This window comes from Nymphaea colorata, chromosome 1, assembly GCF_008831285.2.
Source record: "Nymphaea colorata isolate Beijing-Zhang1983 chromosome 1, ASM883128v2, whole genome shotgun sequence".
NCBI lineage: Eukaryota > Viridiplantae > Streptophyta > Magnoliopsida > Nymphaeales > Nymphaeaceae > Nymphaea > Nymphaea colorata.
In genome coordinates, this window is record NC_045138.2 from 25,269,783 (window position 1) to 25,550,867 (window position 281,085).

General features: G+C 39.3%; 33 protein-coding genes, 1 long non-coding RNA gene, 2 other non-coding genes and 2 pseudogenes across 67 annotated transcripts in view; 15 read left to right on the top strand and 23 right to left on the bottom strand.

Moving 5' to 3' along the window:
- The window catches only part of LOC116246043 (5'-adenylylsulfate reductase 3, chloroplastic-like), a 3,047-nt gene extending 2,807 nt beyond the window's left edge, over positions 1-240 (top strand). The window contains exon 6 of the mRNA XM_031617728.2: positions 1-240. This exon is cut by the window's left edge and continues 306 nt beyond it. The gene's annotated coding sequence lies outside the window, so the exon portion shown is untranslated.
- A 1,785-nt stretch (positions 241-2,025) lies between these two features.
- LOC116245972 (glucan endo-1,3-beta-glucosidase 1-like) lies at positions 2,026-7,307 on the bottom strand. Its single transcript, XM_031617623.2, is given in 5 exon segments — positions 2,026-2,229; positions 5,379-5,406; positions 5,613-6,437; positions 6,440-6,907; positions 7,030-7,307. Coding segments are annotated over 5 exon segments (1,521 nt in total). The 5' UTR covers positions 7,082-7,307; the 3' UTR covers positions 2,026-2,081.
- A 6,307-nt stretch (positions 7,308-13,614) lies between these two features.
- LOC116248446 (uncharacterized) lies at positions 13,615-17,591 on the top strand. The gene is made up of 4 exons (XM_031621242.2): positions 13,615-14,242; positions 15,400-15,545; positions 15,683-15,793; positions 16,631-17,591. Exons 1-4 carry the CDS (start codon positions 13,666-13,668, stop codon positions 17,234-17,236), a joined length of 1,440 nt encoding a protein of 479 aa, XP_031477102.1. The 5' UTR covers positions 13,615-13,665; the 3' UTR covers positions 17,237-17,591.
- A 2,887-nt stretch (positions 17,592-20,478) lies between these two features.
- Positions 20,479-24,038, top strand: LOC116250324 (rRNA 2'-O-methyltransferase fibrillarin 2-like). Its single transcript, XM_031623986.2, has 7 exons — positions 20,479-20,554; positions 20,768-21,072; positions 21,262-21,357; positions 21,448-21,525; positions 21,875-22,051; positions 23,169-23,237; positions 23,688-24,038. The coding sequence occupies exons 1-7, from the start codon at positions 20,539-20,541 to the stop codon at positions 23,868-23,870; spliced, it is 924 nt and encodes a 307-aa protein (XP_031479846.1). The 5' UTR covers positions 20,479-20,538; the 3' UTR covers positions 23,871-24,038.
- Positions 22,410-22,481, top strand: LOC116246534 (small nucleolar RNA snoR60). The gene has a single exon (XR_004170718.1). It is a non-coding gene; the product is annotated as a small nucleolar RNA snoR60 (small nucleolar RNA).
- Positions 22,553-22,625, top strand: LOC116246535 (small nucleolar RNA snoR60). Its single transcript, XR_004170719.1, has one exon. It is a non-coding gene; the product is annotated as a small nucleolar RNA snoR60 (small nucleolar RNA).
- Positions 24,039-26,261: 2,223 nt separating the features above from the next.
- Positions 26,262-29,219, top strand: LOC116266238 (GDSL esterase/lipase At5g55050). The gene is made up of 5 exons (XM_031647372.2): positions 26,262-26,593; positions 27,288-27,427; positions 27,550-27,786; positions 28,452-28,701; positions 28,810-29,219. The coding sequence occupies exons 1-5, from the start codon at positions 26,329-26,331 to the stop codon at positions 29,028-29,030; spliced, it is 1,113 nt and encodes a 370-aa protein (XP_031503232.1). The 5' UTR covers positions 26,262-26,328; the 3' UTR covers positions 29,031-29,219.
- Positions 29,220-33,103: 3,884 nt separating this feature from the next.
- LOC116266245 (DNA mismatch repair protein MSH5) lies at positions 33,104-50,976 on the bottom strand. The gene is made up of 34 exons (XM_031647385.2): positions 50,899-50,976; positions 49,463-49,494; positions 49,150-49,244; positions 48,245-48,325; positions 48,104-48,173; positions 46,496-46,559; positions 45,606-45,760; positions 45,380-45,481; positions 45,260-45,287; positions 45,129-45,160; positions 44,987-45,044; positions 44,835-44,921; positions 44,613-44,669; positions 44,391-44,492; positions 44,254-44,298; positions 41,984-42,061; positions 40,656-40,706; positions 40,501-40,582; positions 39,037-39,110; positions 38,817-38,916; positions 38,485-38,581; positions 38,199-38,288; positions 38,028-38,092; positions 37,845-37,903; positions 35,996-36,072; positions 35,819-35,905; positions 35,678-35,739; positions 35,506-35,567; positions 34,992-35,045; positions 34,804-34,886; positions 34,655-34,686; positions 34,549-34,572; positions 34,140-34,255; positions 33,104-34,059 (listed from the first exon to the last, which is right to left on the bottom strand). The coding sequence occupies exons 1-34, from the start codon at positions 50,944-50,946 to the stop codon at positions 33,982-33,984; spliced, it is 2,427 nt and encodes an 808-aa protein (XP_031503245.1). The 5' UTR covers positions 50,947-50,976; the 3' UTR covers positions 33,104-33,981.
- Positions 50,977-59,227: 8,251 nt separating this feature from the next.
- LOC116261088 (L-ascorbate oxidase homolog) lies at positions 59,228-66,345 on the top strand. 3 transcript variants are annotated; one of them, XM_031639715.2, is made up of 9 exons: positions 59,228-59,457; positions 59,520-59,682; positions 59,842-59,951; positions 61,667-61,937; positions 62,032-62,134; positions 62,730-63,075; positions 64,110-64,475; positions 65,638-65,716; positions 65,828-66,345. In XM_031639715.2, the coding sequence occupies exons 2-9, from the start codon at positions 59,542-59,544 to the stop codon at positions 66,038-66,040; spliced, it is 1,629 nt and encodes a 542-aa protein (XP_031495575.1). In that variant the 5' UTR covers positions 59,228-59,457; positions 59,520-59,541; the 3' UTR covers positions 66,041-66,345. The 3 variants fall into 3 exon arrangements, with proteins under 3 accessions (XP_031495575.1, XP_031495566.1, XP_031495560.1); XM_031639706.2 differs by having other exon boundaries at positions 59,228-59,445; XM_031639700.2 differs by having other exon boundaries at positions 59,228-59,682.
- A 1,316-nt stretch (positions 66,346-67,661) lies between these two features.
- Positions 67,662-68,992, top strand: LOC116252152 (uncharacterized). The gene is made up of 2 exons (XM_031626246.2): positions 67,662-67,971; positions 68,592-68,992. The coding sequence occupies exons 1-2, from the start codon at positions 67,724-67,726 to the stop codon at positions 68,782-68,784; spliced, it is 441 nt and encodes a 146-aa protein (XP_031482106.1). The 5' UTR covers positions 67,662-67,723; the 3' UTR covers positions 68,785-68,992.
- Positions 68,993-69,118: 126 nt separating this feature from the next.
- On the bottom strand, positions 69,119-106,095 carry LOC116252117 (uncharacterized). 5 transcript variants are annotated; one of them, XM_031626204.2, is made up of 15 exons: positions 82,566-82,957; positions 82,367-82,438; positions 82,184-82,291; positions 80,562-80,711; positions 78,682-78,785; positions 76,376-76,572; positions 76,064-76,239; positions 75,133-75,480; positions 74,992-75,056; positions 73,902-73,950; positions 73,531-73,684; positions 71,246-71,330; positions 71,098-71,167; positions 69,643-69,783; positions 69,119-69,547 (listed from the first exon to the last, which is right to left on the bottom strand). In XM_031626204.2, the coding sequence occupies exons 2-15, from the start codon at positions 82,373-82,375 to the stop codon at positions 69,218-69,220; spliced, it is 1,986 nt and encodes a 661-aa protein (XP_031482064.1). In that variant the 5' UTR covers positions 82,376-82,438; positions 82,566-82,957; the 3' UTR covers positions 69,119-69,217. The 5 variants fall into 5 exon arrangements, with proteins under 5 accessions (XP_031482064.1, XP_031482057.1, XP_049931529.1 ...); XM_031626197.2 differs by having other exon boundaries at positions 82,239-82,291; positions 82,566-82,955; XM_031626220.2 differs by lacking the exon at positions 69,119-69,547 and adding an exon at positions 70,951-70,992 and having other exon boundaries at positions 69,650-69,783; positions 82,239-82,291; positions 82,566-82,961.
- LOC116249143 (glycine-rich cell wall structural protein-like) lies at positions 88,163-116,325 on the bottom strand. Of its 8 annotated transcripts, XM_050075578.1 has the most exons (3): positions 89,218-89,678; positions 89,062-89,109; positions 88,163-89,013 (listed from the first exon to the last, which is right to left on the bottom strand). In XM_050075578.1, exons 1-3 carry the CDS (start codon positions 89,573-89,575, stop codon positions 88,400-88,402), a joined length of 1,020 nt encoding a protein of 339 aa, XP_049931535.1. In that variant the 5' UTR covers positions 89,576-89,678; the 3' UTR covers positions 88,163-88,399. The 8 variants fall into 8 exon arrangements, with proteins under 8 accessions (XP_049931535.1, XP_031478283.1, XP_049931531.1 ...); XM_031622423.1 differs by adding an exon at positions 116,120-116,325 and having other exon boundaries at positions 88,163-89,349; XM_050075574.1 differs by having other exon boundaries at positions 88,163-89,133; positions 89,230-89,682.
- LOC126409696 (glycine-rich protein 5-like) lies at positions 91,755-92,545 on the bottom strand. Of its 3 annotated transcripts, XM_050075581.1 has the most exons (3): positions 92,141-92,544; positions 92,032-92,110; positions 91,755-91,983 (listed from the first exon to the last, which is right to left on the bottom strand). In XM_050075581.1, the coding sequence occupies exons 1-3, from the start codon at positions 92,478-92,480 to the stop codon at positions 91,962-91,964; spliced, it is 441 nt and encodes a 146-aa protein (XP_049931538.1). In that variant the 5' UTR covers positions 92,481-92,544; the 3' UTR covers positions 91,755-91,961. The 3 variants fall into 3 exon arrangements, with proteins under 3 accessions (XP_049931538.1, XP_049931537.1, XP_049931536.1); XM_050075580.1 differs by having other exon boundaries at positions 92,032-92,545; XM_050075579.1 differs by having other exon boundaries at positions 91,755-92,110.
- Positions 116,326-118,761: 2,436 nt separating the features above from the next.
- On the bottom strand, positions 118,762-120,143 carry LOC116268012 (protein ATAF2-like; annotated as a pseudogene).
- A 3,754-nt stretch (positions 120,144-123,897) lies between these two features.
- On the top strand, positions 123,898-128,177 carry LOC116245903 (uncharacterized). Its single transcript, XR_004170612.2, has 3 exons — positions 123,898-124,263; positions 127,002-127,380; positions 127,588-128,177. It is a non-coding gene; the product is annotated as an uncharacterized LOC116245903 (long non-coding RNA).
- A 9,266-nt stretch (positions 128,178-137,443) lies between these two features.
- LOC116268103 (two-component response regulator ORR23-like) lies at positions 137,444-143,257 on the bottom strand. Its single transcript, XM_031649935.1, has 6 exons — positions 142,891-143,257; positions 142,631-142,783; positions 141,501-141,821; positions 141,172-141,248; positions 139,202-140,287; positions 137,444-137,791 (listed from the first exon to the last, which is right to left on the bottom strand). Exons 1-6 carry the CDS (start codon positions 143,255-143,257, stop codon positions 137,444-137,446), a joined length of 2,352 nt encoding a protein of 783 aa, XP_031505795.1.
- A 4,911-nt stretch (positions 143,258-148,168) lies between these two features.
- Positions 148,169-148,609, bottom strand: LOC116268192 (glycine-rich protein 23-like). Its single transcript, XM_031649969.1, has one exon. The coding sequence runs from the start codon at positions 148,607-148,609 to the stop codon at positions 148,169-148,171; it is 441 nt and encodes a 146-aa protein (XP_031505829.1).
- A 2,648-nt stretch (positions 148,610-151,257) lies between these two features.
- LOC116268288 (glycine-rich cell wall structural protein 1-like) lies at positions 151,258-151,689 on the bottom strand. The gene has a single exon (XM_031650028.1). It carries the CDS (start codon positions 151,687-151,689, stop codon positions 151,258-151,260), a length of 432 nt encoding a protein of 143 aa, XP_031505888.1.
- A 4,323-nt stretch (positions 151,690-156,012) lies between these two features.
- Positions 156,013-157,644, top strand: LOC126410570 (glycine-rich cell wall structural protein-like). 2 transcript variants are annotated; one of them, XM_050080661.1, is made up of 2 exons: positions 156,014-156,498; positions 156,553-157,644. In XM_050080661.1, the coding sequence occupies exons 1-2, from the start codon at positions 156,114-156,116 to the stop codon at positions 157,350-157,352; spliced, it is 1,185 nt and encodes a 394-aa protein (XP_049936618.1). In that variant the 5' UTR covers positions 156,014-156,113; the 3' UTR covers positions 157,353-157,644. The 2 variants fall into 2 exon arrangements, with proteins under 2 accessions (XP_049936617.1, XP_049936618.1); XM_050080660.1 differs by having other exon boundaries at positions 156,013-157,644.
- Positions 157,645-160,222: 2,578 nt separating this feature from the next.
- LOC116268391 (glycine-rich cell wall structural protein-like) lies at positions 160,223-161,594 on the top strand. The gene has a single exon (XM_031616615.2). It carries the CDS (start codon positions 160,344-160,346, stop codon positions 161,382-161,384), a length of 1,041 nt encoding a protein of 346 aa, XP_031472475.2. The 5' UTR covers positions 160,223-160,343; the 3' UTR covers positions 161,385-161,594.
- A 1,233-nt stretch (positions 161,595-162,827) lies between these two features.
- Positions 162,828-169,253, bottom strand: LOC116246304 (uncharacterized). 3 transcript variants are annotated; one of them, XM_031618125.2, is made up of 8 exons: positions 168,513-169,253; positions 167,344-167,619; positions 167,186-167,249; positions 166,955-167,092; positions 166,666-166,824; positions 165,840-166,012; positions 164,485-164,590; positions 162,828-163,086 (listed from the first exon to the last, which is right to left on the bottom strand). In XM_031618125.2, the coding sequence occupies exons 2-8, from the start codon at positions 167,433-167,435 to the stop codon at positions 163,057-163,059; spliced, it is 762 nt and encodes a 253-aa protein (XP_031473985.1). In that variant the 5' UTR covers positions 167,436-167,619; positions 168,513-169,253; the 3' UTR covers positions 162,828-163,056. The 3 variants fall into 3 exon arrangements, with proteins under 3 accessions (XP_031473985.1, XP_031473982.1, XP_031473984.1); XM_031618122.2 differs by having other exon boundaries at positions 167,344-167,572; positions 168,513-169,252; XM_031618124.2 differs by having other exon boundaries at positions 167,344-167,572; positions 168,453-168,521.
- A 1,666-nt stretch (positions 169,254-170,919) lies between these two features.
- Positions 170,920-176,321, top strand: LOC116246302 (protein SLOW WALKER 1). 11 transcript variants are annotated; one of them, XM_031618110.2, is made up of 5 exons: positions 170,920-171,460; positions 171,577-171,719; positions 171,796-171,843; positions 172,871-173,092; positions 174,326-176,321. In XM_031618110.2, the coding sequence occupies exon 5, from the start codon at positions 174,441-174,443 to the stop codon at positions 176,019-176,021; it is 1,581 nt and encodes a 526-aa protein (XP_031473970.1). In that variant the 5' UTR covers positions 170,920-171,460; positions 171,577-171,719; positions 171,796-171,843; positions 172,871-173,092; positions 174,326-174,440; the 3' UTR covers positions 176,022-176,321. The 11 variants fall into 11 exon arrangements, with proteins under 11 accessions (XP_031473970.1, XP_031473979.1, XP_031473973.1 ...); XM_031618119.2 differs by having other exon boundaries at positions 174,380-176,321; XM_031618113.2 differs by having other exon boundaries at positions 172,890-173,092.
- Positions 176,322-177,014: 693 nt separating this feature from the next.
- On the top strand, positions 177,015-188,628 carry LOC116246301 (DNA repair protein RAD16). Its single transcript, XM_031618109.2, has 16 exons — positions 177,015-177,628; positions 177,742-177,840; positions 178,284-179,206; positions 180,015-180,137; positions 180,227-180,300; positions 181,161-181,233; positions 181,315-181,461; positions 181,962-182,047; positions 183,728-183,797; positions 185,184-185,294; positions 185,476-185,691; positions 187,022-187,126; positions 187,206-187,358; positions 187,800-187,888; positions 188,000-188,080; positions 188,157-188,628. Exons 1-16 carry the CDS (start codon positions 177,598-177,600, stop codon positions 188,227-188,229), a joined length of 2,454 nt encoding a protein of 817 aa, XP_031473969.1. The 5' UTR covers positions 177,015-177,597; the 3' UTR covers positions 188,230-188,628.
- Positions 188,629-190,559: 1,931 nt separating this feature from the next.
- LOC116247879 (elongator complex protein 5) lies at positions 190,560-196,094 on the top strand. Of its 2 annotated transcripts, none has more exons than XM_031620309.1 (10): positions 190,560-190,636; positions 190,824-191,053; positions 191,157-191,249; positions 193,341-193,498; positions 193,606-193,652; positions 194,208-194,277; positions 194,676-194,902; positions 195,007-195,096; positions 195,260-195,335; positions 195,427-196,094. In XM_031620309.1, the coding sequence occupies exons 2-10, from the start codon at positions 190,887-190,889 to the stop codon at positions 195,645-195,647; spliced, it is 1,149 nt and encodes a 382-aa protein (XP_031476169.1). In that variant the 5' UTR covers positions 190,560-190,636; positions 190,824-190,886; the 3' UTR covers positions 195,648-196,094. The 2 variants fall into 2 exon arrangements, with proteins under 2 accessions (XP_031476169.1, XP_031476161.1); XM_031620301.2 differs by having other exon boundaries at positions 190,577-190,707.
- Positions 196,095-196,541: 447 nt separating this feature from the next.
- Positions 196,542-202,353, bottom strand: LOC116245711 (eukaryotic translation initiation factor 3 subunit B-like). The gene is made up of 11 exons (XM_031617223.2): positions 202,073-202,353; positions 201,745-201,982; positions 200,575-200,721; positions 200,047-200,175; positions 199,724-199,852; positions 199,532-199,615; positions 199,325-199,449; positions 199,012-199,210; positions 198,353-198,885; positions 198,024-198,132; positions 196,542-197,189 (listed from the first exon to the last, which is right to left on the bottom strand). Exons 1-11 carry the CDS (start codon positions 202,234-202,236, stop codon positions 196,845-196,847), a joined length of 2,202 nt encoding a protein of 733 aa, XP_031473083.1. The 5' UTR covers positions 202,237-202,353; the 3' UTR covers positions 196,542-196,844.
- Positions 202,354-205,969: 3,616 nt separating this feature from the next.
- Positions 205,970-210,595, top strand: LOC116250107 (peptidyl-prolyl cis-trans isomerase FKBP62-like). 2 transcript variants are annotated; one of them, XM_031623504.2, is made up of 13 exons: positions 205,970-206,452; positions 206,571-206,657; positions 206,744-206,959; positions 207,043-207,123; positions 207,214-207,294; positions 207,866-208,060; positions 208,308-208,397; positions 208,608-208,783; positions 208,898-209,020; positions 209,100-209,243; positions 209,347-209,474; positions 209,589-209,706; positions 210,323-210,595. In XM_031623504.2, exons 1-13 carry the CDS (start codon positions 206,233-206,235, stop codon positions 210,413-210,415), a joined length of 1,752 nt encoding a protein of 583 aa, XP_031479364.1. In that variant the 5' UTR covers positions 205,970-206,232; the 3' UTR covers positions 210,416-210,595. The 2 variants fall into 2 exon arrangements, with proteins under 2 accessions (XP_031479364.1, XP_031479373.1); XM_031623513.2 differs by having other exon boundaries at positions 209,100-209,165.
- A 520-nt stretch (positions 210,596-211,115) lies between these two features.
- On the bottom strand, positions 211,116-211,685 carry LOC116262337 (putative germin-like protein 2-1; the record flags this gene model as incomplete). The annotated part of the gene is made up of 1 exon (XM_031641615.1): positions 211,116-211,685. A coding segment is annotated over one exon (570 nt), but the record flags the coding sequence as incomplete, so codon positions are not given.
- A 3,556-nt stretch (positions 211,686-215,241) lies between these two features.
- On the bottom strand, positions 215,242-216,263 carry LOC116246222 (putative germin-like protein 2-1). The gene is made up of 2 exons (XM_031617981.2): positions 216,066-216,263; positions 215,242-215,907 (listed from the first exon to the last, which is right to left on the bottom strand). Exons 1-2 carry the CDS (start codon positions 216,169-216,171, stop codon positions 215,354-215,356), a joined length of 660 nt encoding a protein of 219 aa, XP_031473841.1. The 5' UTR covers positions 216,172-216,263; the 3' UTR covers positions 215,242-215,353.
- Positions 216,264-221,788: 5,525 nt separating this feature from the next.
- LOC116246300 (putative germin-like protein 2-1) lies at positions 221,789-222,848 on the bottom strand (annotated as a pseudogene).
- Positions 222,849-226,702: 3,854 nt separating this feature from the next.
- On the bottom strand, positions 226,703-227,851 carry LOC116246480 (putative germin-like protein 2-1). Its single transcript, XM_031618379.1, has 2 exons — positions 227,672-227,851; positions 226,703-227,367 (listed from the first exon to the last, which is right to left on the bottom strand). The coding sequence occupies exons 1-2, from the start codon at positions 227,775-227,777 to the stop codon at positions 226,814-226,816; spliced, it is 660 nt and encodes a 219-aa protein (XP_031474239.1). The 5' UTR covers positions 227,778-227,851; the 3' UTR covers positions 226,703-226,813.
- Positions 227,852-230,187: 2,336 nt separating this feature from the next.
- On the bottom strand, positions 230,188-231,262 carry LOC116246383 (putative germin-like protein 2-1). Its single transcript, XM_031618241.2, has 2 exons — positions 231,089-231,262; positions 230,188-230,888 (listed from the first exon to the last, which is right to left on the bottom strand). The coding sequence occupies exons 1-2, from the start codon at positions 231,192-231,194 to the stop codon at positions 230,335-230,337; spliced, it is 660 nt and encodes a 219-aa protein (XP_031474101.1). The 5' UTR covers positions 231,195-231,262; the 3' UTR covers positions 230,188-230,334.
- Positions 231,263-234,020: 2,758 nt separating this feature from the next.
- On the bottom strand, positions 234,021-235,082 carry LOC116246408 (putative germin-like protein 2-1). The gene is made up of 2 exons (XM_031618275.2): positions 234,884-235,082; positions 234,021-234,692 (listed from the first exon to the last, which is right to left on the bottom strand). The coding sequence occupies exons 1-2, from the start codon at positions 234,987-234,989 to the stop codon at positions 234,139-234,141; spliced, it is 660 nt and encodes a 219-aa protein (XP_031474135.1). The 5' UTR covers positions 234,990-235,082; the 3' UTR covers positions 234,021-234,138.
- Positions 235,083-239,918: 4,836 nt separating this feature from the next.
- Positions 239,919-240,956, bottom strand: LOC116246753 (putative germin-like protein 2-1). Its single transcript, XM_031618648.2, has 2 exons — positions 240,785-240,956; positions 239,919-240,590 (listed from the first exon to the last, which is right to left on the bottom strand). The coding sequence occupies exons 1-2, from the start codon at positions 240,888-240,890 to the stop codon at positions 240,037-240,039; spliced, it is 660 nt and encodes a 219-aa protein (XP_031474508.1). The 5' UTR covers positions 240,891-240,956; the 3' UTR covers positions 239,919-240,036.
- Positions 240,957-244,766: 3,810 nt separating this feature from the next.
- Positions 244,767-245,799, bottom strand: LOC116247377 (putative germin-like protein 2-1). Its single transcript, XM_031619553.1, has 2 exons — positions 245,627-245,799; positions 244,767-245,427 (listed from the first exon to the last, which is right to left on the bottom strand). The coding sequence occupies exons 1-2, from the start codon at positions 245,730-245,732 to the stop codon at positions 244,874-244,876; spliced, it is 660 nt and encodes a 219-aa protein (XP_031475413.1). The 5' UTR covers positions 245,733-245,799; the 3' UTR covers positions 244,767-244,873.
- A 3,656-nt stretch (positions 245,800-249,455) lies between these two features.
- On the bottom strand, positions 249,456-250,488 carry LOC116246421 (putative germin-like protein 2-1). Its single transcript, XM_031618289.2, has 2 exons — positions 250,299-250,488; positions 249,456-250,140 (listed from the first exon to the last, which is right to left on the bottom strand). Exons 1-2 carry the CDS (start codon positions 250,402-250,404, stop codon positions 249,587-249,589), a joined length of 660 nt encoding a protein of 219 aa, XP_031474149.1. The 5' UTR covers positions 250,405-250,488; the 3' UTR covers positions 249,456-249,586.
- Positions 250,489-252,956: 2,468 nt separating this feature from the next.
- Positions 252,957-258,257, bottom strand: LOC116246427 (uncharacterized). 2 transcript variants are annotated; one of them, XM_031618295.2, is made up of 8 exons: positions 258,099-258,257; positions 257,806-257,905; positions 256,517-256,851; positions 256,224-256,383; positions 255,034-255,371; positions 254,740-254,890; positions 253,895-254,229; positions 252,957-253,792 (listed from the first exon to the last, which is right to left on the bottom strand). In XM_031618295.2, the coding sequence occupies exons 3-8, from the start codon at positions 256,847-256,849 to the stop codon at positions 253,256-253,258; spliced, it is 1,854 nt and encodes a 617-aa protein (XP_031474155.1). In that variant the 5' UTR covers positions 256,850-256,851; positions 257,806-257,905; positions 258,099-258,257; the 3' UTR covers positions 252,957-253,255. The 2 variants fall into 2 exon arrangements, with proteins under 2 accessions (XP_031474155.1, XP_031474156.1); XM_031618296.2 differs by lacking the exon at positions 258,099-258,257 and adding an exon at positions 258,028-258,046 and having other exon boundaries at positions 257,806-257,874.
- Positions 258,258-259,849: 1,592 nt separating this feature from the next.
- Positions 259,850-260,956, bottom strand: LOC116246367 (germin-like protein subfamily 1 member 13). The gene is made up of 2 exons (XM_031618223.2): positions 260,774-260,956; positions 259,850-260,489 (listed from the first exon to the last, which is right to left on the bottom strand). The coding sequence occupies exons 1-2, from the start codon at positions 260,877-260,879 to the stop codon at positions 259,948-259,950; spliced, it is 648 nt and encodes a 215-aa protein (XP_031474083.1). The 5' UTR covers positions 260,880-260,956; the 3' UTR covers positions 259,850-259,947.
- Positions 260,957-263,135: 2,179 nt separating this feature from the next.
- On the bottom strand, positions 263,136-277,378 carry LOC116266047 (uncharacterized). The gene is made up of 7 exons (XM_031647120.2): positions 277,194-277,378; positions 276,782-276,839; positions 276,550-276,699; positions 275,750-275,823; positions 275,464-275,582; positions 271,118-271,201; positions 263,136-263,398 (listed from the first exon to the last, which is right to left on the bottom strand). Exons 2-7 carry the CDS (start codon positions 276,786-276,788, stop codon positions 263,305-263,307), a joined length of 528 nt encoding a protein of 175 aa, XP_031502980.1. The 5' UTR covers positions 276,789-276,839; positions 277,194-277,378; the 3' UTR covers positions 263,136-263,304.
- Positions 277,379-281,085: the final 3,707 nt, after the last annotated feature.

Sequence of the window (281,085 nt, forward strand, 5' to 3'; positions counted from 1 at the left end):
GAGCTCTTCGCGCTGTTGCCCTGCCTTACGAGGACAATGCGTGGTCGTTTCACTTTCGGTAGTGCAACGCGGGCAGTGATAGTCCTCTAAATTGAACAGATGCTGGTTAATGCACTTGAGACGGTGTATATAATTTTGTGTTGTTTCTCCGTTCCTCATTGCAGGGAGTTCCCCTTCTACTTCAGATTTATGTAGCTTTATTCATCTATGATATGAAATTGGAAGGCTTGTTTTCTGTTATCTTAAACATATATAGTGTGCGGGGTTCTGCTTGTCATGATCTCGAGCGCGGTTCTGCTTCGCATACCATAAGCCCGTTACTGTTGTTCTGCCAACCTAAGTACTCAGAGCGATGTGTTACCAATGAATACAATTATTGGCAGGAGAATAGACGTCTCATCAGACGGGCGCGCACATACAAGTTGAAATGAAAAAGAACCACCAAATATTGCGATAACAGTAATAGCGTCGATGTTGATGGTGGTAATGACATCGATGACGACAGAGAGATGAAAGCGAGTTCTTTTTCATGAGCCTTAAAATTGTGCGATTCAGGCACCCGCGCTCATTGTTCATTGGTCTTTTGTCGTGGAGAAGGTACGGCCAATGCTACAGGACATTGTTCATCGTTTCTATTGTTCTTTAAGTGGTTGCCATCCCATTAATAAGGCAAGCACTGAAGATCGCCTCTCTCATTTACACTTGCTACTTGTGCAACACATTTTCGCAGGTCTGTAATCTTGACACAAATGAAAGCACATTTTTGTATCAAATGCCAGATACTGAATCTGGTTTTGTAATAGCCATACCGACAACCTTCTGATAGAGCATGAAATTGTTGCAGGGTTGAACTTGATGTCTTCTGCTTTATTTTCTTCTTTTCTGGGTGAGATTGCAGCAAGGGCGCCTCTTCACTTTCAATTCATGAAACTGTCAAACTTTGAGACCAAAGACCCCCTCCTCCGGAGAAGAAAGTCAATCGTTCTATTCGACATCTTCTAGATACTGAAAACACTAGCGTGTTGGATTATCATGCTGACCATTGATTATCATCCAAAAAATGGTGAACTTGTTTCGCAAGAAAGGGGAAAGTTAGCTCTCAAAATAAGATTTTAAGGAATTGGTACAATCAAAGGAGAAGGAAATAACGAAACAGAAATAAAAGCTTGTTTTGCCGACAAGACTTCGTTTCACTTGGCTAGTGAGTCCAAACTTCTAGGGCACGTTTGATCCCCAAGCATTTTACAGTAGATGGTGCACTAAAATTCAAAATTTTGAAATAGGTTCTGGTTCCATCAAACGGTGGATGGAATTTGTACCCGTTCACACAACGGCAATGGAGAATCAGGGATAACAGTTCACATTCCAAATATTCTGGGACTGAAGTTCCTGGAAACTTCATTTCTATTCTATATTCCAAGGGATCAAACGTTATACTTGGTAAATCGTTGTCAAGGATTTAGTATCAAGGTGCTACTTTAAGCATAACGGGAATTGACAAAGTGAGTGCCCACTGAACCAAAACTTGCCATTCAAGAAAAAAGGTACATAAATAACTATGAGACATAGACTTGTCAGACATCAAGATAAAGATTGAATTGGATGACTAATTCAATTTTTATAATTATAAACACTTTTCTTAAGCCAACAATGGCTTCTCACCTGGCTAGAGAGTGGACGGAAGAGACTTTCAGTTGAAAAAGTTGCCCGGTTTAATATATGTTTTGCAATAAACCCCAAAAAAAAACTGTCCGTCTCTGTATGGTTTTTCTTTCTAATGCTAGCTTTTATTTTTCAAGTTTTTGCCATGCATTTAGCAAACCATATGTTTTAAAACCCCTAGATTAGGGAGGCCACTCATCAGAATCTATCAACAAAACCATGGGTGTAAACTACAAATCGATCAGAATGAAGAGAGGTCACACTTTTAGCCATGGAGACGGAACAAAGCTAACAGCGCAAAGAAGAGGAGAAAAAAAAAACGAGGAAGGGGAAGAAGAGGACTGCATTTTTTTGCACATCATACAACATCAAATGAATAAATAAATAAATAAATCAGGCAAAAAATGCTACATTGATTTCTAATAATTCACAAATACAAATGCCATACAAAATACCAACAAAACGTTGACAATGTTGAGACCATGGTTTTCCATCTCTCCCAGTCTGGAAGCCTTGCTTGGTCCGGTAACATTGTTGGACTTCACAGAGTTATTGACAGGCTTCATACTACAACAAGCAAACATACAACTTAGAGAAAAACAAACTTATACGGAAGCATAAACCTAAGTGTGTGTGGGCGTGCCTTCACAGAACAAGTCTTTGTGTGTCACTTTTTTAAAATTTTCTTGCAAGATTACTTGTGTGATGAAAAAGCTACATGAATGTACCGAAGACCAGAACAAATCAATCCAGGAGTTTGCACTATGAAGATCTCAGATTTAGGATCCAGATTTATTCAATAATATACATGTTCTCATGATGTATGAACAAAATCCTAGCAGACCAATGGTGTGTGTACCAATAAGTTATTGAAACTTCACAATTAACATATAGAAAGTGTTTTGCATGTCTTGCATCTCAAATCCAATTACCTTTTCTCCAACCTCCCCTTTTCACATTTAAATCCATGCTCTTCCCTTTTTTCAGACACAAAAATCAAGGCTCTTATAAGCATCTTGGATCAAAGATCCCTTCACCTTGTTTCTAACAAGAGGAAGGATCTTATAACCAGTGCCCGAGATCAAGCATCCAAAATTTGATCTTGCTCAGCATTGAAACCCTTAAGCACACAAGGTGATCTAATTTAAACTTGTCCTTAGACTGGGCTCTAGCCTAAATAAAAGAAATTAAAGGCAAAGCTTCATACCAAAGCCTAGGTACAAATCAAACAAGGGATCTGAAATTAAGAACTAACTTTTGTCAGATTCAAGAACGCTGACAAAGAATTTGATTCGAGCCACTAATCAATGTAAGCATGAAGAAGTGTAATTCATAAGTCTAACTAAAGTGTAATATGAGATAATTCAATAACCTTGAAACTTAGTGTGAAGCTCCTGGAATACGAAACCCAACTTCCCAATTTACACCTTCAAAGAGGCGTTCAATAACCCAAATCTGATAATGAACCCTTAAATTAGGATCAGAGCCTCTGTGACATCTGATCTTACAGTAGACGTCCACATTAAACTAAAACTTGAGGACCTTAGATTAGACTCTATGTTAAGCTAAAACGTAAGATTGCAGACTTCTGCCGGAAAATCTAGGGGCACCATAAGCAAGTAGTATCTCGGATTCAGTTTTTTCTTCTCTTTTTTTTTTTTGCTGTTTAGGCATAACCAAGAGAGGTAGACTGGTAGAAATCACTCAATCAGGCCCCTTCCGGGTTTAACCAGAGATCCTCGGGTCCAATAATGGAGCAGATCCAAGGGAACCAAACAAGCCTATTTAAGAGTTTGATCCAAAGATCCATTTTTAGGATTGACTAACTTTCAAGCCACTCAATCCCCGAAAACAATCACGTTCCTCTGGTTCGATGAGTGGAAAAAAGGGAAATGGGAGAAATAACATGTCAAATCAACAGTTACCCCTAACCTTTGCAAAGTAAATGGAAACAGGAAAAGCGATAGATGCCGTAAAGACCAGCACAGCACAATAATTCATTTTCGAAGGACACCTTTTCGTGCCACAGCAGACAGAAAACATGGGGGCTGGTTTCCCTTTAGGCCGTAAGAACACTTGGATGGAATGGCCTACTCTACCACACCAAAGACCAAAGGGTGAAAATTCACACAGTAGAAAGGGAGTTTAGACAGTGATCAGAAAAGTTGCCTAAGTGACAGTGGCAATATATATATATATATATATATATCAGCAATCTTATCAGAATCTTTAAAGCTACACATGAACACCTGATAAATGATATACTAAAGCTGAATAGACCACTACGCCATGATTATCATCTAGCAGTGTGGCAGCAAAGATTGGGAAATTTTATCATCCCAAAAGGCCAAGACTCCGTGTAACTCACCATGTTGAATATGCTGCACCCAGTCGTGCATGATCACATGTCATTAGCACCCTATCATGTATTAATCTCACTACTTTTAGCACTTCTCGGAGATGTACTGCGATTTACAAAGCTTGTCTGGCAGAAAAAGTGTAACCCAAACAAGCCCAGTTGAGAGCCATCTAACGTAGTTCTCAAGAGTTTCAAGGACCTAGAATACATGAAAAAACTTGAATCATGGGCAGAACCACATGTGGGCATGTGGAGGCAATTTGCCCACACAGTCCAATAAAATCCGTTATTTTTATATTGGTAACCCCAAAGTTTTGCATATTTACATATAAAAAGTCACTCAGATATACAGGGAGTGCCCCTCAGCCATATGGCTCTGCCATTGACCTGAATACAGCCCTCGTTCGTATCCCTGGTTAGGCAAGACTCAACATGCCCACAAGAACTAAACGGGTTGGGATTAGAGACACACTCAAGACATGACAAAGAAGCTTCTTCACCCCGAGTTTAATCCCACATGTTAGTGCCCATACAAGTTTGATCTTGAGGGGGCTGCCATCATCTAAAAATAGATAAGTCACAACCAGTGTCACCGAAATCAGATCTTGTACCCATACGCCAACTCCGCAGATCAGATAAATCTTAACTGAGTACTGTATATTTTTATCAAAAATGGATATTTATATATATATATAAATAAAAAGTCATAAATTATTTTTAAAATAGCAAAAAAAGACACGTGACACCACGCTATCAGCCACTGAATGGATCGGCTTGCCACCAAGTTGGGTCAAATCGGCCGACTCAACCCGATTTCTATAAAGCTGGACAAAACAGTTGGGACGAAAAAGAACCTCCTTTTTGTTAAAAGAAAGCTAACACACCAGATCTATAAACTGAGCAAATAAAGCAGATCCAAGCAAAACATGGCCACTGGCAAGCCAATGGTACTGTCGGCCGCAACTACACGGTGAAAGTTATTTAACCATTTAACCCGTCGAAAAGAATTAGATGTGGAAGTACTTCTGGTATAGTAATGTCACGCTCCTACTTTTTGTATATAGGCTTAACAGATAAACATGCTTTGTTTGCTTCCTATCACGTTGGCGCCCTTAATTAAGGTCCCCAAGTAAAACAAAGTCCAGTTAAAGTTGCATCTTATTTATTGTTTAAAGCATGATAGATCCCATTTAGTAGACCCCATGATACGCCATGTTCATATTCTAAACCAAATTAAAGAATGCATCGTTACGCTACCTAAATCTTTAAATCATTAGAAACGACCAAGAATCAAGCTCAATAAGCAATTAAAATAATTTAAAGAAATTATATTTGACAAAGATCGAAATCTTCTCACCTTCCCGGGAAAACACAAGCACCGCTACCTGCAATTGGAACAGACCAAACCAGAAATGAGCCCCGAAATCAATCGAAACAAACAACAACATTTTCAAGCAAAAGATGGAAACCCAACATAGCAAAGATCATCCACCATGAATCATGAACAAAAAAAATCAAAAAGCAACTTAGGTTATTGAGCAGCAAGAAAAGACACCAACAAAAGGAATTCAGGCTAAGAGAAGAGACTCACTTGGGTCAGTGGTAGAGATAATGGCGACACCATTGAAATCACAGGAACCAGAGACTCTCCCTTCCTTCTGGTAATAGCTATCAAACGCATAAGATGCGTGGTGCTTCACCGTGTTCGGATCATAGCACACTTCTCCCGGCTGAATCGCCGAGCAATTCGCGTGTCCCGGCCCGCAAGCCCAGTCAAGAGCTGCCTGCAGCAACTTAGTGTCTGCTCCATCCATGGACACGCAGAACGTCTTATTGGTGGTGTCATTGGCCATGAAAGCCCCACTTCCAGAGACGTGCAAAAGGTACACCGGCGTGCCGTTCCCGTAGAACAAACCCCAATTCGCCTCGGAAGCAGGGCTGGTTCTCAGATCTTCGTTCATCAGTTCATAGATGTAGACGCTCGGAGTCACCTCCGGCCGCTTTGGCGTCCCGCTCTTGTCGAGTATGTGCTTGATGAGGTTGGAGTTGTAGGCGTCGGCGTTGTCGATTGTAGCGTAGGGCTCCTGCTTGGGATCCCCTTTCGAAGGCCACCCTGTTTCTGTGATTAAGATAGGCACATCCGAGAAATTGAGGTTCTCCATCGAGACATACGCGGAATCGATCATGGCGTCGAGGACGTTGGTGTAGTGAAGCAAAGTATTGGGATCAACCTCCTCTTTCGTGGGACTGATTGGCCGGAACAGAGCATTGTCAAGGGGAACCACACCTTTGTTTTGCATAAAGACATAGTAGGGATAGAGATTGAGCATCAATGGCGAGCCGGTTCTGCGGAGGAAGGACAAAAGGGGGAGGAGATATTGCTCAAGGGTATGATTGAAGAAGGCCTGAGAAGGGGAAAGGGGTCGATGATGATGTCTGCCGGGTGGGGAGTAGATACCTTGACGACGGAATCGAGGTTGGAGGCGACGAGGGCATTGTGGAGGGACTCGATGGCAGGGAGGAGGAGAGGGGAGGCGGAGGAGAGAGTGGTGAGGACCTCGTCACCGACGGCGATGGCGACGATGGCGGTGTCGGGATAGAAGGAGGCGATGTTGGTCTTGACCCAAGCGGCGGCGGAGGCATTGGAGGAGCCGATGCCCAGCAGTTGGTTGTTGGGGATGCCAACGATGACCCTAATCTTCGTCCTGGAGAGGGCGCGGAGGAGGTCGGGATCGGCGTCGTAGAGGCGGACGTGGGTGATCTGCTGAACCTTCAGGAGGGACACCAGCTCCGTCGGCGAGAGCATGGAAGACACGTCCGTTCCTATGTTCACCCCCACATAGGGCTCTTCCTTCACTACCACTCCCACCGCCACTGCCGCTACTGCTGCTCATGCGCCAAAATACATCAACAGAGAAGAAAAAAATGATTGTTTACCAATCTCACAAAGACAGAGAGAGAAAGAGAGAGAGGTCGGCTATGGAGTCTTGGGGGGTTGGGAAATGTACCTGAGAGGCAGAGGAGAGTGAGGAGGAGCTTGTTGCTTGCACTAGCATCCATGGCAATGGTTTGGTGCTGCAGCTGCTGCTCCTCGCATAGCTGTGGGTGGAAGTGGGGCGGGGGAGTGTGTACTATTCTTAGGAGTTTGAAGTGTGTTGGGGGCTGCAGTGTAGCGTGGAGATTGTGAAATTTAATAGTGGAGAGGGTGAATTGTTGGGAAGGGAGGAAGATTTTGGTCTGATTTTGGCTTATAATTTAATCACAGATACAATCATACAAAGGCTTGTTGGCAAAGGAAATGGCGTCATTCTTGCTTCCCCCCCCCCCCCCCTCCTTTTCAAGTGGCTGACGCATAAGATTGACCGGTTACGGCCTGCAATTACATTTTTCAGGCTAATAATTCTTTTCTTTTTCAGAAAAATAAGTCTTTAGATCTCCCCATTGAAAAAATAAGTCTCACTTGAACATGAAGAAAGGCAGAATATGGTGGCATTATTTGACAAACTAAACTTCTTTCCATGGACAACGGATTTGGTAGAATGTGCAAGTATAGTTTTGTTTTTTCCTTTTCCTGATCAAACTTTAGAAGTGGGAAAAGAATCTTGAATAAAGTCAGAGTTCATTCAGCAGTCCACTGTATGGTAAATGCCGAGACAGATTACTGAATAAGGTTAGACTTGAAGCTGCAATGAAACGTGGTTTGAAGTTGTCAGAAGCAAACTCCAAACGTTATTGGAACTGTGTAGATTTAGGAAGAGGAACCAAAAAAAGAAAACTTTTTTGGTGAATGAAATTACCTTTAACGCTTGTTCAAGAAGGGAAACAAAAATCAATCTCCCAAACCCAGGTGATTTAAGTACCCTCTTGGCCTGTGAGACACTAGAAACAAACGAAGTCCTCAAGGCATATACTTGATGCCCCTTGATCATCTTCTGTTGTTATTATAAGAAACCATCAAAAATACAGGTATGGTTCTGCAATTTTTTTTTTCGTAATTTTTTGCCTTTAAGAGAAGGAAAAAAGGAAATGGTAGGCAACTTTACAGACCTGGCAGCCGAGTGAAACAACAAACATGTTGCTGTCATGAATTGACAAAGCTGCCCCTAAATGGAGAATAGATGGTGTGGTATCTGCAGAGGGAAGAAGACGAATCTTTCTGGAATTTGCTGTATCTCGAAAGGACACCGGTTTCCCTGAAAGACAGGGGTTGCCTCTCACGGGTGTGAAGCTGTCAATGGAGGCTCCACAGCTCAATCCCTCCAGTTGTCATTCTGGTACCTGCTGCACTCTGCATCTCGCAGCCTGCAGAAGTGATCTCGGATGAATGGTAGGCCTGCTTTGGTCATTTCCTGCAAATCCAAAGATTTCCACCTTGTAGCCCGAAGGACAAAATCTTCTGTTCTCTTCCATTCACGTGCATACAGTGTGATAGAAAGACGGCAAATTTAACTTTGTATTTCGTGAAAAGAGCCTCAACTTTTGCCGAGATGAATCTCTTCGCTTAAACATTTTGAATTTCGAAAGATGAAGCTGCCAACTTGAGCTATGATCTCAGGGTTGCAGAGAGTTCTGTCGCTGGAGTTTTGTACTAGAGATTAATTTGCTGCTCATTTCGCCATTTGATGTTACTTTACTCGGCTACAGTAGCTTCTCATTTTTGAATGAGCAGGAGATTTAACAGCCTATCATCTAAAGGAAAAAAAAAAAACATCTCTCATTCTTTTATCCTCAAAGGCTATGGTGCACACTTCAGGAGTGTCAGGCTACCACCATTTAGGATTTCAAAGGAATAGCACATATGAGAATGACAATGCGCTTTTAATAGACTGCCTGCTTGACTATGTTATGCCCAATGAAATCACAGGAGCTCTTCCTATTGCCGCTTATAAATTGAATGTACTGGTTCAAGTTGTTGAACACCTCTGTCAATCAATCATCAGCTACTTGCGTATCTGAAATTGTGTATTTATGCAGACTACATGAGCTGAGTGGAGGAGGTTAGTAGGCAGACTAAAATATATAGAATAGAGGAAACATCGTCTTTATTGGTGACGGCGGTAGAGGTTTCTTAGAAGATTATCAAATATATATAGTCTCCCATTTTTTGCAAATATGAAATGGCTTACGCTCCCTCCGCGACTCCACAGCCTTTAACTTTTTTTAGTATTTTATTTAAACGATCTTGCTGCAAATGTAGGCTGAGGTTTAAAAGCTAGACCATCGCATGTTGTTTGGTCAGATTCAGGCTCCCATTCTCGTTCAATTGAACTTACATCCAAAATAATGAAGTGAACTTTCAATTTTCACTGGCTGCCAGATTTGTGTTGACAAGTAGAATATGAACAAGGGGAGCGAGCTTGGGCGCACGATCTTACACTATAGCCTACACTAAGAACGAGGCAGTAAGATGTTCTACCATTAGAAGCCAAACCAGAAAAAAAAAATGTATAATGGGACCAGTTATCATTTCCAAGGATTTCAGGGAATGCAATTAATGTCGTGAAAATATATATATACGCTTTCTTCTCTACTTTTAAAAAATTCGGGGAGCTCCTGTCCCGTCCAGCTGAGCTGGGTATCGGCGTGCTTTCCAAAAAAATGTCATGGAGAGCTAGCAGTCTGGTGACTCTGGTTTAGCCTCTGAAAATTAAATACATAACTAAAAGAAAGCTAGAAAAAATCAACCATGTGAAACGTCATATAATGCAATTATGTAAAAGCCTCTCACTTATTGCTATTGGACTTCATTCCATACATCTTGGTTTGAAGATCGTAATGTAAATTCCCCACACCAGTCTTCATATCAAACCTGATAAATTCAACGTATTGTTTAAAGTAGAAAAAAAAAATAAATGGTGACACCGGCTGTTCAGAGTCATTTAACTTAATGAGTAAAGTTGTGATGAACATTTTCATTATCTAGTATTAGTTCTTGTATTTTTCTCTTTTTTTTTGTTTTTTTATCCAATTATCCATTACTATAAATCAAATAACCCTTTAAATAGGTATCAGCCAAAGACCAACATGATAGGTATCAGCCAACCAGCTTTTCACCTAAGATAAAGAATCAACTGATGGATATTTAAGCGCCACACAATTTGTAGACGTGATATTTTCACGAAGACCTGTAAAGTGATGCTGTGATACAATAAAGAAGCGACATGCCTGGGTCCACGGTCGCGGTTAAACTAACCACAACTCCTACCAAGTTATACTGATAGGTCACGTTTTTTAGGGGTTGGTACAACGGCTTAAGGACCAGGTAGCTAGTGAATGTTAAGAGAGTCAACTTCATATGCTACCAAAAGGGTCATTAAAGAGCATTAGAGGCGGCACTCCAAAACGTCAAAGACAAAAAACGAAAGGTTGAGTGGAAATTTCGGCTCTCTACCAACCAAGCAGTGGGTTCCCTTCTGAGACAAAAGTTATACTGACTTGACTTCACACATGTTGAAGTCTTTAGGGCTCCAAAATTTTGAATCCAACCCTGAACCACTCAGATGGTATATGAAACCCTATTCTTTTTGCATATTGTTTTTCATCTAATGTTTTTTTTTGTGTAATAACATATTTCTACGTTAACCTTCTCGTCTTTTTACCTATTGTAAATAAATCACCATAACTACAACGTTACATAATTCCGTGTGTTCAACGATAGGATGTTCTTATATCGCGATCCTCTTAGAAAAGGGAATGTTAGATACGCTTAGGCTATACTGATGTGGTATCATATCATCAGATCCACAGTTGGAATTATCTATTTAATATTCAACCTACATGTGGCTCTAATGATGTAGCAGATCAAATATTTGAGTGCAAGGTGGAAACAAAGAATATTATAGGAGAAAATATTCCTAAAATAGATCCATACAAGGAATATAAAGTACTTACTATTTTAGAAGAACATTTCGGCTTTTTTGGACATGCAGAGGCGTTTTAACTTTTAAATAGTGTGCCACATTAGGGATCGTATGGGCAGTTGCCCACACATGCCCATACAATTTATTAGGTCATGGTGTCTATCAATATTTTAGTGTGTACTAGAAGGACGCAATATTTTTTTGAGGGTTTTAAATTGTTTTACTATGTGCCAGTGCTCCTAAGCAAAAAAATTCTGATTGCACCATAAGCTCTCTCGATGGGGGCAAAACAATGTACATGAAACCTTGAATTTCTTGAAACTTGTCTTGCTCATCAACGCCCACTTCTACTAATGCTCATGGAAGTCATCGTGCAATAAGCTATGTCTTTACTATGTGAAATGAATCTACCTCAATTTTTAAGGCAGATTCATGAAACATTCACAAAGTGTCCATGTTGCCAAACAACTTCTTATTAACACCATTGACAAAATATATATAGCCGGTCCTCAGCTGCCTTTCTGATTGTAAGTTTCGGTACAGACAAACTCCATGTGAGTGCATGATCACCTCGTCAAGCCAATATCACTCTTCAATGACACTGAATACATATGCGATTGTAGGTCCTACAGCTCAGGACAGAATAATTGTCATGGCTGTTAATGTTTTACAAAAATAAAGTGCCTTTCTTGTTGTTGTCTTTTTGTATAAAGTATGTTTCCATTTTCCAACTTCTTTCTCATAGATTGCCTCGTTTTAGAATGACAAAGGTGTTCCTCTTTCAGTATAATTCGTTGAGCCTTTTGATGCTGTTCATTTTATGCAGTGGGCATAAGTGGTTTTTCCTGTAGATAAGTTCCTTGCAGTAAGATAAATAAGTTCAGTTCACACTGATCAATATCCCTTGAAAACTTAGGTGAATGAGTCCTGCATTCTCAGTGGTCATTATTTCACCTGGTTGGATGGACCACACTTGCAGAAATGGGTATTCGGCAAGAAAGGCAAACTATGGTTCTTTGTTCATCACTTATGAATGGAATTCAATGGATGAAATACTGTGAATAGGACATCTGACCTGACATCACTCATTGAAAATTATGAAATGTCATTCTCCACTGTTGGTAAATGTGCTCTCGTTAAATGCAGGTACTCCACTTCAAGGTATCCACATGAATATGAATGCACGTTGAACATTTTATCCATTCCTGTACTTGATGAAGATCCCTTCTCCAACAGCTTTCACCGGTTAAACTGTATATGCAGTGGTAAAACGCTCATGGTTTTTTTTCTTTAGCAACATTCAACATTCAAGTGCTTGAATGTTGGAAATCAAATTCCATTCATTGGGTGCTTCTTGCAGGATGTGGCACAAATACGCCTAAATATGGTTTTGTTTAAAAGCAAAAGAGCATTGTGGTAGATGGGCCAAGCAAAGTAGCCCTGAAGTGCAATTTTGATCAAGTGGTTGCTTGAATCTTTTGCATACTATTTAAATAGCTCGTATTTTTTTTTAATGTTTACTTAGGGAAAACTATCTTTCACGTAAAACCTCCAAGACTATATCATTCTGTCTTCAAGCTTCTATCGCTTCGAAGTTTGGATGAACCTACAATATATCCTTGTGCTCGGGTGTCATGCTTACTACCAATGGCAAAACAAAGTAGTGACATATTGATGTGACAATGTCCATGAAATTTGATCATTGGATCCATTGAATGTGAACTGCCTTGCTACCCGGTTGTGTTATATGTCCTTTGTGGTTTATTGTCTCTATAGTTGCCAAACGTTTCTCGAGGCAGCAAGGCACTCTGGGACCTTAGGGAGACGAGGGGGAGGGGCTTTGGCCATCACTCCAGCGGTGGGATTAGCCTCTCGCTCACCAAAACTATAATCGCCAGAAGTTCAATGGAAAGTTATCATTTGGAAGAAGAGAGGTTGTGGCAAGCATGAGCTTCTAAGTTCTAACCCCTTGACAACATAAACGAAGCATGAATTATGTACGTAGGCATCGGGAAAGCTCAAGTTGGTATGGATCCAAAGGTTAAAGTCACTAACTAATTAAATCTCATGGCCTTGCTTGAATATGATCCCGTCAGAGGTGAATTTTTTGTTCCGGGAAGATTAATTTAAGCCACTTATGCAAGACAAGAAGAGCAGGGTGAAAAACAGGGCTAAGGTAGCATTGGAAGGACAAACTGTTCTTTTAGAGGGAGAAAATATCAACCGCTTTGGGATTGCGGGTGGAATAAAAGTTTACCACTAACAAATGAGGTTGAAAACGCAACATGTAAGGTGAAAAATGTTTCATTACCCAAAAGAAAGGCCGGCAAAAAGTTCAGACCCTTTATGGTTGAAAAATTCTCAACACTTTTTGAGGGTGAAAGAATGTTCACCTGGTTAGAGTACATTTGAAAATGTTGCCTTATCTTAAGAATAAATGCACATTCGGAGTACACTTTACCCTGCACCCAAGCACTATTGAGGAAAATTCTAGAATAGTACTTAAATAAACTAAAATTAATCTTCTATTTAAATATTTGAAATTCGAAACCTGATATATTGCGTGTAATTGGATAACGTTATGTCCCTCAATATCGAGTGTTCACAAAATTCGATATAAGAGAAATTTATACTAAATACAAATCTGATAATTCCATTGAATGTTAATTTTCTTGTCGAATTTAACTGCTTGAATTCGGATTCCAACCGGTGTATGGGGCTTAGTATCAATGTTGACATACCATTTACCCTTTCTCGTTTTCGACCGAAGCCAGCCATTGAACAATGTGGCGCTCCCAAATTCCCAAATTTAAATCCTCGGTTCCAGCCTTCCTCATTTCCTCCTTCAGCCTGAAACCGCTGCCAGTTTGCGCCATGGAGTGGCCCTGTTGTAGGTGCACCTTCCTCAATCCTTCCTCCGAGAAATCATCTTGTCAAGTATGCCTGACTCCCAAATCTTCCCCTTCTCCCTCCAAGACCATACAGGAATCGTCGTTAGCTTCTTCTTTTTCTTCTGCACCAACACCACCATCCTCATCCCAATGGCCATGCATGGTCTGCACCTTTCTGAACCCTCTGGGCGCCACCAGGTGTGGAATCTGCAGCACCACTAAGACCGAAACTACCTCTCTTCTGGATGACGATGACGACGTACCGGATGATTCTGTTGGGTCTGTCTTTCGCCCCTTGAAGCGCTGCAATCTAGCTCGACAATCTGACAAGCCGTCCGGTGAACCAAGCGGAGCGCCGGCAAACTCCGATGTATTGAGTTCGGTCGAGTACGCCAATAACGAACTGTTGCGGGAGCTTCACGCCGAGAAACGGGCAAGGATGGAAGCCTTGAAGTCGGACCAATCCATTGGTGGGGATTGATGATCTTATAGCTTCTGCTTTTTCTGACCCTCCTATTCATGTTTCTTTTTGGCGCCTTGATCTTCATCTCCACTGATGGGATAGCGGGGTTTCCATTTTGTCCATGTCTTGATTGCTCTATGGTCTTCTAGCTTGAAGTTCGGGTGCTTAACATGATGAAGTGAATTGGGTTCGTGAGATTTATCCTGCTTTGTTAAGTGTGAATTGCAAATTGTGATAACAAGTGGATATATGAATCTTAGACTATTGATTAGACGATGACCTGCTACAATGAGGAAAAAGAATGTAGGGAGCGTACAAGGCTTTCATGATTTAGAGATTTTGATGGTGGAAAGAAGAATTCAGTCAGTACTCCTATTCAAGATGTGACATGTTTATATAATCCTGGTTTCTGAATGTTCATGGACCGCTTTCTTTAGCCGCATATTTCCTGAACGAAGAAAAGATAAACTTTTAATAAAAAGTTACGGGGAAATAGCCAGAGAAAGGAGGTGTCTGCGAGTCAGCCTCTGGTGCTGTACTAATTTACAACTAGTGCACGTAACGATTATGGCATTCTTTTATTGCTGTGGCTTAAAACAGATGGCCCTCAGGCCTCAACTACATTGCTAAGTAGGAAGTAGGCTGGATCATGTAGTGGTAACATATGAGCTATCCTACTGTGAAATTTATAGTTCTGCTGCCTTAATTTCATGGCTGATTTAGTTTCATCCTTCATTATGGGTTTAAAGATAATGCTGTGGCTAGGTATATGATAGTCCAAGATTGGTGCAAAAGTTGTATAGGTAAAGATAGGAGGGGAAAGGAGAAAAAAAATTTCATGGTTAGAAGATGCCGTATCCAATTGATGGAAGGGATAGTACTGCACGATTAGATCTGCTAACTATTATTATGCGAGTTAGTATGCACGTCTTTACCAGTTATATGTCATGCGAATTTTACTTATACTTATCCGACTTTTCCAGCATCAGTTACTATCCATTTCAATCAAGAGAAGTCATTATTATAATTGCAAGAAAGTTACAACATACATCTGTCTTTAAGCAATTCCTCATCTATTTTGACTGAATTTACACCTGAACAATGTACATCGTACTATTCGACTGAAAAGGTTACACCTGTACATTTTATGTTTCCTCTTGACAGGCCTTACTGAACCATGTCAAGAATTGGACACCATGACAATCTTGACATACAATGTTTGGTTCAGGGAAGATCTAGAGTTGAATGAGAGGATGCGGGCACTTGGTGAACTCATCAAACAGCATGATCCGCACGCCATTTGTTTGCAGGTCTCTCTCTCTCTCTCTCTCTCTCTCTCTCTCTCTCTCTCTCTCTCTCTCTTGCACGCCTGCATGCTGGCACACAAGCAAACACTTATCTTTCTAAACTTGAAACTTTCTGAACTTTCTTATGGCTTATATTGTAGGAAGTCACACCCGACATATATGAAATTTTTAAGAAATCAAGTTGGTGGAATGCATACCACTGCTCAGTGTCAGATAGATTGGCATCTGTAAGGCCTTACTTTTGCATGCAGGTGAGCAAAAGAAGGCATAAAGGAATTCTTTGTAGACTCTCTCTCTCTCTCTCTATCTATCTATCTATCTCTTTCCTTATACACAACAGAGAGAGACACTTGGATATGTGTGCACCACTATCCCTTCGATGTGCAGAAATGGATTGTTTTCCTTCAGAAATAAGAATCCCACTGTCAAACTTACATGTACTTCGCTGTAGCATTGCCTGTTAAGTGTTAAAATAATCTGGTTTATTACAATAAGATGACTGCAGATATGTGTACTTTCCAATGTAAAAGTGTCGGTAAGTTTTCTACATCTCAACTATTTGCTGTTTATTGGCATGACCCCTTTTAGCATGTAGTTGATCAGTTGGTGTTTGCTGAGTCTAACTGCAAAGTGGTGCAGATAGAACAAACTACCAAGAATTTATCTTCTGTTTGCATATGATCCAGTGTAAAAGAGTCATTAATTCTTTCAAGCCAAAGTTATTTACAATTTATTGGCATGACCCATTTAGCAGATAGTTAGTGCTTGTTGAGTCTTGACTGCTAAGTGGTCCAAACTCCAGACAGAACAAATGACCAAGTTCATGTCTTTTGTTTGCATTTGCATTAGTTAATGAGGGATTATTATGTGCTGTGAAAGCTTTTTATGCATTTGTTTGAAAATGTGCATACAAATCAAGGATTTGTTCTCACTTCTCAGGTCTCCGGAAAGTTTAAATTGTTCTCTGTATGTGTATGTATGGGAGAGCACTGATGCTTCTCTTGTCCTTATTAACAATATTGGTTATTGACATAATAATGTTATTGTGTTCATGATTATGCTAACCAACATGGCCTGATGCAATTCAGCTGAGCAAGCTATCAGTAAAAGGATTCTATCGCTACCCATTCAACAATTCCATAATGGGAAGGGAACTCTGCTTGGCTGACCTTGATGTTGGTGCGGGGAAGCAGTTGGTAGTTGCCACCAGTCACCTTGAAAGTCCTTGCCCTGCACCCCCAAGATGGGACCAAATGTACAGCAAAGAACGCATTGTCCAGGCAAATGAAGCTTTAGAACGACTTAAGGCTTTCCCAAATGCCATATTCTGTGGTGACATGAATTGGGATGACAAGTTAGATGGCACCTTTCCATTAGTTGAAGGGTGGATTGATGCTTGGCTTGAGCTTAGGCCTGGAGAAAATGGTTGGACGTATGATACAAAAGGAAATGAGATGTTGTCAGGTAATAGGACGTTGCAGAAGCGGTTGGACAGAGTCATGTGCAATTTGAGAGATTTTCAGATAGCCAGTATTGATATGATTGGGCAGGAAGCAATTCCAGGACTATCATATTGCAAGGAGAAGAAAGCGAAGAACACTGTGAAGAAACTGGTGCTCCCAGTCTTGCCAAGTGATCACTATGGACTGCTCTTGAAAATAGAGCAGAAGCATGGGAAACTAGCACAGAAATGACTTCTGCACGAACAGAAGTGCATGAAATCCCCTGGATGACCTGCAACTGGTTTGGTTTGGTATTTTGCTGTGAAATCGTTCTCTTTTTTGTGATCTAAACGTTGGATGCTTTAACGTCAAGAAAGGCCAGAGCACCGACAGAGGATGACTGAATGATACTCTGATCCTAGACCTTTGTGCTTCTAGTTCTAAACCGTTATCCAACCGTATGTCTTTGTAGATAATCTTGATGACATTTAATGTTACTTACAGTATAGGCTGATGGTCATTTTGCTAATGTGTATGTGGTTGCTAACTTGATGGCATGATACAAATGTAATCTCTTTCTTTTGCCGGGTTCGTTCTCTTTGTTTTACTATGTATGCATAATGTATTAGCATTTTAGATAGTTTGTTCACGAGCGCATATACTTTACAGGAGATTTACATTCAAGTGCTACACTTTTCAAATGGAAAAATAAACTTTTTAAAGAAAATTTCTTTTATAGTCAGCTTGACTTCCAAGTGGCCAATTTCACATTTGACTCGCTTTAATTGAATATCATTTTCTGGCTCCTTTTTGATGTATATCAGTGATAAATTTAAAACGTAAAGAACAAAAAGGTCACCAAGGTTTAACTGTGCAAGTTCTTATGAAAAAAAAAAAACAAACAATTGCCTTAAATATTTAAGGTCAGGCCAACTTAATGTAACCTTTTCTACTTTAAGCATCTAATTACTGGATGAATGCAACTTACCCTCTCATCAATAATAAGTCAACGATGAGTGATGGTATGCCGAAAAGTGTTAAACTTGTTTAATAGCTCTAACGTTAGAGTAAGGCTTCGAGATTCCCTTTGCAGGTTTCAGCAATTTGATTATAAGTAGGGTATCTTGTTGGTGTATGAAATTTGATTCATACTGGACACTTATTTGCAATACCGTAGATTCAATTTCGCGGTGTAAGGACATTTATGTCATTTTGTACAAATGCGGGTTTGCCCTAATCTTTATGTTGTGAGGGGGGGCGCAGTTTCTTTTTGGGTCTTTTCTCTGAGAGTGTCTGTGTTCATCTGAAAGTGAATAGTGAAAGATCTGTGCGACCGTGGACGTAGGAGATTATTGCTCTGAACCACGTAAATCTTTGTCTTCTTCCTTATTGTTTCTATCCTCTTCTTGAGAGTGCGAGAGGAGAGTTTTGTGTATTGTTTCTAACATACCTGTGAGGTTCAAATCGTTTTGGATGCAAGACCCTCTCCCTTTTTCCATACCTTTGGAATTTAAGACTACTTTGAAATTTGGGTGGAGAGTGGTACACAGTGTTACACATTCACTGTCTTAATATATAAGAGTAGTGTGAGAATTGAACTGATGATTGGAGTTTCACCCATCACTAACTAGGCTACACCACTTAAAACTAATGGATTGAGTCTGTCGGCAAGTACCTAAAAATCCTGTTGTCCAACTTAAAGGGAGGAAGTAAGCAGTTGTAATGAAAATTGGATATTGGATTGGATAGTTGGAACCTCAAATCCATACAAATATTGTTATACATTCAAACCTTTTATTATGCTAAAAAAAATAATAAAGTACGTCATGAATAGTAGGAAGTTGACAGAAAGTATGCATCCAAAACCAGTTAATTTTTCTTTCTTTATGATGAAAATAGTGTTGGGTATATTTTGAAAAGGCGATATATACCTTTTATTATGCTAAAAAGAAAATAATAAGGTACGTCATGAATAGTAGGAAGTTGACAGAAAGTATGCATCCAAAACCAGTTAATTTTTCTTTCTTTATGATGAAAATAGTGTTGGGTATATTTTGAAAAGGCGATATATATATATATATATATCTCTCCAAGTCAATATTCATGCAACGTTGATTGAGTCCTGCCTCACGTTCAGCGTCACTACTAAGTTGATTTCTATTTCTCGAATGTCTAATCCGATACATTTAACTAAGGGAAATATAATTATCCCATAAAAGATAGTTATTTATGTTGCTTATCTATTTTGACTTCACTAAAAAGAGCCACACTTGTTTGAGCTGTCCCACAAATTAGTGGGCAGTTTTTTCCTAATGGTAGCAAAAAAGAGTGTTACAAAGATCGGCTTTAATCCACTGAGCCAGTGGTAGGTATGCCAATTCGATCCAGTGGCCAATTAAGGAATACATTTGCTATTATTTTTAAAATATCTTTATGAGTTTTCTCATTTTAAGTAATTTGCAAGTTATTTTTCACTTACTTCATTAAAAAACTAAATACTTTAATATTTCTGCCGATTTAAATAGATGGCTCAATCGGTCTATTCAAGCAGCTTGGCAACTTTTGACTGGCACTTGCAGCAATTCAGTCCAGTACTCTTGGAAAACCCAATTTACTTCTTCTTTTTTTTTCTAAAACTCTCAAATCCAATTTATTTTATTTTTTTAGCTTGTATTTCAGGGCACCTTCAAAAAATGGCGTTTTGTGACCATTTGTGTTGTAATCAGTATTGAAAACTTTGTCTAGATAAAAATTACATTTTGTGTGAATAATGTAAGGGGAGGCTAAGTGATTCACTTTCTGTCGAAAGCCAACGAAAATAAATTTTGATTACCTCAAACTCTATAACATAGCTCGTTTAAGTAGGAAACGTGTAGATGGTGCGTCCTTGCTTCGATTTTCATGGGTGTTACTCCTTTAAATTGTAAAAAATGGTAGTGCTTTATTGAATTGAAGGCAACCTGCTGCTCTTATAAACCCCAATGCAGCATAAGACTTTAGAGGTAGGAGAAATGAGGTCGGATTTCTCTTCCAAATGAAGTATTGTTATATGAGCAAATACGCTTTAAATTTCCGTTCACATTCAAAGTAATAGTTATAGGCGTCACCCAAATCACTCTAAAATTGTTCTATCCACATGTCTCCTCTAAAGCATTCATGGATAACTAAGATAGTCTTTTGGCACCAATAACTTATTGTTATTGTTTTAAGAATTTATTTCTGAAAAATAAAACAGATTCATCGAACACTTATAATGGCGTTTTATTATTCTACCCTATTTTTTGAGAAGAGTTCTTCAAATAATAACATACCGTTGTAGATTAGAACCATTTTGAGTTTCGGACTTATAAATTTGAAATGGAATGTTATGCTGGAGCACAGACCCGGATCGGATTCCACAATGGTAATTTTGTTGACAGGTAGGGATGCAATAGTAAATGTCGACTTAAAACCCTAAAACCCTCGCCGCATCGCGCCTATATGAATCTCTAAAACCCTCTTCGCTCCTCACTCGCCCACGCTCAGACTCCAGAATCCCTTCGACTTCATTCAGGATGAGGCCCCCGAGAGGTAAGCTTGCATCTTCTTCTTTCTTAAGCCTTCTTCTTGGTCATTCTTATTTGCTCGAGGGGCATATGTTCTTCCTTTCCGTGGATTTTGGAGGTTTTTCTCCTCATGTTTTAGGACACAGAGGAGATAAGGAGTTCTTCTTTCCCCACCCCTTGGAGCTTTATCACGCTATTTCATTACCGGTACTATCTTTTTTTTTCTTTGTGCTTGAAGGTAGAGGAGGAAGAGGTGATGGAGGACGAGGGCGTGGTGATGGCGGTGGAAGAGGAAGAGGGAGGTTTGGCGCGAGCGATAGGGGAGGAAGAGGCGGGGTAAGAGGCGGGGGAAGAGGTGGCGGAAGGGGTGGTGGAAGGGGACGTGGGAGAGGTGGTGGTGGAATGAAGGGTGGGAGCAGGGTGGTCGTCGAGCCGCATAGACATCAAGGAGTGTTTGTGGCAAAGGGGAAGGAAGACGCTCTCGTCACTAAGAATCTGGTTCCCGGAGAATCTGTCTACGGCGAGAAAAGAATTTCTGTTCAGGTGAAAAAGCACACCCTTTTTGACGCTTGTAGGCACAATCAGAGCGTTGATACTCGTTCTAGTCGTAGTGGTATATGTGTTATTTGAAATTTGGACCATTGTCAATCTTAAGCGAGGAATGTGATTACCAGAGAACTCGTCAAGAAGCACATTAGATAATTTCTCATGGTTGTGGTTTTCAATGTCCAGAATGAAGATGGTACGAAGGTGGAGTACCGAGTCTGGAATCCATTCCGGTCGAAGCTTGCGGCAGCTATTCTTGGTGGTGTGGACAATATTTGGATGGTAATTTCATTCTTCAGAGTATTTTTCTGCTTTACTAATGTATTCTGTTTCGTATTGGCGTCTCAGTTTTTTCTATTGTTGCGTTGTTAGGGACCTGGATCTCGTGTTCTTTACCTAGGAGCTGCTTCAGGGACCACGGTGTCTCACGTCTCCGACCTTGTTGGCCCGGTAAGTTCCTGCTGAGGTGCCAGATTCCCTTCTTCACATAGTCTACATTGTTAGCAAATCGAATACGCATTGCTTACGAACCGTTTGGATGCGTTGTGAATTCCAATATCAAGTTTGAGGATTTCATAAACTTGAGCAAGTCATCTGACTTTAGTAGCCTAGTTGAATATAACTTAAGATGCTCATCATTCAGTTTATCGTTAACTTGGTCTTGAGGATCTGATTTTGAGCACGAATTTTTCTTTTGTTTCTTTGATGTCTATTATTTTTTTTAACATTGATATACGATGTCTATTGTTTCTGACTTTTTTTTTTTATTTTTCTTGGTTTTTGTGCTTGTATTTTGTAGACCGGCGTGGTTTATGCTGTCGAATTTTCACATAGAAGTGGAAGGGACCTGGTGACCATGGCTGCAAAGAGGCCCAATGTCGTGCCTATCATTGAGGATGCCAGGCATCCGGCGAAGTATCGCATGTTGGTTGGAATGGTTGATGTCATATTTTCTGATGTTGCACAGCCCGATCAGGTATAACCGTATCTGCTGTTTGAATTTTGTCTGCATCTAATCTTTTGGAGCAGGTGGATTGCATGTCTATTAGCACAAGCCTGTGATTTGAGTTCAATTCATGTATTTGGTCGAGCTATTTATCTCATTTCAAAAATTTTGTTTTTTGTATTGGACTTCTGGCAATTCACGCATAAAGAAACAGGATGTCTTCAGCAATTCACGTCTCTCTCCCTCTCTCACTCTCTCACGTATACACACTCATCCGCACAAGCACACACGTTAACATAGTCACACAGGCAAGCCAAGGAACACACTGACTTGCACTCACACACATGTTAAAGTAGATTACATTGCCAGTAGGTGACCCGATTTTCATTTGCATGTGATGAGGTTACTCGGATTCCCCTTCAGGACATCTTGGATGATGCAAATTCGAGTCTCTGATGCGAATGTGGACTTTTCCAACAAGTTTAAGTACATTTATTTTTTCATTTATGTTGTACCATTATGAAAGGCAAGGTGCATGTGATGAGTTTACTCGGATTCCCCTTCAGGACATATTGGATGATGCCAATTTCGAGTTTCTGATGCTAGTTATCTCTCTGTATTATTGAATATTTTTAATGACCTGAATCAAAATTCTGATGCTTGTGCACAGAGGCTTGTGAACAGGTACTATCTTTCCGTTACTTTTTTACCTGGAAACATCTTGTTTCCTTTTCTTTCTACTGTTAATGTTAACATAATCTAATCCTGAATAAGTAGCACCTCATTATTGATGAATAATCAAAGAACTTTTTACAGTTTGTTTCACAAAATATAATATAGTGGGTTAAACCACACATTTTTCTTTCTTTCCTTCTCATGTTGCTGGTGACTTGATGAGCAACTGCTGGAAAAGGTCTGTACTGGATATGTTTTTGATGTACCATTCTCTGCCTTAGACTAATATTTTTATGGTGGAGATGCAATTAATTCACCAGTATCATCAATTCCTACTCAATAATTTGTATTTCTACATCTACTGATGATATGAAGCATGTCTTTGAAATTCTTTGACTGTTTTAGTTTAATTTATTGGTGTAATGGTGTACTTCTTATGTATGATTCTTTACTTGTACTCTTTGTTATGCAGGCACGTATTTTAGGCTTGAATGCGTCATACTTTTTGAAAAATGGTGGTCATTTCGTGATATCTATCAAGGTATGTAAAAATGCATCTAGTTACATTAAGTAGAGACAGCCTAGATTTTGTATTTCCTTGCACTGTTTGTGAACATCTGCTTTCAATGTTGTGAGTCATTCGTTTTGAAGATCAGGCTTCATTCTTCGTCTGTGTTGAAACCATGAGATTTCATAAAAATGTTCTGTTTGTTAACCTGGCAATTTGTGTTAAACCGTTATTAAAGCTTGAAAGCTCGGCCGTTGTGACCCTTGCTGGTCTTGTTTCTTCTTTTGCTTGTCTTTGAACCCAAGCTCTTTTAGAACCACATGAGGTGGTAGTTGCTAGTTTCTGCCTTGGAGTAAGTAGATCAATGCACCCTTCCTGCTGACCATCTTGTTGAACCATTTGTTGTGCTTGTATTATCTTCCTTTTAGGATAGATGACACCCCTCTCTCTGTCTTCCTCTTTCTAATTAGTTTCTTGTACCAGGCAAATTGCATTGACTCTACTGTGCCAGCTGAGGCTGTTTTTGCACAAGAGGTGAAAAAGCTGCAGGCCGATCAGTTCAAGCCGGCTGAGCAGGTTACGCTGGAGCCTTTTGAGCGGGACCATGCCTGTGTTGTTGGTGCCTACAGGGTGCCCAAGAAACAGAAATCCGCAGCTGCCGCATAACCTTCCAAACTACACTCGGATGTTTCTTCTCTTTTATAGTTTTAGGAAAATTTTTTTTGTCAGCAATTTGAAATTCTGTACTCTGCTAAATGCGGGGCTGCAACACTTTGGTGTAACTGCTGTGATTATGAACGTCATATTTAAAGTTGCACGTTTTGGAGGATATAATCTTTTTCTCCTGTCTGGTGAAATGGGAACAATTGTTGCTGGAGTTCCATCCATCTCAATGGCCTAATGGGCAGATTTTCAAAAATGGGGTTTTCGTGCCAACCCATTTGGAGGTGACAAGTTCCTGAAACATGCTTCTTTCCATTGGCAACAAATCCATCCCTTCTGTACTTGATCCTGTATCAAATTCAAAATTTCGTTCACCGTCTACAGTAAATTCCAGGGCTAGCAAACGCTTCCTTTATGCACATAAAATAAACGTGGTCTAGTGCTTGGAACCTTTTAAATATAGAGGTTTTCAGCGTTGCGGTTCTAGACTAGGAGATGCGGATGCAAGAAAAATTTCTCGAGAATAACAAAAAAGACAAAGAAGAGCGCGATTGCTAAAAAGCATGAAACTGGCCCTCTGGTCAGCCATCTCTACGTCTTGACCTCCACTGTAGTAGTCATCAGCCGATGCCTTCGCTCCATAAAGTAAAGTGCTTTACGCGCTTTTCCGAATTCGATGGCATCCTTTTTCATTTTTTTGTTGGTTTACTATTTGATGGCATGGCATCTATCAGGAACCATGCTGAGCTTGCGTCCTGTCTCAAGGTGAGTCCGCCCGCCATCTTGCCTGGGAAACTCACAGTCCATCATGGTAAAGTTTCCAGGTCTCAGATTAACAGAGCTGCAACATCGGCCATGAAAGGCCAGTGAGTAGGTTAACCATTGATACGGCACAAGCTTCTGGCTCTGGTGATACTGCTAATCTGTACGCCCCATGAAAGACATTGGTTTGAACGGGGTTTGATTGATGTGAAGCACAGTGTTCCTGTAGCAGTGCTGTCAATGAGAACAGATCCATGACGTAATTGGCGGATCTTATCCTTTGTCCGCACATGGCGACCGCGTTAACAGATGCTGATCATGTCGCCAGACAGCTTTGATACACTGTGACATACATTATAGATAGCCCTTGATTTTTTCTTTTTTAATTCTGTCATTTTGTAGATTAAAATGCAATCTTATCATTGAAGAAGACGTTCAATGTTGTGATGCTGAAGCTTTATCGATGACCAAAGCCTGCTCAGACGCACACTAAGTTTGAGAACGGTAGAGACTTAAGAGGATACCGTTTTTAAGTTCATAGATCAACGAAGCTGGAGTACAAAGGAGTTCAAACTCAGAAAGGTTTGATAGAAAAGACGTAGAACAGGAACCAGTTTAAATGCCTAGTGCACCTTTCAAGATGGGGAACCGATCTTGAAGGGGAAACAAGTTCAAAATGGTTTCAGTGTAAACGTGTAAAAATTAAAGGCTGAGATTCCGCACATACTCTGACATGTGACATGTCGGAGAACAAATTCGTCGAGAGAGGTTCTTCTTTCTGGCTCCGTAGTTGTCATGGCCTCCATTTGCCTGTCTCCCTATGAAGAAAAAGCGACTTTTCTTATATCTTCTGTACCACTTTATGTACATAAGCAAGTTTGGAAAATGAGGCATGCAAGTCAAATGCAAGACAAGCCATGTACTCCTTTTCCTGCTAAATTGCCAGGCAACGGATACTGTCGCAAATGAACATGTCTGGACAGAGGTCTAAACAGAAGGACCGAAACTGATCAAGAATATGAGTTTGGAGAACTGGGACATGGTTCCTCTGATTTCAGCCTCTCACCCTCTTAGCAAACGCAAGAAGTTAAAGTAGTGAACAAACAAGCTAATCTGTTGTCCTAAGGGACACACCTTTCCGATTTCTCTGAGAAAACCGGTAGCCCTCACATGGTGGTGACCATTCATCACTAAAATGAAGGTCGAGATGGCCAAACTAGTTAAGAAATGTGATTGAGCAGATCATAATGTCTGTTTACTGTTGATCACGAGGTCTGGAGATACCACACAGTAATAGAGAATCATAAACTTGAGCGGGGAGGTCCCACCTGCACTTGTTCTGTCCCTTTCACCTGCTTGCCAGTGGACTCGTTTCACACCACCATTAGCCCATTGGTCAGGTTGTTCCAAGGCAACGTGATCTCAGAGTGTTCCGTCTGGACATTTCCATGTCTATCACTTTTGGCATCTCGTGGTGAACGCCAGTCAGGGAGGGAAAGATAGGACAGACGTGCAGATCCCCGCGCAATTCTACAGAACATCCTTTTGGTATCCTATAATATGAAATGGCCCTTACATTCTGCTGAGGGGAGCCCACACGGTTTACCATTTGCTCTATTTACACGCCCAGAATCTTGCTCACAACACACCTCTCAAGACACACACTCTCACACACACACAGAAAGAGAGACAGAGAGAGATGTCTGTGTGGGGCTTGAGGTTGCTGTGCTTTGTGACGGTTCTGGTTGGGGGATGTAAAGCAGCGAATGCAGTGGAAGAGGATCCCCGGAAGACATCGGTCCCTGCGCTCTTCATCTTTGGGGACTCACTGGTGGATGTGGGCAACAACAACTTCCTGAAGCTGGCGCTCGACAAGGCCAACTTCCCCCACAACGGGATCGATTATGCAGGACAGAAAGCAACTGGCAGGTTCAGCAATGGCATGAACTCTGCAGATTTCATGGGTACTCTCTCTTTCGCTCTCATTTTCATCTACTACATTTGTTTTGGTTCTGCCAGTATATTGCCTGGTTATCATTGAATTGGCATTGTAAATTTCCAAATTCCAACATCCTGTTGGAAACAGTCCTTTTGAGTAATGTTTAATCAATGTTCTGCTGTCGCTCTCTCTCATTCTCTAATCTCTCTCCGTCGAAACTTTTTTGCGCTTATAGTTTCATCACTATTCAAAAAGTGCGCCTTCATTTCTGAATTTTCGAAGTCTGTAACTTCACCGTCGTCCCATAGATGAAGTCAAACTCACTTGAGAAAATGACAGTATTACCTTGAACCGAATTATCAGTTTTCAGTTTCGGGTGAGTGGGAGGAAACCCACCGCCGGCCAAAGTCTTCTGGAATAAGTCAGGTGCTTTATTAATAAATATCGAAAACTTAGTCATCCTTTTTGGTTACTGCCAAGACTTCAGGTGTAGTTTAAAAAAGAAATTCATTAATTTTCAGTTGAATTTGTCACTTGTAACAGTGATAGTCTAAAATATTATCCATAATTTGGATTAAAGATAATACTCATACTTCATTACTTCCAGAAGTTCGACTCTGTTGGTTTACGATATACTCACATCGGACCAGCCGTGCCACATTGTGTAATTGAGAAATCAGAGAGCAAAGGAGAGCCATCTAACTCTGTTTATTCTGCAGCTCAGAAGCTGGGTTTGGCAACCTCTCCTCCGTATCTTTCTCTAAACAATGCTAAAGGTAGTAGCTCCATCATGGGCGGCGTCAGCTTCGCATCAGGAGGAGCAGGCATACTGGATGGATCTCCAAAACCAAAAATTTTTGTATGCGTCTCATGGCCTTTGTCGTCGTCACCGCATTAACACTGGTTGCAATTTCATCTGTTGTCGAGCTCTTACGCTTAAGTAGATCGTTCCTTAGACAGTCCTGTTCTTATTGACTGCAGGAACAGACGATACCACTCAATAAACAGATTGAGTTCTACTCAACCGTCTATGGGCAGTTTGTGGAACAACTAGGGAGCATTGAAGCCCAAAAGTATCTATCAAGATCACTGTTTGCAGTGGTTATAGGAAGTAATGACATACTGGGATACTTCAAACCTACTTCCTCAATGAAACAAAAGTATTCTCCCCAACAATATTTAGATCTGCTGATGACCACATTGAAAGGTCAGCTTCAGGTAAATTTTCAACCAGTTAGCGCTTTAGTCTTAGTTGATTTCTGCTCAAAATAGCTCTATACATCTCGTTGGAAAGCGATTCAGAAGGTTTCAAGTTGCAGAAGGAACTTGAAATCTGGAGCCGCCCGTCTCCTGCTAAGGGGTCAATAGTAGGCAATGGTGGAGCTTCATATGGTTCAGGGTGGACTTGTGATCACCTAGTGTTGAAAATCTTGGAAGGAATGTACAGGCGGTCATGGGTGGCATTTGAACCAAGAACAGTACCGCAGTACCTCTCTAAACTTTATAACCAGTACCCCCATGGTTTATTCTGTGCCTGCTACTGAACCTGGGTGTGATGGACCAGAGGAGTCTCCGGGCTTCAATTCCAGGGAATGAACCAACTGGTTGCACAAGGTTCCTGAGATAGAGGACCACTATCAGAGCAATCTGTTGAAGCTGTGTTATCACAAAGAATCCATGACAATATGAGTAGGAATAACAGCTTTCTGCTCTGGCATGGATCCTTTGTGATACTCATAGTTTCAACAGGTTTATTTAAGTTTCCAAGTTTGCAAATTTAATGAGCCTGGCCTGTTTAGCTCTGTGAAACTAACTGGAGCTAGAGTTGGATGTCTTAGTTAGCAAGGCTTCATTTATCTAATTGTTACTGCAAAATGTTTCAGAGGATATACAATCTGGGTGCACGCAAAATAGTATCCGTTGGGGTTGGACCAATCGGATGTAGCCCTAAAATAAGAGCTAGAAATGAAACAGAAGGTTGCGATGAAGAGACAAACGACTGGTGTGCGAGGTATAATGAAGCTGTCGTGAGACTCCTGCAGAACTTGAAATCTGAATTGAAGGACTTCAACTATTCCTTCTTTAACACTTACCTCCTTGTGCATGACTTCATCGAAAGGCCTTCTTCCCATGGTGATACACTCTATTCGTTAATTATTATTATTATTAATTCCTCTTTTGTGCTAGAATTTCGATCAACTTACTGGTTTTTCCTATTTTTATTGTGGTTTGGATTTGCAGGATTTGTGGAGGTTAAAGCTGCCTGTTGTGGGCTAGGAAAGCTGAACGCCATTTTTCCCTGCATACCGATTTCACACTATTGTGGGAATAGATCGGATCATGTATTTTGGGATTTTTATCACCCCACAGAGGCTGCTTCTCGTATGCTCGCTGATGCTGCTTTTGATGGCTCACCACCTTTTGTTTACCCCTTTAATGTAAGGAAACTTTCAGCAATGTAGTTCGGCATGAACTAAGAACTCAGAGAAAAGACGAAAGAAAACATTGTTATATTTAATAGAGAAGCATGCAGTTAGTACAATGTGCATCATGTACCACCCATTCGCAGTGGCACTGTCAAAGCTTGCATTGGCAGATGAAAAGGAGAACTAAGGCCTGAATAATCCAATTCAAGACTGCATATCATCATATTTGTTATGGCCCAAGATTTATAGATTATTCAGTCTTCTTCAAATTTATTTGCAAATAGAATAGATGATAGGAACTAAAGTACTCGTTTACTCAATTAGGTAACCAGGTTCAAAGAACTCATGAACTGAAAAACTAAAACATAGGTTCTATAAGCAATACATCAAAGTTTTGACATTAATAGGGGGCTAATGCAGGTAAACAAGGCCGAAAATATGAATCAGTCGCAAGATATAAATGAATATGAGAAAGCTCCCTCTTATGAGTGCAACTCTTGTTAAGACTTGGGAATATGTTGGATATATATACAAGTCAAACTGACAGAAACTTATATAGTTTATTGTTTAATACCTGTTAATTAATGGGCTGCTGCACTTGTCTCTGTCAGACCCTTGGCTTATTAGATTAATCACATGAAAAATCAAAGTTTTTCGCATCATCCTATAGCTTTAGACCCTCACCAGCAGTTAATTGATCATTTGATTTGTCTTGTTTTTGCAAGTTGGGAGGTTTCTAATTTGCTTCGCCTTTTAGTTTGTGGGTAAGAACTAAAAGCTACGTACATGCATGGTTTACAACAACTTATGGGGATCAGAATCCAAGACCAGTGATGATTTTCAAAGACAACTTGATGAGCAGATACAAAAAAATGTCAGCCTCATCCATAAAATCAAAATGCCACAGTAGACGACCTCGCAAATAATATTGAGGTACTTGTATAAATATGTATTTTAAGTATCAAACAAGGTGAACAGAGAAAAGAATAATGATCTTAACTTTCGGCGAATGTATAATTGCTGGCGCATGTATCCTCTTATAATTAGTGCCCAACATATTCCAGAAATTGGAATCCACCCTTTTAAATAATGACGCTTTTGTATTAGATCATGGCCTGATTCGGTGGCATACATGGCATGATCTTTTATTAAATTTATTTCTTTTTCCATTTTCTTTATTTTTTCTCTTTGATCTTTTATTTTTCAAAATATAAGTTTCAATTTGACCAATTCACAACCGGTTCCAGTTCATGCAACTAGCTAGGCTTATCGAGCTTGACCAGGCTCGTACATGTCCATTAGTCCGCTTTGATCCAGTTATAATATTACCTCCTCCACCCGAAGGAATTAAAGTCCCTGCAATTTCGAAGAAGGGAAAAGAAAGGTAATTAAAGAGGGTGAACGGTCATTGAACGTTCAATCTTACATCCAATTAGCCTTCGGAACGGAAGGATAGTTCATTGGACGTTCAATCTTCATTAGAAACATCGTATTAACGCCAGTAGCTTCTCCTCTGTCTTCTGGATTCATTGGAGAAACCATTTATTTGCTCAATGATGTGAAAATTAAGGAAGAGTAAGTGACTCTTAGAGGAGAAGACTATCCTGCACCTTTCATCCTCGATCGCGTTCAGGATGAAGAATGCTCTTTGAAGCCCTCTTTTAATTAGGTAGACATATGATGAAAAGATTAGCTGCATTTATTATGCACCTGCTCGTAGTCACTATCGATGTAAGTTGACCTCTTCAAAATCATTACCTTCGAAGACAATTTGATGAAATGTCAGCCTCATCAATAAAACCAAAACGTCATATTAGACCTCTCAAACAATATTGATGTCTTTTAACATGTATAAATATGTATTTCAGGATCGAACGCAAAGAAAAGAAAAGAGAATAATGACCTTAATTTTCCGTGAGCCCGCTCAATTTCCAGACGGAGGCCTTCGCTCGCATGTGGGATGGGCTCATGGGCATGCAGGCACAAGGTTAGACGGCTGGTTGGGAAGAGAGGAAGCCGATCGACTGAAATTAGATGGTAACCACCTTCATTGCAAAAAAATCCGTTGTTGAAATTGACGAGTACAGAACCATGCACCGTTTTAAAAATAAGTTTGGATAGAACTTTAGCCGTGCACGTGTGATCTCTTCATGTCTAGCGCAAAATTGGAAGTCTGGTATTGGGCCTATGGATATGATGCGTAAACAAATAGGGCTCCGCTATTGAAATTAATGAGTACAGATTAAAAATAAGTTCTGATCAGAACTTTATCTGTGCACATGTTAGCTCTTCATTTGTAGCTCGACATTGGAATTCTGGTGTTGGATCAATGGATTTAGAGGCGTAAACAAATAAGGGCTCCTCTGCCTAATTCCCAACTTCTGGAACGATGCTCCTCTTGGCGGCCTACTAGGTAGCCCCTCCACTCATCTCTACCTTTCTCCACTTAATTTGATGCTGGGCAAAAGGCTAATTTCTGTCACTACTCGTTCCGAACATGAGCTTAACAAGAGACCAAGAGCAAAAAGAAGACCAAACTCCAACCCATGGAGAATGCAGCTGGACTTGTTCTTAATTCAAATGCATATCTGATTGTACAATTATGTGACTAACCTGATGCATAGAGGGTATATCCAATCTAAAGCCGATTTGTTAGCATCTAAGATGAATTTCCATAGAGAGAAATAGCAGTCACCTTTTTCCATTAGTATACACGGATGTGTATCAAGAAAAAACGTCTACTGAAAAGAGGAACCTTTTCATTTTTTACAAGCGAGATCTTTTCATCGTACTTAGAAAAATCTGACAAATCCATTGCTTAACGATTTAAAATTAGCTTTGGAGATTAAATTTGTCAACTAACTTTTTTGAATCTCATCAGAGATAGATCAACAAAACGGCGTAAAAATATTTTTCAAATGTTATAGATTTGCTTTCACTTACAAAATAGTTTCACCTACCTTCAAAAAAACACGTGCACTTGAAGGCAAGGAGGGATGACATAGACCTTTGTTCCAGTCGTATCCCGTATTCTGCTACATGCCCTGATTTCATCATTGGCGTAAAAGAAATTAGAGAAAGGTAGTGTTCAGTTGCGCCGGGCAGATGCATCAGTGCATGATTGGCTACTAGCTTTCTAAAATATAAAGAACAAGAGAGAAAATTTTAGAACGCTCAAGTTCTAACTGCTTAGATTGCATAGGAAATAAGCGAATAAATGAAAGAGAGCCAAATTCAAACGTGCTTTTTATTGTTAATAGTTTATCCCACATGCTTCGAACGATAGTGAATGCTTGAAGATCTTGGGAAACTGCAGGAGCGCCATCTCCGCGGAGGGAGGGAAAACAATCATATTAGACATTGTACTTGATGAGCGAAACGAATTGTTGACAAGGGTAAAGCTTGCGACAGACCTGTCGGCAATGATGCTGACGTCTGGGAGAGGGATAACGGAGGAAGAGTCGCGAAGCCTCCTGCAAAATGCCGGGTTCAGAACTTCAGTCGATGCAAGATCACACATTATAACCCTTCAATCCGTCATTGAAGCGTATCCATAGCGTTTCAGCAGAAGATATGTTGATTCTCTTTTGTGTCTTCGTATAAGCAATCCTATCATCAACTAGATAAACATACGCCGCATTAATTTTCATTTCTTTATTACTTTTTTCATTTTTTAATTCCTTGGTTTCATATTTTTCAAAATATACGTTTCGATTTGACCTATTTCATAAATGGCAAAGCTGGCAAGTTAACCCAAAAGATTGGGCCAATAGTCATGTTCCAAACATAACCGAGTTTCAGAAGGCTGGGGTATGGCTTGGTTGAATCAGCTCGAAATCACCTGATTTTAGGCTATTTCACGTAGCACCAGTTCTAACTATTACCCCAATATCAATAAAAAATAAATTGTGATTTTTTATTATGAATAAACTAATCGAATGCATTTTATTTATTAATTGTTATTATTTTGTAGTTGTGGTTATAAACTACAGTTATTTGACTGTGTCTACTTGGTTATACTTTTTCATCATTTTGTAATAAAAACAGATGAAAAAGTTTACAACTTCAACCGAAGAAGTTGCGGCGTCACCTTGTTGTTCCATGACCTAACTACCATACACGGTTCCAGTTCGTCCGGATCCTTCTGCCGAGTGCCGACCGGTTAGGTTGAGAAGCCAATTTTAACTTCACTCCACCACTTCATGCAACTACCATGCCCTGTTTGGTTGGAGGGAAAGGGAAGGAAAGGGATGGAGGGAAAGGGAGGGAAAGGAATGGAAAGGGAAGGAAAGGGATGAAGGGAAAGGGAGGGAAAGGAATGGAAAGGGAAGGGAAGGGAAGAGAAAGGGAAGGGAATGGAATGAAATGGAAAGAGGTGATTATAAAAGCTTGTTTGGATAAAAGTGAATGGAATGGAAAGGAAACGATACAATTTATAATAATACCCTCAATAGTCAAAAGGTTGGAAGGAAAAACGTGGAGGGGTATTGTGGGCAGTCAACACTTTTGTACTTACTCCCTTTCCTTTCCCTCCCAATCCGTCCGATTTGGGAGGGATTGAATTTACACTATACAATCCTTTCCTTTCCTTTCCCTCCCCTCCCATCCAAACAGACTTTCTCTCTTTCCCTTCCTTTCCCTCCTTTCTAATTAGCCAACCAAACACAAGAGGGATTGCTCAATCTCTCCCTTTCCCTCCCTTTCCTTCCAACCAAACAAGCCCTTAGGGGTGCCTGTCTAGGAGCGCGAAAGTACGCCTAGGCTTGTGGAGCTTGAGCAGGCTCGTCTGTCCATTAGTCCACTTTCCAGTTATATTTCCTCCTCCACCCGAACGAATTAAAGTGCCTGCGATTTCGAAGGGGAAAAAAGAACCAAAAAAAAAAAAAGACTCGTACACCCAATTAACGAAAGGGTGGACGTTCATTAGTTCAATCTTACACCCAATTAACCAACCGAACGGAAGGATATGTTAACCTCTCTCTACTGCCTAGATGGCAAGATCCCTCAAGAAAAGCTTCACGTCACCCTTAGAAACATCAAATGCCAGTAGCTTCTCCGCTATCTCCTGGATTCAGTGAAGAAGCGAGTTGTTCACTCTTATGATGTGGAAAGAAAGAAGAATAGATTCATAGAGGAGAAGATTACCCTGTACTTTTGATCCTTAGATGCTAATTTTTCGCTGCGAAGGCGGCCAATTCGTTTGTCACTCTCAAGCGCGTTCAGGATGAAGGATGCTCTTTGAAGTACTTCCTTAGGTAACCCTGTGGGGAAAAAATTAGCCGGATTAATTATGCACCTGCCATCAGTATGAACACAAGTTGGCCTGTCCAAATGGACTGCATGAATGGCTGCAGTTGGAAATGCAGCTGGAACGCAAGTTATCCACATTTTTCTCACGATCCATGTGTGCGTGTGCATGTCTCATGTGAAGAATAACACATTCACTGATCAGATCAACCATGGGCAATAATATCATCAATTTTCTCTTGATTTGTGGTTGTGCACCTATATAGATTAGCAACAAGCATATATAATAGTTTGTGTTGGAATCTACCAGCAAGTTCAGCACAATGCAGACCTGCAGAACCAGAAGCACGCCAAAATAAATAGGCTAGTCAAGAAAAGCTTCTTCAAAATTTTAACAATATGCAAGTGGATACCAAAGCTCAAAAGAGAACGTCCTGGGACAAGCCTGTCAAGCAGCCAAGCAGATGATTAACAGATCACAGTGATATATTGCAGGAAGAAAACAAAATGGCCCATGCTTTCAAATAATGAAAAAAGAAAAAAGAAGCGAACTGCTAGATACCGGTACAGGAAGACAATATCTCCTTGCTTTGCATCAATATTGGACTGTAGAACACTCGTGGTGTAGAACTTGATTTTTGCAGACTGAGAGAAGCATGCAAATCAACACAATTCAAGAAGCTAGTGGTATTGACCTTTGGTAGAATATTATCATTGAATATCTCCTAAATTCAAGAAAGTGGTACTGACCTTTGGTAGAATATCATCATTGAATATCTCAGACAAATGTGTGCACAATAGTACCTGCAACCAATTTAATTATGTCACCTGAAAAGCTTTCAGAGTTGAAGCAAGCTGGACTGGACACAAAGATCTAACTGATTGCTCAAACTTGTAAAGTAAAATATTCCACCCAAACATCCAAACGTTCGCACTTTACAAGAATTATACCCTGAGACAACCACAAATCCAAGGTTTAAAGAGTAAAGCAGCTTTAAAACCCAGACAATGGGTTTGAAATGACGATAGTTATGTTAAGTGTTAACCACTGATAAACATTGTTTTTTTTATAAAGCTTCAATTCTCATAAACAAAAGATCTACAACAATGGGAAAGGCAGCATTGGGCAGCCATATATAGAGAATTCCTTTCCGATGAACATCCAATATGGAACAAAAATTTATAATGATCACAAATAGAAGGCAACCATATATTGTAAAATAGATGGCCGGTTTGAAGCTAAGAAGGACAAGATATACCCAACCTTGGGAGGATGATGCTGAGCATCAAAATGATGTATTGTTCCACCTAGGAGACCAATACCATCTAACAATTCATGAAACAAAAAATGTTAGGGAACGTGAATGCTTTCACATTGATAGTGAATCAGCAAAAACGAGGTCCAGAAGAGTAAAATTTGTTGGGACCATGTTTACCTTCAGTGAGGGTTCCTTTACCAAATTCATCTATCAAACATAGAGATTTTTTCGTGGCATGCCTGGAAGCCCATTTTAACAAAATAAGCATGCACAAACAAGGTAAGGCAAAAACAGATATGGAAAGATTATTCTCTGTACCTTAGCATTGTTCCAATTTGATGCAGATCAATCATAAAAGTTGACTGTTTACAGGATAGAACTTTGCTCCCCATTGCACAAAATATCCTGCAAAAAGCTAAAAGGTCGTATTTGTATTGCCTGTTGAAGAAGCATTGAGGAGTAAAAGCCAATTGCTTTTGATTTCAACAAAGGAACCTATCAGTGAGTCCAATTTTTGCAGCCTCTGCTGGCACAAAACTTCCAATGTGAGAAAGAAATACAATAAGTGCAACCTGAAAGGCAAAATTAATACAAAAGTTTACCACTTCTAATGCTACCATGAAAACTAAGCATGAATGTAACAAATTAGATTTCACTATCATTTAATCTAGAAAATTGTGAAAGGAAAGTCAATCAAGACAGTTAGTACCATTTACCAGAACTAAATAAGTTTAAAATATACTGACATACAGATAGATACATACATGATACATATATACATACACACACACACACACACATATATGTGTATGTGTGTGTGTATATATATATATATATATATATATGTATATGTATTTATATGTATAGACACACACACACACAAAGCTGGAGTGCTAAGTTTTAGTTGTACTGACAAGAATGAAAGGCATAGGAATGCAAAAATTGGAGGGCACGATAATAAGGAAAATAACGTGTAAGTGCAAAAGGATCTGTGTAATAAGTGCTGGTGAAGTGTTTGGAAGAATCACTATCAAGAACTATATTTTATCACTATACTATATTAAAGCCTTCATCAATATTCTTAATCAAAAACACAAAATCACATGCAACTAACAAAAATAATGTGCATATTAAACCAAGACAAAAGTGACATCAAGGAGTAGTAAAAAGTCTACTTTGAAAATCAAGGTACCAGCCTACCACGGACTAAAGAAGTTTATGCAACAATTGGTACCATCCATCATATCTATTAGTATGTCCAGCTAATAATCATTGTAAGATATGATTCGATTTTTATTCTGAAAATTTAACATATTACAGTTTACTTGTTTGGATTCAATATTGCAAACATGGAATATCATGATTTTAAAGGTCATAAAACTTCCCCCCAAGTGAATTTGGTTACTATATGCATAGATGTTTCTCAGAATAATACACGACCTTTCAGGGAACAGCTAGTTTGAAGGACATGCATGATATTTCAGGCTTCAGCAATTCAAACAATGCCAGGTCAAAGTTGTTTTCTAGTTGCTATTCAGTCATACTCATAACATGCATAATTTTTTCATTTACAGAATATCAAGCATTGGACATGGTGAAAATATTTAAAAATAAACAAATTGAAAGGTAGTACATTGATGACTAAAGTTGTCAATGATAGAGGTCAGATGTCCTTATCAAGACATTGACAGTCAAGACAATGACAGTAAATGAAATAGAAGCTGTTGAAATGACAGAGTTTTGAAGTTCTTTTGGTCATACTTTATAGTTGAAGACAAATGAATCTTCAAAACTAGGATTCATAATTTTCAGACGTTTGCTATCAATATCAAAGCAGTTTCACATTATGCATAAGTGAACTCTGGAACTACTAGTATACCAACTACTAACCTCAAAAAAGCTCGTGCTTGATATGAGTTTCCAATTTTTTCAGTGTTAAATACCTTATTTGAACCTTTAGAATTTATTTTCATTTGGTGGACCTCTAATGAAATTTCATGGAAAGACGACCCAATAAGGCTATAACTTCTATATACAATGAAATGACAATAAGGATAGTGGTGCAATTTGCAGTAGCCATTGCCAGGAATTCATTTTCCACAAATACCATGTTAGCACATTAACCTTCTTCTTGATCTGGATGAGCAAACAACTGCAGTAATGCTAACCACTTTTCCCCTCTAGCAAACGTTCAACAAACTCGCATCACAGACTAAACTATATTCAGTAATACTAAACAACTTTGTATATCTGTTTTCCTTTTTCTGGACAAGCCAAAGACTCGCCTCATAAATAAAAGAACAAAGCCAGCATATAAATGCAGGAAGTCATACTTCTTTATTACCTGCTTAATATAAATGCTTTTGCCCGAGTAGTTAGGACCAGTAATGATGTTTATTAGACCTGAAAAATAGAAAGTCCAGTATATGAGTAAATATGGACCTGCACATGTGTCTGCATGCATAGCATGTACGTGTGTGCATAAAAGCATCAACACAAGTGGAACATGATATAACAACTTGCATACCACTGTCATCGATTCTTGTGCCATTGGGAACAAAAGTATCCACTGTCATCTCCTGTAACATGTGCCTGTATAATCATTTTCTAGCTTAGCAACGAAATATCCCATTTTCCCTGTCCAAAGAACAGTAACTTTGATTGCATACTGATTTTTCTGAGATTGAGAAAAAATTACCTGCCATTTTGTATATCAATGACTGGATCCTCTGTCAGAATGGGTCTGACATAATTATTTTGCTGTGCTACCAATGCCAAAGACAAGTAGCTGAAAATAAAAACTTATTTTACCCAAGAAAAACATATATAAGGAAACAGAAAATATAGAAAACTAATATTATGGGATATAAAACTGCCATAACAAGAACAAATACCCATGTTATAAGCAGAAAATATACATGAACTTAGAGAGACATTTCTATTTCAAAAGCAAGTTCAAGATATCAACTGTTAGTGGCATTCACCAATCAAGCTCTGCCGCAAAATTAACAGCAACCAGTATATGAACAAAGAAATCTTGTGTCTGAGATGTTAACTCCCTTATAATTGCTCTTTCCATATCTAGAAAAAAGAAGAGAAAGAATAAATAATTAATCAAAGATAATTTGACATCACATCAAAGCATGGAACTGTTCTCACTTCTCCTATTAAAAGAAACTTTGCTACTCTATTAACAATGCAATTACTACCGATATCTAATCGAAAACATCATAGCTTTATATGCAGCTAAGCAACTTGTGCACTGAAACAGATACATAAAAAGGAAATGTGCAGTTCTGCTTTGTCGTGCACACACCAAGAATTTTATGATAAATGTCACCAAAAGCAAGATCCAACTCCCTCGTCTTTGATGTCCGGTAAAAGAACTGTTTCTCATCAGCATCTTCATCAGAAAACTACATTTACATCCAGAAAAATATTATAAAGCCATTAATTGACACAAACGCAAAAATATAACAGAATTTAATTAAAAGTCTAAAAGAAACACAGTTTACACTTTACAGTAAAATACTTACAGCAAACTCAAAATCTTGGAGAAAATCTAATGTGGCTTCCCCGAGTTTCTCCTCAAAAATGCAAAACAAGTAACCTACATATGGCCAGAAAATGGACTTGAGAGTCTCTTTCATGGCTTTTGAAGCTATTATTAAACAAGTGCAACTGCTTGACAAGTAGCAAATTTCTGTTTTGGTCAAAGCCCTTATGTGTCCCTTAAGTTGGTCAAAGCCCTTATGTGTCCAACTTATGTTTTAAGGTCTAATTGCTATAAACTGTATAAGTGAAGGACAGGATAGTCTTTTACTGTACTTCTAAGTGAGCCTTAAACTAGGACATCAGGCCCTTTAGTGAGTTATGATAGTTTTTCTGAAGTAGCAGCCAATGGGAGGCTGCAGCTGCGTTTCTGGAGCTGCTTGAAGTTGATGAAACTGCAAATCAGGTTAGTACAGCTACGTTATCATGCTTTGGGTTGGTTGTTTGGATACTATTTCAACGTCTAAAGATCATTCTCTATTGAAATTTTACCAAATATGCAGAAACAAGAGAGAGCTTCCAGTACTGAATTTGACAATTTTGGAAGATCCAGTGCTTTTCTAGATTTTGCTGTTGATAGCAAAAAGATGAAACAGCTGTGGCTGGAATGTTGCCGTAAGCTATTCTATGGAACAAAAATTGTGCAAAATGTTGATCACATAGGATGGCCTCCTGTGTTGGAGAGTTGCTCATCTTCCTTTTGCAGTTATTATTGGAGGAAAACTTCACTTTGAAGAAGGCAACTTTCTAAGGGTACACAAACAACCCACTATAACTAAAACCGAGTAAAGTATTAATGTGACCGAGTAAAATATTAATGAATATAATGCAGGACTAACAAAAATAAATTATTTAAGGTGACAAAACAATGTTACAAAGTGATACTGGTGCACAGATTATAAAAACATGTCATTTTACAGAATAATCATAGTAACCGATATCTGCAAATTTATCCTTGAATTTTTTCAAGTTGTGGTCTGTTTAGAAAACTTGTCAGTAGTTCAAAAAATTGAAGAACAATAGAAACAACAGAAAAATTATGAGGTAGTTGGCTTCTCATGGTACTTTCTTGCAAAACTGTAAAAGAGCAATTACAACACTTTTTTTTTTTAAATATGAAAGAAACAGAAAGCATAAACTGAAAACAAGAAAAACAAATTTTCTAAAAAAGTTGCATTTTTTTTTATACCTAAAACAATTCTACTGTGATATTACCAGTAAACGACTTCCATATCAACCAGTATAATGCAAGTAATAAGAATAATTTAAATTAAAGCAACAGTAATATGTTAAAACTGAATGCTTTCAACAAAGAGAACCAAAAGAAACTAGAAATCATAAAAGCATGGAGAAAATGAGTAACACGTACTGTAGAAGGTCTGCATCCCACAATTGCATTACAGATCCAAATTTGATGACATGAATAAGGCAATGGTCAACTAGCATACCTATTTGATGGATATAAACAATACATGAGGTATATTTGTTTCCATCCTTGGGAGGTAGACGTGATGCCTCAACAGCAGAAACCTGTGAAGTACTTCTCAGATGGTTGCCTTGAACTAGTGGAAAATGTGTCAAGTATAATGGAACAAAGAAATACCTTTTCCAGAAAGTCTGGCAATTCATCATATATAGTTCTCAACTCATCCAACTATTAATGTCAAAATGGAAACAAAATGAATAAGAATGCATTAAACAAAGTTACCAGCAGAAGGGGCAAGCATGAAGAGAAGGATTGAAACTTGGAAGAATTTACAAGTGAATGCTTAGAGATACACAACTAAACATGTGCATGCAGGTGGCCACCTGAATGTGGATAGACTAGGACCAGGATTAATGCATCCTGACAAGTGTCACGTCAACAGATCACCCAAACTTGTGGTCCTAGCTTGCAGCCAGTGTGATCTCTCCAGCATAAAATGCATTTCTGTTTGCGTAAACAGCAGGGGCCATTCATGATGCCATCACCAGCTATTGCTGATGAAGTCAGAGCGGCCATGAAAAAAAAGAAGACAGTACCCGAAATCCTCTTTTTAAAAAAAGAATCACAACACCACAGCAAATGCTGCCAAATTTCCCTTCCTCCTAAATAGAGGCTGGAGACAACTTTTGACGTTCTTTTTCTTTTTTCTCAAAAAAGAATATAACATACTGGAAGCAGGGACCTCATCCACTTACAACGTTGCGAGAAAAGATCAAACTCAGAATACTTGCATCAAAATCATTTAATTATGTTTTATGTTAAAGAATTAGGTTTGTTGAAATTTTAATAGCTTACACGATTTAAAAGAAAACCATAGATTTTTGAACCAGTTGATTTTGATGCTCAAATAGGGTTTCATAAAAATCAAATGCTCAAACAATTGGAAAAAAATTGTATATGTTATAATATCTCACTAAATTCAAGCCTGATCTTTTAAGTTTTCATTAGATTTTCTCTTGCGGGTGCATGTTACATTCTGATGGTTTTTCTCACATCTGTACAATATAATCAATTTGTACCACTAAACCTTCTAATCATTGCTATCAGCATGATTACCAGCAACACATCAGTTCGCTCACAGATATGACATGGCTGATACACATCAGTACATATTACTTTATTTTTCATTTATATTTATAAACAACTAAAAACTGAACTAAAATAATTTAAAAGAAAAAATATCATTCTTTAAGCCATTTATCATTTTGGCGATAGGCCACTGTGATGCATGCCAACTATTGATGATTCTGCCTTCCATACAAACTGAATACAATCTTTACAACAATGGGATAGGCCACTTCATTGAGTTCATCCTGTTCAGTGAGGTATGAAGTGTCCATGCCCTCTTCAATGACATTGACAGGAGAAATCATCAGGATGGGCATTGCAACTTTTCATTGCAAGAAAAGGAGAGCAGTTTGGGAAACTTGACCAGAGTTTCCTACCTCTTCACAAAATCCTTGTCTAATCATTGTTCCATAACCTCTTTCCTTGCTAAGAGATACATCAATTACACCCATTACCTGAAACAGCTCAAATTTTTAATTTTTAATAATTCCTCAACCAACAATGGCTCAATAATGTAAGCAGAAAATTGTAAGTGGAAGAATGACAACAAAATATTAACCACCATAGATGTTGGAAATCACTAGGAATTTGTCCTCATTTGCACAATCAACATGAAATGAAAAATATGTAAAGGACAAGATTTACATCAAACAAGTGTAACTGAGTTTCTATGTGGTTAATTGAAAATGTTCATAAAATTATTTCGGTCGAGTTGAATATTAAAACAGAAAAGGATAATGATTATGCCTTCAAAAAAGACATGGAAAACATACCTAACTTCGTGAATGCAATCCTGAATATATTTGCAACCTTTTTTAATGTAAGTGATTCTTATGTTTACCCAAAACTTTGCCCCAATTTTAGCTTCAAGCATGTAGACCTTACTAATTTCTGAATTGATATGACTGCATAACTATGACAGTAGATTGTTGTTTACCGGATGCATGCTGATAGAATGAGCATAAAAACCTTGAGATAAGGCCCGAAATGTGAGCAAGTGCTGAAAATATGGAGAAAAAGAGAAGGTAACAGGAAGGGAAGAGACTAGGAGACACGTTTTCAAGATGAAATCATAGAGCAGGTGGCTGCTTACCTCTTTATCTAACATTAGATATCATCGATTAGATTACAATCATTAGATTTTCTTTCTTAAGTACAACAAACACGACAAACGGATTAAGCCATCATTGCAAGGCATAAACCAAAAAGCTGCCACTTCTATTATTTCAATCACAAGCCACCAACAATTCTCTACAGTAGGAACCAGCCAGTGATATATCTTCTAACATAGCTTAGTGAATTTGCATGCTTAGAGTAAGATCTTAATTGTGAAAACGTAAAGGGTAATTCCATTCTTTTTGCTAGAAGACACAAGACTAATTGCCAATAGATTCAACAACAAACAGAACATGAAACGACTAGTTTAAAATTTTAAATTGAGAAAAGCAGATACATTCAGTTTCAGAGAGAACCAAAATGTTTTACCAAAACTTTGTCATCCCGTTCATTTGTTATCTATCTATATAAAATCATTATACCCTAAGTTGCCAAAAATTGAAAGTTGGCCACAAGGTGTTCAAGACCCTAAAAGACTAATCAGGAAAAGTTGATCCAAGTCACTTGACTACAAATAAATAAATACATATTTTTATATAGAAACAAGTACAAAAACATATATATCTATACAAAGAATGAATGTACATATTTATAGGTCAGGAATTAGTTGGCTATCCAGTAACCAGTGACTAAGTTGACTAATTGTCTAGTCTGACCAACCAATCACAGGTTTCGAAACACAGATTGGTCGATAGCCAACTGACATGACTAGCTGGATTAGTAGACTGCCTAGTCGAGATGTTGGCGACTAAGTTATATCCCTCAAGGTATACTTCTCCAGCAGCCAAGGGCAGATCTACATTTTTTTCTAGCAAGAGCCCCTGTTCACCCTGAGAAAATTGCTCATCAGGGGTTTCGCCCACAATGGCTTGGGTCCTGAACGCCTGTACATGTTGGTGGGCATATGCTGGTTATCAGTGGCCAGTGATTTTTAGGGCCTCTCTCTCTCTCTCTCTCTCTCTCTCTCTAGCTGTGGTTGCTGATGTATCCTTGTGTTCTCTGCAGTTTAGACATCATGCTCCCCCTGCTAACAACTTGGATGAAAAAGCGCCAACTTCAACAAATACTTTCCCAGACATTTTGCTTATCCATCATAGTAAGGTGGTAGTAAAATTAATCAAAGGAATTGTCACATGGATGTATCAAACAGTTGCATGTAAACTTACAACCACCAAAAAGTCAAAAACCAAAGAGATGTATAGAAATTGTAAGATTCATACAGTCACAGCCTAGAACTTACACAAGCACCTAGTTGGGTGAATCTTAACATCCCCCTAGAGACTGCTCCTATTTGCCAGAATAAAGGAGATAGAAGACAAGATGTATATAACTCATATTCTTTCAAATTTTTAGATTCAGACTATTCAAGTCATTTCCATATGTAGGATATGAGAAAATTGTTTAATACTAGTTCACATTGAAGAATTACTACAAAGGGAGTATAAATATGTATATTAACATAACAAAGTAATGTCTATTACCAGAAAAAGATTCTCATATATGGAAAACTGAATATAGCTACAGAACCAACCAATTCATAGAGGCGTATCAACTCCGATGTAATAGAGGAATAAGCCTGCAGTTTTTTTTTTTCAGTGAAACAAACATAATTAATTGTTGAATAGAAAATTGTGCTGAACTTTTATTATGACTAGCAGGACCAACTACCTTGTCAACAATCTGCAAAGTCAAGCACTCTGAACGCCCTTGCAGCCTATCTCCTATTCCAACTTCGAAAATGTTTCTTATGTGCAAGAGTGAACTTATGCTCTGAAAAACAGGTGGTCATTTGAAAAGAGTTTCAAAGCAAATGATAATGGAAAAATACTATTGCAATATCTGAAAAATAACTAAATGAAAGACCATTGTAATAGTTGGAATCATCATTGCCTTTATAACAGTGTTCCAGCCATCTGATGAAGCTATATAGCTTGGGGAGTTGAATTTCTGAACATTCAAAGGAAAAAAAGTGGATCAACTTAGTGTACAACAAGCGGCAACTCTCCTAAACAACATAAACTACATAAAAGAAAAGTTTCACGCAGCACTACCTTGAGAGCTTAACCTAATGAAACAGCAAACTATTACACAGCCAAAACCAAGCAGCACTACCTTCAGCACTCGAGGAATGTCCTTTACATGCTTAAGACTTCCACGCAATGCCATGGTTGATTCTTCACAGAAGTGGAAAAATGAAATCTAATATCATGTCAAGCACAACAACATAAAAAATCCCATACTTGTTCTGAGATAGTGGTGGATACAATGTCAAGGCGCTCATTCAAAACTTCAAGATCAAGCATAGGCCTTAAGAACCAACTTCTGTTAAAAAAGAGTGCTCACACAATAAATATCCCTTATAATGCAGAAGATTCAAGTTCTTTCAGTTATAGGTCCATGTTTTACCTCATGAGGCGCCTGCCCATTGTTGTGACACACTGGTGACAGAAGAATTGATGTGAAAAAAAAAATTGCTACAACTGTAACAATAGTGATAACAACATAAAAGGTAAACTTTGGAAACTAAAACTTTTTACCTTGTTAAGTACCCCAAAAACAGAAAACCTGCAGTTTCAACTTTCAATTCAAAAATCATAATCTTGAGACCCTTTTTAACATGCAGGATACAATAATTTTCACATAGGGAGAGATCTTGCCCTTCCTTAGCCTTCCCAATGCCCATGCAACTTGGGTGCTTGTCTACTTGGAAAATCTGCAGTGCTTCATAGGCAGCTGCATCAAGTTTCAAGAACTTGTCTCTAATTTCCCATGTAAGCATCAACAGCATAGTCCAGAATATAAATGATATTACAAAGGTGTCAGAACACCATACATGTCAAAGCTGTAAACTGGTAGGAACAGTGTCAATGTGATGGAGGATACAGTGAAATCTCTAGGATATGGTCAATGGTTATTGATGCATTTTCACATTCATTCTGTTCAGTAATATCCACAAGCCTCTCATTTTCCAGTATGGCAAGAAGCCCTCCAGTTGCACGAACTTGGACATCACTTCTCATATTCATAAACGAACTGAGCTGCATATGTAGAACCATAAAATAACCAAAAGAAGCCAGAGGTGAAAAAAATTGTGAAATATTTGTTTATGTTGGTAACACTGAAGGTGCTATTTCTGTAACTGAAAACTACCACTAAAATAGAGTACCAAACCTAAGGAAAGTACTTTTTTGGTATATCAATGAAAGTTCATATTTATCTGGCCAGTCCAGGAGAGGAACATAGCCGGATAATCTCTGGGATTGAAGAGCAGAAAATAGTTGCTGTTAGACAACATCGGCTTGCAGCATCACACTCATGAATCAATCAGAAGACAAAGCTGTCGAAAGATATAACAGGTATATCAAAATATTTAACAACCTTTTTTTCCCAATCACCTTGTGTAATTTTTAAGCAAATAATTTTTCAATGAATTCCTTTCATTGAGTCCAGTTGGGACGTTGTTATGAGGTTTTGTAAAAGCAAGTCATGAGAATTAGAGACAGGCATTACATAAAGTTTACCTTGGATTCTTCTATATTCTCCTAATCCATATAATTTATAATTCACTTGCGTCTTCTGTCATTCTAATTCTTTGATCAATAATGTCCTATGTTCTGCATGAAACGACTATGTCAATTGGGAATGCAGCAAACAGTAAACCTTTAGTTGGCATCCCATGGAAAATTATTTAAATTCAGTAATAATGCTGAGGTTTCTGTGAATCCTTAAAATGGAACTGACATTTAAATGGAAGCAAAGCGTGTTAAACTTACAAAGCAAACCCTTTCCTTGGTGCTCAGTGCCTCATCCATTCCGGTGAGCCTAAGATATAGCATTCTGGAACAGTAAAATGAAAATGTCAAGTATCCATAGCTGACAAAAAGCAAATCAGGAGGTTAAGGACCTCTATTTCATTTATATGTATTATAACTAGAAAGACAATGGTGGTGGCCAAGCAAACACGGAGACAAGGAATTCAGGTTTCATTTTTGCAAGACAAATTATTGACCATTTTAGTTTTAGCATCAAATGCAAACTTCATACTGCAGGGAGGATGTTGACAAACTACAAAAGAAAGAAGGCATAACTTGAATATTTACATAAATGACTGTAAATGGTTGATCTGAGAAAAATACATGATAAAAATATTATCCTCGATAAGGTTAACCTAAACTGGTTAGCAAGACTTGGATAAGTTTTCCCTTTTCACTGAAAGTAAAAAAATATTGATAATGGCTGACCACAGATTAGCTACCAAATTTACATCTCTTCCTGGTAGAATATTGCTTCCTGAAGAAGGATGAAATGAGATGTGCATATCAAGTGCATCGGCATAGAGAAGAACAACATTCTATGATCTCCTTTGCTGCACTTTCTGTCATGCGAGACACTACAGCTACAGGATCTACTACTTAGGAGATCAAATGCCAAGATGAATTTAGAACACTTTAGCATGTCAAATATGGTATACACAGTTCTGCACCATAGACGGACTCAACTCATTATTTCTTCAGCTTATATTTTCATGCATAATAGTCCCTTAAAAGGTTATTGCATATTCAGCATCTAGCTTTTGAGTGTCCATATTCTGTCCCATGCACACTCTTATTCTGCCAATTTGCTTGGAATTTTGTAACTAATATTTTTTTCAAGGGTTTATAAAGGGGGGTCATTAATGAGATGATTGTCTTGGTTCCTAGCCTTTTTGAAGTTGGAGCCGAAACTGGTAGGGGGCGGGTTGGGATCCCTCGAACTAGGGGCCCGAGCCCGAGAGTGGGTCGGGTTGTTATAGAGCCCCTTTTACAGTCCTGTATTAAGGCCTAACCCTTCTGCATTGGTCCTCCAAGGTGTCAACTATTGTCACATAAAACACGTATTCTTCGAAAAAAACGTGTATAATACCCAAGAAATAAGTCAGCCTATAAAAACAGCAATTAGACGCGTCCTTTTTAAAAAAACACCAGAAAATAAAAAACGTGAAAAAAAAACGTGTATTATACATGCATTTTTCGTATTTTTTATTAATTTTTATTTTTTATAATTTTCAGGATGTATTAAATATTTTAAAAATTTGCTGAGATTTTCCTGAGATATTCCCAAGATATACAACTTTGCCGTATTATACCCGAGAAATTCCTCACCATATAATACCCATACACAATACATGTGACAATGGTGTCAACTAGGTTTAAGCAGTCTTCAACCAATTTTGTTCATCTAATGCCCAATCACATGCAGTCTATGCTAACTACATGAAAGTTTCTATATTTAATTGATGCATTTGTTAGTCACTATATAGCTTTGATAAATTTTAGACTCAGTTTCTGATTGAAAGTTTAGAAGAGATTAATAGCATAAAGATCACATTCATGCTGTTGTACCTGTGCCAAGCTTGTTCGTAGCTGAATATTGAGCTTTTTACAAGCTTTACTTCAAAATCATGGCTCCCATCTGTGCAGCAGTGGCACAATCATAAACAAGGCTAACATACTTTCTACAGTTCACAAAGGATTTGCACTAACCTTTCTTTCTCAAAGCAGAGAGAAACGATTCTTCTGCTTTAGTGCTTGTGTAAATCACTGATGGGTTTGCTTGGTATTTCACTACAGTAACATCATTCACAGAAATAAGTTAATTAAACAAATCAAAGAGAATGGGGCAGAAGACAGTGTCAGTAAAGTATGTCTTAATGCATAAGTGTACACATTTACAAGATTAGAGGAATGTGGCGCATGACTTTTGCCACATGAAAAATAGCAGTACATTGGGTATCTAAGGATGAAACCAATTACATAACCCAAGGACTGCAAATCAACAACTAACCCTTGATAGTTAACACAATCAGTTAAAAGTCACGAAATACTAAGTATTGGTGGGCTTTCTACATGTTTTTTCAGTGTTATCAAGTATAGTTATGAAACCAATGCAATGCCTGTATTCACCATTTCCACGAATTGTCATAGCTTAACAACTGCCTGCAAGCAAATTCTGCAGTGAACACTTGGATTTAACACTGAAAAGAAAAAGAACATCGAGTTGCAGCTGCTGCTCATTGTAATTCCCAGCTTCAGTATGGCTGAAAAGGCAGATAAGTCCACTAACCAAATTTACCTTTGGAATAATGTGAACTGCTTAGTGTTTTAACGGAGACTTTTCAAAACAAGCCATCTTTATACCTTTCTTACGAAAATGACATGCATGAATAAATTTTTGCAACCCACGTTGTGGAATCACAAAGTATATGCCTCATTTCAAAGTGGCATATAATATTACTCAAATTCTGAAGGACAAAAGCACATTTACAAGCAGCTTAATCTCGTGAAAAACAATATAAATTGATTAATTATATTCTTGACTCAACGAGAAGCAAGCATATTGGACATATCCAAGTATGGAACTCAGTGAAGATAATGATGTTAAAGTTTACCAAGATTAATTAGCGGAAAGTCATCTGTTCCATCCTCCCATACCTCCAGCACTTGAAGTTGGTGGATGCCTACATCATAATATGCAATCCCCACTCTGTTCACATAAAAATCCAGTATCTCCACATAAAAGAAAACAATAAATTTTATGTGCATTGACTGGCCATGTTCACTAAAATTACAGTATTTGCTCCAAACCAGTGCGACAGTCTTAATAAAAGATCAAGACTTAATTCCGTGATATTTTATAGTAAACCTACTGCTGCAAAAATTCAAAGCCATAAAACATGACAGGGAGCCTAGCTGGATGATTACCGGTGCCCTTGCATGATACATGCCATGTAGACCTGGTCCAATGACAATTAGACAGTAAGTCAATAAAAGAGCAGATACATCATAGCAGGGCCATGTAAACAATCGGTTTATAACATAGCAAGATAACTTCAAGAGGCTGAGTCGAAACAGTGTCCAGATTGTGATATCAATAATGAAGCTGAACAGACACTTATTTTATGAGAACATATTTTAGATCAGACGCTCTCCGACACTTAACTTGATATTCTAACAATATAATTAGCTCGATGAGCGTAACAAGACGAGTACATGCAGAAAATGCTTTTACATAGAGCAAATGTTGTTAGAGAAACGGACACTCGGTTGGACTTGTTTCCATTTTTCTTAATTCGCCATAAAATGATTCTGTTGAAATCAGAGTATGCTATAAAGCAGAGCATTTCACCCGTACTAACAAAGCAGCAAAGCAAAAGAAACAGAAAAAAGGGCAACAGAGGTAAACTTCTAAATTTCTCTTGTCGTTGCCACTCGAAATGAACATACTCTGCATACACTGTAAGAAAAATGACAGAGTTTCACAGACATATATCAGATTGTGCGTAGCGAAAGGAAAAAATTCCATAACACAACTAGCTCATACCGACGACACTCGCACAAGAGAGGAACTGGCGTAAACGTTTTCCCCAATTTTAGCTTATCAAAAGGAGGACAACTAACAGCCACTCAAACGGAGAAAAAACTACATCTTGGAAAATATCCAACACAGCTTTACACACGATTCTGAAATACCTTCCATTAGCAGCACATTCCCCGAAACCAATTTTAACTGCAACGACTACAGATTCAATGATCAATAACTTAAAACATTTTCCCAGCCCATTTTCTCTCTTTATCCAAGAAAACCGAACTCGTGTCTCATAGCAAATACGCGAAGGAAAACATCTGGCCAATCTATGAGAAAATGACCTTGTTTTTCGCCCGTTTTATCATCTTTTGTAAAGTCAATTGTAATCAAGAACCGATAACAGGTTCTCGGACGATCTTCTCTCTTTATCCAAGAATTGGAGTCTCGTAAAGCAGCAAGGACTAAAGAAAGGAAGATCGCAGTCAACCTACGCGAAGATATTATGATTCTTTGTTTTCTTGAAGGTAAACTCGGATCAGCGGACGAGAAAACGATCTGGTTCTTCGTTTTCTTGATCTTTAGCTAAATGATTCGCGGATCGCCGACGAAAAGAAATTTCGGAAGGTTACTTTTCTAGAAAGAGGAAGCGATTTCCATGTCTTCAAAAGAATAAACTCAGTAAAAGCAAAATTCAGCTCAAGCAAGGAGAAGATGTTCTGGTTCTTCGTCGTCCTTCATAACCTTGCATGGAAAGTTTCGCTTGGAAAAGATTTTTCCGATCGACGATCTTCCCACATAACTTCTTCAAATGGGGCGAGGATCAAGAAATCACCTGAGATTCGAGCTCCGTCTCATCCACCCCTTCTGAAGGAGCGTCCATTCCCTTCTCCAGTTCTCCCTCTCTGCTCAATATTACCGCGAGTTCTATGAGATTTTTGAGTCGCGCTTTTGCCGCCACCCGGTATTTAAAGGGAAAGATCTTTCGTCGACGGTCAGCATTTTAACCCTAACAAAGGAAACAGTCCTTATGTTTTTTAATTTCATGAAACTTCCACTTCCTAAAATTGATTTCGAAATGGCACCCGCTTTTTTGCGGTCCTTCCCAAGTCCGCCGTATCACAATATATATACCACTTCTCTTGATCAAATGGATCGAGTCAGGTCCAGTTCATAATTCATATTCATCCAAAACCAGATTTTCTTAATAAACAGCATGTCCTTTCTAGTCCGAAGTAGATCATACAATACACATTAATGTTAAAATGGGCCAACCATCTGGACTCCAAAATAAACGTTATCATTTCTCATGTACAATACACATTAATTGAGACTAAGCTTTTGAAATATGAGTTTGTTTAGTTTGCAGCCTTGTATATTACATCGTTTTAGTATTTTCTTGACATTGAACTTGTGTGAAAGATGAGAATTCTTTTGGCGTTAGTTTTAATTTTATCTCTAGAATAATTTTTGCTGCTTTACTAAACTTTTTCATTTCCAGAATGAGCAGACAACCAATTTTCTCATGAACTTTATTAACTTCACGTTATTACCATCTAATAACAACATCATCCACATATAAAATGAGTAATGGAGCTCGTGTCGGGCGAACAGAAGTCACATTGATGCATTCTTTTGCAACATCTTTTAATGGTTCGTTTAAGCAAACTCTGTGTTCAATAATTTTGCTGCCTTTTGAAAGATCATGGAGATCCTAAACTTCATTAGCTTTTCCAAATACCAACTCATCATCCATTTCTCTCTTCTATTCATATTTTGAGGGCAAGAAGTTCTCTCTCAAATGTCTTGCTTCAATGAGAACACCATAATGCAGGATCCTTGTCTCCATAATTCGATGAACTATGAAATTTAACACTCGTTATTTTGAAGTGCTTTATTGTTGGCCAACTCGGTGAGAAGAATCGGGAGTTGTCTGAGTTGGCTTGGGATCGTCCTCTCACTGGGCCACAAGTCAGGACCCAAGCGAGTCAGCAAGTTGGGTAGATGTATTTTTTACTGTATTTTCACTTAAAATGAATGGAATACAAGATGTGTCGCAATATGTTGCCTTTTTTTTTCTGCTTCATTACGTCATCTAGAAAGTGATAATAATAATCAAGCATGATGAAGTCATGAGAATAAACCTAAATAGAACAAATAAGATGAATTTTTCTTTGTCCATTGGTTCTATATGAACAGTGAAATTGGCTCAAGGAAACCAAGTGGGGATAAAAATATATACAGATATATTTAAAAATGAATAAAAGAAGATATAGAATGTATTTGGGGCTTCAGAAGGTGCAGTGCTGCCGGTGGCATCGTCGGTTTGCGGAGATGGCCGGTGATGGCCACTGCATGTTCTAGCAAAACCCAAAACCTTAAAAATAGTTACAGAAAACACTTTTTTTTCAAAAAAAAAAAAGTGAAAAAAACGTGATAAATTAAATGGCTGTTTAAAGCTTTAAAAATGCGTTTTTTGAACAAAATTGAAAAAAAAGTTAAAAATGAAAAAAATGTGTTTTTAACATGTTTTTAACGCGTATTTTCACTTTTTTAGTTTTTTTAATGTCAAATAGTTTTTTTTTTATTTGTTGTAAATCTACTTATCTTTAAATTTTTGTGTCATAAGTTTCTCACTTATTTTATTTTCTTTCATTTTTAATTTTTTAAAATTTAACATATTTTTTTCATTTTTTTCAAATTAGTCATATTATACCCGAGAAAAACTTCACCGTTTAAAACTCTAATATGTTATTTATGACTATTCTTAAAACCTCTTCAAGACCTAGCTGAATGCAGCTGGATTTTTTCTTCATTCAAATTCAAATCTGTATATGTGACCGATTAACCAGATTTATTAGACGGTACATCTAATCTAAATCTGACCGTTTATCACAAGCAGACTTGTTTGAGATAATTTCCTGAAAGGCAAAAAGTAGTCACCATTTTATTAATATATGGTAATGCCTATCAGGAGAAAATATTTGTGGAAAAGGTGGGCCTTCTTCATGGAGTTACGATGGTATTCCTTTTTCAGGCGTAAATTTTTCTTGCGTTTGATGGAGAATGGGAAACCCGTACTATTTCCCAACCTCTACAGTATTTCACTTTAGTAATAAACCATAGCTTATTATTTATTCACATTATTTGTGCCCCATAGTTACTTGCCTGGCGCCCTTTAATCAATTTATTACGTCAAAGATTTTTGGAATCAAATGCCCCTTGGCCAATAATCTCATGTACCGCCCATGAATGACAACTAGTTAGTCGGGCAATATAAAAGCAGATACATGACTCTTGGTGGAAGGCCTGAAAGTAATGCATAGAATAGAAATAAGGTTGCAGAGCCATGTAAACGAATAAACGATCAGTTTGTAGCGTGGCAAGATAACGTCAAAATCAGGCTGAGGGAAACAGTCTCCAGATTGTGATATCAAAGCATGAAGCGGAATGAATGTGTACACTAACTATTTATTTAAACTTAGCACAACGGGCAAGTTAGGACACCTGCAATATATAATAACAATTTGTTATCATTTCATGAACTTCTCTTAAAGATTGGACACATTCATGAAATACTATAACATGTCTCAATTTCCGAGGCATATTTTTGGAGCAGTAGCAAGCTATTCTCATTGCTAAACAGCTCCTCATGGTACTATTTCTGGCCATTAAGTCATTGATTAGGCCAAATATTTAGAAAACTAAATAGTATTCGATTACATTCAATGTGCATTGTATCTATGCAGGAATGAAACAATTTTTGGATCCTGTTGAATTTGCAACTTAATTTGAACATTTTTGAAGAACGAAGACAATTTTTGTTATTTTTCACAAATAAAAGATTTAATGTGCGTTCACTTGTGCTATTAAGTCCAAAATGAGGTTCATGTGAAAAAAGCGTATTAAGTCCAGTAAATTGAGCTGATTTTGCTAGGAAAATGATATCTTTACCTGCTCGTGTATGAGAAACAGTAATAAGTAAGCCAAGAAAACCATGTGGGAACTAACATCACAGGAAACTCATTTTCTTGGACATATATTGGCAAAATTGAGCCACAACTGAAGCAAGTTTCCTCGTGCTACTTGTTCTCGCTTCAAAATGCTTTATCAGATCTGTCCTCTGCCGTGGCCTACTCCGTTTCGTACAAGAAACAATTTTCTTTCTGCGTTGTTTTCTTCGTATACGCTACTCTTAAAATGTGTCATTTTTTTCCAGGAAAATAATAGATTTTCTTGGTTGAATATACAGAAAACAAATGCAAGAAACTGATCTGGCCAGCAGCAATGGCTGAAAAAACGCGTGTATCATGCCATTTTTGTGTAAAAAACTAAGGGTGGGCGTAGGGCCGGGCTGGGCCCGGGTCAGCCCAGCCCGGCCCGGCCCGTTAAGAATTAAAAAAATAATTTTTTTATGTTTTAATAATATATATTTATTATGTTTTTTAAAAAATTATTTTATAATTATAAAATAATTTTTTAATTTTAAATGGCTCGGGCCAAAACCCGGGCTATCGGGCTGGCCCGGCCTGGCCCGATGCCCACCCTTAGCAAAAACTAATATCATCTCGTTGAATATATTGCTGAGAATAAAAATTCATGGAATTGACAGGCCAGTTTAATCAGTCAGGTTATATTATGTATTATGGATTCAAAAATTACCGAAATTCCTTTATATATTTAATGGAAAATCCCTCCATTACATGGGCAAAAGTGGAACCTGATAATTTTTCTCTCACAAGCTTACAAAAATGCTTCTTTGCTAAAATGTGAGAATATCCCTTCCCATGTTAATGGCATACCATGGAAATTCCAGCACTTTTTTTTTTGAAAAAAAAGAAACCATTCCCCGATTTCATGCTTGCAAATTTCTCGTTTTTCTCTTTTTGACGTTCGATGCACCCAATAGTGGGAAAATACATCTTTCCTTGTCTCATAAATTTGCCTTACAAACTAGACAACAGATTCTGTTACATGAATATGCTCATAGATCTATAGGACATTCTTAAAATATCCCTATTGCCAAACAACTGTTTAGGTTGTGGTTGTGCACTGACCCAAGTATTCAATGAATATTTGGTACCCAATGCAAGACCTGGGTCCTAAATTTGAGTGTCAGCCAACCCAACAGGTTAGGTCGGGCCAATCCCAATAGTCCCGACAATTTATTTATAACATTATTTTATTAAAAAATATATATTTGTACATTTATTTTAGTACAATTAATCATATTTTTGGTTTCATATTATATGTTTATATATTATGTTTATTTTTTATATTTTATTATAATTGAACACGGGTTGCAGGTTGTCGGCAGGGCCAGCTCGATGCCAGCCTCAGGAAAAGTTTTGCCCATGATTTAGTGGACTTGCAGTCATAAGTATATGGAAATTTGGAACCATGAGATTTTCCATGTTTCCGTTCGATGCAGCAAATGTCATGTGCTTACAGACGGCTGACTATTGACACAATACTTTTAGCTCCCGTCAATTATTGGTCCCGCTCATCCTCTTAGATGCAAACAGTAATTGATATGGATGTGCAAACTGGCACATTCCTATCAGAAGAATGATTATCGATTTAATATGTGGAAAAGGTGGATTCACACGGACAGATCCGCGCTTTATGATTGATCCGTCTCTCCATGCTCCATGCACATGGTGCAAAACGCGGAACTAAATGCTCCAGATCACTCCAATGCCTTCCCCTTCTTACATGATAGCTTTATTCATTGGAAAGCTGGTTTCCTTTTTTAATAATTTTCATCCTAAAAAAGCCGCGCCAAACCGCTCTTACAATAGCTTATATCTTCCAATATCTTGTGCTTGTTAGCCATCTGAAAGTCATTCATTTCTTCATGTGCTACTTCGGTTGCGCTTCAACTTGTGTATCGATTGTTGACATTATTTTTACAGCACAAAATATTGAGCACTACAGATATTATAAATAAAGGCTGGCCATCTACCAGCCTCCACCTCAACCCGTTACACTAACCCCCTTAAGAAACAACTCATGAACAATGTTCTTGAGTTTACTAAAATGATGTAACATGTTTTCCTCTTGTATTTTTATAGGTAGAGAACACCGCTTGTGACAAAAAAGAGAAGGGTTGATTGTCCATAACCTGTGTCCTTATAGAATATAGCATTAGGGCATCAACCCATAAGCCGAAACCGAAACCACGTGTTTTCTTTTATCTTGGATACCAAACAGGTGCAACCTTTGTAGTCGTCAATGCAAGTTCCTATATGAACAAAAGCAAAGCCAAGATTTTTTTTCAGCGATAAGCCAAAAAAATTGATTTTTTCAATATAATTTTCCCTACACTCACAATTTGGCAAGCTTGAATATCATGTGTATTTGGATCCGGCATCCACTTAATCTGCTGCAGGTTATCCAAATGTAGAAGCAGGGCTGCTTCGTGTTAAATTAATAAAAAAAAATGTTTGAAACCACGAACTCCTAAATTTGATATAGAAAAGGCGGAGCCAGAATTTTTTTATGAAGCAAGGGCCAAAATATCAAATTTTTTTATATAAAACAAATATTTTTTTTTGAAATTTACATATAATTTTTTTTTAAAAAAAAATTGAGATGACACCAAGAACCAAGGGGCCCTACCTTGTCTGAGTTGCGTCGGGGAGACCTTGGATGCTATTATGAAGACTAAGGACGCCTCAAATGATGTCGAGTGCTCCAGCTGTAGAGATTTAGAGTGATCTTCGTTAATGCTGATGCTGTCTGTTTGACAGAGGATTTCTCGTGGAGGGTGGATCGATCATTTTATGGATCTTGAGCTGCTCTACGGACCTGCCCTGTGTGTTTGGGTTTTAGACCTTGACCCGAACGCTCGGATTATTGACCCGAGGACTATTTCAGTCGAGCTGATACAAGGTGGCCTAGTTAAACTATAAAGTTTAACCATCAATATTGATATCCTACAAGGACAACGGATTTGGTGAGAGTTTCGACTACAAAAAGATCCAGACCACAAAAAGTTGATGAGCTGGGCCGGGGCGGTTGGCAGATCCAGAACACAAAAAGATCCAGATCCTTTGGGAGGAGATGCCTTTTGACTGCTCTTTCGGTTAATGAAGGCCAACATGGATCCAGCTGGAAGCAGAAGATGGGGACTGTGTCGGCAGGGAGGAGCCAACTGGTTTCTCACATGCTGAGTGTTCACACCTCGAGAAGAGGTTTGGATCTGTTGGCGCAGCTTATATCTGGACCGGACCCGAAAATTCTGATGCTGGGGACCAAGCTTCGTCGGAGGACATTAGGCCGAAGTCCTTCCCCCATTTGAAGGTCCTTCATCGAAGTTGAATGCTCTAAATGCTCATGTGTATTGAAGACAATCATTTTGCAACTTAAAGAACAAAAGGAGAAAGCAGTACAAAGTTTCACATTTCTAAAAAATGATAAGTGTACCTAACTACCATAGGCATCTATTTGAGTGGTACCATATGTAGGGCCGTTTCATTTCCCTTTTTCTTCCAAAACTAAATTTTGTGTTCCTTTTTTTTACTCCGTTTCAGCAAATGACCATAGGCTGTGCACTATTAAAAGAAGAAATATGTTACTATATTTCGTATATATACATGATTCCATGAATTTCATATGGATTTGTGCATTTTACCAAATTGAATCAGAATTTAAATGGTTGGGTAACTCTAAAAAACCATAATCACCATTCAATTTATATATATATATATATATATATATATATATATATAAATTGAATGGTGTAGCCTTAATTCAATATGGCGTAGACCCAGATAGAATCTGGCAGGACCATGTCCTAGTCATGTGCCAAAATATGCTTAGCGTATAACCCCAACTCGCCTATTCTTCTGCTAGCTCAAATTCTAGTTGTAGTCATTAAGCAATCACATAGTCAATGAAAAAGAAGGCTAGAAAAAAGAACACTGCTGAAAAAAGGGAAAACGTTTCACGAGATGCAACTTCTTTTTTTGTCAAGAAAAGCTGCATCATTTCTGTTTTTTAAATCCTTTACATAAGTCTTTACACGGCGGTGTTGCACTTAGGGGTGAATTGCTGGTGACGCCTCCATTAAATTGGCTAAGTATGAATGTGGTTTCCTCTGTGATCAATCCATGAGGACGAAATTCTTAAACTTCCATCTTCTGACTACAATGTTTCTTCTCACCTTAAGGTGGTGGAAGCCATTGGAGTTGGCTAACGTTCACATGGTAGCAAACTTTGGGTAATGATCCTTTCCCCCTAAATTCATGCCACTGATTTTTGGGCATTTTATAAACAAATCTCAGCCTGGTGAGCAGAGAAAAGAAAAAAACAGTAGAGACCAGAGAAAGATGACTGGAAACAGAGCAAATGAGGAAAGCACACTCTCTTCTGTTATTCCTTTTCATTATTTCTAGGTAAACAGATGAATGCAATGCATAATGGGCAAGAAAAGGGTCAAATTGGTTGTTGTCCTGATTCTTCTTGCTACTTCTGTGATAACTGACTTGATTCCCACTCCTCTGTTGTCCCATTAAACTTCCATTTTGGTAATCTGATGAAAGGATGTTTTGATGAATAACAAATAGAATTCAGCTTCAATTTTCTACAGTTACTGCTGAGAGATAATTACTACTATTCCCTGAATTATTCTTTGAGGTTAGGTTTATAATAAGAGAACTGTTTTTCTGAGTTCATTAAAGACGAAACCAATGATTTAGCAAAACAATTTGTAAGTGCTTCAGATTATATATATAATTACGAATATCTACTACCTTCGACGTCAAAGGAACAGAAATGTGATCTCATGTCTCCCAAGTGGAAAAGTCAGAAAGGGAAGAATGAGAGAACTCGGTCTGGTAGTATTAAGAAATCCTTGTGCCACATATTGAAGACACTGTGAAATAAATTTTAGCAGACTCACCTGCCGTTCATTAATTCGACCACCAAAACATGGTCCTGCAGAGCACAGAATAAAATCAAACAACAGAAAGGGGAACTTTCGTCCTTCTGCTTCTTCCTTCTTGCCCTTGACTGACTCTCGGCTCCGAGGAACCATAAATTCTTTGCTTCCCTGTTTTGGCATATTTTGTAAAATAGGACCAGTTTCATAAAATTTTCAAATAAACACGGGACATAACTGCAATTTCTATCTTCCCGGCCTAAATAATCGACATATTTCCCTGCCTCACTCCCTCCTCAGTTCTTACTTCCCAGCCTCTCCCTCCTGCTATAGAAAAGACCACAAGGAACCAGGACGCCCCATCAAAGCCTTCGCAAAACTTGCAGCGAATAGCGGAAGGGGATCTTTCTCTCTCTCCATCTCTCTCATGTTTCCATAGTACACGCTGTTTCGGAGTCCCCACGCGTTGCTCCACTCGATCGATTTACGCAACATCGGGTTCGAACGAAGGTCACACTCTTTTCCTCTAGAGTTCTACAGGCATTACTTTCATTTTCGGTTCTAATGAGCAGGTCTGTGAGCATCTGGGGCGCCATGAGAAGCACCATCGTTTTCAGATTTCTTGCTCTCTTTTTGCTTCTCGTCGTTCCCTTCGTCAATGGTGAGGACCCCTACAGATTTTACACATGGAACGTCACTTATGGTGATATCTACCCACTTGGGGTGAGGCAGCAGGTGAGTGAAAGCAGTTAGCAATACTGAAACTACCGCAACTACCTTTCCTATCACGAACATATCCACCACCACCATCACCACCGGCCTTACCACCACTACCGCTGCCATTTTTAATCATCGAAATGTCTTACTAATGCACCGCCGGAATTGCAATTTCAGGGGATTTTGATCAATGGGCAGTTTCCGGGACCGGAGATCGACTGTGCTACCAATGACAACATCATTGTTAATGTCTACAACAGCCTTCCGGAACCGTTTCTTATTTCCTGGTGAGAAAATTTTCTTTTAAAGATTGATGGCGGGTAAAAAGCTTGAGTACATCTGTCTCGTTCTGTTGTATGGCCAAAGTGGTAGGCCGGCAATCTGTCCTCTCTATCTCTGTAGATCTGGTTCCATCTCCAAATTGGGCGTGCTATTTAAGAAATTTGTATCCTTCTGAACTGGTTTTCATCGTTTTCTCTATTATATTCCCTTGTTTTCTCATGCTAGTCTCCTGTGCTATTTTAACGCTTCTCTTGGCGGATTGGAACGATTCTGGTTTCCACTTGCACTGAGAAATTAAATTCTAGGCGTGTAAGATTATGTAACTCGGCAACACGCGCAGCCAAATGTATTGACTTTTTCCCAAAATTTGAGTCATTATTTATGGCGGTAGATTTGTTACTGAGTTTCTCAGTGATAGAGGACCATTTATTCGAGTTCGATAGCAGGTAAAAAAACATTTAATTACTGAACAAATATAATCGGTGCGGGCTTGATCGCCATGATTGAGAAAATATTTTTTATACAGAAAAGTCTTCGTCTTAACTGTTCACCCTTTTTTTCTGTTCATTGCCAGCCTTACAGTTCTCCCATGGGAAGGTCATGCACTGATTCTTGACGTAGTGATGAGTTCATTTGCTCACGTCCCATCTTCTTAGTACACCATTGTCCCTCTTTTTTAGATATAGAAATCGTATGTATTTGATTTATATACTTTTGCATTCTTTTTTCCTCGAATAATTTTCAAAGGCACACTTTGCCTTTGGTAAAAACACACTTGATATAAATATCCTGTGAAGTGTTAAATAAAAATTTTTGTATCATTAACTTGGAGATAACATTTTTATCATTGAAAAGCTTAAGTAGATTTCCAACAATTTTAAAACTTTTTGCTCTATTGTCAGAAATTTCCTTCCTTTTCTTTTTATATTGTATTCCTTCTACGTGGACAGTGGGCTAGCCGGCTAGCGATCGATGTACACGGTTTTCGAAATATACACATCGACGAATAATTGACAGAACCGAGTCTGTGTTTATATTAGTTGCCGAACTACCCTACTAAGCTTTTTCCGTTGTTGCTTTTAGTAATTTGGTTCCGAGTTTTTTTTTTGGCCGGAAAAAAGAAACGTATTAAACCGTCTGCCGGAAAACGGGAAGATTTTCGTTTAGAGGATTGACTTTTTTTTGAAATCCTAATTATAGGACCTGATTTTCTGATTGTCTTGCCACAACCAGAAAAGACATTCACGTAGTTCTTCACTCCGGTTGTTCTAGCACAACTGAACTTTGTGTTGTTCATCAATGACTCTTCTGTCGCTTATCGCAATCGCAGGAAGCAGATAAAGCTCCACATGTGAACCCCGATAGGAACCCCACAGTAACCGCGGGAGCCAGGGCGTGAGCCGTGGCACTACATTTATCCGTCGTTCTCTTGTCCTTCCTATTCCCCCACCTTCATTGGTCCTTTTCACGAACTCCGGACCCTTATTCAGTAAAACAAACATACCAAAAACCCTCCACGTGATTCGACCCACGGAACCTTGTTTGATTCCAACCGTGGCGGTTATATCTATTTGGACTTGGATCCCCTTTCTGCAATCCAAGTTTGGATCTTAGACTTTTTGGTCTTGTATATTTTGAGAATTGGGTCAGATCTACATCCGATCCATTATCAACTGAACTGAATTGCTGTAACTGTGATGTTTGTACCCTGTGGAATCAGGAACGGCTTGCAACACAGGAAGAATTCATGGGAAGATGGAGTCTATGGCACAAACTGCCCCATACCACCTGGGAGAAACTTCACATACATAATGCAGGCCAAGGACCAGATTGGCAGCTTCTTCTACTTCCCTTCCTTAGCTTTCCATAAAGCTGCCGGCGGCTTCGGCGCATTCAGGGTCAGTAGCCGGCCGCTCATTCCCGTCCCCTTCCCCCCGCCGGCCGGAGATTACACCGTTCTCATTGGTGACTGGTTCAAAGCCAATCACACTGTAAGTGTAAATTAAAAAGGAAAATTATCAAGGGGAGCCATGCCTTTTTCTCTACGCGAATTCGACTGAATTGTGTTTCTTCTGATACATGCAGGATTTGAAAGCAATTCTGGACAACGGAGAAAACCTGCCATTTCCTGATGCCGTTCTCATCAATGGTCGCGCCGCCAATGGCATGTATTTCACTGTTGATCAAGGTAAGTTACCAATGTGACAAAGTTGGATCCTTGTTAGATTGCACCAGTTTAGAACTCGATCATGGTATTAGAAGTCTCAGACCACAAGGCACCGACAGTGTGCAGCAAATGCAGGTCTCGTGACTCCATTAAGTTGGTGGAACGTGTACATCACCTTTTTTGAAGGAAAATGACGTTGATTGCAGGAAATCATCCAGTCATAGAAGGGTTTCTTCATGTGAGCCCCTTGTTAATTGTCAAACCAGTGGATCAGCCCATGTGATCTTTACCAATTATTGGATTTGACGGAAAGGGATGTGATATTTTTTTCATAAAACCGGTCAGGTGAATCTAATACATGAAACTCCATGCAGCAGAGCTGTGTGGTAACAGATTTATATGAATGGATTGTTTGTCACAAGAGTGGTACATTTTGAAACTATGTCTAAATGGATACCCCCCATTGTACAAGTTTGAAACTGCCTATAACTCCAAGTTTTTAACCACCCATGTGTGGTGTAAGTTTGAACTTATGATCAGTTGGTTTAAGATGTCTGTATAATTGTATGCACTGCATATTAATATTTACTTGCACTATAAATGTCTGCTCTTTCAGGCAAGACTTACCGGTTCCGGATCTCGAACGTCGGCCTGACGACATCGCTCAATTTCAGGATCCAGGGCCACACCATGACCTTGGTCGAAGTCGAGGGCTCGCATACCATACAAAATACGTATTCTTCATTGGACGTACACCTCGGACAATCGTACTCGGTGCTGGTGACCATGGACCAGCCCGGCAAGGACTACTACATGGTGGTCTCCACAAGGTTCACCACCCCGGTCCTGACCACCACAGCCATTCTACATTATAGCAACTCTGCCGGTGCAGTGTCCGGCCCACCACCGGGCGGCCCCACCATTGAGATTGACTGGTCACTCAATCAGGCCAGATCTATACGGTATTATTCCTTCCGGCAAGATTCCATTTGTTTAGTGGGTCCTCACGATTTCTAATTGTCTTGCAACTAGAATAACAAAATATATCATAATGACATTTTCTCTTTCTTAAAGTTCATTCCTCAAGTCTTATAAGACTCTTGAATCCATGTGATCCATCGGAATTTGTAGTTTGAGATATGGTGAATTCCTAAGTTAACAATTTTTTCTTTTTTTTTTTCTGGAGAAGTGGTACGAAATGAGGGGGTGTTTCTTTCATTAGCACCTCAGCCACGCATTTGATTGAGATGTGACATTGATAGCAACAATATGAGGCAAGAGAAACATGTTTTACTATCAGATTTCTCTTCAGTTCTTCCCTAATTGCTCAGCAAATTTGTTTCTAAAATATGAAAGAAATCTCAAACAACAAAATATGAGCTATTTTGAAGAGCCCTTGTTTAAAATTATTCTGGATGATGAAAACAGAGAAGAAATATATGATGGATAAGGTTCCAATTTTCGAATTGGCTTTATGATTGGAGTTAGGAAATCTCCTCTAATCTGTATAATCTCTTCGATTTACGGTGGAAATGCTTTCGGCAAGATAATTGCAGTTGCATATATTGCGCCACAAGTCCCCCAATATGCTGAAAGACTCGGATGAAACGTAAAAAAAGCTGATGAGCTCCAGATGTGAATTGTTGAAACCGAGTTCTTGAACTCTTCTTTCCATCGTTAAAAACGATAGAATTTGATAACTCGGTCATTCTTGCCGAATGAATTCTTAACATTGGAAGAAAGTGGTTTAGAAGTTCTCTTTCAACTGTTGACCTATTTGTTTTACCTTCTCCTGGTTGGTCACATGAATTGTTGCTCGCCAATCATGTTTGGTACTCATTTTTCAATAATTATTTTCTAGCAGGGATCTGATTAACTCGTTCTTAGTAGCTGCTCGTGAGATTTGTACTGGCTACGAGTGTATTTCTAAACTTTGGCTGCATGTATGGTTATCCCTATATCTAACTTCTTTTCCTCCTCTGTTTTCCACCATTAGATGGAATCTGACTGCAAGTGCAGCAAGGCCAAACCCACAAGGATCTTATCATTATGGATTGATCAATACAACAAGAACTATCCAACTGGCAAACTCAGCACCGGTCATCAATGGCAAGCAGAGATACGCTGTTAATGGCGTATCATTCGTTCCTGCAGATACACCACTGAAGATTGCTGATTTCTACCAGATTGCTGGAGTTTTTACTCTTGGTAGTATTGCTGATTATCCAAGTGGAGGTGGTGCCTATCTTCAGACAGCTGTAATGGCTGCCGACTACCGAGCATACGTTGAGATTGTGTTCCAAAACTATGAGAATACGGTCCAGTCATGGCACATTGATGGTTACTCGTTCTTCATTGTCGGGTAAGTAATCCACTTCTGATTATCTTTCATAATGAAACTTACACTCTAATTATGAGCCAAAAATTGTGCTTGAAGGCTTGAACCTGAATGTTATCAAATAAGATCCATTATGGCCAATAAGGACAGGTAGTCGGTGGCCAACTTGGCTGCTTCTATTACAGTTAGGCAGACTAATTTTCATCGACTACAACCAGGAGAATACTACCATGTCTTTTCCTTGTGATATCCTCTGCTCTGACTCGCATATATATAGGTCCTACAAATAGTCGTGGGATTAGACCTTGCCGTTAACTATACCAGAAGTTTGTCAGATTCATACCTTCTCTTTTGGAAGCTTCATTTTATCAATTGTACCAGTTTTCGTCAAGTGAAAAAAGGATGGGCTGGTGTTAGCCTTGTGTTTACGATATGCTGTGATGCTAGGGACACCCAGGAATTTTTCAAAACTATTTAGTATTGGAAGCCGGAAAAAAAATTCTAGAAAAATAATGTTTTTCTTTGTAAAGAGCCAAGATCTGTTTGAACCCACAGGCCAATCTTGTTTCCAAAATGTCTCGAAAAGGCAAATTGTCATGATATGATGAACTTCTGGACTTGCCTTAATGTGTGGAAATTGTCGACATATGAAGAACATGTAAAGATATGAATGGGAACATGAGCATAAGGCATAAGGAGAAAAATGTTATGCATGTCGATAGGCATTGTGAAAAGTTCTGTGATCTTTTGAAATTCGGAATCCGAACATACCCTATTGTATCAGCACTGCAATTGTATTTAGAGGTCCCATAACAAAATTACAGATACTTTGAAGAACACTGCCGTTGTTGCAGAAACACTAGCATTTCTCAATCTACTAATTTGCTGTATTATTTGTTGTTTCATATGCACATTTGAGAATTACACTGGCAGTGTACCTTGATTTCCATTTGGACACAAATTTCCAATATTTTTCTCATTATATGTTGCTCCCAAATCCATCTTCATCGTCTGTCTATTGTAACAGTCATTTCCAGATGAATGTCATGCAAATGTATCACCTCACCAATGGCCAATTGCGTTTCTCTTTCTATTATCGCAATGATAATCAAGATGATTGCACGAATTTGTGAATATCTGAACTAAAACTAAAGTAATCGATGGGTTGCATTTTATTGATGAACAGAATGGACGGAGGTCAATGGACTCCTGCAAGCAGGGAAGGTTATAATCTCCAAGATGGCATCTACAGATGCACAACGCAGGTGAAGTAGCTCATAGCATAAAAAAAACCAATCAGAAATACTTGATGAACATAAAGAAGTTAGCGTTTGTTCTTGTCTTCATTTTTTGAAAAGCGTCCCCTACCTTGACAGGTATACCCACAGTCATGGACTGCAGTATACATGCCTCTGGACAACGTGGGGATGTGGAACATAAGATCAGAGAACTGGGCCAGGCAGTACTTGGGACAGCAGTTCTATCTCCGGGTCTACACTCCTGCACCTTCATACAGAGATGAGTATCCCATCCCAAGAAATGCGCTCTTATGTGGCCGGGCAGCCGGTCGCCGGACCAGACCTCTGTGATCACAATCATCGGTGGTGCTCAACTCAAAGCTGTCGTCATGAAAGGATGACGATTTACTGAAATTATGCTTCTTCCTTGGTGCTCAACTCAGAGTTGTTGTCTAAGCAGAGTAATTTTGATATTCTTCAATTATTCCTTTCTCCATTAATATAAATCCTAAGAAGTAAAATCCTTGGATATGTATCTGTATGAGGACTTAGCACGATGACCACATCTAGAAAGCTGTGGCCTCGATTCTTGTAGCATTGTTGGGGTATATTGGCTGTTGTGATTTTATAGAAAAAATAGAATAAAGATTCAAATCTCTCTCTCGCTCTCTTCAAAACACACATACATGTGTATAGGAAAGAGAGGGCGATCATCTCGTGGATGTTATTGAATTTCTTTAAATCTTTCCTGTATGAGCTCCAACAAAACCATGTTAACTGGTTGGACTTGAGATTACTGTTCGAACATAAACTGGGTACGAGTTTAGAGTCGTCCTCTTTTCTTGGTTCCCAAATGATAGGCGTTTGGAAGTAGCTATAAAGTCCTGCAATATAAGAAACCCGTGTCTCAGACTTCCAAAAGTTGTCATTTGTTGATGTACAAAAGCATTTAAAGCCACTGACTGAACTTTTTACTGAGATTGTGCCCTATGTACCGTCCACGAGTGCTTGGTGAGAATGAGAACTCGAAAAGAAACCACGCTTTCTGGGTACATCGGCAGGCCAAATCAATATGTTTGTATTTACGGTGTTTTTTTATTGGTTTCCTTTCAACATAAGTCTGCGGGAAACTTCTCCGTTCCGTCGATTAAAACTTCGCTTTTGATACCTTGAGAAGTGTTAGTATCCGACTTGAAGGGTCTGTTTGGTGGTGAGGGAAAGTTATCCGTGGTGCACTCTACCTTAAGATGCTGACTTTGCTGCATGCGGTAAGAAAAGTCCATTTCTTTTTCCATGTAAAAACAGAAAAGAGTGAAGTATCTGGTCGATTGAAGTTGGTACAGTGGGAGACTGTGTTTGACAGGAAATGCGTGTTATTCTTTCAACCAAAGTAAGAATGCTCCATCCATCAAATACTCTAAAGGGCCTCTTTGAATACCAGGTGAAAGTGTCCCACAACCTTCAGTCTAAATGGATTAAACATGTCTGATTATCAGTTCAAACTAAAATTTGCTTTAACATAGTAACGAAATTCACCTTCGGTTACTAACCATAAGAAATCCTATATGCAGTTTCACAATCAAATCCAAATTAGAGTATGATATCTCACTCATACACACAGCGGCCTCCATTATCGTGGATGACCACTGCCAGCCTTTGCATTCCCTTCTTGTGTATGCAAACAAGAGGAGATGCACCAAGTAGCCCAAAATTCTGCCAAGGATTTGGCCTAATCAGGAATTGCATCCATAGCTCAATCTCTTCTCTGTGTTTTACTGCCCATGTGGAATTACCTTATGTTGAAAGATAGAATAATCACATTTTTTCACCTGTTAATAAATGAAGTAATATTTATTATATTTTATTATATGAAAATGTGTCCCCAGATACGCCACTAAGTAGCGTGTCGGTGTGATCAGAGCTTTCAATCTCCGGTAGCTCTGTTTGGATCCTCCGTTATCTGTTTCGGGTGGTTAACATCTCTCTCTCTCTCTCTCACGCTCTCTTTCTCTGTCTCTCGCTCGCGCATTTGCCATGGGTTGTCTTCAGTTAAACCTGCAGTTCTTCTGTTCTTGCTCCGGAGGCCTTCCTCCTCGCGCTGTTCTTGGCAATGGGAGAGCTCATGTTCTGACATTCTTGCCTGGGGATTCCCCACATTTGACTCTACGCTGCCGCCGGTATCAGCACCGCGTACGAAGCGTCCCCGGCAACCATCTTTTCATCCTGTCGCGGGTGATCCCAGGAGCATCAGGCGTCGACTACTCCACCTTCATTCCTTTGAGGTACTTCAACTGACCCTTCCATCGTCTGAATTACGTGGATCATTCTTGCACAGAGAGAAAGAGGGAGCCATAAGCAAAACTACCCACTTAGGAATTCTCCTATCCTGGACCTCACATTGATGAGGACCCTCTTGATGGAAGTGTTTGAGATACCTTGCCAATGCTATCTTGGTAATATCAAATGCCACGATGAACTTCCTGGTTGGGATGTCATCATGCTACAAAGTTTTTGAGGTCTCTTGACTCTGCTACTTTGTTAACGTAAAACGCTACCGGAACCACAAGCTTCCGGTCTGTCTGTCACCGTCATGATCACCATCAAGCTTTCTTTTGATGAAAATCTTTTAAGGTCACTTGCCTGTGATAACATTATAAAAATTTTCTGAAATGGGTAATTTATCTGGGCCGGACGGAGGTGTGAAAGTTAACAGGCTGATAGTCTCGGGCTCACGTTCGGAAAGCACCGGTGGCTGGTGAAATCACCCACCGGATAACTCAATCTCCCAGCCAGGAAGTTCACCCGCTTTTGCGTTTTTGGCAGCTATCAGTCACGCATTTATCGATGCTTTTTTTTGTATGCATTCTCGCTGATGGGTATAGTGTTTGATGTGCGTGGCCAGTGCTGGACTTCTGTTTCTTTACTGGATTGCCAACTTTGTGGTGCCGGAATTGGCAATAACGAGACGCTCCGAAACTGAGAAGGAAGACTCTTCTTCATCACCCACATCAAATGTAGTTGAGGCAACCGACCCATCGGAAAGCAGCAACAAGCGCCAGGGAAGACAGAGAAGAAAGAGTTCGAAGGCGAGATAAAATCCTCTTGGCGGGTCGCTTTGAAGGTAGCAAGAATGAGTAAAGGAAATCTATTGAAGGAGGAAGCTGATCAGTGCGATAAGGCATACCTTGTGCATCAATGTTGAATCGGATAGAATTTGAACAATTGTACGTGTGTAACGAGTCGATCGAACAACCATTAATCAGGTTTGGTTCGACCATTGGCGAATCATTTCCCGAGTCCCAATTCCTGTGCATATCTGGCCGCAACTTAATGCCACGCGATAAAGTTGATTAGTAAAGGAAGGCAGAATTCAGGTGAACCAGTGACAACCCTCAGCCGTGAAAAGATTTCCATATTTTTGAACAGGTATACAATTGAACATAAATTTTCATATTATGAAATAATTAACAATGAATTGTCAGGTTATATTACAATGGTCTATGCGGCCTTTGCATAGACCGGAATGATTTATACAATTGTCCACTCGTTCTCATCGGAGGACAAAGGTTCGGCAGCGGATGCTGCTGCCGCTGGGGCACTTGCATGTGCTGATTTCTTCATGAACAGAGATGATCTTGGATCAAAGAAGTGAGCAAGCCGGCGGGGTTGGCTGTCATCAGAAGTCAGACCCTTGTCTTTCCCAGATGGTTTCCCAAAGAAGGGCTTGTTTTTACCCGGAAAATTCAGGTTAAACTTTTCAAACCGACGCTTAAGCTCGCTATTGATTCTGTTATCTGGCTTCTTGGTAGTTATAGCCGCTTCTGGGTGTGCTAGTAGTGTCTCCACCGTTGCATACACCTGAGAAAAAAAAAAGTTAAATATCTCGTCAAATAAATGAAAATTTTAAACAATTGTCTAAGGTTGCTTGCCTATGGGAAGCATATAGAGCTTACCTGGCAAAGATTATCAATGTTCTCGCTGTTTAACTCATACTGGCATGTCGAGATCACGTATTGTTTGCTCTCATTGAAAAGGTTTGCAGATTCACTATCTATGGGGATTGCAGTTTCAGCAATTGCAAATCCTGCACTCAGCTGAAAGCAACAGAAACATGTTTTTACCAAAAGAGAACATCACGTATCAAGTAACAGAAGAAAGGGCATTGGATTTCATTCCATAAAAGAAAATTGTCATTGCGTTGGATCTAAAACACAAGAGAAGATTATATGTTGAAAAGAAAGCACCACAAACGTATCACCCAAATGACTCAATATTAGCGATTTAGTAGTCAAACTGTCCAAATATATCATCCAAATTATGGAAGTCAAATCACTCAAAGCTGCTCTGGCAATATGATGAAGAGAACTACCAACGGTGTTGCCGTACAGTAATATGGAAGGACTCACATGCACCGCAGAGAACAGTCCCCTACATGACATTTATGTGTTTAATCAAATACGGAGTGAAAGGGCAAGTGACCTTTTTTATCAACGCATTAAGACATCTAGAGACTTGCACAAGCTTCTCATGCAAGATGACCAGCCTTTCAGAATAACAAAACAGAAATTTGATAGGCATATAGACTACCACTTCAAAGTTTCAAACTTTTGCAAACATGTTGCATCACCCCATTCCCCTGAGATGTAAAAGTCGTTTTATCTAAATCAGACACCCCTATAATGCCCCAAGTAATGAAGATAGTTATGATGACCTTATATGCTGTGCACGATGGCTGTTCAAATGCCTACAGTACAGTATATACAGTTTCCAAACGGCTGCAGTGCTACTGCAATGGAATCAAAGAATGAAAAGCAGACAAACAAAAAAAGGACTTGTAGCAGAAATAACAGCTATGTTCTCCACACTCTATCACTAGAAGAAGCAAACAATGAACTCATGTCAACGATGATGCAACTTCTCCCAGCGACCAAATGGAACATCCAGTGTGTCATGACTCCAAACAAGATGCCAAAACTGATCGTGGGTGTAGTCAGTAATCAGCAACTTTCCTCCATCTTAGGCATTCATGTAAACAGAACTATTTGCGTACTCGCACACAAAGGGTTTTGGACACATTTCTAGATGAGCTTTTGTAGAAAATCCCGAGCTGAAGGCCTAAAGTTCAATTGCCTGGGCACTGGGGTGTATACACGTTGCTCACAGAGACAAAAGCAATGCCGATGCTTTCCTGGTAAGGAAGGGGCATCCAGGGTTTCACGGTATGGGACAACCACAACAAGGAGGGCATGGTAAATATGGACCTGTTGGATCAGCTAAAAAACGGACCAAGCCTTCTGCAAGATCTGTTATGAGCAAATTTCACAATAAGATGGAGATGATTAGAAAAATTACAATGGCATCATTGAATTTCATCTGGTAAAATAACTGGCTCAGACTCCTAAACTTACAGCGGCAACAAGGAGCTGTTGGAAGATGTCCGCCGGTGCAATTTCTTCTAAAAGGTTAAAAATGCCATCCCTACAACACAAAAACATGATTTAGCTGCTAACGCAACTAACCTTTATTGAGTAATAATATAGTAAAGTAGCATCTTACACTGCCAAATCCTCATCATATAATGGTGCTTGATTAACAGCAGGAACAGGTTTGGCATTTTCCCACAGTTCACGCCAGAGGTTGCCTACCCATTTAGAATGAAATGTTCATCACTATGTGCATGTTAAAAATTTTCATACTAAATACTTTACATGGTTAAAGATCTTTAATATGGGATTCTAAACATCATGCAATATCTGTGTAGCATAGCACAAGTAGAGTTGTTGATCCATGATTGAAAGAAGAGGATCATATACTTTTCCTGCTTTTGTTAATTGACGTCCAACTGATGATAATTTTGCTCAACATTTTTTTCATTACGTGTGGGAGAGAGCACATTATGCAGACCAACAAGAAAGAAAAAAAGTTCAGATGGGCCTATCTATTAGAACCCTTCAGTAAATAGGATTGTATGATGGCCTACATCTACAGCCTTTATGTAATATACATATTACCTTGGCATACATGATTGCAGTCCAAGTAAAGTAGATATTATAATCAATAAAAATGACAGAACAAAATGATTTTGATGAAGACATTTTCATAGAAACGTGCCCCTGCAAATGATTTTCTGCATCCATCCGAGCCAAAAAGGTAGTGTGTTGTTTACCGTAACCCAGGAGAGCACAAGGAAATACATAAATGACAATATGGACACAATCCTTGCTTACGACTAGGAATAACAGAGAAGGCTGGGAGTGCCTTGGCAAAAACTTCAAGGAAATATGAATTACAAGGGTACCCATGTTTATGCAACATCTATGTTAACACTTTTTTCTCTTACAAGGCCAGTATCATGGACACGAGAAAGAAACTATAGGTAAAGATCTCCTTAAAAAAATTAAACAGATATAGGACAAATGTAAGTTAATCCACAAGTTCAGTAATCAACAGAAGGTTATAACGGATGGCATGGTCCAAGACTCCAAGGACATATTGACTAAAAGAATTTACATTATAGAAGGAAAGGAAATTGGCAATGAGGAGTAAGAACAAGTAAGCTGCCCATGGAAAGATCCCTTCTAGTAACTAGCTTTTCAACTGTGACCAGGCATGACATCAAAAAAATTACATGTGAAGCCCAAAGTCCAAGAGCCACCTGTGGGGAAAGAAAGGTTTGTTGTATTATCCAAATGTTTTAACTTTGAAAGTAACTTGATGGTATTAGCATGTCTAATTAGATGAAATCTTCAAGAACAAGACAAAAATTGATTGCATGATTATGCAAACTTTGATATTCCACGGTATGATTTGCAGCTGGACAAATACACTAAAACAGTAAAAATAATTAGTTGTTGCACAGCACGTTCACACACAATTCCAACTTCCAACCTGGAGACACCACCCTAGGCATGGGGGAGTAGAAGGTGGCCACACGACTAACTATTGTACATTAGATAAATATATTAAACAGCTAATGACAATTAGCTGCTAGCCCACATTTTCCACCGTTCCAACATGGGGACACAGCCTGAGGCATGTGGGTGTTGAAGGTGGTGATGCCACCAAGCCTTGTCTACAATTGCACCTTTGAAAGGTACATCCACCTCAACTTCTAGAACCCTTTTCTCATGCACCAGTTCGAGAACAGCAAGAAACACTTCACGATTTCTAAAACCACTTCTTTGAGCATGAAGCTAACAAAGCTTCTCCCAGGAAAAAAAAGTCACAGTCAATGAAATCTCAGGGATATGTGCATAACTGCAACTGAAAATAGCATATGTTTATTACCTCATCCACCCAAAAGACGTGTCATCCTCAATGAGAATAGAAGCATAAAACTGCAACTTGATATCACCCTAACAGGATTTAAGCTCTATTGTCAAAGCACCTAGACTGTCTTCCCAAAATCCCAATCCAGTACCAGTACACTTTTACAGTCAAAGGTTGCCCAGACCTGAAGATGATTCCAAAGGTCAAAGGCTAACAACTCAGTAGGCATTTGATCTGTAAATTCCTATAAGTTGAAAGGCTGATTTTAGGCATGATAACAGGACCTGCTATAATTTTATTTGGTCGCAAAAACATATTCTTGAGGTCCGAAGTTTGTGACAATCAAGGAATGACGTAGTTCACTTCCTCCAAGTGATAAGACTCACATATAATCAAGAGTTACATATGAGAATCAACATATAAACAGGCAAACAATAAAGACATACATATGTAGAAAGGATGTGTGTGTGTGTGTGTGTATACATATGTATCTTGGAATCTTGGAACACTTTCTCTTCTCTTTCCCTGGAATTTAGAATCTAAAAAAGCACAGAAAGGGGAAAAAAATATACCTTCTTTTTTCATTCTTATGCTTAACTGTCCTTGTTTACATTTTGCTTCCCCATCGGATGTGTTTCCAGTAGAAGTATTTGACTCACATTCAATCCAATCTGGTGGTGAATGCCATCTGACAAAGTCTTCCAAAATACAGCCCGGATTTGCAGCCTAAAGATGCAAAAGACATGGACTAATAGCATCAATCATGAGCAAAAAGTCAAAATGTAAATAAACAAAATCACTTTCCCAACAAACATTTAAAAATGTCATTTTCATAGCATAAAAATCATGAAACATGAAAAAAAAATTAAAAAGAGGCCACATGCATAAGGCAAATTTGCAAAATATTATTTCATTTAATACCAAATAATAAAAGCATTATTACCTTAAATGACTGCATGTCAGACAAAAGTTGAGAACATGCAGCACCAACACTGAGCATAAAAAGGCCATCAATCAGAATAAACTCTAACTTATCTATAAGACTATAAATCATGATGCAAACCAGTAGAAATATTCGACTTTTAGCTAGAAATCCCAACACTACAGAAAAAACAATAAATAGTAATTTACTTAAAACATGAAACAGGCCACAATTATCACAGCAAACAGAATCAAATTATACAATTATCGCAGAAGAATGAAATCAACTTGCACCACTCACATCAACTTATACAAGTCAGTAACTTGCAAAAACCACAGACACTTTTTCTAATGAACTTGTGGAAGCATGAAACCATCAACTGAAAAGCAAGTTATTCATGAGCCTGACATCATCACAGTTAACAGGCAGAGTCAAGATGATTATCAGCATCTTTGTAATAGAATTACCACACAACCAAGTTAGAAAAGAGTGTTCGAACTACTGCCTAGACAGGGGATAATCTGCCCATAGCAAATCCCAATTTTCAAGTGGTTATTAAGATGCCATCTATTGTACTTCCAATTGCTTTAGGGTCGGAACTGACATAATTTGATTAACAAGTATAATAATGACCATATAGAGTTTTGAAAGGCATTGAAGAGTAAAGTGACATGTTTTGATGAAATAAATATAACAAAATTTGGCAACGCATAAAACAAAAATCAAACCACTTACCATCACTAGCCAAACTGAAGCACTCTTAGAACTGACAAGAAGCTGATAGACCATTAAAACAGATTTATGTAATTATTTTCCTGATCACATGCCTTTAAATACAAGAAAACTTTTGAGTTTAGACTTTAGTTATGCAAATTTAGCCTCTTGACGTGATCTGGATTTCTCTCTCTGTCCAATGTATGTTTAACTCACAAGCACTTGGTAAATTAGTGACGTTTGGAGATAGGATTTTCCATGTAACCTTGAATGATGTACCGCAATGGGGGCAGAAAGTGCTTTAGGGAAGCTCATGAAATGTTGAGCTTACTGAAGAATGGAAAATTTTGAGGTAGCATGTTAAGGATGAAATAACAATTAGAATCATGGAAACTACCTTCCTGTTCGTATCACAAATTCCTCATTTTCTCTAATAAGATCTTCAGTAAAAATTGGTCCCTCCTGAAAGAGTAAGTGAACAAGATATATCATTACGTGACAATCCCTGAAAAGCTTTACTCCAAGGTCTTAGTTATACCTGAGTTACAGGAGAATACATAGGTTCACCAGTTTCTAACAATGTCAAATCTTGGGATGGATGAGCAGCACCAAGACGGAGGATAAGATTCCCATTGCTAAGCCTAGCAAAAAGGGCAGACGAATTTGAACATATTGTTGAAGAAGATACAACCAGGTTGTCGGAGTCTGCATTAAGGTTCTCCATTGTACATTGCAAAGAGGTGATGGCCTCAAATCGGCGCCTTTTCCTTGCAATACAACAATTAACAGCTTGAAGGTGTTGATGCAGAAGGCAGAAATTCAAGTCAGGGGTCTCATCCAGTGGTAATAAAGGTACAGGTTGGCCCTCCGACCAGAATCTCCTAAGCTGCAGGTGGGAAGAAGAAATCACTTCTTCTTTCTGCAAACATTAGATGGACTAAAAAAGGCAAATATAAAATTATAGCAACAAACTAGACAGGACATGTTATTTCTTTTAGATAATATCAGTCTTTCGTTTTGGTTGGAATGCATTTAATCTCTTCCATTTGATTTCAAATGCAGCCCAATGTTTAGTTGATCCAAGGGAAATCATTTTGCCCTTGTACATATAACCTATCTAATCAACATCAGAGTTTTTATGCTTAATAAGAACCCATTCATATCCATTACTTAGGAGGAAACCCCCATCCCTCTTGCCAAGGCTGAACACACGCACACACACTAAAAGAAACACACATACACATACATAAACAAACCTGCAGGTGAAATATATGTGGGGCCAAGGAGAAGGTAAATCCTATTAAGTTCTATAGAAACGGAAAGGAAATACTACATGCAGGAAGACATACCTCAGCAACAACACCCATATAAACACATGGTCTTGCAGATGAAGCACAAACGAGACAAACAAGAAGAAAATGTTACCACTGTAGAAGCATATAGCAAATAACATTTGTGTAAGAACATACCTCAGCAATGATGGCCATCCAAAATAATCCCATTTTCTGTAGACATCTGATGCTCCCCATAATTTCAGAGAGTCGAACAACAAAGCTTCCAGGGGGAGCACCATGGATTTCCCTTGGCAAGTAGGTCATAGATTGGTTCAAAGGGCCATAAGCAACTTTGCTTTCATGAAGGGGTTCTGCACATATCTTGGAGGCATTATATAGGAAAAAAGGAGAAAAAACCGGTAAAAACATTAATAGACAACAAAGTAGTATGCAATAAGGATTCCATGCAACTCAGAGGTTAAGTATGTTTGAAGTTTGAACCCAAACCTGTCCCAAATAATTGCTGAATGTAAGAAGCAACCTCGTCAAAGCTAATTTCAGGAAATGACTTGCCATCCTTATCACGAAGTACAAGTGACTTCACAACAGAAAAACTAGGAACAAAGACTAACTTGTCATTGATCTGTGAAGGTTCAGCAGTAGATGTCATGATATCCATCATGGACTTGAAGTTATTGCCTTTCCTGCACTAAGTCCATTATTATTTAGATTTCTACACTGTAAATGGCAGACATTAAGATAAAAATCATAATACCACAGATCAGGAAATTTAGGCGGCTAAGATCAAAGTATCAGACAAAAAAGTCAATATTTAGCAGCTTTTACCATCAAACTTCAAAAACTAAATCACCAAGCAAGTCCTGGTAAGTTAGTAACCAACATTGGCTACATAAGGTTTTCCAAGAAAACCACAAAAAAGGAAAATGAAACAACTACTTTTCAGATCACTAGACTGAACATCATACAGAGACACTCCATAAACACAATGAAATGGATGTAAGGCATGGTTAAACACTGTCCACAACATTGTATATTTTTTTCTTTGCCTTCTTCAACAAGTGCCGGTTTTTGTTGCACAATCTGTTTTGGGTTACTTACTTGTACGTCTTGATTGTGTTTTCTGTTAAATGATTTGATGAAAAGCAGTAAAAATTGCCAACTATTTAGCATTTTACAGACATAAAGGACCAGCAAGCCACAGATCCATTACCCTACTTGAATTCTAGATTGAGACCTCATATTCTGGTAACAATTGAATACTGATCATGTCACAAATATCAATGGCGTAGTATACTTGGAAATTGGAACTAAGCTGGTAATATCCAGTTAGTGCCCCAGAACCAGATCCATTTAGTTGGATCCAGTAAGACAAAAAGGACACAAGTTATAATCAGATTTGGATTCAGTATTATGGTTAAAGCATCTGAATCAGAATCCAAGTCCAAAATCCAATAAGGATTCACCTCAAATATGCATAAAGATTGAATTTTACCCATCAGATCAAAATTTGGTTGCAAAACTCAACTCTGAATCTAAATCCGAGTTTGACTCTGATTAATGAAGATCAGATTAAATTGGATAGGATAAACAGTTTATTCAACCTGAGTCAGAACTGCTCTAATTCCTACGTGGAATGTGTACAAAAGCATTTCATATGAGAGAAATTTGTCAAAATTAGAAAGTGACTAGACTTTTCCATTAGTGGATACCAATGCCAGTTTGGCATCAAAAAATGAACTAAAGGCATGAAAGTTGATTGCTGTTCAGCTAGTTTATAAAAATATATGCTGAAACAAGAAAACAATGAAAGCTCTTGAGGACATAACAACATCCAAAGACCAACTTAAGATCTAATATTGACAGCCCAATGGCCAATGATGTGGACAATCCAAGGTGTCTAAAGATGTGTTCCAGTTCTTTATATTATGCGCAAATGTAAAGTCTTTTTTTTTTAACACCTCGATATTTGTAAAACATGAATTCCACACAACGTGAGCATGAAAAGATTTTAAACACATGCTTGCACACACACACACACACACACACACACACACATATATATATATATATATATATATATATATATATATATATATATATATATATATATATATATATATATATATATATATATATATATATATATATATATATATATATATATATATATATATATATAAGAGCCTTCAACTAGAGCGGGTCCAGATACAATAAGATGGTTAACATTTTCATTATGACAAACCATATCTCACCTGCTTCTTGATACTGAAAGCTTTATGGAACAATGTACAGCTGTCATCAACATATATCATCCATATTTCAGACCATCATTATGTGGCATAAACAGGTGGTTCAGTAACTTAGGAAAACTAAGATGATTCACCAAATATTGAAAAATAAAAACAGTAAATTTTTACTGTTGAAATGAATTGATCGACAACAGCTTTCCTACTAAACAAACCACGCCAAGTGCATCCATGGGGTCAGGTTGAACAAGATGAAAATGAACACATAGCTTCCTACTACATAATACAATGTTAATGGCCTGATTGAATATCATGCTAATAATATGCATGGAACATGAGAAATACAGCATTTAAAATATAATAGAGGAAAGCTAGAGAGAAACAAATGTAGGGGATGGTTCGTGGGATGCCTGAAAGCAAACAACTGATGTTTTCCACAATCAGCTAATGCAGCCAAAAATGGATGGGATTCTAAGGAAAAGTTATGAAGCTTGGTAAAGATACATCAACTTTTACACTTGTTGTAAATAGAAGCAAACAACTTACTCTAAAGCTGTTGCCAACTGCTTAAGGACTGTTGATGGGATCATCATATTGGAGGTCGATGCTTTTGAGGGACGAATTTCTTTAGCATGACCTTTCTCTGTATTCTAAACAAGTAATAGATGATATCAGTTCCAAATTTGGCAAGAAATAACTCTCCCAAATTCAAAATTTTCAACGAACTATTTACACAATATTCATACTGGTCTAATGAAGGAACAAAAGGAAATAAAAAAAAGTCCCAGAAATTCCCAGTTGCCCGTAATGTGCACAGATCCTTTGTTATTTCCTATCACAAAGTGAGTGCTCTCCTCAAAATGATAATGGACAAAGGTGACATTGTGAACCATGAACATCAGGCATGGGAAGCAGTATGGAGACTCAATATTCCAGGAAAAACCTTTTCCCAAAATATAATAAGAACAGTGTCTTTGCCAATATATTGTAACAATGCCTTCCTCTAGAGAAGTACAGTGGACATGCAGCAAAAAACACATCAGTCGAAACTGCAGTCTTCCAACCACAACAAAGTGAATTATGTGCATTTTATCTCATGGATTCCTCAAGGAGTCGCAAAGAATATCCATCAACAATCTCCTTCCACTGTCTTCCATTTTTTTATTTGAAAAAACAAACAAAAATTCACCTCATATACACAAAGTACTTGTTCGAAAACAAAAGAAAACATGATTAGAGGGTAGAGATAAAAATATATGGAGTAGCAGATGTTAGACAGGACATGGGGATTGGGATGATAACACAAGCTAGGAGGCACAAAAGTGACATCAAAACAAATGGAACTTGGGGTACCCAGTGCTATATTGGAGACAAACACATATGAAATCTCCCAGAAATGTGGCTGTCCCTCGCATTCTAAACAATCCACATAGCAACTAGAAGTTGCAAGGTATGATACTTGGCACTTTTATACATGGTCTAATAACTTTAATTACTAACCTAAACAACCAACCTCTAGTGACAATTCCTCCTCCTATGGTTATGCGAAATTTTTTACCAAAAAGTCCAAGCCAAAGCAATTAACAAGCAGAGGCATATGGAAAGACATGATTGACATGAAGTCGATTGGCCTTAAAAAATTGGTTAGGCTCCCTCCAAAAAAGACAGCCACCCAAGAAAGGTTGTATACCTTGTCGGCTTGTCCTATGGGACTGACGCAATTACGCTGATGCCACTATACAAGCAGCTCACCCCACTCAAGCACCAACAGGAGACGAAAAAGAATCAAACAAGAGAAATAGGTTACACATATCTTCAAATATACACAGGTAAGTTGTACTTAATCCCAATTATCCTTGTATAGATTAAATAAAATCCAAACTGCCATAAGCCTAAAAGGTGATCCCAAGATGAAACATCTAAAAGTCTCAACCACCATGTGTCACTTCCAAATCAGCCTGAACACATCAAGATCAACAAGCCTTTTTTTGCATGAAAATATAGAAGGCTTCTAGTAATTGTTATGTTACAGAAACTCAGTTCCAAGTCAGCAGTTAGTTCCAAGTCAGCAATATCATGTGAAAAAAAATCTATTGCTTGTATTACTGCAAGGTGTTCTTGTTGTTTCTTAAGGCAGGTCTATTCTGCTCACTGCATATTTAGTTATGGACAGAAATGTCAGAAAAGTTTGTTAAAAAAGTTGCATCTGTTAATAAAGCTAAGGGCATTGGTAGAATTCTAAATGGCCTAGCTACAGAAACACTTAAAGGAATATGAAATGGCCAGTAGAGCAAGTTTCAGTTCCCTTTTTCCAAAAATCACAGCATTCTCATCTTCATTCCCCTCTCGTATGTGTTTATGCAACATAAACTATTAGCCAATGAAAAAAAGGAAAAGAAAGAAGACAAATTAAAGCCAATTCTTACTTCATCGTATACATTGCAGTCGCTTCCGCTCTTATTAACGAACTCATCATTGGCAAGAGGATTTGAGGTAGCAGGATTTCCCCGTGGACCTGTCTTTTTTCCTTTCCTTATGCTTTTTAAATAATGTTGCCAATCTTGCTTCACTTGAGTCTGCTTAAAGTTTTGGAGATATTCATTAGAACACTTATGCTAAAAAAAGACCTTTAATGCCATTAATGATTAAAAGGCTATGCCTATGATTCTGATAAATCAATTGCACAAATTTGTTCCCCATTGACATGAACATGTAATGCAAGCAAACAATAAATGTGAACTGAAAAGATCCACATTTACTCAAATAACTCTAATCACTACATGTTTTATGCAGAACAAGTAATATGAACAAGAACTTGGTAGAAATTCCTATTTTAAGGCAATTATGTTATTTCTTCATACAACATGCCCAACCCATAAGAACTTCATGTCATTCTAGGTGTATCCTTGTGAAACAGCCTTTTGTAAAAGTATATTCAGCTCAGCAATGCCCAACCCACCCATAGCATTGGGTCTGACTATATGTCGGCAGACCAAACTTCATCATGATTGGTTCCCTAAAAGGAAAATGATCTCATAAACTTGTCAAAACTTTGTAATTTAAAATAATATAATAGCATAGAAAGTAAAGCCAGACTGTGCCTACAAAAAGGCTTTGCATTTCATATATATGCAAATACAAATTTACATGCTTAACAGGGCATTACATTATTTTAGGGTCAATAATAGAAACCCCAAATTAAAAATTTCAGGAAGTTTGATCATCAACAATTTTACCATGACTTGCATGTATCTGAAAAAGAAAAAAAGGAACAAGCATCAGAAAATAAGTAACATCAACCATAAGGTCTACACAACTTTCCTTGAGATTTGGTTGGAAGAATAGGATTGCTCTGTCCCTTTTTCTTACTCACGTTATGCCAGTTCACAGTGCTACATATCCCTCCATCGTAGGAATAAAGACATTAACAAAAATCGATTGCAAGTTATCATCTAGGGGAGAACTCCTGTATCAGCTTAGTTTCTGAAAAGCATAGTGTGCTGGGAAGTTTATTGCTATCCATTAACCAGTTTGGTTGCCGTATGCCAAAATGATTCATTTAACTCCACAGTTGGATACCAAAAAAAAATGCATGTGACTTGTACGAACCATATAGAGTGCCTGGAAGTGTTATCTTGGTAGACCAGACTCTTCAAGGGCTTGCTAGTGATTATTTTTTTCTTCTTACTACCCCATCCAGGCAGGTCTTCCATATTCACTTGGTTAATTTATCATCAGAAAGCGGCCATACTTCCTCCCCGCATATAGGTTCATCAACTACTATTACGCTTAACAAATTGCAAAATGCAACAAGGATGAACACTTGCTACATTTTAAACACCAAGTAGCAATATGACAGAGGAAATTTGTAGCAATTTGGTACGGGCAAAATGCGTCCGCGTCAATCTTTTCAATTGATATAGAAATTGAAGCAATTAAACATATAAGCAAATAGAAAAAAATAATAGTCTCATATTGTTTTTACGAGGTAAGCAACTTAAGTACTAAACCATATCGGCTGAAAACATTATTGGCACTCAAGACTTACGACTAGAAAAAGACAGGCACGATGGTAGAGAATAACGGAAATTTTTTTTACGCACTCTTTCTTCATTCTCTGCGTTTTTCCACGAAAGAGATACTGATTTCTCCTCTCCTGTCACCAAGGACCGAAGATCATGATAAAGAGACAGATAGATAAACAGATAGAGAGAGGGGGCGGGTCGAACACCTCGATCATTTCTGAGGTCCGCCTTGATATCGGTAAGAACCTTCTCCGCCTTGGCAGCAGCCGAATGAAGGGCTGGACCATCCATCGGTTCCACAAGGAGCAAACCATTCCCACAATTCAACAAATAAAGCCCTCGATCAAAACCAAACTAAATCAAGTCGCGAGATAGAGGGAGAGAGAGAGAGAGAGAGAGCTAAACCTGTCTTGGCTTTGGAAACCAAGGATGAATCCATGGGATGGGACGTGACGAACAGAGACTTTACAGAGCATATGGATTCAATTTGACCATCACTCCTTTATAGTGAATCAGTCCACCCAAGATATGGAAAACAGAGAGAGAGAGAGAGAGAGATTTCCTTTCGCCGGTTTGTCGATGAAATGGCGTCGTGGAGAAGGGGAAATGAACGTCATACGCAGTTGCGCGTTCGTGCCCAACTCCCTCAAGTGTTTTAGTCTCTCCTGCGTATCTTCAAACAGGAGGCCAGGGAGGACGGAGGAGGAGGCTGCCCACCATCGCTGACCCTCTGCTCTTCGCTTTCTACAACCCGGTGGATCGCACCAACCCGCCCTTTTTTCGACGACTTCGGCAAGCCCCTTCAGGAGCCCACAATCTTCTATTTCTCCTATTTTTATGCGTTTATTCTTGTCAGAATGGTTTATTCTTCCCAGATGGACGGCTCATGGCAACCCTCCTCTTCCATGGCTATGTGGCACCCTAGGATCGTCAGGTCGTCGATGCATCTTCTACAAAACGAAAATAGTTAGGTTCCTGTATCAAACATTTCTGTGACAAGGTCGAGAAGTCGAACATGAGCAATAACAGTGTATTAGTTTCCATCGAATTGCTTATGAAGTTGTAACAAGCAAACTTTACATAATTTTAGGTTGGGTAGCGAAGTGGCTAAAGTGTTTGACTTGTGAATGATATGTTTAATAATTCAAAACCGTATTGCTTACAAGTTACATGTAAAGATGACTTTAGTGTGTTTGATTGGTGTACATATATCATTTTAGTTGTTAGTCTTTCTAAAATTAATGATCAAGAGAAAAACAAGGGAAAAGAAGAAGATAAAGTATTTTAGACATAGTTAACAACTTTTTCTCTTTATTTTTTTGAATCATCAGTCCATCTTACATAGATCAACGACTAAGATGATTTATTATAGGTCTATCACTTAAGGGGACATCTGAAGGCCGCTTTTTAGTTGGTATATCTCCGTTGCAATATTACCAATTTCCGGTGACATTAGATAACATCAGATTAGATCGCGCAACGCTGAAAAGGAAAAACGAACCGTCGTATTGAAGGCTCGATGGAAATCCATGAGTCGAGCTATATATCACTTAAATGCACATATAATTCAATTTCTAATTCTTAGTTACTTTCTTTTAACGCATTGCCCGTTTGCAATAAAATATTAAACCTACAATGATGCTTATAAATATAAATGTAAACGCTTATTGGCCGGACCTGTCCCACGGTACACATTTCATCTCAGAAAATATCAAATCCTCAAAAATAAAATACATATCAGTGACTTCTAGTGCATGGAAACGAACTATGTTCCACCAGGACCGCCACCTCCTCCGCCGCCACCACCACCAACTTGAGGTCCATTCCTACCACCCGATCCACCTCCAAATTTGAAGCCTACTCCAACCCCGAAACCAAACCCAGCTCTTATTCCACTTTTACCACCTACCCCTCCACGACCTCCACCTCCTCCTGCGCCACCACCTTGCCCAAAGCCTCTACCTGCACCGCCGCCAAGCCCAAAACCTCCACCTATGCCACCACCAGCACCGAAACCTCCTCCTAACCTGCCTCCGGCACCAGCATGAAAACCGCCTCCAACACCACCTCCTATTCCACCTCCAACCCCACTGCCACCTCCAACGCCACCACCATAACCAGAACCGCCACCCACCCCGCCACGGCCACCACCATATCCGGAGCCTCCACCGACTCCTCCGCCAACTCCACCTCCAAACCCTGCACCACCTCCGACGCCACCACCCGCTCCAAACCCACCACCACCTCCCAATCCCACGCCACACAATTTTTTCCACCTCACAATTCGGCAACCAAGTCCACCTAAACTGAACAGTAGCCGACCGGAGTTATCGACCGCATAACCATCGACTGGTTTCTGGCCGGTGGTCAGCACCCTTGCACCAACGTCGGCAATCGAGAAGACCATGAACACCACCATTGCTAATATCAGAACGAAGAAGTGGTTGGGTGGTCGAGGCATTATTTCGTATGCAGAAGATAGATGATAATGGAAGAGAGGCAAAACTAAGAAGAGAGTCACTCGATGTGCTGCGACTAAGTACACCATCTGATCCTTTTTATATATGATAGGAGTTAGGAGGGGAAAGGTTGATCCTTCAACCAAGTGAACGCAATCTGGCCTTTTTGTTGCACACTTTATTCCCCGCGTCTTCATCTCATTTTCAAATTATTAGTATTATTGTTATTATTTTTATATTTATTATGTCAAAACTCCAAGCCTGCTTCTTCATAGCTCAAGGCTCAAGGAAAGCAGCTTAGCGGGCTGGTTAAAAGTAGTCATTAATTTGATTCTGGTAGGTACTACTTTTTTAGTCCCTAAATGATGGATATTGACCCTAAATGATGGATATTGATGGTTGTATCACTTCTCACCTAAGTCCCCAACAGTCTTGCCAGGATAAACACACCCCAAGATTGCTTTTCATGCTTCTCTCAACCCCATTTACTGCCATGTTTGGATATTTTAATTTTCCCAACTTGAATTAAGGTATATAACACACACAAAACATGCGGTTAATCACAATTTGCTGAAATTTGAGTGTCCTTTCTTACATAATTAAAAGTTATGCACCTATTAAAACTTTGTAAATTTTCAATAGAACTAGTTACCAAGAATCTAAGTGAACCAAAAAAGAAAAAAGCAGGACCAACATGCATATATGCTTCCCATTCATGTGCATATGCTTGGCTGGCACCTAGAAGTGGGGTTCATCTTTGACAAGGACCCATCTCCAATCCATCGCAGGATGAACCAGAAAAAGGTGGCTAGTTGGGTTCGACCCTCACCCCGGCCTATTATTGAGATCAAAGTGTCTTTGTGGACTCTTAATTATTGAGATTAAAGTGATCTCCCCACAAGTTCTATCATCAGAAACTTTTGGACTTTGTTTAAAAAAAGATGTTTCGTATTCATGGGTGTTACACTGTTACTCGTTTTCACACAGACTTTTTGCCTTGCTTTCTGTTCAATTGACGTGACGTCCTGCAGTGTGCTTTTCCTAAAGTCGTTTCTTGATGTTGGCTACAAAGATCAAACAGGAATCCAGAAAACAGAGGAACCTGCCCATAGTCATCATCTCCTCAACATATATTCCATAAGCAGGTTTGAAAGGCAAGAGGTTGTAATAAACTAAGAAGCTATGCTGCCAATAAGGGCAACAAAGAAGCAGCTTTCATGGTTGACGAGGAGAAGCACCTCAAGGAGCTTTATATGCAGACATCAAAATTTTGCCACCATCAATTTCTTAGCCCCTTATAGCTTCGATGCTAGATATAAAACCGGAGTTTAGGTTAATGAAAGAATGTTTTAGTCTCTGAGAAATAGAATCTCGGCACGAATTAGTAAAGGCAGAAGGAATAAAGTGGACATCCTTGTCTGCAAGAGCCAAAGTTACTTTCTCAAAAAGGAAATTTTGGGATATCATTTTTCTTAGGCTTGCTGTTGGCTTCCAGCTGGGCTTTAGGATTTCCAAAATATTGCACCAGAATGCAGATTTCTCGATGTTCCATTGATAGTATAGACTGTGACATAAAATATTTGAAAATTGATTAGGTACATTTTTAAATGGAAAAACCATGATCGTCATGCTTTTGCTACAGATTTTTCATGGAAAGGTAAATTCCCAAGAAAAATTCTTATGTGGAAATTGATTCTTATCTTCCATTTCCATCTTGCCATTGCGAAGAGCAAGGTTGCATCTAATCAACAGGCCTTGCTCCCTTTCTTATTGCCTATTACAGGAAAGAAACTGTCAAAGCAGGAAGCAGAGTTTCTCTGCTGCTGCCGAAAATAAATTAGCTGCAGAGAGAGCAGCCAAGAAGCTCTCATAGCACTGGTTGACAGTTCCCTGTGCTTCATCTCGCAAGCGAAACAGGACAAATAATTGCAGGATGGGTTCCAGAATCTTTCAGGTTTCCTGTAAATTGAAGCAGTGCAGTGCTTAAGAAACCTCCGAAGGAGTGTACGTAATACAATATAGTTGTTTCCCAAGTTTTCTTTGCACCTATTGCATTGATCTATATTTTACTGCAGGTCTAATCCCGAAGAGGATTTAGTAATCGAACCAAGTTTCAAGGATCTAATTCCTCTCCTTTCATTAAAACATCTTCCGGCCGACCTACAGTATTTGATGATACTGTAATTGTCAACTACCACTGTGCTGCTGCCAACTTCATTATTGACCGAGCCAAAATAATTGTTTCAGAGAGGTCCATGGCCTTACATATCTTGCCAAAGGAGAAATTATCTAATCTGCTGAAGTCTGAAACGTTGGAAGTTGGAACTCGAAGCACCAACTTAGTTGCTCATGTTTATCAGAAAAGAGAGATTATTAAGAGCTCAAACTAAAAAAATTCTGTATATATTAGAAAGTAATAGCAATCGATCACAAGGCTTATGATCATAAGACTACACCATATTTAATTTAAGGCCAGTATGATGGATGAAATCAGTTATATCCATGGTACGTACTGAAATCCGAACTGATGAAGCTTACTGTTGGCAATCCAGATCCAAATATACATGGGTAGATCATGCATCTACCGATGGATTGCGTAAATAATATTACCTATGATCTTTGTTTTCTTAATGTTTGGTTTGCAAGGACCTATTTTTTCCAAAAAATAAAGCTATGAACTAGCTACTTCCTGGTTTCATGCTTAACTTGTGCCCATTGCAGTGCCACCACAAGAGTGGTTCTAAGAGCCAAACGATTGACCTGTTTGTTTAATCCAAAATTGTCAGAAAAGGGAAATGGTGGGTTCACTTTAAACTAAAAAAATGAGAAATTTCTATTTTCAGCTTATCTTTTGTCTATGTATAAAAAAAATCAGCTAATTTCCGTATTGATTTTCATAATTAGAAATTTACAAACTGCCAAAAAACAACTCGAAAGTACGTATTTTAGCATGTGAATAGAAGAATCTCTATGCGTTTTTTTCCCAATACTTATATATTAATTTAAAATTAAAATAATAAATTGTTTAATTATGGTCCCTACCCATACGATTCCAATATATTTGAAATTTGATGCTCACAACATTGCCCTCAACCCGCTTTCCTTCTTTTTCTGCCGCGTCATGGTGGAAGAAACGTACAAGGTTGAAAACTTGGTTTAGTTATGCACTAGTTAAAGAATTTTGGTAGTTATATATATTTGCCAAATCATTTTAATTGAACCAACATCAGAAATAAGATTGAGATTGCCGCAAAAGCCAAGAATGAAATCTGGTGAACTAATTGCGTACTTAAGACAAGTTCAGGATTTCGACACTGAATTTTGCATTATGTGTGTTGCAGCATGCGCGCATCCAGAGAGAAAGGAATCCTCACATGGTTGATGCAAGAACACCAGAATCTGCCATTCGCAGTTTTTCTTATAACTAAAAAGTTGGAAACTGTTCACCCACCAAAAGGTTGCAAGCTCTTTTCTGATAGGCGTAATTATATTACGCAAAGTATGATTCAGATATGAACCATGAAAAGTCAAATAATCCAGAGAGAAAATAAAAGAGATGCACTGATAAAGGCTTTCAATAGCTGCAGAAATCAGAAACAAAAGTAGTTACAGAACAGTTTGAACTTTCCCATTCTCCAAACTAGTTATTTCGATAGCATGCATAAATAGAGTACACAGCGGAAATGCTCGACCGATGGACGAGTCATTCTTCTCGTAATTTTACGTTTCAATCACAAGTATGATACTTAGACTCTATAGTCCGGAAGACCACAACATAATTTAATAGTGCCCACCTCCATAGCCTCCGCCAGCTCCACCACCGTACCCACCCCCGTGGCCTCCCCCAAAACCACCACCATAACCACCGCCTGCCCCACCACCATAGCCTCCTCCAGCACCACCACCGACTCCTCCACCATACCCTCCTCCAGCACCACCACCATAACCACCACCTGCTCCGCCGCCATAGCCTCCTCCAACACCACCACCAGCTCCTCCGCCATATCCTCCTCCAGCGCCACCACCATAACCACCACCTGCTCCGCCACCATAACCTCCTCCAGCGCCACCACCGGCTCCGCCACCGTAGCCTCCTCCAGCTCCACCACCTGCTCCACCGCCATAGCCGCCTCCTGCCCCACCTCCATATCCACCGCCATGCCCGCCTCCGGCACCACCTCCATACCCACCACCAAGGCCACCACCACCACCGTGCCCACCTCCAGCACCACCACCATAGCCTCCTCCAGCACCACCGCCTACACCACCTCCATACCCACCGCCATGCCCTCCTCCGGCACCACCACCATAGCCACCGCCAAGGCCTCCTCCTCCACCATGCCCTCCTCCTGCGCCACCACCATAGCCACCTCCAGCACCACCTCCATACCCACCTCCATGCCCACCTCCGGCACCACCTCCTACGCCACCTCCATAGCCACCGCCATGCCCACCTCCGGCACCACCACCATAGCCACCTCCTACGCCACCTCCATAGCCACCGCCATGTCCACCTCCGGCACCACCACCATAGCCACCTCCAGCACCACCTCCATACCCACCACCATGCCCACCTCCGGCACCACCTCCTGCGCCACCTCCATACCCACCTCCGGCACCACCACCATAGCCACCGCCTAGGCCGGTTCCACCACCTTGCCCGCCCCCAATGCCACCTCCGTATCCACCTCCAAGGCCAGAACCACCACCATACCCACCCCCAGCTCCACCTCCATAGCCACCACCGTATCCACCTCCACCACCGACGCCAAAGCCCTTACCAAAGCCACCTCCAAAGAACTTATGGAACCACTTACGGTCATCAAGAGGAGGAGCCGGGGTCTGATGACTCTGGTCGTTCATCAACTTCCTGCTATTGGCACTGACATGGAGAAACAGGAAATTGAGCAAAATGAAGAAGAGGAGGAAGAGCCTTCCTCCCGGGGAGTTAGCCATCTTCTTTCTGTTCTGGTAGCTAGCTCTATAATTTCCTATTCTATGGACAGGAATGATTGTGTGTTGAGGAAGTGTGGAAAGCGAGTGGTACTTATAGAAGCAGACGGTTGGGCTAGCCATTAATGAAGATCGATCCATAAGCCGCGTTCATATGAAGAAAGCACATGGATTGTGTTCTCTAAGCGCGTCTTGTTTAGGTGGAGGGACAAGATTGTTGGGGAGCAAGTAGAGCGGTGCATTGCATTATCCAGAATTTAATGCATGATCATCAGCCATTCTTGGCCATCCCTTCCTTAATCTTTTCCTATACAGTAAGACATGTCTCAGTCAAAGCCTGGAAAATATTATTCACTTTACAGTTAACAGTTCTCACGTTCATTTCATTCTCACCTCAATTTTTTCTTCCTTTTCTATTATCAATTATCATTTTTCATTTCCATCCCTTCCTGCATCCAAAATTCAGTGAGTATTCTGGGAGGATGAATTCCTTATCACTGTATTGGGATAATATATGTTGAACCCCGCTGTCAATTTCTGTAAGTTGAAAAAGACAAGATCGGCGATGGGATCAATCAAGCTTCTATCCGGTGGCCATGGAATTGGTGAAAAATAACACCACCTCTGGTGCCCATGACGGCGCGTGCGGGATGGATTAAATCCCCATTTTTTTCTGCGTCGTAAAAAATTACATCATCAAGATGTACACAACGCTGAGGTGTTCCAATCTCTTTCTTGATACTATATTTCTCTTTGTAAATATATATTGATCGTCAAGAGCTTACTAATTCGATTAGTATACTAACCTCCTTTGCGTATCAAAGAATGCCTTTGGAAGCGTCAAAATAACAATATAGAAAAGAGAAATATTTGAGGACCTGCAACGCAACCAGCAAATTTCCCTGATCAATGTGTTCTGTTGGTGATCAGGTGCTTTGCCATGTCTTCAAAATTAATCAACTTGCTCGCTTTCAGGCTGTTTGTTACTATTTTATAAATCTGCCCCAAAGATTAGACCAGTTCATGGAACACTATGTAATAGTGCTCCATAAATTTGTTGCAATTCGTTAAAAGGGATTCACGGAACAATAAGAAACACTGTTGTAGGTCCATTTTTTACCATTATATACAATGGATTTGCAGAACACTAGAACAAATTTCATTAAGATGGAAGGAAGGAATTCTCTGATTAGAAGACAGGGTAGTTAGACAATTAGGAAACAAATTGAAGGATAAGATATCAAGTCAATAAAGGAGGAGAAGAAGGTGGAACGGTTTGCAAATTCATGGCATCATTTTTATATCGTTTAACAAAGGATTTTAGATTCTTCTTAGACATTCAAAAAATTTGAAATCCTAGAATTTAAGTTCCTAATATTTTAAATCACATTAATTCTATGACATAAAGTAATCAGACTCCCCTTAAAGATATCAAGACACATATAAATTAAAGATTTTGACTTTTTGTCTTTCTCTAGCAACCTCATTGCCACCACCAACTAATCGATATGCTTTTGAATTGGGATTGCGTATGATGTAGCTATAGAGATTTCCTTTAAACTTATAAATTCAGAAAAAATTATTTTTCTGAAAGAATTCGTGAAAGTCGAACCGTTTATACATGTTTTTCAAAACCCTGTTACGGATGAATATGTAAAACGGTCCCTTGAGTAATTTGAATCCAAACTGCAATTAAAAATCTGAACCACAAGATATCTAATTATCCAGGCATTCAAATAAAAGATTCCAAACTCGGTTTCTAGCCCTTGAACCATGATTCATCTGCATGCATGGTTACTTTTGCTGATTATAAAAAAAACTTTGTTTATAAGTTAATTTTCGGGATATAGTTGCGCAAGGTTTGTGAAATCGATCGGCTTCCTTTCACAAAAATTAATGTAAATGACGTTTCCTAGAATTTATGACAATCTAAAGCCAACGTTTCACAACTTCAATAGATACTTAAGAACGTGGTCTTATCAATATCAATATAAAAAACTTGACGTGAAAAGGCAGCTCATCTCGATCGTTTCCACAAGAGGCGGAACCTATGCGCAGATCAAGAATCCGGTATAATTCATTAACAAATTCCAATGAAAATACTTTGAAATCTTATTACGAAGAAGGTCAACTGACGATTGTGAGTTCTTGGTATGAGTTCATATAGAAATAGAAGGTCAAATAAGAAGAAAATCATAAAGCACACACTCAATTATCGTTCTTCAAAGTAATTGATACAGCAACATAGAAGTACAGACGCATAATACATAAAAGTTACACACAAGAAACAGACAGAAACCAGCACAGCTGTCATTTTATTCGGTTCATCTTAATCGAAAGCTTCAGTTCACGCACTACGTCATAGCTCAGAAGTAGCCATTTTGATTCTCTAAGGGTAGCCACCACCGTAGCCACCGCCACCACCGTAGCCACCGCCACCACCGTAGCCTCCACCAGCACCACCGCCGTACCCTCCACCAACTCCACCACCGTAGCCACCGCCATAACCGCCACCTGCACCACCACCATACCCACCGCCTAAACCACCACCGCCACCGTAGCCACCACCACCACCGTAGCCACCACCACCACCGTAGCCACCGCCATAACCGCCACCTGCACCACCGCCATATCCACCACCTAAGCCGCCACCGTAGCCGCCGCCCAGGCCACCGCCATAACCGCCACCGTAGCCACCGCCGTAACCACCACCGTAGCCGCCGCCCAGACCACCTCCGAAACCCTTGTGGAACCACTTTTGGTCATCGACTGGAGCCTTATCAACTCCTTTTTCGGGAGTGTGAAGAGTCTGATCACTCAGCAACTTGCGAGAGTCAGCACTGGCATGAAGCACGAGAAGGGTGAGCACAAGGAGGAGGAAGAGGCTTCCTCCACGATAAGACGCCATCTTTTCTTAGGTTTAGCTCCGGTTCCTTCTCTTTGGAGCAATGGAGATTGTGTGGAGATAAACTCGGTTTCCAGTTGGTACTTATAGTGCAGAACGGTTGGGGTGGCCATTAATGAAGGTCGATCAGCCACGTAGACGACGAATAAGATCACATGCTTCGTGGCCACTAACAGTGTGTTTTTGGGTCAAGGAAAGAGACAGAATCGTTGCAGGAATTAGAGATTGCATTATCCTTCTTTAATGCAAGGCCTACCAATCTCGAGTACTCGGTCATCCTTGTGATTTCTCCTTTTTAAATGATTTGGCGGTAAGAAACCTCTCAATCTTGTTAAAATCTTGCTTTTTAGTTTGTTTCATAAGCTTTCCCTTTTCTTCCTTTCTTTACATGATGTTCATTTTCATCACCATTAGACTACGGCCGCCCACATGTGTTTTGCTACGTAACGAGAAAGATCGATTATTTCTCAAAAAATTTTCAGGTCTCCGTTGTTTCTAGTTGCAATCTGGTTAAAGTTTGCATTTCAAATATAATTACAACATTAATTCGTAAGTTACTTTTCAGCATGGAAACTCTCTCTCTCTCTCTCTCTCTCTCTCTCTATATATATATATATATATATATATATATATATATATATATATATATATATATATATATATATATATATATATATATATATATATATGATTGAAAACTTGCAATTAAAAAGAAAAGCATTTTTGTCATTAACCATACTGGCAAAAAAAATTTCATGCACCAATACAACCTACATAATCAGGAACAGTTGAGGCTGAGGTTGGTCGAATCCAGCCTTAATCAACCCAATATAATAGGACTCGGATTAGGCTTTGATTCGGACCCCATATTTACAACTGGATTCACATTGGTCTGGCGTATATAAAATTTAACAATATTCACATGTAACTTTGTCGGATCTCTATTGAATTTCAGTTGGACATATTACTCCAATTTTAATGATTAAGAAACTGCATACTGAATCAAAATTGACCAATTAGTAATTCAATCTTTACGAGATCCAATTAAATGGATTCAGAACAGAATTGGTCATTGGACGTATGGAATATTCCATTTTCATCCCCAATGAAAACATATGGATTCACGCTTGAATCAATACTTTCTTGAATGTGTAAATGCGATTTTATAACTAAGACACTGTAGAAAAATGGTGAGCGTTCAACCATTGATTACTGCAGTACATAATCAAAATAAAGAGATTCACGATCCGAGCTTTCGCTTTTGAACCTTTTAGACGACCAAGAACGATGGAGTTGCACCTGGTCATGAATTTCCCGATACGCTGCGTAATATGTGGTTAATTAGATGTGAACTTACGGTGTGACTGGTTCATTTTCATCAGTGCGTCATGCAATGAGCGCCCATTAAATCTTCACCCGTGGCGAGGATGAGAGTTTCAGAAACGGCCATGTTTTCAATTATGGTTTGTTGAGTGCATCAGAGTTGAATCAAATTAATTAACTGATCGTTAGTTCATTACAGTTTGATTTCACTAACATGGACCCATCATCGCTGAATTTGGTTATTGCTGATGGGGTATGTTTTGTCACGGAATGAATAAATTAGCGATGCGGTTAATAATCTACAGCTGCCTGAAAAAAGAGGCCGCGATGGCCTTAGTTCTCTCTGCCTTCCGGATTTTTGGGCTGCAACGCGACCTGGGTGGGCAGCGAGTTTATCTTAATCAGCGCGATAGAAGCACCCCCAACTTTTTGCGGTCGAAAAGAGTAGCACTTATACAAATCGAAATAAAAATGTGCCCATCTGATGTGCTACGCCCCTCGAGACTAACAACACAACTTCCATTGATGTTCCTAATGACAATGATGTAGCATTGGTGATTTTCATTGCTAACTACTTTATGACGATACTGAACCAACCCATTTATTGCAGTAATCAGGCACTGTATTGAATTGCTTCATGGTTTTTTATTTTAGGCTCCATTCATTTGTATGTAATTTCAATGCCTTTGTTTTGATTAATGAAAAAGGTTGAGAACAAAAGAGTAGGGACCGCCAAACTTGATCCAAAATTAATATTTGGTGCAAGTGGGTCGGACCTAGGGGTGGACCCAAGAATTTTTCATTATAAGAGCTGAATTAGAGTTTCAAAATTTTAACATCAAATGAGTTGACTCTTATTCAATTAAGAGAAGGATCTAACTCTTATACCTATGCGTGAAGGTTGAAAGGCTGACACCATTGTATAAATGTATATACACATTTGAAAGGAGTGGAACCATAACTCTAGTTAGCCTTAAAGAAAGGGCAAGGACCAGTTTGACTTTAGGCCCAGGGCGAGCACCGACGACAACCTTGACTTGAACTATCATTTCTGAAAGAAGTTTCAAGATCGAACACTTGTCTTTCCTGATCTGAGTATGGCTTACGCAACTCCTTGATATAAAGTTTTAACTTATTGCAAATAAAGAGTGATAGTGTGCTACTCGTTTGGTTGCATTGTTTTTCACATATAAAAGCTCTAAGTTCGATTCAACTGTATAACTTGACACAAGTGTGCATGTTGGGCAGATAGAAATCAGAGAGAAATTCTTCTTGTTATTTATACCATGCATGTATGGATCTCATCTCTCATGGGGATTTATTTTTTACTTTATGTACGTACGATGTGTTTTGTTAATAAATATAGAGGCCTATCCTCTAACAGCATTTTCATCATGAGGTGTGCCTAGTATAAAGATGGTCTAACTGGTAGGCTGGTGAGAGTTCGATCGTCAATTTGATTCTTGTGGACGCTACTCTCACCACCACAATAATATTTGGATTTTGCCAACAGAGCCGTTGCCAATTCATATGCCAACGCTCCAAAGCGGTCAAGAAAAGTCTAGTCGGCATAAAAATTCCCAATTGGCAAATGGCATTAAGAATTTACTTAGACATTATCGACGGTTTAATTTAAGGTCATTGGGAGACCACTAGATCTATCGCGGTGAAGAATGGCATTGCTGTAAAGTGTTCTCCTCCAATGGTATTTGTTGTCGACGGTTCCTTGGCCTTCCCCCTGGTTACTTCTTATCGAAATATTACCTTTTTGTTGTAATGTTTTTTGGACTGCAATCGATAGATGCACAACACCACAGTTAGTGTTGGGTGTTCTGCTTCCCACCCAGTTTTTGAAGCAGCACCTGTGGGTGGGAGAAACAGGGGAGAGACTTTGACCTCTCCAGGTATCTTCCTTCCCGTTCTAGGAGAGTTTTTCAAAAGTAAAGGCACCAACCACCAAGTTTGACAGGGACAACAATATGAGAAGTGGCATGAACCACGAACTTTAATTTACAATGACACCAATTTGAAATTTCAGACATGCAAAAGCTTGGAAGTTCATCTATAATCTCCAACTTGACAACTTTTACACTTCTTTGTTCCACATCTCTTTACATGTTTATCTGTTATAAGGTCCTTTAGATGTTCAAATCGTACGCTCTTATGTGGAAGGTTTAGATCACGATCCATTAAAACTGCGTAACTAATTGAGTATAGCAGAGACTACCAACCACCAAGTTTTACAATTGCAACAATATGAGAAAATTCAGACTACAGAAGTGATAAGATTGAGATTTTATCCAGTGTTCGACTTGACGCTCTTTGAATTAATTTCTTATGCCACCTGTTCGCACCTCTTTGCACTCCTTTGCGGGTCATTTGGCGATTTAAATGATCAGATTGCATTTTTTATCTTATGTCAAAGTTCAACTAAAATCCATATAAAGATTTTGAGCACATATTAACGATAGGGCCGAGACTTTGTATACGTTTTCAACTTGTGCACTACTTTATCAACTTGTGCACTACTTGCCGTGAAGAAGTTGTTTTAAGCTATAAAAGTCAAAAAAAACTTTTCCAATGCAAACACATTATAGTGGCTTTTCTTTTTCCCATAAAAAGGATAACTGATCTTATAAGGTAGCTATCATCAGAAAAAGCAGGTAGGTGCACTTAATATTGCTCATTTATTAATTGTTGACCCCTTTACTTCCCAACTTTCTCAAATGAACGGCCTATATTGGTACGAGCAATTTTTAATGCATAAATGATTGCTGAAGGGACCTTCGTATTTATTTCTGATCTTACTTTTTATTACTATGGCTCAAGGAGTGAAGCTTAGAAACTTAATGAGCGATCAACTAATATATATGTGCTGCAGCAGGTCAAGTCTACGAGTCAGATTGTGTCTAAGCACATTTTGTTCGCAAAAATGTATTCATTCATATTGATTAAATCAAGAAATCTTATGTTGGCGCTATCACAACTCTTTTGCGTTTATTTCTTGTAGATTTGAATTTGATATGTTGATAAAGGTACATGAAATTTATTTGGGATCTTATTAGAGCTAGTTGTTTTAACTTATGGCATGCACGTATTCAAATAACTGAAAACGTATGATAAATCAACCTGTTGTTAATTGAGAATTTTGATAAAAGTTAATGCATTTTCAGTGGCTACCAAAAAAAATCTTAATAAATATGGGAACCAATATAGCATTCAAGAGTTGAAATCCAACTAGACATTAATCCCGTAACGTACATGCATGGCTGGTCAAGAAACTATAAAATGAGACACATAAAGTTCATATATTGACAAACCTACACGAAAAATAACGTTTGCGGTCTAATTTTTCAAAACAAATGAAAAATAACTTTTCTTTGTTATAGAAATAGCAAGAGCTTACCATTTGATGCAAGGAACGCTGATCGAGTGCATACTGACAGCAAGTAATTACCAAACCTTCATATAATTGACTGATGGGTACTATCTGAGTGATTGATTTTAGAGATTAAATTACAAATATAAAAGCAAAATTATTTTCTAAATAGTTCAAAATATCTTTTAAAAAAAGAGAGAAAGAAAATAGATAATGGAAGAAGGAGGGACAAGTCTACTTGTACAACTAGCTTCAATTAAATTTATAACTAAGAGGTTATTGCCTTCCCTTAAAATATAACCCTGGAAAAATGTCCCTGTCCATTTGAAAAATCAGAAATTCCATTGAATATATTTTTAAGTAGGAAAAATCTTTGCATATATGTTTGTTTCTACATTCAACCGTATTTTTGAAGACTTGAAGCATGTTATTCTTGATTATTTTATATTTTTTTGCGTCATGGGAAAGGCAATATGTCCGGCTGGATTGCAAACGAGAGGACGAGTGGTCCCTCGGCAATGACCGTCACGACACGGACAAGATCTCGGCAATACGTCAACCTCCAATCGACATGACAACCGACCAAACAGCGGCCGAGTTACAAGTTTTCTTACAAGGAGTTATAATTTACAAATTTTTTGCCAGGACCTAAGCATATATTTTAAAATATCTGAATCGGCTAAATAATTTTTTTTTTTTAATCACATTAGGAGCCACCTTCAACACTCTCTTTCCTTTTTTTTCTTCTTCTCTCTCTCCCTACTCTTTTTCATTTTTTTTCTCCTTTTTCTTAATATATAAGAGAAAGAGAGCCAACAAAATGAAACATGTGATGACAATGCCTCACCAATCAACACAAATAAAAAAGATAAAAGTGACATAAGAAGAAAAATTAGCAAATAAAACAAAAAACAAATGACATGAAAAACAAAACATTTGTCTTCACGACGCATCAAAACTGAGACAACACTCACTGCGTCTTTCTACTAACTAGCCTTCTCTCTCGCATTTTATGTTTCTTTTCTTTTGTGTGGCTTTCCCTGTTTTTCATTTTTTATACTTGGTGAGAAGTTGTCACACCAAGTTTTGTTATAGAGGTGATTCTAATTCGGGTTGAAAGAAATATTTTTTTCAAGAGGTCGAATCCTCTTTTTTAAGACTTAGGCCGAAAGCGATACACTTATCAACTACAATGTTGTGCGTCCACCAATTGTAGTCTAGATTTCAAGTTAGATATGCAAATCGATAAAATTTGATATCAAAGTTCTGCCATCTTAATTACTCGTACCGGATTTGATTATGAGCGGATGTCCAAGTATCCAAATTCGATCTAATTATATCCCGGCAGTCTATACACTATCCTTTATGGACTTAGTCATAACTGTAGTTCAATACGCAAGTGCATTGAACTTGTTGGGTTCAAGCCCTTTTGTAAACCCTAGCTAGTTGACAACTTGCTTCTTCACAACTTGACAGAACCTTGACCTTAGCTGAAGGTATTGGATTCTAGCTGTTTCCAACATGGCGAAGGCCAACCCCTTCCATGAGGAAATGGTCGCCATGAAAGGGAAAGAATGCATAATAAATATGGAAGACAATTAATACAATGAGATATCCATCACAAGGGATGTGAAGTAGCCGCTAAAAAGGAGCCTCATGCTGTCTAGCTTTGTCTCTAACTCCCATGTGCATTGTCTACTTTTTCCATTTTCTTGAAGGGTGGACTTCAATTAATAAGAACCAAATCTTATGACAACAAACAAATTGACCCATTCAATATCGAGTGACAGTTTTATAAGTCATGACTTGGGGAAGACTAATTGAAGTTAGTCGGCCTTTGGTTGAATCACCCAACAAAGCAGACTTTATATTGCAAGTCAGATGAATATATATATATATATATATAAAATAAAATGGAAGGCTCTTATAATTAAGTTGCCGACTATGTGAGGTGGAATGGGCAGCCAATCATCCTCTCTCGGGGAGGCTACAACTCGTCAAATTCAACTTAGGTAGGGACATTTTGTCACAGGATTATTGGGACAACTATATACATCATGTACATTTTTTTCCAAATGCCATAAATGCACCTACTTAATCTGCAATCATGTATTGGATAGGAACGATCGACAACCATTTCTGCGTTATGTTGTAACACCACCGAAAACTGTGTTTCCACAGTGGCATTTGGGTCATTTATGGAGATTTTTTTTTTACTCTTACTTTTTTTTGCTCGTTGAAAAAGGCTATCCATTTAGTCATAAGGGACATTTTGGTAATTTTCAAGAAACTTTTTTTTAAGGCGACTAATTCATCTCTTAAGAGAGGTATGGTTTACAAAGTTTGCAAGCGTATTGAGACGTGACAGTGATCATTTTAGGATTTAAATACAAGTCCCAAACTAAACAGGCTTTTATAAATGTAAATGAGAGAAATTGTACTAAGAAGTTAATAAGAAAATAAATATTTTTATGGCTATGTATGGCCAATTACATACCCACACCTGCCTTCAATCCAGATTCCGCATCGTGCCTGGTTCAAGTGTATTCTACCACTCAATGAATTAGACTCCTTCACTGTCAAAGGATTTGTGTGTGTGTGTGTGTGTCAAAAATTCATAGCCACATATGCAACATTTGAATATATAACTTATACATAATATACACATTATATAACTCCCCTGGATCCAACCAATTTCATGAACAAGATCTTCAAGTTACGTCCCAACTGAGAAGGATTGTATCTGGCCCCATGTGTATTTTTAGTGTCATTATATTATTAGATAGCAGATCCAGATACAGTCAATCCGAGTCATTATCACCCAAACTTTGGATCACAATTATGTTGCCCACATGCCATCTCCTCCTTCTTCTCTTCCCTCTTTTATTGTGTTAGGTGCAACTTTGACTTGCACTTAATAACAGTAGTGGATCCTACCACTTAATAATCAATGCTAGCTGGTTCTACAAGCGACTAAGTTCGATCTTTCTCTGTTTCATGGGTCTGTAGAAACTTTATCCGTGATACTTGGCAAGAACCTGTAGAGAGAAATTTATTTTATTTAAAATAATTTTGTGAAAGGAAATATAACTTGTTAAAGCTGACATGTTTTGTGATATCAGATCAACGATACATATATGTATACATATATAATAATTGACACCACTGAAGGTCAAGCTAGAATTTAACGTCGGCATTTTAGAAGGTGTCTGCCTAACTAGTCTTTGCCTAAAACCAAAGGATCCGCATTCTTCTCCCTATATGCAGCTGACTGTCTGTACAAGCTTCAACAACTCCGTGATCAAAAGCAGCAAATGTATTTCATTCCTTTTGGCAAGATCAATGTGTTTATGAGAAAATGAAGGCAAATTTAGCAGTACCAACAACCAGATCATGCGAATTTTCTCTGTGAGAGGAAGAGTTGGTTGGAAAGATTATTGATAATTAATGTGCAGAAGACAATCTACTTCGTGGGTGTCTGTTGGTTACTTTTCTTCCATTAAAAAGGCCTTGTTAAGAAGGGTATATTTATCTTGAGGTCCCATTTATTCGCTGGGTACAAAAACAGAAATTTGTCTGCAACTTGAACTCAATATAAAATCTCATAATGTCTTTTGATCGAATTTGATTGGTGCAGCTGCAATTTTTATGGGCTGTTTCGCACGAGAAACAATGTGCAAGTGTTTAATGAATCTGACCTAATTATTGAGGTATGAATCTGGCCTAATTGAGGTAGATTCATGATTATCAATTTGATAAGCATTGGGGAGCTCAAAACTCTAGAGCCTGATGCATCATTTTATGGGACTTGAAAGATCATTGGCTACCCCCTCACATGGACTTGCCCTTGCAGGCCCGGGCTGAGATACGCGGCCATATCAACATTGATGAAAATGGAACGCCATTGATATTAAGTAGGAAAAATTTTGCCTTTGCATCTGAATCCAAATTCGATATGAATATACAAGTTAGCTCCAACTTTGATCTTCAAATCAAATCAGGTCTTTTAAAAACCCATTTAAAATTTGAATCTGACTATGTCAAACCCAACCACGAGGGACTTGCTAACCAGGACTGAAGTTTGGAATGTTCAAATTCGGTGTGATGATCTTTCTTATTTAATGGAAGAAAAAAGAAAGAAGTTATAAGCGTTTTTTTTTTGTGGGGTGAGAGAGAGAAAGATATCACATATTTTTGAAGCCATATGCTACCTCTCCACAGTTATCTTGATATACAAGTAACTAGAGGCGAAAAAAAACAGAAAATTTTTGATGCCATATGCTACAGATTAAGCAAAACATAGGCTTTCTTGGATGCCTTTGGCCTCTCACAGATGCAACATGCATCCCCATGCATTTGGCTGAGTGTGAGTGCATTCGGCTGCGTGTGTAAGAGGCTGGATGGACAGATGGCTGGAGGATTTTAGCTCCTCCAAAGTAAAGATACCTGGAAATTGGAATCGCCATAGGAAGGAAAAGCTTTCCATCACTGAAGCCTTCAAACAAGTTAATCATCATCATAAGCATTTAATTTCTAATTGTTTGTATATTAGAAATAAATGGAAAGAATCATACCAACTAGGGCTTTGCTCATCTGGTGGGGAAAATTCATGAACTGTGTCAAGTTTACGAGAGGTGAGTACAGAGCCCATGGAATGGAAGTCATCCCACCGTCACAATGGAGTGGGTTGGTATGATTATAATGTATCAGTTAGAGACCTGCTAATTGTTCTCCTCTATTAGGAATAAATCTGCTATTTGGTCTTTCTTTGGGGGACGAGCAGTGCATGCCTCTTTTGTTCTGGTCAGGCACTATCATCCGAGGACTCTTTGATCATTTGCAAACTCACAAATGGAATAATTTTTGCTTTGTTTGCATTGTTAAAAGAGTAATAGTCATCGTCTACCCTTTAACAAGGCTTCTACACTAGTATATGGATTCTTAGACATTGTTTATTCTTATGTTTGGGACCCTGCGCCCATAACTAGTATTGATGGATATAGATATTATGTTTTATTTGTTGATGCCTATTCAAGATATTCTTGAATATATCTTATCAAGAACAAATAAGACTTATATGCAGTTTTTCAAAAGTTTAAATCACATGCTAAGTTTGTTACATGTGCAAAAATTAAATTTCTACATTCCGATTGGGACGGAAAATATCAAGGTCTTACTTGTTTTCTTGAATCAAATGGAATTGGACATAGAATTTCTTGTCCTCACACTCCAGAACAAAATGGTGCAATTAAAATACGTCATCGCCATGTCGTTGAAACCGGGCTCACTATGTTAGCTGATGCTTGCATGCCAAGCAAGTATTGGTCTTATTTCTTTCATACAACCATATATCTTATAAACAGAGTGTCCACCAAAAATCTTGGAGGACTAAGTCCATTTCAAGTCATGTTCAAAAACAAACCAGATTACAATTTCTTACAAATTTTTGGATGTGCATGTTTCCTATGCTTTGTGGCCAAATAAGAAAAATAAATTTGAGCATAAATATGAAAAATATGTTTTTTTGGGCTATGCTCCAAGACATCATGGATATTTTTGAAATGACATAATTTTGGGTTGACAAACACTTTCTTTGCCTGGGAAGAACAAGAGCGAAGACAATGAGTGAGGTGGCAGCTTTGTCCTTCTTAGTTTTATATAGGAATAGTTGGAACCCAATCTTATGCAACAAACACTTCCTACCCAATCATCTCTCTTTTATAGACAAGGTTTTTGGTTTTTCACATTGATGCTGCATTAGTTGTTGATTGAAACAAATAAAAAGTTCTATCTAAATCTTTTGATTATAATCATTGATGATGGTCCCTAAATTTTTTGGATTTTAGCTTGATGATTGGGTCTCTGTCGGATATATAAGAAGAACAATCAGCCTAAAAGGCTCATCGTTTGTGATAGAGACGACTCGCTGGACGATGTGTTGACGTCCTTGCCTAACATGGACGGCCACAACTCCGTTAAGCTCCAATCTCAGAAGGCTACTGCTGATTTTGCAGCATTGCTCGAAGGTGAAGACAATTTCTTTGACGGATTCTTGTTCGACGACGGCACGAATGCAAACAGCTCCATATGGCAACTGGCTTTGTCGTTCGGCATGCCGCAGAACAGCGCCAACGAGGCAGAGATTTCGATGGTATCGGCTGCAGCCGCTGGAGTTACCATCGGGTCGATGTCTAGCCTACCATCGAAGAGGACGCTCCCCTCCCCATATTGGAACGAAGGGCTCCCCCCCACAAAAAAGATCTACGACGCCAATTCAAGCAGCAACGGAGGGGGAAGCTCGAATGCTGCGCTGCTTAGCCAACTACCCAACGTCGGAGCTGCTCCTTTGCAGCACCACCACGGCCTTGTGGGGTCTCTTGGCGATGGTGTTTTCAGGCAGCAGTACCATCTCCCATAAAGAGGTAGTTCAGTAACTTAGGAAATCTAAGATGATTCACCAAATATTGACAAATCAGTAACTTTTTAGCTTTTTACTGCCGAAATGAATTGATCAAACAACAGGTTTCCTACTAAACAAACCATGCTAAGTGCATCCATGGGGTCAGGTTGAACAAATGAAGCTGAACACATGGCTCCCTGCCACATAATACAATATTAATGGCCTGATAGAATGTCATGCTAATAATATGCATTGAACATGAGAAATACAACATTTAAAATCTAATAGAGGAAAGCTTGAGAAAGACAAATGTAGAGGATGGTTGGTGGGGATGCCTGAAAACAAACAAGTGACGTTTTCTACAATAAGCTAATCCAGCCAAAAATGGACGGGCTTCTAAGGAAAAGTTATGAAGTTTGGTAAAGATACATCAACTTTTACACTTGTTGTAAAGAGAACCAAACAACTTACTCTAAAGTTTTTGCCAACTGCTTAAGAACTGTTGATGGGATCATCATATTGAAGTTCAAATGCTTTTGAGGGATGAATTTCTTTAGCGTGACCTTTCTCTGTATTCTAAACAAGTAATAGATGATATCAGTTCCAAATTTGGCAAGAAATAACTCTCCCAAATTCAAAATTTTCAACAAACTATTTACACAAGATTCATACTGGTCTAATGAGAGAAAAAAAAATAAATAAAAGATTCCCAGAAATTCCCAGTTGCCCGTAATGTGTACAGATCCTTTGTTATTCATTCCTATCACAAAGTGAGTGCTCTCCTCAAAATGATAATGACAAGACAAAGGTGACATTGTGAACCATGAACATCAGGCATGAGAAAAAGTATGGGGACTCAATATTTCAGGAACAAGGTTTCTCCAAAATATAATAAGAACAGTGTCTTTGCCAACATATCGTACCTTCCTCTAGGGAAGTACAGTGGACATGCTGAAAAAAACACATCAGTCGAAACTGCAGTCTTCGAACCACAACAAAGTGAATTACGTGCATTTGATCCCATGGATTCCTCAAGGAGTTGTAATGAATATCCATCAACAATCTCCTTCCACTGTTTTCCATTTTTTAAGACAATTATGTTATTTCTTCATATAAGATGCACAGAAAACTGCACAAAAGGTGCATTTTAAGTCATTCTAGGTGTATCCTTGTGACGCAGCCTTTTGTAAAAGTATATTCAGCTCCGCAATGCCCAAGCCACCCATAGCATTGGGTCTGACTATATGTCGGCTGACCAAACTTCATCATGATTGGTTCCCTAAAAAGAAAATGATCTCATAAGCTTGTCAAAACTTTGTAATTTTAAATAATATAATAGCATAGAAAGTAAAGCAAGGCCGTGCCTACAAAAAGGCTTTGCATGTCATATCTATGCAAATGCAAATTTACATGCTTAGCAAAGCACTACATTATTTTTATGGTCAATTATAGAAACCCTAAATTAAAATATTCAGGAAGTTTGATTATCAACAATTTTTGCCCATGATGACTTTCATGTATCTGAAAAAGGAAAAAAAGGAAGAAGCATCAGAAAATAAGAAACAACAACCATAAGGACTACACAACTTTCCTTGAGATTTGGTTGGAAGAATTGGATTTCTCTGTCCCTTTTTCTTACTCACGTTATGCCAGTTCAAAATGCTATGTATCTCTCCACCGATCCGTAGGCAAATAATAAAGACATCAACATAAATCGATTGCAAGTTATCGTCTAGGAAAACTCCTGCATCGGCTTAGTTTCTGAAAAGCTTAATGTGCTGGGAAGTTGATTGTTATCCATTAAACAGTTTGGTTGCCGTATGCCAAAATGATTCATTTAACTCCACAGTTGGATACCCAAAAAAATGCACGTGATTTGTGTGAACCATATAGAATGCCTGGAAGTGTTCTCTCTTGGACGATCAGACTCTTCCTGGGCTTGCTAGTGATTATTTTTTTCTTCTTACTAACCCATCCAGGCAGGTCTTCCATATTCACTTGGTTAATTTATCATCAGAAAGCGGCCATACTTCCTCCACGCATATAGCTTCATCAACTACTATTACGCTTAGCATATTGCAAAATGCAACAAGGATGGACACTTGCCACATTTTAAACTCCAACTAGGAATATGATGGAGGAAATTTGTAGCAATTTGGTGCGGGCAAAATGCGTCCGCGTCAATCTTTTCAATTGATATAGAAATTCAAGCAATTTAAAATATAAGCAAATAGAAAAAAACAAGTAATCTCATAGTGTTTTTTACGAGGTAAGCAACTTAAGTACTAAACCATATTGGCTGAAAACATTATTGGCACTCAAGACTTACGTCTAGAAAAAGACAGGCACGATGGTAGAGAATAACGGAAATTTTTACGCACTCTTCGTTTTTCCACGAAAGAGATGCTGATTTCTCCCCTTCTGTCACCAAGGACCGAAGATCATGAGAAAGGGACAGATAGATAGACAGATAGAGAGAGCGGGGTGGGGGGAGCACCTCGATCATTTCTGAGGTCCGCCTGTAAGAACCTTTTCCGCCTTGGCAGCAGCCTAATGAAGGGCTGGACCATCCATCGGTTCCACAAGGAGCAAACCATTCACACGACTTAACAAAGAATGCCCTCGATCAATAATACCAAACGAAATCAAGTCGCGAGATAGAGAGAGAAAGAGAGAGTTAAACCTGCCTTGGCTTTGGAAACCAAGGAGGAATCCATGGGATGGGACGTGACGAACAGAGACTTTACAGAACATATGGATTCAATTTGACCATCACTCATGATAGTGAATCAGTCCACCCAAGAAATGGAAAACAGAGAGAGAAATTTCCTTTCACCGGTTTGTCGATGAAATGGCGTCGTGGAGAAGGGGAAATGAAAGTCATACGCACTTGCGCGTTCGTGCCCAACTCCCTCAAGTGTTTTAGTCTCTCCTGCGTATCTTCAAACAAGAGGCCAGGGAGGAGGTTGCCCACCATCGCCGACCCTTCGCTCTTCGCTTTCTTAAAAGCGGTGGATCGCACCAACCCGCCCTTTTTTCGACGACTTCGGCAAGCCCCTTCAGGAGCCCACAATCTTCTATTTCTCCTATTTTTATGCGTTTAATCTTGCCAGGATGGTTTATTCTTCCCAGATGGATGGCTCATGGCATTGGCAACCCTCCTCTTCCATGGCTATATGGCACCGTAGGATCTTTTAGGTCGTCGATGCATCTTCGACAAAACGAAAATGGTTAGGTTCCTGAATCAAACATTTTTGTGGCAAGGTCAAGAAGTCGAACATGAGCAATAACAGTGTACTAGTTTCCATCGAATTGCTCATGAATTTGTAACAAGCAAACTTTACATAATTTTGGGTTGGGTAGCAAAGTGGCCAAAGTGTTTGACTTGTGAATGATATGTTTAATAATTCAAAACCGTATTGCTTACAAGTTACATGTTTGGTAAAGGCGTTTTTGGGTGGTAAAAATGACAACTTTAGTGTGTTTGATTGGTGTATATATATATCATTTTTGTTGTTAGTCTCTCTGAGATTAATGGTCAAGGGAACAAGCAGGTCCAACATGCATATATGCTTTCCATTCATGTGCATATGCTTGGCTGGCACCTAGAAGTGGGGTTCATCTTCGGCAGAGACCCCATCCCCAATCTATCGCAGGATGAACCAGAAAAAGGAGGCTAGTTGGGTTCGACCCTCACCCTGGCCTATTATTGAGATCAAAGTGTCTTTGTGGACTCTAAATTATTGAGATTAAAGTGATCTCCCCACAAGCTCTGTCATCAGAAACTTTTGGACTTCGTTTAAAAAAAGATGTTCCGTATTCATGGGTGTTACACTCACTCGTTTTCACACAGGCATTTTGCCTTGCTTTCTGTTCAATTGAAGTGACGTCCTGCAGTGTGCTCTTCTTAAAGTCGTTCTTTGATGTTGGCTACAAAGATCAAGCAGGACTTCAGAAAACAGAGGAACCTGCCCATAGTCATCATCTCCTCAACATGTATTCCATAAGCAGGTTTGAAAGGCAGGAGGTTGTAATCAACTAAGAAGCTATGCTACCAATACGAGCAAGAAAGAAGCAGCTTTCATGGTTGACAGAGGAGAAGCACCTCAAGGAGCTTTATATGCAGACATCAAAATATTTCTACCATCAATTTCTTAGCCCCTTATAGCTTCGATGCTAGATATAAAAACGGAGTTTAGGTTAATGAAAGAATGTTTTAGTCTCTGAGAAATAGAAGCGGGGCATGAGTTAGTAAAGGCAGAAGGAATAAAGTGGACATCCTTGTCTGCAAGAGCCAAAGTTACTTTGTCAAAAAGGAAATTTCGGGATATCATTTTCTTAGGCTTGCTGTTGGCTTCCAGCTGGGCTTTGGGATTTCCAAAATATTGCACCAGAATGCAGATATCTCGATGTTCCATTGATAGTATAGAGTCTATAGACTGTGACATAAAATATTTGAAAATTGATTAGGTACATTTTTAAATCGAAAAAACCATGATCGTCATGCTTTTGCTACAGATTTCTCATGGGAAGGTAAATTCCCAAGAAAAAAATCTTATGTGGAAATTGATTCTTATCTTCCATTTCCATCTTGCCAATGCGAAGAGCAAGGTTGTATTTAACCAACAGGCCTTGCTTCCTTTTTTTATTGCCTATCACAGGAAAGAAGCTGTCAAAGAAGGAAGCAGAGTTTCTCTGCTGCTGCCGCAAATAAATTAGCTGCAGATAGAGTAGCCAAGAAGCTCTCATAGCACTGGTTGACAATTCCCTGTTCTTCATCTCACAAGCGAAACAGGACAAATAATTGCAGGATGGGTTCCAGAATCTTTCAGGTTTTCTGTCAATTGAAGCAGTGCAGTGCTTAAGAAACCTCCGAAGGAGTGTTCGTAATACAATATAGTAGTTTGCGAAGTTTTCTTTGCACCTATTACATTGATCTATATTTCACTGCAGGTCTAATCCCGAAGAGGATTTAGTAATCGAAGCAAGTTTCGAGGATCTAAAACATCTTCCGGCCGACCTACAGTACTTCATGAAACTGTTATTATCTACTAGTACTGTGCTGCTGCCAACTGCATTATTGACGGACAAAATAATTGTTTCAGAGAGGTCCAATTCCATGGCCTTACACATCTTGCCAAAGGAGAAATTATCTAATCTGCTGAAGTCTGAAACGTTGGAAGTTGGAACTCGAAGCACCAACTTAGTTGCTCATATTTATCAGAAAGCGAGATTATTAAGAGCTCAAACTAAAAAAAAAAGCTCTATATATTAGAAAGTAATAGTATCCAGTCATAAGGCTTATGATTATAAGACTACACCATGTTTAATTTAAGACTAGTATGATGGCTGAAATCAGTTATATCCATGGTACGTACTGCTTTTCATAATTAGAAATTTAAAATCTGCCAAAAAACAACTCTTGTTTAGCATGAGAATAGAAGAATCTCTACTGCGTTTTTATCCCAATACTTATATTAATTTTAAATTAAAATAATAAATATTTTAGTTTTTTAATTATGGTCCCTACACATCCTTTGAAGAATTTAGGTAGATACTGTTTGAAATTTGATGCTCACAACGTTGCCCTCAAGTTCAACCCGCTTTCCTTCTTTTTCTGCCGCGTTATGGTGGAACGTACAAAGGTGAAAACTTGTTCTCCTTTGCAATCATGAAATCATCTACCAACGTTCATTCACAAATAAGATGACACTACTTGCGTACTTAAGACTTCAGGATTTCGACACTAAATTTTGCATTACGTATGTTGTAGCATGCGCGCATACAGAAGGAAAGAAATCCTCTCCTGGTTGATGCAAGAACATCAGAGTCTGTCATTCGCACTTTTCCTTACAAGTGAAAAGTTGGAAACTGTTCACACCCACCAAAAGGTTGCTAGCTCTTTTCTGATAGGCGTAATTATATTAAGCAAAATATGATTCGCATATGAACCATGAAAAATCACATAATCTAGAGAGAAAATAAAAGAGATGCGTTGATGAAGACTTTGAATAGCTGCAGAATTCAAAAACCTAAGTAGTTGCAGAACAGTTTGAATTTTCCATTCTCCAAACTAGTTATTTCGATAACATGCATAAATGGAGTACACAGTGGAAATGCTCGACCGACGGACGAGTCATTCTTCTCGTAATTTTACGTTTCAATCACAAGTATGGTACTTAGCCTCTATACTCTATAGTCCGGAAGCAACGGCAGCATAATTTAATAGTGCCCGCCTCCGTAGCCTCCGCCAGCTTCCCCACCGTACCCACCACCGTGGCCTCCCCCAACTCCACGGTGGGGGACCGTACCCTCCACCAGCGGCACCACCATAACCACCACCTACTCCGCCACCATAGCCTCCTCCATCACCTCCACCGACTCCTCCGCCATATCCTCCTCCAGTGCCGCCACCATAACCACCACCTGCTCCGCCACCATAACCTCCTCCAGCGCCACCACCGACTCCGCCACCGTAGCCTCCTGCCCCACCTCCATACCCACCACCAACGCCACCTCCCCCACCATGCCCACCTCCGACACCACCACCATAGCCTCCTCCAGCACCACCGCTTACACCACCTCCATACCCACCGCCATGCCCTCCTCCGGCACCACCACCATACCCACCGCCAAGGCCTCCTCCTCCACCATGTTCCTGCGCCACCACCATAGCCACCTCCATACCCACCGCCATGCCCACCTCCGGCATCACCACCATAGCCACCTCCAGCGCCACCTCCATACCCACCACCGGCACCACCACCATAGCCACCGCCTAGGCCGGTTCCACCACCTTGCCCGGCCCCAGTGCCACCTCCGTATCCACCTCCAAGGCCATAACTGTTGCGAGATTTGTGGAAGAAGATTGGTGTTGCCCAATACACCAAATCAACTATATTCTGCTGTTATCAAGAGAGAAGGAAAGAAATCTTCTCTATACTTTGAAAAAGATTCGATAACAGCTTTCTTGGTTATCGTCTCACTCAACATGTATAAAAACCCTCTTTCTCTCTTGGATTGTAACAATGGAAAGAAAAATAAAATAGCAGTCTTCTTCCTCCGTGGACGTAGGCCAGAGTGCCAAACCACGTAAATCTGTTGTTCCTGTTTCTATTGTTGCTTCTACCTTATGTTTTCTATCATGGTATCAGAGCGGGTTATATAAAGCCGCTGCATATTTCTTCGACAATCTTGGAGACAGGTTGTGAGCTGTTTTTTGACAAGGAGATACTTGCTGTTTGAAGGAGTAGCAGAACAGAGTGCCGACCGTCAGGAAACCTGCCAGAAAATTGGCCGGCGTTGTCTACTCCGGCGACGTCAAAGGTCGAGCAAGGACTCCTTCGAATCATCTACTTCTGAGGAACGTCCCTACCAATTTTCAGATTTTTTGACACAGCCATTAAGGAGTTATGATTTTTTTAAGAAACACCTGTTGCTCCTATGTTTTTCCCAAACCGTCAGGAAGCCTGCTGCAAAACTGACCGGCGTTGTCAGCTCCAGCGACGTCAGGGGTCGAACAAGGGCTCCTTAGAATCGTCTACCTCTGAGGAACGTCCCTACCAATTTTCAGATTTTTAGAAGCAGCCATTGAGGAATTATGATTTTTTGAAGAGATGCTATCGCTGGAAAAACTGTCTGCAACTACTCTTCCCTTTCCCCAATTTCTATTCACGAATTGGGATGCAAGGGCACTCTCCAATTTTTTGCCGTCTCTCTACTTTTGAGTTAATTTGGTTGTTGGGAGCTGTGGCTGAGGACCAGGAAAAAGAATCAAAAGGTCTTCACTGGCGATCAAGGTTTTCTGAATCCATTATTGAGGTTCTTCGTTATCGGGTGACATCCTCCTCTCTCCTGTTCCTTGAGAGCATGATTGATTATGCACATTTATTCTGAAACGAGTTTTTGAATGATCGAGTAGCAGCTTTGAGTAGCATCTTTCACTAGCTTCCTTGCTATATTCTGTTATTTTGTGAATTGTCTGGTATTCTCTTATTCAATGGCAAATAACCAGCAAGAAACTACAGAAAGTTTTAGACATCTCAATAGCAACGAGCAAAGCAGCCAACCTCTGAAAATCACCAATATGCTATTGAATGGCACCAACTACTTAAGTTGGGCTAAGGCAACTCGACTATTTTTAAGCGGTCGATCCAAGGTTGGATACATAAATGGGAAGATCAGTCCTCCTAATAGGTCAGATCCTAAATTTGATGATTGGCAATCTGAAAATGATATGGTGATGTCGTGGCTTATTAACTCCATGGAACCCTCTATTTCAAATCTATTTATGTATCAAGAAACTGCAAAGGAAATTTAGGATGAGTTAAAACAACTTTTTTTCAGAACAGAATAACCTCGCACGAGTCTATCAAATTCAGGTCGAGATTTCCAATCTTATGAAGGGTGACAAATCACTGAATCTCTACATAGGAGAACTCAAAAGCCGATTTGATGAACTTCTGCAATATAGGCCTGCTACGACTGATCCTGACACATACAAAACCCGGTTTGAGGAAGACAAAATCTTCAAATTTTTGGCAGGTTTAGGAGCCGATTATGAAGGTATTAGGAGTCAAATCCTCAATAACACTCCGCTGCCCAACTTCAACAATGTTTGTCAAATGATACAGAGGGAGGCTGCACGAAGGCAAGTTATGAATTCTAAAATTGAAATTTCTGAAGAAAGCCGTGAACAAATGGCATGCGTCGCTCAAGCCGATTTTGTCAAAGGGGATCAAAAACTTCCGAATGCCAACAAACCTTCCAATGCTAACTTCAGCTATCAGAAAGGGAGAAATAAATTTAGATGCACCCACTGCAAGCGGACTGGTCATACTCGTGAAAGATGTTGGGAGCTGGTCGGAAGACCAACAAGAGACAAAGCTACCTCCTCCACAAAACCGGTGTATTCCACCAATTCTGATTTAGCGAACTTTGTCACCAAGGACGACCTTGAGAAATTTTTTCAGAAGTTTGCAAAGACCAATCTAGTATCATCTCAGCCTATCAGCAATTCAGAAGGTAACAACTTTGCTTTGACTGCTACTTTAAATCGTTCTGCATGGGTTATTGACACAGGGGCTACCGATCATATGTCTAGCGACTTAAGAAAAATTATTAATATTGACAAAACAAAACAAAGATCAGTTTTTACAGCCGATGGATCACCCATTATTGCTGAAGGATACGGTGAAACTACATTCTTTAAAAAAGGGCAGAAATCTCAAGTTTTATATATTCCCAAACTGTCAGCTAATCTCATCTCGGTAAGCAAATTAACCAAGTCTCATAACTGTTTGGTTGTTTTTTCCTCAAAGGATGTGATATTTCAGGATTGTGTGACGAACCAAGAGATTGGTAGAGGGCATGAGCAGAATGGGCTATACGTGATGGACGAAAATTGTTGCAACCTCATTATGAATGATCAGCAAGATCGACGTTCTCACTACTGGACCTGGCACGCCAGACTTGGTCACATCTCTCATCAAAGTTTAACTCGTCTTATTCCAAATCTTACAGTTGAAAATAAATCATGTGATGCTTGTGAATTTTCTAAATCCACAAGATTACCTTTTCAGTCCTCTACTGAAAAATTAAATGACATCTTTGATTTAGTTCATTCTGATGTTTGGGGACCAGCCCCAGAAGTGTCATATTCTGGATTTAGATATTATGTTTCCTTTATTGATGACAAGACACGCATGACATGGTTGTTCTTTCTTAAGTATAAGAGTGAAGTTTTTAGTGCTTTCAAAGAATTTTTCAAGATGGTACATACTCAATATGGAGTAAAGATAAAAAAACTTCGCTCTGACAATGGTGGAGAATATGTGAATGATGCTCTTGAAACCTTTCTAAAAGGGGAAGGAATACAACCTCAATATTCTTGTGCAGGTACTCCACAACAAAATGGAGTGGCAGAACGAAAGAATAGACAATTACTGAATGTTGCTCGATCTCTTATGACTCACATGCATGTTCCTTTTCGTTTTTGGAATGATGAAATTGCTACGGCCTGTTATATTATCAACAGAACACCAAGTTCCAGTATTGAAAATCAAGTTCCTATAGAACTTCTTCTCAACAGAAAAGTTTCTATAAAGCATCTTAAAGTTTTTGGATGTAAATGCTATTTTCATAGACAGGAAAACTTTAGGAACAAATTTGAAAAACGTGCTGTCAAAAGTATTTTCCTCGGTTTTTCCAGTAGAAAGAAAGGATATAAATGTTATGATCCAGTCACTAGAAGATTATTTATATCTCGTGATGTGAAATTTTTTGAACAGGAATCTTTCTTTGATTATCAAAGACAGGGGGAGATGAATTTTGCTAATCCGACCAAGCAGCCCACATTGCCAATAGTGAAAATCAGCTATGAAGCTCCTAGTGCTAGCAAGCAGCCCGTATTGCCTATGGTTGAACCCCATTTTGAAGTAGACAAAATCATTTCAAATGATGTGTCTCCACTTTCACCTCAAGAACCCGACACCAGCTTCAATCCTCCCACTCTTTCCACCGAACCAAATCCCAATTCAAACCAACCAGAAAATTCCATTAGACAATCCACTCGTCCTACCAGACCACCAACAAAATTTAGTGACTATTATACCTATCTTACAACAAACAAAAACCATTCCATAGACCAATACTTGTCATTCGAAAATCTGTCCATTCACTATAAATCCTATATCCTAAATACCTACTCCCAAAACGAACCAAAAACTTATGAGGAGGCAAAATCTGATCCAAAGTGGCATAATGCAATGGAAGAAGAACTTGCGGCATTGAAAAAAAATCAAACATGGGATTTAGTTCCTCTACCTGATGGCAAGAAGCTGGTTGGATGCAAGTGGGTTTATCGAATAAAATACAACAGCGATGGAAGTGTAGAACGCTACAAAGATCGCTTGGTCGCCAAAGGATTCACTCAAACTGAAGGTATTGACTATACTGAAACCTTTGCTCCTGTTGCAAAGATGAGTTCTGTCCGAATGTTAATCTCAGTAGCAGCAAACAAGAGATGGCCTCTAAATCAACTTGATGTGAAAAATGCTTTTCTTCATGAAAAACTCAATGAAGAAGTTTATATGGAGGCTCCAAAAGGTATAAAAAATGAGCACAGGTACGTATGTAAATTGAAAAAAGCTCTATATGGTTTGAAACAGTCACCGCGAGCTTGGTTCTCTCGTCTTAGTGATGCGCTTGCAAAAATGGGTTTCAAAAGAAGCAGTGCTGATCATACTATGTTTACGTCTTTGAGAAACTTTAAAATATGTATTCTCCTGGTCTATGTGGACGATATAATAATGACAGGTGATGATATTGATTTTATGCCACGCGTCAAATACTATCTTAATCAGCTCTTTGAAATCAAAGATTTGGGGATACTAAGATTCTTTTTAGGAATTGAAGTTGCACACTCAAACAAAGGAGTCTTCCTTTGCCAAAGGAAGTATACGTTAGATCTATTGAAAGAAACAGGATGCTTGGGTGTGAAACCAACAGAGACACCCCTTGAAGTCAATTGTAAATTAAAGAAAGATGAAGGAGAAGTCGTCGAGAATATTCAAAGCTTTCAGAAACTCGTCGGTAAACTCATATATTTAACTGTTACAAGACCAGACATATCCTATGTTGTAAGTCTCATCAGTCAGTTTATGCATTCTCCTAGATCATCTCATATTGAAGCTGCTCATAGAATATTGAGATATTTGAAAAGATGCCCTGGGAAAGGAATTTTAATGAAACGTGATCTGCCACTTGATGTTGTGGGTTATACTGATGCAGACTGGGCAGGGGATCCAAACGACCGAAGATCTACTTCTGGTTTTTGCACCTTCGTTGGAGGAAATCTTGTAACTTGGAGAAGCAAAAAACAATATGTAGTTGCTCGATCAAGTGCTGAAGCATAATACAGAGCTATGGCTGGATGTACATGTGAACTGGTGTGGATAAAAGCGCTTCTGAAGGATATGAATATTGACGTGCGAGACTCTATAAAGCTTATATGTGACAATATGGCTGTCATCTATATTGGGGCAAATCCGGTCTTTCACGAAAGAACCAAACACATTGAAATTGACTGTCACTTCATTAGAGAGAAGATTCAAGATGGAACTATCAAAACTTGTCATGTTAAAAGTGAAAATCAGTTGGCTGATATTTTCACCAAGAGCCTAGCACGAGAAAAGCATCAAAGCATTGTAAACAAGTTGGGACAGATTGATATCTGTTCTCCAACTTGAGGGGGAGATTGTTGCGAGATTTGTGGAAGAAGATTGGTGTTGCCCAATACACCAAATCAACTATATTCTGTTGTTATCAAGAGAGAAGGAAAGAAATCTTCTCTATACTTTGAAAAAGATTCGATAACAGCTTTCTTGGTTATCGTCTCACTCAACATGTATAAAAACCCTCTTTCTCTCTTGGATTGTAACAATAGAAAGAAAAATAAAATAGCAGTCTTCTTCTTCCTCCGTGGACGTAGGCCAGAGTGCCGAACCACGTAAATCTGTTGTTCAACCACCTCAGCTCCACCTCCATAGCCACCACCGTATCCACCTCCACCACCGACGCCAAAGCCCTTACCAAAGCCGCCTCCAAAGAACTTATGGAACCACTTACGGTCATCAAGAGGAGGAGCCGGGGTCTGGTGACTTTGGTCGTTCATCAACTTCCGACTGTTTGCACTGACATGGATCAACAGGAAGTTGAGCAAAATGAAGAAAAGGAGGAAGAGCCTTCCCCCCAGGGAGTTAGCCATCTTCTTTCTCTTCTGGGTAGCTAGTTCTGTGATTTCCTATTCTATGGACAGGAATGATGGTGCGTTGAGGAAGTGTGGAATACGAATGGTACTTATAGAGGTGGACGGTTGGGCTAGCCATTAAAGAAGAACAATCCATAAGCCGCGTTAAGAAGAAGGAAAGCACATGGATTGTGTTCTCTAAGCGCGTCTTGTTTAGGTGGATGGACAAGATTGTTGGGGAGCAAGTAGAGCGGTGTATTGCATTATCCAGAATTTAATGCTTGATCATCAGCCATTCTCGGCCTTCCCTTGTTTAATCTTTTCCTTCACAATAAGACATGTCTCAGTCATAGCATGGAAAATATTGTTCACTTCACAGTTAACACAGCTCACGTTCATTTCATTCTCACCTCGATTTTTCCTTTTCTATTATCAATTATCATTTTTCATTTCCATCCGTTCCTGCATCCAAAATTCAGTGAGTGAATGGGAGGATGATTATTTCCTTATCACTGTATTGGGATAATATATATTGAACCTGGCTTTAAATGTCTGTAAGTTGAAAAAAATAAGATCGGCATTGGGATCAATCAAGCTTCTATGCGGTGGCCATGGAATTGGTGAAAAATAACACCATCTCTGGTGCCCATGACGGCGCGTGCGGGATGGATTAAATCCCCATTCTTTTCTGCGTCGTAAAAAATTACTACATCAAGATGTACACGACGCTGAGGTGTTCCAATCTCTTTCTTGATACTATACTTCTCTTTGTAAATATATCTTGATCGTCAAGAGCTTACTAATTCGATTAGTATACTAACCTCCTTTGCCTATCAAAGAAAGCCTTCGGAAGGGACAAGCTGACAACGTAGAAAAGAGAAAGATTTAAGGAGGACTTACAACGCAAGCAGCAAATTTCCCTGATCAATGTGTTCCCTAGGTGCTCGGGTGCTTTGCCATGTCTTCAAAATTAATCAACTCGCTCTCTAAGAGGCTGTTTGTTATTATTTTATGAATCTATTGCAAATATTAGAACCAGCTCATGGAACACTACAATGTTCATAAATTTGTTGCAATTCTTTGAAAGGGATTCACGGAACAATAACAAGTACTGTTGTCAAACAGTCTCTTATAGATCCATTTTTTACCATTATATATAATGGATTTGCAGAAGACTAGAACAAATTTCATTAAGACGGAAGGAAGGAATTCTCTGATTAGAAGACAGGGTAATGAGATTATTAGGAAACAAATTGAAGGATAAGATATCAAGTCAAGAAAGGATGAGAAGAAGGTGGAACGGTTTTTAAATTCATGGCATCATTTTTGTATCGTCTAACAAAGAATTTTATGTTCTTCTTAGACATCCAAAAAAATTGAAATCCTAGAATTTAAGCTCCTAATATTTTAAATCGCATTAATTCTATAACATAAAGTAATCTGGCTCCCCTTAAAGATATCAAGACATATATAAATTAAAGATTTTGACTTTTTGCCTTTCTGTAGCAACCTCATTGCAACCACCAACTAATCAAAATGATTTTGAATTGGGATTGCGTATGATGTAGCTATAAAGCTTTCCTTTAAACTTATAAATTGAGAAAAAATTATTTTTCTGAAAGAATTCGTGAAAGTCGAACCGTTTATGCATGCTTTTCGAAACCCTGTACGCACGGATGAATATATAAAACGGTCCCTTGAGTAATTTGAATCCAAATTTCAAGTAAAAATCTGAACAACAAGATATCTAATTATCGAGGCATTCAAATGAAATGATTCCAAGCTCGGTTTCTAGCCCTCGAACCATGATTCATCTGCATGCATGGTTACTTTTGCTGATTACAAAAAAACTTTGTTTATAAGTTAATTTTGGGGATATAGTTGCGCAAGATTTGTGAAATCGATCGGCTTGCTTTGCACAAACATTCATGTAAACGACGTTTCCTCGAATTTATGACAATCTAAACTTAATGTTTCACAACTTCAGTAGATACATAAGAACGTGTTCTTATCAATATCAATATAAAAAGCTTGACGTGAAAACGCAGCTCATCAAGAGTCCGAACCTATTCGATTCGATCGGCCTGTGCGGGCTTCATGATCAAGAATCCGGTATAATTAATTAACAAGTTCCGATGAAAATACTTTGAAATCTTATTACGAAGAAGGTCAACTGACGATTGTGAGTTCTTGATATCAGTTCATATAGAAGGTTAAATAAGAAGAAAATCATAAAGCACACACTCAATTATCGTTCTCCAAATTAATTGATACAACAACATAGAAGTACAGACGCTTAACAAATAAGAGTTACACACAAGAAACAGACAGAAAGCAGCACAGTTTATTCCCTCATTTTATTCGGTTCTTCATCTTAATCGAAAGCTTCAGTTCACGTACTACCTCATAGCTCACAAGTGGCCATTTTGATTCTCTAAGGGTAGCCGCCACCGTAGCCACCTCCATAGCCTCCACCAGCACTGCCGCCGCACCCTCCATCAGCTGCACCACCATAACCACCACCGTACCCTCCACTAGCTGCGACGTTGGATAGCTGGCTAAGCAAAGCAGCATTCGAGCTTCCCCCTCCGTTGCTGCTTGAATTGGCGTCGTGGGGCAGCCCTTCGTTCCAATAAGGGGAGGGGAGCGTCCTCTGCGATGGTGGGCTAAACATCGCCCCGGTGGCATTGTTCTGCGGCGTGCCGGACGACGGAGCCAATTGCCAGAGGGAGCTGCCGTCGTCGGACAAGAATGCGTCAAAAAAAATTTCTTCACCTTCGAGAGCAGCAGTAGTCTTCTGGAGTTGTGGCCGTCCATGTTGGGAGGCAAGGAAGTCACATCGTCCAAGAGTCGTCGCTTTGACGCTGATTCTTTTTTTTTGTATATCCGGCACAGAACCCACTCGTCAAACTAAAATCTAAAGGACCATCGTTAAGTATTATAATGTAAAGAAACAAAGATCAAGATAAAGAGTGATGAGAATTTGTACCCTCAAAGAAGGCGTCGCTACATCCAAATTGGGGTTCGAGTGTCCGCCGTCAGCAAGCCTGTACTCATCCATAATCCAATTGGTCTTCACTCCCTTCGGCCGCCAGCCGCCGTAGAACACTAGCGCCTTCTTCACGACGACCTTACGCCGACCTTTTGCATCCCGCTAGACGTCAGTGCCGGCTTGTCAGAGCCGGTGGCCTTCCAGTACCCGGACGCTGCCCTCCAGTTCGGCCGCGCCCCGTTGGGGTACCTCCGATACCTGTGAGTGAAAAAGTACCACTCTTTTTCTCCAGAGATGGCCTTCCCTGCACCATCGATCATCAGCACCCCAATTCAACGGAGAGAAGAAAAGCACCCCAATTCAAGGGAGAAGAAAAACATAGAGGGAAGCTCAACGTACCAGGTCCATGGAGCTCACAAGGGTCAAACTTGTAGAGGTCGACCTCGGCGACGATGGCAGCGGGAAGAGGAGCAGAGGAGGCCTTCCTCTGGAGGTAGTGGACGACCAGCTCCTCATCTTCCGGGAGGAAGCAGCGGCGGCTCCTGCATGGGGAAGGCGACTAGCGGAACACCCGTGTTTGACGTCATGCTTTCCTTCTAAAACTCATGCACTCCTCTGCATTCACTTATGAATTGATAGATAACGAGAATGTTAAATATAGAGGCCCGCAATATATGTAACATGAAGAGGAGCAGAGGAGGCCTTAAACTCCATGAGGAGTTAAAGTCCATATTGATAGACAACTTCTTGTATATCCGGCTAATGTGTAATCCATATATGTAAAGTTTCCTTATGGAGTTTAAGAGTGTGTTAAAGAAACCCATCCTTCACCAATTCTAGGCTTTTTCTTGTTTGGGAGGCAAAGAAGTTGTCTATCAATATTTAACACTCTGCTCCTCTTCATGTTACATATATTGCGGGCCTCTATATTTAACACTCTCGTTATCTATCAATTCATAAGTGAATGCAGAGGAGTGCATGAGTTTTAGAAAGAAAGCATGACGTCAAACACGGCTGTTCCGCTAGTCGCCCTCCCCATGCAGGTGCCGCCGCAGCTTCCTCCGGGCTTCCGGTTCCACCCGACGGATGAGGCGCTGGTCGTCCACTACCTCCAGAGGAAGGCCTCCTCTGCTCCTCTTCCCGCTGCCATCGTCGCCGAGGTCGACCTCTACAAGTTTGACCCTTGGGAGCTCCGTGGACCTGGTACGTTGAGCTTCCCTCTTTTTTTTTCTTCTCTCCGTTGAATTGGGGTGCTGATGATCGATGGTGCAGGGAAGGCCATCTCTGGAGAAAAAGAGTGGTACTTTTTCAGGTATCGGAGGTACCCCAACGGGGTGCGGCCGAACTGGAGGGCAGCGTCCGGGTACTGGAAGGCCACCGGCACTGACGTCTAGCGGGATGCAAAAAGGTCGGCGTGAAGAAGGCGCTCGTGTTCTACGGCGGCTGGCCGCCGAAGGGAGTGAAGACCAATTGGATTATGGATGAATACAGGCTTGCTGACGGCGGACACTCGAACCCCAATTCGGATGTAGCGACGCCTTCTTTGAGGGTACAAATGCTCATCACTCTTTATCTTGATCTTTGATTCTTTACATTATAATACTTAACGATGGTCCTTTGGATTTTAGTGTGACGAGTGGGTTCTGTGCCGGATATACAAGAAGAAGAATCAGCATCAAAGCGACGACTCTAATTATTCCGAATTTAATTTTAGAACCCTTTTTATGAAACTTTACAACAAACTCAAGGCACCACATAACAATAATGCATAAACTCGGAGGATGCTACAATGCAATTTCGAATGAAATACCTGTTTTTGCTGAAAATAACTTTCGTAAACGTTGAAGCTTTAATTCTGAAAAATGTAACAGTCTTTCCGAAAATTTCGCTAATAAGGTGGACCAATTCTGAAAATTTTCAACTTTGTTTTAAAATCGGTCGAACGGTCGCGTTTTCATTTCTTCGCCCCTTTTCCTCTCTCCTTGCGGGGGCGCTTCCCTCTTCTTCTCGTTCGATCGTCGGTGGCTTCCACTGATTCTTCAGCAACCCAAAACCAGTCCGAGTGGGAGAGAGAGCTCCATCTTCCTCTCCAGCCTTCCATGGGGTGCAGCAGAGAATGGGAAAGGGATCTCGACAGATCCATGCTCTTCCAGTCGACAGGGAGAAGGGAGGGCCATCGGCCTCTCCTCCGTCCAGCGGCAGCAACAGCAGCCGCTGACCCAACCAGGGAGCAAAAGGGGCGGCAGAACCCTCGACTCGTCGTTGGATTCTGTCAGCGCAGGGAAGTTGCAGGGAGGTTCCGCCGGAAACCCTGGTGGAAAGGTAAAAAACGACTGACCTACCACTTCATCCCTCTCTCCCGAAAGTACTCCGCCAACAGGAAGACAAAAACTGCTATTGGCGTCCGTGGCAGACATATATATATTATATCATGCAAACATATATATGCAAATATATATATACAAGGGCTTCATGCTATTCATCAGAGCTCGCAGGTGAATCGCAGCGCACCTTTCTCCCTCTCTTTCAAACGAAAAGGGGAAACAGGTTCATTGGTTTCGACAAGAAGCCGCCAAACCATTAAAAAATATAAAATTTAAAACGAAAAGTTACTCCTTCATAAACCGGGTCGACATGGGGCCCGGCGCGATACCCACCTTTAATTGTCGATCTACTTTTTAAGTAAAGATACTCGATCGACACATTTCATCGATGTTTTAAATTTTTAATTTTAATGGTTTTTGATGGACCCTTTTGATATGTTTTTAATGGTTTTAAATTTTGATATGCTTTACTTCCACCGAGAATTTCACGTCATCTCACCACCACCATCACCAACCAACCAAAAAAGAATAGATGGAACTCCAAGAAACCCCAGCAGAGCCAAAAATGGCACCTCAGAACCAAAAGTTTACCTCAAAATGGAACGAAAACCGGAAGCCGAACCTCCCCAAAAACTTTCCCCCCACAAAGGGAGAGCGGAGAAAGAAAAAGGTTGTGTTTTCATTGAAAGAACAACACTTCAATGTCCAATTTTGGCACCAAGCGAAAGGCAGGAGTGGATTTATCAAGAGTGACAGGAAGGGATGTATCTGTCTATTTCCTCTAACTCAGAATGAACTTCAAAAAAAATATAAAGGTTCATAACTAATATATACATACATGGCAACGTAAATGCTAGGATTCAGATACCAGAATTTTTAAGCCAAAATATCAATGGCAAGGGGTGTTAGATGACATAACATCCTGAAAAACTCAGTTTTGTGAAATAAAAACCAAAAGGGCTGATTACCAAACTCTCATCAGCTTGCTAACCCATAACTCTGACAGACAAAAGGTTATATATATTCTTTTTGTATTTGAGCTCGTTTTCTGGGGTTTATGAATCACTCTTTTCTTCTCTTCTCCTTTTTCTTTCTCCGCTCTCCTTTTGTGGGGGTAGAGTTTTTGGGGATGTCCGGCTTTCGGTTTCCGTTCAATTTTGAGGTAAACTTGTGGTTCTGAGGTGCCATTTTTTGCTCTGCTCGGGTTTCTTGGAGTTCCATCTATTCTTTTTTGGTTGGTTGGTGATGGTGGTGGTGAGAAGACGTGAAATTCTTGGTGGGAGTAAAGCATATCAAAATTTAAAAAAAGAGAGGCTAGAGGTGGGAAGGACGGAGGAGTAGAGAGGCACAATCGTCTATATAAGAGAATGTAGAGGAGTTGTAACCGTGGTTGGCTGTGGCAGATGGAAAGCATGACCTCTGCCGTTCCGCTAGTCGCCCTCCCCATGCAGGTGCCGCCACAGCAGCCGCAGCTTCCTCCGGGCTTCCGGTTCCACCCGATGGATGAGGAGCTCGTCGTCCACTACCTCAAGAGGAAGGCCTCCTCTGCTCCTCTTCCTGCTGCCATCGTCGCCGAACCCTTCGGAGCTCCCTGGTAGTTGAGCTTTCTTCTATGTTTTTCTCTCCGTTGAATTGGGGTGCTGATGATCGATGGTGCAAGGAAGACCACGTTTGGAGAAAACGAGTGGTACTTCTTCACCCATACGTACCGGAAGTACCCCAACGGGGCGCGGCCGAACAGGGCGGCAACGTCCGGGTACAACATTGATAAGCCAGTACTGACGTCCAGCGGGATGCAAAAGGTCGGCTTGAAGAAGGTGCTCGTGTTCTACGGCGGCTGGCCGCCGAAGGGAGTGAAGACCAATGGATTATTAATAGAAAGGAAAATAGCTTTTTCAGATTCATTTGACTAAAGTGAGACGACGTGCAAAAAAGAGAACCCATATCTTCCAAGGTTCGTCATGGAAAGATAACTTAGGCAACCATAATCAGCCAAAACAAGCCAAAGAGAAAACTTCCTACCATAAGCTTCAATGCTTCAAGGGCGGAGAAGGAGCGGCGGAGAAGGAGCGGAGAAGCAAAGGAAAAGGCAAAAAAATATCTCTCAGTTTGAATCTTCCACGTAAATTAAGAAGAAACGTATCTCGACCTCCCTTCTTATCTACTTTGATTAGATAAGAAGAAAACCTTCTTTTTTATTACTATATATTTCTCCCAATCCTCTATGAGACTACCACCGCTGGTTTTTCTCATTTCCATCCTTTCTTTTCCTCTTCTCTTCACTGTGAAGTCGATGTGAATTCCTCCTTCCAACCAATCAGACACTAGTGTGGCGGTGGCGGACACTCACAATCTTGAATAGGAGATTAAATTTTGGAGGTGTTACACACTCTTATCTTCCTATCTACAACCGCTATCTCTCTCTCACGACCACTATAAGCACATACATGCACGCACATAACCATGAAAGGGGTAGCAGAGCAGATGCATCTGCTGCCGGGGTTCAGGTTCCACCCCTATGATGAGGAGCTGCTTCTCATGTATCTCCTCCCCAAGACTCTGGGCGTGGCTTTAGTCGCAGACATCAACCTCTACAGATATGATCCATGGGTCCTACCTGGTACATATTCCCCCACGACCATTACGTTCACTCTTCTTGCTTATTCTTCTTGAAGGTGAATCATGGTGATTGTCATAGCCTTCACCAGAAGCACCTATTTATAATTTAAAATGAAGGTGAAACAATCTTTTTTTTTTTGGTTGCTTTCATGAGGCCTGCATATCCTTCTATTACTGATGCAAATATATTTTGATTTCATTTATGACATTTTAACACCCCATGATGCATCTTCCTTTCATTCATATTTTCCTTTTGGATTTCCCTCAACCAAATTAATCTTTTTTGTCCATATATATCCAAATAAAAATAATATAAATCTTTTCTGTCCATACATAACTTTTAAAAGTCTTATAACATATTTAAGATCTTATATAAAAGATGTGGGTATGAGAGGTCTATAAAGGTTATTGTTAACACAACTTGGTCATTGAAAAAACAAAAAGAAAGAAAGATTAGAGTTGAAATTTAAGCACGGTTTAGCTGTGTAGCCCATATGGTTATGTTAACAATAACATCCAGAATTATCACTTTCTCCAAGAAACATCCAAATCTGGAAATTTATCGAAATAAAAAATATGTGCTTCAGGCGTTGTTTCGATATGTATGCTATTGGGACAAACTACATACAATATCTTTAAGGAACTTGTTGTGCTGCCTTTATATATTAGTCTTTCCACTCAGGCAATTTGGTGCATTATGTTTCAATGGCGTGATGCAGAAGGGATAATGTCTGCCTAATTAGACATACGGCCAATGAAACCAACAAGTTTTTTGGTGCACTATGCAAATAGTGCGCCGTGATCGGAAATCGATGACAGATGAAGCTTCAAAATTCAATAATTTTGCTTTCTATAAGTTTCATAAAAGTTATTGCTCTCTGAATATGCTCCTGTCATTGCCAGAAAATCTTTATTCAAAGAGAAGAAATGCATTCAAAAAAGGAATATCAAACCCAAGTATCCTTGTGGCATAAGCTCTTGTAATGAGCAATTGTCTTTCAAGGAGCTTGATCGAACCGAACAATGTACTATCGGTTCTTTTTTGTCAAACCAATTGTGAAATATCCAAAATTTGGCTTCTACATATCTCTGTTTTCTTAAGGATCTAATTGCAGACAGATCCAAAATTATATATTACACACATATTACATGTACTAGATATGAACCCTTCAAAAAACTGAGAGAAGAGGTGATTTAGCTTGAAATCCTCCTATAAGCGTGATGATTTTAGTGCCAATGGGAATATGCAAGTTGATCTTAACCTAGGTGCGCCCACAGTTAACCACGTTGCATCATTAATGACCCTGTGGACTTCACTGCAAATGAAGTTTCAATTGGAAATACTTTGCATTTTTAATTCTGCTTAAAGCCTGCACATCATTTTAACACTTATTAGTACCATGTCTCAACTTTTTTTTTTTAAAAAAAAAGGAAAAAATCAAACCGCCCTCAACTCAAGATACAGTTTATTGGGAGTTTGATAAGAAAAAGACTATGTTTTTACTACGCATGTTTCCAAAAATTATGTTCTGAGAATATTATTTTACTGTTCCAGACATTAATATCCATTGTCACACTATGTTTTCTTAAATAAGAATGAAGGCAGTTCTTAGAATATGTATTTTACGAACATGTATTCCAAAGTTGACTCTGCCATCTTTTTCCCCGTTTAGGTCTAGCAGCAGTCTGGAACAAAGGGGGACAATCTTTGCTCTTTCTAGATTACGAAATTAGGTTACATCCCATATGTTGAAATCTATTAAGAGTAGAGCATGATAGTTCATATTTAAAGAAGAACATGGTAGTCCATATCGTGAATTTCGCTAATAGTTGTGCCCTGTCACGGTTCCTTCGGAAATCTAATTGCGTAAATGAAGATAAAATGTCTAAAAACGCAAGGATAATAAAGATATATTTTTCCAATGTCTAAATCAATTTTTATAAGCTGCAAAAGTAAGATTAATCATTTTAAAATATTTATAGCTAGGACACGACCCAGATTCTTTTTTTTTTTTTTGAGAAAGTTTAATGTGGTATTTTAAAATTTTGGAAATTTTTGATAATCTACAATGGGGTTAGGCTAAATTGTTAGTTGTCTTGGTTTTTATCTTTTTCATGAGTAAAACTCACTCACTCACTCTAGTGCCAGCACAAAAATACATTGCTATGCAACAACCCAAGGAAAGAAAAACACTTCTGGAGCTAAATTTTTCGAGTCTAATGGAGAATAAATGTTTGCCATAGGCATTTAATTGAACATAAATTTAGTGCACCAAATGGAAATAATTTAAAAAACATTTCACAATTTTCGTCTAAATTTTTTTCAATTGCATGGAGGAGAAAGAAATAGCTCATGAATCCATTATCAAATGCCACCTTATAAAGGAAACCACTGACTCTTTTGAGTTAAGCCTGGGCACTGGGGGAGGTCGCAGGTGAGTACTTGGTATGTAATAAGGCTGGGTGTCGGGTCGGGCCCGGGCCCAACAGCCAGGCCCAGGTCGGCCCATTTAGGCCCGATAAGATAAAAAAAATATTTTGTTTAAATTTTTTTATTTTAATAATATTTTTTATTCTTAATAAATATTATTTTATAATTAAAAATATTATTTTATAATTAAAAAATATTTTTTTAATTTAAATTGGCCGGGCTGGTCCGGCCCGGCACGATACCCACCCTTGTTTTGAAGGGCACTTTTCTGATTCTATTAAAACTTTATTGATTTTAAGTTTTTTTAGAGCTTTTTGTAATTTAGCCTGGAAAGCCAATATGAGTTGCCCAAAGAAAAAAAAGGACGAAGAGGATCGAGGATTTAGCACGAATGAATTTGAGGAGGACTGGATTTCGACGTCAATGTTCCAAGAATGATCGATGGTGGATCGCCTGCTCTGGGGAGAAAATTCGCGTTACGGCCTCCGAGCTCTTGTTCTTCTTGTCCTCTTCTCTTCCCAAGAATGATCGATCGTGGGTCGGCTGCTCTGGGAAGAAAAATTCGCGTCACGGGCAACTAGCTCTGGTTCTTCTTGTCTTCTTTTCTCTCTCTCGCGGCCGTTCTTTTGCATATTTCCCTGCTTCTAGGTTTCTGGAAGCAGGCGAACAGGCACAGCTGAAGAAAGGGTAAGTGAACAGCAATATGACCTCCCCCATTCTCTCTCTTTCTCTCTTATTGTCTTACACGCTCGCGCACACAAAAACACACGCATATGGATATTATATATCGTGATTCTGAAACTATTAAAGAGCTGTCTTTCCATCTATGAAAGGTCATGTCCCCGAAGCATCTTTTCCATAGCTACCCACACATATATTTTTGATTAATTACAGATTCATAATGGGCAGATCCGGGGACTGCCTCTTGTAGAGATTAGAGAAAGCACCTAAAGCTATTGAACCACAAACAGGTGGTGATGATGCAAAGGTATGACAATGGTGTAGCGGAATCAGTGAATCTTGCATAAACACATGCATCTTTGGCACCGGGGCAATGTTTAGCCCACCAGCGCAGAGGACGCTGCCCTCCCCATATTGGAACGAAGGGCTGCCCCACGACGCCAATTCAAGCAGCAACGGAGGGGGAAGCTCGAATGCTGCGTTGCTTAGCCAGCTACCCAACGTCGCAGCTGGTGGAGGGTACGGTGGTGGTTATGGTGGCGCAGCTGGTGGAGGGTACGGCGGTGGTGCTGGTGGAGGCTATGGAGGTGGCTACGGTGGCGGCTACCCTTAGAGAATCAAAATGGCGACTTGTGAGCTATGAGGTAGTACGTGAACTGAAGCTTTCGATTAAGATGAAGAACCGAATAAAATGAGGGATAAACTGTGCTGCTTTCTGTCTGTTTCTTGTGTGTAACTCTTATTTGTTAAGCGTCTGTACTTCTATGTTGTTGTATCAATTAATTTGGAGAACGATAATTGAGTGTGTGCTTTATGATTTTCTTCTTATTTAACCTTCTATATGAACTGATATCAAGAACTCACAATCGTCAGTTGACCTTCTTTGTAATAAGATTTCAAAGTATTTTCATCGGAACGTCATTTACATGAATGTTTGTGCAAAGGAAGCCGATCGATTTCACAAACCTTGCACAACTATATCCCAAAAATTAACTTATAAACAATTTTTTTTTTTTTGTAATCAGCAAAAGTAACCATGCATGCAGATGAATCATGGTTCGAGGGCTAGAAACCGAGCCTGGATAATTAGATATCTTGTGGTTCAGATTTTTACTTGCAATTTGGATTCAAATTACTCAAGGGACCGCTTTATATATTCATCCGTGCGTACAGGGTTTCGAAAAGCATGTATAAACATTTTTGTCAACAATACCTTTCTTTTTCTTTAAGCATATGCATGTTATGATGTTTGGATTGAGTTGTGTGCTCTTAGGAGCACCCAACCTCCATTGTATGTGGTAGGAGTAGAGACACATTTTATATATGTCTCTCCTTTTTTTTTTTGTGTGTGTAAACGTAGCTTTCCTTGTTGAGCTTTGGCCAACTCGAGGCCTCAGAACACAAGCCCAAGCTCGGCCTAACACTTCAAATTTAAGCTGGGGCTAAACTAATTAAAATATTTTTTTTAATATTAATAACTTTTTAAATAAAAAAATATTTTTAATAAGAAAATATATATTTTTATTTAAAATAAATTATGAAACTGAGCCGGATAATTTTTTTTTTATCCTATCAAGCCACATATCAGTTATCGGTTGGGTACTCAGGCTCGAACGCCGAGACCTATTCCCGCGGTCGTGGAAACAATTTTGCTTTTATAAGCAAAACTGGAGCTTAACTAGTTGGTAAGTTGTAGAAGCTGATGTGAGTTGTATAAGTTGATTCAATTCTTCTGCTATAATTGTACCAAAGCTCAACAAGGAAAGCTACGTTTACACATAAAAAAAAAAAGATGTATATAAAATGTCTCTCTACTCCTACCACATACAATGGAGGTTGGTTGCTCCTAAGAGCACACAACTCAATCCAAACATCATAACATAACATGCATATGCTTAAAGAAAGAGAAAGGTATTGTTGAAAAAAAAAAATTATTTTTTTGGTTTTTTTATCTTTAAAAAGATTTGTTTTTTTTTAATATTTTTATCATTAATCGTATTGACAGTACAAAATTTTGTTCAAGTTCGAGAAATATATCGGTACCAAGCAAGCATAATGTGAAGAACATAACTTATTATAAAAGATTGTAAATGATATATAACATTAGTAATCTGACCCATAAAGGCCAAGTCATATATGCAGTCCCTATTTTTTTTTAGGTACCGCCGTATTTATTTTGAGCTGGGTAGTATGGTCTTGAACTCACATCAGTCTCGACATTGTATGAACTGGTTTTGCGATAAAAGTGTATTTACTAAGAGGCGATAAGCAGTCAGACAAAACAGATTATGGTAACACAACTGTATAATTTATTTTGAGTACACTCAGTACTCAACTAGTTATGTATTGTTGATTAAGAATGGATCCAAGACATCAGTACACTCAAAAGAAATTTCAGTATGATATTGTGAGTGGGTATGTAGGACAAACAAGAAGCAAGAGAGAGAGAGACTCTGCAAACGCCAAAATTTTGCAGACCAAGGGCAGAGTAAAATCTCTTGAGAAAGAAGCCAGCAATCCATGGACGCTTTTAGAGAGAGAGAGGCAGAGGAGTAAGTAACTGCAAGCCAACGAGGAGGCAGAGGAGTAAGTAACTGCGAGCCAACGAGCTCGTTGGCTCGCAGTTACTTACTCCTCTGCATCTCTCTCTCTCTAAAAGCGTCCATGGATTGCTGGCTTCTTTCTCAAGAGATTTTACTCTGCCCTTTTCTTGGTCTGACGGAAAAAAATAACAAATCTGAGAACAACCATGGGCATGGCTTTAGTCGCAGACATCAACCTCTACAGATATGATCCATAGATCCTACCTGGTACACATTCGCCCACCACCATTACATTCACTTATTCTTCTTGGCCAATATTCTATGTTAGCTTCTTGACAATATTGGATCGGTTTGAATGTTGCAGGGAAGACTTATAGTCTCATTTGAAGGTAAATCATGGTGATTGTCATAACCTTCACCAGGAGCACCTATTTATACTTAGAGATGAAGGTGAAACAATCTTCTTTTTTGGTTGCTTTCATGGGGCCTACATATCCTTCCATAACTGATGCAAATATATTTTGATTTCATGTATGACATTTTAACACCCCATGATGCATCTTCCTTTCATTCATATTTTCTTTTTGGATTTCCCCCAACCAAATTAATCTTTTTTGTCCATATATATCCAAACAAAAATCTTGTAGATAATATAAATCTTTTCTGTCCGTATATAACTTTTAAAAGTCTTATAATATACTTAAGATCTTATATAAAAGATGTGGGTATGAGAGGTCTCCAAAGGTTATTGTTAACACTACTTGGTCATTGAAGAAAAGAAAAAGGAAAGAAAGATTAGAGTTGAAATTGAAGCACGGTTTAGCTGTGTAGCCCATAAGGTTATGTTAACAATAACATCGCGAATTATCACTTTCGCCAAGAAACATCCAGATCTAGAAATTTATCGAAAATAAAAAAATGTGTTTCGGGCCTCGTTTTGATATGTATGCTATTGAGTGTTCCACAATAGAGTTAAACATGAACGAGACAAACTACTTACAATATGTTTAAGAATTCGTTGGGCTGCCTTTATATATTAGTCTTTCCATGAAGGCAATTTGGTGCATCATGTTTTATTAGTACCATGTCTCAACTTTTTTAAAAAAAAAAGGAAAAAATCAAACCGCCCTCAACTCAAGATACAGTTTAGAGGGAGTTTGATAAGAAAAGGACTATGTTTTTACTACGCATGTTTCCAAAAAGTATGCTCTGATAATACTATTTTACTGTTCCAGACATTAATATCCATTGTCACACTATGTTTTCTTAAATAAGAATGAAGGCAGTTCTTAGAATATGTATTTTACAAACATGTATTCCAAAGTTGACGCTGCCATCTTTTTTTCCCGTTTAGGTCTAAACCAACAGCAGTCTGGATCAACCTTTGTGTATCAGTTTTATCTCAAAGGGTGTCATATGCTACATAATAAGCCTGGGCATCGGGCTGGCCCAGCCTTAAATGGTTAAAATATTTTTTTTAAATATAAAATAAAAAATTTGAACATAAAATATATTTTTAATAATAATATATATTATTATTAAATAACAATAATATTAAAAAATAAATTGGGCAGACCGAGCCAGTTTTTTCTAGCCCAAACTCGGGCCTGATTAGACTGGGTACTGGGTACCCATCAGGTACCGAGGCCCTATGCCCAGACTTACTACATAATAAAAAAAAATCTAGTACCCAGGCCTAATGAGGCCTGCCAAGACTTACTACAGAATCAAGAAAATATAGTTATGCAAGGGGAACCTGATTTATATGCTGGAAAAAAGGGACAATCTTTGCTCTTTCTAGATTAAGAAATTAGGTTACATCCTATCAGTCGAAATCTATTAAGAGTAGTGCATGATAGTTCATATTGACAGAAGAACATGATAGTCCATATCGAGAATTTGGCTAATAGTTATGCCTTACCGCGGTTCCTTCGGAAATCTAATTGCGTAAATGAAGATAAAATGTCCAAAAACGCAAGGATAATAAAGATATAGTTTTTAGTGTCTAAATCAATTTTTATAATCTGAAAAAGTAAGATTAATCATTTTAAAATATTTCTAGCTAGGACACGACCCAGATTTTTTTTTTATTTTGAGAAAGTTTAGTCTCGTATTTTAAAATTTTGGAAATTTTTGATAATCTCCAATGGGGTTAGGCTAAATTGTCAGTTGTCTTGGTTTTTATCACTTTCATGAGTAAAACTCACTCACTCACTCACTTTCGTGCCAGCACAAAAATACATTGCTATGCAACAACCCAAGGAAAGAGAAACACTTGTGCAGCTAAATTTTTCGAGTCTAATGGAGAATAAATGTTTGCCATAGGCATTTAATTGAACATAAATTTAGTGCACCAAATGGAAATAATTTAAAAAGCATTTCACAATTTTCGTCTAATTTTTTTTCAATTGCATCGAAGAGAAAGAAATAGCTCATGAATCCATTATCAAATGCCACTTTACAAAGGAAACCACCGACTTTTTTGAGGTAAGTTTGGGCACTACGCAAGGCCGCCTGTAAGTACTTGGTATGTAGTAAGTACTTGGTATGTAGTATCCGGCCCAATTAAGGCCTAAAAAAAAGACACTACGCTGGCTCAAGTGGATCCGATAATATTTTTAAGATATATTTTAATTAATTATATATATAATTATAATATTTTATGATGATTAATTATATCTATATATTATTTTATATTAAAAATAGATAATTTTTATTTAATCGAGCTAGACCCAAACGACGCTCGAGCTAGGGTTTTAACTGTTGCAAATGGAAGTGGCTTGATGAGAAAATTCATCTTTTTAATTGGGATTGGCAAAATTATTCTTCACACTTGAACTTCTTTGAAACAGTATTGTTTCTTTATCTTTAGGATCAACTTATGGTGCCAAAGGAACTGGTTTGAATACTTTGAAGGACACTTCACACTTGTTTTCTGATTCTATTTAACTTTATTGATTGTAAGTTTTTTTGGAGCTTTTGTAATTTTATTAAAGAAAAAAGTTGTTCACAAATTGCCCAAAGAAAAGGTCAAAGAGGATCGAGGATTTAGCACGAATGAATTTGAGGAGGACTGGATTTCGACGTCAATGTCCCAAGAATGATCGATGGTGGATCGCCCGCTCTGGGGAGAAAAATTCGCGTTACGGCCTCCGAGCTCCGGTTCTTCTTGTCCTCTTCTCTTCCCAAGAATGATCGATCGTGGGTCGCCTGCTCTGGCAAGAAAAATTCGCGTTAGGGCATCCGAGCTCTGGTCCTTCTTGTTAGGGCATCCAAGCTCTGGTCCTTCTTGTCCTCTTCCCCAGAATAATCAATCGTGGGACGCCTGCTCTGGTAAGAAAAAATCGCGTCACGGGCAACTAGCTCTGGTTCTTCTTGTCTTCTTTTCTCTCTCTCGCGGCCGTTCTTTTGCATATTTCCCTGCTTCTAGGTTTCTGGAAGCAGGCGAACAGGCACAGCTGAAGAAAAGGTAAGAGAACAGCAATATGACCTCCCCCATTCTCTCTCTTTCTCTCTTATTGTCTTACACGCTTGCGCACACAAAAACACACGCATATGGATATTATATATCGTGATTCTGAAACTATTGAAGAGCTGTCTTTCCATCTATGAATGGTCATGTCCCCGAAGCATCTTTTCTATAGCTACCCACACATATATTTTTGATTAATTACAGATTCATAATGGGCAGATCCGGGGACTGCCTCTTGTAGAGAATAGAGAAAGCACCTAAAGCTATTGAACCACAAACAGGTGGTGATGATGGAAAGGTATGACAATGGTGTAGCGGAATCAGTGAATCTTGCATAAACATATGTATCTTTGGCACAGCCAACGCACATTTACATCTGCACGCCCACCCACATAAACGAGCATGCATTTACTCACGCACAAGCCACTCGAGCACACGGGTTCATTTCTCACGCTTTCACACACATTATGTTGTCGATCTGCAGAACGATAATGTCTAGGTTCATTTGCCATATTCATTGCAAATTGATTGAAATCCAGTAAAGAAACGATGATAAAATCACAATCTTCCTGAAGCCAAGATCTGTTTGACATGGAAAGCTATGCTAGCATCTAGGCTGGATCCTCAAATTGTGTTTTATTACTTCTTTTGGATGTATGCACTAACTTTAAAAGGCAAAAAGAAGAGAGGGAATTGGAATTCTAGATTTTTGGTGCATGAGTGGGAACTTTCAGGTCATTTTTCTCATGCAGTAACAGACATATGGGGTAAAATTCTAAAAATACGTGCTGTAGTGGCTATCTTGTACACAACTAGCATCAGTTTGAAACTTGAAGTGTGACTGGTTAGGGTCTCTAGGCAATCTTAGGAACATAAAAGGTGCCAAAATTAACTAATTGCCTGACAAAATACATTCTAGATTGAAGTAGCAGTGGAAGCTTTTATGACTCTAGTTTTTATGGAAAAGAACTAACCCACCTTCCACAGGAAAGGGAGAATAGAATCTCACCTTAGAACAGGCAGAAACAAATTTGTGCCAAAGCAAAAAATTGGGTGCGTCACAGTCAAGAGCAAATATATACATGAACATGTTAACTATGCTAAGTAGACATGGAGATGGTGGGATCTAACTTGAGGACATTTCTATTCAGCTACATGGATGTTGTACTTACTATGCATTAACTATCAAATTTGCTTCAAAAGTCTCAAGTATCATACTAGGGTTGAAGTTTGTTACACAACTATCAGCAGTTTATATCTTGTTGGTAAATGGTGTGGAGACATATTTTTCTCAGCCACCTTGCATGTCCTTTGGTTCGTAATAACGTAAAATAACTTTTAGTTCCATAGTGATGATTCAAATGGTGAATTAACTATAAATGAATAGTAAACAAAGTACATAATAAATCATATGGGCATCACTTAAAGTGATCATGGTGTGTTATTTTTGCCAATTAAAGATTAACATACCTAGAAATGCACTCAGAAAGATTAACATATGCTGTCATGCACTCTTGAGAATGAGCCTGGCATGGCAGCAGCCTTTCTCTAATAATGACTACCATCTAGCTGCTTTGTTGTCCTCTCAAGTACCTTTCAACCAAGCAACTGTTGGTTATTTGAATTGATCTTTGATTCTTTTGTCAATTAGAAGATGTAAGAGAAACAAATAGGTAAACGAAATTTCTCTAGCAATATTTTCATCATTGAGATGGAAATGTTTGCTGATGACTTATTTTTAGCTCTGCAGAAAGTGCGAACCATCCAAAACTTTTTGAACATGTAAGAAAAATTCAATCAACGCATTATATAGAGAGAGATTGATCAAATACATAGTGAAGAACCAAACCATGCTAACAACGTAATTTTATTGCATATAACTTTCTGCTCAGTCATGGTAGATATCCAACTGGTAGTTTTATTAAACATACATCCACACACTCATATTACATGTTATTCAATTTTAATTGGAGGAAAAACATCACAAATGAAATCTCGATAGGCTTACCTTCTTCATTTATCTATAGTAAAAATGCGCTATAAAAATTTATGACCTAACGTGGCCAAGTCATTGAGTCAACTTGCTAGCCTCATGACCCTGCCTTAGATGATCCAAGTCCGAGTCATGGGTTTGCCAACTATGCTTTTCCTTTTTGGTGAGGCCAAGGGGGGTGGGGCAGGAGATTGTAGTGCTTCAAAGATTATTCAGAAGAGCAAAATTAAATCTCAGTATTCCATTTTTGTGGACCTACAAGCCTATCCTTCATTTAAAGAAATCTAAGGTATTTAAATGCCCCTTCAGTGGTTTAGCTTCAATATCAAGAGTATAGCCTTAGACCATTGCGATTAAGACTTTGCAGGTACTTGAATGCAAGAAGAAAGCAATAAAAGTCTTCTTCAAATAGAGTTTCTCTTACCCTTCGGCTTCAGTTGAACATGGATGAGATTTTCCTGGCCCTCCCCCTTGTCTCTTCTCATCAAAATGAAGAGAAAATTAGCCCTTTGACGAATAGGAAACTCTGTCAAAAGTCCGAAACTATTATTAAAAGGTAAATAACAATTACTTTCAACCTTCTTTGGAAAGTGTATTCAATAGTTGTAATTCACAAAATTGTCCTCACACATTTGGCTAATAAATTTCCATTAAGCTTTTGAGTTGAAGGAGGTCAAGAGTTGAATAATGTGTATAGCCCATGGAGCTCGTCCATTTTGAAGACCACTGCATCTTTAGGTTCAATCATATCAAGAGCCAGACAACGATGGAATGCTTTGACTTCCGACCATGTCAAGAACCTGCATCATAGGAACGACGTGGTGTCTGATTCTGTAATTTTAAAAGCATGAGAGGACTTTCATGGGGTGAAAAGGAGAAAGGCATTTGGGAGTATTATAAACAACAAAAATAAGGTATGTTCAATGCACAATTCAAGCTGTAGAATCTTGGGATAGTTAAGAAGCTCAAACATTTTCATGCATATATCTTCTTAAGCAACATACATCATGGCTATGGGTGGGTGTCAAGTTGAATACCCAACTACATGGTTGGATACCTGTCAAATAAGCGCGTAACCACCAGTCTAGTTTGGGGCTAGGATATCAAATTTGAACCCAGGGCCCAGGCTTAATAAAAGTTAGGCCTAGCTAAGCTTGTCCAAAATGAGCCAAACTCGGATCAATCCTGATACCTGATTGAGTTTTCCTTAATGGGGTAGAGTGGTGAACATTTCTAATCCATAATTTTCTTCTTTTTCTCTTTAACAAAACTCTCTCTCTTTCTTCCCTTATTTTTCTCTATTATCTTATTTAAGGTTTTCTCTTATAAAATCATCTATTCTCCTTTGCTCCGCTCTTTTCTCCTCTTGCCATTCCTGTGTCATCTTCAATCTAGTGTTTCATCCTCTTCCTCTCAGTCAGTTATTTGTGTGTCATCCCAGTTTCTGCTGTCATCTTATGTTTTCAGTCATCTGTCCTCATATCCACATGGATAGGCACCCCGAATAGAGGCCAAACTTTGCGTAAGGAAGTCCACTTCTCTATCTTTCTCTGGCTGATTAATGTAGCTTTCGCCAGTGAAGTTATCATCAACCATCGAACAATGATGACCCTGCTTCTCTCTCTTAAAATAGAAACATCTAGTTTCTATTTAATACATACATACATACATTAAGACCTTCTCTCTAACATAGAAACATCTATTTTCTATTTATATATATATATATATATATCCTTAACGTAATCAAAAGAAAAAAGCAATAAACAGAGTGAAACTGCAATATATCATGTAAATCAGGAAAATAAAATAGTATCTACCACACTCACCACTTACTCATTTTCCTTCATAAAGGGTCATCAGTCATGGATAGGGCCTACATTCTATAAAGAAAAAGTACGTGGTGAGTGTGGTGACTACCATTCAGTTTCTCTGTGTGACACTATCTAAAATACATTCATGTTTTTATGCGAAATTTTATACCTACAACCTATCCATCTATCTCATTAGAGAGACCCTTCAAGGTCATCCCATATTTCAGGAATTTGGTTGGCCTGCAAGTCTTCAAATGGAAGAAGCTCTGGCAAACATTGTAGTGAAGTGGGTAGCACATGATATTCTGGTCCACGTCCATCCACCCAATGTCCTGCAAATTTCATCCTTTTCGGCCAGCTCATATGCCCTAGCAGCTAACTGGTCAAAAGTAGATATAATCCAATTCAAATGCTCCATGATAGGCAACAATACTTTTGAGAGCCTATGAAATTCTCGTTGAAGACAAGAGATGCTAGCTTCCAAGATCTGTGAATAAGTTTTGACAAGCTTGTCCCATAATTCCTTCGCTGAACACTCATCAGGAACATGCACCAGCACTTCTTGGGAAAGGGTAGAAGTAATGAAAGCAATGGCTTCCTGATCGTGTTTCAACTATATTTCAAATTTAGGATTTGGAACTGATTCTTTAGTCGCAACATCATGCCTATCCTTGGTCTCATATGTGGTTCTGAAGGGACTGGGTAGAACTATCCAAGTGTTCTGATAGACCTTGATGAATGGGAAGATTTGATGCTCCCAATTAGGAGAATTGGTGTTGGTAAGTTTTCAGAAATAAGCTGGCCCATAAAGTTAAAAGAGATGATAGACTCAGAGTAAGAATCCATGGAACAGCTCAGAAGAGACCTGTTTGAAAGAATTACTCAGCAAAAAAAGGAATACTAGCAGCCAAGGAAATAAAAAAATCAATGAACAATATCTACGTTCAATGCTTATTTTGTTTTTTCTGGAACAGACCAGATTAGAGTAACATGGTTGCAACAATTAACTTATCGTACAGCAGATTAACTTTTGATCTAAATCCTTTTTTAGCTTTATGGAGGAAGAATGAAAAATAATAAGGTGTACGATGAGCAAAGAATAAAACAAAACGATTTTGATGGCTGCTGGGGACCGGTTTTGCTAGAAAAAAAAAAGCAAACAATTTCAATGTCAGGAAAAGAGAAATAGAGAGAATCACGGCTGACCAAGATCAATAATGAGGGACAAAAAAGATAACAAAAATAACCTCAAGCATGATGGGTAATCACAAAAGATGTAGAAAACAACACACCCTATACAAATAATGGCAATCGGGTTTGTAATGGACCCAGACCCAATAATATTAATACATACACTTCTTAACAAGCGGGGACCAGCTTGATGCTCCCCTTTTCATGGTCATGTAGCACATTAGGATTGAGCTGGTTCTCGTAGCCTAGTTTTATAACTAAAAGGCTAATGACCTATTCCTGTATGTTCTTTTCTATGAGTATTTGATTTCAAGTAATCTAATTTAATTAAAGATTGATAATCCTGATTATATACTAGAACCAGATAAAGTTATAAACAAGATAAAAGACTTCCTTGTATGTAACATATAGTGACAAATAACAGAGGAAAGAAATTTCATATTTTCATCTAATATGAAACTGGAGAGCTTCAATCATGAAGCTGATTTAATATATGCAAAATGCATGGATTGAAGCTGATCTTTCTGATTGGGACAAGACAATCTTCTTTTATAAAGAAGCATGCAGGAGAGAAGTTTTTGGAACTTGGAATAATTTCTCCCAATATTTAATATTGGCTCCACAACAGCAACAATAATCTACAAAGGCAGCCCCATTCCGAGTGTAGACACATCAAACATATTTCTACATATCATGGTCCTCTAGCACATCTAGAACACTCAAAGTAAATTTAACAAGTTCGATGCTTGATTATTTTTGAAAGAGATGAGCTCAATTGACAGTCATAAAAATAACCTTTTGCAAAGTGAAAATTTACCTGATTAAGTTGATCAGGTGGTGCTGTACCATTATCAGGCCCGTAATCTTGGTCGTCCACAGGAAAAAAGCTGTCTAAATCAGATGGCTGAAGTTGAGATTCAGGTGGTACTATCAGGTCATTTAACATTCTCTCAAGGTCAGAGAAAGTGTTTATGGATGACCTAGCATTCATGTTATCCAAATATGAATTTGCATTTCCATACAGATCACCAAGATTCTGCATTTGTCCTGGCAAGGGTGTGATTGGCATATCATGCATTCCAAGGCTTATATGGGTGGAGTTCATGGGGTCCGTACCAAAAGGGCTAGTGAATGGTTGAGTTGCATTGCTTAAACCTGGAAGCTCATTCTGAGCACATTGAAATATTTGATTAATGCCTTCGCTTCCTGTTTCGAATGCTGCCAGTGGATACCCAGTACTCTGTTCATGCATATTATGAGATATGACTGCACTTGTTCCTGCATGCTGACCATCAAACTGAAAACCATCCACCATCAATCCAGTATTAGAACCAGGAGCTACTCCAAAATGAGATGTGCTAGCCAAATTTAACTGATCATTATTTGCAGCTTGCTGACCAAAAGCATATCCATGGAATGGCAGAAGTTCATGGTCACCATGGTTCAAATTTGAACTCGAACTCCACATGGTTGAAGTAGGATCGTATCCTGATTGGGCTATATATGGATTTTGAAAGATGCTTTCATCTCCCTGGTTTCTCTGCTCCTGCATGAAGGATGGCATTGGTGGATTTTGAAGGACGCTTTCATTTCCCTGGTGTCTCTGCTCCTGCATGAAGGATGGTGCCCTTCCTATAACGCTTGCTGGATCAGTAGACTTCATCAGTCCATAAGTCCCCAACCCTCTTCTATCATCTGCCCTGAAACTGCTATAGTAACTAGGCATGTTGGTGAAAGGACCAAGAGAGCCACTTTGCGGTTCCGCTACAGCTGTGGGAGGTAAAGGCTGTGTCGCTTGGTTTGCTAGACGAGGACCTGTGGAAGAACCAAGGCCACCAGAAACGGGACGATCTTTATGTTCTTTACCTTCTGCCTCTCGTTTTCTTCGGTAAATTCTGTGTTTCTGCATTCACAAACACATAAACGGTTCTTTTCAGGAGTTTTGAGATCGATGACTGTTGGTTAAGAAAACATTTGATATCTTCTTAGGTGTTGCTTGGACTTTTTCCCTAAAAGGAACTTCCTGTTTGGGCCTTGCTTCAACTGGAGCCACTTGGGGCAAAAAGTACAGTACTTGGATCCGCAGTTCAGATCAGAAGGGTTATACTGTGTTCTACAAGTGAATGGTTAGATTAGGTGAAACCAGTGGAGAGACTTAGCGTTCCCACGGGTCTTGTTGGGGTGTCAACATGTTGGATTTGGGTCAAGTTTCAAACTCTCTGGATCTGTCTCAATATGTTTTTTCCCGATCAAATTTGGGTTCACTACCAAATCTGGGGTAACTAGTTTAAGTTCTAATTTTACATGCAAATGGGTCATATCTTTGTTGGGATTAGGAATTGGATGCACATTATGCCTAATCCAGATCCGATTATCCTCCACTTATCTAATCCCACTAAACTCATCTGGATGTCAAGCATAGCATTCTAACCGGGAGAAACAACAAAAATTGGACATGAAAAACTTAAAATTCCTGGTTCAGCAGGTCCTACTCATATGAAAGACCACTGATTTTCCCTCATCATCATCAAACGAAAAGGTGGTAGATAAAAAATCAAAGGTTTAATATATAAAAACCATAAGATAATAAATTTAGCTGAACATCTAGGGGCGGTCCTTATATCATTGTCGGTCCAAATCTGAGCCTTTGTTTTCCTTATAAAAACTTGCCCATTAAATGAAAAAAAAAAAAAGAAAGAAAACCTCAAGGATATGATGAAACCTGTTCGTTAAATGAATAATTTATCAAATAACTGTAACATTTTGTTCCCAAGAAATGGATTTCACCTGCAATCTGCTGCCTATCTGTTTCCTTGTCAGCTCTGTAACACCCATAATGTCGAGTATCTTCGAAGGAGTGGCATCTAATCCAGTCAATTGTCATAAAGTAGCCCAGTGAAATACTATCCTTGAAACAAAGATATACAAAATATTGCACATAAAAATGCTTAGCTTTTGATAAAATGGTTCCAATTTTTTTAGCAAATTCTTTTATAACCGTCTTAACTCAAGCAGCTAACTGAAAGAGTTTGAAACTTGATCAGGACTGTTCGTTATTTCACTAAAAATAGACCAGAGTTCAGCAAAATATTCTATCCAAAGGAATAATTGCGTACTTTCAAAACCCAACTGGTCTACAGCAAAAGCGAACTTCTTCTTCAGATCCGTCGTCCAGATGAACCTCTTCTTCCATTTCTGAGATGGTGGCGGAGATTCAGGCGCAGGCGCCGTCTGCTTACTGGCAGTGCCTGCTTCAGCCTCTGTGACGGCAGCTTTGCCATGGGGATCTCTCTTCCTGAGTTTAAACTTCCTGTGCCGCAGAACGTGCTGCCACAGGTTTCTCAGCACATGAGGGTAAAGCGGCTTCAACATTACGGCCTTCACACCACTAAGTGTTGCCTTGAGAAGGCTCTCCTGATCAGCATTATCTGATACAACTGTTCTCAGCACAACACAGACGGAAGTTTAAGTTTGGGTTACAATTCATACATCAGATAAAAAAAAATCTGTCTCACAAACAGGATCTGCAGTGAATGATAAGGGAAAGGTGATTTGAGGTCTTGAGATCTTCGATTTCAAGGTTCCAAATTCACGAATTTTAAGATAAAAAAAAAAAGAATATCTTTTGAAGGATGTGGATGTTAATATGAATCTGTAACCCTTACACTTTTAATTCACAGTTCTCAAATCAGAAGTCTCCTTATTTGGAAATAAACGAGATCTCAAATCCAAGTTATCTGCAATACTTAGAATCATGGATTTGGCTAGATCAGACTCTTGGATCCCCTTGTGAATCCACCTCAGAATCTAAATACCCATGTCAATTTGCCAAAAGCTGCAGTTCAAATATCGCTCCAACTGCCTTTCACTCGAGGGCCCATATATAGATGTAAATTGGATCGGGTATAGTAGCTTTTGGAGAGCTCAACTAACAGGATATAGGCCAGTGAAACTTGTGGCAGGAATCTTAAATTCAGATTGACAAGTTACAAATCCAAATCCCAGTTTTGGATCTGGATTTGGAAGATGCCCATGAAATTCAATAAAAAAAATCCTAGCCCATACTAATTTGGATTTGACTTTCATAAAGTTGATTAAGAACTCTCTCTCTCTCTCCTCTCTCTCTCTCTCTCTCTCTCTCTATATATATATATATATAATCACTTGCACACATACATGTACAAAATGTGGACATGGGGCTGTGTGTCATACATTATATATATGAACAAGAAAAAGAAAAACTTACAAACAACAGGCAAGTCCAAGTGGTTGGTGACGATTTCCAAGAACTCCAAACTATCCATTTCAGGCATGAAAATGTTCGACAACACAAGATCGACGCAGCTTTTCCGTTCCTTCAACATCTGAACAGCCGTTATCGGATTATCCACTGATGTAACTGCATAGACAACAATAGGAGAGTGGGTGGTAGAGAGAGAGAGATCAACATCATCTTTCTCGTCATGAAGAAAAAATTGCTAAAGAAGAAGGAAAGAAAAGTCTCACCATCGTAGTCCCACTGAACCATCAAGCTCTCCATCTCCTTCAACGACGCCCTGTCACTCTCGACCACCATAACTCTGGTTGCCTTTCGGACGTCTTTTCTCGAGTCCTCTAAAGCTGCCACCAGTTCTTCATCCATACAGAGAAGCTGCGAAGGATCTCCAGACTCTGCAGCCGAAGCTGCCACCAGCCCTTCTCCCTCCATACAGACAAGCCGCGAAGGATCTCCAGACTCTTCAGCCGAAGCTGCCACCAGTCCTTCCTCCATACAGAGAAGCTGCGAAGGATCTCCAGACTCTTCAGCCGAAGCTTCCACCAGTCCTTCCTCCATACAGAGAAGCTGCGAAGGATCTCCAGACTCTTCATCCATGGAGGTTCAATGAGAAACTCGAGCTCCAATGAGTAGAGATAGTAAAAGAAATGGAACCTTGCCCTCTACCATTCGAGCAATATAGATATGAGCTGGAAAAAACTAAAAGTAGAAAATATGGATCTCATACTTCATAATATGGGATTGATGAAAAATGCGAAACACTGCAGAAGGGAAAAAAAATCTACGGAGACCGGAGGTCATTGTTCAAGCATTCAATTTCATGGCTGAAGGTGGAACCAATCTAAAAGGAAGAAAATCTTGAGAGAAAATGTCTCTCCTCTTTTATTTGAAGGGGATTTTTTCATATTAATGACTACCATATAGGCCAATTTACATGTTCGTGTCTATTTCAAAGCTATTATCATAGTTATCCCTACCCTTTCATTGAGCATTCTAAATTAGTTCTTATGGTAAACTCTATTGTAAATATTGCATCAGTAGATCTGCTGATACGCTTCGTATTTGCCGGGCTTTGTAGCCGTATTCGGCCGATATGAGTTATGGAGAACGTCAAAATGCTGGTTGTGAATTTGTAATTAATTAAAGTTACAAAAGGAGGGATTTTATTTTGGGAAAAAAATATTAGGGATGCAGGATGTGGCCATCAAATAACAAGTAGATGAAAATGAAAATTGTTAATTGACAATAAATTCACGATAAATTTTTGGATTTGGGCATCGCATTGGGGTAAGAACTAAGAGGTGCAGCGTTGACCAGTTGCTTTCCATTTAATTATTATCATAACAGGATTTCAATATTGGGAGATGAAATCTGATATTGAAAATATTACTTTTGATAACGGTTATTGTTTTTAGTTCTAGTACTGTCTAGGTGTTGGGACTATAACATTTCTCTGAGCGATACGGTGCCGAATCGACCCATATCAACAGAATTTAAAATAAGTATCTATATTCTGTATTAAAAATTCATTTAAAATTTGGTTTATTCAAGTTGGGTTTGTAACACTACAAAATTTTAATATCGTATTAAAGATTGAGAGAGATCTTTCAAAGCTTATAAGAAATGTTGTTCAATGGTTAGTTGTCTTGGTTTCTAATATTTTCTGAATTAAAATCAAAACTGCCATGAAGAGGGTCGGAATCCCATCGTAAGAGTGAGTCGAGTCATTGTAAAATTAATTGATTATACAACATCTTATGACTGATATGCATACATCCGATATTAATGCCAAGGACATAAAGGTTCCAATTAATTTAATCTGAATTTTACATTGAAAATCAAGTTCAACCGGTTGGAAAAGGAGAAAAGGTAGCGCCTTCACCACAAATCAAATCAACATTATACAAGACATTATACAAGAGAAACCTAGAAAATAATATGAACACAAATATTTCATATTATTGAATTTCTCACATAAAATGCAAGACAAATTCACATTTGATCAATACTAACAGAGCTCAAATGGGAAGGGCTTCATCACTCAAAACTAATACATACGAGATTATATTTATATTTCCAACTTCATAACCGACACACATGGAACACATAAGATAAAAAAGGAGAGGAAGTTACGTGCCGGGCGCACCATGTGCAATAAAAGAGGAAAAGACATTTTAAAAGTTTATTAAAAAATAAATGTCTTCCACTTTCTTTTTACCTTTTTTATTTTCAATTTTGTTTTTATTAAAAAAATCTTTTTAAATGTAAACTAAATGCTTAGTCATTAACCATACTGGCACGAAAAATAAATGATACATATAACTACATTTGATGTATATAACCAGGTTTGATGTAAAAGCCATGATCTTGGTGGCTCAAAGAAACTCATTGCTAAGCAAAGTTGGTTATATACACACTTCTTATAAGAGTGTGTAATGACTAAAATAAATCTATTAAATGAAATGGAAAAACTTTAATAAGGATAAAAAAAATCTATTAAATGAAATGGAAAAACTTTAATAAGGATAAAAAATGAATTATGAAAATATTAAAACTAAAATGTACATCGTTTACCCAAAAAAAATTCCAAAGTGCCACCGCCTCCTTTCTCTTTCATTGGAGCATATTTGTAGGATGCGCACTGCAACTACTAGATTTAGCAGCCAAGCCATGTCCTCCATTGTGCTTAGACACAAGAATTCACAAAAGTAAAAAAAAAAAAAAGGAGGGGTTTACATATTTTGAAATTTGTATAAAGTAATGTTTATGTTAGACTTTTTAACTCTTTCATAACCTATTTTACCTTTAAAAAAACAAGTTAACAAAAGCAATTGAGTTTCCTGAAAATGCAAAACAAATTCCCTTTTCCACCACCACCACCACCACCAATCCCACCGCCGCCAACGTTGTGACCGCCGCTCACGCTGCCGAGCCCACCTCCTGCGCCATCTCCACCACCAACATCACTTAATCCTATGCCACCACCGATTCCTCCACCACCTCCCCGCCTAGATCACCACGCAGCGCCACCACCGATTCCTCCACCAAAGCCACCCCTCCCAGGCTAGGGTGGGACCATTTCTGGTCTTCGAAGGGGGAGGCATCTTCATTCGGTAGCTTCCCAGCACCGGCGTGTACTGCAAGAAGGACAAGCAGTAGGAGGACTAACCTTCCTCCATGAACAGGAGGAGCCATTGTTTTCCCTGATCGCTTCTCTTGCTTCCTTCAACTCTTGGTATGAAAGAAGCGTTTGTTTTGGATGCGTGTGGAACTCGGAGGGACGTGGGTGGTGGATTTATGGGAACGTAAGGTTGGGAATGGCCTTTCATGTTGCAGAGAAAATCCTTGAGGTGGAGACGATCGTCGGTACCACCACCACCACCATGACTCGAAAAGGCCATCAACTTGACTTTCCTGTGGATTCATTCTTAATTTTCTTTACATACTTTGGTATGGTTGACGTGGTCTAGGGCTATCTTCCCAACCACGTAATAAATCCAACAGCAATGGCAACTCTCTCTCTCTCTCATCATTTTACTCATCACTTTCTTGTTCTTTGTTGTTGTTTGTATGCTTTACATCCACTGCTCTTGATGTGTTTCGTTGGAATGAATTCATTTTCAGCTCTCTCTCTCTCTCGCGCGCGTTAAGTTTCATCATAGGTCGTGGTAGTAAACCCTTTTTATTTGTTTCGATTTAAGCTTCCTAATACTAGTTCCAATCTTGTGAATGTCATTAGCAATATTTATAAATATGTGCAGATTCACTTCCATAGCCACAGATAACTTTTTCGGCTTCCAAAAAGCAAGGTTTTTCTCATGTTCAAAATAACAGACTTTTTTTGGAAAAATTGGAGAAGATTTCAGCAAATTTTAAAAGCAATTAATTTTTTGTTGAGAAAGAGAAAGGTAGCCAAAATCTTAAAGAATAAAAATAAAAATCCTTTACTCTTAGTCAATTGATTGTAATTAGTCAAACGGGTTACTAATAATTAATGAGATCTGGAATTCAATGGTAATTAGATTCAGATATAGTTTAAGACATTAATTGCGTCTGATGTGAAGATATTTAATTTGAATTGCTTTTGAGGTAACTAGTAAGCTCACATAATTTTTCTTCTCGATCCTCCTAATTAGGCCAAATATAAACATGATAACGAACTGAGTAATTAGCACGTGGCAGACTCGCAGTAACTGTATATATATCTATGTTAACCGTCTGAAATTAGTACGGGCAATAATTATATATATATATATATATATTAAGAGGTCCAGCCAATTAAGTGGTCTAATCCTTCAAGGGTGCCCGGCCATGGAGAGGAAAATAATGTTTAAATCATTGTCACAAATGTGATCATTTTGAGAGAGAAAAAAAAGAGCAAAAAATAGAAACAGTCATGGAGTTTGACAAGCATCAAAATGAAATTTTATTTCATTTGTTCCTTTTTTCCAAAAAGAAGTTTTTAATATTTTAATCAGCATTACGTATTCTGGTTTTCTATTGACAAATCTCAATTTTTAATCTTTTCTGTTATTTTGAAACTTTTTTAATTCCTAGGGTTTTCAGAGACAAGTAAACTTCACATTAGTATTGTATTAAAGATGATAAGAAATCTTTAAAAGATCATAAAGGAGCTATTAAGTGATTGGTGGTCATGATTGAGAGCTCCACATCTCTCCAAGCGATTCGGTACTGAATCAATCGATATGAGCCGAAATTAACACAACTATATTCATGAGTATTATAATTTTTTTGAAAACTTGAGTCAGTTAGCTGATTCTACAGGCCTAAGTAGTCACAATGGGCAGCCGGCCCGTATGATAGCTGATACACATATATACATATATAAGCGATGTTGGTGATAATGCCAAGGACATAAATGTTCCGATTAATTTAATCTGAATTTACTTTGAAATAAATCTAACCAATTTCAACCGGCCGCAAAACAATGCAACCAATTAAATCTGACCATGTTCCAATCGTTGACATCCTTACTGAGAATTGAGAGTATATTTCTTGAGAGTCAACGAGGAGCTTGAAATTTGAGTGAAGAAAGTTGATCGGAGACTTCTTTCCGCAGACTTTTTTCACTGATTTTCAATGCTAAAACCTGTACAACTGTTAAGTTGTAATTCTTACCATTTATGTTTGATCGCTTGTTTCATATGCAAGTAGCTTTTACAAGGAGATAGGTAGCGCCTCCACGACAAATCAAAACTATACAAGAGAAACCGAAAAAATAATAAACACACAAACATTCATATTATTCAATTTTTCTCATATGAAATTACGAAGACAAATTCTCATATGAAATTACAAAGACAAATTCCCATTTGATCAATACTAACAGAAGCTCAAATGGGAAGGACTTCATCACTCGAAATTAATACATATGATACTATATTTCTAACTTCATAGCCAACCCACGTTCAGCAATCAGACTCGAAACACATACAATCAGACTCTAAACACATACAATAAAAGTGTAAAAGTCCTCATATTGAAGGCTCAAGGAAGCCCACCGCCAAGTCCGCCACCAGCACCACCACCAAACCCACCCCCAAGGCCACCGAGCCCACCGCCTCCACCAAAGCCACCACCGCCGCCTCCACCTAGCCCACCAAGCCCACCTCCTGCACCAGCTCCGCCACCAAAGCCACCGCCAAGGCCACCAAGTCCGCCACCACCACCGAACCCTCCACCACCTCCGCCACCTAGACCACCACCTAGTCCAGCACCGCCACCAAAGCCTCCACCAAGGCCGGCGCCACCGCCTAGCCCACCGCCAGCACCACCACCAAACCCACCTCCAAGGCCAGGGTGGAACCATTTCTGGTCTTCGAAGGGGGAGGCATCTTCATTCAGTAGCTTCCTGGCACCGGCGTGAAGTGCAAAGAGGCCAAGCAGCAGGAGGACCAATCTTCCTCCATGAACAACAGGAGGAGCCATTGTTTCTCGATCGCTTGTCTTGCTTCCTTCAACACTTGGTATGAACGAAGCGTCTGTTTTGGATGTGTGTGGAACTCGGAGGGACGTGGGTGGTGGATTTATAGGGATGGAGGTTTGGAAATGGCCTTTAATGCTGCAGAGAAATCTGCGTGAGGTAGACTAGACTAGATAAGTACCACCGTCGTCTGCACCACCACCACCATAACTCGAAAAAGCAATGGAGTTAACTCGCCCATCTACTTGACCCTCTTGCACACTTTTTCTTAGTTTTCTTTATCTTCTTTGTCTTCTCAGATTTTGGTATGGTTGACGTGATCTGCAGCTATCTTCCCAACCGCCAGCCTCATAATAAATCCGACTGCAATGGCAACGCTCCTCTCTCTCTCTCTCTCTCTCGTTACGTATCATGGTAGTAAACCTTCCATAATTGCTTTGATTTAAGCTTCCTTATTCTAGTTCCAATCTCAGGAATGTCATTAGAAATATTTATAAATAAACTAAAAAAGCATGCCCGACTCACTTTTAACCATAGCCACACAGGTTTTAAATAGGCGAGATTTGTCACAGGCTTAAAACAGCAGAACTGTTCTTCCGGAAAAAAACAGGAAGATTTTGGTCAAATCCTAAACAATTAATCTCTCTACAAGCCAAAATCTTAAAAACAAAATGTGAATAGAAATTTGATAATTAAAGGTGGTAAAAAAGAGAAAAATGATGGGAAAATATGAAAACAAAAACTAGTTTTCACGTTCTTTTACATTTTCTTTCGTCTTTGGCGTGTGTTTTTTAGCTATACAACCTCAGTTCCAAACTGAAAATCAAGTGTCTATACGTTTTCAGCTGCTTTATACAAAGCAATGCTTCAATAGAAATTAACGGAGAACTGAGGAGTTTTTCAGAACCACCAACCGCTTGCACTTGTATATGGAAATAAATATGCAATTTTAATATGATATCTTATTTATTCGAATCGCCCCAGCTGTTGGTCACTTCTCCTTTAGAAATGCGGTCATAAATGCCTTTTCACATGCAGCAGCGAAGACTCTGAAGTCGAGGAAAGTTCTCGCCATCAACAAGCTGCTTTGACAGCTCGTAGAAACGATGACATCAATACTGTTGGCGCATAAAAGCTTGACTCGGAAGTCCCTAGAAGCTTTCTCCAACAAGAGTCTCAATCAACTGCCATTGACTTAAAATTCCACCGCAATAGCATTAATCTTTTTTTTTTCTTTCTTTTTCCATTAATCATTCCGCAGCAAGCTCATTGCAAAGAAAATAAATTATGTTTAAAACATTGTCACAGGTGTGCTTTTGAGAAAAAAAAATGCACAAAAAAACATTAAAGTTAACAAGAAAATGGAAACCGTCACGACGTTTCACAACCATCAAAATGAAATTATTCCATTTTCCCTTTTTTCAGAAAATAAGTTTTAATATTTTTTACATCTTTCTTTTAATATTTTAGTTAAGGAAACTCATTTGTAATAAGTTTTCTGTTATTCTGGAACTTTTTGAATTCTCTTGATTTTCACAGAAAAGTAAACTTCTTCCGGCGAAATAGAAGATCTATGTGATGGTAATGCTGGAACAAGCTCAGGTGCCAGCTTCATGCCCATTTTCTTAATGATGGGTGAAAGTGTTTTGAACAAAGACAAGCGGCTTGCCGCATGACATGACATATCAAGCTTTGTTAATTCACGTGTTAAAGTTTCATTTTATGGAAAAAAAAAATAGTTTTAATGGAACAGCTTAGCAATCTTCTCGTCTAGTTAATTAATTGGATGGGCGATCGCAATCTTTATGTAAATTCATTGTTCTCAACTGAATTACGAAGTTAAATAAATGTTATGGCAACAGAACAACTCATTAATTACTGACTGGTTACAATCTTCATGATCTTCGACTGTTCTCCTAATTACTCCGCTGAAAGTTAAATAAACATTTCAGCTATATATGAGGACAACTGAGTATGGCATGGAAAATGTTCCTCCAACTATAGCTAAACTATAATTTACGTCTTGAATCGACTTGTTAAACAGTTGACCATGAACAGATCATAACAGAATTCAGATTTTCTAATTCTCATATTATGTGAGCTATAATTAAAGATTCAAGTTTCAAATCTACTTTAGAGGGAAGGAAAGGCATGCATGTTTGAAATTCAACATATTTTAAGCAGGCAAGAATATAATTTCATTTAAATATAAATTCCGACAAACAAGATGTTCAAAGTTTCTTATTGAAGGTTGCCATGTTCTTTTGTCGCTAATGCAAAATTAATCTGATAAGCCTCAAACGGTATGGTATATAGCTGGTCAGGCGAGCATGCCAGTGGAAGCTCAATCGCCAGTTTAATTCTCATGAGTGGTATTCTTTTGGACGGTAAACAGAAACTTGCTTAGTGCAAAAGTCCTTCGTTGCTTGTGATGGAGAAAAGATGGTTGATAATGGAGTACATATAAGTCTGGTTACTCTGTTCTAACAAAGAGAAGAGTACAGTGCATGCATTTGCATTTGCTCTCTCAACTAGTCAGTCACACATACTTAATATTCTCAATGTTTGGAAGATAACACCACATTTCCAACTTTATTAGCAGACAAAACACACACTTATACACTGAGCATATATGGTAGGGTTATGTGGAGACTCAAGGAAGTCCACCACCAATTCCTCCACCAGCTCCACCACCCAAACCACCGAGCCCACCACCACCACCGAAGCCACCCCCACCGCCAGCTCCTAGACCACCGAGCCCACCTCCTGCACCAGCACCTCCACCGAAACCGCCACCAAGCCCTCCAAGTCCACCGCCACCACCAAATCCTCCACCACCACCGCCGCCCAGGCCACCACCCAGACCAGCACCACCACCAAAACCTCCACCAATGCCAGCACCACCACCTAAGCCGCCACCACCACCACCACCAAAGCCCCCTCCTAGTCCTTGAGGATGGAACCATTTTTGATCCTCAAAAGAGGAGGCATGATCTTCACCCAGTAGCTTCCTGGCACTGACATGTAGTGCAAGAAGTGCAATCACTAGGAAGATAAGCTTTCCTCCATGAATAGGCTGAGCCATCGTGTCTCTCCTCTCCTTTCCTTCACTGCCAGCAGTGTGAGAAAGGGTCTGTATGGGTGAGTGAGGAGCTTGGAGAAACGTAGGGTTGGATTTATAGAGATGGACGGTTGGGGTGGCCTTTAATGCTCAGCAAGAATCCGTGTGGCGGTAGCTTGAATAACTGCGATATCGTCTTCCCTGCCACCAAAACTCGATAGGTGAAAGGAGGTTCACTGTTTCATCCACTTGGACGTTCTCATGTTCAACTTCTTTTCCCCTCCTCTTCTTTCTTCCAGCTTTAATGTTGTGATGCTTACAGCTATCTAGTGAACCCCCAACGCTCATAATTAATCCAAGAGTTCTCTCTTTCTCTCAAGTTGCATTCTTATCATTGTTCGATCCACTGCGTGCATGCAATAATGCAACACGCCATGGTTTAGTAAAGGATTAAGTGAAGAAATGAACTGATAAGGATCAGCTTTGACGTGGTCTAAATCCCTAAACAATCATGCAGTTTTAGTTCCCTATACAAATCCAAGACCCAATCTGTAGTTCATTTGTGGAATTCAGCATTGGAAAATACTTTGAGAATGTTGCAGACGTTCAATCAATTGGTGCTTCTATCAGTTGCAGACGCTCGCGTGTCTGTGAAGAAGACTACTTGGTAAGCTGCCCTTTAACTAAGAAAGCTATGGTTAAGCCTCAGGCACACCAAATAACGAAGGCAACACCATGAAAAGTTGAGGGTGCAACGGTGGCAGTAACCAAACTTGATGTTCATCCTCGCCTTGGACATCTGGGTCGTGATTTTAATGACGCATCACAATTGAGAGAATTGATTTTCGATGCATTTATGGTCATTTGTTCTTAAAATAAATGAGAAAGTTTAATTTTACCGGCTCATAGACAACAATGCACAAGGAAACACTGTTCAAATCAATGATCATCATAATTGAATATCTTTTTTTTTTTTTTACAGTCTTAGCAATCTTTTTCTTGTGCAGTAAAATTTGCAACTCTCGATCATTTCTAATACGATCAATTAATTTCCTGTTTATTCAGTATGCATGTCTCAGTTATTGGCTAGTTCCCCCTTTCAAAATGCCAGAATAAATGTATGTTCACATGTGACAGAGGGAAAACAGCAAGCGGAGCCAAAACTACAGTCCGTAAACAAGCAGCATGCAGTTGTTTTGTATAAATTAATTAACGCATTTATTCTTTTTTTATCAGCAAAAAAAATGGTGGCTCGTTATAAAACTTGCTGAAGAAGGATCACCAGATCAGATCATTCACTGCAAGGACGAGTACTGTTTTGCCAAAATTTTATAAATGGAATAACAAAAAAAAGTCAAGTTTTGAATTTTTTTATTTAACTGCCCATATTACATATAAAATGCACAAAACCATGTGTCATGATATGAAAAATGACAAAAAACACCCTTATTGGTTAAATGGACGAACCATCTGTCCACACAACTAGGGGCGAAGCAAGGGAGGGCAGTTTTTGAAAATTTACATCTAATTTTTAAAAAAATGTTTATCTTATATAAAAATCTTGAAAATTGACATTTCGGTCCTTGTCAAAAATTTTAAACTATAATCTAAACCCTCTTAAAAAAAATTACTGGATCCACATAAAAGAGAGTGGAGACCCTCCTTAAAAAATCATAGTAAACTTACCAAAAAAAAAAAAAAAAACTCCGCTAACGTTTTTGTTCTTCTCTCGTTAGCAACATACAATAAAATGTGCTGTATGCAAACAGGTAGTTAAATGAAATAAATATAAATTTATTTTCTTGATGAGTTATACAACTAACTCGAGTTTGTTTTGTAAAAAGTTTTTCTGCAAATGCCTTTCTCTATTTGATTGGTACTCCATCAAAAGTCGGCTAATTGATACTTTAAAGAATGTCAGTGCGCTTATGATCTAAACCACAGATTTTTGTCCTGCATTTATTATCATAGATATTGACGTTATTTTGAGATTGTTTTAAAGCAAAAAATAGCCAGAAATGGGCCAAATGGCCGGTCATGTCTGGAGTCCCCATCGCACGATGCCTCATCTCAAGACTCACCATCGTGAGACGCTCGCGATGCATTTTCTGGGGAAAAACACACAAAGACAAGTTTTTCTATCTTCATAATTTGGATTTTGAATCACAGCCTTCGTCTTAATATGTTCCAAATTTGTGTTTATGGACGACATTAAAAGAGTTAAGCTCAAATCCTGCCTTATCAGCTATGCTGAGAGCTTGGGCCGGTTAGTTAACTTTCATACAGACAAGTTGGGCTGAGTTGACAATTGAGAGCCCGACTTAGCCCAATATATCCATTTGAATTTCATTTTTCTACAATTTTTATTTTACTATTATGAGCGAGTCCAATACATCCATTTGAATTTTATTTTTTTATAATTTTTATTTTACTATTATGAGCGTAAAGTTGATGGTCGTAACTAAGCAAGCCTACTAGCAATAACAAGGGCTTGGGCCTACCCAAGCCCGCTGATGCCCAGCCAGCCCTACCCTTAGGTATTGATGTTGATGGTTTGCAAGCAAAATCTACAAAAACTATTTACCGTAACCTCTTATCTTCCACGATAGATTGAAAAACTCATAATATTCTTAAAGTAAGCTCACGACCTTCAGTTTTCAAAATACTGATTTAAAAATTTGAGATTGTAAACTTATTTGCACATGAAACCAAGCTTTGTACAAAGTAGTCCAACTTGTGCTTGTAGAATAAATACAAAACTCATTTGCCATAAATGACCAGTAATGAATCATGCTGTAATGATTGCGACTAGTATTATTAGATGCTGCAGCTGATTGTGAAGAGTCCTCTCTTTTTTTTCTCTCTCTCTCTCTCCCTTTATTTATAAGTACACCGACTTAAAATCTTTAACCCTTCATTGATGACTCTTAAATACTCTTCTGCCCTCTACATCACTAAAGTTTTTTGAGATATTAAAATATAAAATGTAAAGTGAAGAAAGTCTATGTAAGAATATCATGGATTTCAATTAATTTGTTAGAACACAGGCGTTGAACTTTGAACTCATGGATTAATGATAGGTGAGTCAATTAGTTGCTACGTAGTAAAAGAAAGCAGACTTTTGCCTTTGCCGACACAGGTCATCCATGGAGCGTTGACCCAAAGTCTGGCGTTGTAAGTAAGCATTAATGGCTTCTCATCCTTCTTCCCTTCTGTCAGTCTTACTATCTTTTTTCTTTTTTATTTATCTTCTTCCTCTGTTGCGTGCTCGTGCAACCAAATTTTGGCAAAAATGAATCCAGTTAAAATATACTATATGCTAAAATCACATAATCACTATTGCATTGTTTCATGATAAGCGCAGCAACACTTTTGTTAATGATGTGCTACCTTAATATAAAGGTAAAAATGATTTTATGCTTAATACTTTTTCACTAAGTAAATATTAAAACATATCATATTAAAATGCACAAATGCTATTGTTTCAAAAAATGTTAATGGTGCCATATTAGTTTGCTTGCCGATACGGCGTATGGACGATGTACCTGCCGTATCACCCTCTTTTTATTTCATGAATCTAAAAATAAATTAAAAGATCTTGAATTGGTTTAAAAAAAATTTTTAAAAAAAATGAAAAGCTACTTAAGGGACAATAGAAAATCATAATCCAACGGGAAAATTTTGCCGTCCGTAAAAGTTAAATCACTCTGCAGTCGGGCTCCACGATACTTAATATGATCGACTCATCTCCAGCTAGTGGCTTACAAGAGATTAATCTCTTTCTCTCTCCATTTGTGTTATATATATATATATATATTTTCTCTCTCCATTTGCGTTATATATATATATATATATATATATATATATATATATATATATATATATATATATATATATATATATATATATATATATATATATATATATATATATATATATAATATATATATATATATATATATATATATATATATATATATATATATATATATATATATATATATATATATATATATATATATAGGATAGGACTATGATATAAAAATATGGCAACAAAGAAAAAAGCAAGTCAAAACAATCTTTGGTACAATTCTCTTGAGTCCGTCCAGTTGACTACAGTTGAAATTACTAATGGTGTCGATTATCGATCTCGCTTGGTGAAAAGAGGGAAGAAAGATGAGAGAAAAGTTGATCAGGTCATGAGGAGCGGCTCCCTTTTCTTGCTGGATGCGAATTTAATGTATGGGGTCACTTTCCCAACTGTGGGTTTACGCGGAAATGGATCTTCGCATTCAATGTCGACCATCCGGAAGCGTGTGTCAGTATGCATGCCACAAAGAAAAAAGGAGAAAGAAAGAATCGCTATAAAAGAAGAAGGCTTTCCGTAGCAGACAACACGCTAGACAAGCAAGCAGTCCTGTGCTTCTGCTCTTGTGACAGAAGCTGCAATGGCTTCTCCTGCGGGAAGACGCCTGGTGCTGGTGGCTCTCGCTGTGCTCGTTGCTCTCTGTGTTGGTCAAGTCGGTGCAAGAACTGTTCCTGATGACGAGAAGTTTTTTCACGATCCGGACGGCTTCGGGGGCCATTTCCGGGGTCCTGGATACGGATATGGCGGCGGCCCTGGCTTTGGCTATGGCCCGCATTGCCGGTTCTGGAAGCGCTGCGGTCCATACGGGGGTCGCCCTGGCCATGGATTTGGAGGTCGTCCTTGGGGTGGATACGGCCACCGTGGTGGGTTTGGCGGAGGGGTCGGAGGTGGAGCAGGTGGCGGTTTTGGGGGAGGTATCGGAGGTGGTGTAGGTGGTGGTTTTGGTGGTGGCGGTGGTGCTGGTGGTGGGCTTGGCGGAGGTGCCGGAGGTGGCTTTGGTGGTGGCGGTGGTGCTGGAGGTGGGCTTGGCGGAGGTGCTGGAGGTGGCTTTGGTGGTGGCGGTGGTGCTGGAGGTGGGCTTGGCGGAGGCGCAGGAGGTGGTGCAGGTGGTGGCTTTGGTGGTGGCGGTGGAGCTGGTGGTGGGCTTGGCGGAGGTGCTGGTGGTGGCTTTGGTGGTGGCGGTGGTGCAGGAGGTGGGCTTGGTGGAGGTGCCGGAGGTGGTGCTGGTGGTGGGCTCGGAGGTGGAGGAGGTGGTGGTCTTGGTGGAGGTGCTGGAGGCGGTGCAGGTGGTGGCTTTGGTGGTGGCGGTGGTGCTGGTGGTGGGCTTGGAGGTGGAGCAGGTGGTGGATTTGGTGGAGGTGCTGGAGGTGGTGGAGGTGGTGGGCTTGGTGGAGGTGCTGGAGGCGGTGCAGGTGGTGGCTTTGGTGGTGGGTTGGGAGGCGGAGCAGGTGGCGGGTTTGGTGGAGGTGCTGGAGGTGGTGCAGGTGGTGGGTTGGGAGGTGGAGCAGGTGGTGGATATGGAAAAGGGGGTGGTTTGGGCGGAGGTGTTGGAGGTGGCGTAGGTGGTGGTGGTGGATTTGGAGGAGGTGGTGGTGGTGGAGTAGGCGGAGGATCTGGCGGTGGTTTTGGAGCTGGCGGCGGTGCCGGTGGTGGTGCTGGTGGAGGCGTTGGTGGGGGTGGTGGCCTTGGAGGAGGGCATGGTGTTGGTGGAGGTTTCGGAATTGGCATAGGAGTTGGATTCGGTGGTGGAGTTGGTGGTGGTGCTGGAGGGGGTGCTGGTGGTGGTGCAGGAGGCGGATTTGGTGGTGGAGGTCGATAGTTTAATTACCAAATATTTGAAGTATGTTTCCAAAAAATATATGCCATTGTTTGTTGTAATGTTCTGAACGTCATGTTCTCATTGCATATTAAGTGTTTTTTGCAGTCATTAATATTGTAAAGTCTTGGTTGGGAGTTTCTGTGCTTGGTAATTCAAGAACGAGTATCGGACACTTGTAAGCAAAAGGGAGTAACATTATGGCAGTCCATGTGATCTTGGCAGTGCATGTTCAGAATTCCCAACTGATTTATTATCCAGCAAGGTGAAAAAACAAGCTTTTTAACTTCTTAAAGCTGCTTTTGTTTTCACTTTGGAATTCAAATTTGATGAAGTTACTTCACAAAAAAATTAATGGCAGCTTGATGCAATGGGATTATATATCACAAAAATTAACTCCTCATTTAAAGACGATGGCCCATGCATGTTTTCCATTAGATCTCCGCCCCCCAAAACTCGGCCACCAAATATTCTAGAGATGAGATAGAGGAAAAAAATATGGCAAAAACCAGACACTAATTAGGTTAGGGATAAAACCAGACCATTTATTTTCTTGACAAAAAATTATGATAAATAAAATATAAACATCTTAATATATTTAAAAACAATTATTATGATGTAAAACATATTTTGACTCAAAGTTATTTTTTCTTTATTATAAAAACGCTATTATAGCTTAAAAAATGATCAACTTAATATGTATTTTACATCAACCTATCCTTAAGATCATAGTGTCAGGATGGATAAAAAAAACACTTTAAATAACATATTTAAATAATTGGGTTTTTGTCCCTGACCAATGTTTCTATTTGAGTGATTGGTAGAAACCAAACACAGAGGTCAAAGATAAAAACCAGACCCTTTGATTTTGATTTCCAAATTTTTTTTTTGCAATATAACCTTGTTCATATAATCTTAAGAATTGGTTGATGCAAAAAATATATTTTTTAAAATAACAAAATGAATGGCCCTCAGGACATGATAATAAAAAAAAATAACATTTTTCATTAAAACGACTTGAATCAAAGCATGTTTTATGTATGTTTTATGTCAAAATAGTCTTTATAAACATATCAAGATGTTTATATGCTATAATAAAAAATCAAAAGGTCTGTTTTTTAGCTCGGACCTAAGTATCTGATTTTCATCAAATTCTTTCTCTCTCTTTTGATATATATATTTTCATTTATACGCATCCATAGTAGTTAAGAAAAAGATATAAACTAATATCAAGTAATGAAAATGACCATCTTCCTTTTTTCTCTGCCGCTTCATTCTCATCAGAAATCGCCATTTAAGTCCCATAATGAAGCAATCAATTTTTAAACCATCATTATGTTAGATAATAACGACCTAATGATGGTTTTAGTTAGATGGCTGGTCATAGCCGATCCTCTCGACATAGAAAACATAAATTTTTCTATCCCTTTTAGACGATCTTGAGATTTGCAGAGAAATATTTTTCCTTCATAATGGGATTGAAGATGAGGGAGGTAGTCAACAACGAGACATCCCTGGCTTGACGTGACATTTACTGGATAAGCGTCTACGCAATGTCAGAACCCAAACGCCTTTTAAGTGAAACTGATTATTAATGCAAGAGAAACGTTCATTAATACGAGTAATATAAAACTATTTACGAGATGAACACAGGACATCTAATTCAAGTGTGAAGTAGGCCAGCCAGTGTTGGCCATTTGGCTGTAGTTGAAACATTTACCATAGTTTCCTTTTAACCTCAAAGCAAGGCACGACATGTTAATTATACTCCTTATCTACATGTATTGGGTTTTTCACTCACCTTTGCATTACATAAATATAACTGTGCATATAATCAGGTTAGAGTTCAAAAAAACGTCATTGAATAACCTTTGTCTTTTATTCTAAAGGCAGGTCGCTTATTCCTGAATTCCTTGACATTGGCGATGTTTTTAAAAACTTTGAGAAAAGGATTAGCTTAATACCCACCACCCTGGAAAACGTGATATTCTAAAATTTCTTATTTTTTCTTTAAACAAAAGGAAAAAAAAGAAGCTGTCTATTTTAAAATTTCTTATTTTTTCTTTAAACAAAAGGAAAAAAGAAGCTGTCGCGTGTCTGTACTGATACCAAGAGCTAGAGAATTTATTGGTAAGAAACTAGGAATCAATAGTGTATTTTTCTAAATTAGATAAAGGTAAAATTAATTTATCCAAGGCGACTGCCCACGCTAATACTATGGCCGGTGACTGAAAACTCGAAGCAAGTATGAACGGGTATGACCTTGCTGGTTTCATGCCCAAGGTCGTTAAAATAACCACATAAGTAAACGTTAACATGCATCATATTCAAATGGAAACATTCAATGTTATTGTCCAAAACGTATTTTTAAATATCTTGAATTGGTTTAAAGATAAAAATTGAAAACTGTAAATAAGTACATATTTTGTAGTAGTGTAGATACAATAAAAGAGGAACCCTTTGGAAAAATTATGTCCGAAAAAGGTAAACCACTCTGCAGTTGGGCTCCAGGATACTTAATATGGTTGACTCATCTCCAGCAACTGGCGTATAAGAGATCAAGCACTCTCTCTCTCTCTCTCTCTCCATGTGATAGGGAACCATGATATAAAAATATGGCAACAAAGAAGAAAGCACGTCCAAACAATCTTGGGCACAATTCTCTTGGGTCCAGTTGACAATGGTGAAGATTTTCCATCTCTCGTGGTGAAAAGAGGGAATAAAGATGAGAGAGAAGAGGTGATCAGCTCATGAGGATCGTCTTTCGTTTTCTTGCTGGACGTGAATTTAATGCATGGGGGGGACACTCTCCCAACTGTGGATTTATGCGGAGATGGATCTTTGGATTCAATTCCGCAAGCGTCTGTCTGTATGCATGCCACAAAGAAAAAGGAGAAAGAAAGAATCGCAATAAAAGAAGAAGGCTTTCCGTAGCAGACAACACGCTAGACAAGCAAGCAGTCCTGTGCTTCTGCTCTTGTGACAGAAGCTGCAATGGCTTCTCCTGCGGGAAGACTCCTGGTGCTGGTGGCTCTCGCGGTGCTCTTTGTTCTCTGTTTTGGTCAAGTCGGTGCAAGAACTGTTCCTGATGACGAGAAGTTTTTTCAAGAGGACCGTCTTTTCCTGCGCCCTGGTTTTGGAGTTGGCCGCCCTGGGTTTGGCTTTGGCCGGCGTTGCCGGTTCTTGAGGCGCTGCGGCCCATTCGGGGGTCGCCCTGGCCTTAGATTTGGAGGTGGTCCTTGGGGTGGATTCGGCCACCGTGGTGGGCTTGGTGGAGGTGGGCTAGGTGGTAGGTTTGGTGGAGGTGCCGGAGGTGGGCTAGGTGGTAGGTTTGGTGGAGGTGCGGGAGGTGGACTAGGTGGTAGGTTTGGTGGAGGTGCCGGAGGTGGACCAGGTGGTAGGTTTGGTGGAGGTGCCGGAGGCGGTGCAGGTAGTGGGCTTGGTGGTGGTGCCGGAAGCGGCTTGGGTGGTGGCGGTGGTGGGCTCGGAGGTGGACTAGGTGGAGGGTTTGGTGGAGGTGCCGGGGGCGGTACAGGTAGTGGGCTCGGAGGTGGTGCTGGTGGTGGGCTTGGAGGTGGACTAGGTGGTGGATTTGGAGGAGGCTCTGGAGGCGGTGCAGGTAGTGGGCTTGGTGGAGGTGGCTTCGGTGGTAGCGGTGGTGCTGGTGGTGGGCTCGGAGGTGGAGCAGGTGGCGGATATGGAGAAGGAGGCGGCGAAGGTGGTGGTGGTGGTGGAGAAGGAGGTGGTGAAGGTGGGGGTGGTGGAGAAGGAGGTGGCGAAGGTGGTGGTGGAGAGGGTGGGGGTGGTGGAGAAGGAGGTGGCCAAGGTGGGGGTGGTGGAGCAGGCGAAGGTGGTGGTGGACAAGGAGGTGGAGAAGGTGGGGGTGGAGCAGGTGGTTTTGGTGCCAGTGGTGGCGCTGGAAGTGGCATTGGTGAAGGTGGTGGCGATGGAGGAGGCGCTGGCGGCGGTGCTGGAGCAGGTAAAGGGCTTGGCGCTGGTGGTGGCGGCGGCCTTGGAGGTGGCAGAGGACGGTAGTTTAATTACCAAATAATTCAATTACGTTTCCAAGTAATATGCCACCATTTGTTGTAACGTTTTAAAAATTATGTTCTCATTGCAGATTAAGCGTGTTTTTTCACACATTAATATTGTATAGTCTGGGGAGTTTTTGTGCTTGGTAATGCAATAACGAATTTCTGTCACTTGTAAGCAAAAGTGAATACATTATGACATTCCATGCGATCAGTTTGCTTGATAGTGCATGATGAGAATTCCCAGTTGATTTATTATCCAACAAGGTGAAAAGAAAAACTTTTTAAAGCAACTTTTATTTTCACGTCGACTCACATTCAAGTTACTTCACAAAAATTAATGGCAGCATGAAGCAATGGGATTATCACGCTTTATCATTAACTCCTCTTTCAAAGACGATGGTTCCATGGATGTTTTTTGTTAGATCCCCCCAAAACTCGACCACCAAATATTCTTTGAGATGATGCATACTTAGGACCACCTTCTATGTTCGCCCCCCAACATGCTCAGGGGCCTTCTTATTTGCCATTGCCCCTTCCGGTGGTGGGCCTAAAATTTAAGTCGCTTCAATATATATCAGTCAATGAAAGTTAAGAGTGCAATCATGTTGCATAGTTGAACTCTAGATCTTGTTCTATATAACATGCATAGTTAAAATACTTCACCTGTGGAACTAGTACTAACTGTTCTGACTGAATCTCTCTCTCTCTCTCTCTCTCTCTCTATATATATATATATATATATATATAATGCAAAAGAAAAGAATAGTTCATTAATATGAGAGAGAGAGCAAATGACCAGGCTACCCTATGGGCGGAAAGAATCAAGCCTTCAATAATACATATACAATCAAGACATGCCCTTTTGTCCAAAAAGTTTCCAATCGTTCATCCTTTACATCGGCTGGAAATAAGAAGCAGCTAGAATCGAGGGACTCGAACATGGATATTTGCTACATAAACCATGCGCAATTTCATCTACCTGATCTACGTTGATCGTAACACCGGGGACGAGGCCATGAGTTTTTGAATAAAGCTATTTAGGAGAAGAACATAGGAAATGCAGAGATCTGATTCTGACATAAAGTAGGCCAAAAACAGGGCAGTGTTGGTCCGTTAGTAGTCATGCCCTCGCAAAAGTTTCTCATCCCGGAAGAGCCATGGCCCTTTAGCTCCGCCAATAAAAGTTGAAGCTTCCACTTATTTCTTCTTTATAGTTTACAGAGAGCAACCTTTGCCTTTTTTCCCAAAGGCAGGTCGTTTTATTCCTGAATGCTTCTAAAAACTTCCGGAAAATGATTTAGTATTAATGCCCACCATCCTGGAAAACGTGATATTTCTATAATTTTTTAAGAAAAAAAAAGGAAAGGAGAAAGGAAGCTGTCTGTATCTGTGCTTAATGCTTATACGAAGGGCTAGAGAATTTGTTGGTAAAGAAACTACGGTCACACAGGAAAAGGAATCTAGCTCTACTGCACGATCAAACATCCTTTCGCTGGTTAACATGATGTCTATTTTTCTCTCCGCCCTGCAGCTATTCAAATTTACAAACCTGCAGCAAATGGGAGTAATGACTCGCTCCGGTATATACAAAGAGTTCGATATGCAATCACCAAATAATTACATTGCATTTGATGATGCTAAACAATTACATTGCCATTAGAAGAAGAACTTTGCTAAACTCTCGGCCATTGGGGACAAACGACCTGCCAAATACCCGACGACAAATTAGATAAAGGGAAATCAGTTTATCTAAATCAAGCATAAAATCTATCACGCAAAAACCCAATAGCGTATTTTTATATCCAAGGCACTGTTCTACTTTGATGGCCTTATTTTTTTATCATTTCAGACAAAATAAAAAAGTTGACAAGTTTTCACATATAAACATGTAAGCAAAATGTCAGGACTGATGGAAAAAGTAGGGGAAATAAAAGCTGAGAATCCATGAATTTGAAGAGTATGCTATTGAAAGATCCGTGAAGTTTAAATTCCAAAGTCTGTTACTCCATTGTCAATTCATGCTGTAAGGCGCAAATTATTGTACATTTTATGCCATTATTCAGCCACAGCATGTAATCAAACAATCTAATCAGCTTCTTCAGAAGTCCGTTGAAGCTATTCCAATAAGCCAACGCAAGCCTGGTGGTTGCTAATGAGTGCCACATGCCATCAAGGAACATCACCAGGTCCTAAGATAAACCTTCCAAACTACTGCTTATGTCGAATTAGTCCAACCACTTTGTCACGGTGAAACAGGTCATACTCCCAAAGATTCTCATATAAAATCCTAGATAAGTGATTCAAACCTAGAATTTCCAGACTAAATATCTTGCTTAAATCAGGAGATTATAAATAACAACAGCTATGAGCTAACACACACCTAAGAACCTTTAAGCACAATTTTTTGGTTAAATCAGGTCATCGCCAATAACCACAGTATTGTTGCTAAATATATCGGACAGTTTCCAATAAAAAGATCAATAAAGATAAAATTCTCATGTTCTGCCACTCGTTATTGTGTTTTGCAACAGCAAAGCGTTACCTATTGGAATTGCATCATGTGCTTCTCCTATGACACCACTGAAATCTATTTATCATTCCGGAAGAGACTTCAAACATCAAAACTTTATAGGACAATGAACCGCTCGCGAGGTATTCACCATAGAACAGGATAAGTTCAATCGACCACACGGTAATATCTCAAGAAATTCAAAACCTCAAAATTTATTTTGAAAGTGTTCATGTTTTTGCATTCTGCACCTATTCATCATTCTTGCTGAACATAGACTTCATAAATTCTATTGGCTCAAGAAGTAATAAACTGGTGAGTATCTATAAAAAGAGCGGCATGATATTCATAGAGGATACAACTATACAAGCAAAAAGAGAATTTTATGCCATCAACCTGTTGTTTACTGTCACCAATAAAGGAATCTGCAAACAATACCAAATCCTGACTACACGAAGTTTGATCCAGTCGCTAGAAGAATTTTGGTTTGAACATTAGCAGCTCACAATTCACATACTTATGCATAAAGGAACATGCACAATGACAGCCAAAGACATGCACAATTGCACACATATAAGTGCCTGGCTCATACCTCTAGCGTACTAAACACCAACTGCATTCGACTGGCAACAATTGATGGGGCTTCAGCAGTTCCCATGACTGCCATTTGTTCTAGCTGAAGTGTCTTTACTGGAAGCCTACAGGAAAAATCAGAGTGAAGTCAAGAAACTGCACATCAGCCTTATCCCATATGTCATGCTACAATTTTTTAAATTTTAAGCACAGGAGGCCCAAAGTAATAGGCATTAGACATTCCAAATGGAAAAAGACAGAATACAAAGACCGAATTTAAGTTGAACATTTCCACAAGACAACAATTATGCGACATAGTGAACATGTTTCGAGGGTGTAACATGCACCTCCTTTCTTGTAGAGAAGTAATTATCACAAATCACCCTAGGGTGATCCAATATATATATATATGTGTGTGTGTGTGTGTGTGTGTGTTCACAACAACATGGACACCAACAAGCAGATAGCTTCTTGCATTTTTTTTAGGGCCCTAGATTGACAAGGAGATCACGAATGCAATGAAGAGCCATATGTCATAACAGATTAGGCATAGCTAACTTAAAGCAACACCTCTTCTTGCAAGCTAAAAATCCTTCTATTGCTTCATTGCACACAGGAGCACCACCTACCCAGATGCAGGCAACGAAATGTTGTTTCCTTAGATAGACTGATCATGAAGTCAACACAGGCAAGATTTTGTTGCAAGGTTCAACTGGTGGACTACCATTAGGTAGGGAGGATCTGAACGGTTTTGCAAAATGGAGGCCTACCAGTATGTGGTCACATACTGTCGGTTTCCTTGCTTACTTGAGAAGGTAAAGGATGCAAAACTTCTCCAAATAAAAGTAAAATGATCAACTTGCTTCTTGTTGGAATATGCTGGCCTTAATAAATACAAATTGATTTGCAATACTTAGTCAAGCTGTGTATACTAAAATAGATGGTAATCTTCTATTTGCAATTGGTCATATTGCACTTGAGAGAAAGACACCCTGTTTGCCATATATTTGAGGAGGAACCCTATTACTTAGAATCCAATTAAGGGACCACTGAGGTGCTGATCACTTGACGATGTGTAATTACTCGAGTGTGCGATGCCGGACTAACAACCTAGCTTTTAATTCCAATTGCACTATTCTACTACTAAAATTGAAGCTTTCACCTGTGCAAGGTAACCGTGCACACAGAAATTACCAATATAAAGTAACAAAATTAAGCGCATGATACTTGGCATTTCAAGTGCCTTTCACACATTTCCAGTAGAATTTTTATGTTTCTAACAGAAACTGGTAGCAAAAAGCATGCCAATACGCCAGAACAAGATATTATAAAAGGCTAATGAACAAATCCAGAAGAGACTTCAAAGAAACTCACCACGCCATTCCTTTTACGAAATATGCATTGGCTATGAGAGCACAAAATCCTTTCCATTGAAGCTTGATTTCATCAGATACAGGAGGTGTGGATGACCATCTAACTATAGTTGGTTGTGGCGTGCATAAGATGGTAATAAACACAATGCTCAGCCACAAAATACACTCCTCTACCTGGAAAGAGAAGAGAAACGAAATCTGTAATTTTTTTCTCATTTTTTACCAAACAGATCCTTTTTTCCTGAGGAAAGCAAAAGGATAGCCTATGTAACTATGTTCTTCAAGTTAAATAACATACAATGAAATTTCATAACATAGATTCTAAGGTTTCTGAATTAAGCTAACAACTAACGAGTACAAAACAATGCATGAGCCTCAGCCATGTCACAATAGCAACGAAATGAACATGATAAAGGACACACAGTCAAAAGAAAAAAATATCTAAGAAGGCCAAAATAGTTAGAATTTAGAAACTATTTCTTTGGTTACTTTCTTCACCCCATCTCATTTTCATTTTTAGTAAATAGAAGCATGTGGTCTTAAGAATGGCATATTTTGCAGTTTCTATTAATTTGAAAAAGGATTATAGTAGAGCACCAAACAAGATAGACAAATGAAGATTTAAACTCCATTCTACACCATTATTAAGTTATTGGGCATTTAAAAAGAGACTAGGGTCATTTGTGCTGCAGCATGTGCCTGCAACTTGTAAACCAGAAAATATTAAGCCACTACAGATGTCTTTAATATGTATGTCATATTTGACATCAAGCGTATAGTAAAAAATCAAGCTGCTAAATTTTGAATTTGGATATACATAGTCTGACCTCTTCAGAGAAGGTTTTCGACTTCAAGCTTGTCGTTCCACCGTAAGCCTGTACCCCTTCTACATGCCCTCCAGAGCCTTTCAAGTCCATGAGTTCCCTTCGCAAACCCTCATCGGTACAACCCAAAGCATATGCATTTACTCCAGCACTAATAAACTCCTGGAACACATATGCACCGTTGCACAAACAGACAAGACAACTAAATTGTATATGAGGCAAAACAATGAATCAGCTAATTAAGCCACAATTCCAGTTATCTAGGGATGGCAAATGACATGCCCAGCCGCACCTTAAGGTTGTCAATACCACCACGTTCAACAAAATTTCTGTACCGCCTGAAAATGCTGACTGCAATATTCCGGGAGGAGCGATAGTCATCCCCCGATGAAGAACAAACAGGGCGTATGAACTGCCACTTGCTATTAAACTGTGTAACAAAATCAAGCAAAATCAGGAAAGGAACCACCAAATTTGCTAAATTGCTGTAAACTGCATCAAAAGGCTGGAAAGTGTCTCTTACCCGCCCCAGTGAAGAACTCTTCACTGCTTTATGCACCACATTCAAGCAATCGAAAGCCTTAAACCTGCAAAGGCACTTCCTCTCGTGAGTATGGTCAACTTGATCCAGTTAAAGTCATTGACCAACTGACTTCCAAGAGGGCGAGATTGATCACAAACCTAGCGTTTGAAGCTTTATGTAATCCAGCCTGCAACACAACATCCTTCTTATCACCGAGCCAGCAAACACAGGCTGTGGTCAGTGCGTGCATCTTCAGCACATTTACCTCATTCGCCTCTTCGTAACAGAAGCATCTAATGTATGCGAGAAACTATAGGCATTCCAACATTTGCAGAAATGATCCGCAAAAGAATCCACAGATTTGCTTCAAAATATTTTGAGATTCATCTGACGAAAGAAAAACCGTTTTGAGTTGGCATAAGCAATCATTTCTCCTGAAAAATAACTTTGTTTCACATTTTCAGATTCAGCTAATCAAGAAAGATAAACTCATCAGGCAAGAAAATACCAATTTCATAATTCGCACGAACGAATTCTCATAGAAAGGAAAATAGCTTTTTCAGATTCATTTGATTAAAGTGAGTTAACGTCATGCAAACAAGAAAACCAATATCTTAGGTTGACACACACAAAGTTTTCTCATAAGTCAAAACAAAGAATATATGTTAGTCTGCCAAGATTGAAGATAAGCAGTTATTCAATTCTTCCAAGGTTCGTCATGGAAAGATAATTTAGGCAACCATAAATCAGCCAAAACAAGCCAAAGAGGAAACTTCTTACCATACTTCATGGGCGGAGAAGGGGTGTGGAAGCAAAGGAAAAGGCAAAAAAAAAAAAAAAATCTTAAACCGCACGACTACTCAGTTTGAATCTTCGGCGTACATTGAGATGAAACGTATCTCGACCTCCCTTCTTATCTACTTTGAGGTGCCTGAAATGACTCACTTATCCAGAAAATAGCATAAATAACAGGCATGTTACTCATCATAATTCAAGCTTTCCCACAGCCTAGTTTGTCTGACTGAATGAGCATGTTAAACATATTTATCCCCCGAGTTCCTAGAAAACCAGGATAAGCTGTGCTACAGTAACCTTCACCAGAATGCAACATTAATTTCAGCGAGCCCTTCAAAAATGTTGGGACATATATTGAGATGAAAACAAGACAATGGGATACTTTATGTCGATTGATGAATTTGAACATTAACCACTACGTAAATTTTGAAGAGAAAAGAGGGTTTGAAATCAAAGAGACCACAAAACTAACCATCAATAAAATCCCACAATTCTAAAGCGAGTTCGTTCGAAACAGATAGGGAACAATTACCTTTTCAACAATCAAGTTCATCAACACGCCAAATTTTAGAGAGGGAGGAGAATAAAGAGAGAGAGAGAGAGAGAGGGAAAGAGAGATCGTCCACAGAATGTGAAGGGCGGTAAGCGCTCCAGGGAAGCTCCTGGAGGGAGTGGTCGCGCGGGCTTCCGTCAAAGCCTCCCGCTTTCTTTTCCCCACCGTGAGTCATTGGATCCGGTTCCTTTCTCTATCCGATCCGATCGTTTCTGACCGTCACGAGGACCAGCGGAAAAAACCAAGGACGTTCTCCAGAAATGAAATCTTTGAGACGAAAAAGCTGGTGAGGAACAATATTAAAGATCTGACGGAAATAATAACAAATCTGAGAACAAAGCCTTCTTTTTTATAACATATAATTCTCCTAGTTAGGCCCATGAATCCTCTACCAGACTACCACTCTCTGGTTTTTCCCATTCTCTCTCCTTTGTCTTCCTCTTCTCTTCACTGTGAAGTCGATGTGATTTCCTACTTCCAACCAATCGGACACTCACTCCTTCTTTCCTGTTCGAAGCTTTAGAGTTTGCATTGCGAATACTTGATGTTCAAAGATCTGAATTACGCCTGTCGTGGTCGTGGTGGCCGTAGATTCGCTTGTCGATCATCTTTTGTTAACTGTTAACTACCCGCATTGCGGGAGCAGTGGCACTGGATCTTAATGACTCTGTTTTATATCTTGAGGAGGTTTTCTATTGATTGGCAGAAGCCCATCTTGATCTTATTGGTTATTGGTTAAGCGTTTAAATGTTTTTCTCATATGCCAAATTCTTGTCAACGCAAATTCAACGGTCCCTGTGGAAAACGCAGAACACCACTTGTGGGTCTGGTCATCACTATTCAGTTTCTTTGTCAGTTTATTCGATTTATTCGTATTCGATCTGGCTATATTGGAACTAATCTCTCTTAGTATTTGATATTTTTTTTTTTTGCTGCATATTCCAGATTTCATTGATCGAAGACAGTTTTGCATGATTCCCATGTTGACAAGGGCGGTAAGACGGCGCCATTTGCCGGATGAAGCATGCCCATTCAATAAGAAGCCTCGACAACGGATTCAACGACTAATAGTCGAGCTAATGGAGGATTATTTCCATTTTGGCTCCCGTAGAGTTGCTAGTTACATTTTGAATTGGCGCTATAAGTATTTGTTTCTATTCCAATATTCGTTCATAATCTTCAGCTCTTTCATATATTGTTCCTTCGATTGGTGGCTAAAATTTTTTGGAAGAATTAATCTTCGATATGGATGTATCGTGTGTGTTCTCTAGTTTTAATGTATTCTATATCTTGTCTCCTGACTCGCATCTGCTTAATGCAGGGTTCTCTTGCTGCGCCAGTTCTGCAACCTTTGACAGAAGATGACTTGAGCAAAATGTTCTTCAGTGACTTCCGCATGCTAAAGATCAATGGTATTCCATGCTCTCTGACAAGAACTGGGTACATAAATCTTGCCACATCAGCTGCAGTTACTTCTTATTGCTACACTGGTAATCCTAGAAAATAAAGTTTAAGGTGATGACATTTCCATGTTGCATTTCATTTCTCCTAGTTGCTTTTAAACTCTCCATCTTTTGGCAGCTTGAACTTTTGAGGCAATCAGAGTTTGGATAAGCCTGTTATGCATCAAGATACAGAAACAGAGAATGCTAAAGATTGAGTCAATGAAAATAACCAAAATAGATTATCTTCTAAAACATCTTATTGTTTTTCAACCATGTTTTCAATCTGCCTGTGGTTTGTTTTTCTGCTTATGGCAAGTTATGTCGAGCCGAAGGTGTATATGGTTAAAGAATATGATATCAATTTCTTTCATTCAGACTGAATGTTCACTAATCTACACATTTTACCTATTAAATCTAAATCCTCTATGCGTTCCATCCATATATTACAAATCATCATATATTATATTTCTTTCTCGTGTTAGTAAACAGATGTTCTCTTTTTTTCATGGGTGTAGAGAAAGTGAGTTTTCTGAAGCCTACCATTAATTGTAGTTGTAACCTTGACTTTCCAACAATTTGTTAGAGTCAGTAGTGTCTTTGAATATAGACGTGACTCGAGATGATGGATCTTATGAAGCCTATCTCTTCTTGAATTCCACTTTACTGTCAAATACTTGTACAGGTTAGTGAACTGGTCTCTGAACTTTTCCACAAGCCTTCAGAGGATGGTTTTGAAATGTCGATTCTCGAAGCATGCGGTCGATCTTCCAAGAGCCATCCATCTTGGAGAAGTCCGAAGGAAAAGTCCGGCAAACAGGGTTAGGTGGATATCCTGGGCAACTGAGAAGAAGATGAAAGCTGAAGGTGGATATCTCGTTTTGAAGTAATCTTGAAACAACTTGCAGAGGGGCCAACAATTTGTCATGTTATGATGTTTTCATTTGGTCCAAATCCAAGATGTCACAGTGAAATTATGGATTCCCAATCGAAGCCAGTTGGTGAAGTCATAACTGAAGGTTTCAGCACATGTCTGGAAAAGAACATAGCCATGGGTTTATGTGCAATCAGGGACTCATAAGCCAAGGGCCAACTTGAAGTTGCTTCCCAGCTCAAAATCTTAAAACTTGGCTCGAGTTGAGTTCGAGTTTACACAGTAAAATTGAAACGATAAATGAGTCGAGTTGAGTTGCAATAATTCAGCTCGTTTAAACTCGACGCGGCTCGCTGCCTAAAACCGGTTGAATCGCATAAACCGGTTCACCAATTTAAAGAAACCGGTTCACCAATTTAAAGAAACCGGTTCAAAGTAAACACACTTCACTATTTGCCGAGGCAAGCGATCCCTTCTCTTTCCAATTCCTCGCTCTTTCTCTCGCTTCCGTCGACCACCCTTCCAGTTCCCCCACCGCCGCACCCCCCGCAAGCACAGCAGCACCACCGTCGGCCCACCTGTCTGTCTTCTCTTGCCTCTGCCGCTCGTATGTAAGTTTTCCACTCTCTCTCTCTCAGACCCTTACCTTAATCTCACCCATCGGCCATCGCATTTGGCCTCTCTTTGATTCTCTCTCACACAGTGACAGTTCCCTTTGCGGTTTCAGACGGAACCAACACCCTTAGCCGGTTTTAGACGGAACCAACATCCTCATTCTCCGCGGCTGCACGCAAAACCACCGTTCGTCTACGTGTTCGGTGTTCCCTGCTGCACCACTGCTTGCAAGGCTCCAACGGACCGCTGTAGTATGTATGCATTCCTCCTTATAACGCGCTCTCTCTCTCTCTAACTCTCATCTCACCCATCGCCTCTCTCTCTCTCACAGTGCCCTCTGCTGCTCCGCCGGTTTGGGATTTGGGAGTGCTTCCAAAAGGTATGGCTAAAGAGATACTCTACTTCTACTTATACTTCTATCTATTGTTGCATCTCAATATGAAATCATCATATCATGGTCCTTTTTTTTCGTTGATCTGAAGAATCCCAGACTGAATATTTCTGCTTCTGCTCATATATATGAATCTAAACATAAACTGTTTTGGTGGACTTAGAGCCTAGTTGTGAGTTGTTTGATGGATGCTGGTTTTATCACTACCTGAAACTTGTGCTATTATGTCCACTGCAAGCGTAATGGTTATATGTGGCTCTTCACAGATGCCGAACATCTAAAAGCTATGTGGTTTCCCTTGTCATTGAAGAGAACCAAGACAAAAGAGGATACATTCAGAACAACTTACCTCCAAATGATCTGTTTTTTTCCTTGCAATCATGTGAAGTAGGGATTGAACATGAATCCCCACCAAAAATGAGAAAATGTTAAGCATAAATTGAAGAATCCCAGAACCTTCCTCAGTATGCTTGTGGCAAACAGATGCTCTACTAAATTTGTAATATGCTACAACTTTCTAGCATCAATATTATATAAAATTAACATTGGCCAGGTGATAAAGAACCAAAAATCCTTTGCAATAGCAAACCCCATCCTTGAAATGGTGGAAGCGATTGTAGTCTCTTACAGTGACTACACGACCATGCACCTTTTATATCATCTTTATAGCCAAACGGCAATCATTACATATGCATAGGTTCTTTGTTATTTGTACTGGAGTTCTTTGGCCAGGATTAATGAGCTAAAATGTTACAGCTAATTTCTCACAAAATGCATTTTTTTTGCATTCTACATCCATGCAAGTAAAAGTTCATGTATATTTGCATTGCATCCAACAAGCTTTAGTTCCTTGATATTTTGCCCAATTGCTTATAGGTAACGAGAGCCTGTGGGTGTGAATTGTCATGCAATAAACACATGAATAAGTCCATCCACATCTATGTAGCTGCAACCTGGAATCTTTTTGACTCCTCTTTCTTTCATCGGTTTCCTAAGTTTCATCTCCTAACTGCAGCATATGGATTTGATAACAGCACATAAGACCCACTATGGTGAGGTTCCAATTCAGTCAGTTGCCTGGGTGCAGTCTGTCCTAACTCTAGATTCCGATGGATGCTGCACATACCAAGAAGGGCACTTCAGACTGCAGAGTTGGCTCAAACGCAATTTTCTGATTTAAGTCTTCTGCAGCATTCAGCAAACCTGCCCTGCCATGAAGATTAACCATGCAGCAATTGTAATGAACGTTAGCATTGATTCCATTTCTTTTCTTCATCGACTCTAAAACATTGTGTCCATCAAGGAAATCTGAGTGGCTGCAGGCATTCAGAACACCAATTGATGTTATGTTACGTCATTAGGTTTTGTTCCTTCAATTTTCATTTGATTGAAGATATCAACAACTTCCTGTCCAAGCCCATTAATGGCAAACCGCAAAAGCCTATGATCATTGCACTGCATGTGGTCAAGTTCTTTTCCTCCATCCGGTGGAAGTTTACAAATGCCTTTTTTATGGAACCAGTACCCAAGGGGACGCTACCCCTTCTTTTCACATAAATGTAATCTACTACTCAGCATTTCATGTTAGGATGATGGTCGATTGTTTTTTCCAGTCAGTTCCCTCTTGTTTCATCTTACCATGATGCTCGTTGAGATGTAGGCAGTTGCATATGTGAGTTTCTGTTACTTTTTACCATACCGGTGGTGATGCTTCAGGTCCCATGGCGAGCGTGATGAGATTTTAACAAATCTATTGATACCATTCTTTGAGTAGTCAAAGCTACTTTCCCTGTCCAATTAGGATGATTTCTTGTTTTTATTTCAGTATTCTATTTTTGAACAAATCTATTGATACCATTCTTTGATTGAGTAGTCAAAGCTACTTTCCCTATCCAATTAGGATGATTTCTTGTTTTTATTTCAGTATTCTATTTTTGAGTTTGTCACATCTTCAAGTGTATGGCTCTTTAGATATATGATAGTTGACAACAAAATCTATTATCCATTGCATAGTTTTCACTTGTTGGTTTATTTTTGAACCATATTAGCCCATATCTGTTAAGTAGGCAATTATAAATAGACTAGCCCCAACTAAAATGATTTAATAGTTAATTTCTGGTTACAATCTGATGTATAGCTTTGGTTGTTTGACACTTGTGGTCCACTTGCATATGTTATAAACAATATTAAATATGGATTTTATAAGTGCCATCGGCTTGTATATGTAGTATGCTTAGTACACTTTGATTCCCTAGGATTTGGGTGAATGTATGATTATATCTGGTATCTCTGAATATCCACTTTATATTTGTTCATTTTGTGGTTTAAGCTTCAGAAGTAATAACCACCGTGCAGGTTCATTGAATAGTTGTTTAAATATTGTGGTTGAAATCTTGAATAACGCTTTTTCACGTCGTTTTTTATTTAAATATTTGTTATTTGGTTCTTGTTTTTTATTTTTTATTTTCAGGAATATTATATACTTCAAATTTTTGGTCGTGAGGGCTTTAGTTGGCATTTGCAGGCTTGCCCTAAACCCTTCCTAATCCTCTGCTCTGCCTGCGAGAGAGAGAGAGAGAGCAGCCATGGAGGGCCCCGGAAAGTTCATCCCCACGAATCCAAGACTGCAGCCGCCGAAGAAGCAGCCGGACTCCTCCCCAGAGTCGAACTACTGGCGCTCCTTCAAGACCCGACAGCTAACCCTCCCACGCCTCTCATCCAGCGCCGTCTCCTTCGTCCACTTCTCCCCTGCCCCTCCCCACGACTTCGTTCTCACCTCCTCCGCCTCCCTCACTCTCTTCTCTTCATCCACCCTCCGCCCCATCTCATCCATCACTGACTTCCCTGACGTTGCCTTCTCCGGCGCCTTTCGCTTCGACGGCAAGCTCGTCGCTGCTGGTTGTCAGTCCGGCGTCGTCCAGGTTTTCGATGCCACGTCCCGCCTTGCCCTCCGCCGACTTGAGGGCCACGCCCGTCCCGTCCGATTTGTCCGGTACCCCTTACCTTCCTCCGGCGACAAGCTCCATCTCCTCTCTGCTGGCGATGACGCCCTTGTTAAGTGGTGGGACGTCTCCACCGGCACGGAAGTCCTCACCTTCACTGGCCATCGGGACTACGTTCGCTCTGGCTCGCCGAGCCCCACGTCCGCCCATCTCTGGGCGACGGGATCTTATGACCACACCGTTAGGGTTTGGGACATCCGACGGCCGGAATCATCGGTACTTTCCGTCAACCATGGTGCCCCGGTGGAGGCCGTGCTGTTCCTCCCGTCCGGGGGATGGATGGCCACTGCTGGAGCGAATTCTGTCAAGATCTGGGACGTTATCAGTGGCGGGAAAATGATCCATTCTATGGAGAACCACAACAAGACGGTGACGGCCCTCTCCCTCGGCAAGTTCTCCGGCCAGGACGGCGTGGAGTCGACCCGGATCTTCAGCGTCTCACTTGACGGATACTTGAAGGTGTTCGATTATTCGAATTTCAAGGTTACTCATACATCGCGCTTCCCTTTTCCCCTCCTGTCGGTCGATTCATCGCCTTCGTCTCTGGTCCGGGCCATCGGAACCGCGAATGGCGTCGCCTTCGTTAGCAAGAGGAAGAATATGACAGAAGCCGACGGGGATTCTGCGCCAAGTGGGGCCGAAGGATTGTTGGAAGAGAAGAAGAGGACTTCGAAGGCTCGAGGATTCAGGTATTTTGAGCGCGGGCAAAACGAGAAGCCGTCTGGAGGTGATTTTATGGTGCAAAGGCCAGAGAAGGTGAAGTTGGCGGAGCACGATCGATTGCTTAAGAAATTCCGACACAAAGAGGCACTAGTTTCGGTCCTTAGGACAAATGATCCGATGATGGTCGTCGCTGTGATGGAGGAACTAGTGGCAAGGAATAAGCTTATCAAGTGTTTGACGAATCTGAATTCAGAGGAGGAACTCGGATTGCTTCTGGGGTTTCTGCATCGATTCACCACTATGCCGAGATATGCCAGATTCTTGATGGCAGTGGCGAGGAAGATCCTCACACAGCGGGCTAACGACATCGGGAGCTCACCCGCATTGAGGAAGCATCTGGCAGGCCTCAAGGCCACCGTTGCTGAGGAAATTAAGATACAGAACTCGTTGATGGAGATACAAGGGATGATCTCCCCATTGCTGAGTATTGCTGGAAGATAGCTCTATGTACTCACCCTTGACTATGTCGCAATCATGGATTCCTTGGGGGGAACTCAGCTGCAGAATTCATTGACGGACACAACTACTCGGCCATTTTTCTCTTTTGACATTTCTCTCTTTTATTCACCTTTTGATAATCTATTTTATCTGTGTGTTCATTCTTTTACTTCTGACAATGAAGAGAAGTAGAGAACTGTTTGGAGGAGAGTTTCCTCTCCTTGAGCTCTGAGAACTGAATGGCTGTCTTGGCCTTTTACTGTACTGTAAGAAAAGGTTTCAAATTTTTGGCGAATTTTGTCATTAGTGATCTTGTGAAGTGGCTCATCCCTGTCATAAATCAAATTCGAGTCCAAATCCAATTAGAAGGCTAATATTTTAACTCGATCTTGTATCAGATGCTCCAAATCTGCTCTATTAGGTTACTAGTGCAATGTCAAACTTTTTCAGTATATAGGTTATAAGATACGGCAAAATGTTCTTAGAGAAAAATTTTTCCCCAACAAAATTACCAAACTGACGTTCTGGTGAAATGGAGGGATTTGTCTTTGATGTTAAAACAGCAAAACATAGAAAGCCACCACATAGATAATTATACAAGTGAAAATTTCAGTTTAAAAAAAGATACAACTCATAACTAGATGTACCTGCATAACCATTATAACCCTATTTCATAAAGAAAAGAGGGTGTATATTGGCCGAGTCATTATGTGGGCAACACCGGTTGGTGCCCTTCAATATTTGTTTATCTTTACGTGGCTGTTTTAAATACTTGTTTTTTGGTTCATGTGAATGCCCCTTAAAATATGAAAACTTTTGAAAGAAAGAATGTTCTTCTAGCAAATTTTTTTGTTCCGCTACTTAGTATCATATTACTATATGATACTAATATCATATTGCTATTTATTGTATGATGCCCTTTGGCTGAAATTCATGTCTTAATTTAGAGTGAAACAAGTTATATGAATATGATACGTTAAAAAACTCGAGAGTCAACATAAAAGGTAGATTCTTTTAATGTGCAAATCATACAAGAACTTCAACAAAATGAACCAGCACCTTTGTCTTCTGAAACCATACTTGGACAACCAAAAAGAAAAAAGTTACTTGATATTTCTTTTTTTTTTAAGTTTCAAAGATAAATATCAAACTTATATAAGAAATTTCCTGAAAATTGACTTGAGAAAATAAAGTGTAACAATGGAGTTTCGAAGCAAAATCACAATAAATGGTAAACATTTAGAAAAAAAAAAGTTACTTTGTTTATTCTTGATATTCTAATTTCTGTGCTGAAGTAGGCCGGCAGTCGCTAGGGGTCACAGACGGTTTTTTTCAGAGGTTTTTGAGATGGTCGGTAGTGCAGTGACAGAAGAGTAAATGTAGCCTTCACGTAGTAATTAGTTCCATAATGCAGGGCTTGTTATGCAAGAAGAACGAATAAGAAATGTCGAAGGAAGTTCCCGCCGTGTTTCTTCCTCGTTCTCGCTCTCTTTCTTGTTCTCCGGAATAGAAGGAAAGCAGGAGGCCACAACGCCCAGAAAATCCATTAATTGTTTATCGGCAGAGATTTTACACGGCAATGAAAGGACGCTGCAGAAAATCGGGCAAAGGTTGGTTGGTAATTGCATTGTTGTATTATTTTCCTCTTCTGGTTCATTTCCTTTTATTCCAATTGTCCTCCATTATACATTTCATTGGATGGATGCTGCTGCATCTTTCTCAGGCCGGAAACAGGCAAAGCCGTCAGAATCTGATGACGAGGATTATAACCCAGATACCGACCTTGCGAATACCTCTAGAAGTAGAGGCGACAGTGAAGAAGGTAGAGGATTATCAGTTTCTTATTTTTGTCTCTTGATTCTTTTTCTATCCTTCTTTTCTTGGGCATTGTCATTTTCTGTTGGGATTTTGTAATTGAGATAGTATGTGGATCGGAGTTGTTTTTGCTGCATATTCTTTGTCTGCCTTCGTCGCTTTGTTGGGGTTTGATTTCCGGGATGGTTTTGGAGTGTATTTCTTTTTCCCAAACGACTCCTCCTGTGGGTGAGATCTGTTTCTCATGTTTTATCGTCGATTTGGCACGTACTTCTTGTAAAAACTGATCTCCACTCCTTTGGAGTTTCTTGTTGAATTACGATGTCATAAAATTCATTTCTGATTTTGTTTTACTTATTCTTCTCGGGCATGTATAACTTTGTTAGTTGTTTTTTCCTGATGATGGTGACTACAATGAGGAGCTAACACGCCTAATGCTTGGTCTGCCAGACAATGACGAGGCTCAACCGTATAAAAGACAGAAGATTACGAATGAGAAGGGAGAGAAGAAGAAGAAGCGGGCTAAAAAGTCTCAGAAGGTTTTGTTGGGCTGGCAGGTAATCGAAAGGGAATTGGAGGAGTCTTTGGTTGGAATTCAGGATGTCTGTGAGTTGGATCCTTCTCTCCGGGATGATGGCATTCCTGAAATAATGGAAACACCCGTTCAGTTGGTTATGCCCCTGTTGAGGTTTCAGCAAGAATGGCTGGCTTGGGCTGTGAAGCAGGAACAATCGGAGTTGAGGGGTGGCATTCTTGCCGATGAGATGGGTATGGGGAAAACCGTACAAGCAATTTCACTAGTTCTTGCTTCTCGGAACAAATCATTGTCGTCAACCTCAGAGATGCCCACAACCAAATGCACTCTAGTGATTTGCCCTGTTGTTGCTGCCATCCAGTGGATAAATGAAATTGGTAGGTTTACTGTTCCAGGAAGCACCAAAGTGTTGCTCTATCACGGTCCCAACAGAACAAAAAATATCAATGGTTTCTTGAATTATGACTTTGTGGTGACCACATATGCGATTGTGGAATCTGAATACCGTAAAAATATGATGCCTGCTAAGGAGAAGTGCATATGGTGCGGAAAGATGTTCTATCATCATCGAATGGGTATCCACTTAAAGTACTTTTGTGGGCCTAATGCTCAGAAGACAAGAAAGCAAGCAAAGCAAGAAAAGAAGAGGAAACAGAACATAAGTCAGTCCAAAGCTAATAAAGCTAGCCAGCGCACGTTGAAGTTGGCACAAGGGAGAGCTTCTACATCTGAATCCAGTGAAGTTCACGTGGATGAAGGGCCATCAGATAGAGGCAATTCACACGGAGGAAAACCATCTTTGCATTCTATTAAATGGGAGCGCATTATCTTGGATGAGGCAGATTTTCTTTCTTCATCTCTATTAATTTTTTCTTTCTCTCACAATTTAATCAACAAACTGCAAAATGTTATTGTTTTTCTCTGATTGTTTAGAGTTCAGATACTGGTTCAACTTCCTCCAAGATGTTAGTGTCACTTATCCTTTTGATCTGGCTGTAGTTTGTGCTTTGTTAGTGTTTTTTTTAAGCCTTAGGCGATAGACTATAGTTTCCTTCATCTAGTTTCTTATTTTCATTAAAAGAAGATTTCAAAAGTTCTTTAGATGCGTAAGGTTTTCCTAGATAAATATATGTGTTTCTAGTTGTCATCCTTACACAGTGTAATCAGGAGGATATCCTTTCCTTGTAAACTTAACTTGGAAGTTGACTGGGTTTAAGAAACATTAGATATTCCACTTTGTTGAGGGTTCACATTACAGTGTTCCGATTGGATAAGTGCTTTCATAAATCCTCCAGTGCTTCTCTCTATATTGTTGCTTTAAGGTAGCATCTTTATTACTTTATATAGATGTTTGGAGTATCATAGCCTTTGACTAGTGATTTCTGCTCATGTATTAGGAATATCAGTCTTATTTTTCCTCCAGGAAATGTAGAGGAAGATTGAGAAATAAAATTTCAGCAATCCGTTGCGACTTTGTTGACAATTTCGGTTGCCTCATAATTCACGATATTATTATCTTTCTTTCCCAGGTCCATGCGGTTTATTTGTGAACTTAATCGAGTCGAGTTGACTGAAAAATTTGTATTTGTATCCATGTGTCTAAGTGTTAATGTGCATTATTCAACTAATAGTACTTTACTTTTTAGGCACATTATATCAAAGATAGGTGCTGCAGCACTGCAAAGGCTGTTTTTGCATTAGAATCTTCATACAGATGGGCTCTGAGTGGAACTCCTCTTCAAAATCGTGTTGGGGAGCTTTATTCTCTGGTAAGAGTTGATAACTCAAAAGCTTTCCTATCGTTATATTTTGCTAATACTTCAACATTTTAAATCTTTGATTTTTTTTTCTCTGGGAGGTACGATATCTTCAGGTATACCCGTATTCATATTACTTTTGTAAGGACTGTGACTGCAAAATACTTGATTACAGGTCAGGATTTTCATCAACTTACTTTCTGTGTTTTTTTCTTGGACAAAAGGGCATCAAAGGCTCTAAGGGACTGAAATAATCTTATATCATGAAATATTGTGATACATAAGCAATAGAAAATTAAAAAATTGATTGTGCCAAATGGCATAGTTCTTTCTCTCTTATTTTTTTGTATGATTCTATGGATCTATAGAGTTTTTTGTGTATAAGGGGCATTTTTGTTATTTTTCTTTTTGCTGTCTTGGTGTTGGCATGTGCTTCTGGGCATAGTTGGTGGTTTCTTTCTTTTGTACACAGTTCCTCAGTATATGGTGATAGTCATTCATATTTGTATGTGTGAAGGGTAATTTATCAATTTCTGCTCTTGTAACCTCAAGAGAAAGGGTTGACCTATATATCCATGTCAAAGTTTCATAACACATTTTTCAGTTAGCCCTAGAACCTAGTATGCTCCTCTATTTTACCAATTTGGGGTAGAGGATGAATTATTACGAACATACTGCATGTATATTTCTTCCTATTCTACAACATAAAAGATGTGTATATTTTCAGTGTCTCTTCTATGTTACTAGCATGGTTTACAAGCATTTAAATTGTTAAATTATTCTTGATTTTCTTTCTTAAACTTATTCTCAACTTAAGCCTGAAGTTACCCTGAGCTTCAGGAGTCATGAATATATTGTTCATAATGGCTAGAAAAGGATATATATATATATATATATATATATATATATATATATTCCTTCCATTAGCGTGAAATTGTCAAGTGTTGTTGGATTTGGTCTGACATGCGAGTATAGGTATATACACTTCTTTGTTCCTCTTATGGCTGCCTTGTTAATTGTTATTTGTGGTTTTAGATTTGAAACTGCCGGTGACAATTGCCCAACATGCAACCACACAGGTCGAAAACATTTTTGTTGGTGGAACAAAGTGAGTGGTGCTTTGTGTTTCTTGACCTTCAATTATGTGTACTTCTAAGTTTCTAACACATACAACTTTTTTCTCAACTAGTATGTGTCAAGACCTATACAACGCTGGGGATACAAGAAGGATGGTAAGAAAGCTATGGTCTTATTAAAGCACAAAGTTCTAAAAAACTTGGTGCTTAGACGAACCAAGAAAGGGAGGTCTGCTGATCTTGTTCTGCCACCAAGGACGGTGTGTTTGCTACATTAAATAGTTTGATTTGCTAAATATCAGTTGTAATATATGAATGTGAAATTGTTTGGAACCTTAAAGGCCAGGATAGGATATAACTGATCATTTTTCTTTTGTGTCTGACTTACCAATGATGAGTCATTCTGGCCCTGATAGAATGGGCCTATTGATTCTGGATGAGTTGGTACAGGATTAATCCTATTGAGAGGCTTGCAAATGGGTCATATCTGGTTTGAGGATTTTGCCTTTTCTATTGTACCATATCTGATTCTGGCTTAACATCTAATGCATTTAAACCATTTTCTAGCTGACCCAATTTCAACCCTAAATTTAGACCCTATAGGAGCCCACCTGTTTGAGGCTTTAGTATTATGATCTTTTAACATCTGTATGATACTGCTTATGGACAGAAGTGGGTTGTTGAGCTGTTAGTTGATGATGCATTATGCACATTCTGATATTTTCTAAGATTCCATGTGTTGGACTGTTTCTTTTACTAGGTTGTTTTGAGGCGGGATTATATGGATAACGTGGAGGAGGATTTCTATGAAGCTTTGTATACCCAAAGCCAGTCACAGTTCAGCAGGTGAGTTGCAAGTTATTTCATTGTTATAATGCTGCCTATAGCTATCAACATATTGAAAATTTTCTTGTCTTGAAGTATGAAGTGCAGATGACTCAAATGTATATACATATACATATATTATGTGTACGTGCATGGACAGACACAGATATATGGATGTTTATTTTAGAGTGTGTTGCATAAAGCAAAGCGAATTCAGGTATACCAAGGCTGGGTTTTGGTCTACCTTTTGGGATCGGCTTAGTATTGAGTTTGTATGAAGCTTTGGTGGAAGAAAGTGATACATTCTAATCTATGAATATGTGAATATGGCTGATCAAATTTTGGTCAAATCAAGATTAGGAGGGAATGTGATCACAAACTACCTGTCTGCTTGTGTCAATGTGGGTCAAATTTAAAGATAGTTTCTGGATACTGACAAGGTGAAGGGAAAGATATGGTTGTGTTAAGAAATAGGGTATATGTATGCATATATTACTTATGTTTATATATGAACAATACATTTATGGATATAGGTGAATATATGTGTTAATAATGTGTTATTGATAGGATATCTTAGTTAGGTTTTACGTTTTATTTTATTTTTATTTTTTTCTTTCTTCTTTTGTTCTAGCTGTTGGCTAGTCCCAACGACTCTTTTATGAGCCGTTGGAACTAGCCCAACAGCTAGTTAAGTCCATTCTTCCCTCTCTTCTCTTGTATAAATATGTAAACTATTCCTTGTACAAAGTGAGCTGTGATGTACAACAATTCTTTATTCATTTGAATAAAGATTATATTTTTTAATTGGCCTTAGTGCCTATTTCTGCTGTATGTTCATTTAGTGACTGTTGCAGTCACATTTTTAGGTTGGGCATAGCAGAGTGTGCATGGCCTAAAATAAAATGTGATGGCTTCTCAGGGGTTTTTTGGTTGGGGGTGGGGGGGGGGGGGGGTGGGCAGGTGGTTAATGATCAATCACCTGCCTTGGGTGTGATAATTGAAAAAGAAAGTAGGTGAGATATCCTCAAGGAGATATTAGCTGGGAAAATTGGAATTCACTAGATGTTGTGATCCTCTAATTTGTGAAAATCAGAAGTTGGATACACGTTCTTCAAGACCCTAAGATGACTAAATGGAAGTAGTTGGTCCAACTTGGCCAATAGATTGGCTATAAATTAATAAATAATATGTTTTTATGTGGAAATAAATACGGAAAAATATACAAGTATACAGAGAATCTACATGCATTTTATAGGTCAGAGGTTAGTCGGCTGGCTAATTGACTAGTCTGACTAACTTGTCACTAGTTTCAAACACAGGTCGATCAATGACCGACTCAACTGACTGGTCTGGATTCCAGGTTTTATCCTGCTAAGGTTATCCTTAATGATTACATTAAGAAAATTACTGTATCATTATGAGGACATTAATATTAAGCATTGCCCTACACATTTTTGAACTGAAAAGCCTAGCCAACAGACAAGAGGCTGATGGTCATCCAGTCTATTATTCCTTTTCATCCATTTTCCTTTTTGCATTCTATAATTTTTTATAATTATTCTTGATATCTGTGACCCAATTTCAGTTTTAGATTTTTAGAATCTTTTGATTTGTTTTCTGGTGCTTTGTGAATGCCTTGTATGAAGGACTTATGATTCATTTTAACTGTTGTTTTTTTTTTTTTTTTACTTTGGTTTGCAGATATGTTGCAAAAGGAACTGTTATGAACAATTATGCTCATATCTTTGACCTACTTGTACGATTGCGACAGGTAATGCATGAAAACAAGTGAGAGAATAAGCACAAGACCTATGTCACATAGGTACGGGTACGGGTGCGGGTACAAACCATTTTTAAAAAACTTGGGTGCGGAGGTACGGCCGTACACTCACATGCACATATACATATATATGTCAAAAAATTTCAAACAGAATAACATATTCGCACATATATATATATCAAAAAATTACAAACAGAATAACATATTCAAAAATTACAACAAGACTGATTGATTCTCATTCTCCTCAGTCGCATAATTAACATACAAAATACATCAACTTTTTTGTTTCTCATTCTCTTCAGTTGCATCATCAAGATTAGAAGGAACAACAGGTTCTGTAAGGTCCATATTAAGAGCATGCAAATCATGTTCTCCTTCAAGTTCCACGTCAATGTTCTCTGGATTAACATCCCAGTATTTGGATGATCCTGAATTGCAAGTTGCAACAAAATCAAAATATGATTTAAGTTAATATTAACTTTAAACAAGCAACATAATATACATATGTATACATATCAAAGATACAAAAAGAAAGAAATACCTGTAATCATCTGAAGTACGTGAAAGTAAGCGTAGGTTGGAGTGCACATAAACTAAATCTTCTGCTCGCTTACTAGTTAGCTTATTTCTATTGATGTTGTGAATTTGAGAATAAGTGCTCCAATTTCTTTCACAACATGAAGAGGTTGCAGGTTGAGATAATAACTTCAACGCAAGTTGTTGGAGATTTGGTGTTGATGCTCCAAAACATAACCACCAATAAACAGGATCTTCTTCATCTCTTGCCATTGCAGATTGTACTAAATCATTTCTTCCACCAGAGAAGCTCGCAAACTCATTATTTATTATCTTCAACCAATGAGAATCAGAATATAGACTTCCCAAACATGTCTCCATATTTTTTGATATTTCGGGATCTCGATTAGGAGGAACACAACCAGTACCTCCTGCCAACCATGTTTGTCCATAATATTTGGGATTTAAGGAGTGTGCCATACAATGCAAAGGGTTTTTGAGCATTTGAACGTTAGATGATGTTTAAATCGTTAAAAACTTAAAATAAAAAACTGGACAACTTTAGACTTGGTCAAAGTTGACCGAGTTAGAAAATGGACGAAATTGATCCCGGGTATGTTGACCGTACCTGGTGCCGCGTTGACCGCACCACTGCCGTACCCAGGCTCATACCGGTACCCGTACCGCATTGACCACACCACTACAAGGGTGACTGCTTCTAGGCAAGCCTTTCTGGCTGTCTCTGCATCATGAAGATTCTCCCTTTTCTTACATGCAATACATGATTATTGGCATATCAAGTAACTAATTAATCTTGTGCCCTGAATGTGACTGGGTATAAATGTTCTTTTGGCACTTCAGGCAGTTAATCATCCTTATCTGGTGGTCTGTTCATCAACAAGTGATCAATATGAAAAAGGTGATTCACAAGTTTTTTGTGGCTTATGCGGGCTTGCATCAGATGACGTTGTGGTGAGATCACTAGTGCATAGTTTCTTTGTAAATTTGTATTAATTATAAAAACTTTTTTGGAAGTGGAAATTTTGTTGAGCTTATTAGTTGCAGTTGTTTCACTTTTTCTTTTTGTTTGAGTTTGTATTGATTAGGCTCTTTATTCTTTAGCTAGTTATCTTCTCATTCTTCTTGTTTCCAGGTTACTTCTTGTCAGCATGTATTTTGCCGAGAATGCTTGCTGAACTTTTCCAAAGAGCAGGATCAGTGTATCTGTCCACATGCAAGTTGTACAAAGCTTCTCACTCTTGACTTTAACAAAGGCAGACAGGATGTTAGCAAGTCCTGCAAGCGTTTGAGCATATTGAGTCGTATTTGCCTTGATGAGTTTAAAACAAGTACAAAAATTGATGCATTGGTATGTAAAACACTTGAATTCATTTTAGCTATTTGGAGAAAACTCTGGATATTATTCCTCACAATATGGTCACTTGATTGGATTGTCTTGAAGTAGGGCAGTCAATTGATATAAACATCTACATCCTGAACAGTTTTGACTCTTGAGCATTGACTCAGTATACAAAGTGCTTCATGCTGATTTTCTAAATTAGTTTGGGTGGTATCTGGTAAAGTCACAATTGTAATCTCATTTACCCATTTAGGGCAGGTGGACCATACTGGTAATTGTATTGCTTAAAAGCTAAATATATGGGACATTAAAAGTCAAAACAGTTTAGGAGCTACTAATCTTTTCATATTTCTTTTTTTTTCTTTTTTGTTGTTAACAGTTTCATCTAAATAATTTGCTCAGAGGAAAGCAGATTTTGAGTCATGTAATTGAAACTGGTAGGCTTTTTTGTACATCAAGGATCAGTCATCAAGTTTGAACAAAGTCTTGAAGGCTCATAAGTCATAAACTCATGCCTTTTTTTTTAAAAAAAAAAAAATACTAGGTCGAGCACATCTCTATTCAGGTTCAGTTTTATATGGCCTTCACCTAATTATTTCCATGCACTGTCTGAATCCATTCTTGATAGCTTATACACCATATTCACCTACGCATCAATTTATAAATCTGAATTTGGAATTTATCTTTGTTTAAGCAATCAAAACACTTGGAGATTTGTATTTGCTTTATGCCTTCAGAACTATGTCACATGAGTGTGGGGTGCTGGTGTCGGTGTGGCGATGATGTATATAATATATATATATATGTGTGTGTGTGTGTGTGTGATATTGTGTATATGTGTATATACATTATTTGTTACATAGCTTTGAACTGTCTAATATCCTTATTTATCTATATTTACATATATACTTTTTGTATTAGAGATAGTTTAGTTATGTGCACATTAGAATGGTCAGTTTTGGCCCTTTTCTATCAGCCTAACCGGATGTGCTGTGTAGGAGAAGAACCAGCACCAGCGTTGACATAGGTGCAGCAGCTATTTATAGGCACCTATGTGACATAGCTTTGGAAAATAACTTCATTACCATTAATTACCTAGAATATCAATTTAAAAAAAATACTTAAACTATGACACAAGAGATGATATAATAAGAGATTCATAATCATTGCCATTTTTCTGGAAACGGTTTAGTCATCAATTGGTATAGTGCTAGATGTATGGGGGTTTTATGAATTCAATTAGTTTATCTGACCTGAATTTCTGGAACCTTTTCCCCTTTTAACAAGTTCCTTGTTGGATTGTATATCTTGTTTACATAAATATGGTGCTATACTGTAGAAAGAAGAAATCAGGTTCATGGTTGAGAAGGATAGTGCTGCAAAAGCGATTGTCTTCAGCCAGTTCACTTCGTTCTTGGAATTGATACAGTTTTCACTCCACAAGGTAAATGTTGGAATGTCCAAGAGAGGTTCTCTTTAAGGGTGAGCCAAGATTGAAATCAACTTTTGTTATAAATTTGCAGTCTGGTGTGAAATGTGTGCTTCTAGTTGGATCAATGTCCATCAACGCTAGAGATGATGCAATCAGGACGTTTACCGATGACCCAGAATGCAGGGTGTTTCTTATGAGCTTGAAAGCTGGGGGAGTAGCTCTAAATCTCACAGTGGCTTCTAATGTATGGTTATCTTTATAATGCTCAAATAATAAAAGACAATGTTGCTGCTGCTACCTGTTATTTACTCTTTTTGCTGTTCTTCATCCAGGCTGTTGTAATGGTGTAGCTGTTCACAAATATGTATGCTATTGCTAATCATAAAATGTCCTCTATTAGTCTATCTTATTGGCTTGTTTCTTAAGTGTTTGTCCCATCAGGAAACCTACAAAAAGTAATCTGCCTTTAAAACAGATTATTTGATGACCCCTTCATGCCCAAGCTTTCATGCATTCTTCCAGCATGTCCATCACTCACACTTTAGTTCACATGGCCTGATAAACACACTAATAACCTGTTGAGTGCTTAGTGCTCTCCGTGAGTGAGAATGTTGAACATCATGCTTGGTTGAGATAAATAGTTGTACGTTACCTTTGATAGTCTCTGCATTGACATTTGATATAGGTCTTCTTAATGGACCCTTGGTGGAACCCAGCTGTTGAGCAGCAGGCACAGGATCGAATACATCGAATTGGGCAATACAAGCCAATTAGGTGAGTTTAAACTTTAAAATTTTAAATGTATAACAGTATATGTGAAACTGTGGAGTTTTGTACTCGCATTCACAGAAACCTATGTAATTAGCATTTGGTTTTGAGTTTTAGAGTGGTAAGATTTGTAATTGCGAATACAATTGAGGAGAGGATTCTGAAGTTACAAGAGAAGAAGAAATTAGTGTTCGAAGGGTAAGTTGAAATTGCAGTTCCGGAATTTGGAACTACTAGTGCAACCTATGCTGATGATTGTGAATTTGATACACAGGACCGTTGGTGGTTCGTCAGAGGTACTGGCAAGACTAACAGTGGGGGACCTTTACTTCCTCTTCCAAGTCTGACTGAATATGTTATCACTAGATCAAGAGTTGGCTGATTATCATGCGTGCAGCACTGACTGACGTCATGTGGATGTGCATATACCTGTGGCAGGCACAGAAAGGGACCTACTGTCATTTAACTGACAAATGGTCGAATTCCATATCTAATTTTCTGGAAGTAGGTGACGGAACAATGATGTAACTAATGCCTTGAATTTTCACCGGATTCTGATAATTGCATTTTTTGTTTCAAGATGATAACTATGTAAACGGTGTTTGTAACTGCTGCTTACGTGTGTAGCGTTGGTTTCTTTCAAGCAACTTGAGATTATTGCTGCAACAAAATCTTGCATGTGAAGGATGAGAAAGCCACTCATCATGTTGTAACTTTCAAGTTAAGTAGCTACGAAGTTTTGTACACATGCTATGCATTTCATCAAATATGTATAATTTCATGGTGGGAATTTTCGAGCATGTGGCTTAATATCCTCTTGCAGTATTGATTTTACTCTACATTATTATCATCAAAAGATACTGTTATTCAGGAAATATTATGTCCCTTATTTGAATACACCTGATGAAGATTTCAAGTTCTACTTCTATTCGTGGTTTATGCTCTGATATTATTTCATAAACTTTATGGCTCCAAAGATCTTACGCTATTCAACTGAAGGTGCAACAGAAAACTTGAACCACGATGTCTGGATGCACCTTGAACTTGCAAAATTCTCAGGCACAATGGTCTGAAAATGAAAGTTCGTCGAAGGCAATGTAATTGCACGAGTAATTGTATCTAAGTACCTAGTTAATACTTGCAGCTATTCGTTGGAACAATTTTCTTCTTTTCAAAAATCTGGTATTTACCAAATAAAGCGAGGGAGCCCTTGCAAGGTCAATTAAAGTTCATCACAATCAACAATCCAGTCAAGCATGGGCGCAAATATTGAGCTGGCTATGTCATAGAGATGACCGTCCAGATCTCTTTTTTCGGCTTTGGACTGAAAGCGGTCTAAGATCAACCTGATCTTGTCGAGGATAAAATCAAGTCGCGAGCTTAGTAACTATTTGATTCTGAGAAGATGTAAGAGAAAAACAAGTACATGGAACAATTGAGAAAATAATTTAATGAAAGGTATTGCAAATGACACCAGGTATCGGTTGTGGTTGCACCTTCCAGTTTTCGAGATAGAACTAATCATCGTGGCCAATAAAGCTTATGAAGTAGACTCAAAGGATTAAGAAAACCAAGATGATTTTTGGTGGCGAAGCTGCCGGTAGCTTTTTGCAATTGGGTAGGATTCCAAGGGCTCATGTAGCTGAAGTTGCCTTGTTTGACCATGCCAGCTTACAAAGTATTATAATACGCATCCAGGGTAGTATTGGAACTTAAGTAGGGACCCTGAACAAATATAGCTCATGACTGATGAGAATCAAACTAGTGACCGGGCTTTCAGCCGCCCACCCTAATTAGCTACTCTATATCTCTTGAAGTTGTGGTTGATCTGCTGGAAAGCTGAACTTTCAGCCACATGCTGATTAGCTATACCATGTCTTTTGAGAAAGTGGTTTATTTACTGAAAAAAATTTGTTATGAAACTGCTCTTGCAAAATACAGTATTATATGCCCCCTTGCTATGAAAAATATATGCATATAACATATATGCTGAGCATAATGTGTACATTCAATATTGTATGTTTAATAAACATGAAGTTCACTGGAAGCATGTATAAAAAGTAAATTTGTAGTTAACGTGCCTATAAGAACCAACAAAAAATCGCTCAACAGGACTGCTTGGTAGCATAGTTGCAAATAATGTATCAGAGTTTTAAACGATAAGGTTTTTCTCGAGTATAATACGGTAAACTTAAAAAAACAAAAAAAAGAAAAAAATTTAAACGGTAAAATAAAATAAGTGAGAAGCTAATAACACAACTGTTGAGTTGCTTGGTAGCATAGTTACAAATAATGTATCAGAGTTTTAAACGGTAAAGTTTTTCTTGAGTATATTACGGTGAACTTAAAAAAACAAAAAAAAATTAAAAAAACTAAAAATAGTAAACAAATAAAATAAATGAGAAACTAATAACACAAACATTAAAAGATAAGTAAATTTGTAACAAATAAAAAAAAAAAAACTGTTTGGTATTAAAAAACTGAAAAAGTGAAAAAATGCATTAAAATGCGTTTTTTTATTTTAACGTTTAAAAAAACATATTTTATATAAAAAATGCATTTTTTAAAATTTTAAACGTCCAATTAACTTATCGTGTTTTTTTTTCACATTTTTTTCGAAAAAGTATGACTATGCTTGATAGTCTTAAAGAAAATCCCTCAACAGTCGCTTGATGATCTTGAACGAGCATTCTTACGAGCCCGGCCTGGCCTCTTTCGGTCCTTGAGGCGACTGTAGTCTGTAGGCCGTCCCTGGTAGGTTTGGTCTCTTGCTTTTCGGAGAATAAACTTGCGATTCACGAGGAAGAAATCTATGAATTCCACAAGTTAGCTTCTCTCATGTCCCCAACTACTCTCTCCGTCTTATGGTACTGAAATGAATGTCGGATGCGCTTCTCTTCAACAGATTCTCTTTTTTTGCTCCTTTTCTGCGCTCTCACAGGTGCTCACAATCGCGGGAAGCGACCGGCGTCAATAGCGGAAAGTTTTGACTCTTAGTGTAAAAATGGTAGAATCGGTTGCTCGGATTTTGAGAGATGGGGTGCTGGAGGGAGAGTACGCACCCGCGCTGATTATCAAGGACTCGTTGAGCATGCAATCGGGTCTTCATGTTTTCGATCATTTCCTTTGCAACCTTTGCTCTAACATCTCCTCTAGCAGGTCCCAAGCGCGGTAAGCTAATATCTTTCGATTGTGATGGTTTATTTTGCTATTTTCTATTGAAAGGGATTGTTGGTCGTCACATTATGATTTTAATTTGCTGTTTCTATTGAAGGGGTTTGGTGGTCGTCACGTTTGCAAGAAAGCCTGCATTTTATTTTGACTTGTTAAAGAGACGAGGAGTCGACACTACACACTCGGAAAGATGGTAAGCGCAGGGTATCAATGGCGCCGTCTAACTGTCTAAGTTTATTCCTCTGTTGTTGTTAGTATTATTGTTGTGATAAGAAACACAAGTAGAACGGTAAGCAATTTGGTGTAGTAGCAGGGTAGTGAAACTGAAAGGTAGTCCTATTACTAAGGGACCATGCTTATGGCTGGTTTCTATGAAAAACATCCCTATCACGTGGAAATTAAATGCTAAGGAGGCAGGACATTCTATTCAGCTGATTCGGAATTGGTGTATAAAGTGACTGCTTCCTTTTATCGTTTATACAATTCGGAACTTTCTTATGTAAGTATTCATGTGGGTATCTGTTAATGAGATGGTCAAACATAGTTAATATACTGACTGATTGTTCTTGATGACTTGCTTGGCTTTTGACGGGCAAAAGAGAAGGAGAAAGCAAGATTCGTTTGATATCCTGTCTGTGAATATCATGTCTTATTCCCTAGTTGTTTCTCCAGGGCCTAAAACATCGGGCTGGGACTTGAACCAAGTAGGTTGTGTCGTGAGTGGGTTCAGCCGATATCACACTTGTCTCAACTCGGTTCAAGTAGTTACTGAGCTGATCTTGAGCCGGCTTGCTAGGACTAGTGAGCTGACCATGAATAAGTTGTGTCCATTGACTCCATTCAAACTTTTTTTGCTTAGACTCAATTACTGAGCTAATCAACTTCTATGTGTGTTTGTACGAAGCCACCATGTGTTCTTGTTGCAAACTGCCCCCTAATATATGTACTTTCCTTTGTCAAATGAATGGGCGTCTCGTTCACTTGCATTTTTGAATTTGTATCCGTTCATATAAATTCATCAGCAAAAGATCAGTTTAGCATTTCAGTATCAAATTGTGGTTATATGGTCTCCTGATCATGAAATTACACTCAACCTCAAGCTCAGACCTGAATCAAGTTTAAAGCTGCTTAAGATATAAGTCTGGCAGTTGTGGGAACAAGAAGATCAAGCTATGTTGATTATCAAACGATTCACGTTCGACTCATGGTGAACATGAGCTGAGTTCAGGCTACTTTAGTATTTAACAGTCTAAGGCTGAGCGTGTTTTGTCTAGTTAATTCAGCTGGTTGTCAGGCCTTCTAATACTGTGCCACCATGTATGTATCACGCTAGTCCCACCATTCTATGTATGTCAAAAATATGTAACTAGTTTTACAGCAAGAGCTGTCACTACCAACATGTCACATCCATCATGGCAGCCAGTTGGTGAGGTTGGTAAACTCAGCTTCATTTGTGTTCTAAAATAAAATTTAAAAAAAAAAAAATCTCCATCATACAATTAGTTCTGGACATAAAGGCAGAAAATTAGTTGGAGGGAGAAAATATGTTATTGCTAATTCGTGCTATTTGGGTATTGTATCTCAAGGTATTAACAGGCCCATTGAAGTACTGTTTGAAAAAGTAGATAAGTGCAATTCCACTAGGAAGGCCAACTTGAACAAGGATTTGAAGCTAGAGATGATTGAATGTTCTTATCTAAACTAGGATAAATATTAATTTCTTAATGGAAATTAACTCTAGATTTCAATATGACTTATTATTAGTGGATAAGACAAACTTATTTTCATTTTGTTGTTTAAGTTAGTTCAGATTAATCTTACTCATCACAATTCACTTATAGGTTTGATCACTTGATGTTTCCTCTCACATCAAGGCTCATGATACCAATATCTGCTGATAATAAGCGCTTCAATTAAATGTGGCAACAGCATGATTAACTAATACCATAGCAATTAGGGGGTCTTAACTTGGATACCCATGGTTGATAAACTCCAAGCTTGAGCAGAAATGAAGAAATTGAAGTGGAAAGAGGTGAATACTTTGACATAAAGCTGTACGCCCTCCAAACCTTTGAACCTGTGACACGTGAAGTGGCGATTCAAGTTCACTTGTTGATATACACATTTTCTCTTGACTACCTGTTCTTGCTTGAGATTAGTAGATTGATCTTATGAACTTACTTGTATTAGTGAAGTTAAGGAGCAGGAAGCTCTGTGTTTCCATTTAATCTTTCATCTCATAATGTTGTGCTTGTAGATTCATTTATGTTGTTTGTTAACTCAGGTTACAGATTCTAGATTGCTATTCAGATCCTCTTGGCTGGAAGGACAAACTCTTGAGTCACACTCAAGAGCATGTTAAGGACCATAAAAACGTGGCTGTTTTTAAGGATGTCACCAACACAAATAAGTTGATCTTTTCTATTCTCGATCTTGGGAAAGGTATGTTTTTACTGTTCTAACTCCTTGTTTATCACCTTGTTCATGTTCCATTATTGTCTTTGTAGTTAAGAATTTCTGAACAACATTGGCACATATGATTTCTACAGAAATCATTGGACAAGAGAAAGGTCGATTCTCAGTAGCAATTGATCTGGTAACCACTCCTTGATTATGCAGTTATGCTTTTGTAATTCATCGTGGTTGCATATGGTTTGTTTGTCTTTCAGCACTTATATAGAGATCTTATTTTCTCTTTCTGAGAAACTAATTTTGATTTGTTACAACTTCATTTATATGTTGATCTTATATATATTTAATAATGAGATATAACTTATGCTTCCAGTAATGTTGTATGGTACACTGACAAGTAATGGCATGTAGCCTTTTGTAATAGATGAAGTGGGCAAGAAATATTCCCAGGTAGATGGATTTCAATGTTGGGTGGATTCAGTATGAATGCAAAAAAATTTAATGTGCAGTGGATATCATGAACCCAAAAAGAGCCTCCAATGGAATACAATCAACTAGCAATCTCTTTTCTTCATTTCTATTTCGTGCAGTCTAATGTAGAACTTCATGAATACTTTTACTTTTACCAAACCACTCGGTGAACAGCTTACGCCATTTTGGTCTAAATTTAATGGTTATGTTGTTTTATATTCTGCATCAGGTGGAGTGAGTGTTCTTACTTCTGTATCTGCTTTTTCAGGTTACTGAATTGATCAGGCACACATCTCTGCAATTAATATGTAGCCTTATAAACAATTTTCGCAGCCATGGTATATTATGACATTTTAAGAATGTACTTCTGATGTCCTGTATTCTTCTCCATGATTGGGAAAGCTGATAGCAAGACATTTCTAGATTTTCTGCCAAAATTTGTCTTATGAATATCACAATTTTTTTTATCAGATTCAGCATGTAAGCTATGTTGGTTTATATGATTCTAGCGTAAATCTTTATTAGTAAATTTGTGATCTCCTGTTCTTTGCTAATGCTTGATGCTGTTCAAATGCTTAATGGACTTTAATTCTGAGGAGATTAGAAATACAAGTACAGATTGTCTTGGCAAACTCTCTCTGTCTCTTGCAATCTTCAATTTCTGTAATTTAAAATTATTTTCTATTCAAAGTGATCAAAACTTTTTTAATGAGTTTCAGCTTATTGTTTGATCCAGATCAACTTTCATCTCTTCTATGGTCAATACATTCAGACCTGCATGAGCCTAGGACTGTTGCAGCGCTTGACTATCTGTGTAGTATGACTTTGTATCTGGATTCAATGGTTCACCAACCCACAGATGTTTATAGAAGCAATGAGAACTTGTCTAGATTGGAACAAAATTCCAACAGGGGCAGATTACATCTACGGCTGAAACGTAGAAATGGGAGAGTCAAAATTCTAGTAATCTCTCTCTCTCTCTCCCCCTCTCTCTCTCCTCCTTTCTGAATATGGAATGTGCCAGTAAGTAATGTATTGTGAATGACAATGCAACCAACAACTGACAGTCCGAGGAATTTTTGGTGGAAAATGGCGGAGTCAAGTTTGTACCAGTTTCTTCTGGGAATGCTATTAGCAATGAAAGCTGTTTACCAAAGGTCAGTTACTTGGGAAAGAGATCTCGTAAGATCATGTTTTGGAATTTGAAAAGTTTGACACTGGCTACCCTTTTTTGATGATGACACCCTTTTTCTTCAGTTGTATTTCCCTGCATGGTCCTTGTGTTGATCTAGTATGGTGTTTCACTTTATCTTCAAACAGGTCCAGTTTAATCTCCAGCTTACAGAGAAGGAAAGAACCGATAGGGCAAAAGTTGTGCTTCCTTTCGAGCACCAAGGTGCAGTTAATTTCTCAGTTTCCCCATGTTTGCTGCATTTACAAAGAAAAAAGGGACGTCTTATTTTAGCTGTTCTTTGTGTCTACTCCAGGGAACGGTGAACATATAGAGATATATGATGGGCGAAGATCACTTGCAAGGTTTCAGAAAAATAACGTGCTGAGTTCTCTAACTGATGACACTGTTTCTGCTGTTAGCAAAGTAAACTTAGGAATGGATGATGATGGCAAAGGTCAGATACACTATGTACGTGATTCGGATGATGAGAAATTTGATTCTGATGAGGATCCAGATGATGATTTGGACATATAGTCCTTTTTCCTTCAGTTTGAGAACAACCATCGCATGGTTTGAGGCTGAGAACCTGCAATCATGGCAGGCTTACTACCCCCTCGTCCGGTCAATTTAATACTTTTGTGTTCCTTGTTTCTCTGACAAATGTTTTATGCTTCATATCCTAGAGATAAATGACGGTCTCTACCCAACAACAGGAACAAGGTGTTTTTTTTTTGTTGCTTTGGAGATGTAGTTGTAGTGGATTCTTTAATGGCCTTTTGTCATTGTTGTCCTGGCGATATGGTCCACTTTTGGATGAGTTAACAGCCGAGTGCCTTGATAGGCAGCCTTTTTTGTCTGCACTTGTTAATGGCAAAGCAACAATGCCTTTTCTCTTCTGTGCCTTCATCCCTTGTACTCTAAAATACTTTCTGGGTGTTTGGCAATGTAAATTCAGACTTCAGCTGGTTTTCTTTCTTTAAAGCTACTGAGACAAATTTTCCTCAGAAATCTGTGATGTTACAAGAAATCTACTCAATTTAATAGCGTTGTGCACCGGCGCGGCTGCGCAGGCATATTTCTTCATTCAGCTGGCGCTCAAGAAGTTTGGTATTAGATCACTAATTTACGCAAAAACTCGAGGTTTTTGTATGATCTCAACGTCCTCCAACCAAAATTAATTGTCAGTCCGGCTGTGGACGAATACACCACCAAAGAAAGTGAGAAATTGCTCTGGTTATCCCTGCTAGCAGAAACAAATAATAAGCTCGATAAGGTAATGATACGATGCATCTGGGAATAAAATAAATACTTTCTCAAACAGATTCAATAGATGTAGAGTTCAGTTGGTTCTCGTGTTTTTAGGATATTTTTTTTTCCTGGAAAAACGAATGATCTTCTAGGAACATAAGAATATACTCAGTGCAACAGTTGAGCTCCAACTGCGGCCAACTAGACCGTCCAAATATATTTACATTCAGCCCCACTTAAATAGTTTGGTATAGTCTTGCACCTCAATCCCAACATCATTGATCAGGTTTTCTTTGAATTAAACATGCAAAATGTCAAATTCTTTTAAATGATCCGAACGTTCTCCCCAAACAAAATTCAATTACCGCCCTAGCGTGATAGAGGGTCGACTAAAATAGTACCAATAAAGCGAACGACAAAGAATCCAAAATTTGCAGCATGATCCCTTGGAGGTAATACTGTCATTTTCAAATGCTTTTCTTTTCACTCCTGTTCATCCCCAAAACTAACAACTTCTTCAGTGACGTCTAGGATTTCCTCAACCTCCACTTCCTTTGCCTCATATTCCTCCTCTTCATCACTTGCCTCCCCATCCCTGAGTTCTTGCCTGTACACCTTTTCTTCTTCATGTCGTTCTTTCCATTCTTTTACCCATCCATCCCACTCCTCTTGCAACAGCCTTCTCTTCTCTCTATCCTGCTCGCTCAACAACAACGAGACATCTTGGTCCTCTGCTTCATACTTCTTGCTGTACTTCTTCAAGTTCCTTGCAATCTCCTCCTCTTTCTCTGGAGGCAAAAGGGAAGGTGGCCTTGGCCGCCACAGGAACTACAATTCCAGACAAAACACAAAACATACTTAGTAGCAGAAGAAAGCATCCATTGTCTGTCTAAAGTTCTGAAGTGTTGTAAACGCGCAAGGCAACCAATAGCGATTGGATCCGAAGTTAAATAGCTAAAATAATGTGAAAAAATACAAATCTAATTTTTAGTATTAAAAATGACAAAATAGAAAAAGAGTTTACAACATATTAAGAAAAAGTTAGAAAATTAATTGTCTCCTGGAAAAAGCATGTATTGCACAAACATTAAAAAAACAACCGTGTTCTCCTTCTACCCATAACATGCATGCTTCCATTTGTCAACATCGACCACTTAAATTACTCTCAACGCTTAAATAGATAATAAGTACTTATTTTTTCGATCTTCCTCCTCAGTGCTTTGAAACAACTTAAATACTTAAAGGTCATAAAACCCGATTTTTTTTTTAATTTGAAAGACAGGGATAGGCTCTTATTGAAACGGACCATGAAACGCCTAATTTTGTTAAATGAAATCAGCCCTAAATTTTACTTTTTACTTTAAACGTGTAAGAAGTACTTCCAGTACAAGCTTAATATTCTGCCTTGACAAATTCATGAAGTTAAAAACAAAAATTTTAAAAACAGAATTAGTTTTTTCCACTAATGTTTTCAAAGTGCAACATAAGTTACAGGCGATATCGTACTGTAGCATAAAATATGGGAGGCGTACTGCAACTACACCCGATGGATGCATTTACATCCTTAAAACGACTTTCAAGGGTTCTATTATTTTTTTTTTCGTTGGGTACTTTACATAGATGGTAGTTCCACCCACATGTATAGATTGGCTAGCTTCTTACCTGGTAAAAGTGGTCTCGTGGTATTCTGTACAACAACTTGCCATGGAAAGACCAAATGTGGAACCCGTTTTCCATTTCATGAACTGAAGTAACAGATGTGGCGACATATCTGCATGTACAACCAAAAGATGTACACCATAAATAGATATGCTGAGAATGAAACAACGACAAAAATCTCCAAGATTCAGATAGGGAAAGAAAACGAGGACTACCAAGTACCTAAATGTTGGGATTGATACAAAGATGACACTTCATAGTAAAAAGTAAATAAGCAATAACATATACTAATTCATTGATGAACACATACTAATTCATTGATGAACACTCACCGTCCTGTAGGGTCCCATTCAATATCAGTTGCCATGAAATGCTCCCCTGTTGCCATAGTCTCAAGTTCATCCACATTATAAAACTCGAGCTGCCCATTGAAACCCTTCATGCCAGCAAGTATGATGAAGCGGCCAGAAGGAGACCAATATAGAGCATTGGCTTGCTTTCCTTTCAGTGTTGTAAGCTTTGAGACCCTGCCAGTGTGATGGGCAGTTCGCATGGAGTAAAAACTGACATCAGGCCGAGGGTTGTCACCATGGATAACTGCAAATCTATGACCTTTTGGCTCCCAGGCAAATGCAATAACTTTATCGTTCTTGTTCTCAAGCTCCAATACTTCAATTGGAATATCTCGTTCTTTTATACGGAAGAGCTCAAAGCCAGTATAGGTGCTTTTCTTAGTTTTTGTGTATCTGTCTACCTTGACAGCAAGATAATCACCACTGCTTTGCCAATACATCTTGCAGTCGCTGACACTGAAAAGATTTTTCTGTCTAAGCTCCTCTCTACCAGGAATCTGAATAAGGCTAACCTGAAAATTTTCACAAAATTATACTTAAAGCCAAACGCAGGAACTGAAGTTACTGAACACAGAAAAACCTAAAAATGGTGCATTACGAAGACAAAATATTTGACAGAGCTGAACTTTGTCACTTACTCTAGCAGGCTGATTTCCACCACCTCCTTCAGGAACATATAATGCCAATATGGGATCAGCCGGAGACCAACTGAAGTCCATAACATTCTCAATTTTAATAGACTTCTTGTCCAGGAGGCCAAAAGTCTCTGTTTCATAGACACTGATAGCATTTTTACCAATTCTAGCAAAGTACTTATCTTCCTTCCCACCGCTCCATCTGGAAAAAAATGATATGTCAATACTCTCTCTCTCTCTCTCTCTCTCTCTCTCTCTCTCTCTCTTTCTCTGCCTGTATGTGTGTGTGTGTGTGTGATAGCACTAGGTACATTACCTAAATACAGGCCATGACACGCCTGCTACACCTCCTGTTCCACCAGTGGCAAATTCATCAGCTCGTCCCCTGAAATCCCTCATTATTTTGCCCGTCCTCACATCAAAAATGTTTAGCACAACTGTCTGAAACCATGTTTCCTATTAGACCACCTGCAGGCTTAACTAAAGCAGAACACACATTTTCTCAGTTGGACAAGCTATTTACCTGCGTGTCCCGAGGGTTGCTTGGTTCATGACTACTGTATGTGACCAAGTATTTCTCTCCAGGAGAAAAATCAATAAGTTTGACCTGTTGAACAAGTATTGCCTCTTAAGAAATGGTTTCAAGCAGCATAAAGTCATACAAAATCATGTCCATAAATAGTTCTAAGCTGGATCTTGGCCAGGATGAGGAAACCTGGGGATGTGCATATCTCATTAAGCGGTTAAATGTGGTCGCACCTCCCCAAACAGCTGCACCTTGCCTGTGCACTGTGGCAAGATATGTTCCCAAAGGTGACCACTGCACAAAACTCTCTGTCCAATGCTGCAAAACAAAGAAAAATCTGTCAGTAGGACATAATCATCAGATGCTAGCAGAATCAGATAATGTGGCAGAAAGAATAGTTTCACAAGTTCACATAGTCAATACTAGCGAACAGGGTACGAACACCACCTTCCAAAAAAAAGAAAAAAATGTTAAAGAGATAGCTAAAGTGTTGTATTAAGAGTTTCACCTACCTTACGACTATAGACAAGTTCTGGCTTCGACTGCCGAGGATCGTTCCATAAAACCTCAGTATCCGCCCCATAGCGTACAACAAACTGGTCACGAGCTTTTTCATCTGTCAGCCACTTATGCAGATTTTCCTGTCCATACCCAAGAAAAAACAAAACCCTTACCCTGCTGTGATGAGAGATACAATAAGATGTCCTTTTGAAAAAGGCAGTAGAAGCATAAAAACAATTAGAAACATTTAATTCCAGTAAAAAGAGGTTTTCTACACTAGGAAATGTTTCTAATAATCACACTAACTATTGACTTAATCACACTGACTATTGACTTTCTCTTGGAGAAATACAAACAAACAAAACATAAACTGTTATGCATTATTTGCTGAGAATCAAAGATAATCAATAGCTGTTGTTGGTGAGCACAACGATAAATCTCAAACTGAAGAACAATCTTGAACTCCCAAGAGGCTTTTATGGGAAGCAAAGCACGAAGTGACATGACTCATTTTCTTTATCATCTAAATGAAAGCTTACCCCTGGTGTAAAAGGCTTGATCTCAGCAGGAGTCCACTCATCTGGAACTTTCATAAACCTATCAAAATCATCAAACATGTTGACCGCAAATATGTGTGACCTATCCAACTTGTAACCATTTGTCTTCTCCTTTGCCGACTCTGCTTCCTAATTGTAAAACCAAGAAAAAGAAAAATAAAAATAAAATTAAGGATGTCTGCAATTGCTGTACCATAATACCTACCAGGCAGGCAGGCAGTTAGAACATAGTTGGAACTCTAAAGAGATGCATTTGACAGTCTAGTGAAGTCGCATGCAAAAGATAAATATTCTAAAAGCGTGCAATGAGGATTAAGCAAAATGTCTCCAGATATGTGATGACACTATGAATAATTACCCTCAGATTTTTTATCGACTTTTTCACATTCATTTGGAAGGAAACATCAATAATCATGATTTCCTTGAAACAATTGTAACTCAATGAGGTAGAGAAAAAATTTCTTGTTATTCAATACTAGTTCAATGTTAGAGATAGGACACGTTTGAAAGAAAGCAAGCATATGCTGAAAATCTACGTTTCTTATCTACAAAAGCCGCACAATGAGTAGGAAGCCTTTTCCATGACCTACGACCAGCATTTATTGTTTGTATACACTAAACGCTGGCAGGCTAGCAGATTTCAATTTCCAGATGAAAATGGATAATTAGGAGGAAGGACCTACTGAAGAATTATCGTCCTATACACTTGGATGGGAAGTACTTATCAAAATTATAGTGAAATCCTGGAAGCAATTCTACGATCATCTATTTATGCAATGGAAGTAACTCACACTTACGAAAGTTACTGCTTCAGCAGCAGTATAGATAGTCTACGAACCAACCATTTAACCACAGAGTCTTACTAAATCCTATCTATATCAAGTGGGGCCTCCTGAACTTGTTATCGTTCCAATAACTTGGATTCCTAAAGGTGAAAACATAATCATTGTGGATCGAAAATGCCTCATTTATCTCCTAAAATCAATTCATTGGTTGCATTGGTGCTACCAGTCCGAGAACGAAAAAAAAAGAAGAAGAAGAAGAATTACCAACAGGTAGCTAGACAAACCACAGACGGTCAAAATAGAATGAATGCGGACTAATTACCCGAGAGAGCACTTCGTTAAAAAGCCAAAGGAAGAAATTCCTAACCTGCTTGGTATTGAACTCGATGTAGCAATAACCTTGCGTCTTCTGAGTCTCGGGATTCATAGGCATCCAGAGCCCCTTCTCCTTAATCATGCCGATCTGCCCAAATATCTTCCTAACGACGCCCTCCAGCTTCTCAAACTTGTCGGGCCCGACGACGGGGAGGTTATCGACCACGATGACGTTCTCAAAACCGGAATCGTACTCGAGAGTCTCGCTCTCGATCACATCTTCGTCGTCACTAAGAGCCGACCAAGCCGAATCAGAGAAGGAACAGAACGGAAGAATCAAAACCCACGGTTTCAGAGAAATCGGGAGTGGAAAATTTTACCTCAAGATGCCGAAATTCTCCCCGGGAGGAAGCTGGATGGAGTCGAGGTCGACCCTCGAGACGTCGATCTGTGAGGGGTCGACGACCAGGTGAGAAGCCGGCGTTGGAGGCTCCGCCATCGCATCTAGCAGGTGGTGGCCGTTAGCGACCACGTCCATCACCATATCAGGCCCTCTGTGCCTCTCCTTCTCTTCCTCTGGTTTCCGCTGAGCGGCAGGAGGAGCTAGGGTTTGGGGAGGGAAGAGAAACGTCAGCCAATTTCTGCTGCCCCCTCCATTCTTTCCGATATTTTAAAAATATCGTTTTTCTGCATACGTTTCCAGAGACAATATATATACAAAAAAAGCCGATATTTATAAACCTTCATCTCTTATTTATCGTATTTTCTGTGTTATAATATTTCCGCTTATTACTTTTATATGCATTTCTTTTGCATTATTTTGATGATTTGCGTTCAGCATTATAAATACTAATTCTATACAAAGCACATGTAAATTCATATTATTTTTATGGAAAATATTTTATGTTTTTTACCAATAGAAAGTCGATCCTATAAAAGCTGTTCATTTTTTTTATTGACACGAAAGTTTTACTAAATTAAAAAATGGATAATGTAGTATATGTTTCTCGTCAAAACATTTTTAAGATCTTATTTATACATTTAATACAAACAGAAAGTGTTTTAACGATCAATTTTGACAAGGACAGCTCGAGCTCTGCTAGTTTAACTCGTTCATGCAGGAACAAGAGTTCTTCCCTCTCGATGAACAGGTAAAGACATTGAAGAAAATGCAGATGTTCAAGCCAGGATGGAAGGATATGTTGAGAATGAACCAAAATGAACTTAGAGGCATTTGCTTCCTCCATTGAGGGGCATTTTGTTGCAAACATGATGATATAAATACTTTTTTGCTTCATGAGCATGCAAAAAGATAAAGCATATTGTTGTTTCTTTTGATAAAAACTGGAATGAAGCTGTTTACAGCAATTACACTTGTCAAACGCTTCATCTATCATTGAAAAGGAAAAAGGTATTATACTAAGCTTTAAAGCAGTTGGAACAGCATATATCCTTTAGAAAATGTTCTAGCCTCCAGTCCAATCTCAGAGTAACATTTCATAAATCAACGACCGCTAAGTATAACGTGCACACATGGTAGAAGCAATTAATCTTGCTTTGAAGGTAGTATTTGGACATTCCAATATCATAGCACCATTTTCAGGCATAACATGCTAAGATATTGTTGATGGAAACTTGGACTTACTAATTTTCATTAGTTTTGATTATCAAAAGCACGACACCTAAAGCGCCAAAGAAGTTAGGGTTGCACATGAGCCGAGTCGAAATTGGCTAGGTCGAGCTTGACTCGGTTCAAAAAACTTGAGCTCGAGCTCGGCTTGAACTTGAGTCAAGCTCCTTATAGCAAGCTCAAACTGTACTCAACTAAACAAAATCGAGATCGAACTCGACTCGTTTAACCCATTTAACTCATTTAACTTATGTAAGCGTGAACTCATGTAATTTATGAACATTTGTTTTTGCCCTAAACACTAAAACCAGTGATTCAGTAAACCGGATTTGGCAATATCATGTAGCAAGTCGAGTAGAGTATAAACAAGTCGAGTTCTTGAAACTCAAACTCGACTCATTTATCATTTCGAGTATCTTTGTAAACTCGAACTCGGCTCGTTTATAAATGAGTCGAGCACAAGCCAAGTTTTTTCAAGCGAGTTCGAGTCGAGCCCAAGTTAGCGTGGCTCGTTGTGCAGTCCTTTAACAACCTGCTACTCTTGCAATTGTCTTGATAGTTAGACACCTGAAGGTCAAAGCACTACCTTCAAAGCAAGGTTGGTTACTTCTGCGATGCAGTTCGAATGCATCATGCTTGCAAAACTCTTTATTTCCTTCCAAAGGCAATGTTATGTTTATTTCTTCAATACATTATAGGTTCTAAGATAATACTTAGACATTTAAATAATAAAGAGAGACAATTTATTGGTTACCTCTCATGAAAGCGTCAGAAATGGCTCATAGCTAGTTGTCACTACTTTATGAAATGTTCCTCTGAGATCGGACCTGCATCATTTTCTAAATGATATGCTTTCCAGCGGCTTTAAAGCTTAGTATACTATACTTATCCTCCTCAATGATAGTTGAACCCTTGGACAAAGATATGATGTTGTCATATTGCATGATTCGCCTCATTCCAGTTTTGATTATAAGAAAAAAATCCGCTTTATTTTTGCATGATCAAGAAGCAAAATGATTTATATCATCATGTTTTCAACAAAACACACCTCCTCACTGACACGATGATCATCGACATAAACACATAATTTGTTATTCTATATCTTTACGCCATTAATTCCCCTTAAACTTTCTAGTAAAAATATGAAAACCTATAAAAAGTTCAAGATTTCGATGAGCAAGTAAACTCATGTAGCATTTCAAGCTAAAAAGAAATAGCATTGGATAAATGTCCAACTAAAATTTATGAATAAGCTACAGCTTCAATCTGAGATACTCAACCAATCATTGGTTGCAGGTTGGAAGAGATTTCTACCGGTAGCTTGAATCAGCGAACAAATTGCAAACTTTTAGTACTTAGTCGATGTCGAACCCTTAGGAAATGGTGATGGTGAACTGGAAGGACATTCAAGTGATGTGTGATAGAGATACGCGTCTCTATGGGCGCAGAGACTTAATGATTCAATATCTACCATGGCGTTGAGGTTACTTTTTTTCTGGAAGCTGCTGTAAAAATCAAATAGTGGGAAACAACAGTAAGGATGTTTTATAATTTAATGAAAGTTTTAATATTTTTTTATCTAGAACAATGCCCAATAAGAATTTAGTTTTGTATTAATGGACTCTCTCTCTTACGTCTGAAAAACCGTGCCTAATATGATTCAGCCGTTGCTAGAAGTTTTTAGCGACAGTGGATAGCGGATTTAAATCGTCCTAGTGATTTTTCGAAACGGTTTCCTTCTTTCTATAAACATGTTCCGCTGTTGTGTCTTGCCGGAGAAGCACGACCTTCCGATCATGGAATGTATTGGCACGAGTCCCCCCGTCATTTGTAACTCGATTCTTGCATTTTTGTTTCCTTGACAGAAATAAACTCAAGTTTGGGCATTTTTCGGGAGGCATTTTTTTACACTAGATATATAGTTTTAACAATTGTAACAGTATCTGAGAGGGTAACAGTAAGCAATTTAATTATTTGTTCTTGAGTATGAGCTGTACAGATCAACTTAGTCTTGATGCCAGACATGAAATCCAAGATCTGTTGGAATGGAAGCAGCAATAAAATTGTTCTGGTCTCGACCCATGTTCAGACTTTGGATGTTAATCATGCCAACCGACCAGATATTGAAATTTCTTCTAGGTTGAGACACAAGAACATGGGATTTTATGTCCTTGGGCATTTCTGTGGGCTAAGATTGGAGGCAGAAAGATGTTTGATCTATATCATAACCAATCGATCCAAAAATGCTAATTTATATCGTGATCAAGTTCAGTAAAGCAAAAGTTAGATCAGGGTTTTGAATATATATGAAAAGATAACCAGGTTTTGTTGAAGAAATCAGAGGCAAAATTTCCTTCTTTTTCCTTTTACAAGCAGAATGGCATCACATGGAGCACTCAACAACCAACTGTGTTTGTTCTAAATCCATGCAAGAACCAATACCATATTATGGGATTTTAATGGAGCTTACTGCATTTCATTCTACTGCAACCATGGATAGGTTCTTGTTTGAATTTGTTCCTCACTTTCTCTTATTAAGGACCAGTAATATCATAATCCGATGAAAGCTATCTAAATCCGATCCAGAGTCTTGGTTCGAGTTGAATTCGAAACGGGTCCTGAAATAACGGATCAGTTCGCATAGACACTGGTTTACCGATTACCAGTGAGAGCGGCCACCAGAGGCGTTCCATCTCGCCATTTCTTCGCCGTTTCTCACTGGAAGTGATCGGCGGAAATTTTCTCGACACCTGATTGTTCTGTGCATCAACAGCACGCGGCTGCGTACGTCCCCGAGGATTGTTCGTGTGTAGATGGTAAGTGGAATCAGGAAGAGTGACGGCTGACGGGCTTGAGAAAGGGAGTGGAAGGGCGTCGGGTGAATAGATTATCAGTCAGACGTTTGTAAGAATGCAGAGAATGCAGTTTTCTCAAGCAATGGCAAGAAAGAATCTGAATCTTGTTGGCATGGAAGAAGATGACGAGGACGTGGAAGCGGGCGAGGAGATTGATTCTGCTCCTCCCATGAAGGTAGGAGAAGAGAGACAAATCAACAGTTTAGGTCTGAAGAAGAAGCTTTTAAAGTCCGGAAGTGGGTGGGAGACTCCTGAATTGGGGGATGAAGTCACCGGTTGGGCGAAATTTCTTCCTTTTCTTGCTGTTGCCTATATTCGTTTTCTTGATCATCTGGATGTTTTTCTTCGGTATTTTGGTCGTTGGTTGATAATGAAATTTTCATATCGTTGCAGTTCATTACACTGTCGTCATGGTTGATGGAACTAAATGTGATTCTAGCAGAGATAGAGGAGAGCCTGTTACTTTTAATCTTGGTGCAGGTGATCTTGGGTTTTCCTCTTTTCTCATCGATTCTCAATTTTATGTTTTGGAATCTCTCTTTTTATGAATATTGTTGTTCCTCCAGAGCAAATATACAAAGGTTTGGACCAGGGCATTACCACCATGAAAAGGCTGGAGACTGCTTCGTTCTCATTGGCTTCAAATACTGATAAAACTTTTGAGGTGGAACTGATTTCTTGGAATCGAGTCATTGATATCTGTAAGGATGGTGGAGTCATAAAAAAGATAGTCTGCCCGGGGCAGAGGGATCAAAGGCCTGGCGACTTGGATGAAGTCAGAGGTTAGTTTTCCGTTTTTTCAGTACATGGTGCCTTCCCACTTTGATTGTAGTGGGTTTTCCTGACCATCTGTTGGATTGTCCAGTTAAGTATGAGGCGAGGCTGGCTGATGGGAGTGTTATCGCCAGAAGCCCTGAAGAAGGAATCGAATTTCATGTTAAAGAAGGTAAAGCGTAAGTTCCTGGGCAAGAATGCAGGACGGTGTTCGGTTTCAATACTGATTTCTCTGACTGCGGACTTCATGTTGTTTTTGCAGGTCATTTTTGTCCTGCAATTTCAAGGGCCATCAAGACAATGGCGAGGGGGGAGAAGGCTATATTAACCGTTGGGCCTCAGTGTATGTCATTTCTTTTGTGTATGCACCCTTTAGCATGAAGAACATTCTCTTAATTCTTATGTTATCTGATACTGAAAAAGGCTTTTACTGTTAGTAGATCTTTACATGCACTTTTGCTGCTGTAGTTTTCTAAGATGGAGTTTCTCAAGTCGTACCTATCACTTGCATGTTTAGTGGTGCCACTGGTGCAAGTCTTGCCTTCGCGTTGCCATCCTCAGGAACAGTCTTTTGGAGGCTGTGTATGTCATGTTACTTATTAGATCTATCCTTATCATTATGATATACTGTTACAATAGCAATGGTGGTCAGGGGTGGTTTTGTTTTCTGTTCATACTTCATATACTGCTTCTGCAGGGGACTATTGCAGTTAATTGCTACAGTAGTTTCCATTTTCCAATCAATTATTTCTTGCTACGTTACCTCCCATGTTATCTAATTCTTGTTATTCGTATGTGATAGAACACCTTGTGTTAGTAATTCTTGTTTAATATATTTGTATTGTTACTATGGAACATAATTTGGAAGGCTATTCATATGTATTTTTAACATGATTTTGGCTGGCAATTTGCAGATGCTTTCAGTGATAGTGGAAGAGATATTGTGGGCCAATATTGTGCTGTTCCACCAAATGCTACTTTGGACATTGATATTGAAATTCTGTCTTTCAAGCAAGTTGTTGATGTAATGGGTGATTCATATGTCTTGAAAAAAGTATTGAGAGAAGGTGAAGGTCTTGATACTCCTAATGATGGAGCTGTTGTTCATGGTATGTCATCACAATGCATAATATGTATATTTTCTTCACTTCTCCTGTTTGGCCGAAGTTTAATCACATATGGCAAACATTTTCCACTTATTTTTTTCCCTTGTTTTTTAGGATAAATTTGTTTTCACCTATAAGCTATAACATTGATTATGGCATTTTCTATAAATGAATTTGGTTTTCCTTGCAAATGCAAAAATCATATTTAGCAAGGGAAAACTTTTAACTTCTCTTGGGAAATATTCTGCAGTGAGGTACAAAGGAATGTTTGAAGATGGTACCATATTTGAGAAGATGGGTTTTGATCAAGAGGAGGGCGCTTTGTTTGTCGTCGATGAAGGTCAGGAACCCTGTGTGGGTTACTTCATATGCTCTCTTCTGTGTACGTTAGTACCACAGGTTTTTGTTTTTTGTTGAGCTTTCATAGACATGGCTCATCCTGTGTGTAAGCATACCAAACAGCTAATGATGTATCATTATACTCTTAAATAGTTAAAGAAGGTTGTTTCTGCTTATTAGAACTTTTCCTCGCCTTATCTCTCATCCACAGAACAAGTGATTCCTGGACTGGACCGAACTTTTGCAACAATGAAGAAGGGTGAGTTGTCCACTGTGACTATCAAACCAAATTATGGATTTGGAGATGCTGAAGTGAAGCGGGATCTTGCGATCGTTTCTCCAAATTCCACTGTAATTTATGAAATTGAGATGATCAGCTTTACCAAGGTAATCAGATAAGAGATGAAACAATTCTATTTTGCAAAAGTTTTCTTTTCTATTTGTCTAGTATGAGCAAAATTTGGTTCCTCTATAATGTAACTTGACATTTTCAATTCTCAGGAAAAAGAACCATGGGAGATGGACACTCGAGAAAAAATTGATGCTGCTGCAAAGAAGAAAGAAGAAGGCAACATACTATTTAAGAGTGGAAAGTATCAGCAGGCTGCTAAGAAGTACACCAAAGTAATATAGTGCTTAAACGCTCCTAGTTTATGCTTACTGTTGTTATCTCATGTCTGTGACTTGATGTTTCTCTTGTCAGGCTGCAGATTGTCTGAATGAAGGTTCATTTGAAGATGGTGAAGAGAAGGCTGCTAAGACTTTAAAGGTATCTTGCTGGTTGAATAATGCTGCATGCAGCCTTAAGCTAAATAATTTTAATGATACCATTCAGCTCTGTTCTAAGGTAATCACGTTTTAGTCTGAGCATCTGGTGTTCTTTTTCTACCTCATTTTGCAAATGTGAGCAGCTGGAGAAGCACCTGGTAATTGGTGCTGACTGATTTCAGGTTTTGGATATTGAGTCCCAAAATGTCAAAGCAATGTATAGACGAGCACAAGCATACATAGGAACTTTTGATCTGGACCTAGCAGAACTTGATGTAAGGACAGCCCTTGAAGTTGATCCTGGTAACAGGTACAGTAGAACCATTAGATGCTATGATGATAAAATAGTCCTGCTAATTTTGGTTGCCTTATGATTTGGCTATAAATAATGCAAATTTACTGTATCATATTTCTCTCTTTGCAGGGAGATCAAGTCAATATCCAAGACATTAAAGCAAATGCAATTGGAAAGAAACAAGAAAGATGCTAAGGTGTACAGGAACATGTTTGCCCCTATGTGGAATGGTGGCGTTGAATCAAAGGTAATATGATTTGGTGCCTCTGTTAAATAAATATAAGTTGAAAAATTTGTTGATTCAGCTGGTAGCTGGTGATGTTAATCATCTGGAAGGGAAAAAAATAATTTGCCTACTCAATTTTGGCAAATTCATGGCAGCTTTAGCACAAAATACACACAACTACATAAAATATCTGTACCTATAAGTACGCTCTCTTTCTTTCTTTCTCTCTCTCTCTCTCTCTCTCTCTCTCTCTCTCTCTCTCTCTCTCTCTCACACACACACACACACACACACACACACACACACACACACACACACACACACACAAACACAAACACAGAGGCACACAACACACACATTTGAAATTGAATATTAAACTACAGATGGATGTGTTCCAGTATGTATTGGACCCTCCAATTGCTGCTTTTCTAGGATCTGGAGGGATGCAGAAGGGGCCTCCAATTTTAGATCATGTAGGATCTGAATTTCAAAATGCACATCTGCCAACATAAATGGTTGAGAATTTGAGATTCTTTCCACAAGGTTGCATAAAACAATAATTCTCTGTATTGGTAAATGATATATTCGTTTGTTGATTCTCCCTCATTATTGGTTGGTTCTTTGAATGTCAATACAGAGGCCAAAGGTGGATGTCCCGAGGGAAACAGAGGATTCAGTGATGGCCATGGATGGGGAACATACTGAAAGCATGGCGATAGATTCATCTTGAAAATCAACAAGTTTGGATCAATCGGAGAATTGGTTTTGTCATCTCTATTGTATTCAGAGAGGCTGCTGTATTCAACCATGTGTAGTATGATGTTCCAGAAAATATCACATGCTTAGTATGCTTAATGAATGCATATATTTTTTGAAGCAGAATCTCTTTTCCTTGGACCGGTTAGGACGATTTGACTTGTTCATGTTCTTCTTTCAAGAATATGATCTTGTTATAGATCAGGCCACTAAAGACTTGCTTATATTACACGGACACTAATATGGTCAGTTTTGGTTTGCTGACAGATATTTCTTACTATGTGGCCGACATATTCTGCAGGCTGTAATAAACAAATACCTCCTCAATCGGCACTACTGGATACATCTTAAAATCTCCGTGGCTTTCTTCGTCATTGAGAAAAATGAGAAAACTACCAAATGTTCGAAACTTGGAATAGGCTGATGAAGATCATGAGCTAGCTCTCCCTTACTTATAATAGTGCAGATTTGTAACAAAAGGAAGGGATATCAACTAATTCCTTTTTATAATCGAACTGGGGCGAGCCACTACTCGTGCATCAAATAATTAATAAAAGGAGGAGAATCACTTTATTCAAGGGTTGGCAAAGGAAGCATAGGTATCCTAGGCCAATGCATATGATCAAGATATCAATGTATCTATATTATTTACCATACCCACATAAACTACTTAATTAGTTGTTATTATCCATCCAGAACGCAGACTGCAGCTCGTCAGTCACTTTCTTGTCGGTCTGGAAGGCCTTGGCAAGAAGGTCATCATAGATGGGTGGCTTTGCCCCGAACACTGCATTAGCAATTGTGATAACACCCGGGTTCTGGCTGCTCAGTGCAGCAATGGCCACAGCACCTCCTTCTCCAACGTTCTGCTGGAAGTGGATCAGCCCCTGCGGGAACACAAATACATCTCGTATATACAGCTTCTTTGTGAACAGCCAGTTCTCCGGGTTGCTGGTCACGAACCCCACGTAAAGGCAGCCTTCCAGCACCACCAGGATCTCGGTTGCACGGGGATGGGCGTGAGGTAGGGTCAGTCCCTTTGGAGCAAAGTCGATCCGAGCCAAGGAGATGCCTAACGTGTTAAGTCCGGGGATTTGTTGCATGTTGACGGTGGTCACCATGGAGCCCAGTGGGTTCGATGTGTTGCCAGGCTTGTCCAGCCCATAGAAGAAGAAATCTTCGGGCTTCGCCGTCATTGGGTTCTTGCAAAGCTTGCCATTCACAAAAACTGCAGATATATATATATATATATATATATATATATATATATATATATATATATATATATATATATATATATATATATATGTGTGTATGTATGTATGTATGTATGTATGTTGCATGCATGTCCTCAAGGGAGAGCAGAAACTCCCAATGAACTCCTTGTCCTCTTAGACTTAGAGTACATGGGTTGCTTAAGTGTCTTCAAGTGCTATCCCTGCTATCAACTTGTGTATCAGTGAGCTTCTTTTTACAGCACATTCTTTTTACAGCACAGGAGGTTGGTGCCCCTGACATTCAAAATGGTGATTGACTGTTTATCAGCCCTGCCTCAGTTGTGCCAAGCCTCTCTAAAAACAAATACAGGCGCAGATATGAGAACTAGTTTTATAGCAAGAGTTGGAGGAAGTACTTGGGCTGTGACGATCGGCAACACAGAAGCCCTATAGGTGGACTGGGTCAGAGGCATGGCAGAGAACAGCCATAAGGGAGAGAAGGTCGAGGAATAGGAGCTTCATCTTGTGATCGTTAGGCAAATGAGAGGAAATTCTGTGTGGTTGTCTGAAACGAACACGAGAGAAAAGTCCTTCTTGTGCTCTTGAGGATGCTGCTACATTCGGTGGACCTTCAATATTTATAAGGATTTGAAGAAGGCATTGTCTCAGTTGGACACAGTTGAGTTCATGATTTTTTTTCTATTTAGTCGGTTGAACAGGTCATTTGGCCATTTCTTGCCGATGGGTATAATAATCTTCCAACTCTTTTGGGCAACTCTGCACTATATTCAACTCGATCAACGCCATCAGCAAGATGAGTTCTTCCTGAGATTTCGTGCATTAATTAGCATTCAGGCCATTAAATTCAACCACGAGAAATTCAATTCAGATTTCTCACCATTCCACCGAACCACTACGCTGCCCCCGTGTACTTGGTCTTTCTCTTCAGGCTCACCAACCAAGAGAATAACGAAGAACAACTGAGTCTTCTTCCCGTTATTTCATCTAGATGTTAATAACATGTAAATTCACTATATGAAGTGAGATTATCAAGGCTGCAGCTGCCCTCAACTAGATTAAGTCGATTCAACTGGTTCAAGTTCACCGCAGGGTAGTTTATGGGTGGGTGAGTGGTTGGGCGGGGGCGGACCACCGCTCAGAGTCTCCATTCATCCAATGATAGGATCAACTTTTGGTATCTCAAGATGTTGTCATTGCCTTGCTTCAACTTACATGTCAATGACTTCCTTTTTAAAAGAGGTTTGTGTCCTGGGATTCAAATAGAAACGGACCATTTACCAACTCACATCCCAAGGGTGGAGGGAAGAGGTAAGCCTGGGCATCGGGCCGGTCCGGCCTGGCCCGCTAAGAAGTTGGGCTCGGGTCGGCCTGACACCCGAAGCCTGGGCCCAACCTGATTAAATTATAAAATATATATTTTTAATACAAAATAATATACAAAATATTAAAAATCATGATAAAATATTATGATTATATATAAAAATAATAGATTAAAAAACTGTTATCGGGCCCCACCTAAGCCGGCTGGGTGCCATTTTTTTCGGGCTCAGGCCAGGGCCGTGTGTCGGGTACCCACCGGCGGCCCGGTCCAGTGTCCAACCTTAGGAAGAGGGGGCCGGCAGAGGCCGTGGCTCTCCCTCAAAATTTTTGAGAGAAAAAATTATTGTTATATTTTGAAAAATTTTAATTTGGCTCTTATAAAAATTTTGAAAGTTATTGTTTGGGCTTTGTATAAATTTTGAAAATAATATCAAACATCCCAACAAAAAATTTCCGACTATGCACCTGCCATCCCCTTAAGAACCATCCCAGGGTAGTTGGGTTTCTAACTCATTTGCAGAAAACTTTAGCAAAAGAAAGTCAATAATTAATTAATTGGTGCAATTGGACCTGATAAAGTAGGGGCTTGCAATTACTTTGCATGAGTATGCCTGATCGAAGCTTGTCTCTTCATATTTATCAAAGGATAAGTGACAATATAGACGGACTTTCAAACGGCAGTACTGTATGGGGAAGTAATTTAGCGCAAGAGAGGACCTACCAAACTTTATATAAGGAACTAGCGATGGTCAACTACGCACCTAACTTTTTCTTTGTATTGTTCGAAGAATAACTATGTTTTGCGCCGTGCATTCATGATGACTTTAAAAAATATTGATGAAAAATTGCAAGTTTCATTAGCTTGCATTTTTTTCCAACTATTCATATACAAGATTCAGCATATAACATAAAAGATTTTTTTATTAGCGTTTGAAATATGTATTCAACATTTTTTTATTAATACTAGAAAGTTCTTCAAGAAGAACCTAACCTTATTAATTACAAAGTTACAGTCACTTTTCTTGCTTTGTAAAATAATTATTGGTAGGGATGTCAATATATCCGATTTGAATCGGATATCCGACCGATCTGATCCGAAAAAAACGGATATGGATAAAAATTTAATATCCGATTAAGAAATCGGATCGGATTCGGATTTAATAAATGACATCCGATCAGATTCGGATTCGGATGCGGATATACATGAATATCAGATCGGATTCGGATACAGATTCAGATCGAATTCAGTTTTAGACAAATATCCTCTATCTAATACTTGAAAAATGGCAAAATTCGGTTCAAAATTCGGATTCGGATCAGATTCAGATTGTAAAATCGGATTTTGGATTCGGATTCGGACATGACTTTGCTTTATCCGAATTCGAATCCGAATCCGAATTCGAATATATGAATATCGAAAAAACGGATATGGTTGAAGATATATTCGATCCGAATCCGATCCGTTGACATCCCTAATTATTGGTGCTAATCATAACAACTAAATTTTCAAACACAAATTTTCGATTCTTTTTTATTAAACATAAAATAACTGAAATGGCTGATACAGCATATTTATTATTCCCCTTTCTTTATCAGCTATACAATGGAACGTTTGTGCCATAAGAAATATATGTATACATGTAAATATAAGTTTGAAGACTCCAAAGTATTTGTGAACACTAACTATAAAATTTTGCTGTTCAGGCAATACGAACCGTCCTTATCTGGATTGAGCGAAGACCCGAAATTTAGTTGGTGGTTGCTCAAGGTTGAAGCAATATTGCTCCACAGCTTAGTTTACAATTATTTGCAATGAATAGCTAGATTAGGAGTTGAGTGAGAGCTTCATCTTTCCTGTGGCGGCAAAATGAAATACTCCTCTTACTTACCCCAAAACGATGGGATTTGGACTTGGTCAATTTGGATCTACGCATGCTACCATATTGTAATCGGGACTCCCACAATATTTTTAAGTTTAATTTCTTGTCTTGTGGTTTTAACCGAACGGCTTATCATCATGATCCGTATATTGCAATGAACTATATGCTCCATATTTAACGTGCAGGTTGAAAATATTTAGAAAATATGACAACTAATCACTAAACAACTACCTTTATAAATTCTTCAAGATTCTTCATCATCTTGAATATATGATAAAACTTTTCAATAAGAGGCGTTATAGAAAAAAAATGTCACCAGCCTTTGCAGTTGTAAGAGCTATCACAACACATGCCAGGTATCATTTGAATCAAAATAAAAGGGCGTGACTTTATTCACAAGTTGGAATAGTAGGCATACATGTCACACGCATCTGTTAATCTTATAACAGTGCATCCCCACACAACAAGTCCTTCTTAATTGTTATTGTCCATCCAGAAGAAAGACTGCAGCTCATCAATCGCCTTCCTTTCAACCCGGAAGGCCTTGGCAAGAAGGTAATCCGAGATGGGTGGCTTCGCCCCGAGCACAGCATTAGCAATGGTGATGACGCCTGGGTTCTGGCTGCTCAGCCCGGCAATGGCCACAGCACCTCCTTCCCCTACGTTCTGCTGGAAGTGGATCAGCCCCTGCGGGAACACAAACACATCTCCCTTGTACAACTTCTTGGTGAACAGCCGGTTCTCCGGGTTGCTGGTCACGAACCCCACATAGAGGCAGCCTTCCAGCACCACCAGGATCTCGGTTCCACGGGGGTGGATGTGGGGTGGGTTCAGTCCCCGTGGAGCGAAGTCAATCCGAGCCAGGGAGATGCCCAGCGTGTTCAGTCCAGGAATTTGTTGAACGTTGACCGCGGTCACCATCGATCCCAGTGGGTTGGATGTGTTGCCAGGCATGTCCAGCCCAGAGAAGAAGAAATCTTCCGGCTTAGCCATCATTGGGTTCTTGCACACCTTGCCATTCACAACAACTGCAGCAGACAATGAGGTAATTGAACATGAATCACATAAGAACATTACGAACATTGAATATTAGACACATAAAAAGACTATAATTCCCATGAATATACGGCAAGGCTCACACCTCCACACACACACTCACACAAGTATAAAGAAGAAAATTACGCACTTGGGCTGTTACGGTCAGCAACACAGAAGTCTTGGAGCTGGCTAGGATCAGAAGCATGGGAGAAGGCAGCTACAAGAGAAAAGAGGATGAGGTATGTGAGCTTCATCTTGAAGGCTAGCCTTGAGAAACGCAACCTGTGTATTGTATGCAACTCTTAAAGGCTGAAACCCTCTGAGGATGCTGGAAGATGGTACCGTGCATCGGCATTTATAGTGTTGGAGAGAAGACTTAGCCCACTTATCTTGCGTTAGAATATTAGGATATGGAATAAGTCGGCAATCCTTGCCTTGCTGATTGATTCACAACTTCAACTTCCCTGAATTTTGGACTCGACTAAATCATCTTCACCTATGACCAATTCGAGCACTCAGAGATGTTGCTTGCACGAATTCAAATTTCGTCATCTTCCTAATTCTATTAAATATTTAACAGTAGCAGATATCACCTCACCCGGTAGTTTCTATTTGAAGGTGGACGTTTTCTTCCAAACTTCTATTTTCCTATGGTATAGGGTCTCTACTTTATGTAGCTCAAAGTGACATCCTCATTGTATTTAAAGTTGCATGTGGGTGGCTCTTCTTCTACAACACAAAAAAGTTAATATCTTAAAAATTTGAAATAGAGACAATCTGCCAGCCAGCAGTCCCCCCTACCCTAAATAGACAGATGCCATGGTTCCCCTCACATTTTGTGAAAAAAAAAATATTTATAGCTATATTCTTAGAAAATTTTAATTTTTAGTCAATGTAAAAGTTTTGAAAATATTTTTCAGCCTTTTTATAAATTTTGAAAATACTTTTCCATCCCCAACAAAAGTTTCGGACTCGACCGCAGACCCACTCATTTGCGAAAAACGTAGGCATTATCAGAAAAGAAAAGCAATAATTAATTAATTGGTGTCATCAATCGACCTGGTAAGGAAGAAGGCAATTTAATGTCACTATTCTAATTGCTATTATTTGGTATGAGTTATATGTATTTGACTAGGCTGTAACGCACTTAAATTAATAATATATAAGGCCGCAATATTATCTCTAAAGGGAACGAGCATGCCTGATTTCAAGCTTGTCCGTTCATATTTATCAAAGGTCAAATGTCGTTACCGTTGACTTTATATAAGGAACTAGCAATAGTCAAATGCACACCTAACTTTTTTTAACTTTTTTTTTTTGTCTTGTAAGGAACTAGCAATAGTCAATTGCACACCTAACTTTTTCTTTGTCTTGTATTGTTTAGTAAGCTTGGGCTTATCAATTATTTTGGGTGGGCAGCATCAGGTAGGCCCACCCCGATAAGAAGTCGGGCTCGAGCCGGCCCCGCACCCAAAGTCTGGACCTGGACCCCATTCGATTAAATTACAAAATATATATTTTCAATATAAAATAACAAATAAATATTAAAAATTATAATAAAATATTATAATTATATATAAAAATAATAAAAAATATATTAAAAAACTGTTATCAGATCCACCCGGGCTGTTCCAATAACATTTTGGGCCGACCCCCATGCCTTTCTTTTCGGGCCCGGGTACCGAGTACCTGCCTCGTTAGAAGGATAACTATGCTTTGCGCCATGCATTAATTAATGATGACTTTAAAATTATTGATGAAAAATGTAAGTTTCATTAGCTTCCATTTTTTTCCAACTATACCCAGTCATATATTGACGCATGATTAAGCATATTAACATAAAAATTTCTTTACTAATGTTTGAAATAAGTATTCAACATTTTTTTATAATACTAGAAAGTTCTTCAAGAAGAACCTAACTTTAATGACAAAGTTACAGTTACTTTAATTTTCTTGCTTGGTTAAATATTAATTGTTACTAATAATAACAATTAAATTTTCAAAAACAAATTTTCCAATACTTTTTTATTAAACATAAAAAAAATTAAAATGGCTTATTCAGCGCATATTTATTATTTCCCTTCTATTGTCAGTGACACAACGGAACGTTTGTGCCATAAGAAGTACTTGTATACATGTAAAAATTAGTTTGAGGAATCCAAATAATTTGTGAACACTTAGTAGAAAAATAAAATCTGCTGCTTAAGCAATATGAACCACCCTCATCTGGATTGAGTGAAGGCCTGAAATTTAGTTGCTAGTTGCTCAAGGTTGAAGCAATGTGGCTCCATCGCGACCATATCCAATTATGGATAAGATCGAGTTGCATGGATGAGGGTGTTCACACAACAAATATATACCTAAGAAAAAAAAGGAGGGGGTTGGAGCATTTTAATTCTTTTTATAAAAAAATGAACATTTTAAACTTTTAACTTTTTGATATCCGATTTGTTCCTTTTAAAAATCTCTCTCTTTCTCTCTTTTGTCTTTTACTTGAGATCGTATCTGGAGGTTGTTGCTCATTTCTTCTTGGTGGCACATTTGGGAAGAACTCAACAACAGGGTCTTCAGGGACACATTCTCATCGTCGGAGTCTGTGGCACGTCTTGTGCAGGGAGATGTTTACTTTGCTATTCGGCTACGGCGCCATCCTTCATCTACTGCTGGGACTCTGCTGTTCTGTCTGTTCACTCTTTCTCCAAATTTTGTTATATATTTTCATTTTATCGGCTCTCTTTCTCTCTCTCTCTTCTTTTACTTACTTAGTGAAAGACATTTTAGTTATCACATACCCATGCATTCATTATGGCACTCGTATAATTACACAATCAAAGCATTATTTTTCGTGATTTTTCTAATGATCAAAGCCATGTGTATTCATGAAAACTGTCATAGAAACTCTTTTTTTTTTCCCCAAAATATTACCCTCTATGTGTTACATCAATATCATTTCATTTTTTGTTTGAAGTTATAACAAACTTGGGCCCTGATTTCCATCCATACCAGATTAAGGCATAGTATAGTTTGCAATCCATTTTACAACTCTTCCCATTAACTGTCGCTCGTAAACGAGCACACAATGAATGAATTGTATGATACAAAATTATACAAAAAAAAGCTAATAACGAATGGTCCAATAAAAAAAGTGGATCTTTTACTGGGTATTTTAGGAGACGAAGGGCCGGATCAATGAGGAATTATTAATTTGAAGATGTTTGGATTTTCGATTCTAATATAGCAGTATACCAACAAGAGTACTATCAGCTGTTCTAAAGAAATGCAATATTTTTTCTTCAACGAACTCTAATGCAAATACAATAAACAATAACCCATCTTGTGATTACCTAACTCAAATTTGATAGAGAAGGGCCTTGATAAACTTGGAAGGCGCTCGCTAAATCTGTACCCAGGTAGACGTGTAAAAGATCCACATGACATTATAACTTCGATCGACACGCTTCATCAACATAATGAATGGAAGCAGCATAAATCCGAATACAATTGCCGGCCGTGACACGAAAGGGCGAGTTAATTTTATTTTGGATAAAGCCCCTTGATCCAGAGGTTGGTAAGAGGGCCATAGCTAAGTCTCGGCATTGGACCGGATCAGCCTGATAAGGAGCCCGGCTCGGGCTGGCTCGACACCCCAAACTCGTGCCTAGATACAGTCTGACTATTAAAACTCAAGCTTGAGCTTGGCTCAGGCTCAATCCAATTAAATTAAAAAGAATATTTTTAATATAAAATAATATATATATATATAATTAATCATAATAAAATATTATCTTTATATATAAAAAATTAATAAATAAATATTAATTTTCTAGACTTGGGCTCGAGTCGGGCCGAGTACCCGTCAGCGGCCCAACTCGCTGCTCAACCTTATACGGTTTCATTAGTTCAATTTTCATGTTACTCTTACTCTTCTCAATGCAACACTCTCTCCACTCCTATCGTGAATGAACACCGGAAAGAAGGAAGGACTTCGAGGCATCTTCCCCTGGTCAAAAGATCGGTTCATAAACTGCACATGGTGGTAACAGTTTACAACATATATACACACATATATATATATATATATATATATATGAAGTAGTTTTGTACCAAGAGTTGGCAACACAGAAGTCCTGTAGCTGGCTTGGTTCAGAGGCATGGCAGAGGGCAGCCATAAGGGAGAGAAGGACGAGGAATAGGAGCTTCATCTTCTAATCGTTAGCGAAACTAGAGTGCGTGCTGTGTGGTTGTATGAAACGAAGACTGAGTGAAGAAGTTCTTGTGCTCTGGAGGATGCTCCTACATCTGGCGGGGTTCAATATTTATAAGGTTCTTGAAGAAGATCTGATCCCAGATCGACATTGTTGAGTTCATACTTTTTATCAGTCGCTCGAACAAGTCAATTGTCCACGTCTTACCGATCGGTATGATATTCCAACATCCATAAATTTTGGGCAACCTCTCTATCTTATATACCTGTACTTAATTTGATGCGGTTGACTGTGTCCATTATTCTTGACCGTGTCATAATCAAATAAATTGCTGCCTCTTAACTATTTTATTAATGTGACCATTTCTTACTCCATGGCCTTTTTGATGGATTAAAACTTGTTGAAATCTTGATGAAAGCAAAATTTATGACTATGAAGCATCTACCCAGCTTTTTAATTAAATTCTAAACAAATGGCAAGAGTAAGTTGGCCAGAACAATTGCCAAATTGAGACGCGAAATCTGGCTAGTTCTGTTCTGATCCAAATCTGATACCTACAAAGCTTTTATTTGTCGGACAGTTTTTTAAAGAATTTCCTACAAACTTTAATCAGGTTTGCATATTGTTGCCGTGTGTGTATATATATATTTTACATGTATCTATTTGTGTCATTTCAACAAGGCACATATATTTTATACCATTTGCTGCAAACCAAACATCCAAGTCCTTATTCTGATATATAGTAATTAAAGTTCTCCATCCTACCCTTTCAAGAGACGGGCTTCCTCTCCAATCCATCCCCGAAATTTTTCTTGTTTTGCTTTTGAGATATGAACAATAAGCACTACCCAATCTGTTATCAATGTATGATGATTGCTTGAGCAGCGGCTACATAATTTACGCGGACATCGTGTATACAAGAATCCCACTCATCATTAATTACTGACAAGACTTCAACAGAGAAAAACGCCCAAGGTTATGACCCATAATTTACCGGCGAAATGTGCAGCAAGGCACCTCCAGTAACAAAAAATATTATAGTTGGGCCCACTTCCAACCCGGCTTCTGGCTTCCAAGATCTAATTGATCCGTAGCTCCTTTAGTTTTGTTTCAAAAAGACTACGAAACCTTCTGGCGAAATGTTCAATTGACAATTTCTTTTATAAGTTCACTAAGATTTTTGATAATCATACATACAAAACCAAACTTTTCAATATGGGGGTGTTACAATCTAGTCCCCTTAAGATACATATGTTTGCACATGTGGGATCCCAACTTTGAATGTTGATCCGGTTTTTGATGCCATTGTTGCAACCTTGCCCGCTTTATACTAAGCATGGACTTTTGGTTTGGTAGATTCCAACTCGCTATCTTTGGTTCATCTAAAGGTGGAATACCAGCCCCTCAAGGTTTATTTGTTTTTAAACTAGTTTCGTTAAATATTGTAATGTTATGTATATATGAATGCTCTTTTCATATGCCCCTTTTAGAAATTTTTTCTTGCTCCACCATTAGGTTCAGCCATACCTTTATAAATTCTTCAACATTCGTCACCATGTTGAATATGTGATAACTTTTCAATGAGAAGCGTTATAAAAAAAGAAAACGTCACCAGCCGTTGCAGTTGTAAGAGCTATCACTACACACACTGATGTTCCAGGTATCATTTGTATCAAAATAAAAGGGCATGACTTTATTCATAAGTTGCCATAGTAGGCATACATGTCACACACATCTATTAATCTCATATTAATGCATCCCCACACACCAAGTCCTTCTTAGTTGTTGTTGTCCATCCAGAAGGCAGATTGCAGCTCATCAATCACCTTCTTGTCAACCTGGAAGGCCTTGGCAAGAAGGTCATCTGAGATGGGTGGCTTCGCCCCGAACACAGCATTAGCAATGGTGATGACGCCTGGGTTCTGGCTGCTCAGCCCAGCAATGGCCACAGCACCTTCTTCCCCTACGTTCTGCTGGAAGTGGATCAGCCCCTGCGGGAACACAAACACATCTCCCTTGTACAACTTCTTCGTGAACAGCCGGTTCTCCGGGTTGCTGGTCACGAACCCCACGTAGAGGCAGCCTTCCAGCACCACCAAGATCTCGGTTCCACGGGGTGGATGTGGGGTGGGTTCAGTCCCCATGGAGCGAAGTCAATCCGAGCCAGGGAGATGCCCAGCGTGTTCAGTCCAGAGATATTTTGAACGTTGACCGCAGTCACCATCGAGCCCAATGGGTTCGATGTGTTGCCAGGCTTGTCCAGCCCAGAGAAGAAGAAATCTTCTGGCTTAGCCATCATTGGATTCTTGCACACCTTGCCATTCACAACAACTGCAGCAGAGAAAGAGGTAATTCAACATGAATAACATCAGAAAATTGCGAACATATCTCAAAATATAGCGCGATTGTTCTTTAATATGAATATTAGATACGTAAAAATAACATGTTAAAAATATTATAATTCCCATCGACGTACGCCAAGGCTCTCACACAGGCACACACACACAGACTCACACAAGTATAAAGAAAATTACGCACTTGGGCTATTAGGGTCAGCAACACAGAAGTCTTGGAGCTGGCTAGGATCAGAAGCATGGGAGAAGGCAGCTATAAGAGAAAAGAGGATGAGGTATGTGAGCTTCATCTTGAAGGCCAGCCTTGAGAAGTGCAACCTGTGTATTGTATGCAACTCTTAAGGCTGAAACCCTCTGAGGATGCTGGAGGATGGTGCCATGCACCGGCATTTATAGTGTTGTACAGGAGACTTAGCCCACTTATCTTGCGTTAGAATATTAGGATATGGAATAGGTCATCAATCCTTGCGTTGCCGATTGATTCACAACATCAACTTCCTTGAATTTTGGACCCCCGATTAAATCATCTTCACTGATGACCAATTAGAGCACTCGGAGATTGTGCTTGCACCAATTCAAAATTCGTCATTTTCCTAACTCTATTTAATATTAAACAGTAGCAGATATCACCAAGTCCACTCTGCAACATTGTTTTGTTTAGAGAGAGAAAGTGAGAGGAGAAAGTTTGAAGTTTTATTAGTTTATCTAAAGCTTACGTACGGGAGTTGGTAGCTTCACCCATGGACCGAATGAATTAATGGGATTCGTAGACTCAGGTATAAGGACTCTAGTACTCCATCAGTTTCCGGTCACGCGTTATCAGGGTGGTTTCTGCGAGTCCTTTTTCTTTCTTCTTTTCATCTCCACGACAATCTGTGAACGCCGGAGACCAACTATAGGTCCACATATCAACTGCAGAAATCTTCTTGAGATTGTAGTGGGTCAAGTGCCCAAGTATCAGCATGCCTGGATAGGGCCTGGAGATGCCTGGAAAAATCCTGAACACCCTTTGGGCCGAGACCAATCAAACGGTTGGCTACTTGGGCTCCTCTCAAAATGCCAACTTTTTTATATGTACAATATGGTTAATGCCAACTTTTATATGTACAATATGGTTAATGATGAAAATACTCTCAGTTCAAAAAAAAAAAAAAAAGTTATAAGGACAAAAATGAAAATGAAAAAAAAAAGTAAAAAAAACTAAAAAGAAGTTTCTATTTTAAAAGTTACAAAAATATCCACTCTGCAATTATGGCGCACCAATTGGGGTGGCCAAATAAAAGCGCACTCTTAATGCTGGCCTGAAGTTCACCAAAACCTTGGTGAGTACCTAGGAGCATGATGGGTGCCCCCCAAATTAATTTTCCATAATCAAGAATTTTTTGCCAAGTCTGGTGCAATCAATTGGATGTCTGTGACACTGTGGATTTCTTCCTCGTCACGTTTATCAAACAAGAGAAAAGCCAGGTCTGTCTGCTCCATGGAAGATGGGTTCTTGCTGAGATTTCGAGCATTGATTAGCATTCAGGCCATTAAATTCAACCACGACAAATTCAATTCAGATTTCTCACCGTTTCACGGAGCCACTCCGCTGCCACCGTGTACCTGGTCTTTCTCTTCAGGCTCACCAACCAAGACAACAACGAAGAACAACTGAGTCTTCTTCCCCATATTTCATCTAGATGTTGATAACATGTAAGTTCGCTAATATGAAGTGGGATTAAGTCGATTCAATTGGTTCAAGTTCATCGCAGGGTAGTTTATGGGTTATGGGTGAGTGGGGGAGACGACCGCTCGGTTGAGACTGAAGTCTCACCCATCTTTTTCATCCCATCAAAGAACTGAAGCCATTCACCCATCTTTTTTATCCCATCAAAGAATCAACTATTAATATCTCAATGTGCGTCCTTATTGGCGTGCTTCAACTTACATGTCAATGATTTCATTACACAAAAAGTTGATGATGCAAAATAGAGATTGACCGCTTACCAACCCTGATCCTAAGGGCAGAGAGAAAAAAGGGGCCAACAGGGGTCATGGCTCTCCTTCACATTTTTTGAGAGAAAAAAATATAGTCATATTTTGAAAATTTTTAGTTTGACTCATATAAAAATTTTGAAAAATATTGTTTGGCCCTGTATAGATTTTGAAAATATTATCAAAGATCCCAACAAAAAATTTCTGACTATACACCTGCATTTGCCAACCCCTTTAAAACCATCCCACGGTAGTTAGGTTTTCTAACTCATTTGCAGGAAACTTCAAATCGATCCACCCTTCTTAGCAAAAGAAAAACAATAATTAATTCAACCGACCTGGTAAAAATGCAAGTTTCATTAGCTTGCATTTTTTTTCCGACTATTCATATACAAGTTTCAGCATATAACATAAAAGATTTTTTTATTAGCGTTTGAAATATGTATTCAACATTTTTTTTTATTAATGCTAGAAAGTTCTTCAAGAAGAACCTAACCTTATGAATTACAAAGTTACAGTCACTTTTCTTGCTTGGCAAAATAATAGTTGGTGCTAATCATAACAATTAAATTTTCAAACACATTTTTTCGAATCTTTTGTATTAAACATAAAATAACTAAAATGGCTGATACAGCATATTCTTTATTTCCCTTTCTTTATCTGCTATACAATGGAACGTTTGTGCCATAAGAAATATATGTATACATGTAAAAATTAGTTTGAAGACTCCAAAGCATTTATGAACACTAATTAGGAAATTTTGCTGTTCAGGCAATATGAACCGTCCTTATCTAGATTGAGCGAAGACCCGAAATTTAGTTGGTGGTTGCTCAAGGTTGAAGCAATATTGCTCCATCGCTTAATTTCGACCATATCCAATTATTGCTGAAGACAGCTTTTGTAATAAGTAGCGACATTAGGAGTTGGGAAGATGCTTCGGTTCTTCTGTAGCGGTAAAATGAAATACTTTTCTTGCGATGAGAATTGGATTTGATCAATTTGGGTCGGAGCATGCTACCATATCGTAATGGGGTCTACCAAAACATTTTTAATATTAATTTCTTGTCTTCTGGTTTTCAGATACATATATTTTAAAGAACAATATGCTTAGTATTTTGCTCCATATTTAACGTGCAGGTCCGTCTTATATATCTATATTCAGTTGGGCTTCCGCCTCCATCTCTAAAGATGTTATATACAGCTAAACTTTCATTTATGTTTGTCAGGGAGTTTTTTTAGGCCCCTCACATAATTACAGAATCAAAGGATTATTTTTCATTATTTTTCTTACGATCAAAGCCACGCTTTTAATTTCATGAAAAGTGTCACATAAAACTCCATTTCTTTATTTTCCCCCAAAATATTACCCTCTATAGCGTACATCAATATCATTTTAAATAATAAAGTTTTTTTTTTCGTTTTCTAGTTAACAAAATTAGGCCCTCATTTCCATCTATCCAAGATATTGGCGTAGTTTACAATTCATTTTATAACTATTCATATTACCAAATGACCACACAAGAAGGAATTGTATGATACAAAATGATGCAAAAAAAAAAAAAAAATTAATTATCAAATCACAAAATTGTGATCGATCGGTAATCTTAGGAAGGCCCGGATCAATGAGGAAGTATTAATTTGAAGTTGGTTGGATTTTCGATTCTAATATAGTACTATACAAACAAGAGTATTATTAGCTATTTAATAGAATGCAATAATCAATGAATTTTTTACAACAAACTCTTATACTAATATAATAAGCAAAAACCCATGCTATAATTACCTAAACCCAAATTTGATACAGAATGGCCTTGATGAACTTGAAAACGATGTCTAACTGTCTACCCAGGTTGACGTACAAATGATATATATGACATTGTAGCTTAGCCGCTACCGTCGACACGATTGATCAACATAATGACTGGAAGCAGCATAAATCTGAATACAATTGCCGGCAGAAACACAAAAAGGCTAGTTAATTTTATTTTGGATAGAGTCCCTTCATTGAGAGGTTGGCTCTAATGGGTGTACAGTTCAATTCTCATAAGCGCTATTGCTTTGAACTGCAGATGGTGGATATGCAACATTGTAGTTGACTGGTGTAGTGCTCTGAACCCTATGAGCAAGAGAAAGAAGAAAGAGCTTCCGGGTATCAAAAGATTGATTCATAAGCTGCACATGGCAACGGTTTACAACAGAAAATAGATCAAATTAGAGAGAGAGAGAGTCCCCATGTTCTTTGTGACATGTTAGAATAAGAGCCATAGCTTTATTTATAAGTAGCCAAGCAGGATGCAATACATGCAGTACAAAAATTTTAGTATATATTTCATACACAAGAACAGTATTTGACTATTAATCTAGTTGTTGTTATCCATCCAGAATGCAGACTGCAACTCGTCAATCACATTCTTGTCAACCTGGAAGGCTTTGGCAAGAAGGTCATCTGAGATGGGTGGTTTCGCCCCGAAGACAGCATTAGCAATGGTGATGACACCGGGGTTTTGGCTGCTGAGCGCGGCCAGGGCCACTGCATCTCCGTCCCCAACGTTCTGCTGGAAGTGGATCAGCCCCTGTGGGAACACAAACACGTCTCCCTTATACAGCTTCTTTGTGAACAACCGGTTCTCTGGGTTGCTGGTCACAAACCCCACATAAAGGCAGCCTTCCAGCACCACCAGGATCTCGGTTCCGCGAGGGTGGGTGTGAGGTGGGTTCAGTCCCTTTGGAGCAAAGTCGATGCGAGCCAGGGAGATGCCTAGAGTGTTGAGTCCAGGGATTTGTTGAACGTTGACGGCAGTCACCATGGAACCCAGTGGGTTAGATGTGTTTCCAGGCTTGTCGAGGCCATTGAAGAAGAAGTCTTCGGGCTTTGCCATCATTGGGTTCTTGCACACCTTGCCATTCACAACGACTGCAGCAAAGAATATTGTAGCCATGAAGGCAAAAGAATTAAAGCTCAGCAAATTATATCAGAAATACAGAATCACAAAAGTTTCAATCTGTTCTATCATGAGAACAAAGGAGCTGATGTCTTCAGCTCATCTTATACTCCGTTTAATCACGGCACACTATATGATGATTGCATCGGGCAGTATACCGTGAGAAGCCGGAGAATTTTTCGGTCGACGGAAAAATACACAAAACATATATATATTTGAAAATCCAAGCATAGACATGGAGAACTCTAATTTTGTACTAATAGTTGGAGGAAGTACTAGGGCTATGAAAATCGGCAACGCAGAAGTCCTGTAGCTGGCTTGGGTCAGAGGCATGGCAGAGGGCAGCCACAAGGGAGAGGAGGACAAGGAAGAGGAGCTTCATCTTCTAAGCCAAACTAACGAGATTAGGGAATTCTGTGATTGTGTGTGTCGAACACAAGAAAACCTTATGCTCCTGAGGATGCTCCTACACTTGGCACGGGTTCAGTATTTATACAGGTTCAAGAAGAGTCGGTGCCAGATCGTCGTCACTGTTGAGTTCATATTTTTAATGTTAGTCGATCGGTTGAACAAGTCATTTGGCCAGGTCTCGACCACCGATATGATATTCCAACTTCCAGAAAATTTGGGCAATCTCTGAATCTTCTGTACAGTGACTAAGAAGTGCTCTTTGACTTCGCTTCTGCACTATTTTCAGCACCATCAATGTACAAAAAAGTAGAGTTGTTGTTCAGATTTCCAAACTTTAGGCCATTAAACTCAACATCTGCTGTTGAGGACCCGATCTTTTACTGTTCCAACTAAACCATTTTGAATTTGAGATGCTGCCCATGTGTCTTTCATCTTTTTCTTCAGGCTCACCACCCTAGAGAAAAACCAATTACGATTAACTTTCTTTCATCTAGAAGTTGATAATAAGTGAACATATGAATTGGTATTGCCTTGTTCACCAAGATTAATAATATTGCTACTGCCCTTAACTGGACTAAGTCGAGTCAACAGGTTTAAGTTCAACGCAGGCGATTGGCTTTCCTAACTCCACTGAAAACTTCAACCTTGATCTCCTAAAAACGTCAACATTTGCCGATCGTCACTGACGGAGAAACTGTCAGCAAAGCAAACCGTGATTATACAACGCCGTCAATAAAAACATCACTGACGGTAAAAAACCCGTCAAATATGTAACAGTAAAGCAGACCCGGTATAGACGTTCCCAAGTTGTAACCTTTCTTGCTCGACACCCGGGCATATTTGACTCGGCCGTGGACACCTTAAATTAATGATAGCAGCGAAAGAAAAATAAAGTATGTCATTAACGAACTTAACTCCACATTCCCAAGAAATTTGGCAATGAAATTTGACAAGTTCTGAGCCAAGTTCACAATTTGCATTTTTGAAAAATGTGTAAAAAAAGAATGTAACACAAAAATGTTTTGAAATATTTAAAAATATATCCTTAGAAGGGAGACATGTCAGCCTTGAACAGGCAACAGAATCGATTCATATTCACTAATTCAAGCCTATTTTGGCAACACTCTCCTTGCATTCGTCTCTTTGGAGACATGATAAAAATGGAACACTCTCCTTACATAACTCTGCATGCTAACCTTCATCAAATTTTCACCTCAAGGGTTGGAGTGCATTGGGAAGCAAGGTGGCCACCTTTAAAGGGATATGAACTACGAATGCCATGGTCATTGGCTCATTGCCATGATCTAATTTGCTATTTCTCTATAAATCGTAATGGTTCGAAACATGCTCTGTGAACCCTAGGGACAATGGCATAGGGAAGGAGATGGGCAGCTACAACCTCTCCTCAGAGCAGTGGAAAGAACCACTCACTTTGGAAAAAAAAAACAAGGAACTTTGTCAATTTGGCGATACCAACACCATTCATGAACCATTTTAAAAAGTAGGGCAGGTTCATAGGACATAGAACATGGTATTTCATAAATTTGTTTCAAGTGTTGTGATAGATTCATAGAACATTGTGCTAATGTTTCTAACTCCAAATGCCCCTCAAAACCTAGAGGACATCCAAATCATGTGGGATATATACTCGGTGTTCTAGTGCCACAAACAAATTTTGTTTTGACGAACTTGCTCACGTTTTTCCATGATATTGGAAGACCTTTCTCATTTTATCCAAATTAGTTTCAGAATCTAGAGACTCTGGATTCGACGCGTCTATTAAAGTCTCCAGATTCGATGGGTCAGTACTTCGTAATTCAGACAAGGTATTGCCAAGTATATTGTTTTTGAAAGAAAGACAACATATAACTCGTCATTTAAATGTAAGAAGGTCGAATAATAACCTGATTACTTGTGTAATTCAAGAATAAGCTAAACTAGCATCAAATAAAACTTTGACCAAGTTACATTTTGCTCATGTTTTAATCAAAACCAGAATCCGACCTTTTATTTGCAGTTTTCAGCATGTATTAAGTACCAAGTACGAATATATTCATGAATAACGATTATTCTAGAGAAACAATCAGTATGGCCAAGATAACATCTAGCCCCAAATTTTGGCCATGTCATGCAAGGTTTCGGCCAGTAACATTGGTTTTGAGAGAAAGAGTTTCGGATAAAACTAGTTACATCCCCCTACTATGTTGACCGGCTGGTAAGGGGCCAAGTCACATGTTCGCTTGGCGATCTTGCACCATTTATCTTTTCCCGAAACTATGATACTTGGGAGTGTTGGACACAATTAAATTCAGGTTAATGAAACACAAACTTTTTATTTTCTTCCAAATAAGCAAGATAGCACAGCCTTGCCAATACACCAATAAATAAATGGGGTGCCGCTTAATTTATTCAAAGATTCCCAGAGAAGGCATACATGTCCAACACAAACCATATGATATATCTAATGATTTATACGTATTCTTTATAGGTACTTAATTCCATCCTTAGAGAGACCGCCGCCCCAATACTTAATTGTTGTTGTCCATCCAGAAAGCAGACTGCAGCTCATCGATAACCTTCTTGTCAACCTGGAAGGCCTTGGCAAGAAGGTCATCTGAGACGGGTGGCTTCGCCCCGAACACAGCATTAGCAATGGTGATGACGCCTGGGTTTTGGCTGCTCAGCCCAGCAATGGCCACAGCACCTTCTTTCCCTACGTTCTGCTGGAAGTGGATCAGCCCTTGCGGGAACACAAACACATCTCCCTTGTACAACTTCTTGGTGAACAGCCGGTTCTCCGGGTTGCTGGTCACGAACCCCACGTAGAGGCAGCCTTCCAGCACCACCAGGATCTCGGTTGCACGAGGGTGGATGTGGGGTGGGTTCAGTCCCCATGGAGCGAAGTCAATCCGAGCCAGGGAGATGCCCAGCGTGTTCAGTCCAGAGATATTTTGAACGTTGACCGCAGTCACCATCGAGCCTAGTGGGTTCGATGTGTTGCCAGGCTTGTCCAGCCCAGAGAAGAAGAAATCTTCTGGCCTAGCCATCATTGGATTCTTGCACACCTTGCCATTCACAACAACTGCAGCAGAGAAAGAGGTAATCGAACATGAATAACATCAGAACATTACGAACATATCTCTAAATATAGCGCGATTGTTCTTTAATATGAATATTAGATACGTAAAAATAACATGTTAAAAATATTATAATTCCCATGAATATACGGCAAGGCACGCCCAAACACACACTCACACAAGTATAAAGAAGAAAATTACGCACTTGGGCTATTAGGGTCAGCAACACAGAAGTCTTGGAGCTGGCTAGGATCAGAAGCATGGGAGAAGGCAGCTATAAGAGAAAAGAGGATGAGGTATGTGAGCTTCATCTTGAAGGCTAGCCTTGAGAAATGCAACCTGTGTATTGTGAACAACTCTCAAGGCTGAAACCCTCTGAGGATGCTGGAGGATGGTGCCATGCACCGGCATTTATAGTGTTGTACAGGAGACTTAGCCCACTTATCTTACGTTAGAATATTAGGATATGGAATAAGTCAAGAATCCTTGCGTTGCTGATTGATTCACAACATCAACTTCCTTGAATTTTGGACTCGCAATTAAATCGTTTTCACTTATGACCGATTACACCACTCAGAGACGGTGCTTGCACCAATTCAAACTTCGTCATTTTGCTAATTCTATTAAATATTAAACAGTAGCAGATTATCACCAAGTCCACTCTGCAGCATTGTTTTATATATATATATATATATATATATATATATATATATATATAGAGAGAGAGAGAGAGAGAGAGAGAGAGAGAGAGGAGAAAGTTTGAAGTTTTCTTAGTTTAACTAAGGCTTACGTACGTGACTTGGTAGCTTCACCCATGGAATGGAGGGAATGAATTAATGGGATTCGTAGACTCACGTGTAAGGACTCTGGTACTCCAGCAGTTTCCGGTCACGCGTTATCAGGGTGAATCCTTTTTCTTTCTTCTTTCCAAGAAATCAAACACGTTTTCAAGAAAAAAGTTCACTGAACCCCGACTTCTATGGAAACTTAATCACCAGGACATGCATTACAGGACTTAGGCGCGCTCGTCTGGGAAAAATGAATGGTAGTAATAAAATTTCTAACTCAAATCTTTGGGAAAAAAAAAAGGCGATGACGATTTCCTTGGAAGAGTAAAAGATGGTAGTTGGTGTATCAGCTAATTCGTTAGCCATCACTAAGCTTGACATCAGCTTTTACAAGGAAAAGTAGACATCATTGTCCATATCTACTTTGACTTGGTGGGGTGTTCTAAAGAGTATTATGTTCTTGGACAAGCCTGAATGTTTCCTTTGGGGTTTATCCGTTCAAATGTCTCTGTCTTCCATGTGGTCAAGGGTTCCTAGTCCAACAAGTTCCACAAATTTTGTCTTCAGGTTCGACTTTAATCCGCGAATAAAAATCCTCAATTTTGGGTCCATCAACATTGGATTTGATGGGTGAAGGATAAAATTTTAAAACACAGGGCACAGACATTTGTCTGCGATCTACAGTAAAATTTAGGGCAATCAAACAGGCCCTTAATGCAAAAGAAGAAGCCATACAAATTACCTTGATCCATCGGATTCTGCCGGGGAATTTTTCCTGCGTTTGAATGCAAAAGAAAAGGCCGAACAAACCTGTTCTAATTTTTGTGATAGATTCATAGACTATTGTGTTAATGCTTCTGTCCCTAAGCGCCCTTACCTATAGGACATCCAAATCATGTGAGGTATATACTCGTTGTTCTAGTGGCACAAGCAATTTTGTTCATGATCTTGCTCTTGTTTTTCCATGATATTGCAAGGCTTTTCTTCATCATTTTACCCAAATTAGTTTCTGAATCTCGAGACTTAGGATTCGACTTGTCTATTAACGTCTCTAAAATCGGTAGGTCAATTCTGTAGTTCAGGCTAGGTTTTGTTAACCATATTGTTTTTGAAAGAAAAACAATATATAACTCATCATTTAAATGTAAAAAGGTTGAATAGTAATCTGATTACTTGTGTAATTCAAGTAAAATGAGCATCAAATAAAACTTTGACTAAGTTATATTTGCTCGCGTACATTCATCAAAAGCAGAATTTGGACTACTTAACTACCTTTTATTTGTAGGCTTCAACGTATGATGAGTACCCAGTATGATTATTATATTAACAAACAACAATTACACTAGAGAAACAACCACTAGTGTTTTTGTCACCAATTTTTGGCCGAGCCTCGTAAGGTTTCGGCCCCGTCAAATGAGTTTTGGGAGAAAGAATTTTGGATAAAACTAATTAAATCCACTAGGTTGACCAGGTAGCGGGCCAAGTCGAGCCGACTCAAAACATTTATGTTTTCTTAGAAACTATGACACTTAGAGTGTTGGACACAATTAAATTCAGATTGATGAGTCACAATCTTTTTTTTTTCTTCCAAATAAGCATGATAACATAGCCATTGCCAATATACCAAAATAAATGGGATGCCGCATTATTCAAAGATTGCGAGAGAAGGCCTACATGTCCAAAACAAACCATATGAGATAATGATGTATACATGTCTATTCCTTATAGGTACTTACTTGATCATTAAAGAGAGAGATCACCTCATTCCGATTCAAGCCTGCAAGGGAAGGTCTCCCCAACCTTATTATCCAAACAAAGGAGTTGTACACATAAAAAAAAACCATCACCGGGACAACAGCACTCCCAAGAGAGCAAACAATAACATCAAGGCAGTACTCAAAAAAATCAGACTAAGTAGCGATCAGATCCGGAATAAGAAAAGATCTCAATAAGCTAGAATGACCCCGGGGGCGAGGGGCGGCGGCAGGGGCCTTGAATTTTGAAAAGTTACATTTGAACTCTTGCTAAAAGTTTGAAACTATAATTCGGTTCTTGTTAAAATTTTGAAACTATAATTCGGCTCTTGTTAAAATTTTGAAACTATAATTCGACTCTTAATGAAAATTTTTCTGAATACCCTGACTACCATCAACAACTCTACATTTGAGCATCTTTAGAAATTCTGAAAAGCTGGAGAGAAGCCTATTCCTGCCTTCAAACGCATTTCCAACCTTTTTTTTTCCACCTCTTGTTGTTAGAAGAGAAAATACCGATTCTATGCTGGGTATGTCTGATTATTTGGACACAGGCAAACAAAAAATTTAGTTCATGGAGTTTCTGATCCTCATGTCACACAATAAAAGGGGCATGACTTTATTCATAATAAATTGCCACAGTAGGCATACATGTCACATCATCTATTAATCATACAATATCAATTAATGCATCCCCACACACCAAGTCCTTCTTAGTTGTTGTTGTCCATCCAGAAGGCAGACTGTAGCTCATCAATCACCTTCTTGTCAACCTGGAAGGCCTTGGCAAGAAGGTCATCCGAGATGGGTGGCTTCGCCCCGAACACAGCATTAGCAATTGTTATGACGCCAGGGTTCTGGCTGCTCAGCCCAGCAATGGCCACAGCACCTTCTTCCCCTATGTTTTGCTGGAAGTGGATCAGCCCCTGTGGGAACACAAACACGTCTCCCTTGTACAACTTCTTCGTAAACAGCCGGTTCTCCGGGTTGCTGGTCACGAACCCCACGTATAGGCAGCCTTCCAGCACCACCAAGATCTCGGTTCCGCGAGGGTGGGTGTGAGGTGGGTTCAGTCCCCATGGAGCAAAGTCAATCCGAGCCAGGGAGATGCCCAGCGTATTCAGTCCAGGGATTTGTTGAACGTTGACCGCGGTCACCATCGAGCCTAGTGGGTTCGATGTGTTGCCAGGCTTGTCGAGCCCAGAGAAGAAGAAATCTTCCGGCTTAGCCATCATTGGGTTCTTGCACACCTTGCCATTCACAACAACTGCACCAGACAATGGGGTAATTGAACATGCATGACGTAAGAACATTACGAACTAAATATAGCTTGATTATTCTTTAATATGAATATTAGACACACAAAAATAACACGTTAAAAAGACTATAATTTCCATGAACATACGGCAAGGCTCACGCGAACACACACACACAAGTATAAAGAAGAAAAGTACACACTTGGGCTATTACGATCAGCAACACAGAAGTCCTGGAGTTGGCTAGGATCAGAAGCATGGCAGCAGGCAGCTACAAGAGAAAAAAAGATAAGGTATGCCAGCTTCATCTTTAGGGCTAGCCTTCAGAATGTAACCGGTGTATTGTATGCAACTCTTAACACAGAAACTCTTCTTTTGTTCTCTGAGGATGCTGGAAGACGGTGCCATGCATCGGCATTTATAATGTTGCAGAAAGATTTAGCGCACTTATCCTACGTTAGAATATTAGGATATGGAATAAGTCATCAATCCTTGCGTTGCTGATTGATACAAAACATTCAACTTCCTTGAATTTTGGACACGCAATTAAATCATCTTCGCCCATGACCAAGACCACTCAGAGATGGTGCTTGCACCAATTCAAACCTCGTCATTTTCCTAATTCTATTAAATATTAAACAGTAGCAGATATCACCAAGTCCACTCTGCAGCATTGTTTTGTTATATATACATATATAATATATATATATAAGAGAGAGAGAGAGAGAGAGTTTAAAATTTTATTAGTTTAACTAAAGCTTACGTACGTGACTTGGTAGCTTCGCCCATGGGCCAAATGGATCGATGGGATTTTTAGACTGTATCTGCTCTTAATGTACAAGGACCCTGGTGCTCCAGCACTTTCCGGTCACGCGTTATCAGGGTGGTTTCTGCGAGTCCTTTTCTTTCTTCTTTGTATATCCACGACAATCTTTGAAGGTTGGAGACCATCTATAGGTTCATATATCAACTGCAAAAATCTTCTAGAGATTTTAGTGCTGCAAACTGGGCCAAGTGCAGGGCTCTTAGGTACTCAGCAAGGTATTAGATGGGGCCTAGAGATGCCTGGAAAAATCCTGAACGCCCTTTGACTCCAGACCAGTCAAACGGTTGCCTACTTGGGCTCTTCTCAAAATGAACAGGCCAGAGACGAAGCCTTATTGGCTTCTGCAACCAGGTCAGGAACAGTTACCAATTGGGCTGCCCAAGTAAGGGCGCACTCTTAATGCTGGCCTGAACCTCACCAAAACCATGCTGAGTACCTAAGAGCCTGAAGGGTGCCCCCAAATTGCCATAATCAAGAATTTTTTCCCAAGTCTGTTGCAGTTCGGTGGATGGCTATGACACTGTGGTTTTTTTTTCTTCGTCACGTTTATCAAACAAGAGAAAAACCAGGTCTAACCGCTCCATGGAAGGAGGAAGTAAGCAGCGGCAACGAAATCAAATACGTTCAAGAAAAAAGTTCACCGACTTCTGTAGAATTTTAATCACCAAGACATGCAGTACTGGACTTAAGCGCGTTCGACTGGGTCCAGATAAATGGTGGCAATAAAATTTCTAACTCAAATCTTTGAAAAAAAAAACCGACGAAGATTTCCCTGGAATAGCGAAAGAGTGGTAGTTGGTGTATCAGCTAATTCGTTAGCCTGCACTAAGCTTGGCATCAGCTTTTACAAGAAAAAATAGACACCATTGTGCATGTCTGCTTTGACTTGGTGAAGTGTTCTAAAGATGGTATAAGAGTGTTCTGTTCTTGGAGGAGTCTGAATGTTTCCTTGTGGTTTATCCGTTCAAATGTCTCTGTCTTCCATGTCGATAAGGGTGATTGAAGAAATTAAAGACCTGGTCCAACAAGTTCCAGAAATTTTGCATTGGAGAACTTCTTCAGTTGGTCAAATAAGTTTGGTTTATAATTATTGACTACCTAACCTATAGACAAGAGTTTTAGATATTATATTTAGTATTAATTGCATACTCACCAATAGAAGACTTTCCGCAATGTTCAGAGTTTTGGTTTTCATCTGGGATACGCAGCGGCTCGTTTTTGGGTGATTTACATTTTTCTAATTAAAATTAATTATAATATTCACAAAAATTGAAAAAAAAACTTATTTTTTCAAGCCCATGTATTGGCTACCGCCGTTTCATTTTTGCGAACGCCGGAATATCGGTATGGTACAGCTAATACGCAGCCAATATTTCCGGATTAAGGAGATTGGCGATAAATAGGCGGCTTTAACACCTTGCAAAGAAAAGCCAGTGTTACCAGGATCGGCCAAAATCAGCCGATTTTAATAGAGTCGGTGAGTTCCGCGGCCGATTCAAGGGTGTCACTTATAATTAACATTTTAATTATTTTTAAATATTTTTTAACTTTTGATTGTAATTGTCTCCATATTTTAGCCGTTCGTTCTTTAAATAAAATTTTTAAATATTTTTGGCTGGTTCACAACCGATTCAGTTCCTGAACCGATTTAAAGAAAACTGGAGAAAACATGATAAAGAAATTATTTGTTGGTCCGCTAAGTAAAAAAGAAAAAAAAGAAAGAAAAACCCAATCATCAGAGTTGGTGGCTGGGGCTCACACGAAGTTTTCCTCTTGAAGGGGGTCCCTATGATTTAAAAAACAAAAAAATTTGATGGATTTCATCCATTACGTGATATTGCAGGACTTACACTTTGCAACTGGTTTTCCAAGTCAAGGGCATCATGCGACAAAGATTTAGTCACAGGACTAAAATTAGTTTCTGAATCTCGAGACTCAGGATTCGACTTGTCTGTTAACGTCTCTAAAATCGGTAGGTCAACTCTGTAGTTCAGGCTAGGTTTTCTTAACCATATTTTTTTTTGAAAGAAAAACAATATATAACTCAGCATTTAAATGTAAAAAGGTTGAATAGCAATCTGATTACTAGTGTAATTCAAGAATAAGTTAAATGAGCATCAAATAAAACTTTGGCCAAGTTATATTCGCTCGTGTATATTCATCAAAAGCAGAATTTGGACTATTTAACTACTTTTTATTTGCAGATTTCAACGTATAATGAATACCCAGTATGATTATTATATTAACGAACAACAATTACTCTAGAGATACAACCACTAGTGTCCAGATTACTATCTATCACCAAATTTTATCGTCAATTTTTGGCCGAGCCGTACAAGGTTTCGGCCCCGTCAAATGGGTTTTGAGAGAAAGAGTTTTGGATAAAACTAGTTTAGTCCACTAGGTTAAACTAGTCGAGCCGAGTCAACATGTTCGCTTGGCGAGCTTTCAACATTTATGTTTTCTTAGAAACCATGATACTTGGAGTGTTGGGCACAAATAAATTTAGATTAACGAGTCACAATCTTGCTTTCTTTTTCTACCAAATAAGTATGATAACATAGCCTTGCCAATACACCAAAATAAATGGTATGGCACATTATTCAAATATTGCCAGAGAAGGCCTAACAAACCATATGAGATAATGATGTATACATGTGTATTCCTTATACGTACTTATTTGATAGTTAAAGAAAGTGATCACCTCAATACTTGGTTCCGATTCAAGCCTGCAGGGGAAGAAGGTCTCCCCAACCTAATTATTCAAAACAAAGGAATTGTACCTATGTCACCACGTTACGCCAGAATGGGTCGCGTACCCGTCCCAGCATGCCGGTATGGCAAAACTGGTAGGGCGGTACGAGGCGGTACATTGGTTCTAAATTAAAGTCGAAACCAGATCCAAACCTCAAAGAAAATCTGAAAAACCTTCGACGTCCGACGCTCGTCTTCTCCCTCCCTCTCGACTTTCGACAGCAGGTCTTCCAGTCGGTGTTCGGGCAGCTGGAGACAGACTGCGACCTGCAACAAACGGCGACCGGCGATGGACGCCAAACGACGACGGATGGGGAGTGGGCGACGCCGACGATAGGTTTTTCGTTAGTTAGTTTGTTTGTTCCCTTCTATTTTTTAGGGTTCTCAAATTCCTATATGCTTCAATGTTGCGGGATTTGTTCTTTCCTTTAGTTTCCTAAAATTGATGGCACATTCCCAGAATTTTCTGCTGTTTTAAATGTCGTCATTTTTTTTCAAGAACCTGCTCCCTGTTCGACAGTTCCTACGGCCTCCATTTTTAGCGGCTTCATTTTCTGTATTTTATAGTCTGTGGTTGTAGCATGCTTGATTTTCGCCTGCTGAAATGTTTATGCATCTTTGGTCTCTACATCAACCAGTCGGTAGTCTTTCTTACCTTTTGCCGAGTAGCTATTGTTAGAAAACATAAAAGTTACAGTCAAGGGGACTCGATAAGTTGATATATGTTGACATCTGGTTGGACTGACGCAGGTCAGACTAACCATGTTCTGTGTTGACTTGTTATATTGTTGTCTTATGTTTTTCAATATATTTAACTTACTTAATTATCTTTGTTATAGACCATGAAACTAAGTATGTAGGAACTATGAAATGAACATATGATGTGATGATATCATTTGTTTTTTCAAAATTTTTAATTTTTTTAATACCAAGATTTGCTCATACTCATACCTATTTTCCGTACTCATACCAGCACTTATATCCGTACTTAGCTTAGCTGACATAGAGTTGTACACATATACCCAAAAAAAAGCCAAGAGAGCAATCAAGGGCAGTACTACTAAAAAAAATCAAACTAGAGTAGCAATAGATCCAGAATTAAAAAGGATCCCAATACTCTAGAATGACTGCGGGCAGGGGATTTAAATTTTAGAAAATTATATTTTAACTCTCGTTAAAATTTTGAAATTGCAATTTGGCCCCTCATGAATAAGCATGGGTACCTGGTCGATGGGGCCCAATAATGGTTTTTTTTTTTAATTTTTTAATATATATATATACATATATATATTTATTTATTTATATATAATATTTTGTTATCATTAATTATTTTTATGTATTATTTTATATTAAAAAAATATTTTTTTAATATAATCGGGCCGGGTTAGGGCCAGAGTTTTTAGATGTCGGGTTAGCCCAGGGCAGGCCGGGGCTGGCCCGTCCGATGCCTCGGCTTACTGATGAAAATTTTATGATGGCTCTACCCAGACTACCATCAACAACTCTAAATTGAATGAGCATCTTCGGAAGTCCTGCAAAACTGAGAAAAGCCTGTTCCTACCTTTAAACTCATTTCCAACCAATTTTTTTTCCCTGTTGTTGTTAGAAGAGAAAACACCGATTCTATTTTAGTTCAGGGAATTTCTTATCCTCAGCGTCACACAATAGAAGGGCATAACTTTATTCATAATAAATTGCCACAGTAGGCATACATGTCACACTCATCTATTAATCATATAATATCAATTAACGCATCCTCACACACCAAGTCCTTCTTAGTTGTTGTTGTCCATCCAGAAGGCAGACTGCAGCTCATCAATCACCTTCTTGTCAACCTGGAAGGCCTTGGCAAGAAGGTCATCGGAGATTGGTGGCTTCGCCCCAAACACGGCACTAGCAATTGTGATGACGCCAGGGTTTTGGCTGCTTAGGGCAGCAATGGCCACAGCATCTTCTTCCCCTATGTTCTGCTGAAAGTGGACCAGCCCCTGTGGGAACACAAACACATCTCCCTTGTACAACTTCTTGGTGAACAATCGGTTCTCCGGGTTGCTGGTCACAAACCCCACGTAGAGGCAGCCTTCCAGCACCACCAGGATCTCGGTTCCACGAGAGTGGATGTGAGGTGGGTTCAGTCCTTTTGGAGCGAAATCAACGCGAGCCAGGGAGATGCCCAGAGTGTTGAGCCCAGGGATTTGTTGAACGTTGACGGCAGTCACCATGGAGCCCAGTGGGTTAGATGTGTTGCCAGGCTTGTCGAGGCCATAGAAGAAGAAATCTTCGGGCTTTGCCATCATTGGGTTCTTGCACACCTTGCCATTCACCACAACTGCAGCAGACAATGAGGTAATTGAACATGAATGACATACGAACATATCACTAAATATGGCTTGGTTAATCTTTAATATGAATATTAGACACATAAAAGTAGCATGTTAAAAAGACTAAAATTCCCATGAATATACGGCAAGGCTCACACGCCCAAACACACACTCACACAAGTATAAAAAGAAAAGTACGCACTTGGGCTATGACTATCAGCAACACAGAAGTCTTGGAGCTGGCTAGGATCAGAAGCATGGGAGAAGGCAGCTATAAGAGAAAAGAGGATGAGGTATGTGAGCTTCATCTTGAAGGCTAGCCTTGAGAAATGCAACCTGTGTATTGTATGCAACTCTAAGGCAGAAACCCTCTGAGGATGCTGGAAGATGGTGCCATGCACCGGCATTTATAGTGTTGTAGAGAAGACTTAGCTCACTTATCTTACGTTAGAATATTAGGATGTGGAATAAGTCATCAATCCTTGCCTTGCTGATTCACAACATCAACTTCCTTGAATTTTGGACTCGCGATTAAATCATCTTCACTTATGACCAGTTACACCACTCAGAGACGGTGCTTGCACCAATTCAAACTTCGTCATTTTCCTAATCTTATTAAATATTAAACAGTAGCAGATATCACCAAGTCCACTCTGCGGCATTGTTTTGTTTAGAGAGAGAGAGAGAGAGAGGGAGAAAGTTTGAAGTTTTATTAGTTTATCTAAAGCTTACGTACGTGACTTGGTAGCTTCACCCATGGACCGAATGAATTAATGGGATTCGTAGACTCTTTATCTGCTCTTAAGTCTTAATGTATTAGAACTCTGATCCTCCGGCTGTTTCCGGTCGAGCGTTATCAGGGTGGCTTGGGAGCGTCTACGTCAATCTTTGAACGGCGGAGACCAATTATACCTCCACATATCAACTGCAAAAATCCTTTAGAGTTTTAGTGCTGCAAACTGGGCCAAGTGCCCAAGTGCCAACATGCCTGGATAGAACACCCTTTGCCACTGCATGTCCTCGTGATTAAGTTTCCATAGAGGTCGGGGTTCGGTGAACTTTTTTCTTGAAAACGTGTTTGATTCCGTTGCCACTGCTTGCTTCCTCCTTCCGTGGAGAAGTTAGACCTGGCTTTTCTCTTGTTTGATAAACGTGAGGAAGAAGAAATCCAAGTGCCACAGCCGTCCACTTGATTGCACCAGACTTGGCAAAAAATTCTTGATTATGAAAATTTAATTTTGGGGGCACCCATCAATGTTCTGGTGAGTAGGGGTGAACAACAAATTAGTTTAATGAGTTGAACTCGAGTTTGAGTCGTTTCAAGTAATTATTGAAATGAGTTTGTCGAGCCTTAATCGAGTTGAGCTTGAGCTCAACGATGAATCGAGTCGAGTTTGAGCTCAACACGTAACTGCTGAGTCGAGTTCAAACTGATTGAATCAATTCTATTCAAACGAGTTTGTCGAGCCTTAATCGAGTCGAGCTCAAGCTCAACACGTAACTGCTGAGTCAAGTTTGAGCTGACTGAACTCATGCTCGACTCACCTCAGCTCGTATTCACCCCTATCGGTGAGGTTCAGGCCAGCATTAAAAGTACGCCTTTACTTGGGCAACCAATTGATAACTATTCCTGAGCTAGTCACAAAAGTCAATATGGCACATATAACTTGGTTTGCATTTGGGAGTGCAGAGTGCATATTTTTGTAACTTTTAAAATAGAACATTCTTTTTAGTTTTTTTTATTTTTTCCATTTTTTGTTTTATCTTTACATTTTTTTTTGTGAATGGAAGTATTTTTATCATTAACCATACTGCACATATAGCCAAGTTCGCATTTTGAAAGGAGCCCAAGTCTAAGGCAGCAGTACTGGACTTAGGCGCGCTACTCTAGGTCCAGACAAATGGTGGTAATAAAATTTCTAACTCAAATCTTTGGGAAAAAAGAGAAAGCGACGAGCAGACCTCCTTGGAATAGCAAAAGAGTGGTAGTTGGTGTATCAGCTAATTCGTTAGCCATCACTAAGCTTGACATCAGCTTTTACTAGGAAAAATAGACACCATTGTCCATATCTACTTTGACTTGGTGGGGTGTTCTAAAGAGTATTATGTTCTTGGACACGCCTGCATGTTTTCTTTGGGGTTTATCCGTTCAAATGTCTCTGTCTTCCATGTAGACAAGGGTTCCTGGTCCAACGAGTTCCAGAAATTTTGTCTACAGGTTCGACTTTTATCTGCGAATAAAAATCCTCATTTTGGGTCCATCAACTTTGTGTATGATACCTGCGTATGATGGGTGAAAGGATAAAATTTAGAAACACGGACACAGACATTTATCTGCGATCTACAGTAAAATTCAGGGCAATCAAACAGGCTCTCATTGCAAAAGAAGAAGCCACGCAAATTACCCTGATCCATCGGATTCTGCTAGAGAATTTTCCCTGCATTTGAATGCAAAAGGAAAAGCCGTACAATCCTGTTCTATTTTTTGTGACAGATTCATAAAATATTATGTCAGTTTTTTTATTCCTAAGCGCCGTTACCTACAGGACATCCAAATCATGCGAGGTATATACTCGTTCTAGTGTTACAAATAATTTTTTACTTGATCTTGCTCTTGTTTTTCCATGATATTGTAAGGCTTTTCTTTATCATTTTATCCAAATTAGTCTCTGAATCTCGAGACTGAGGATTCGAATTGTCTATTACCGTCTCTAAAATCGGTAGGTCAACTCTGTAGTTTAGGCTAGGTTTTGTTAACCATATTGTTTTTGAAAGAAAAGCAATATATAACTCATCATTTAAATGTAAAAAGTTTGAATAGTAATCTGATCACTTATGTAACTCAAGAATAAGTTAAATGAGCTTCTAATAAAACTTTGACCAAGTTATATTTGCTCATGTACATTCATCAAAAGCAGAATTTGGACTATTTAACCACTTTTTATTTGCAAACTTCAACGTATAATGAGCACCCAGTATGATTGTTATATTAACGAACAACAATTACTCCAGAGAAACAACCTCTAGTATCAAGATTACTATATATCACCAATTTTTGGCAGAGCCGTCTAAGGTTTCGGCCCCGTCAAATGAGTTTTGGGAGAAAGAGTTTTGGATAAAACTAATTAAATCCATTAAGTTGACCTGATAGGGGGCCAAGTCGAGCCAAGTCAACATGTTCGCTTGGCGATCATTCAACATTTACGTTTTCTTAGAAACTATGATACTTGGAGTGTTGGGCACAAATTAACGGTGGGCATAAAGGCCGACACGATCCGGCCCGGACTCGGCCTGATAGCCCGGGTTTCGGCTAGGCCTGGCCCGTTTAAAAATAAAAAAAATAATTTTTTAATCATAAAATAATTTTTTAAATATAAAATATATTTATTAATAATAAATTGCCATTTTTAAAACAAAAAATTAAAATATATATATATTTTAAGCTTAAACTGGCCGGGCCGGCCTATTGAGCCCAGGCCCAGCCCGGGCCCAAAAAATCCTGGCCCAGGCCTAGCGGCAGCCCGACCCGATGCCCACACTTAGCACAAATAAATTCAAATTAACTAGTCACAATCTTGCTTTTTTTTTTCTACCAAATAAGTATGATAACATAGCCTTGCCAATACACCAAAATAAATGGTATGGCACATTATTCAAAGATTGCCAGAGAAGGCCTATATGTCTAAAACAAACCATTTGAGATAATGATGTATATATACATGTCTATTACTTATAGGTACTTATTTGATCATTGAAGAGAGAGATCACCTCAATACTTGGTTCCGATTCAAGCCTGCAGGGGAAGAAGGTCTCCCCAACCTTATTATTCAAAACGACGGAGTTGTAAAGAATGACTAGGGGGACTGACAGGTGCCTTAAATTTTGAAAAGTTATATTTCAACAGTTGTTAAAATTTTGAACCTATAATTCGGTTTTTTCATGACAAATTTTCTGACTACCATTGGCTTCCATCAACAACTCTGAATTGAATGAGCCTCTTCAGAAATTTTGGAAAGCAGGAGGGAAGCCTAGTCCTGCCTTCAAACACATTTCCAACCATTTTTTTTTGTTCACTTGTTGTTAGAAGAGAAAACGCCGATTCTATGCTGGCCATTTCTGATTCTTTGAACACGGGCAGACAGAACCTTTAGTTCAGGGAGTTTTTGATTCCTCAGTGTCACACAATAAAAGGGCATGACTTTATTCATAATAAATTGCCAAAATAGGCATACATGTCACCCGCATTTATTAATCTTACATTAATAAATTCCCATGCACCACCAAGTCCTTCTTAGTTGCGGTTGTCTATCCACAAGGCAGACTGCAGCTCATCAATAACCTTCTTGTCAACCTGGAAGGCCTTGGCAAGAAGGTCATCCGAGATGGATGGCTTCGCCCCGAACACATCATTAGCAATTATGATGGCACCAGGGTTCTGGCTGCTCAGGGCAGCAATGGCCACAGCATCTTCTTCCCCTATGTTTTGCTGGAAGTGGATCAGCCCCTGTGGGAACACAAACACGTCTCCCTTGTACAACTTCTTGGTGAACAGCCGGTTCTCCGGGTTGCTGGTCACGAACCCCACGTAGAGGCAGCCTTCCAGCACCACCAGGATCTCGGTTCCACGAGGGTGGATGTGAGGTGGGTTCAGTCCCTTTGGAGCGAAGTCCACGCGAGCCAGGGAGATGCCCAGAGTGTTGAGCCCAGGGATTTTTTGAACATTGACGGCAGTCACCATGGAGCCCAGTGGGTTAGATGTGTTGCCAGGCTTGTCCAGGCCATAGAAGAAGAAATCTTCCGGCTTTGCCATCATTGGGTTCTTGCACACCTTGCCATTCACCACAACTGCAGCAGACAATGAGGTAATTGAACATGAATGACATACGAACATTATGAACATATCACTAAATATGGCTTGGTTATTCTTTAGTATGAATATTAGACACATAAAAATAGCATGTTGAAAAGACTATAATTCCCATGAACATAAGCCAAGGCTCACACGCACACACACACACACACAAGTATAAAGAACATTACGCACTTGGGCTATGATGGTCAGCGACACAGAAATCTTGGAGCTGGCTAGGATCAGAAGCATGGGAGAAGGCAGCTATAAGAGAAAAGAGGATGAGGTATGTGAGCTTCATCTTGAAGGCTAGCCTTGAGAAATGCAACCTGTGTATTGTATGCAACTCTTAAGGCTGAAACTCTCTTTTGTTCTCTGAGGATGCTGGAAGATGGTGCCATGCACCGGCATTTATAGTGTTGTAGAGAAGACTTAGCTCAGTTATCTTACGTTAGAATATTAGGATGTGGAATAAGTCATCAATCCTTGCCTTGCTGATTGATTCACAACATCAACTTCCTTGAATTTTGGACTCGCGATTAAATCACCTTCACTTATGACCAGTTAAACCACTCTGAGACGGTGCTTGCACCAATTCAAACTTCTACATTTTCCTAATCTTATTAAATATTAAACAGTAGCAGATATCACCAAGTCCACTCTGCAGCATTGTTTTGTTTACAGAGAGAGAGAAAGTGAGAGGAGAAAGTTTGAAGTTTTATTAGTTTGTCTAAAGCTTACGTACGTGAATTGGTAGCTTCACCCATGGACCGAATGAATTAATGGGATTCGTAGACTCTTTATCTGCTCTTAAGTCTTAATGTATTAGAACTCTGGTCCTCCGGCTGTTTCCGGTCACGCGTTATCAGGGTGGCTTGTGCAAGTCCACGTCAATCTTTGAACGGCGGAGACCAATTATAGCTCCACATATCAACTGCAAAAATCTTAAGAGTTTTATTGCTGCAAACTGGGCCAAGGGCCCAAGTGCCAACATGCCTGGATAGGGCCTGAGATGCCTGGAAAAATCAAGAACACCCTTTGGCGTTAGACTTGGGCTCCTTTCAAAATGCGAACTTGGCTATATGTGCACGTTGAAAATACTTCCAGTTCACCAAAAAAAAAAAGTGAAGATAAAACAAAAAATAGAAGAAAAAAAAAACTAGAAAGAATGTTCTATTTTAAAAGTTACTAAAATATGCACTCTGCACTGCCAAATGCAAACCAAGTAATATGTGCCATATTGACTTTTGTGACCAGCTCAGGAATAGTTACCAATTGGTTGCCCAAGTAAAGGCGTGCTCTTAATGCTGGCCTGAACCTCACCAATAGGGGTGAATACGAACTGAGCTGAGTCGAGCCCGAGTTCAGTCAGCTCAAACTCGACTCAGCATTTACGTGTTGAGCTCGAGCTCAACTCGATTAAAGCTCGACAAACTCGTTTGAATAGAATTGATTCAATCAACTCGAACTCGACTCAGCAGTTACGTATTGAGTTCGAACTCGACTCGATTAAGGCTCGACAAACTCGTTTGAATGGAATTGATATTCATCGTTGAGCTTAAGCTCAACTCGATTAAGGCTCAACAAACTCATTGGAATAATTATTTGAACGACTCATAAACTCGCCATTAAACTAATTTGTTGTTCACCCCTACGAACCACCCCTACGAACCAGAACATTGATGGGTCTCGCACAAATTAAATATCCATAAATCAAGAATTTTTTGCCAAGTGGTGCAATTAAGTGGATGGCTGTGACACTGTGGATTTCTTCTTCCTCACGTTTATCAAACAAGAACAAAGCCAGGTCTAACTGCTCCATGCAAGGAGGAAGTAAGCAGCGGCAACGAAATCAAACACGTTTTCAAGAAAAAAGTTCACCGAACCCCGACTTCTATGGAAACTTAATCACCAGGACATGCAATACAGGACTTAGGCGCGCTAGTCTAGGTCCAGACAAATGGTGGTAATAAAATTTCTAACTCAAATCTTTGGGAAAAAAGAGAAAGCGACGACGATTTCCTTGGAATAGCAAAAGAGTGGTAGTTCGTGTATCAGCTACTTCGTTAGCCATCACTAAGCTTGACATCAGCTTTTACTAGGAAAAATAGACACCATTGTCCATATCTACTTTGACTTGGTGGGGTGTTCTAAAGAGTATTATGTTCTTGGGCAAGCCTGAATGTTTCCTTGGGGTTTATTCGTTCAAATGTCTCTGTGTTCCATGTGGACAAGGGTTCCTGGTCCAACAAGTTCCAGAAATTTTGTCTTCAGGTACGACTTTTATCCGCGAATAAAAATCCTCATTTTGGGTCCATCAACTTTGTGTTTGATACCTGCGTATGATGGGTGAAGGATAAAATTTAGAAACACGGACACAGACATTTATCTGCGATCTACAGTAAAATTCAGGGAAATCAAACAGGCTCTCAATGCAAAAGAAGAAGTCATGCAAATTACCCTGATGCATCGGATTCTGCTAGAGAATTTTCGCTGCATTTGAATGCAAACCGTACAATCCTATTCTAATTTTTGTGACAGATTCATAGCATATTATGTCAATGTTTCTGTTCCTAAGCGCCGTTACCTATAGGACATCCAAACCATGCAAGGTATATACTCGTTCTAGTGTTAGAAATAATTTTTTACTTGATCTTGCTCTTGTTTTTCCATGATATTGTAAGGCTTTTCTTTATCATTTTATCCAAATTAGTTTCTGAATCTCGAGACTCAGGATTCGACTTGTCTATTACCGTCTCTAAAATCGGTAGGTCAACTCTGTAGCTTAGGCTAGGTTTTGTTAACCATATTGTTTTTGAAAGAAAAACAATATATAACTCATCATTTAAATGTAAAATGGTTGAATAGTAATCTGATCACTTATGTAACTCAAGAATAAGTTAAATGAGCATCAAATAAAACTTTGACCAAGTTATATTTGCTCATGTACATTCATCAAAAGCAGAATTTGGACTATTTAACTACTTTTTATTTGCAAACTTCAACGTATAATGAGCACCCAGTATGGTTGTTATATTAACGAACAACAATTACTCCAGAGAAACAACCATTAGTATCAAGATTACTATCTATCACCAATTTTTGGCCGAGCCGTACAAGGTTTCGGCCCCGTCAAATGAGTTTTGAGAGAAAGAGTTTTGGATAAAACTAGTTTAATCCACTAGGTTAAACCAGTCGAGCCGAGTAACATGTTCGCTTGGCGATCTTTCAACACTTATGTTTTCTTAGAAACTATGATACTTGGAGTGTTGGGCACAGTTAAATTCAGATTAATGAGTCACAATCTTGCTTTTTTTTTTCCTTCCAAATAAGCATGATAACATAGCCTTGCCAATACACCAAAATAAATGGTATGGCACATTATTCAAAGATTGCCAAGGAAGGCCTACATGTCCACAACAAACCATTTGAAATAATGATGTATACATGTCTATTACTTATAGGTACTTTATTTGATCATTAAAGAGAGAGATCACCTCAAGACTTGGTTCCGATTCAAGCCCGCAGGGGAAGAAGGTCTCCCCAACCTTATTATTCAAAACAAAGGAGTTGCACACATATACAAAAAAACCATCACCGAGACAACAACACTGCTACGAGAGCAAACAATAACATCAAGGCAGTACTAAAAAAAATCAAGACTATAGTAGCGATCAAATCGGGAATAAAAAAGGATCTCAATACTCTAGAATGATTAGGGGGACTGACAGGGGCCTTAAATTCTGAAAAGTTATATTTCAACACTTGTTAAAATTTTGAAACTATAATTTGGCTCTGTCATGAAAAATTTTCTGACTACCCTTGGCTTCCATCAACAACTCTAAATTGAATGAGCCTCTTCAGAAATTCTGGAAAGCAGGAGGGAAGCTTAGTCCTGCCTTCAAACGCATTTCCAACCATTTTTTTTTTCCACCTGTTGTTGTTAGAAGAGAAAACACCGATTCTATGATGGGCATGTCTGATTCTTTGAACACAGGCAAACAGAACCTTTAGTTCAGGGAGTTTTTGATCCTCAGTTGTCACACAATAAAAGGGCATGACTTTCTTTATTCATAATAAATTGCCACAATAGGCATACATGTCACACGCATTTATTAATCTTACATTAATAAGTCCCCATGCACCAAGTCCTTCTTAGTTGTTGTTGTCCATCCAGAAGGCAGATTGCAGCTCATCAATCACCTTCTTGTCAACCTGGAAGGCCTTGGCAAGAAGGTCATCCGAGATGGGTGGCTTCGCCCCGAACACAGCATTAGCAATTGTTACGACGCCAGGGTTCTGGCTGCTCAGCCCAGCAATGGCCACAGCACCTTCTTCCCCTATGTTTTGCTGGAAGTGGATCAGCCCCTGTGGGAACACAAACACGTCTCCCTTGTACAACTTCTTCGTAAACAGCCGGTTCTCCGGGTTGCTGGTCACGAACCCCACGTATAGGCAGCCTTCCAGCACCACCAGGATCTCGGTTCCGCGAGGGTGGGTGTGAGGTGGGTTCAGTCCCCATGGAGCAAAGTCAATCCGAGCCAGGGAGATGCCCAGCGTATTCAGTCCAGGGATTTGTTGAACGTTGACCGCGGTCACCATCGAGCCTAGTGGGTTCGATGTGTTGCCAGGCTTGTCCAGCCCAGAGAAGAAGAAATCTTCCGGCTTAGCCATCATTGGGTTCTTGCACACCTTGCCATTCACAACAACTGCAGCAGACAATGAGGTAATTGAACATGAATCACATAAGAACATTACGAACATTGAATATTAGACACATAAAAAGACTATAATTCCCATGAATATACGGCAAGGCTCACACCCCCACACACACACTCACACAAGTATAAAGAAGAAAAGTACGCACTTGGGCTGTTACGGTCAGCAACACAGAAGTCTTGGAGCTGGCTAGGATCAGAAGCATGGGAGAAGGCAGCTACAAGAGAAAAGAGGATGAGGTATGTGAGCTTCATCTTGAAGGCTAGCCTTGAGAAATGCAACCTGTGTATTGTATGCAACTCTTAAGGCTGAAACTCTCTGAGGATGCTGGAAGATGGTGCGATGCATCGGCTTTTATAGTGTTGCAGACAAAGATTTAGCACACTTATCTTACGTTATAATATTAGGACAAGGAATAAGTCATCAATCCTTGCCTTGCTGATTGAGACACAATATTCAACTTCTTTGAATTTTGGACACGCAATTAAATCATCTTCGCTTATGACCAACACCACTCAGAGATGGTGCTTGCACCAATTCAAACTTCATTATTTTCCTAATTCTTTTAAATATTAAACAGTCGCAGATATCACCAAGTCCACTCTGCCGCATTGTTTTGTTATATATATATATATATATATATATATAGTAAGAGAGAGAGAGGGGAGAAAGTTTAATGTTTTATTAGTTTAACTAAAGCTTACGTACGTGACTTGGTAGCTTCACCCATGGGCCAAGTGGATCAATGGGATTCGTAGACTGGATCTGCTCTTAATGCATGAGGACTCTGGTGATCCAGCAGTTTCCGGTAACGCGTTATCAGGGTGGTTTCTTCGAGTCCTTTTCTTTCTTCTTTCTATCTGAACCTTTGAAGGTTGGAGACCATCTATAGGTCCATCTATCAACTGCAAAAATCTTTTAGAGATTTTAGTGCTGCAAACTGGGCCAAGTGCAGGGGCTCTTAGGTACTCAGCAAGGTATTAGATGGGGCCCGGAGATGGCTGGAAAAATCCTGAACACCCTTTGACTCCAGACCAGTCAAACGGTTGTTTACTTGGGCTCTTCACAGGCCACAGACGAAGCCTTACTGGCTTCTGCAACCAGGTCAGGAACAGTTACCAATTGGGCTGCCCAAGTAAGGGCGCACTCTTAATGCTGGCCTGAACCTCACCAAAACCTTGCTGAGTACCTAAGAGTCTGAAGGGTGGCCCCAACTTTCCATAATCAAGAATTTTTTCCCAAGTCTGTTGCAATTCAGTGGATGGCTGTGACACTGTGGATTTCTTCTTCCTCACGTTTATCAAACAAGAAAAAAAGCCAGGTCTAACTGCTCCATGGAAGGAGGAAGTAAGCAGCGGCGACGAAATCAAACACGTTCAAGAAAAAAGTTCACCGAACCCCGACTTCGATAGAATTTTAATTTCCATGATATGCAGTACTGGACTTAAGCGCGCTCAACTGGGTCCAGATAAATGGTGGTAATAAAATTTCTAACTCAAATATTTTGAAAAAAAAAAAAAACGATGAAGATTTTCCTGAAATAGCAGAAGAGTGGTAGTTGGTGTACCAGCTAATTCGTCAGCCATCACTAAGCTTGACATCAGCTTTTACAAGGAAAAATAGACACCCTTGTCCATATCTGCTTTGACTTGGCGAGGTGTTCTAAAGATGGTATAAGAGTATTATGTTCTTGGAGGAGTCTGAATGTTTCCTTGTGGTTTATCCGTTCAAATGTCTCTGTCTTCCAGGTGGATACGGGTGATGGAAGAAATTAAAGACCTAGTCCAACAAGTTCCAGAAATTTTGCATTGGAGAACTTCTTCAATTGGTCAATAAGTTTGGTTTATAATTATCGACTACCTAACCTATAGACAAGAGTTTTAGATATTATATTTAGTATTAATTGCATACTCACCAATAGAAGACTTTCAGCAATGTTGAGAGTTTTGGTTTTCATCTGGGGATCTTTGAAAGAGACGCATATCGTGGTTACGCAGCGGCTCGTTTTTGGGTGATTTATATTTTTCTATTTAAAATTAATTATAATATTCAAAAAATTTGAAAAAAAAATTATTTTTTCAAGCCCATGTATTGGCTACCGTCGTTTCATTTTGCGAATGCCGGAATATCGGTAGGGTACAGCTAATACGCAGCCAATATTTCCGGATTAAGGAGATTGGCGATAAATAGGCGGCTTTAACACCTTGCAAAGAAAAGCCAGTGTTACCTGGATCGGCCAAAATCAGCCGATTTTAATAGAGTCCGTGAGTTCCGTGGCCGATTCAAGGGTGTCACTTATAGTTAACATTTTAATTATTTTTTAATATATTTTAACTTTTGATTGTAATTGTCTCAATATTTTAACCGTTCGTTCTTTAAATAAATTTTTAAATATTTTTGGCTGGTTGACAACCGATTCAATTCCTGAACCGATTTAAAGAAAACTGGAGAAAACTTGATAAAGAAATTATTTGTTGGTCCGCTAACTAAAAAAAAAAAGAAAGAAAAACCCAATCATCAGAGTTGGTGGCTCGGGCTCACACGAAGTTTTCCTCTTGAAGGGGTCCCTATGATTTAAAAAACAAAAAAATTTGATGGATTTCATCCATTACGTGATATTGCAGGACTTACACTTTGCAATTGGTTTTCTAAGTCATGGGCATCATGCGACATAGATTTAGTCATAGTGCATGCACAATTATGTATGCCCTTGATTCCTCAAGAAAATAAAATACTTCTTCAGCAAGATGGGTGGGAGAAGGAAGGTAAAAGTGGAGATTCTAAAGAAGAATGATCTCACCATGACTTCAGTATGCATACATCCTCCTGCATTCACTCCCATTACAATTGGACATCATGTCCAAGTGTTAGCAGAAAACTAATACATTATATAGTTACAAATCAATTGCGTCGAAGAAAAAACGACTAGAAGAAGAAAAAAAAGCCTAACAAGACAACGAATGTACGATGAAGCTACGTGAATGTGTCTACGGAGTAACTAAGAGGAAGAATCTGTACTGATACTCGCAGAATTCATACAAACACATGAAAAATGTTGCGGTGTTACAAAACTTGCAACCAAAGAAAGAGTTAGAAGAGAAGCACCTATAGTTGGCCGATTTTCTTGGATAGCCATCCAACCCTCATATTTGGTTGCAGATTCAAAAAAATGGCTGCCTTGTTGCTGTCTTCAAATAAATCCAAAGACTTCATAAAAAAGTCATCATTAATCTCCCCTTTCCCATGCATTTCCTTCAAGATCTGCCCACATTTATTGATGAGGTTCAAGGACGACGCATCTATAAAAGATTTGACACATTGGCAAAGGTTCCCTAACATCTCCGATATCTGCATGTGACCAGTAGGTGGGAGATCGCTGGACTCCTTCGCTTCGGGTTTAGTGCCAAAAGATGGCTCATTTGGGGGTAGGCTTTGGACTGGGTTTTCATCTTGTGCTAAGGATGTATATGAAGTCATTTCGTCAACAGACTGTGGAGGAGGAGGCAGAGTCTCACACTGACCACTGTTGTTTGCTTCATGTGACTCCATGACTACTGTGGTGGGCTCCTCAAATATCTCTAAAAATTCTTCAAAGTACTTCCACTTATCAGCATCTCTGTACTGTCGCCTTGAAGGGTATCTCTGCCAAGGATACAGACCACCCACTAGCATAAGAAACAGTAACCAAAATACACAACAGTACTCGGTTCACCGCTTGTTCCGATAAGAAATGTTTGAACTTACCTGAATATAGTCACTCCACACAGCATCATCAACCTGAATCTGCTTCCTTTCTTTGTTCCACGAGAAGCCATTAGTATTTAAAATCTCTTTGCAGATGTGCATGTTAGGTCTGGCACGCTTCAACTTATTTTTAATCTTTTCTAAGTTATACTCTGGCCCAAATCTCTCAATCATCTTTCTTTCTACTTCCCGCATAGCCTTGCCTCTTAATTTCCCTCCCAGCTTCATGCCTGGTGTACGTGCTTGTTCTAGCATACATGTAATTAGATACTCAACCTGATAATCACTCCATTTGAGGGTACCATTCCTATCTGATTGTCCCTCATCTTGTGTATCTAAATTAAACAATCAACAAACAACAATTAATTATGAGCACCAATACACAGATAAGTAAACATATGAGAAAATTTGATAAAGAAACAGATAGGAGACCCGTCAACATCCTACAATATGTCACTGAAATTCACAAAAGGCACTAGCACGTTCCAAGTTGAGATTGCATTTGTACTAAAACACCAGGATTTTACGTTCCACACGTTATTAAAACCCCAAGCATAATAATGTAAGAAAAACCACAACTATTCTCACATGTAAGCATCATGCACCAGAACCCTACTTGTAGAACAGAACACAAGCATTAACATGAAAACCTAGTTGCACTAACATGTCGAGATTGCAATTAAAACCTAAGCATGTCACCGGAAATCTCATATCCCAGCGATAAATAATCTAAAATTACATATGCAAGTCTAAAATCATAATCACTAGCAAGGAATTTGGGCAACAACAATAGACAACCTACACACATATGCTGCTCAATCTAGCACCAGGACAAGTGGACTCACATTGATCATCATTTTCTGCTTCACACAGTGTCCCAATTGCCATTGCATCCCTACCCTCGCTTACTGTACTTGATTCATCATATATCTCTGACAATTGTTCATAGTATTTCCATTTATCAGGATTTCTGTATGGACGCCTTGATGGATATGCCTGCATAGCCAAAGATAGAAGGTAGAAGGAAGAATCCAGGCCAGCCAGTATGAATTTAAAACACAAATCAGCATATATATATATATATTCTGTGATACTATATCACCACTATTTTGATAAAGGAGACATCTAAATAAATTTACCTTAATGTACTCTCTCCATACTGCATCATCTACTTCAATACATTTTTTCTCACTGTTCCAGGAGAACCCCGCAGTGTTTAACAACTCTTTGCAAACGCGCAAATTTGGCCTTGCACGTTTCAACTTGTTTTTAATCTTGTCTAAATTATATTCTGGACCAAATCTCTCCATCATCTTCACAGCTACAGCCATCATAGCATTTAGTTTCAATCCTCCGCCTGCCTTCATTCCAGGTATGCGTGCTTGCTCTAACATACACTCAATTAGATAATCAACCTGATGACTACTCCATGTAAGGCTACTGTCTCTCTCACATTGTCCTTCATCTTGTTCCATAGCTAATTTCCAAAGTTTCAAACAACCGAAGCACAATAAGTATGGCAACTAAACATAAAATGTAAATGACATAGGGATAGGACACCTATAAGTACTTGAGAATCACCTACTGGGGAAAATGTGACCACTTAGTTAAATAAACAAAATGTTTTGTTCCTAAACATTCCAATTGGTTGGAAGAGCCATAAATATAGCAAAACTCCTTCATTACTCTGAAAACCATCAATTCATGTAAAGACAAATGAAATAATTCCAAGTAACCAGTAAAATGCAAGCATTTTGCATATCATTAACACGAGGTCTGATTGCATTAAACCCCCATAATTCCTAAAATTTCTCAAAGCATCCAAAATCCCTTCTCAGGTTTAAAACCAAAGCAGTGGAAAAACTTACCCTAATTTGCTATTGAAAGTTGAAACCCCATCCTTAACCAATAGTCACAAGTAAAAACTCTTTGGACATTATCAACATTTTGAAGCCAACCAATAATATCGACACAATATTACAATATCTCCAAAAAATTGCAGAAAATAGTTACCACAATATTAACATGATATTTTCCTTTTGAAAAAATCCTCCTTGTATGCACATTTCTTATTTTGTGTTTCTTTTATAATGTAAAAATTTGTGCAAATGTTGGCCAATGTTTCATGAGAAAAGTAGCAGGCTAGCAGCAAAACATAATCTCATAATTTGCTATCGGCATCTAAAAAAATCCTAGAAATTGCCAAGAATGAGACCTGTAAGCATTAGAAGGAAAACCCGTGCATTTCCATGTTTTGGAAGACCTCAGTTATTCCAACATGTGATTGAATCAAGGGAAACAAATTTAAAAATGTGAGGGGATGTCTCACATTGATCATCATTGTTTGAGTCACATGGTGTCTCATGTGCTACTATGGCTCCATGCTCTCCATGCTCATCCGCTGCAGTGGCATCTTCAAATATTTCTGAAAATTCTTTGTAGTACTTCCACTTATCAGCATTTCTGTATGGTCGTCTTGAAGGATATTTCTAGAAAAAAAAAAAGAAAAAGAAAAAAAGATAGTCCGGCCGTATGTGTAAAACAACATCACCGAATAGACAACACTCTAAAGCTTTATATTACACTACTCAGCTCATGTCAAAAGAGAAGTTCGAAATTTACCTGAACGTAACTTTTCCAAATAGCATCATCCACCTCAATCTGCTTCTTTCTATCATTCCAAGCAAATCCATCAGTCTTCAACATCTCTCTGCAGATGTGCATGTTTGGTTTGGCTCGCTTCAGCTTATTTTTAATCTTTTCTAAATTATAATCCTGCCCGAACCTCTTAATCATCTTCTTTTCTACTGCCCTCATTGCCTTTCCTTTCAATGCCCCTCCTGACTTCATCCCTGGAATACGTGCTTGTTCTAACATACATGCAATTAAATAATCAAGTTGTTGGTCGCTCCATTTTAGACTGCTCCGCTCCATTTGCCCTTCAGCTTGTTCCATGACTAAATTTAAACAGCCAAAGAAGCAGAAGGATGAACAAGGGTAAAGTACGTAAAATGGATGGGCAAATATCCTATACTTAATTACGGCAAATCTTTTTGTTATAAAACCTTCAATTAATGAAGCCCCAAAAGATGTCACTAAAAGCACCAGTATTTGTAGTACACCACCAAATATGAAGTAATTTACATTCAAATTCCAAGCATTTAAAAATTCGTTTTCCTGTTTAAGACCCCACGTACTAGTAATATGAAATTCCATTGAAATAGCATGTGACCAAAGTCTTAAGCATAAAATCGCCGAGCACCCAAGGTGCAAGCACTAAATCTTAGAATTCCATTTTCAGGGAAAGAAAAAGATCAAAGTAAAAGAAGAACCTAATGCAAGCATCAACACAAAGATAGCACAAGCTTAAACAGCCTGACATGCCGCTGGGCATTAAAACAAGCATCAGGCGAAGAGGGCGAAGAGCATTCAATTTCTGAATGCCTAAATAAACATCCAAAAGCTGTTAAGGAAACATGAGAAAAAGGGAGGAAAAACCATCAAGAGAACATAGAAAGCAGACCGTTTTCAGCAGAGAACATAGCATATGAGCAAAGGAACAGCCTTTGAAGTCCATCAAAAACACTCCTTCAGCATGACCGCGCAGTTCATAAAGACAACATTCCGGACAAGCTCGTGAAAATCAATTAATAACCAAGCATAACTACGCAAGTCGGGAAAATCCATTTTTGATAACCAAGCAAAAATGAGCCCACATACACGAAGCATAGCATACCCAAAAAAGAAAATTTGTGCTAAAGAAGTAGCAAAATCGAAAGAATTACAAACAAAACCGCGCAAGCAACCAAAGGAAGGGAAAAAACACAGCAAAACCCCTAAAGCTAAACATAACACAACCGGATAAAGGAGAAGAGCGAAGAACGGGAATGGCGAAGGGAGAAGGCACTCACCTGCATAAACAAGCCAACTCCTAAGAACGTATCGTCATCCCACTTGAAACAACTTAAGCTGCAGCTCCGCTGATCAAAACCAAGCAAGGACGAAAAGGCCCTAAGAATCAAACGAAGGCAACGGATTAATATACATGGTTTAAGCAAACAATTAGACAACCAATGCATACTATTAGTACAGAGTGTAATTCGGCGAAAATTTAACCCTAAAAGACACAGAACCTTTCCGTTCCGTAGACTCGGAGACTGGTCGAACAGGCCATTCTCCGGCCGGAGCGCAAGAAGAGACTTACCGGGAAACACCCTTTACCGGCCTCTGAGCGTGTGTGAGGGAGAGAAGGAGAAAGGGAGAGAGGAAGAGGGAGCGGGAGCGGGAGCGGGAGCGGGAGCGGGAGAGGGATTCGGAGACTGGGGAACGAACCCACAGGAGAGCGTCTCTGTGTGCGGAATCTAGAGAGGGAGATGATCAACAACAAAAACTGTTGTGCCTTTTACGCGAACGTCACCATGACTCGTTGAGGCAATGACACGATCTTGCTTCTTAAATCTTTAAACAAAATATGTTGCGCTTGAACTAGTTTAGAATTAGGTGCTGAAATCTTTCGTTTTTTCTTCCATTTATTTTGTTTGATCAATTGCATGGGGCGCACATAAATAACGTCACACCATTCGACATTGTCGGATGTAATGCATGAGACAATGTGCTGCTGTGAAAGGTCGAAAGATTTTCTTCAAAAACATCTACAAAACTGTTTAATAAAACTTAATAGTTGGAACAAAATAAACAAGTAGAAATAAAATCGGCTTGCAAGGCGCCAAAGCTATGAACAGAACGATTTAAATTCGTCTTCTATTTAATTTTGTATTGAAATTTTTATCATCTTACCTATTTAGTAAGAGGCTAGATCTTTGATAATTTCTCTCAAGTTGAGTAGTGATTTGATATTTATGCAAACAGTAAGCATTTTTTGTAATTTTCAAAATTAGTAACACACTTTATCAAAAAGCCATTTGGATAGTATGGCATAGAAGTTTGGTTTTGAATTTAACAAAACACATAATTGAAAAGCCATTTTGATAGTATACAAGTAAACTTTTTGGCAATTTTAAGAACAATTTTCGCCTGCTTCTTTTACAAGTGGTTTAGGCTCGAGGTGAAGACTTGTGTTAGTCGCCAATTTTGTGGAAAAAAAAATTAAAGACGAGTGGACAATTTCTCTCATATGAATTCTGCAGTAAGATAAAAAATCTCCTCCATCAAGCACGTCCATATTTTACTTCTCAATTTTTAAGATTTCTTGCCTTACCTTTACACTTGACAAAGTTTTAAATAATAAATAACTGAACCACACGGTTGACACTTGATCTAAGATCTTTAACTTGCACGCCCGCACACTCTTAATCACCACCCACACTCGATAAAATTCAAGCAGTCACTGCCTCTCTAGACAAGCACCACTATGCTAATCTTTTGAGCTTTATAAAATATATCATACAATAATTTACAAAGTGTCTTTTCATCCGTTTGACTTATATTATCGCTGCATAGCTCTTAGAATATTATAATTCATCTTAAGTGATGTAGATGAGCAGGAAGAGTATTATCATTGTACCGTTTAATAAGAAGGCCAAAGTCTCTACCTTTTTTCAAGAACATCTGACCTACTTTCAGTACCTTGGAGTGATGTCCCCACTGTTCTTGAAGTTGCATGTCGATGTCCCCTCTCTTTAGACTATCCTTCAAATTCGTCATTTCTTAAGAATGGAGTGATTATATAATCGCCAACTTTGTAGCTAAAGCAACATGAAGTCTCATAAATCCACTTTGGCATGGCCATGCAAGATCACCAATATGTGCATTAATGATGCATTTCCCCAGTGAGTTCTTTCACTGGCATTAAAAAAGGTTGATTTAATTAAGCCAACTGGTAGAGAAGATGTCAAATTTATTTAATAACATAGAGAGGGAGATGGAGAGGGAGGCGTTTGATTTATTTAGCAGTTGCCAAGGAACCATACGTGTCACATGCATACATAAAGAAGATGATAGAAATATGATCCATTATTATATTATATTATATGAGGGTGTTTGACTTATTTAGTAGTTGCCAAAGAGGCATACATGTCACACTTTCTGGTCATCTAATTGAATGGAGCCTGCAACTTTTCGATGACTTTCTTATCGACTTGGAAAGCCCTGGCAAGGAGGTCTGCCGAGATGGGTGGGTTGGACCCAAACACCGATTTAGCAATAGTGATCACACCTGGGTTCTGGCTGCTCAGTGCAGCCAGTGCCACCGCGTTCTTGTCTCCTATGTTCAGCTGAAAGTGGATCAAACCCTCTGGAAACACAAACACATCTCCCTTGTACAATGTCTTCGCGAACAGTCGGTTGTTGTCCTGATTACTAGTCACAAACCCAACGTATAGAGTGCCTTCCAACACGACCAAGATCTCGGTTGCGCGAGGGTGCGTGTGAGGTGGGTTCTGGCCCCATGGAGCGTAGTCAATGCGAACCGCAGAAATGCCCAGAGTGTTGAGTCCCGGGATTTGTTCAACATTGACCTGGGTCACATTGGAGCCAACCGCATTCTTAGTGTTGCCAGGCTTGTCCAGCCCATGGAAGAAGAAATCTCCAGGCATGGCGTCCTTAGGGTTCTTGCACACTTTGCCATTCACAACAACTGCACGCATTTGACAATGAAATTAATCAGGAATCAAAGTTTAAGAATCAGTATAAGCATGTCGAGTAACAAAATAATATGGCAGTGATCATCTATAAAGTTAAGATATGTACACTTACAAGTCTGGTTTTAGACAATAATACATGGTCATTATGGTACTGAACGTTCATGACCTATATGAATGTGAAACATTAAAATGTGCTGTATGTATGTGCATCTATGTGTGTGCATGTCTTCTCAAGTACGTGTGTGTGCATATGCATGCACCAAGAGTGAAAAAGTACTTGGGCTCTGGTTGTCAGCAACACAAAAGTCTTGTAACTGGCTTGGATCAGATGCGCTGCAGAAGGAAACTGCAAGAGTGAGGAGGATGAGGAAGGTGAGTTTCATTCTGGAAAACTTGAGAAGTAAACGAATCTTTTACAGAACACAGGCTGAGAAGTCTTATGCTCTTACAAGGGTAGTGTTCCTGCGAGGTGGCAAGCATTCGGTATTTATAGAGCTCAAACTAGAGAAGGCCTTAGCTAATGAACATCAGCCGAACCCTGACTTGCTGATGGATGCACACTAACCTCGACGACTTTTCCATCATATCTAATAATTTGCAGAACTGACTAACAACTGTACTTTGATGTTGTCACCGCACCTGCTCAAGAACTACTAAAGGTAGTTTTATGAATTGTCTGCAATTAGCGAGCTGTCTGACAGTGCCTTCTTCCAAAGTCGTTGCTTCCTCTACTGGTGCTCTACAGTCTCATGGGCAGCAGCTTCCTACTGTTAAGTACAGCTAAATGAGGTCTAAATGCAACTTTTTTCAGATATATTTATTTGACAAAGACAGGTAGAGAATGCCTCTAAAATAACATTGTAATGTGCTTAAATGGTTTCAAATACATAGCAATGTTGACTACTGTAGGACATTTAAAGTAATGTGCTGTTAGTTGATGAGACTATATGCGAAAGCTGCAAATTAATTCCAAACTATGAACCATTCAGGAACCCAAACAGCGACGTGACAGTGGTGTTTCCCCCAAACATCTAGCGGCTCGGTTCCAGTACATAGTTGGTGGTGGGCCGATGGCGGCTTTTAACTATTGGTGTAAAACATGACGTGGAGAATCCATGAGACTAGTAATGAAGTACTTGTGAATGATGGTAGCTAGTGGGTAAGAGGTAATGAATCGGTTCTCTCAACCACAATGGGATGGGACTTCTCCTGAACCGTGAGGTTCAAACTAATTTGAGTGTTTGGTTGCCGAAGTTGAGATCTAATGGGTATTTTCATTTTTTTCCCCTCTGGTGGAAACGCAGTCTGCTGCATTTGAGTTCACTGTAAACACACGACATAGATCATATAGTTTTGAAAGAAAGGTACATAATGATTGTGCATAGTACATAGTCATATATATAGTGATTATAAGAAACAGTAATTGATTAGACACCACAAATATACATTCACTATAAAAGATCATGTCTGTCATAGACAATCGCAAAAGTGGGTGGCGGTCGCATTAATTTGATTAATTGTAGTCGGGGGTTGATTAATCTGACTTGCAATTTAAAGGCTGATACGTCAGAATCCATCTGAACAATGCTACAGTCACTGAAGACGCATGACTTGCCCTTTGGCTTTCTCAATCAAACTTAAGTGGATTAGGTTCATTAAAGAAGCCACTTCTTACTCATTGATCGGGAAGTAAAGGGCCGGGTTAAATTCCAGTTTACTTGTGAGGTAAATGTCACCGACTCACTTGTGACGAAGTTGGGTAGCAGGATACAAAAAGCCGCATCGAGTCCAATTTAAATACGATTGCCTATTCTTTAATTAAGATGAGCTTAATGTGTCACCAATGGACCCTCCAGTAGTAGTTTTAGTCATTGATTTCAATGCATTCATTAGGTGGCCTGAGAATATGCTTTTTCTTGACAACATGGATGCCATATTTGAGCTCGCTTATCCTTTCAATATCTCACTTTGTTCAGGTAGATAACAGAGACATCATGGTTCACTGTACAGTAGACCTGCAGAAGAACCGTAATCCGAAAGGTCTTGAGTTCTGGAAGCTATACGTAGGAGTAAAGGGCCGGGTTAAATTCCATCGGCACCCTTAGTAAGGAATACCGTCTGATATGGGCAAAATTCACTAAATTGCATTGAGTTGCAAGGAGATGCAAAAATGTAGAAAATATGAACCTGAGATTGAAATTTGATAATTTGACATACATTAGATCACTAGGCGGATTCCGCATAACGAACTACAACCAAAACTGAACCTGAGGCAGTAGATGTAAGATTTTCGATCCTAAGCTAGTTGAACTTGTTCCATTTAGATTCGCCCTTTCAATTCTATTTGGAATATGGTGAAATTCCGTTTCAATTCAATTCTGTGAAGGCCACCTTATTTTGCCGGTCGAGGGCATCAACCAATGATGAATGCCCGTATTTGTATTCTAGTTGTGAAACCCTTTCATTTGCGATCTTAATTTGTTCATTGATGGTCATGTTCTCACACGGCAGAAAGCAGAAAGATGCAGAATAAAGAGATTGGTTTAGGTCAGGCATGTACAACATTATTTTGGGGAAGGCGTAGGACTTAGATCGATCCTAATCCAACCTTCGTAGGACCATGTCCGAACCTGTATATGTGGCCAAAGAAGGGAACCATGTATATTCAATTAAATCAAGTGCACACTTCAACTATTAAAATTCCTCTGGCATGAAACCGAATTATGAAATAAATGGGTCTCTCTCTCTCTCTCTCTCTCTCTCTTTTGTGGAGACTGAAAGCACAGACAAAGTAACCATCCACAAAGATTACCAAAAGTACCACCGCTTCTTACTGCCCGAATCCTGTGGCTCTTCCTTCCTCCTGTTTGCCATTCCCTGATTCAGAGCTTCTAATCTTTTCCTGCGAAATAAACAAATATATGGTCAGTAAATATGAAGGCATAAAACTTCTACACCGATAAGAGTACATGCAACAAACGACCAACCAATACTGCAAATTTAAGAACACAACGGCACATTGACATATATTGGACATTTAAGAACACATTCTGCTTCAATTGCAGAGTCCAGATAACAAGTCAAATGGCGTTCAAACCAGCCATATTATCTGGTAATAGAACTGTAATACGGTGGAAACTGGAGAGAAATTTGTGTGTTTGGGACCCTTGGATATGACATCGTGACTAAAAGTACAGGTTCTAATTGGGGATCCCACAAGTTGTTCGCAAGCACTCTTGGTTTCTAGGCAGCTTCAGTATTTGAAATTGTTAAGACGTGTTTATACTCAGTATTAGGCTTGAGAGGGCACTTGTGTAATAATGTTTCTTTTAATGACTTTCTTGTAACTTATCCCTCTCCTCTAGTCTATATAAAGAGGAGTTAGGGATTCTTTCGATGTTAATCAAAGATTATTTCTCTTAAATTCATCATGGTATCAGAGCTCCAGCCGTCTCCTCCTCAGCGAGTTGTCGCCGACTGAGCGGCGCCGGCCGCCGCCTCATCGGCGTCAGTCGCCGCCGCCGCCCTTTGCCGCCCTGTCCATTGCCGCCCGCTGTCCATTGCCGCCTGATCCATCCCTGCTGCCCCTCGTCGCCCTACCCATTGTCTGCCTGCGCCGCCTCCGCCTGTGCCGCCTGCGCCCGTCTGCCTACGCCCGTCCGCCTGCGCCGCCGCCGCCCGTCTGCCTGCGCCTCCGCCTGTGCCGCCTGCGCCCGTCCGCCTGTGCCGCCGCCGCGTGTGCACTCCGCCCAGCACATCTTCGCCGCCGCCTCAATGCTGATTTTTCCTCTCTGCGTCTTTCCGCTGCATGCTGCTCAGCCGCTGCTCTGCACGCTGCTCCTCTGCTGCACGCTGCTCCGCCGCTGCTCTGCCCGTGGTTCTGCACGCTGATTTTCTTCTCAGCGTCGTCTCTGGTATCTCTCTTCGTTCAACTCTGCTGTTGCCTCTTCTCGCCGATCAGACTTCTGGATTGCTACCTGCGTTAACTGCATATTGCTTCATGATCAGCATGTTGTCTTTCGATATGTGATTGTATTCTTTTGCCTGCACTTCCTATTCCGTGGCTCGGTTTCCTCCTTTGTGTTGAAAGATGTCTGAAATTAGTAGTAGCGCTAATACCTCTTCCTTTGTATCGTCGGGAGAGATGAAGAGTTCCCCATTTTCCAGCATTATCACCAAAATGGATGGGGGTAATTACGAGATGTGGGCCATGCAAGTAAAAAGAACTTTGATCGCCCATGAGAAGGAACATCTCATATTGGAGCCCGAGCCCGTACAGAAGGTAGGAAAATATACTACTTGGTTTAAAGATAATTCATTGGTTATGGTATGGATTGTTGGTACTCTCTCACAAGAAATTGCAAATGAAGTCTTGCACAAGGACAGTGCAAAGGATATGTGGAATTCCCTTGCTGCCACTTATTCACAGGCAAGAAATGAAACGCGCATTATGCAGCTTCATCATGATATCCATCAGATGCGACAAGATGGCAGACCTCTTCACACTTATTATTCTAGTCTCAAGTCCATGTTTGAGAGACTGAATAGCTACTTTCCCGCATGCAAGTGTGAACAACAAAAGGCATACAGAGATATGCTTATGGTAGGGGTCTTTCTTTCTGGTTTAGACTCTGTTTATGAATCCGCAAAGAACCAAATGCTTACTAGTCCCTCGATTCCTCCTATTGATGAGGCTTACAGTAGGCTCAGCAGAATTCCGATCTCTGCATCGACTGTTCCTGATACCACTTCTGCTATGCTTGCTACTCGTGGCAGAGGTGGACCCTTTTTTGCCAGAGGACGAGGGGGCCGTGGCCGTGGCAATACCCCTTCGCGCCCTGTATGTCAGTTTTGTCACCGCATTGGTCATACTGTGGATAAGTGTTGGCAGAAACATGGTCGTCCAGCTTTTGCAAATCAGACTGTATCTACTGATTCTCCTGAGCAGCCTAAGCCTCAGCACACTGCCTCCTCCAGTGAGTTGCATGTAAATGACATTCTCTCTCAGTTGAGGCACTTGATTGGCGACAGCGCCCATCCAGCCCCTGGTCCGACCACTTCTACTGTTCCTACCGCTGCGAGTGCTTCTTCATCTGGTATGTATTCTGCCTGTACAGTCTGCTCTCCTCCTGACACTACAGATTGGCTTATTGATTCTGGTGCATCGACACATCTCTGTGGGGATAAGACGCAATTCTCCTCTTACGTCCCTACTCCACCGGGTCGTTCGGTTATTCTAGCAGATGGAAAAGATTCACCAGTTGTTGGACATGGAGAGGTCCAACTTACTTCATCATTGCCGCTGCAGCACGTTCTTCATGCACCAGAATTCCCCCATAGCCTACTTTCTATCAGTCAGATTACCAGAGAATTAAATTGTCGTGCTATATTTGACTCTTCCTCTCTTGTGTTTCAGGATATACTGACGGGCAGGGTGATTGGCAGTGGCCGTGAACAGGGAGGTCTCTACAGGCTAGTGCATTCCTTTCCCTTTGCTGGATCTACCTCGTCGGGGTCGTCCTCATCCTCGGCTTATACTTGGCATTTACGTTTTGGACATCTCCCGTTTCAGAAACTGCTGCATGTTCTCCCTCAGCTGTCTCATAAGTCGTCTTTTCAATGTGAGTCTTGTCAGTTAGGCAAACACCATCGGTCATCCTTTCCTCCGCGGTCTAGTAGAAGTAGCCACTCTGTGTTTGAGTTACTTCATTTTGATGTTTGGGGCCCGAGTCGTACTCCTGACCTTCAGGGTCATCGGTATTATCTTGTTGCTGTTGATGATTACAGTCGTGTTAGTTGGGTTTTTCTTATGAAACACAAATCTGAAGCGGGTCATGTAATCAAAAATTTTATCAATGAAATTCTGACTCAGTTTGATACTTGTGTCAAGATTGTGCGCTCTGACAATGCTCTTGAGTTCTGTGCTTCCTCTTTAGAACAATTTTTCAGGGATAAGGGTATCATTCACCAAACTTCTTGTGCCTATACCTCTCAACAAAACGGGGTTGCTGAAAGAAAACACCGCCATATTCTTGATGTCGCCAGAACCATTATCATACACAGCCATGTTCCCCATTCTTATTGGGGAGATGCTGTTCTTACAGCATGCTATCTTATTAATCGCATGCCGTCATCCGTGTTGGGAGATCTTATTCCTTTCTCTGTTCTTTTTCCTGACAGAGAATTGTTTTCTGTTGCACCTCGTATTTTTGGATGTGTTGCCTTTGTTTAGTTGCTTGGTCCTGGGAGAGATAAGTTATCCCCTCGGGCTATCAAAACGATCTTTGTTGGTTATTCCCGCACTCAAAAGGGATATCGTTGTTATGATCCTTCTACTCGTCGATATTATGTGAGTGCTGATGTTACATTTTTTGAGTCCACCTCTTATTTCTCTCCCAATGGAACTCAATTAAGGGTGCCTGAATTTAGTGATGAAGTCCACCTTCCTTTACCTCTCATGAGTTATCCACAACCCGTTGCTTCGCGTTTTGGGGTTATCTACCAACGTCGCACTAAACCTGTTCAACCTGCCCCCTGTGCTCCTGTGCCTTCACCCAGCATGCCCAAGGTACTTCCTGAACACACAAATCCTGCTGACCATTCTTTATGTGATGATGCCACAGGGGACTCTCCAGAGCATGCTACTGGTCCTCATATTAATGAACTTGATATGCCTATTGCTCAAAGGAAAGGCAAACGCAGTTGCACTATGCATCCTCTCTCTGGTCATTTGTCCATGGCTCGACTCACTCCTACTTACCGACAGTTTGTCAAGGGACTGTCGGCTGTAGCTCTTCCACAGACTCCCATGGACGCTCTTTCTGATCCCAAATGGGCCGCAGCTATGCAAGAAGAGATGGATGCCCTTCAGTCTAGAGGCACCTGGACACTAGTTACTCCTTCATCTGATGCAGCTATTGTTGGTTGTCGATGGGTATTTACTGTTAAATACAGAGCAGATGGCAGCATTGAGAGATATAAGGCTCGCCTGGTTGCAAAAGGCTATACTCAGACTTATGGGGTTGATTATTATGATACCTTCTCTCCTGTGGCACGACATGCTTCTTTACGGGTTCTTCTCGCTGTTGCCGTCAGCAAGAATTGGTCTCTATCACAGCTTGATGTCAAAAATGCCTTTCTGTATGGTGACCTACATGAAGAAGTGTATATGCAGCAACCACCAGGGTTTGTTGCTGAGGGGGAGTGTCAGAAAGTGTGTAGATTGAGAAAGGCAATTTATGGTCTGAAACAAAGTCCTCGAGCTTGGTTTCAAAAATTATCAGAGAATATTGAGAATGAGGGCTTCAGACGTTCTTCGGCTGATCATTCCCTTTTTGTCAAGAAAACTTCTACAGGTACAGTGATAGTTATTGTCTATGTTGATGATATCATTGTTACAGGGGATGATATTCAGGGGATTTCCAACATCAAGGGCGTCCTTGGACGACACTTTGTCACCAAGGATCTTGGTGAGCTACGCTATTTCCTAGGTATTGAGTTTGCCAGAAATCAGAAGGGTCTTATCATGTGCCAAAGGAAATACGTTACTGATGTCTTGCAAGAGACAGGTATGCTAGGATGTCGACCTGCCTCTACACCCATGGACATCAATACTCGCTTGTATGATGATGATACTGAAGATGTTGATGCTAGACAATATAGAGGGATTGTTGGGAAGCTCCTATATATCACTGTTACTCGACCTGATATTGCCTATGCTGTCAGCAGAGTGAGTCAATTTATGGATAAGCCCAAGAAAGTCCATTGGGATGCTGCCATGATGATTCTCAGGTATCTGAAAAATTCACCAGGAATGGGACTCTTCTTTCAAAATGGTACATCTCTCACTATATCTGTGTATGTTGATGCTGATTATGCGGGATGTCACCTTGACAGAAAATCCACTACTGGGTTTTGTGTGTTCATTGGATCCAACTTGGTTACATGGAAGAGTAAGAAGCAGACAGTGGTTGCCAGATCAAGTGCAGAATCTGAGTATAGAGCTATGGCTCAGGCTACTGCTGAAGTTATGTGGGTTAGATCTCTGATGTTGGATCTTACTGTGGAAGTGCCTCTTCCTATGCAATTGTTAGGTGATAACAAAGCTGCTCTGTTTATTGCTAATAATCCTGCTTTCCATGAGAGAACCAAGCATGTTGAAGTAGATTGTCACTATACCAGAGACATGATTCAAAAGGGGTTTGTAAGTACCTCACATATTTCAACTACAGGGCAAACTGCTGATATTTTTACTAAAGCTCTTGCAAGAGGACCATTCCAAAGTTGTTCCAAGTTGAGCTTGTTTGACATATACGCTCCAACTTGAGGGGGAGTGTTAAGACGTGTTTATACTCAGTATTAGGCTTGAGAGGGCACTTGTGTAATAATGTTTCTTTTAATGACTTTCTTGTAACTTATCCCTCTCCTCTAGTCTATATAAAGAGGAGTTAGGGATTCTTTCGATGTTAATCAAAGATTATTTCTCTTAAATTCATCAGAAATAAATAAGGTATTTCCCAGAACATGCATTAGCATTAGTCGTATCAAAGCATTGCATTGTCAAGCCTACCTACACGATGGATGGTGGAGTTGCATAGACAACTCTACCTTCAATGCAATGTCGGCATTTGGTAGAACTTTCACTTAAATTTGCAGAAAACAGGCATATCTATTCAACAATTTTATTTGACGTGTTGAGGCCAAGCCAGGCTTCAAAACTGTCATGAGGCAAGGCATAGGCACATAAACATAAGCTTCATGACTAAATACTAAATAGTGAGGACATATAATATCAATAAAAAAAAAGAAATATATGAAAAAAGCAACGAAATTGACAAATATATAATTATATACAACATTGAATCATCTTAACAAAGAATCATGTTCAATAACCATATATCATGCAACAATAAGACAACTAAATTACTTGATAGTTGGTAGCAATTGCGTAAATATAATATGACCTGAAAGAATTAAATAGAAAAGACGTGTTTATGTTTGGGTTTGGATCCAGGTTCAAACTGTGGATCCTATGGGTGTGTTTTTTTACCCAGGCACGTAAACAATGGCAGAAATGTAAATTTTGTATTATCTACTACTAAGCCATGTAAAAATGTGCTTGATATTAAAGAGAATCAGGACACGCCCATTTCTTCTGAGGCTGCCATTAAACTGTTGGAAAAGCCTCTTCTTGCTCTGTCGTTTCTTCACAGGTCAACGACTTTGGACATCAAGTTTTGACTTCTGACATATGTACTTCAACAATCACATATGCTTAGTGCAAAACAAAAGAGACATTCCCCAAAAATATGGCCTGACACGGTATATAAAATGGCAATAACACAACTTTAAAAAAATGCTCCAGAACTAAATGAACATAACAAAGATCAGGATGGCAACATGGAGACAACTTGAACTACAAAGTGAGAAGGATTTCTAACAATTAAATATTGCAGGTACTAGCCTCTCAATCAACACTACAAGCTATAGTTGGACTGATTCATATACCCCACAGTTTCAAACAGTTTATTGCAATAACGAAAACATTCCCCAAATTACAACTTCAAATAACAATTCAGTGTCAAGGCTATTCAAATGATCCAGCAACGAGAACAGCACAAGCTCAAGAATGCAAGAAGAGCAAATCATAATAATAAACAAAATCTTAAGTATCTGGACCTCAAATTATTCAATAATCAGGTCGAGGGAAACTCAACAAGGCTAAGATTTTGGAAGAACTATAAAAATCTAACAATTACACCAAAAGAAAAAACTGTATGACCAGCCATCTGCCCCACAGTTGCATCACTAGTTATCGTCCCCTCCAGCCAGATCCACTCACAGTTTTGTAGCCACATCAACAGGTTTCTCCATTCATCAAATCAATTTCCATGTTGCGCAACTGCCTTTGTGATTGTGGTCTCCTTCCACCCAAAAGGGTAGAGATAGAGAGAGAAAGAGGTGGCAAGGGGGTCACTGAAGTAGGTTTTATTTTCCTTAAGTTCTTAGGTTTGTCATTAGGTGCACGCTTTATATCTGAGGTGCACCCCAGCAAGAAGTGTGAGCTTCACAAGGAAAAATAGAGATAACCCTTATGTTAGCCATAATACATGGGACTGCACAAGCTTTGCACCAAGAGACACCTCAAGGCAGCTAGTTCATGCCTCACCCTGAAGTGTATGCTTTGAGGCCTGAAGCATATACCTTCCATAACATGCATCACACACCTTGTTTCCAAACAGAGTCCTCGTATATCTAGATACATGTTTCAAGCATTGAGCATTGAGTTTCGAGTATGAACAATATTCACAGCAAATCCAAAGGCTGTGATTCATAATCATGTAAGTCCAGCATTGACCACCAAGCCCATTATCCTCCTAGTCTTCTCTCAATTCATAAGGGTGTGCCTCAAAAATTCCAATTATTCATTTTCATTAGTGCAAATCCAATAGGATAAACATACCTAAGAAAAAGTAACAGTGAAAAGGCCTTCCTACAACAGAGAGAAAAAGACTATTTATTTCCCAAAGATATATACATGGTTCAACTACAAAAAGCGCATGCATGGTAAAACATGGTGTAAATTGTCTGCATATAAGAAGAAACATAAGGTAAAAAGTACCTTGTGTCCTCGAGATTCCCATGCAAGCTCCACCTCTGTCTAAAACCTTCCATGCCCTCTATTCCACTTGCAAGAATCATGCGCCTGAAATTTTGTATCATACATGATCAGAGTAAGCAAGAGCTAAATTTTCTACCTCCCTATCTTATATCTAAAAGGGGGTGGATATTTATCTGAAGTGCTCGTTCAAAAGGGATGAAAAAATCACGAGATCTCATTAGGAAGAAAACAACAAAAAATCACCCAATATGTTACCCCTGGGAGGTCGTTGTTATGGGAAGAAACAAACAGCACAAAAGAAAGGTTAAAAAAGATATATATAATATAAGTGGTCCTTTATACTTATAGCACTATGCAGCTAGTACTCTAGATGGCCTAATGCATTTGGTTCAATGCTATAATCTCAGGGAATTCATAAATGGACTTCATTAACAGTGAAACATATTGCTTGCTATTCAGAGGAACTTGAGATTTGAGAATAATAAAAGAGTAGTGACTGCAGTGTGAGTTAAAGAAATGAGAAAAGTAAAAGACAAGGACATGACCATAAACGTATTGTAGATCACAAGATTGCGCTGACCTATTACGTGTTTTACATACATGATAAACTCATAATTATTCATGTAATAACTTCCAATGACATGCATGCTTGGTATACTGCTACTATATGCATCAAAGCCATTTTGTAATTGTCAGTATACTGCACATCAACACCAAAGGTGCGACTGCCAGACCGGACCAGCTGGTTTTTTTTTTGCCATGAAGTGTGAGACGGAGGAAGCGGATAATTGCCCTAATCAGAATGCGCATGCTGGTCGGCGGGGAAAAAACGGAGGAAAGCCCAACAGGGATGGCGGGGAACGAGTGGAGGAACGCCCAACATGGATGGAGTGTGAGATGGAGGAAGCGGCAGAAAGCCCTACTCAAAATGCGCAGGCAGATGATGGGGCGTGTGAAGGAAATGGACCCGGTCGGTTGGGCAAAGCATTGCCCTGTCTCTCGTTGGTGCCCCTTCCAAGCTCTGGTAGCCATCTTAACCCTGGACCAGGGGATTTCTGCTGCTGGCTCTCCATCTGTGAGTTTCTTACATGTTGACCTCATGTGAGTGAGGGCACCACAAATGTCACAAAATGAAATCCCGGATTCGTAGACAACCTCCTGTGAGATTTGTCGACCATCCCCCAAATCCAGAGAAACCCACGGCACCTGGGAGAAATTAATTGGCACTTCAATCTTTACTCTTGCAAACCGACCTTCTCCCATTTGCCCGACCAGCTATCTTCCTCCACATATTCCTCTCGAAGGGCCCTCGCTATGCCCTTGTAGCAAGATTCATTCCATAGGTGGATCGGTAGCTGAATCACCTCATGTCCCCTTACCTTTTCATTTTATTAATGGAAATGGTAGCTAAGTATCTTAAGGACAAATAATGAGGAGGGCCATTCGCCTCGCCTCCCCTCCTCTCTTAGAGCCATGCCTGATCTCCATTGCTTAATGTTTGCAGATAATCTCCTGCTATATAGTGTTGCTTCGTTTAAATCGCTAACCAGAATTAAGAGTGTCCTGAGTCAGCTAGAAGAGAGAGTGGGCTTCATAATCAACAACTCCAAATCTTCTCTGATTACCTTTAACGTTGACACTCCACTAGAGCAAAGGTTGGCCAACATTGGTGGCTGGCAGGTTAAGCTGTCTATGGAATATTTGGGTGTTCCTCTTTTTACAGGAGACTTAAACGTGGAGCTTTGCGCAGGGTTGATTACGAAATTTGAGAAGAAAATGGCACCCTGGAAATCCCAACTTCTATCCTATGTAGAGCGTGCATGTCTTATCACTCATAACCTGAGCTCCATGGATAATTTTTGGATGCAATCTTTCTCTCTCCCTCATGATGTAGTGAAGAAACTGGAGAGATGCATGGCCAGCTTCCTTTGGGCTGATACTGAGAAAACCCGACATAGCTACCAAATTGTCTGGCGTACATTATGTAAGCCCAAGGTGGAAGGAGGGATTGGTATACGCCTTCTTGAGGATGTTAATGATTCCCTCCTAGCGAGCAGGTTGTGCTCTTCCTTTAATAACAACTCCCTCTTTGCTCAGTGGTGCAGGACTAGATATCTTAATTGTAAGAATTTGTGGACTGTGCGATAAGCCGACAACCATGGAAGGGATCTTGGGCTTGGAAAAGCTTAGGAAAAGGTTGGAAAAAGATAGCCAACTGGGTGAGGTGGAAGATTGGTGATGGCAAATTAGTCTCCTTCTGGTCAGATTGGTAGCATGATGAAATTCTGGTGAAATCCATCTGTGGGGAGGACTATGGTGTCATAGTCGATCAGCTGAAGCTTTGAGTGGTCGAGGTTAGGGAGATGGGTGAGGCCAGACTAGCTTTGCCAAGCAAGGTTTTAGCTGTGACTGTATGTATTCAACTAATGAGGCTGACAAACTAGTTAGTAATGCCCAAAAACTCAAGGATCTAAGCTCTAGATCGATTTGAGAAGCCACAAGGCACAAGGATAGTCAGGAAGGCTAGCGGAAGGGTATATGGAACAAACATATCCCAATCAGAGCTAGTTGGACTACTTACATTGCCAGCCACATGAGACTGACCACTCAAGACAAACTAAAAAGACACGGAATGCATTTGGCTAATAGATGCCACCTATGCAAAAGGGAGAAGGAAAACAATGTGCACATCATGTTCAAGTACTCAGTAGTACAGCAGGTGTGGAGAAAGGTGATTACAAGGTTTGGCACGAGTAGGCTCCCATGGCAGAGTATAGATAAGGAAATCCAGCTTTGGAGAAAGGTGTCGTTAAAGGCTAAATGGCTTAGAAAATGTTGGATGTTGCTTTTCCCAATCATGGTTTGGAAGTTGTGGTGGTTTAGGAATGAAGTGGCACATGAGAGAATGACCACAGTTACAACTGAACATATTTTCTCTGCTATTTTGGTGCTCAGCTGATGAGGCTTTTCAAAGTTTGCAGTTGGAGGAAGAGGAGCGAAAGGCAATGTCGACTTGGTTGTTGACTGGAATCCTGTTTAAGGGCAGGCTCTCAACCTTAAACAGGGAAGCTAGTGTGCTTCAAATTGTCACTTGTAAAAAGGGCATTAAAACCACGATGTTGGGCATGTGGAGCTTGAGAGGAATGGAATCCAGTGAGGCCTTACTTACTGAAGCTCACTCTCGGGACGATGATGCAGAATTACACATGCTGAATGGCTGCAATCTATGGCGAGAGTCATGGCAGTTTTGGGATCATATCGAACAATGAAGGTTGGAAACGATGACTTAAAGCGATGCTGGAAGGCAGGAGGCCGATCAATCAGAAATGGCAACACATTAGGGCACTCAGCCAACGTATAAGGGTACTTTGCCAACTGCCTACTTTAGAGGCTGGGGAGCAGATGTGTCAGTATGGAGAACGAGATGCGAGGGATGATGGTGGTTAATGATAAGTAAGCTTTACAGTTACTGTTAGTGCTTTAGTCTACGCTTTTAATCAGGAGCAGCCACGCTGGTGGTTTTTTTGGCCTATTGGTGGCAGTTTTGGGGCAGCTGGGTTATGCTTGCCTGGGTTCTTTCTTTTTTTCTACTGCTGTGGCTGATGCTCAGCTTTTGTAAATCTTTCTTTTGTCCTGTACATAACTTTATTTTTTCTGCAATAAAAGGGAGGGAGCCTATCTCCCAGCAGCCATTTATTGGTAAGACATTTTCCTTGAGAGTCAAGATGTGAAACAGTTCAGAAGTGGGTTTTGAACCCTAAAATCTCAGCTGATGTTTTAAAAATTAAAAATATTATGATTCCCCCATCAACATCCTTCTTTATCTTGAATTTCATTTCTTATTCTTTCCAATTTCATTAAGCATTCATTCATTTGGACAAATATAAAGGTTCCACATAATGAAAAGCATCAACCACTATGCTCCTTATAACTGATTAGGTTATCTATACGTTCTCCCACTCCCAATATAAATCACATTTCTGAAATTTTTTTGAGGGCAATGCATTTCAGTAAAATAGCTTCACAAGCTACTACAAGACAAAACCTTAATTATTTGAAGCTTTGTGAGAGAAGAAATTTGGAAACTTGTGCCTAAGTTAAACCAAGGGACCCTTGAACAACAAGAGGCTATCCAAGATTACCTTGGAAGATTAAGAAAATTCACTTCAAAAATTATGGATTACAAGTATATATGCTATCCGAAGATATAGCAGATCAAAAGAAAATTTGCTGCTCTCCTATACAAAGGTTTTTCTAGCTGAGTAATCTACTACAAGTTAAAAGCTGTCAGTTTAACCTCAATGACAATACATGACTAGTAAAACAACAAATGTGCAAGTTTATACCTCTCTAGTGTAGTAATATCTGATTGAAGTTGAGCAGCTCTAGCTTTTGCCTCATCTAAAGGCATTGAGGAACCTAGCGTTCGTTCACTCTGTTGAAGCCTTTTCCTTAATTCATTATCCTGCAAATTAGTGTACAAATGAGCACTAGAAAAAAAAAATGTATATTTGTTTCTGAAATGAATGACCACTGGTTAATGCCACATCAAAGATCATATCATACTCAGGAGGAAAAGAAATCTGAAAGCACAGAATCAAACATTTCAAAAAAGATGTACAGGACTCTCACCCGCTTTTCAGCACATTGCCGATACAAGGAAATCTCATCTTGACAAAATGGTTCAATATCATTGATTTGCAAACCTAAATAATTGTTTTACAATTAAACTTCTGGTAAAATTCACACTAATGCTAAAAAAGATGACTATAGCATGCTTAAACTACAGACTGCTGGCAAGTAAACAAATCATTCTCATAAAACAACTCAACCCCAATAAGTTAGGTGCAGATGACTTTTTGTTAACATCCCATCAACAGAGAAGGGTTGTAATAATATACATGAAACAGCAAGACTTGAATCAGCTTTCTTAGAACCATTATATACAAAATGTTTCACATGCTTCCACAAATTTACCTTTCCAGAATATAGGACCTCATACAAGTGAATGTGCCATTCAAGAACCTAGAATTCCACAAGTAATCAAAGCCCCAATTCAAGTTCAACAAACTGCAGGGAGTAGCCGGCCAATGGAAGTAAATAAGAGCAGGTCATGCGACTGAGTTACACATGAACAAGGATATTGTGAGCTGGCATATCACACGGTGCTCCACTGCAACAACAGCATTAATCCCTATCCCATTTGTTAGTCAACGCACTCAGACAGACATTGAACATCTTCAACATGAGGTTACCATCACAATGGTGGGAAAGAATTTTCCAATTTACAAAGGTCCTGAGACTGAGCAGCCTTTCCAATTGTAAAATGCAGAGTCCTAAGAGTTAAAACTGGGAGGCCTTGAACCAACAAAGATCAGATTTCTTTTCCTTTAATATATGTAAAATTACTTTCTCTGTATGAGAGAACTTACATAAGAAAAGGTTTCTGAGAATGCCATCACACAATTCAACTCCTTCAAGTACATGTGATGCTATCTCTGGGGGAATGATAGGAGATGGCGGCCCCATCATAAGATCATCACCCACCAAAATGGTCTCCTCCATTACTGGCTCTTTGTCCACTGAGGCCCGAAAAGTTTCCATCACATCACAAAATCCAGTAAAATAACAAAAACGCAAACACTGGAAACAAAGTCATCTTACCATCCATGGTTTCTGATTAACTTTCCTCTCTGAAGAAGGAATTGAATGGAGAGAGTGCCTGCAAATGCAAGTAGTCGTTATTGAACACCTCTCGGTAACATCCAGAGGCTAGTCCGTGTGTGTGTGTGTGTGTGTGTGCGTGTTTGTAGATCAGAAAAATTGATATGTGCTTTCTTCTCTGCTTTCAACAACCAGTTGCGATTATCAGAGGAAATAATCGAACCCCAAACGACAAAAAACAAGGCCATCGCTCTGTGAAACGTAGAGAGAAAGAGAGGGAGAGAAAAAAAGGGCTGATGCGGCGGCCGCATGAAGAAAGAGAGAGAGAGAGAGAGAGAGGTGGTGCCGCCGTTGCAGCCCATCCACCCGCCGTGAATCAGGCGTGTAAGAGAGAGAAAGATAGGGGGGATACCTGTGAAGCCGTCTGCGAAGACAACAGGGGGTCGACACGCCGGCTCCGACAATAGTGAGTCGAGAAGCGATGGCGGGACGAGAGAAGAGAGGGAGACGGGTTTCTGGCGCGCTCTTCCTCACTTCCGATATGGGAGAACAGGAGCCGTCCGATATCTCTAAAATCGGATAATCGGACGGCTCCCAATCCGGCAGAATTTTAGTCCGGTTAATCAACACTGGAATATAAGATTGATGTGTTTACATTGTTAAAAAGAAAACCAAATTTTTTTGGTACATTTTTTTACAACTGATCTCAATTGTTTTCTTCGCGGGCTTTAAATGATTGACATTGTCTTCATCATTTTAGTACAGAACGTATTTTTGCCATAACAAATTAGTGTCTCCTGTAACAATAAATATTTTATATATTCATTTATTTATGTTCAACAATATCATCCACGTTCGTTCACCTTAGGTTGTAATTGCCGGAAATTCTTGTTCGAGGTCCAGCATTCATGGGTGCATTTCTCGAATGACGAGTGTCTTGATGTATCTTCAGTTTAGTTTTATTTATGCGCAATCTCCAGAGTTGAAGGGTATATCATATGACCACTAAAATTCTTGAGATAGGTGGGAAAGTAGAGTGGCTTGCCGTCGCACCGACCGCCACTCATTCTTGGTGTACACAGTAATCTGGATTAACTTTTCCACAAGGTGACAATTGCCAGAATTAATATGTCGAACACCTCAATGACCTCGTGGGAGATGTATGCCATGCGTGGCAGCATGAATATAGGCTTCATTCAGGTTCACCCCCATTTGTGGTGAGATTTTAATCTTTATTTTAATTTAGTTTTGCCCAGTTGCTTTACCAGAGAATATAGATTTTGCAGATTGTTTGCCTATCTTTACATGCATGTATTTGTCATACATTATATATCATGTCCATGCTTTTCCTTCAAGCAAGGACATGACATGTTGCGAATACTAAAAAAAACCATGACTGAGGAAGTAAAACCCCTTTTTTAGTTGATTCATAAGAGAATTCATGCTGCTCAATAGAACAGAAATTAAAATGAGAATATGCAGACAGGATGCTTATAATTTTCGGGAAAAAAGAATCCCAATAGAAGACGTGTATTATCGTTTTCTATCCAGATGCAGAGAAAATCCCGGATACTCCTCGCCTCGAGTGCAGGTACTTTAGAATACAGTGGTAATGGTGTGTCATTCCTAGTTATATTTCTTTTTCTTCTAAGTTCTAATGAAGCAAAGTTTGCAGAGTGTGTTGACAGAATACACCTTGTTCTCAAATATATGAATTTGGATTTTTCGTCTTGTTGTAGCTTAAAACTATCTCCTTGTGTGTCTCTTTATAAAGCTGAGTCTCTTGAGTTAAGCGACCTTTTCTAAACCACTCAAGTATAAAAGAAGGTCATAACTTTACTCAGGAATCCATTTACATCTAACATTGGCTTACTGAATATTACTGGATTGGCTTAAGTAGGCATCCTCCAGGGCTTATAGCAAACAGGTTGAATGGGAAGGAAAGAGAGGGCACCATCTTGGGCAGCGTTCTCTGGTTCTCTCTAGAATGGTGCGTTTGTGACAACAACCTCACTGTTCGTTTAAGTTAGTCTGTCATCTTTGCAAGCAAGGGCTCTCTGTAAGACGTTGAAGATGGTAAAAAGGTCCAATGACGGGTGCATCCCCTTGGCTTAATCTGTTAGACGTCAGGCTAGCCCAACCTTACAAATCAAAAAGTACATGACATTGTTAAGGTGGAGTTCTCTCCTGAGAATATTAAGCACAGAAAAGTATTTCTTATGCAGGCATGGCATGCTTAATGGCAAAAGAATTTGATATAGAACTTTCTAAGGCTACCATTTTCATATATGATGGAGCTCTGCCTACCAGTACTTTAAGAAAGCATGGGTCCTTCAATACTGCTTGAATTCAGAATCAGCGAAAGTTGACAGTTTTGGCTTACTTAGTCTATATTCACACCAAAAGGACTTCCTGCTGCAACTTTGTGAGGCAAAGAGTCTCTTGAATAATGGAGCCTTGGATCACGTTGGTGATTCAGGTTTCGTTTTGATTCAGTATCAATCATATCTATCAGCGAGGAAACCATTTACCAAGTATAGAGAAGATGCAGTATGTTGCTGCATCAAATCTAGCGCAGAACAGACATTACTATAAACGCCTCCACTTCATGAAGACTTTACTTCATGCGATGAAATTTGCAAACTAGTTGCATGCATGATGATGAGGGTGAGCCCTGACCACGAAGCGTTATAAGGAGAACAGCATGAGAAAACTCAGGCAGCAAAAATGCAGTGTGCAGACTTGATCCAAGCTGGTCATCAACCAAGCTTCATCTTGCAAAATGAAAAATTTAGCACAGAGAAGATGGTTAAGGCAGAAAATGCACTGCCAACATTCTGTCCACCTCCTCAAGTTGTTCAAAGAATGCATGTCGAGGGTTTGATACTGGTCTGCTTGTAAGTCATGGTATAATCTGCTAAGAATCTGTATAAACTTCTCCTCCTCACCAATGAAGAGACTTGGCTTGCTCAAGCTTACCAACAAAAAGAGAGAAAAGTAATCCCACCCTGAGGCCTTGAAAACAGCATGTGCAAACTAAGCCAAAAAGATGAGACCAACTGCTCATAGCTTGGCATCTAAGAGCTCATTCAAATTCACAAATATACTTGAAATGCTGAACATGAATATCAGGAAACTGAGGTCTGCTTGTCCAAACCTAAATCATTACAATGTTGTTGGATACAAGCCCGCACCCGGGGGCTGAGGGGTTGGACGGGGGCTTCGGCCTTAGCCACGTTGGTGGGTCTCCCCCACTGACATGGACACCGTTGGATTCAATGCCAAACCTCCTTCTGAAGTATTTTGGCTCTGCAATAAGTTGGTTTGACTATAAGCCTGCTGTGTCTATCTCATAGATGTCACATCTTAGCAGACAAAATATCTCCGGCTTAATGAATAAGCCAAAGCTCAATCTTCCAGTTGTTCTTGAAATAATGTATTTGGTGGAGTTGAGTAATATAAAGTCGTGTTTGATTGGGGAGAGTCGAAGTCGAAAAAGAGCTGATACCACAGAATACCTTATTATGAACCCAACCACAATCAAAGAATTGATTTGACACCATTGTACCCAAGTCAGGATGACAAAATAAGGAGCTTAACCTAAGATTACTTCACTTTTTTTTTTCCTTTTCTAAGCAGATTATAGAAAACAACCAAAGATTTATTTCATATGGAAAAGATGAATTATATCAAATTGTCCAGATTTTGGACATAGTTTTGAAATCCACAAATAGAAAAAAAAAATTGGAGCTGGATTTTAATATTTGATCGGCACAGACAGGTCACAAGGGTACTTTTACTAATTGAAGGACTGCTAATGTGTGGTCAGAAATCAAGCTTTTCTCCTTGGCCAAGAGAAAAATGATAACTACTATTTTTCATGTTAGAAAAAGCAATACATATTGAGATGCTGACATTCTAAATGCTTCCACTTTATGTAACAAAATGCTTATACTTGGAAATACTTTTCCTGTTTCATTGTTAATCATGTTCACCCATACCTGCATTTGTTCCACCACACATGCATACATTTCTCCTCCTACATGGGAATTTAAGAGAACGATAATTCCTTCAATTGGAAATTAAATGGGTCTAGGCCTAACCTATCATGGCAGACCCATATCTCAGGATCAAACACTGTCCAAAGACTTTGAATCCGACATGATTGAGGCGGGGGGTCATGTAGACGGTGCGTTGCAGTTTTGATTTTTGTAGGTGCTACTTTCCTAGTTGTTCATCCAGTGCACTCCATCGAGTTGAAGGCAGCCCACTATCCACCCGGACTTCGACACAACCCAGAACCC

Coding starts and splice junctions, on each gene's coding strand:
- LOC116252152 (XM_031626246.2), top strand. CDS start 67,724: ATGGGTTGTCTTCAGTTAAACCTGCAGTTCTTCTGTTCTTGCTCCGGA. Junction 67,972..68,591: donor TCCACCTTCATTCCTTTGAG/GTACTTCAACTG, acceptor GTGCGTGGCCAG/TGCTGGACTTCTGTTTCTTT.
- LOC116246408 (XM_031618275.2), bottom strand. CDS start 234,989: ATGAAGCTGGCATACCTTATCTTTTTTTCTCTTGTAGCTGCCTGCTGC. Junction 234,693..234,883: donor TGCTGATCGTAATAGCCCAA/GTGTGTACTTTT, acceptor TGTCTGGTGCAG/TTGTTGTGAATGGCAAGGTG.
- LOC116246383 (XM_031618241.2), bottom strand. CDS start 231,194: ATGAAGCTCACATACCTCATCCTCTTTTCTCTTATAGCTGCCTTCTCC. Junction 230,889..231,088: donor TGCTGACCCTAATAGCCCAA/GTGCGTAATTTT, acceptor TCTCTGCTGCAG/TTGTTGTGAATGGCAAGGTG.
- LOC116247377 (XM_031619553.1), bottom strand. CDS start 245,732: ATGAAGCTCACATACCTCATCCTCTTTTCTCTTATAGCTGCCTTCTCC. Junction 245,428..245,626: donor CGCTGACCATCATAGCCCAA/GTGCGTAATGTT, acceptor TGTCTGCTGCAG/TTGTGGTGAATGGCAAGGTG.
- LOC116268391 (XM_031616615.2), top strand. CDS start 160,344: ATGGCTTCTCCTGCGGGAAGACTCCTGGTGCTGGTGGCTCTCGCGGTG.
- LOC116266238 (XM_031647372.2), top strand. CDS start 26,329: ATGTCTGTGTGGGGCTTGAGGTTGCTGTGCTTTGTGACGGTTCTGGTT. Junction 26,594..27,287: donor GAACTCTGCAGATTTCATGG/GTACTCTCTCTT, acceptor TTTATTCTGCAG/CTCAGAAGCTGGGTTTGGCA. Junction 28,702..28,809: donor CGAAAGGCCTTCTTCCCATG/GTGATACACTCT, acceptor TTGGATTTGCAG/GATTTGTGGAGGTTAAAGCT.
- LOC116250107 (XM_031623504.2), top strand. CDS start 206,233: ATGCAGAGAATGCAGTTTTCTCAAGCAATGGCAAGAAAGAATCTGAAT. Junction 208,061..208,307: donor TGATGGAGCTGTTGTTCATG/GTATGTCATCAC, acceptor AATATTCTGCAG/TGAGGTACAAAGGAATGTTT. Junction 209,244..209,346: donor CCATTCAGCTCTGTTCTAAG/GTAATCACGTTT, acceptor GACTGATTTCAG/GTTTTGGATATTGAGTCCCA.
- LOC116246367 (XM_031618223.2), bottom strand. CDS start 260,879: ATGAAACTCACCTTCCTCATCCTCCTCACTCTTGCAGTTTCCTTCTGC. Junction 260,490..260,773: donor TGCTGACAACCAGAGCCCAA/GTACTTTTTCAC, acceptor AAATGCGTGCAG/TTGTTGTGAATGGCAAAGTG.
- LOC116246222 (XM_031617981.2), bottom strand. CDS start 216,171: ATGAAGCTCACATACCTCATCCTCTTTTCTCTTGTAGCTGCCTTCTCC. Junction 215,908..216,065: donor TGCTGACCGTAACAGCCCAA/GTGCGTAATTTT, acceptor TGTCTGCTGCAG/TTGTTGTGAATGGCAAGGTG.
- LOC116246301 (XM_031618109.2), top strand. CDS start 177,598: ATGAAAGGACGCTGCAGAAAATCGGGCAAAG. Junction 181,234..181,314: donor ATTTTTGTTGGTGGAACAAA/GTGAGTGGTGCT, acceptor TTTCTCAACTAG/TATGTGTCAAGACCTATACA. Junction 182,048..183,727: donor AGCCAGTCACAGTTCAGCAG/GTGAGTTGCAAG, acceptor TTTGGTTTGCAG/ATATGTTGCAAAAGGAACTG.
- LOC126409696 (XM_050075579.1), bottom strand. CDS start 92,480: ATGGCGTCTTATCGTGGAGGAAGCCTCTTCCTCCTCCTTGTGCTCACC. Junction 92,111..92,140: donor TGGTGGTGGCTACGGTGGTG/GTGGTGGCTACG, acceptor GTGGTGGTTTAG/GCGGTGGGTATGGTGGTGGT.
- LOC116246427 (XM_031618295.2), bottom strand. CDS start 256,849: ATGGAACAAGCTGAAGGGCAAATGGAGCGGAGCAGTCTAAAATGGAGC. Junction 254,230..254,739: donor AGCAGAAAATGATGATCAAT/GTGAGTCCACTT, acceptor TGTTTAATTTAG/ATACACAAGATGAGGGACAA. Junction 253,793..253,894: donor TGTGGAGTGACTATATTCAG/GTAAGTTCAAAC, acceptor TATCCTTGGCAG/AGATACCCTTCAAGGCGACA.
- LOC126410570 (XM_050080660.1), top strand. CDS start 156,114: ATGGCTTCTCCTGCGGGAAGACGCCTGGTGCTGGTGGCTCTCGCTGTG.
- LOC116250324 (XM_031623986.2), top strand. Junction 21,073..21,261: donor AGAAAAGAATTTCTGTTCAG/GTGAAAAAGCAC, acceptor TTCAATGTCCAG/AATGAAGATGGTACGAAGGT. Junction 21,358..21,447: donor GTGTGGACAATATTTGGATG/GTAATTTCATTC, acceptor TTGCGTTGTTAG/GGACCTGGATCTCGTGTTCT.
- LOC116246421 (XM_031618289.2), bottom strand. CDS start 250,404: ATGAAGCTCACATACCTCATCCTCTTTTCTCTTGTAGCTGCCTTCTCC. Junction 250,141..250,298: donor TGCTGACCGTAACAGCCCAA/GTGCGTACTTTT, acceptor TGTCTGCTGCAG/TTGTTGTGAATGGCAAGGTG.
- LOC116268288 (XM_031650028.1), bottom strand. CDS start 151,689: ATGGCTCAGCCTATTCATGGAGGAAAGCTTATCTTCCTAGTGATTGCA.
- LOC116261088 (XM_031639700.2), top strand. CDS start 59,512: ATGAGCAGGTCTGTGAGCATCTGGGGCGCCATGAGAAGCACCATCGTT. Junction 62,135..62,729: donor GTATTTCACTGTTGATCAAG/GTAAGTTACCAA, acceptor CTGCTCTTTCAG/GCAAGACTTACCGGTTCCGG. Junction 64,476..65,637: donor TACTCGTTCTTCATTGTCGG/GTAAGTAATCCA, acceptor ATTGATGAACAG/AATGGACGGAGGTCAATGGA.
- LOC116247879 (XM_031620309.1), top strand. CDS start 190,887: ATGGTAGAATCGGTTGCTCGGATTTTGAGAGATGGGGTGCTGGAGGGA. Junction 191,250..193,340: donor ACTACACACTCGGAAAGATG/GTAAGCGCAGGG, acceptor TTGTTAACTCAG/GTTACAGATTCTAGATTGCT. Junction 193,653..194,207: donor TCTCAGTAGCAATTGATCTG/GTAACCACTCCT, acceptor CTGCTTTTTCAG/GTTACTGAATTGATCAGGCA.
- LOC116246302 (XM_050075698.1), top strand. CDS start 174,441: ATGGAGGGCCCCGGAAAGTTCATCCCCACGAATCCAAGACTGCAGCCG.
- LOC116248446 (XM_031621242.2), top strand. CDS start 13,666: ATGTGGCGCTCCCAAATTCCCAAATTTAAATCCTCGGTTCCAGCCTTC. Junction 14,243..15,399: donor GAAGTCGGACCAATCCATTG/GTGGGGATTGAT, acceptor TCCTCTTGACAG/GCCTTACTGAACCATGTCAA. Junction 15,546..15,682: donor CGCACGCCATTTGTTTGCAG/GTCTCTCTCTCT, acceptor CTTATATTGTAG/GAAGTCACACCCGACATATA.
- LOC116268192 (XM_031649969.1), bottom strand. CDS start 148,609: ATGGCTCCTCCTGTTGTTCATGGAGGAAGATTGGTCCTCCTGCTGCTT.
- LOC116246753 (XM_031618648.2), bottom strand. CDS start 240,890: ATGAAGCTCACATACCTCATCCTCTTTTCTCTTATAGCTGCCTTCTCC. Junction 240,591..240,784: donor TGCTGATAGTCATAGCCCAA/GTGCGTACTTTT, acceptor TGTCTGCTGCAG/TTGTGGTGAATGGCAAGGTG.
- LOC116268103 (XM_031649935.1), bottom strand. CDS start 143,257: ATGGATGAAGAGTCTGGAGATCCTTCGCAGCTTCTCTGTATGGAGGAA. Junction 142,784..142,890: donor GGTTCAGTGGGACTACGATG/GTGAGACTTTTC, acceptor TTGTCTATGCAG/TTACATCAGTGGATAATCCG. Junction 137,792..139,201: donor CACCTGATCAACTTAATCAG/GTAAATTTTCAC, acceptor AAACACGATCAG/GAAGCCATTGCTTTCATTAC.
- LOC116266047 (XM_031647120.2), bottom strand. Junction 275,583..275,749: donor GGCAATGTGCTGAAAAGCGG/GTGAGAGTCCTG, acceptor ACTAATTTGCAG/GATAATGAATTAAGGAAAAG. Junction 263,399..271,117: donor GGGAATCTCGAGGACACAAG/GTACTTTTTACC, acceptor TTTATTTCGCAG/GAAAAGATTAGAAGCTCTGA.
- LOC116252117 (XM_031626197.2), bottom strand. CDS start 82,599: ATGGATTCATCCTTGGTTTCCAAAGCCAAGACAG. Junction 69,784..71,097: donor AACAGCTCCTTGTTGCCGCT/GTAAGTTTAGGA, acceptor TGTTGCTTTCAG/CTGAGTGCAGGATTTGCAAT. Junction 69,548..69,642: donor ACATTGATAATCTTTGCCAG/GTAAGCTCTATA, acceptor TTTTTTTCTCAG/GTGTATGCAACGGTGGAGAC.
- LOC116249143 (XM_031622345.2), bottom strand. CDS start 89,575: ATGGCTAACTCCCCGGGAGGAAGGCTCTTCCTCCTCTTCTTCATTTTG.
- LOC116246304 (XM_031618125.2), bottom strand. CDS start 167,435: ATGCACGCACTGACCACAGCCTGTGTTTGCTGGCTCGGTGATAAGAAG. Junction 167,093..167,185: donor AGAGTTCTTCACTGGGGCGG/GTAAGAGACACT, acceptor TTTGTTACACAG/TTTAATAGCAAGTGGCAGTT. Junction 164,591..165,839: donor TTCGTAAAAGGAATGGCGTG/GTGAGTTTCTTT, acceptor TTTTTCCTGTAG/GCTTCCAGTAAAGACACTTC.
- LOC116245711 (XM_031617223.2), bottom strand. CDS start 202,236: ATGGTGATGGACGTGGTCGCTAACGGCCACCACCTGCTAGATGCGATG. Junction 199,853..200,046: donor AACTTGTCTATAGTCGTAAG/GTAGGTGAAACT, acceptor TTTGTTTTGCAG/CATTGGACAGAGAGTTTTGT. Junction 198,886..199,011: donor GTGGAAATCAGCCTGCTAGA/GTAAGTGACAAA, acceptor GAAAATTTTCAG/GTTAGCCTTATTCAGATTCC.
- LOC116266245 (XM_031647385.2), bottom strand. CDS start 50,946: ATGGACGCTCCTTCAGAAGGGGTGGATGAGACGGAGCTCGAATCTCAG. Junction 44,299..44,390: donor CTTTGCAGATTGTTGACAAG/GTAGTTGGTCCT, acceptor AAAAAACTGCAG/GCTTATTCCTCTATTACATC. Junction 35,740..35,818: donor CAAATTGGAACAATGCTAAG/GTACAGAGAATA, acceptor ATGGGCTTCCAG/GCATGCCACGAAAAAATCTC.
- LOC116246480 (XM_031618379.1), bottom strand. CDS start 227,777: ATGAAGCTCCTCTTCCTTGTCCTCCTCTCCCTTGTGGCTGCCCTCTGC. Junction 227,368..227,671: donor TGCCGATTTTCATAGCCCTA/GTACTTCCTCCA, acceptor TCTTTGCTGCAG/TCGTTGTGAATGGCAAGGTG.